The sequence below is a fragment of the Hemiscyllium ocellatum genome, chromosome 10 (genome assembly GCF_020745735.1).
Source record: "Hemiscyllium ocellatum isolate sHemOce1 chromosome 10, sHemOce1.pat.X.cur, whole genome shotgun sequence".
NCBI classification, from domain to species: Eukaryota; Metazoa; Chordata; class Chondrichthyes; order Orectolobiformes; family Hemiscylliidae; genus Hemiscyllium; species Hemiscyllium ocellatum.
The window spans coordinates 20,227,391-20,471,183 of record NC_083410.1 but is presented as its reverse complement, the minus strand read 5'-3'; the positions used below and the strand labels follow the sequence as shown (position 1 = coordinate 20,471,183).

Sequence of the window (243,793 nt, the reverse complement as noted above, 5' to 3'; positions counted from 1 at the left end):
GATAAGGCAAGAGATAAACAGGAGTAATGGGTACCGGTCTTAGGGAAGTTGAGGATGTAAACAGGGGAGGAGCAATGAAATAAAAAAAATATAGAAACCAAATTATATAAATATTGAGTATTCGCTGAATTCGGTGTGTGAGTCCCTTGCCTTGTACACAGACAGACAGTGGACATCACACCCTCTTGCAAGTGTAAAATAAAGGATTCAGATTTTGTCTCGGACTGAAATTATTGAAGTGTGTGAGCTTAGTTTCTCACATCTTCCAAGTCACACATTATCCTTTCCTTATTTGGCAGCACGGTGGTACAGTGGTTAGCACTGTTGCCTCACAGCGTCAGGGACCTGGGTTCGATTCCCGCCTCAGGTGACTGACTGTGTGGAGTTTGCACGTTCTCCCCGTGTCTGCGTGGGTTTCCTCCGGGTGCTCCGGTTTCCTCCCACAGTCCAAAGATGTGCGGGTCAGGTGAATTGGCCATGCTAAATTGCCCGTAGTGTTAGGTTAGGGGTATGGGTGGGTTGCGCTTCGGCGGGTCGGTGTGGACTTGTTGGGCTGAAGGGCCTGTTTCCACACTGTAAGTAATCTAATCTAATCCTGACCTGGAAATATATCGCCATCTCTTCACTGTCTCAAGTTCACAATTGGAACTCCCTCCTGAATTACATTGTGGGTCAATCCACAGCACGTGGACTGCAGCAGTTCAAGAAGACAGCTCATCACCACCTTCACAAGGAGGAGAAAGGGAGGACTGCAGCTGCTGGAGAGAAAGAGTCAAAAGCGTGGTGCTGGAAAAAGCACAGCAGGTCAAGCAGCATCCAAACAGCAGGAGGTACGATGTTTTGGCCACAAGCCCTTCTATTTAGCTATTTCTACATTCCCAATGAGGGGCATATGCTTGAAACGTCGACTCTCCTGCTCCTTGGATGCTGCCTGACCTGCTGTGCTTTTCCAGCACCACACCTTTCGACTCTATCACCTTCTCAAAGGCAGCTAAGGATGGTCAATAATTACCTGGAGCATTGGAGGCTGAGAGGTGACCTTACAGAGGTTTATTAAATCATGAGGGGCGTGGATAGGAGAAATAGGCAAGGTGTTTTCCTTGGGGTAGGGGAGTCCAGAACTAGAGGGCATAGGTTTAGGATGAAAGGGGCAAGATATAAAAGGGACCTAAGGAGCATCATTTTCTTGCAGAGGGTGGTATGTGTATGGAATAAGCTGCCAGCAGAAGTGGTGGAGACTAGTACAATTACAACATTTAAAAGGTATCTGGATGGGTATATGAATAGGAAGGGTTTAAGAGGAATACGGGCCAAGTGCTGGAAAATGGGCCTAGCTTAGGTTAGGATATCTGGTTGACAGGGACAGGTTGGATCTGTTTCCATGCTGTACATCTCTATAACTCTATGACTCTAAATGCACGCCCAGCCAGTTACACCCACAACCCCCATGTGAACTTATAAAGAGAAAGAAAAAAAATTCTGAAAGGTTTTGGAAGTGGGTGGGGGGTGCGGAAATACAAAGTTTGCAAGGAATGAGGTCATGGAGGGATTTGAAAATACAGTTTAGATTTTTTAAATGAAGGCATTGCAAATACTGATGCCCTCATGTGACCATCCTTAATCTGTTGAGTGATCCCTGCACTAAGAACCATTCAGATCTACATTTGCTTATAAAGCCTCAGACAAGTTTGTATTACATTTTTCATGAATCTCTACTAACTAGGCCACATAGAAGCTTTAACTGGGCACACTATAAACTCAAAGACAGGCACATCAGGGTAATAATAAAAGAACTTGCTGGAGAAACTCAACAGGTCTTACAGCATCTGCAGAGGAAGAAACAAAGTTAATGTTTCACTCAGAGTCAGTGCTGAATTTTTCCTGATGAAGGGTGTTTGCTCGAAAAGTCAATTTGCCTGCTCCTCGGATGCTGCCTGACCTGCTGTGCTTTTCCAGCACCTCTCTGATCTTGAGTTTTTCCAGCATTCTCTGGTTTTACTTTCAGATTTTCAGCATCCTCAGTACTTTGCTTTTGTTCCATCAGGGTTATATCTTGGTTTAGACTAACATTGCAAAGGAAATTGTAAAACGCCCCAGTGATAGGTAAACAAGACCTAGTGATCATTTAACGTAAAAAATATCAGTGCAAGCAAATTTGCCATTGTCTGTCCCAGAAAGAAAAATGATTCTTTGGCCAAACCAACATTGATTTATGTTCCAACCCTTTCCTTCACAACTAATACGGTGTTTTCTTTTATTTTTATAAGTTCACTCGGGGGATGTGGGTGTTGCTGGTTGGCCCAGCATTTACTGCCCATCCCTAGTTGCCCCTGGAGAAGGTGGGGGTGAGCTGCCTTCTTGAACCTAAAACGTCAAGACCAGTTGAAAATGCTAAAGCTTTGTTCTGCTTTTTCTTTGAAAACATTTCTTGCCTTTGCACTTACTATTTAAACCAGTCAAACTAGAGAGGAACAAAAAAACACTTTGGTAGCCATCCTATTTATAGATAAAGAGAGGAAAAGGCTGTGGTGCCGGCAGGAAAAACTAAGTTAAGAAAGAATAGGAGGAAGTGTGAGTACCACTTAGCCAAACAGTCTGGAGCCAGTTGAGCTCACAACCACTGGAAACACTCTGCACAGGGCTCTGCACAGATGTGGCTCGCTCAGGATATTGATGGCCCCCTGTACTGGACTGATGTTCGGTGAATCTGGTCTACAATAATAGACAGCTGGAGCAGACTGTGTGGCAACTGTACAGGGTGACGAGATATTGGATCGAATGCTTGAATACAAAAAGCAGCAGGGAACAAGAAGAAGTAAGTTGTTAATCATCATTATTTGTGCTGGTGCTTTGATTTGAGGTGTTGTGTGTGGGGGGTTGGCGATTGTGAGGGAGGGTCCAGGAAACTCTGGCACTGTTAGTGAACACAGACAGTACAGCTGAAGCAGTTCAAAGCTGGCCATGGAACTAACTACTGGTGGCAAAAAAGAGGAAAAGGAATCGTGTTTATAAAGCTGAGCTGGTCTTAAAACGATTTTGTTCTTTAAAAAAATTCTAAGGTAACACCCATTATGTGGGAAGAAACATATTGAAGGAAACGGAGTTGTTTTTCAGGTCAGGTGGAGCTGCTGCTTTTGTTTGGTCATTTGGATGTATTTGAAATTTGGGGAGATAGGAGTTTGTGAGCGGCAAGTACAAGACAAATGCTTGTTATGTTTGCTATTGCACGATAGCAGGAGGACCTTTCCTTGGGAGAGGATCCAGATGGGGAGACCCTGAGAGGGGATTCTTCTCTCCAACCAAAGCATCTCTGAAACATGAGAGAATCAACAGGCAGAGTTTGCTGATTAGACATGGATTGTTTTCTTCAACAACACACGGGACATTTACACACACATGCAGACACACACATACTGGGGACACTCACACAGACACACACACACACACACAGGCACACACATACGGGGGACACACACACAGACACACAGACACACAGACACAGACAGACACACACAGACACAGACACACACACACTGACACAGGCACACACAAACAGGGGACACACACACAGACACACCCACACACACACACAGACAGACACACACAGACACAGACACACACACATATACGGGACACACACACACATACACACAGACACACATATAGACACAACATACAGGGGACACACACAGACACATTCACATACACAGACACACACACACACACAGACACACACACACACACACACACACAGACAGAGACACACACACAAACACAGACACACACATACGGGGGACACACACACACACAGACACAGACACACACACACACACACACACAGACACAGGCACACACAGACACAGACACACACATATGGGGGACACACACAGACACACATACAGACACACAGACACACAGACACACAGACACACACACACACACATATGGGACAGACACACACACACACACACATACAGACACACACATATTGGGGACACACACACAGACACAGACACACACACACACAAACACACACACACACACACACACACATAGGGGACACACACACACAGACACACATACGGGGGACACACACACAGACACACACCCACATATGGGACACACACACAGACACAGACACTTACACACACCAGGTAAAGGTGCAACACAAATAGAGCGATTGAATATCAGTCTCCTGTGAGTTTTATTTGGAAACAGTGGATCTTATACTCGAGATTATTTTAATGCAGATCTCCTGGAGTTTTCTTTCATGTTACCTTCATTACAACAGTGACTACTCTTTAAATGTTCTTCCCAGGCTGCAAGGTGTTTTGGGACGATCTGAGGTCATGAAAGGTGCTATGTAAATGTAGGTTGTTTCTATTTTTCACTGTACTACAAAGGCTGACTCCTATCTTATCAAATCCCTGCACTTTCCTCAGTAGCTCACCCCATATATTCAGCAGCTTATGTGTTAACTGTGTAGACAAGTAAATTGGCACTGCAAACATACCATTAACAAGTGATTTACAAAATCTACTGAATCTAAAGAGATATTTTGGTAGGTTTCAACTTGTTAGGATGGGTTCAATTGGGGAGAGTGCAGAAAAATTTCTCAGGGATGAGAACTGGGCCCAGTATAATTTTAATTCAGCCACTTCCGGCTTGTTCAATGAGTTTCATCACATTTCACTCATGCCTAAAATGGCATCCTGAACATCAGGATGTTAACTTTGTCCAAGTTTCTCATTTCACCTTGGCCTGGCTGCTTTTTGTCTGTGGTTCCTGAGGCAAGAATAGATGCCTGTATGACTTATCCGGTTGGAATGCAGACAGGTGCCTGATTCCTACTCGTTCAGTTTTGAGTCTGTCAGTCTAAGTTGGAGGAGCAGAAAGTTGTTATGAATCACTTGAAGCTCCAGGGAGGCACTACGTCCGTAGAGGCGTCACTGCGAAAAACTAATGCTGTCAGAAAATAATGTGGTAAGTTCAATCCAAGGAGGTAATTGGCCATCGTTGTGTTGTACCAGCTCAGAAAGATATGGCGTCTTAATTGTACCCTTGGCATGTCTGTGCTTGTTTCCACTGAGACTAACTGGCAATATATAACCTTATTAAGGTTTGACACCTCAGTTCACAATCTGGTAATGCTTTAAGTGTTAATCCAAAGCAATGTCTGATTTATTGCAATGTTGAGTTGGTGATGAATTACTATATTTTTATTAAGGGGAGGGGGGGTCAAATGAATCTTAGGTCCAAGTTCTTAAAGTGAAGACTGTTCCACCCATGGACAGAACATATGGTGTGAGTTGGAAAGTGTGGTGCTGGAAAACACAGCAGGTCAGGCCTCATCTGAAAACCAGGGCAGTCATAAACCCTTCATCAGGAATAGGGGGAGGATGGGGGCTGAGAGATAAGTGGAGGTGTGGGGGTGAGGCTGGGGGGAGGGTAGATGTGGGCAATGACAATAAAGGTGGGATCAGCATCGGGGAAACTCAATAAACGAAGGATAAGTTATGCTGAAAGCAGACACAGTTTGTCACTGTATTTTGTTTTGCACTCATCAAGATAATTTGCAAGAATGCCAATGTAATGGGGAAAGTATTTTTATGCCACATGAACAAAGCATGTTGACTGGTTGGCAAGTGGACACTGATTGGTAGAGGCATTGCCATAGAGATTGCAAAAGTTAAATGAATGGTGCATTACTTTGAATGGTGCTGTCAAATAAACCGTATCTTAGAAAATAGAACGTAGAAAAGTACAGAACAGAACAGACCCTTTGTTCCATGATGTTGTGCCGAGACTTAATCTGAATGTAAAATATAGTAATTTAACCTACGCACCCCTCAACTCACTGCGATCCATGTGCATGTCCAGCAGTCGCTTAAATGTCCCCAATGACTTCGCTTCCACCACCTCAGCTGGCAATGCATTTCAAGCATTCACAACTCTCTGCGTAAAGAACCTACCTCTGACAGATTCCTTTATACCTTCCTCCTAATATCTTCAAATATGACTCTTCATACCAGTCAATCCTACCCTGGGGAAAAGTCTCTGGCTATTGACTCTATTCATGCCTCTCATTATTTTGAACACCTCGATCAGGTCTCCTCTCTTCCTCCTTCTCTCCAGAGAGAAAAGTCCGAGCTTATTCAAACTTTCTTCATACGACAAGCCCTCCAGTCCAGGCAGCATCCTGGTAAACCTTCTTTGCACCCTCACCAAAGCCTCTTTATCTTTCTTATAGTAGGGTGACCAGAACCGGACACAATATTCCAAGTGTGGTCTCACCAGGGACTTGAAGAGCTGTAGCAAAACCTTGCAGCTCTTAAACTCGATACCTCTGTTAATTAAAGCCAAAACACCATATGCTTTCTTAACAACCCTATCCACTAGGGTGGCAACTTTGAGGGATCTATGTACTTGCACATCCAGATCCCTCTGTTCCTCCACACTGCCAAAATTCCTGTATTTAATCCTATATTCAGCATTTGAGTTCGACTTTCCAAAATGCATCACTTCGTATTTATCCAGGTTGAACTCCATCTGTCATTTCTCAGCCCAGCTCTGCATCCAGTCTATGTCGCGCTGCAGCCTGCAGTAGCCCTCGATACTATCGACGACACCTCCAACCTTTGTGTCATCTGCAAATTTACTAAACCACCCCCCAACCTCCTCATCCAAGTCATTTATAAAAACTACAAAGGGCAGAAGCCCAAGAACAGAGCCCTGCGGGACCCAACTCAACACTGACCTCCAGACAGAATACTTTTCATCTACAACCACTCTCTGCCTTCTGTCAGCCAGCCAATTCTGAATCCAGATAGCCAAATCTCCCTGTATCCCATGCTTCCTGACTTTATGAATGAGCCTACCATGGGAAACCCTATCAAATGCCTTGCTGAAGTCCATATACATCACATCCACTGCTTGACCTTCGTCGATCTGTCTTGACACCTCCTCAAAGAACTAATCAGTTGAGAAATTCTGAGGGGTTCTGACCTATTGTCTTCCATAAGCTTACCTTCCTGGGCACTATAAACTGCATTCATATCGTTCCACCCACTATAAGATTGGCTAAATAGGCCCTGAGTCATGTGTTCACTGTGCACCTCTAGGGTAGCAGAAGAGATGGCAGGGGAAATAGCAAACGCACTTGTGATAATTTATCAACATGTGCTGGACTCTGGGACAATTCTGACAGATTGGAAAACAGAAAATGTGACATCCCTATACTGGATTTAAAGCAAAACACACTTTATTCACCTATTGTTAAATAAAATAAATGAAAGTAGGAATTAGAATAACTTAATTCTATTGGAAAACTTAATAGAATAATAGATACAGTAACTATTACTAATTAACTGTACCAATATGGTAACATCTCATAAACACACCCTTGGCAAAAAATAAATTCAGAAAACAGATTATCTCACGTTGAATTCCAGCAGCAGAGAGAGAACCCCCAGCTTTTGCCTGTAACTGAAAGAAGGAAAAAATAGTTTCCTCTTCTTCTTGACCCCAACAGCAACTGCTGAATGCTAAAACTAAAAATCCTGGTTCTGTCGGTGCTTGACCACACCCAATTAGGCTGCTTCTATTGTTCTACTTAAAAAAAACCCCAAGGTCTTACAAACTGGTTACTCGAGTGGCTCTCTTAGACTGCTTTGCACATCTGCCTTAAAACTTCTCCAGTAAAACAGGACAAAATACACCTCTTGTAGCCAATTGTAACATCACACCATGTAAAAATGTTTGCGAGTTGAGCACAATTGGACTTCAAACAGGCACTACAACTCGATTTAACATTGGGAAAATGCAGCAAGTGGAGCATAAGAGTTTCAGGCTATTCCAATGGAAGTGGACACCCTTGCCAGTCTGACTGAGCTTGAGGAACACCACTTGAGTGCAAGCAATTGCATAGCCACTTAGGGCATATCCTGATCAGAGGGTGGCCCACAACAAAACCCGAGAAAAAACCAAACCTTGGTTAGACGATTAAAGTTCAACTGGTTAAAACAGTTAAAATACACATGTGTAAATATTCCCTGACCAGGGAAGTGGATGAGGCTATCTTGTTAAATGTTTTTAAGGCAAAGATAAATAGATTTTAGAACAGTCAAGTAATTAGAGGTTATGGTGAGTGAGTGGGTAAGTGGAGCTGAGTCCGTGAAGAGATCAGCCATGACCTTATCGAATGGCAGAGTAGGCTCAAGGGGCCAAGTGGCCTACTCCTGCTCCAATTTCTTACGTTCTTTTTTTAAAGGGTGACTTGGTGATGGGAGTTATTTCAGACACTATTTATATTAACACACAGGATCCTTTTCTTTGCAGATAGGAAGAATGTGTACACACTCTGTGCCTTTCCCAACTAAATAAAATGGGTGCCTTAACTAATCACAATCATCCTGCCTGATTTAAATTTAAACAAAGCATGGCACTTATTTGCCAGGCATCACCTAACATTTATATTCTCCATGGCAATGCCTCTGTCAAGCAGAGTTTACCTCCCAATCAATCAGCTCATAAATAGAACATGTCGTTTCCCTTCGTAATGACTTTCTTGTGAATTGTCCTGATTAACGCAAGACCGAAAAAATGCCTCAACATAATTTCCCTTTTCTCAGAATTACTCAAGTTCTCTACTACCAAACAACCATTTTTAACAGCAGATCAGGAATCCGTTCTGACTTTTATGGCCCTAAACAATAGCTTATGTTGGGAGAACAATTAAAAAGGAATGTTCACATATGATGCTCAGCACCATTTCTGAAACATATTGGGAAAACTCATTTTAAAACTGATTAACTGAAGGGCGTCCTAACATTAGGCAGCCCAATCAGCCAGCTGATATTTTGGCTCTGCCTATTGGATTATATATGTAAGTATGAGCTAATCAATCAGATGACCAGATGTTGGTATTCTGACTTATCTTGTTATAAAGTACAGGGATGATGATGAATTCTCTGCCATTTTAAGAGAATGAATGAGTAAAATGAATAAGACAAGTTGAATTCTGCTTCTGATGTGCTGTTCAAATGCTGTGAGTAAAATTTGTAGATTTTATAGTAACATATTCATTGTGTCTTCTCAACTGTATGTAATCTATTTAGGCTTTCTTGGAAGTAAACAGCAAAAAAGTCAATTTTCATTTCAGTTGTTTGAATTGTACCATTCTTTAATGCTTGGACATGAGGAATGTAAGTCATCTACTTCCTCTGAACCAAATTAGCCAATTTTCATTTCATAGATTTTTGCATTGTACCAAGATAAATTTGACAGAGATTGAGTGCATGACTTTCCATTTGGGACAGCATTGGCTATTTGATACTAATTTTCGCAATTGTTTGTCCAATGTTATGTTTTGGATATTCAATATTAAATATTGACAGTTGGAGTGTAGGCATTAGGTATTCAATTCTGGAGACTGAGTGTTGGTCCTGTGTGCTGCATGTCTTAAAATGGATACAGAGCATTCTGTGTGTTGGAGATTCAATACTGGATATTGAGTCTTGTACTCTGGGGGTTTTACATTTAATGCAGGATATTGAGTAAAAAACCAAAATCTCTGTGGATGCTGGAAATCAGAAACAACAACAGAAATTGCTGAAAAGTTTCAGCAGGTCTGGCAGCATCTGTGGCGAGAAATCAGAATTGATTTTCCTCATATTCATTCCATTGCCTCATCTGATCTAATGTATTTAGCTTTCTCTCGTTTCATGTATTCTTTGTCACCTTTCCATCCTCCAATTTTGGCCATTAATGTATTCTATCATCTCACTGTTGGTGGTATAGACATCAACTCTTCAGGACGGCTCTCTGCAACCTTCTCCTTAAACTCCTGCACCCTAAGGATCCTTGTTCCTTTATCAGAAGCCTTCAGAAAACTCATCTGCGGACCGTGTATGCTACTGATCACCCTCTGGATCCTCTGCATCATACTCAATGTTGGTTCAAACACAGGAGAGAAAAATAGGGTTCATGTTTTGAGCCGACGATGACTCTCCTTCAGAATTTCGGTTTTTGGATCCATGGAGTGCACAAAGATGCTGGGGGTTGGAGCTGGGATCCTGGGAGATGGCTACAGGTTGTTGGTAAATGGATATTTTGTGCTGGTTGTTGGTAATTGGCGTTTTATACAATAAAATGGGCATTATTCTTTGGGTTTTAGATACCAAATTTTAGACTGTTTATTTCTTTCTCGTGAATGATTATTTGGGTATTGGCTGCAGTTTTCAATATTTGATATGAGTTATTCATTATTTAGTGCGTAATAACTTGCTTTAATCCTGGATACCTGTGAGTAAGCACCAAGCATGGAATTTTCTAGCCCTCCCTTTGACTGGGAGGGAGTGCAGCGGGTAGGTGGTTGGCAGAGGAGGAGAGGTGTGCTCATACTTTAAAATGGCATACCTGTCCTCCGCTGCTCCACTGCAACTTTACCGACAGTAGGGGAGGCGTATGGAGCGTGATCGCCTGGGGAACGAGGCTGCCAGGGAAAACTTGATGAACCTCAGCACCAAGCTGGGGAATGGGAAGGTGCCACCTTGATGGGCAGCCTGCACCCCAAAGTCTGTTTCCCCTCTGTCTTCCCCACCTTGCTGTTTTAAAGACAGGACTCTCTGTGACCCCCACCACCTCTTTTGCGAAGCTGATCCAGCCTCCTTAGCATGCGAGATGCCACGAACATCTTGTTTCTCCACAGCACAGCTATTGTCACATTACTTGGGCTTGTGACCATTCATTGGCACACAAAGAATTAACGGTAATAGATGAGTGACTGTATTGAACAATAGCTTCTCATACCCTGGAAGCTGTGGTGGGATCTTGGATCGTATTCATTGGAGTTTAGAAGATTAAGGGGAGATTTAATAGAAACGTACAAGATAATACATGGCTTGGAAAGTGTGGACGCTAGGAAATTGTTTCCGTTAGGCGAGGAGACTAGGACCCGTGGACACAACCTTAGAATTAGAGGGGGTCAATTCAGAACAGAAATGCGGAGACATTTCTTCAGCCAGAGAGTGGTAGGCCTGTGGAATTCATTGCCGCAGAGTGTAATGGAGGCCGGGACGCTAAATGTCTTCAAGGCAGAGATTGATAAATTCTTGATGTCACAAGGAATTAAGGGCTACAAGGAGAATGCTGGTAAGTGGAGTTGAAATGCCCATCAGCCATGATTGAATGGCGGAGTGGATTCAATGGGCTGAGTGGCCTTACTTCCATTCCTATGTCTTATGGTCTTAAGTTCTGGCATTATCTAACAATTCTCATGCCTCATTAGTTACGTTGCTGAGTTGCAAAACAATCTAAAGTAACCAGTAACCAAACAAACCTATTCACTCCAAAGCCAGGTCTCAAAAACTATTTTAAAAGATATCACTATGGCTACAGAAATATTTGAGTTCATTATTAACTTCAAACACTCAGAGAACTCATGGGTTACTAGCGTAAAAACCCAAGCCCAAACGTACAATACAGAACTCACACAAACAAAATAGCTCTCTCAGTTTTCATCAATGTTTGTTAAATGTACATGCAGCATTTCTATCAAAGGAGCAGGAGGTTTAGAGGGGACGTGAGGAAATCTCTTTCACCCAGAGGGTGGTGGGATCTTGGAACTCACCACCCCCAGTAAAGATGGGAGGGCAGAAACCCTCCAAGCAGTTAAGCAGTATTCAGATGGACACTTGTGATGTCATACAAGGCTATGACCAAGTGCTGCAACGTGGAATTGGAATCTTGGTTGCTTTTGACCAGCTGAGATGCCAATGGGCTGTAACCCTCTACAGCTCTATATCATTAATATTATATAATTATACAACATAGAAGATGTGCTGGGGTTGGGGGCTGAGGTGGAATTTTACTAATCCAGTGAGAAGGATGAAGCTTGAAAGGGTTCAGAAAAGATTTACAAGGATGTTTCCGTGGTTGGAAAGTTTGAGTCGTAGGGAGAGGTTGAATTAGCTGGGACTGTTTTCCCTGGAACATCGGAGGCTGAAGGGTGACCTTATTGAGGTTTATAAAATCATGAGGGGCATGGTTAGGGTGAATAGCCGAGATCTTTTTGCCAGGGTAGCGGAGTCTAAATAGAGAGCATAGGTTTAAGGTGAGAGGGGAAAGATTTAAAAGGGTCCTAAGGGGCCACCTTTTCACACAGAAGGTGGTACGTGTATGGAATGAATTGCCAGAGGAAGTGGTGGAGGCTGGTACAATTACAATATTTAAAAGGCATGGATGGGTATATGAATAGAAAGTGTTTAGAGGGATATTGGCCGAGTGCTGGCAAATAGGACTAGATTAAATTAGGGTATCTACTCAGAATGGACGAGTTGGACTAAAGGGTCTGTTTCCGTGCTGCACATCTCTAGGACTCGATGACTGTATGGCTCACTCAACCAAGAAAATTTCGAGATACCCTGGACTAGCAGATACAATAGCAATCGGAAATCTTTCTTGCGTGAATGGTTTAAATTCGAATTTTGTAATATCTTCTATTTCACCCTGCAGATTTTCCAAACCCATTAGACGGCTGTTTAAAGCCTGATGTCCATTGCATCCCACCTCCTCTCACCCTGTGATCCTTGCTTGCATTCTCATATTTCCTTTAACCCTCTTTCACAATGGCATTGTTTGTGGAAAATTGCCAGAGTTGGGATTTGGCTTTTTACCATGGAACAGTGGAGAGGAAAAGTCAAAGGAAAATCTTGCTAAGGTGGAGCACCTCCAAGCATTGTCGTTGTCATCATCGTCATCATCATTATCATTATCATCATCATCATCATCATCATCATCTGTGATGCCACAGACAAACCTCTAAGTCCTGTCAGTCTGCAGTAGTTCATATTGCTGTCTGTAAACTAAGTCATAAAGTAATGACAGGATGAAATATTTTGTGGAGCTTGTCATAACTTTGACATTGGCGCTACCAACTTGACAATCTGGTTTACAATTTAAATCTCTGATTTAGAGAGTGAGGAGAGATTGATGTCTCCGTTCAAGGTTAATGAGAAATATGGTTCACGGGCAGACACATTTGCAACAAAAGTAGTTGGTTCTGAAAAGGGCTGGCACAACCATAAATGGGCTGAGTGGCCTCTCACTATGTTATATGGTCCTGACAGTTGACATCATAACAGACAAAGGGATATTGGAGCCTCACTTTGTGGGCATGGTAACAGGGTGGTACACAGATTGGCCTTCCTCCTCCCCAGGGCCATGAATGGATTTGCTGTTTATTCATTCATGGTGGTGGTGAGCTGCCCTCTTGAACCACTGCAGTCCTCCCATTTAGGGAGGGAATTCCCTGATTTTGACCCAGCAACAGTGAAGAAACAGCGATATATTTCCAAGTCAGGATGGTGAGAAGCTTGGAGGGGAACTTGCACATGATGGTATTCCCATATATCTACTGCCCTTGTCCTTCTAGATGTAAGTGGTTGTAGGTTTGGAAGGTGCTGTCTGAGGATCTTTGGTGAATTTTTGCAGTGCATCTTGTGGTTTCCTGCCACATTGCTGCTACTGAACGTTGGTGGTAGAGGGAGTGGGAGTAGATGCTTGTGAATATAATGCCAATCAAGCAGGCTGTTTTGTCCTGGAGGTCAAGCTTGTTAGGGCTGCACCCATCCAGGCAAATAGGGAATATTCCTTCACATTCTTCAATTTTGCCCTGTAGATGGCGGACAGAGTTTGGAGGATTAGGAGGTGACTTGCAGGGATTTCCTAGTTTCTGACCTGCTCTTTTAGCCACTGTGTCCAGATGAGTTTCTGGTCAATGGTAATGGGGGATTCAGTGATGGTAACACCATTGAATGTCAAGGGCAGTGGTTAGATTGTTTCTTATTGATGATGGTCATAGCAAGGCAACTGTGTGGCAGGAATGTTACTGGCTATGATCATGACACTTTGTACCGAGGTTTTTTTGTTCATTTATGAGATGTGAGTTCTGATGCAAGGATGGTACTTGCTGCCTGTTCCAGTTGAGCTTGAGAAGGTGGTGGTGAACTGTTGTAGTCCATGTGGTTTAGGACTCACGGCACTATTGGGAAGGGAGGTCCAGGATTTTGACTCAGATATAGTAAAGGAACGGTGATAGAGTTCAACGTCAGAATGGTCTATGACTTTGAGGGAAACCGGCAGGTGACAGGGTTCCTACATCATGTAATCATATAGGACAGAAGAGGCTCTTTGGTCCACCAAGTCTATACAGCCAAAACTATACTCCTACCTATACTAATCCTACTTTCCCACACTAGGCACAAAGCCTTGACTGTTATGACACTTCAAGTGCTCATCCATGTATTTTCTAAAGGTTGTGAGGTTTCCTGCCTCAACTACCCTCCTATGTATTGCATCCCAGATCTGGACCACCCTCCGGGTGAAAAGGTTTATCTTCAATTCCCTCAAATCCTCCAGCCTTTCATTTTAAAACTATGTCCCCTTGTTATTGACCTTTTGACTAAGGGGAATAGGTGCTTTCTACTAACCCTGCCCATGCTCCTCATTATCTTACACACTTCAGTCAGGGCCCTTCTCAACCTTCTGTGCTCCAAAGAAAACAACCCGAACTCTCCCACTCTCTCTTCACAGCTGAATGCCCCATCCCAGGCAGCATCCTGGTGAATCTCCTTAACATTTCCTCAAATCCTTCCTATCCTGTGGTGACCCGAATTGCACATTGTACTCCAGCTGGGGCTTACCCAAAGTTCCATACAGCTCCAATATGCCCTCCCTGCTCTTACAATCTATGCCATTGACTGATAAAGGCAAGCATAATGTATGCCTTCTTAACTACCCTATTACCCTGTCCAGCTACCTTCAGGGATCTGTGGACAAACTCCCCAAGATCACTCTGTTCCACTGAGCTTCCTAGTTTCTTGCCATTCATTGGAGTACTCCCTTGTCTTGTTCTTTCTTCCTAAGTGCATCACCTCACATTTATCACGGTTCAATTGCATCTTCTACAGACCTGTCCTTCTGATTTGTTCCATTCACGTCCTCCTATAACCAAATACCTTTCGCTTCCATGTGGTAAAGATTGTGGGTTCAGAAAGTGCTCTGGAAAGAGCCTTGGTGAGTTAGTTCAGTGCATTTTGTGGCCAGTTCACGCTGCTGCCACTAGTGAATGTTTAAGATGCCAAACACGAGGGCTGATTGTCCTAATGATGCCAAGCGTCTTGAGTACTTTGGAACTGCACTCATCCAAGCAAGTGGGGAGTGTTTCACCACAATCCTAAACTATGCCCTGCAGGTAATGCACAGGCACTGGGGAGTCAGGAAGTGAATATACTCACCTCAGAATGCTCACCTTTATTCTTCTCTTGTAGCTACATATCCATCTGGCTATACCCATTCTGTTAAATTTCTAGTCAATGGTAATCATACAAAAGAAAATAGGAGCAGGAATCATAGAATCCCTACACTGTGGTAAGGGCCATTCAGCCCATCAAGTCCACACCAATCCTCTGAAGAACATCCCACCCAGATCCTGTAACCCTGCATTTCTCATGACTAATCCACCTAATCTGCACATCCCTGGGGAGCTAGGGCAATTTAGCACAGCCAATCCTCTCTAACTTGCACACTATGGGTAATTTAGCCTGGCCAATCCTCCCGAATCTGCACATCCCTGGGCACTATGGGTAATTTAGCACTACCAATCATCCCTAACCCGTACACTATCAGCAATTTAGCATGGCCAGTCCACACTACCTGTACATCCTTGGACTGTGGGAGGAAACCCATTGAGACATGGGGAGAATGTGCAAACTCCACACAAGCAGTTGCCTGAGGCTGGAATTGAACCTAGCCTCCTGGTAATCTGAGGCAGCAGTGCTAACTGCTGAGCCACCATACCACCCAAAGGATGAGGCCGGTTGGCTCTTTGAGCTTGCTCTACCATTCAGTATGATTTTAGGATGTTGACGGTTGGGAGTAAGGTACATAGAAGCAGTTGTGCTGCTGTTGAATGTAAAGGGGAGATGGTTAGATTTTACATGTAAGCTGAGAGCTGAAACTGAGAGAATGATTTGGAGGAGAATGTAGGTGATCTGATTAGGGAGTTTGTGCATGACACAAAGTTTGCAGGAGCTCTGGATAGTAAGGAAGATTGCCAGAGGATACAGAAGGTTGGAGACTTGTGCTGAGAAATGGCAGGTGGAGTTTAATTCAGGCAAATGTGAGTTGACACATTTTAGAAAATCTAATGCAAGAGGAAAGTATACAGTAAATGGCAAACCCTTAGGAACATCAACAAACAGAGGGATCCAAGTGTACTGTTCCACGGTTCCCTGAAAGTGGATAAGGTGGTCAAAAAAGCAAAGAGCATGCTTGCCTTCATCTGTCTGGGCATAGAGTGTAAAAATTGGTGAGTCATGTTGCAACTGTATAGAACGTTTATTTTGGCCACATCTGGAATTTTGTATACAATTCTGGCTGCCACACTACCAGAAGGATGTGGAGACTTTGGAGAGGGTGCGGAAAACGTTTACCAGGATGTTGCCTGTTTGGAGGGAGAGATTGGAAAAACTTGCTTTGTTTTCACTTGAACTTCAAAGGAGGAGAATGACCTGATGGAAACTTACAAAATTCCGAGAGAAATTGATATAATGCATCTTTTTCCCAGGGTGGTAATGTTGATTACTCAGAGACATAGGTTCAAGGTAAAAGGGGTAATGTTTAAAGGAGATGTGAGAGGCAGGCTTTTTATACAGAGTGTGCTAAGTGCCTGGAATGTGCTGCCAGAGGAGCTGGTGGAGTTGGATACAATAACAATGTTTAAGAGGCATCTTGACAGATAAATGAATAAGCAGGGAGTAGACAGGTATAGACTGCCTAGAGGCAGATTTAATGGGCCAAAGAACCTATTCCTGTGCTGTACTGTTCTTTGTTTTTTGAGTGTCCGGGCATACGGGAGGCTCAACAAGGGGTGAACAAATGGGAAAGGCAGCCGTGGAGCAGAGACATTTAACGGGGAGAATGATTGATCCCAGTCCTAGTGAACGAAGCTTGATAAGATGGCAGACCCTGAGTTACAAAAAGGAGCAAAAAGGAAGCGAGTGAGATTGTAAAAGTCCTGGGAAGTGAACGGTCATGGGTGGTCTGAATACTGATGTGTTTGTGTTTCCCATTTTCACGTCTTCATTCCCAATAATGTCGTAGTGCTATTTTTCAAATGCACACAAGATGGTGGATGAGTCATTTTCAGTTCAAAAAGCTTTGTTCATTCTGAGCTAAGAAACAAAAATAGTTTACCAAAAATTGTTTGGAATTACATCAGACTGAAAAATAGTACCCATTGCAAAAGCATCAATTACAATATATAAATCCTGGGTTTAAAGATGCTGCTTTTCACCACATGTTGTTTTTTTGTCAGGTTTTGAAATGGAAGGAGTGCTGCTGAACTAGCGCAGTAGATGTTTACAAGCTGCTCCAGTTCCACCATTGTCTTTTGAACACAATAGTTCCACAGATTTCTTTCGTTCAAACTTTTTCAGAGGAATAATTCAAGGAGGACAACAAAATGCTGAGTTTAACTCGGGATCACAGAGGTCCAGTGGTTAGTGCTGCAGCTTCACAGCGTCAGGGACCTGGGTTCAAATCCAGCCTCTGGCAACTGTCTGTGTGGGTTTCCTCCGGGTGCTTTAGTTTCCTCCCACAAGCTAAAAAAGTGCAGGTTAGGCGGACTGACTATGCTAAAATGTCTTGTAGTGTGCAGGCTAGGTGGATTAGCCCTGGGAAATGCAGGGTTGTAGGAATAGGCTGGGGTCTTTGTGAGATATTCTTTGGAGGGTTGGAGCAGACTTGATATACCAAATTTGCTACAATCAATAGATTCCAAAGCTATTATAATAAAAGGCCACTGCTCTGGGAGCCAATGACAGGGGACTGGGACTAACTAAAGTACTTGTGCAGAGAGCCTGTCTGGGTTTGATAGGTTGAGTTTCCTCTTTTGGTTTAGCATCCAATCTGTGGTTCCACCTTAGGATTTGATGAGCTGTGTGGTTATTATGAGGATATTTCTCAGAATGCTTTGTGTGGTGACTTAATTTTTGAGCAGCAGCAAACATTGTTGGCCAGATAAATGCAGCAGGCGTGTGACATTTCAAACAATGCGATCCAGTTCCTTTGCTGCTTTGAGTGACATTGATTAAGGCTAAAACATTATCGAGAACACTGACGAGGAGACAGTAATGTAGTTGAAAGGTAGTGTCAGTGATGGTGACAATGAAATTATTTCTAATTGTTATAAACACCCATTTGATTCACTAACGTTCTTTGGAGGAAACCCACGCACACACGGGGAGAATGTGCAAACTCCACACAGTCAGTCGCCTGAGTCGGGAATTGAACCCCGGTCTCTGGCACTGTGAGGTAGTAGTGCTAACCACTGTGCCACCGTACAATGTTGTCCATTGTATTGAGTAGGGCACCGACTTCGCTGATTTTGCTGATCACCCTGAAATGTTTGTGTATTGAGCGAATCATCTGCATCAGTCCTGCCATGTCCCAGCCTGTTCTGGGCAACCCAATGCTGAGAAGAGTCTGGGAGTCGAACAGTCTGCTCTGAGAGGTGCTCCCATGAAAGTCTGCTGCCCGCGCTGTTTCTCCATCAGTTGCCATGTTGTTCATCTGGTGATTTTTCTTGCTGTGGCATGTCTCAGTCATTGTCAACATTTGTGGGTGGTTGATCAGTCAAGAATGAAGGTGAACACAATACTCAGGAGAGGTTACTGGAGTTGATAGTCTTTTCAAAGTAACTGTTTGTTTACATCCTCATCACGATAGGCACTTAGATCTAATATGAGGCCTACACTGTTGAATCTCTCTTCGAAGTCTCTCGGAATGTGGTCCATTGAATCACTACTGACTTTGTTTCCCATTGACATAGTCAAGTGTTAACCCTTTACTCCTTATATTCCAGTGAGGGCTACAATGGTGCAGGGTGTATGGTCCTGGACTCGCAGCCCACAGGCCTGAACTTATGACCCTGAGCTGGCATTCAAATCTTACCATGGCATCCAGGCAATTTAACGTCAGTTAATTAACAAAATCTGGAATAAAATAGGATCAGTCGTGGTGGGCATGAAACTATTGGATTGTTATAAAAACCCTGGGCTCATGCCCGAAACATCGACTCTCCTGCTCCTTGGATGCTGCCTGACCTGCTGCACTTTTCCAGCAATACATTTTCAGCTCTGATCTCCAGCATCTGCAGTCCTCACTTCCTCCTAGACTTTACAGCCCCCATTCCAGACATGTTGGGATTTTTGAGATGGGTATGGAGGGGGAGTGGGGAGTAGGGGGAGGGGGTGGAGCAGAATAGTGGGGTAACGTAGCTCAGCACTTTCCCACCAACTCAATCCAGAGCCCGTAAGACAGTAGGCGGGATAATTGTGGATCGCTGTGTTTTAGAAAATAATTAAAGGGCAATTGAGCTTGTTATTAAGCCAAATTGCAGTGCTCTTGCCTTAATAATGATTACTATGACAGCGGGTTAGAAAGTGGAGTATGTAGTTTGGGATGTGTGTGTTGGGGGGGGTGGGGGGAGGTGGGGGTGCATGGCGTCCTGTGAAATTCGTGGCATCCCTCCCCAAGATGTTACTCATCTCTTTGTCACTTCCCATCTGGGTAACAAAATCAACACCCCACCCCCCCCACCCTCTTAATGCCCTCTCTCACCCAATGCCCAAACCCAAACCAGGCTCCCTGATTCCTCCTTGTCCAAAAAGCTTGAGACTTCCTGCTTTAGGCTACGCCTCACATGAACACAGGAATTTAGGAGCATCCTTAAATACTACTTCAAAGTACCTCTGGGCTAAGAAGGACTTGGCATACACTTATTGAAGCTATTACATTTCATCAGTTACCACTCCTCTTCATCCTCGACCATTCCCTGGTTCATACTTAAACCAAATTAAGGTTCACTCATTCTCTTCAAAACTGTAACAATCGTTGATTGCATTTGTACGCCACAGCTACAACTCTCTCGTATAAAGTCTAAGACCTCCCTCTTTCCATGTTTCTTATCTCTCTACACTGTTTGGCTCTGCTGATGTCAGATTAACTTTGCTAACTATATCATCATAATTTGTCTAACCCATTATACGGCATTAACCTATGGTCTGAGATCTATCTTCGAACTCTGTTTACCTAGCTGCAATGCCCACTTCTTTGTTCTCTCCCAATGATGGTGCAAACCTGTTATGGACTCAACCAGACCCCCTTAGAATAAAATGCAAAGGTGACCTAGACCCTAACCTTTTCTTATTGTAAAGGTAAATGTGAGATGTTGTGTTCTAGATGCAATTCGATTGGTCAAATTAGTCAACATTAAGCAAGAGAAACTTGGAATAATCTAACTCTATTGGAAAACTTAAAAGAATAATGGATTATTCCTGATGAAGGGCTTTTGCCCGAAACATCGAATTTCCTGTTCCTTGAATGCTGCCTGACCTGCTGCGCTTTAACCAGCAACACATTTTCAGCCAACATAGTAATATCCCATAAACATACCCTTGGCAAAAGGCAAATTCAGAAAACAGCATTGTCTCACAAGCAACTCTAGCAGCCCAGAAGGAAAGAAAACATCCAGAGAAAACTCAGAGAGTGTAGTAACTGGGTGAGATTCACTGTTTTCCAACTCTGCATTGACCTGTGCAACAAGTCGGAAAACTAAACTAAAAATGCTTGTTCTGTGGGTGTGAGCTTTATCACACCCATTCAGGCTGCTTCTATTGTTCCAACTTAAATAAAAACAAGGTTTCACAAGTTGTTTATCTTCTCATAGACTGCTAAAATCCAGTTCCCTCACCTGTCTCTAAAAGAAACCAACCAAAACACGCATCTTAAAGCCACAGTATTGTCACACCTCTCCCTTTAAAAAAAAACATCAATATACAAAGATAGCTTCAATTTTAAAAACCCTTAGTCTTACACAATTGGTACACAGTACAACTACATTACTTTGACTCTAAGAGAGCAAACATTTACTGCTGCGGTCTATTCCAATCTGGTTTTTCCCACCACCAATCTTCTTTCATCATAGTTGTGACAATCATGTTCTTTCATTCTACTGTGTGAATAATTTTAAAATTGAACAGCTGCAAAAGTTTTTTCCATCTAAACAGTTGGAAACTGGGTCCTTAAATCTCTCCAAAAACTTTAATGGGTTATGTTCAGGATATACAATTGACTCAGACACATTACTGGCAATATAAATGTTGAAATGTTGTAGCGCCAACACCAAACTCGATGTCTCCTTCTCAATCATGGAGTATGATGGTTCTGGAAAACTACCCAGTACGTCTTCCTCTCTCCTCATCATCTTCTTGCAAGAGTACAGTGCCGACAGCTACATTACTCTTATCGATAGCCACCTTGAATGGCTTTGCATAATTAGGTGTGGCTAATACCAGGGCAGCTGTTAAATGCATTCTGACAGTTCGCCATCCACTGAAATTCTTGACCCTTTTTCAATAAGTCAGTTAGTGGAGCAGCTACATTGCTAAAATTTGGTACAAACTTCTGACAAAAACCACTCAATCTCAAGAATCACAATCCTGTCCTCTTCGTTGATGGTATGGGAAACTCCTCAATCACCTTTGTTTTCACATCATGTGGGGCCATCCTTCCATGTCCAATGACATGGCCCAGGAACATGATTTGGACTTTTCTGAACTCACTCTTAGCCAGGTTTATCACCAGGCCTGCCTCCCAATGTCATCGAGTAATTCCTACAGATGCTGCAAATGTTCCTTCCATGTGTGACTAAAGATCACCAGGTGATCAATGTACACCACACAATTTAGTAATCCAGAAATAACTTTATTGGTTAGTTTTGAAATATGGCTGGTGCATTCTTCATATGAAATGATATTATTTTAAATTGGTACATTTCATTTGGTGTCACAAAAGCTCTGTTTTGATAAAGGTACCTGTCAGTAGCCTCCGAGTAAATCCAACTTCGGAATATAAGTTGCTTGTCCCACCATCTCAGTACAGTCTTCCAAATGTGGAATAGGATATGAACCAGATTTGGTAACTGCATTGACTTTGCGAAAGTCCACCTATAATTGTTGGGTACCATCTGGTGTTGGAACCATTAATATGGATGCTGCAACTCACTTCAATTATGTTGTCTTTGAGTATGCATTCAATCTCCTTTTGAACTTATGCCAACGTTAGAGGGTGGTTGTTGTTTAATTGGAACAACATTTCCTATATCTATATCGTGCATCATTAAATTAGTGCTTCCCAGCTTATGTGATTGTAATAACTCTTGCAGGTTTTAATTTTCCCCTGAAAGATAACTTGGTAATTTATCCCAGTTTTGGAAAACTTCATCATTGTCTAAGTTAATTTGCAGAATGTCGAACACAGAACCATTTGAACTTGATTCTTCTCTCTGTGTTGTAACCTGTAACACATTCTCTTTTTGCTTTCCTTCCCTATCATAGTACCTTCTGAGCATATTCACATGACACACTCTGTGAGATTTATTTCTATCTGGTGTTCGTATCAAATAATTCACCTCATTCAATTTTATTTCTATTTGATAAGGCTTGCTTTTAAAGGTTCTTCTACCATTGGAAGCAACACTAACACTTTATCACTGTTAGTAAAATTGGAAATTTTTGATTTCTTGTCTGATTCCTGTTTCATCATGTGCTGTGCTATTTTCAAATGCTTTCTAGCTAACTCACCCGAGGTATTGAATCTTCCTGAAAATTTGGCACATAGTCCAAATATGTGATGTTTGAACTCTGGCTCACCAATTTTTCTTGAATTAATTTCAATAGTCCTCTCACCTCATGCCCATAAACTAATTCAAATGGACTGAATTTGGTCTGTTCACTTAGTGTATCCCTTAATGCCTTGTTTAACCCCAATCTGTTTGGTATTGAGTTTTCTCTTTGAGGGGTAGAGAAATGTGGATGAACAGTACACCTCCCTTGAAAAATGTAGCCCTTCATCTGCTTCATTAACATCCTTTAAGGAAGGAAATCAATTGCCAATGCTGTGACTCCACACCCACAGTATTATGGTTAACTTAATTCTGAAATGACCGAGCAAATCAATCAGATGTACTCAAAAGGCTGACTCACCACCACTTTGTCAAGGGTAATAAATGCTGCCTTTGACAGTGATGCCTACATCCTCTGAGAAAACTTTTAAAAATCCCATTTTTAAGCAGACTGTGAGCTTTGTGCAGTGATAATGGGTGGGCTGCCTGTTTCCCGAGTGGGCAATCCATTGATCGTAGGAAAATGGCACTCAGGAGTTACAATGGAGATCGGTGGAGAGTAGCTGTTGGGGGCAGATTAAGGGGTTGGTCAGGGAATCTGGAGCTGGTCAGTATTGAGGGGAAAAGTCAGCCAGGACAGTTATATAGTTACCCAGAAGTTTAACTTGGAGTTTTCTGTCTAACATCTAACAAGATAGTTTGCACAGGAGCTGATAAAAATAGGGAGGGATAGCATGATATTTTCAACACAGACCAGAATAAAGCCTTGGTTTAAAGTCTCTTTCATAGATTGACACCTACATTAACGTAACACTTTCTTAAAAAAAACCAAGTCAAAGGGCTTCACAGGTTGTGACAAAGGTCGATTAGAACAACAAAAATACTTACTGTGTAATATGATAGGATCAATTAGTCGCATCTCACCGTACAGGTGCCTGTTGGAGGAGGTGACCATAATAAGATTGAATTTTGCATTCAGTTTGATGAGAAAAGAGTGGATCGGTCCAAGGCTATTTCTAAACTTAAAGAGAGCCAATTGTAAGAGTATGAAAGCAAAGCTGGTGATAGTGAATTTATGAGTTAGATTAAGGACAGGTCAGTAGGGAGGTAGTGGAAAACATTCAAGGGATATTTCAAAATTTACAGATTAGACACATTTCAATTTGCAAAGACAGGTGACAGGTCAGTCGATTGAACAGAATATTAAAAAAAAGGAATGGCTAAAGAAATGAATAGGAATAGAAACAGACCCCAACAGAAAGCTGAGCAAAAATATAAAGCAGAGATTAAGAGTTTCTATAAATATTTTTAAAAGACAATTTAACAAAGCGAGCATTGGCCCTATACAGAGTGAATTTGGAGAATTGATCATGGAAAATAAGGAACTGAATGGTGTCTTGCATCAGCCTGCACCATAAAGGAAACAAGTAACATCCCAGAGGCAGTGATAAATCCAAAACTGGAAGGGAGGGAGGAACTAAGGAAAACACAATTCCCAGGTAGGTGGTACTGAGTAAGTTGTTGAAACTACAAGTTGATAAGTCCCTAGGTCCTGAAAGACGTCATCCTGGGGTCTTAAAAGAAGCAGCTAATGGGATTGTTGACGCATTGGTTTTAATTTTCCAAAGCTCTTTGATTTGGGATGGTTGCATAAAATTGGAAGAAAGCAAATGTTAATTTACAAAGGGAGGGAGACAGAAAGCAGGGAACTACAGATGGGGAAAATGCTCAAAACTATGACCAAAGAAGTCAAACTAGCACATTTAGACAAATTCAAGATAATCTAACAGAGTCAACATGGTTTTGTAAAAGCAAAATCATGTTTGATCAGTCTATTGGAGTTCTTTAAGGATGCAACATGTTCTGTTGGTAAAGGAGAACTGGTAGATCTAATGTACCTAGAGTGTATTTTGTATTGATCCTGACTGATGGCACTACTGCATACATCTGATCCAACAATGAATTCTGGCCTGACATATCAAATATTTATTTATTCCGGATAATGCAATGGTTGGTTACTAAAACAAAAGATGAAAAATCTAAAACACATTGCAAAACAAAGTTTCCATCTTATCCCCAATGCAATCACTTTATAATGATTCAAATCCAGAGAAATTGCTTTTCTATGTCACAACTTTAAAGTCAATGTAGTTGATTTTCCCCAGTTCTTCCTGTTAACTGTGAAATCTTCTTCCGTGAATACTCACAAATCTGAAAGCTTAATTTTTTTCCACCTTTACATAAGCTGTAAATTTCTAAGCAAACCTTTCTAGTCTGGGAGTGACATGCACGTAGCTTCTCTACTGAGATAACTGCACTTTCCTAATTGGTTCTCTGCTCTTTATACTGGAAAGAAACTATATTTGTTTCTGATCCCAGTCAGATCTCTCCTGAACTGCCCAAAAACTTTCAATTGTAGAATTAGAATCAGACTTAAGTTTATTGTCGTGTGCCCTTAAGTACACAGGTACAGGTGTACAGTGAAAAGCTTACAATGTCGCCCCCTGTGCTGCCATCCTAGGTACAAAGTACCTTGGTACAAATCTTACATACAAAGTAGATAGATAAAGAAAAGTTACATTTCCTTAATGTAGTTCATAGTATAAGCTAAAAAGATAAACATTACAGTCGTTCTGTAGAGGTCCTGTAGTAGATCAGTGCAGGGGGCTTCTACTCAGGTTCTGACTGGGTTTGTAAGCTGCTGACTGCCCATACTGGCCCCCCGGTCTAACAACCATCCATCCTCCAATCCAGATACGCTCACCATCCTCCTTCGTACGACACTCCAGTTCCCTGAGTGCTCCTCCCCCTTGCCCCTCCACCCCACTAACTGTCCTTTTCCCCTCGGCCCACCAGCCCGCTGATCATCGCCCTCCCCTTGACCCTCCAGCCCATTGACCGTCTTCCTCCCTCGACCCTCCACCACACTGACCGTCCCCCTCTTCTCGACCCTCCACCACACTGACAGACCCCTCCCCTCGACCCTCCACCACACTGACCATACCCCTCTCCTCGACCCTCCACCACACTGACCGTCCCCCTCTCCTTGACCCTCCACCACACTGACCATCGCCCTCCCCTCAACCCTCCACCACACTGACCGTCCCCCTCCCCTCGACCCCCCACCCCACTGACCATCCCCCTCTCCTTGACCCTCCACCACACTGACCTTCCCCCTCCCCTCGACCCTCCAGCCCGCTGACCATCACCCTCCCCTCGACCCTCCACCACACTGACTGTCCCCCTCCCCTCGACTGTCCACCCCACTGACTGTACCCCTCCCCTTGACCCTCCACCCCACTAACCGTCTCCCTCCCCTCGACCCTCCAGTCCGCTGACCATCCCCCCTTGACCCTCCACCACACTGACCTTCCCCCTCCCCTCGACCCTCCAGCCCGCAGACCACCCCCCTCTCCTCGACCCTCCACCACACTGACTGTCCCCCTCTCCTTGATCCTCCAGCCCATTGACCATCCCTTCCTCTCGACCCTCTAGCCCGCTGATCATCGCCCTCCCCTCAACCCTCCACCACACTGACCGTCCCTTCCCTTCGACCTTCCAGCCCGCTGACCATCGCCCTCCACTCGACCCTCCACCACACTGACCGTCACCCTCCCCTTGAACCTCCAGCCCGCTGACTGTCCCCTCTCCATGACCCTCCACTACAATGACTGTCCCCCTCCGCTCGACCCTCCACCACACTGACTGTCCCCCTCCCCTTGACCCGCCACCACACTGACCGTCGCCCTCCACTCCACCCTCCACAACACTGGCCGTCCCCCTCCCCGCGACCCTCCATCACACTGACCATTCCCCTCCCCTCGAACCTCTTCCACACTGACCGTACCCCTCCTCTCAAGCTCTCAGCCACTGACCATCCCCCTCCCCTCGACCCTCCACCACACTGACCATTCCCCTCCCCTCGAACCTCTTCCACACTGACCGTAGCCCTCCTCTCAAGCTCTCAGCCACTGACCATCCCCCTCCCCTCGACCCTCCACCACACTGACCATCCCCCTCCCCTCGACCCTCCACTGCACTGAAGGTCCCCCTCCCCTCGACCCTCCAGCCTGCTGACCGTCCCCCTCCCCTTTACCCTCCACCACAATGATCGCCCCCCTCTCCTCGAGTTCCTAGCCCACTGACCATTCCACTCTCCTCGACCCTCCACCACACTGACTGTCCCCTCCCCATGACCCTCAACCACACTGACCATCCTCCTCTCCTCAACCCTCCACCTCACTATCCCCTCCCCTCGACTCTCCAGCCCGCAGACCATCCCGCCCTCCTCGACCCTTCACCACACTGACCGTCCCCTCCCTACGAACCTCCACCACACTGACTGTCCCCTCCCCACGACCCTCCAGCCCACTGACCGTCCCCCTCCCCTTGACCCTCCACCACACTGACCATCCCATTCCCAAGACCCTCCACCACACTGATCCTTCCCCTCCCCTTGATACTCCACCCCGCTGACCATCCCCCTCCCCTTGACCCACCATCATGCTGACCGTCCCCCTCCCCTTGACCCTCCAGCCTGCTGACTGTCCCCTCCCCTCGACCCTCTACCCCACTGTCCGCCCCCCTCCCCTTGACCCTCCAGCCCACTAACCGTCCCCCTCCCCTCGACCCTCTAGCCCACTGAACATCTCCCTCCCCTCGACCCTCCAGCCCGCTGACTGCTCCCCCTTCCCACAAGTCTCGAGTCTGCCCTGCTCGGGCTCTCAGCTGCTCCAATAATGTCACTGCCTCTCCAAGGTACACGTTTTAAAAAACACACTAAATAAAACTTTTAAAAAAACAGAGGAAGAATGAGAAAAAAGAAAAGAGGCTCCTATAGGCCAGCCCCGGGCTGAGGAGACAGGTCACTGCCTATTCTCTCACCGCCATCTTGCACATTCTCTGTACCATTCTCTCGGTTTTGTAAGATAACATCAATCCTTGATTATTGAGGAATAAGTTAATGGCCTTCAATGTTTATACTCCCTGTCATAAAGCAGGGCAGTACAAAACACCTTCCCTTAACCCTCGAGATATCCTTCCTTTCTGACACACACTGGATTTGGTCATTGTTCCAGAAAGATGTCTAACCTAGTTTTATTTTAAAGAAATCCTCTCGAACGGTAACCAACCCCCATGTGGCACTATTCGGTAAATGTTTTTTTAATTAAATGTGAATACATCAGCCACCTTTCCTCGCAATTTGATAAAGTGCCACTTTAAATGGAAAGTCAAAGCTCACAGTGCAAGGGGTAGCATATTGACTTGCTGATGGTAATGGGGCATTTTTCAGGTTAGCAAGTGGTGCGCCCCAGAGATTGGTGCTGGCACTGCATTTGTCCCAATGTATGTTCCTGACTTGGATGAATGGTGTGGGTGCCACATTTGTTCATTCCACAAAGATACGTACGACATTAAACTGTGAAGACGACACAAGGAGATTGCAAAAAGATATGAAAACCAAAAGAACTGCGGATGCTGGAAATCAGAATTTGCTGAAATAGCTCCGCAGGTCTGGCAGCATCTGTGGAGAGAAATCAGAGTTAATGTTTCAGGTCCAGTGACCCTTCATCAGAACGGCAGGTGCAAAACTTGAGGGGGCACAGACCTGGCATTTGGAGTAGAGGGCAATTGGGAAAATGTGAAATTGTACATTTTGGCAGGAAGAATAAAAAAGGCATTGATCTAATTGGGCTGAACTTGCAGGGCTCTGAAACGTGAAGGGATTTAGACGTCCTTATGCATGAGTCACAAAGGGTTAGAATACATAGAACATAGAATGTAGGTACAGCAAACATTTAGAAACATTAAAAATGTTGTCATTTATTGCAAGGGGAATTGAATACAAAATTAGGAATGTTATGGTTCAGGGTATAGGTAAGACTACATCTGGATCACAGTGTACAGCATTGATCGCCTTATTTAAGAAAGAAGATTAATGCCTTGGAAACAGCTGAGATAATGTTTACAAGAGTAATTTTTGGAATGGGCAGTTTTTCTTGTGAGGAACAGGTTGGACAAACTGCTGGATTGTTCCTCGTGGAGTTTAGAAAAATAAGAGATGACTTGATGGAGATGTATAAGATCCTGAGGGATCTTGATAGGATTGATGTTCGGAGGATGTTTCCTGTTAGGAGAGGAACTTGAACTAGGAGGGTCACTGTTTTAAAAATAAAGAGTTGCCTGTGTATAAAAAATAAGATGAAGCGATTATTTTTCTTACAGAGGGTGTGCGAATCTTTGGAACACTTTCTGAATTCGGGGGACAGAGTCTTTGTTAGAGCAGAGTGGATAGGTTCTTAGTCAGCAGTTGGGGGGGGTGTTAAAGTTATCAGGGGTCAGAGACAATGTGGATTGGGGGTTTATAATCAGATAAGCTATGATTTTATTCAATGGCAGAGTAGACTGAAGGTGCCCAATGACCAAAACCGGCTCCTTATCTGTATGCTAATAAATATTTATAGCTTTTTAAAATACTATTAATATAATTACACAGGACCGTTATAAAACAAAGCATGACACAAGGCCAAATGTCGAGCTATTAAGTGAGAGGAAGAAAAACTTGGTCAAAGAAGTAGATTTTTAGGAGGAAAGCAGAGAGTGTAGAGAAGCAACTCCAGAAGTTATGAACCAGGCAATTGAAGATCCAACCTCTCATGATGGAGTGATTAACATCAGGGATTCTTAAGAGGCCAGAATGATGGGAGGGAAGATATCTCAGATGACTGGGGGATTGGAGGGGATTGGATGCTGAGAAAGAGAGGTGGGGTCGAAAACAAGTTGAAGTAAGGAGCAATGTCAAACTTGGGTTTTAAAGACAGAAAATTGTAGGAAGGTGAGGACTGAGGGAAATAAAGGATTCTTTTGTGATTTTGGGAATAAACGAAATAGAGCAAAACATGACCTAACATTGCATAATTGCAACACTTTGGAGACAGCGAAGAGGAAGAGGATGTGGGATTTGGGGTATAGAATGAACAAAAAAGGAAAGTTCAAAGAGTCACCAGTGTTTGGGTTACAGCTTATGATTGAGTGAGTCAGTGTTATCCATTCAGAGTGTTCCGATTCACTGAAGAATTCAGAGGCTAGGTTTCTCCCTCAGCTTAATGACATGATAGCAATTGGTGAACTTCTGTATATCATATTTTGTGCTGCTATTTAATTCCCCTGAATTTAATTTTCTCTATTCCAAATGACAGAGGATTTGGAGCTAACCATGGCATTTATATTTATGCTGCTGTTGTTTATGATGCACATCTAACTTAAATAAAATTGACCACGGCGAAACACAAGCTGTGTATTACTTCCATATCGCCAGAAATAAAACCAGAACAATAATCCATGTCAGAATACAATCCAAATAAATCCCCACCAGAAAGGCCCAGTCCTCTCAGAATGAGTGTTCAGATACTTCTTTATTTAAATAAAAGGGAAATCTGCATTTATATCACATTTTCATCGATGGATCTATGTACTTTACAACCTGCGAGGTGTTTTTGAACTATAGTCACTATTGTAATGTTAGAGACCCAGTCAACTTTTGTCTAGCATGCTCCAACAATCAGCAATTATATAATTACCAGAGATGATTATATAATTACCTTTCTAATGACAATGCTGAAGGATAACCATTGACCAGGACACTGGTGATAATGATGTAATTCTAATTTTAATAGTGCCATGGGATTTTTCATACCCACCTGAGAAAACAGATGGTCCACTGGTTTTAACATCTTATCTGACAGACCACTTCAATGACCAGGCAATACTTCCTCTGCAATGCAATGCAATGCAATGTCAGTCATGACTGCTCCCTCACCCCTCTGGACTGGGACTTGAATTCAAGTTACACAGGTTGTATCAATCCAAGCTTTCAGTTTCCAGTAATAAAGCTTAACAACATTTAGTGTAATGTAGCTTGCCTGAACACTTATCCTAGTACACGCAGTCATGATTTGGAGATGCCGGTGTTGGACTGGGGTGTACAAAGTTAAAAATCACACAACACCCTGTTATAGTCCAATAGGTTTATTTGGAAGCACTAGCTTTCAGAGCACTGCTCCTTCATCTGGTGGTTGTGGAGTATACAATTGTAAGGCACAGAACTTATAGCAAAAGTTTACAGTGTGATGTAACTGAAATTATATATTAAAAAAGACTTGGATTGTTTGTTAAGTCTCTCATCTTTTAGAATTACCATGTTGGTTTCAGTTCTTTCATACATAAATTGCAAAACTTCTTTTTAAAAATTACGTTCTCAATTGAACTTTAACAATTGGTGTCATGTCGGCCCAGATAATGCATCGAAGGTCCGAGCTGCCCTGTGTGAGGCTGTCTGTGCCACAATAGTCAGACTGATTCTAATCTAAAAAACAGATTTACAGAATCTTACTTGGATTCATGCATTTTTTGAGCAAAATAAAATGTACTACTCAAGGACTGTCTTATTCTCCACAGCCACAGCAATGCTCCAAAAGCTTCCAAATAAACCTGTTGGACTATAACCTGGTGTTGTGTGATTTTTAACCTAGTACAGGTACATCGCTTCATTGCTTTAGCCTGTGGGTGGATTTAGTGACTGACTTGGTTCTCAGAGTTACCTATGATCATATGTGCATTTAAAGATGTTCTAAGCCATGTTTGTAAATTATTTGAATTAAAAACTATCTCTACACTTGTCTGAAATAAATAAATATCAATCCAAACACAGCATTTAGCATTTGTCCAGACAAGTAACATGAAAAATATGGAGATTTAAATTGATCCAGTGTGTAAAACAGACTTGAGACAAATTGGCAGAAACTCTTACATCCTATCTGTTATTCGTTTTAACTAAAGTTTACAGAATAGTTGTTCAATTTTTTTATGGAAATTTGTTTCTCATTCTCAATGTCACTTTCATTTGGTTTGAAATTTCAAGGCCTCTTGAGGTCAGTGGAAAATTAAATATCCTGTGAGGAGAAGCCATCTGGTGTTAAACGTTTCACTATCAATACCACTTGGTGGGCCATTTTACAACATTATCAGGGCAATGTCCTTTAGCCAGCGACAAGGGGCAGAATTATTCGTTGTCCCCATGATTTTACACATTAATTGCTCATTGAGTGAGGACACTTAAATATTAGATTTTCCGGGTCACTGGTATTACAGTTCTGAGTTTTCTGTATTCATGATGCCTCCTAGGCATGCTAGATGAGAATTATAAAGTGAAACTCTGGCAGAGACAAACAGAAGTGAAGAATTTCCAAGCTTGAAGAACTTCCATCGGGACACTGAACAGCTACGAACATTGGAATGAGGTCGATCATTTGGCCCTTCAAGCATGCTACACCATTCAAACAGATCATGGCTAACCTGATGTTAACCTCAACTCAACACTCCTGCATATCCCCATTTGCCTTCCATTACTTGGGTAATCACAAATCTATTAACCTCGGCCTGTGAGAATTGGAAGTTGGGTGTCCAGAAAATGGGAGAGATACTAAATTAATATTTTGCATCAGTATTTACTGTGGGAAAGGATATGGAATATATAGACTGTAGGGAAATAGATGGTGACATCTTGCAAAATGTCCATATTTCAGAGGAGGAAGTGCTGGATGTCTTGAAACAGGTAAAGGTGGATAAATCCCCAGGACCTGATCAGGTGTACCCGAGAACTCTGTGGGAAGCCAGAGAAGCAATTGCTGGGCCTCTTGCTGAGATATTTGTATCATCGATAGTCACAGGTGAGGTGCCGGAAGACTGGAGATTGGCAAACGTGGTGCCACTGTTTAAGAAGGGTCGTAAAGACAAGCTGGGGAACTATAGACCAGTGAGCCTGACCTCGGTGGTGGGCAAGTTGTTGGAGGGAACCCTGAGGGACAGGATGTCCAAGTATTTGGAAAGGCAAGGACTGATTAGGAATAGTCAACATGGCTTTGTGCGTGGGAAATCATGTCTCACAAACTTGATTGAGTGTTTTGAAGAAGTAACAAAGAGGATTGATGAGGGCAGAGCGGTAGATGTGATCTATATGGACTTCAGTAAGGCGTTTGATAAGGTTCCCCATGGGAGACTAATTAGCAAGGTTAGATCTCATGGAATACAGGGAGCACCAGCCATTTGGATACAAAATTGGCTCAAAGGTAAAAGATAGACGGTGGTGGTGGAGGGTTGTTTTTCAGACTGAAGGCCTGTGATGAGTGGAGTGCCACAAGGATCGGTGCTGGGTCCTCTACTTTTTGTCATTTACATAAATGATTTGGATGCAAGCATAAGAGGTACAGTCAGTAAGTTTGCAGATGACACCAAAATTGGAGGTGTAGTGGACAGCGAAGAGGGTTACCTCGGATTACAACAGGATCTGGACCAGATAGGCCAATAGGCTGAGAAGTGGCAGATGGAGCTTAATTCAGATAAATGTGAGGTGTTGCATTTTGAGAAAGCAAATCTTAGCAGGACCAATACATTTAATAATAAGGTCCTAGGGAGTGTTGCTGAACAAAGAGACTTTGGAGTGCAGGTTCATAGCTCCTTGAAAATGGAGTTGCAGGTACATAGGATAGTGAAGAAGGAGTTTGGTATGCTTTCCTTTATTGGTCAGAGTATTGAGTACAGGAGTTGGGAGGTCATGTTATGGCTATACAAGACATTGGTTGGACCACTGTTGGAATATTGCGTGCAATTCTTGTCTCCTTCTTATCAGAAAGGTGTTGTGAAACTTGAAAGGGTTCAGAAAATATTTACAAAGATGTTGCCAGGGTTGGAGGATTTGAGCTATAGGGAGAGGCTGAACAGGCTGGGGCTGTTTTCCCTGGAGCGTCAGAGGCTGAGGGGTGACCTTATAGAGGTTTACAAAATTATGAGGGGCATGGACAGGATAAATAGTCAAAGTCTTTTCCCTGGGGTCGGGGAGTCCAGAACTAGAGGGCATAGGTTTAGGGTGAGAGGGGAAAGATATAAAAGAGACCCAAGGTGCAATTATTTCATGCAGAGGGTGGTGCGTGTATGTAATGAGCTGCCAGAGGAAGTGGTGGAGGCTGGTACAATTGTAACATTTAAGAGGCATTTGGATGGGTATATGAATAGGAAGGGTTTGGAGGGATATGGGCTGGGTGCTGGCAGGTGGGACTAGATTGGGTTAGGATATCTGGTTGGCATGGACGGGTTGGACCGAAGGGTCTATTTCCATGCTGTCCATCTCTACAGCTCTGTGACTGTATACTGTATCTGTTGCATGCAGTGTGGTCTCCCCTACATCAGTGAGGCAGGATGCCTTTTTGCGGATCGTTTCAGAGAACACCTCTGGGACACCCGCACTCACCAACCCCACCGTCCTGTGGCTGAACACTTCAATTCCTCCTCCCACTCCGTCAAGGACATGCAGGTCCTGGGCCTCCTCCATCGCCAAACCATTACCACCTGATGCTTGGATGGAGAACGCTTCATATCCTGCAACCACACGGGATAAATGTGGATTTCAACAGCTTCCTCATTTCTCCTCCCCCCACATTATCCCAGTCCCAAGCCTCCAACTTGACACTGCCCTCCGGACCCTGTCCATCAATCCCCCCTCTGACCTATCACCTTCTCCTTCACCTTCATCCACCTATCGCTTTCTCAGCTACATTCCCCACCCCACATACCTCATTGGTGATGAAGGGCTTATGCCTGAAATGACTCTCCTGACCTGCTGTGCTTTCCCAGCAACACGCTCTCAACATCTCACACACTCCCTAAACATGAGGACATCGGAAACCTTACTGTCCTTAATCCTACAGTGGCCCTCTGCCTGAACAATTCCAGCTGGTCTCCTTTAATTGGTCTTGGGTTTTCTTAAAATGTCACTTCAGGCACTCACCACAGACAGAGGGATATCTTTAATCATCTCCCTTTTCTGTACCGCCTCCCAATAGTGGGATTGCGAACTGAAGAATGAACCTTGTGTCACATGCCACACAATATGTACATGTGGAGATTTTAGTCGATTATAGTCTCTGGGATTTGTAGTGTTGAGCAGCATTGACCCTGATCCTGACCTTTTCTGCACTTTTCCCTGGCTGGTGGGGATGAAACACGATTGTCCACACCTTGCCCCGCCAGTACGTGGGACAGAGGTGAATGGGCTATAATAAACCCTGGCTTATGAAAGAGAGCTCGTGTTAACAGTCAGCGCCTCTTCAGCTCTCACAATGCAGCCTGAATAAAGTTATTATTTCCCATTTTGTCACACTGCTGCAGTGGCTTCATGAATAGCGAGAATGTCAGAGCTGTTTTGTAAAGGTCGTAGGTTATTTCTTGCAGGGGTAACCCCGAACCATTTCCTGAAAGCCCAGCCAGATGGGCATTGCCTCTTTCAGACCCGGGCACAGCTGCCTGCTGACTGTGCACTGAATCCCTCCGAGATGCCGCCTGCACTTCCCCTTGCTGTGGGTAAGTTAGGGTTAATAACTAGCAGACACCAAACAAACTCAGGCTGCAGTGAACGGCAGTCATGTGCGGTAGTACAAAGGAAAGTGTGTTCACCAGGGCATAAGCGAAAGTAACTGTTTAGCATGATATTGTAGCAAAAGAAGGAAGCATTTGCCTTTCTGTTGCGCCTCTATCCACCCAGGGCTTTTAAAATCGCTTTACGACAGTGGTGAACTTTTTCGAATTGTAGCTACTAATGCCATGTCAGACGGACAGGAGTCCATTCGCAAGCAGCAAGCTCTGATAGCCAGCAACAACACAACCAACAAGTTTAGATAGAATTAAGGGTTTGCATAGGAGGCAGAAAGAAATGTTAAATGGTGTAAGGTCGCTTGAGTGAGGCATAGAGGCTAGTATAGGATAGTTAGGCTGAAAGGCCTGTTGTGTGCAGTATGTAATGAACAGGTAATCTGACTGAAGGCTGATCTTTGGCCTGGATGCTGGGGCAATATCACTGCTCTTCAATTAGTCCCATAAATAGTCGTATAGTGTGAACATTACTGCTCTGATAATTCAGAATCATACTTTAATTATTTGGAGTCATGAGTTCAAATCCCACCTTGGCAGGTGGGGAAGGGAGTGTTTACATTTAATTAGAGGAAGGACAGGACTTACATAGTTAGTGGTAAGGTCCTGGGGAGTATTGTCAAACAGAGAGACCTAGGGGTTCAGATACATAGCTCCCTGGAAATGACGTTACAGGTGGATAGAGTGCTGAAGAAGACATTTGGCACGCTTATCTTCATTGCTCAGACCATTGAGTACAGGAGTTGGGGCGTCATGTTGCGGTTGCACAGGACATTGGTGTTGCTGTTTTTGGAGTACTGTGTACAGTTTTGGTCACGATGCTAGAGCAAGGATATTATTAAATTTGAGAGGGCTAAGAAAAGATTTAGCAGGATGTTTCCAGGACTGGAATTATAAGGAGAGGCTGGATAGGCTAGGACCTTTTCCCCTGGAGCGTTGGAGGTTGAGGGGTGACCTTATTGAGGTTTATAAAATCGTGAGGGGTATAGATAAGGTGAATGGCAAATGTCTTTTCCCTAGGGTTGGGGAGTTCAAAACTAGGGAGCATAATTTTAAGGTGAGAGGGGAAAGTTTTAAAAGGTCCTGAGAGGCAATATTTTCACAGAGGGTGGTTTGTATATGGAATGAACTGCCAGAGGAGGAGGGTGGGGCAGATACAATTACAACATTTAAAAAATATTTGAACAGGTACATGAATAGGAAGGGCCTAGAGGGATATAGGCCAAATACAGGCAAGTGGGATTAGTTTAGTTTGGGAATACTGTTCAACATGACGAGTTGGAAAGAAGGGTTTGTTTCTGTGCTGTATGACTCTAACAAATCTGGCATAAGAAGTGTGTCTCTCTAGTAGTCATCATGTAGCAACTGGATTGTCACAATTCTGGTTCATTCATCCTTCAGGAAGTGAAATCTTCAGTCCAAACCTGGTCTGGCCCACACTTGTACCAAACAATGTGGTTGATTCGCAACTGCCCTCTGAAAAGTGTTTGACTGATTTATTACAATTACAATTACATTTGATGGTACATAACCTGAGCAACACTGGAAGAAAAAGACACAGTTTGTTGAAGTGTTTTGACTTGCACACATCAGCACCCTCCTATGAAGTGGTGTAAATGTTGGTTTTCTACTGTATTGGTATTGTTGTGAATCATCCTGATGAGTGTAGAACAAAAAAGGTTCAAGAAAACATGTCTTTTATTTGAGTTCTTTTGAGGAAGTAGCACGCAACTTGGATTAAGGAGAACCTGTGGATGTACTGTAATTGTATTTCCAGAATCCGCATCAAAGATTACTCAGCAATATAGGAACTTAAGGGGTACAGGTTAACAAGAACAGAGGATTGCTTAGTCAACTGGAAACAGAGGGTGGGTATTAATAGGCCATTTTTGGGTTCGCAGGACATGTCAAGTGGGGTGTCACACAGATTAGTGTTTGATCCTCAATTACTTACAATCTACTGAAGTGTCACAGATAAAGGGACAGGATTTATAGCTAAATTTGCTGATGATACAAAGGTCGTTAGGAAAGTAAGTTGAGAAGATGATAAGGAGAGACATAGTAAACAAAATTTGGCAGGTGAAGTATAATGCAGGAACATGTGAATGTGTCCACTGATTAGCAGGAAGAGTAGAAAAGCAGCAAGTTATTTAAATGGAGGGAGATTGCCCAAGTTCATTGCTGGATTCCTACACAGTGATAAGGACCTCACAAATACCTTTCATCAGTTGCAAAATGTTCTGGGACACAGACTGGTCATGAAAAGGGCTCCTAGTGACAGAAGCTTGTTTTTTTTTAATACCAAATCTGTAAGGAACAGCTTCTTGAGCAAGGTCCTGAAAGCTTTGTGTAAAAATTCCACGTGGCAGATTGGACTCTCTTTGAGTTCATTCAACATCCATATAGCAATGTGCTTTGTAGCAATGGTAAACAAGGTGATTGGATGTCATAGAATATAAGTTCCCTGACTGGGGCTGTTAATCTGGTCCAATCAGGGAGCCCTGGCTGACAGATATAAACAGGAGAGTCAGAGGTTCTGTTCACTGAGAGCAGGCTCTGAGGAAGCCGGATCAGAGTCAAGGACTCTCCACATGTAAATACTGGGTGACTTGGTGACAGGATGCTCGCTTCTGTGGAATTATTTTAGAGTGGAATTGTTTTAATCAGTACCAATTGCTTTGCAATCAATGAATGTATCCAAGTGGCAGGAAATAAGTTTTAACTTCAGTTACGTGGTAAAGCAGGGGATTTCTTTTATAACTTCATTTTCATGTGATTCAGTGTGCAAGTTCAAGTGGAAGCTAAACGTAGGCTGCTATTAGAACAAATTTTCAAGAAGGACTGTGAATCACAAATAAGTTCCATCTTGCTTTAAACTCTCAGTTCGTATCTTGGCCCCAGCATTTTTCAGGGATGGAGCATAGTTGCAAAAGGGCAGAATGACCTCCTAACATGTGTTGATTTTTTAAAAATTTACAACGAGAGTCAGAGGTTCTGTTCACCTGAGAGCAGGCACTGAGGAAGCCGGATCAGAGCCAAGGTCTCTCCACATGTAAATACTGGATGACTTGGTGACAGGATACCGTCCTCCATGGAGTTATTTTATGGTTGACTCTCAACTGTCCTTTGGGATGGACGATGATTACTGGGGCACCACTGTGTAAATGTGTGTCTTTGGAGGAGAAGAAGGATTCTGAATTGTTTCTGTGATACCGTGAAGAAAGGTGATCATGTAACAAAACAGCAACCGTTTTATGAACAAGACTTTTGTTACTTTGAGCAAGCAATTAAATTTGTGTATAATTTATGAAGCCAGCACACTAATTCTCCAACATCTGTCCAGCATTTTTCAACACAATCCTGATTCAGGTCACACTCCAGTACTTGAGGACAGAAACCAAAGTGGACACCCATGTGCAGCACTGAGGGAGTTATCTTTAGCGTGAGATATTCAGCTGAGGCCCTGTCAGTTTGCAAGAGTGGGCTTAAGAGATCCCATGGGACTATTTCATAGATGTAAGGGAGTTATCCCAGGTGTCCTGGCTAACATTTTATCTCTCACCCAACATCACAAAACAAATGATCTGCTCATTATCACTTTGCTGCGTGTGGGAGGTTGCTTTGTGCTGATTGGTGACCATGTTTCCCACGGTAACGCCATGATTACACTGCACTGGCTGTAAGGGGCTGTTGTGGTGAAGTGATAATGTCCCACCTCTCAGCCAGGATGCCCAGATTCAAGTCCCACCTACCCCAGAGGTGAATCATAACGTTTCTGAACAGGTTGATTTGAAAATATCTGCTTCGTTGTGTGTAAAACATTATGAGATTACTGACGTTGTGAAAAGGGTAATTTGAACACAAGTCCTTTTTAGCTTCTCTCTGAAGCATTCCCATTGCTTGTCCAGGAGTTTAATCTCCAACTGGATCATACTAGGATTAAATTCAAACAAACACTACTAATGAAGAGTTGCAATTACATCAAAATAAGTACAAGATCAGTTAAGACGAGCATTGGAAGGAGTGGGAAAAATATAAGGCTGAATGTTAACAGGAAGAAATATTGTCATTGGATTACAATTGATCTCAAAGGGGGTGCCAGTGTTGGACTGGGGTGGACAAGGTCAGAAGTCACACGACACCAGGTTATAGTCCAACAGGTTTATTTGAAATCACAAGCTTTTGGAGCACTACTCCTTCATCAGGTGAAGTCAAGGGGAGGTGCCCAGGCTCAGAATTTATAATCAGAGAGATCAAAAGATCATGTAAAAGCTGTGAGTGAAGTGTCAACAGGCCAAATAATAGGTCCCTGCAGGTTATCAAGAGTGTCAGACTGTGTGAGTAAAGTGTCAACAGCTGACTAACAAGTGAAAGGATGACCTATAATCTGATTAACTGAGGCAGAGAGATAATTACAAAATATTTTTAAAAGTTTGTGCTGGAGACAAACCAAATGATTACACAGGTGTAAGGGTGGTATACCGACGTTCTAACCAAAGTAACAAGTAATCCAAACCTGTACAAGCTAACTAAGGTAGAGAGGTGTCAGGTGTTGATAGAACTGACTCATTTTTACTTTGCAAAGAGGGCATCCCCTCAGGATATTATCCAGTTTCTGCTTGAATTCCCTACCTTGGGAGTCTGTTGGAGTGCAGGAATGCATGCTAATAGTTCACCCCTCATATTTGTGAAAGGCCTTACCTTCATTCAGAAGAAGGATGTTATGTTTCTCTGCGACACCCCATCTGGCCTCCTTCAATTACCCTCCAACACTCGCCCACTGTGAGTATTAAGTCTTTTATTATCTCCGTGATCCTCCTGCTCCCCCTCCTGATCATGCTCCCATCCAGATCCCACCCTCAGCCTTAGCTTTCGACTTATTCAGGTTCATCCCTCTCTGGTGTACCTGATTACCTGATTGGGCACCCACCCGAAACAGACAGTTCCCACCCTTCCTTGTCCCTATCTCTGATTCTCCCCAATGATGCATCCCAGTTTCCTCCCAGGATCTCTCCAGTGTTCTCTATAACTCCCATTCCATGTCATCCTTTCCTATCTGAACATTTAGAGTTGGCATCCCTTTAGAAGTTTAGCTTTACCCATCTTGTCTCGTTTCATCCCGTCTCGTCTCATCCCTTCCCCTCCCGTCCCATCCCCGTCTCATCCCATCCCATCTTGTCCCACCTCATCCCGTGCTGTCCAGTCAGATTTGCTAACGTCAGCTAGCATGGTCGCCATCTCAGGCAGGTTTGCTGGCCCAGTCAGAATTCCCCCTTGTTACTTTGTAGGCCTTTAACAACACAATAGGTGTGGCCATGTATAACTGACTTCACATGAGCTGATCGACCCCGTCAGGCTTCACCCCCTTACACTGTAAGTGTTTGTAAGAGAAAGTGAGGACTGCAGATGCTGGATATCAGAGTCAAAATGTGTGGTGCTGGAAAAACACAGCCTGTCTTCATTCCTGATGAAGGACTTATGCTCAAAACCGCGACTCTCCAAGTTCTCGGATGCTGCCTGACCTGCTGTGCTTTTCCCTGTGGTGGGTGAGTCCAGAACTACAGGGCATAGCTTTAGAGTGAGGGGAGAAAGATATAAAAGAGATCTAAGGAACAACTTTTTCACGCAGAGGGTAGTGTGTGTATGAAATGAGCTGCCATAGGAAGTGGTGGAGGCTGGTACAATTGCAACATTTAATAGGATTCTGGATGTGTATATGAATAGAAAGGGTTTGGAGGGATATGGACGGGGTGCTGGAAATTGGAACTAGATTGAGTTGGGATATCTGGTTGGCATGGACGGCTTGGACCGAAGGGTCTGTTTCCATGCTGTACATCTCTATGATTCTATATCTTTGAGATCTCGCAAGTAATTCTATGGATTGAGGTGTTTATGAATATTCCTGGAATGCTGAGGAATGTCCAAGGGGTTCCAGGAACTTGAAGCAAAACTTTAATCTGCAGTCAGGATCCCGAGCTTGAAGATCCCTTCCAATTAAGTTCCCCAACTGCTTTCTAAAAGCATATAAGGAGTATGGAAGATTCTACCCCATATTTCTAAATGTTGCCAGAAAATAGTGGAAATTAAAGAATGAAGGAACGTGTTGTATTTATATACCCAGCTGCCAATGTATTCCTGCACTATCACAGCACGTTGATCTCTGCTACCCCCAGCTGTGTTCATTGTTTCAATTCATTTCATACTTATTTAGAATTCATCTTCGAGTACTGTCCATTATTGTTGTTCTTCGCTGTTAAATTTCACTTACCCTTTGTCCTCCCAGTTCTGCATCAAACTGACAATTATCTACCATGTTTGATCTGTTTTATCCTCTCTGTTACACTCTCTACTACACAGGATGTACAAGGATGTTGCCAGGGTTGGAGGCTTTGAGCTATAGGGAGAGGCTGAATAGGCTGGGGCTATTTACTCTGGAGCATTGGAGGCAGTGGGGCAACCTTATAGAGGTCTATAAAATCATGAGGGTAGAATAAATAGCCAAGGTATTTTCCGTGGATGGGGGAGTACAGAACAAGAAGGTGTAAGTTTAGGAGGAGAGGGGGAAAAGTTAAAAGGGACCTAAGGGGCAACTTTTCCATGCAGAGGGTGGTGTATGTATGGAATGAGCTGCCAGAGGACGTGGTGGAGGATGGTACAATTGCAATTTTTAAAAACACATCTGGATGGTTTAGAGGAAGGGTTTAGAGGAATATGGGCCGGGTGCTGGCAAATGGGATTAGATTGGGTTAGGATATCTTGTCAGCATGGACGAGTTGGACCGAAGGGTATGTTTCCGTGCTGTACATCTCTATGACTCCATGTTGCCAATTGTCAATATTAAATTTTGCTTCAACATTCTGGGCATTCATGTTAATAGGCAATTCCATTCAGCAAGCCTCATTTTATTTTTAAACACCTTATTATTTGCAGCCATGCCTCATCTTGGATTTCTGTGCTTTTTAGCTTAATTGGAAGCCTTTCATGTGGAAGATCTGTGAAAGACCTCCTAAAAGTCCAAATAAACTATACATAGGGAATTCTACTGCTTGTCGTATGTAACACTATAAATTAATGCTTATTAAAATATGCAAATTTTCTGTCTTTCATCACTGACTTTTTGGAACATAACATCTATTACGTCCATCTCTCAACAAGTACAGATTAGCCAGTCATTATCACATTGTTGTTTGTCTTTTGGCTATTATTACAGTGATGACTCTTCAATGTTGCTGGCTGTAAATTCTTTGGGAAATCCAAGGATCATGAAAGGCATCATAAAAATGTTGGTTTTGTTCCTGATTCCCTGAAAGAATCATGTGCAAGTGTGCCCTAAACTCTACTAAAGCCTATAATATACTCCAATGGCTAGTTTAAATTCTGGTACTTTTCTGTTAAGAGTATTTCCAGTTTATATCAGATTAATTTAAGTTAAAGCATTGCTTGGAAAAGATCAGATTAATACTGGAGTCACAAATATGTGCTGCATTAGAGAATTCGGCTTTCTTGAGGATTTTCAGTTTCAGGATCAATTTTACAAATCCCATTCACCCACCATCCAATGTCATTGATAAGGCACGTGGTGGGTGGAATTAGAGTTACCGTATCAGAGAATTACTCCTGACCCTAGTGTTTCCTTCAAGCATAGGCCCCCTTTAGGAGTGTGTGAGTGGTCATTTGTATGTCATGGACATGTTATAGCACAGAAGGATGCCACTTGTCACATATATCTGCACTGTCACTTCAAATGAGCATCATTACCTGCTGCCAACCCTCTGCTTATTCCTCAACATTGTTACAGATGATTTCCTTCTAAATAATCATTCAATAGCCTCTTGGCAACCTTAGTTGAACCACCTTCCACCATACTTCCCAAATGATGCATTCCACACCCTAACTACTCCCTGTGTTAGATTAGATTCGATTCCCTACAGTGTGTGGAAACAGGCCCTTCAGCCCAACCAGTCCACACCGACCCGCCGAAGAGTAACCCACCCAGACCCATTTTCCTCTGACTAATGCACCTAACACTATGGGCAATTTAGCATGGCCATTCACCTAACCTGCATATCTTTGGACTGTAGGAAGAAGCCAGAGCACCCAGAGGAAACCCCACGCGGACATGGGGAGAATGTGCAGACTCCACACAGTCACCTGAGGCTGGGATTGAACCTGGGACCCTAGTGCTGTGAGGCAGCAGTGCTAACCACTGAGCCACCGTGCCACCTGTGTTTAAAAGATTTTCCTTGTCTCACATTTATTTCTTTTGCAAATCGCTCTCAATTTGTACCCTCTTGTCTGTTATCCTTTTATGAATGGGAACAGCTTCTCCCTATGTCCTGAATCAAGCCCCCTCTTGATCTTGAATAGCTCTCTCGGAGGATAAGGGATGGGTGATGGCCTAGTAGTGTTATCACTAGAGTGTTAATCCAGAGATCCTGGTAGCATTCTGTGGACCTGCATTCAAATCCTGCCAGGGTAGATGGTGGAATTTGAATTCAATATTAAAAGAAAATCTGGAATTAAGAGCCTGAATGTTGACCATGAATCAACTGGTGAAAAAACCCATCTGGTTCACTAATATCCTTTAGGGAAGGAAACTGTCTCCTTACCAGGGCTACATCTAGATCCACAGCAACGTGGCTGACTCTCAACTGCCCTTTGAGCAATGAGGTAAGGACAATAAATGCTGCCTAGCCAGAGACACCCTAATCCCAGGAATGAATAAAAACAAAGATCTTGCTACCTAATTTCCAAGAAGAACGGATCCAACTCCTTCGATCTAACCTTTTCAATTCTGTCCTCAAGAAAGCTGTTGTGTCTGCAGGATTATGTCAAATCTACAATTAGTTTTCTGTAGCCCACTCTATATGTTAAGTTTTGAATGTAAAAGTTGCTACTTTTTGCCTAGTTGTTGATATTTGCCATTATTGTTCAAGAACATCATCTCATGCCAGAAAAACATTTCCCAAGAATGAGCCACATGTGTAAAACATTAAAAGTAGCTCCCTTGATGTGCTCAGGAGCTGAACGTCAGCCGGAAACTCATTACTGGTAAAAATCATATGTTCACTCATGATTGTGGATGACCACAAGCTTGTGATTTACACACAGTGGCTTTTGTTGGTTTAGTGCTGTTTTATTTAACCAAATCTTATTAAGTTCTTACTAAATTGTTGCAAAGACCTGGAGCCAATCGATTTTCTGCCACATGTAAGTAAGATTATATCAAATGCTGAAAGTGCTTTGAAAAACACAGTAGGGTATTGTTTTTGTGAAGTCGTGTGGCCTTTCTTCACAGAAGAGAGCACTGCTGCAGGGAAGTGAAAGGTATCGCTACTAAGTAAATGAAGAGTAAGGCAGCTAGTCGGTGGTTAGTAGGATGTTTGACTGGAGCTAACTTGTGCATAGTTTAAAGCAGTTCATCTGCTGACTCAACTGATGCCAGACCAAGACACCTCAAGTTTGAGACAGGATTCCTGCACCTATACAGAGGGTAGATCATCTCAACTAGTGTGACAATCCAAGTAATCGGAACACTTACCATTCAAAGAGACAGAACTTCCTGAGATTACTGATCACTGTGCAATAGTTAACGTTATTATTTGATAAATAATATTCTGATCCGTTGCGATTGATTCGATTGAGTCTGACCCATATTATGGTTCGGAAGGAAGTTTCAGAATTTTTAGCTGTTGACAGTTAAGGAATGGTAAGTTAGAATGCTGAGTGGCTTGAAAGGGAGCTTGTATATGGTGGTGACTCAGTGTATCTGCTGCTTTTGACTCTCTAGAGAGTAGTGGCCACATATTTGGAAGGTGCTCTTGAAGGAGCATTGACTAGTTACTGCAGTGCACCTTGTAAGTGGTCCACTCTGCTGCCACTGTGTACTGGTGATGGAGGGAGTGAATGCTGAATGGGGATGGATTGGTTCCAGTTTAATGGGCTGTTTGGTGTTGAGCTTCTTCTGTATCGTTAGAGCTGAATTCCTCCAAGCAAGTGGAGATTATTTCATCACTCTCTAGATTTATGCTTTGTAGATGGTGAGTAGGTTTTGGGAGTCAGGAGGTGAGCTTCTTTGCTGCAGAGTTCCCAGCCATTGGTAGAATGTGACAACTATTTTCTAAATACATTCATACATAGATAAGTGAGTGGGCAAACTATGGCAGACGTGGTTCAGTGCGGGAAAGTGTGACGTCACCTACTTGGAGCCAAGAATGACAAAATGGAATATTTTCTTTTTGGGAAGAGACAAGACACTGTGAGGATTGTGGAGATGTAGGTATTTGTGTACACAAAGACTAATAATCCTTGGTCGTTATCTTTAAAATGTGCTGGAATGCGCAGTCAGGAGGTATTGCTTCACGTGTAAAGATCAGATCCCATTGGGTATATTGTGTTCAGTTTTAGAATCACACATCATTGGTCTTGGAACAAGTACATTTGTCAGAATTGTACCAAGGTTGACATGGTTACATTGTGAAAATAATTTCATAAATTTGGCTGTGTTCCTTGAGTTCAATAGGTGAAGGGGTGACCATGTATCAACAGGGAGCCCAGAATGGTAATTTCGTGGCACTAATTAAAGTTAACCTTCATTGAGAGGTGCATTGTCACTGTAGAAAGGGTCGGTGTCACACAGAAAGTGAACCTATCCTGGGAAACAGTGAGGAATGTTGCAACCTGTGACTCCAGGATTTTCAGTCTCTGCATTGGATGACTTGGTGGAAGAGGTGGAAAGGGGGAAGAGTTGTCCTAAATTCATAGGTCAGTAGAAGAGGCGCTCCAGACACACACTCAAGGAGATGATTGACCTATTGCTGAACACACAAGGATGGATATCAAAACAGCTTGCTGAACAGCCAGGTCAAATTACGGATAGCATTTATTGATTAGAGTAGGCTCATACGTGAACAATATTGGAGAAGGTAGAGATGTACAGGAAATACCACTGGTCTGTTGGCCCAGACTAATAAAATGTGCTGGCCATCTGAAATAACCAAAAAAAGAAGTGCTATCGAGTAAATAGAGCAGGAAACAGTTTGAGTCCAGTAGGAGAAAGTGAGGACTGCAGATGCTGGAGATCAGAGTCAAGAGAGTGATGCTGGAAAAGCGCAGCAGGTCAGGCAGCATCCAAGGAGCAGGACAATCAACGTTTCGGGCAAAAGCCCTTCATCAGGTATTTGAGTCCAGTCTGGCTCTCTCCTTCGGATGTTAACTGTGTATTTCTCTCCACAGAACCTGCCAGACCACTCTGTGGAGACTTTCTTCGTTATAGCTCCAAAGATTCAAATCCTAGCATGACAACGAATAATAATTCAATTCAATTAACAAATCTGGAATATAGAGATAGTTTTATGGCACCACAAATTATCTTTAGGGAAAGGAATCTGCTTCCTTACCTTACCTAAATGTGACTCCAAACCCACAGCAATGTGATTGGCTCCTAACTGTCGTTTGAAATGTCCTATGAAGCCACTTCATTCAAGGACTTTCAGGGATGGGCAGAAAATGCTGGACTTTTCAAGCATTCCAGGAAGGAATCAATTAAAAGCGCATTTTGGGTGGTTATAGGTGGTCAATTGTACAACAATAGGATTGAATGAAGGAAGAAGAGGTAATGCTAGAGCATCATGACTCTGTGAAATGACAGTACACGCATTCTTCACTGAGTTCAAGAGTCCATGAGTGTAAAACTCACATCATGTTTGGGAAGAGAGGAGTCATAGAGTTCTGCAGCATAGAAACAGACCCTCGGTTCAACTCATCCATGCCGACCAGATTTCCCAAACTGAACTAATCCCATTTGCCTGCTTTTAGCTTATATTCCTCTAAACCTTTCCTGTTCATGTACCTGTCAAAATGTCGTTTAAATATTGTAACTGTACGTGTTCTACCATTTCCACAGGCAGCTCATTCCACATGTGAGCCACCTTCTGTGTGAAAATTTGCCCGTCAGGATCCTTTTAAATATTTCTCCTCTTACCTTAAAAAGTTGAGGTAAATTGAGGAAGAGCCATTAGGTATTTCCAGGCTATGGGTGTCCCTCATTTCTGAGAAGCTGGACATATATTTTTCAGGAATGACTCCATCTCTCTAACTGGAATCCAAATTTCCTTTGATAAACAGCTTCGAAAACCTGGTCCCGAACATCTAGATCTATTCTTTGGAGGTGAGAGAAGCCGTAAATCGTAGAATCCCTACAGTGTGGAAGCAGGCCAATCAGTCCATTGAATCCACACTGCCCCTCCAAAGTGCATCCCACCCAGATCCATCCCCCTACCCTATCCTTGGAACTCCCATGGCTAGTTCACCTAGCTTACCAACCCCGGACACTATGGACAATTTTGCATGGCCAATCTACCCTAACCTGTACTTACTGGACTGTGGGAAGAAACCAGAACACCTAATGGAAATCCACACAGACAGAGGGAGAATGTGCAGACTTCACACAGACAGTCACTCGAGATTGTAATCAAACCTAGGTCCCTGGCACTGTGAGACAGCAGTGCTAACCACTATGCCCTAGAAACTGGCATCAAAAGGACCTTGCTAGTTGAGTGCTGGAGAGCTCCCCGTGTGGACAGCAAACTGTCAAATAAATCTCACAAAAAAATAGCAGTAGACTGGTGAAAAAAGGAGGTTTCATTTTGGTGGGTGTAACAGGAGTAAGGTGTTTGAATGATTGAACAATGATTTCAATCATCGGTTTGCCTAGTTACTACCAGTCAGTCATAAAATAAACATAAAATGGCCATTTGACAGTTCTGTGTGCACGTGTGTGTGTATGTGTGTATGTGTGAAAACACATTTAGCTTTATGATCTGTACAAGCAAGGTTTGAATGCCTGTAAAATGGATTCACTGTTTGTAGCTCATTGCTTCTCATGTGTTGAGAGTCTGGGGCTAAACTGAATATAATTAGCATTTCAAGATCCCCTGTTCCAACAGGAGCTTTTTAATTGGCTTCTGAGTAATGCACCTCCCGCTAAAGGAACCAGTTGTCTTTTATACTTAATGAGAAACTTTTCAAGAGCTTTAGAAGGGAAGAAATTGTAGTATAGACCAGCTGGATGTTTACTGGGCTGGGGAGTAAAGCTGCAGGCCTGACCACAGGCACGGGTGATGTTTTTCTGTGTGAGTATCTAAATAATTTCAGTGTTTGACTCTAACTTGCATCCACGAGAAAGGTTAATCATTTACAAGCTGTTGAGAAGCTCTTTGTTCTTTGAATAACTCACTGAAAGTGCAGCAGTGCTGTATGTAAAGTGTTAGGTATCAGTTTGCAGGAGAGTGCACCATTTACCTCCCCCTGTACTGTGCCTGTCCTGATCTGTTTCACTCACGGGATGTCAGTGGGCTGTGAGTCAGTGTTTGTGTCTTTCTCTGTCAAACTATTTTGAGCACAAATTGAGTCTTCTGGTGCTCACTTTAGCTTACATAATTGACATGCCTAGATCGTGACATCACATGATGCAGCAGCTTAGCAACGAGTAGAAAGAGTTTAAAGTCTATGAGCTTCAATACATCAATACAACTGGAGGAGTTAGAAAACATGCTGCTCCCTGGGACAGTGGAGTGGGGGATGAAACAGTCTGTTGCACCTGGTAAGTGCATTTATTTTCTGAACTGACAAACGTTCTTATGGATGTGCAAGAGCAATGAAGCAAAATTAGCAAACTTTCTAGGAGTTCTAGGCTGTTGAATATTTTTAGGTCAATTTTACAGAAAAAAGTTTCATTTTCAGAGTCTGCCCCTTATGTGTAGCACAAGTTTGATCTGAAACTGGCTGCATGTGTAGAAATACACGCTGCAGTCATCATTGCCAGTTTGCCATCGTATTTACACTGCCAAAAAGACAGCAGTTCATTTCCAAATGCACCATCAATTTTGAGACTACTTATCCTGGCATCTGTGTAATTCATGCAACACTCACTCACCCTCCGCACAAAGTCAGCTACACCCTGGGGAGTTACTTTTGAATCTCTAAACCATGCAAGTGCTTAGTATTTGCAGAAACTGGTGGTCTGAATCGAGGCATTGAATGATAGTTCTGTTTTCAGTCCACCTTCTGACTGGAAATCAGGCAAGTTCCCAATGTTAGCCTGGACCCTGGCCAGAGGTCATGTTGAGGAATGTCATAAAGCAATATGTACTGCTGTCATTGCTCATTTGTCCAGATGATGTCCCCAGGAAGCTTTGTAAAAAGAGAATCAACAGGTATGTCCTTTCCTGATGATCCAACACTGCAGTCCCTTGCTCCCCCACACAAACTGGAAGGTTAGTACTTCACCTTCTCTCTGATTTTAACATTGATTCATTAGTGTAGAATCTTGATCTGATTGTGGCAGAGGCCATTCAGCCTGTTCTGTCCATGCCAGCAATGTGCAAGTGCAACTAGACAAATCCCACTCCCTCGCCTTTTCCCACTGCTCTGCAATGCTTTTCCATTTGGACAATTATCCAGTTGAAGGCTCTTATCATAAGAGCTGCTTCTTTTAAAAGAAAGTATTTTCTCATGTCACCTTTAGTTTTTTTTTATTATTTATCTTATTATTAATCAGTGTCCCCTGTTTCTTCAGCCTGGGGCCAGTGGGAACAGTTTCTCTCTGTCTACTCTGCAGAGACTCCAATTGATTTTGAACAACTCTATCGAATGTCTTCTAAATCCTTCTTTTCTCAGAGGAAAATAGCCTAGTTTCTCTAATCCTAATCTATCAACATTCATGAAGTCTCCCCTCCCTGCAACCAACGCTGTTGGACTTTCTGGAATCCTCTGTAACAATTTCACATCCTCCTTCACGTGTGGAACCCAGAATCAAACACAATGCTCCAGTTGAGATGCAACCAGCGTTTTTAATGCAGCTTCACCAGAACTTCCTTCCTTTTCTGCCTCACTCCTGTATTTTTCAAGGACGTCATTCCAATGCCTTGATAATCACTTTCTAAATCTGCCCTGTCAGCTTCACTGACCTGTGCACCTGTAAACCCAGGTGCCTTTGTTCATACACCCATTTAATATTGTATGCTATATTTTATACTGCCTACCCTTGCTCTTCTTGCCAAAATCCATCACTTTGCAAGAGTTAGAGTTCAGCTGCTATGTAACTGCCCATTGAACCAACCCAGTGATATCCTCTTGATGATTTCCCAGTATCTTCCTCACGATTCATGATACTTGCAGGTTTTGTGTCAACTTCGAGTTTTGAAATTGCGGACTGCATATCCAAGTCAAGGTCATTAATACAGATCAAGAGAAAGCAACGGTATTAACCCTGACTCCTGGGCAACCCCATTATATACATTCTAAGTTGAAAAATCGAGACCATGACTCTGCTTGCTGCCATTCTGCAACCTTCATATCTATACTACCACTAATCCTTTTACTTCATGGGCTTTCATTTTGCTGACATGCTTGTAGTGTTCACTTTGAGATGCTTTTGGACGTCCGGGGCCACCTTAGTGATTCATCTGCCCTTTCTTTTTTCCACGTCAAAAATCTCAATCAAATCAAATAAACACAAAATTAATCTTTAACAAAGCCATAATGATTTCCTGAATTAATCTGTAATCTAATCTAATCTGATCTAAAATTTCTCCAAGTTACTTTTAATTTTGCCGCAGGTTATTATTTCTGAAAACGTCTACTATCACGAAGATTAAACTGACCTGGTATGCCAAGTATTTCCTTGAACCCTTTATATTTTGAAAGAAATAGTATTTTTCTGGTAGTGTTCCTGTGTCTGAGGAGAATTGGAAAATTACAGCCAGTATTTCTGCAATTTCTAGCCCTGCTGTCCTCTGTATTCAGTAATGCATCTGGCCTGGCCCTGTCGATTTATCAAATTTAAATACAGCCAGCCTCTCTATTTTTAAGTGATGATTACCCAGTCAGTGTTCTTACGATCTGCCGTTCTTCATCATGACTTTGGTGACATCTCCCTTGGTAAGGACAGATGTCAGGTTCTCATTTCCTCGTTTAACCATACCCTCCCTGCGTAAAATAGTCTTTGTGGACTCTAATTAGCCCATTCTTAATCTTCCTACTTATGATAACTTCACGTTACCTACTGCTGAAGTGCTGTATTAACTGGTATTTCTGATATCCCCCTGATATACCTGGAGAAAGTGAGGATGGCAGATGCTGGAGATCAGAGTCGAGAGTGTGGTGCTGGAAAAGCACAGCAGGTCAGGCAGCATCCGAGGAGCAGGGTGAAGAGCTTATGCCCGAAATGTTAACTCTCCTGCTCCTCAGATGCTGCCTGACCTGCTGTGCTTTTCCAGTGCCATATTCCCTAATTTCCTTTTGTATGAAAGCCCGGTCTGGAACCCACAAAGCTGCTCAGAGCTTGAAGTCCTCTTTGTTTTTCTTTTTAAAGGAAGACCTGTCAGAAGCAGAGTTAATTGGCAGATTTCTGAAACTCCAGTGTTGGATATACACCTTCTGGTGGACAGTTGACATCTTTGGGCACACTGCGATAACATAACATGGATTTTATAATTTGTTTACATTTCACTGTACTGCCATGTCCGTTCAGAGTAAGAATGTGCGGTTGGAGCTGTTTATTCAAACTAATGAGTTGATATTCAAACCACCTGTCTTCAGCTGTGGCGATCAGTCTGTTCAGTTCTGCCTTTACTGTGATGCCTTGCTGTTTCTGGGCAAGGGTGGTGGGGAAGAGCTATACTGCACTTGACTGTCCAGCTGTTTCCTGCTTCTCACTTATATTATCGACTTGACATCTGTCCTGCATGACCTTTTCAACCAGTTCATCTTACTCTCTATTGCTCATCATCCAGAGAGCCCTGGCTTTGTTTCTTCTGTATTTCTCATTGTGGACAAGTATATGATCTGTATGTGAACCGAGGCCTCTTTGAAGACAGTCCATTGTTCCTGTTTTACATGGTTACAGCTTTGCTTCCCAACCTTTGCTTCCATTGGCTAAATCCATGCTTGCCTACTGAAATTGGCTAGCTCCCCATTAATTACTTTGAATCTGGATTGCTTTTTGCCATCTCTCATAGCTTATTCACACATGATATTATGATCACTATCTCCTAAATGTTCCGCATGATCTACTTGACCTCATTCTCCAGAATCAGATCCAAAAATGCCTTTTTCCTCTTTGGGTCAGAAACGCAATGATCAAAATAATTCTCCTGAATACATTCAGGAAGCTCTTGACCCTCTCAATGTTTTACACTATTAGTTTCCAACTGTTTAAAAATAAGGGATTTTCCATTTAGTCCAGAGGTTAGGACAAAATTATTGTCGCTGAGGGTTTTTAGTCTTGATTCTTTTTCCCAGATAGCCTTGAATATGGTCAATGACCCAGTTTCCAATACTGAGATGTTGATTGACATGGAAGTCAGGGGTCATAAGGGATGAACAGGAAAGTGGACTAGAAACCACAATCTGATCAGCCTTGACTTTATTGATGGGAGGAACAAGCACAAGCTGAAAATAGCTTATTTCTGCTTATTCTTGTGTTCTTATTACTATTCCAGGTTCTATTAGGATAAGTAAATCAAATTCAGTACTTTTTTACCTTGTAATTTCCTTGTAAATTTGTTCTATATATTTCCTGCTAGGTGATGATCTATAGAATCTCCCAAGTACTAATACCTCTATTTATTGTTTGATCGCTTTAACTAAATAGCCTCTATCCTTGATATTTTGATGACATTCTCTCTTTCCAGCACTCTTATATTCTACTCAATCAATACTGTCACTTTAATGATTTCTCAACTTGGATTTCTTAATGAGCTCAACTTGGAATCGAATGTAACATCATTGTTGTGAAGAGACTGGCTAAATGTTAGGTTGTTGCCTGGGAGACAGATGGAATTGGTTAGCTAGCGAGGAGGGACAATGGCTTCAGTCTTTCCAGGTTTTAAATGGAGAAACATTGCATGTGATCCAGTGGATGTCCGTTCCGTTCAGCTGAAGCTGCCTCTTCAGATCAGCCTGAGAGCTGCTTATCCACCTCCTTCCCGTGGAAAGGAAAAAAACGTAACCATCACAAATTCAGAGTAATCATCAAATTAATCAACAGGGGGGTGAGAATGTGTTTTACACAGTGAGTCACAATGATTAAAATGTGTCTGTATGAGTTTCTGCCAGGTGCTCCGATTTCCCCCCATAGTCCAAAGATGTGCAGGTTATTGGCTTGGCCTTGCTAAATTGTCTGTAGTGTCTCGGGGCGCGTATACTAGGTGGATTATCCATGGCAAATGCAGGGTTACAGGAATAAGATAGGGGAGGTGAGTCCAGGTGGGGATGTTCTTCAGAACATTGTTGATGGGCCGAATGCCTCTACCTGCACTGTAAGGATTCTGTGGTTCTATGATTCTATTGAAGATGCTGAAGGTTTGTTTGCAGTCTCCTCATGGGAAGAGGTACTGGTGGTGTATTTTTTTATTAATATAGATTTGGGAAAGGGGAGAATGATGAAACTGAACAAGGCTTTCAGCTGCTCCAGCCTGCTCTGACTTTCTAGATCATTGAATGGGAAGTGACACTTTAATATGTGTGTTCTCTCTTTTTAGATATAGATTTTATTGTCACATGTACTCAAATAGGGGAATACAGCGAAAAGTGTCTAATGTCACCACATGGCACCACCTTAGGTACAAAAATAGTAAAAGAAACAACGTTTAAATAGTTAAGCATTCGTAGAATAGGTAGAAAAATAAGGTAATAAGGTAATAGTTAATATTAAAGTCCTTCTTAATATATAACCTAGAAAAATAAAGTTCAAAGGTCAGCAGCCTTTGAGTGCTTGCTCGGGCTTCAACCTCCTCTGCTTAGCTCACTCTGTTTTGGGGAAGGTAGGGGAAATGATGTGGGTCACCTGGGAGAGCGGTCTGATCCAGGAGCAATCCGGAAACCATCAATCTTCAAACATTGAGGCCCTGGCTCCAAAGCAATGTCCTAACTTTGCCGAGCCCTGGAAGAAGCTTGTAGCTTTCAAAGTGATCACCTCTCATTCTTGAGAATATCAAGGCAGTCTCATCATCTGTTCTCCTGGCTGTGTGTTTGGTTGTCATCTATCTTACCTTAGGCTCAGTAGCCTCCTTCTCCTGGGATGTCTGCACAAAGGGACACCTCGCAGAAGTCTTTGTGGGCAGTGTTGCTGTGTGCATTGTCAGTGCTGACTGGAAGAGCTGGGCCATTAAGTTACAAGATAAGAATGTAATGCTAGGCCGATGCTGTCAAATCAGATTTGGCTGTGAGTTTAATCTCTGCAGAGAAATTCTGGCATGTACTATTTCAATCACAGTGCAACTGAGAAAGATCCTCTAATTAGGATAAGCTGACTTGTGCAGAAAAGGCCAACTGCAAAGATATGGAACATTCCATCTTCAGAAATTTGCCTAAAGCCTATCATGAGATCTTTGGCACAAGGCATATTCAGGAGCGTCTTGACTGGGTGTCTCAGTATCTGTTTATGAATAATATTCCACAAAATCCAAAGAGGAAAATATCTGCATTTATATGATGTCTTTCATGACCACAGAATGCTTTACAATTTAAAGTGTAATCTATGTAGTAATGTTATCACAGAATCCCTAGAATGTGGAAACAGGGCCAACAAATCCACCCAGACCCATTCCATTACTCTGCATTTAAAACTGACTAATGCACCTCTGAACATTGTGCACAACTTAGAATGGCCAATTCACCTAGCCTGCACATCTTCAGACTGGGAGGAACTGGAGCACCCGGAGGAAACCCACGCAGACATGGGGAGAATGTACAAACTCCACACAGATAGTCGCCCGAGGCTGGAATCGAGTCTGGGTACTAGGCACTGTGAGGCAGCAGTACTAACCACTGAGCCACCATGCCATCTCCCACAACAAATAATGTGATCAGATAATTAGTTTCATTGTAGTAATTGCTTGAGGAAAGGGATAGTTGCCCTTCAAATAGTGCTGTGTAATCTTTCAAACCCTCCTAAGAGGGCGGATCCTGGAGCAGGACACAAAGCCATCGTATTTTCCCAGATACCTACTCCTGGTACCCTGTGGTATTTGTTGAGTGTGGTGCTGGAAAAGCCCTTCATCAGGAATGAGGCTTATGGGCCGGGGACCTGAGAGATAAATGGAAGGGGGGTGGTGGGGAAGGTTGGGGCTGAGTGGAAGGTAGCTGGGAATGAGATAGGTAGATGAAGCTGGGGGAGAAGATGATAAGGTGGAGTTGATAGATAGGAAAGACAATGGACAGGTCAAGAAGGCAGTGACGAGTTGGAGGCTTGGGACAGGGTATAAGGTGGGGGAGGGGAAATGAGGAAACTGGTGAACTCCACATTGATGCCATGGGGTTGCATGGTCCCAAGATAGAAGATGAGACGTTCTTCCTCCAGGCGTCGGGTGATTAGTGTTTGGCGATGGAGGAAGCCCAAGTCCTGCATGACCTCAGTGGATATCTTTCCCATCTGTCTGCTCCACCCTCCTCTCCAACTTATCACCTTATCCCCCACCTTCATCGACTTATTGCATTCTCAGCTACCTTCCCCCCAACCAGACCTACCCCCACCCCCTCCCTTTTATCTTTCCACCTTTTCATTCCTGATGAAGGGCTTATGCCCAAAACATTGATTCTCCTGCTCCTCGGATGCTGCCTGACCTGCTGTATTTTTCCAGCACCACACTCTTGACTCTGATCTCCAGCCTCTTCACTCCTCACTTTCTCCCACCCTGTGGTATTTGTCATTTCTACCAGAGTTTGGTGTGGGTAAGGGCTGTTTTGTGATGGCTTGCTGACAGCAATCTTGCTTTGAATTTCTTCTTGTTTTGAATCTATATAGTGTTAGTGGATGTACCACTGTAGATTGTCTATGGAAGAGGTATGATTATTAGATGACAGGAATATTTAACTCATGATAACAATTAGCACAGCTACATTTAGATTACTTACAGTGTGGAAACAGGCCCTTTGGCCCAACAAGTCCACGCCGACCCTCTGAAAAGCAACTCATCCAGACCCATTCCCCTATATTTACCTCTTCACCTAACACTATGGGCACTTTAGCATGGCCAATTCACCTAACCTGCGGGAGGAAACTGGAGCACCCAGAGGAAACCCACACAGACACAGGGAGAATATGCAAACTCCACACAGACAGTTGCCTGAGGTGGGAATTGAACCCGGGTCTCTGGCGCTGAAGGTAGTAGTGCTAACCGCTGTGCCACCATGCCACCCACAAGTCTGACAGAATTACCAGAAAATAATAATAAAGCCCTGCAGGTGCTGAAAATCTGAAACAAAAGCAGAAATTGCCTGAGGAACTCAGGGGTCTTCAGTGACAACTGTTATAAAGCATTGGCAATGAGCTGTCTCTGTTTCTGGTGACACGAGGGAGGACTGTCATGAGGGGCAGAATTTGGAATCATTTTCATGATGTCTTTACCAGGATGTAACCAAAGGCACTTAAGGGACATATTAAATCAAAGAAAGACACCAAGTCACAGCTGGGAGTATTACATCTGATGACCGAAAGCTTATTGGTCACACACATGAGTTCTAAGAAGTGACTTAAGGGAAGAGAGTGTGACCGAGGTTAGGAGAGAAACGGACAGGGATTTCTAGAGCTTTGGATCTTAGCAGTTGAAGACATGGCCCCCATTATTGGTACAATTATAACTGGAGATGTAAAAGAGGCCTGAGTTAAAGGAGTACAAATATATTGGAGGTGTGTAGTACTGGAACAGATTACAAAAATAGACAGGGGCAAAGCCTTTGAGGGATTTGAGAACTTTAAGATTAGGATGTTTGTGCAAATACCTCCTCTCGGGCTCCCCTGACATGATGCTTTAAAATACAAAGTGAGCAATGATAGAGGCCCTTCAAAGTTTAGAACTGGAAATAAGATTTGAGTACAGTATTGGCAAAATAGTGTTTAACATTTTATGTGCTTTCTTTTCCTAGTTTGGTACTAATTGGTTCGGAGACAAGGCCTCACCTGTGTGCCAATGAGAGCTGCTTGCAAGTTGAGATGCTGTTCTGGAAAATGCAAATGACCCTTTGATAAGCCCAGAAGGACCATGGGATCAATTAATATAGGAAAGGCTGCCACATTGAATGAATTGTTACATGCCAGCATCGATACTATTGGTGAGTATATTTAGTTAAAGGGAGCAGAATGTGGGTACATCACAATTCTTATTCTTAATTGCTGAAATAAGGTCTTACATACATTGGTAATAAATATACATCTTTGTTAAATCTCAGGGTAATGTCATCCTGTATTTAATGTATTGTATTTAAATCTGGTTCCTGGAGGGATTTGCTCATTATATATTATGACTTAACCATCCAAAAATGTAAAAATTTCCACTAAGACTGCAAAATGGATGATTTGCCTGATTAATTTTCTATTCAGGACAGGAGCAAAACACATTAGGTTGTATCATTAACAGAAAAGATCTCTATTTAGAGCAACACAATTAAGTTCAACAAGAGCAAGGAAAGGGTTACTAAGGTACTTTAACTACAACTGTTCAAAAGCCCCAAATACATACACTCAATAATGATTTAAAGATTGATAAAATCAATCTTATGTTTTGAGTGTAAAAAATGAGGTCTGCAGATGCTGGAGATCACAGCTGAAAATGTGTTGCTGGTTAAAGCACAGCAGGTTAGGCAGCATCTCAGGAATAGGGAATTCGACGTTTCGAGCATAAGCCCTTCATCAGGAAGGGCTTATGTTTTGAGTGAGAAAGAATAAAGACAGCAAATTCAGAAAATCAAACCACAAGGTGGAAAATTCTCACAGTCCTTTTGTTTTTGGCAATGATGATGTGCTGTTATCTCTAGGGTGACAATCATTCACCAATTCAGGAGTTGATCAGATGGACCTAGGTATTTTCTTGTTTAGAATTCTTTTAATTTTTTTGCTGCTCATTTCTTTTTCCTAAATGGGAGAGCGTGAGGGAGAGGTGGATGCTTTCTGCCTGTACATTTCTCTGTCTGTGGCACTCACAGCTTTTAACATTCTGCAACTCAACCAACCGAAGGGCTGTTGTCATGCAGAATTTCCTGATGTCAAGAATCTTCATGCCACTCCGTCTTAAGTTCTCCGCCTTACTTTTTCAAAAACTCCCATTTCAGCCAAAAAAATTGTCTCTTCCAATTACTACTCTTAAAAAAAAATAGCATTTGGATGTAAATACATGAAAATGAGGCCAAGGAGTGACCACCAGACACTTCATTGCTCCCACTGCCCACAGGATGGTGACATTTTCTGTTGGCAATGACCAGTAATATTGACTCCAACTCCCTGGTGGGGAATAAAAAAAACAAGTGGTATTGTGTCTCATTGTAATGTGAAACTTAACTATAGAAAATATTGACATATAGCAAACATTTGTTTTCAAAAATATAATCATGATGCAAATCATGTGAAAGCATGTTCTAACACTAATGAAAATACTGCTTGACATTTTTCCCTCAGTAAACTTGTACAAGTCTGCCCTGAAAAAAAATCATCTTAACTCGCCTGCTGGTTGGGTTTGACATAAGGGAAAGTTGGATCAAAATTGTCTTGTCACTTTCCTTGCCCCATCTGCTTCTGAAGTTCAGTGATACATTTTGTATCAGGCAATCGTGCCTTGCTGAAACAGGTGTTAGGCCCCTTGGTATAATCAGGGGCCTAGTGTCTGCTTCCAGGACTCAGTCAACTAATTCAGCGCACCCAGCTCAATGGTTCTGGGTAAATTATAGCCTTAAAGACAGTACTACAAACCACCAGAGAAGAGGTGTGTTTTTCCAGTTTCTCTTGCTTCAATGTAGAAACAAGAAGTTGAAGTACTCTGGATTCCAATGCAGTCTCCTGTTACCTGTACTCCTCTTATTCACCATTCCATCGCCTGCCCATCCTGGACTTACCTGTTCCTCTGACACTAATACAAGCAGATCTATATTGGTCAAAAAGGTCTTATCACTCTCCTGGTCAAATCAGCCCAATTAATTGGCACCACATCCATCACCATCTTAATCATTCATGTCCTCCATCACCAATACACAGTGGCAGCAGCATTTATCATCTGTGACATGTCCTGCAGTAACTCAACAAGGCTCATTCAAGAGCATCTTCCAAATTCCTGACCTCAATGACCCAGAGGGGTAAGGACAGCAGGTACATGGCAATACCATCTGCAAGTGCTCTCTCCAGTCACTCACCATCTGATTTTGGAAATATATCTGTTTGTTCACTGGGTCACAATCATGGAACTCCCATTCAAACGGCCCTGTCGAAGTATAGGTGCCACACGGACAGCAGCAATTCAAGAAGACAGCTCAGTACCACCTACACAAGGGCAATTTAGTTTGGCAAAAATGTTGGACACATTCTAAATACAATTTTTTTAAAAATAGGAAACGTCCGAATTGGTGAGCCGCATTGGTCGGCTTGTTCAGTGTCTGCTGCTTGCTTGCGGTGTGGAGATGAGGCTTCAGGTTTAATTTAAGACAAAACCTGAACCTCTCCTCATTGCATCAGCTAGCATCCACCTTCAAAACCTTTAACCCACACCTCCCTTTATCATTGAAGGTGTTACCAAGCTGCAGGTCTCCCACTTTGATCAGATTATGTATTTAAGTTTCCTTTCTCCTTGACCTGGGAAAGATGTGCTGTCACAGTGAAGAGTGGAATCTTTTTGATCTCAGCAATGTGAAAGACATGGGCTGCAGGTGCCAGAGAGGGATGGATAGGGAGGAAAGAATAGTTTGCAAGTCAACATCAAAATCATGAGGGAGGTGCTCAGATGGAGCATCTGTCAGAGTGTTCTGTCTGGCCTTGCATTCCATTACCACAACTATTTCATGCATCGACGTGCTCTGTTGATAATGTCAGGCCTAAACTTTATGAAGGAGGCATGAAATGATTGAATAGGGCAATCCAGGGATCAGACAGGAAATGGAGTTGAGGTAGCAAATCAGCTGAGAGATAATGGAACAGCAGATCTGCCTGAAGGACTGAATGGCCTAGACCTGCTCCTAGCTTTTATGGTCAACAGCTAAAAGGTGCAGCCATATTGGATGGAGATGTAGGAGCTATTTTGAATCTTGATGTACCATTCATTTCATCCATTTGATAAAAATTAATCTGAAAACTTGGTCATAGGCTCATGCAGCACGGAAACAGACCCTTCAATCTAATTTGTCCATGCTGACCAAGTTTCCCAAACTAAAACTAATCTTACTTGCCTCTCTTTGACCCATATCCTTCTAAACATTGCCTATTCACGTACCAGTCCAAATTTATTTTAAATGTTGTACCTGCATCTACCACTTCCTGTGGCAGTTTAATTTGCATATGAACCACCCACTGTGTTAACAAATTGTCCTACGGGTCCCTTTTAAAGCTTTCTCCTCTTACTTTAAAATTATGCCCCCTAGTTTTGAACTTCACTACCTCAGGGAAAAGATTTTTGCTATTCGCCTTATCTATGTTCCTCATGATTTTATAAACCTCTGTAAGCTCACCCCTTAATCTCCAATGCTCCACGGAAAGAAATCCCAGCCTATCCAGCCTCTCTTTATAACTCCATCTCTCCAACTCTCATCAACACCCTGGTAAATCTTTTCTGAACTATCTCAAATTTAATAATACCCTTCCGTTGGCAGGGCAACCAGAACTGGATGCAGTACTCCAGAAATGGCCTCGCCAATGTCCTGTACAAACTCAGCATGACGTCCCGATTCCTAGACACAATGAGAGCAAGATGGAGAAAACTTCAAGGGATTATTCAGAATTAAGAATGTCACTGTTGAAGGGGGGTTAGATTGGAAGACTTTCTACATACTTTGTGTTAGTAATGTCAGGTCAATTGTTTGGATACTGGTAGAAATGAGATTTTTGTTTATGGAAATATAGTAAGTGTTAGATGTATCATTAAGAGTGTGTAGAAGTTTGCTCCTATTCTTTGTGGCTGGCTGGTTATGAGCTGTGATGTATCCACACTTAAAATAACTACAACGAAGTTCAAAATTGCCTGACAGAATGCCGTTGTGGATAATCACAATGAACTGCTGTTTGGTTTCAGTGGCGACAGAGAGACTTTCAGTGAAAACCTCTTGAGAAAATGATCCTAATTTTTTTTTGGAGTAAATAAAACAGCATTCTCATTTAGGCCGGTATCTGTCTTCTACCAGACAACTGGCCTGACATTACCAAACCATTGTATGAATAGCCATCCAGTCTGATCCTCCTTTCAACCTTGACCACCTTAATTCCAAACAAACCCTTGAATTTTATACATACTGCTCCATCTTCATTTTTGTTTTCAGTTTACTTTCAGGTTTTATTTTCATTTTCTTAGCTGGTTTATTTGATCCTTTGAACTGGGTCTACTGTTCCATAAGATCCCAGCTCACTTTCTATTTTGACTCCATTGTCCCACCCCATCCCTGGATTGCCCTATTCAGGCTGTCCCTTCCCTCATAAGATTTATCTCTGTGTTTATCATTAAGAAGCACTTTAAGGGCTGATGTATAAGGTGGTTACGATAATGGAATAAAATGGGGGGTTGGGGGCAGGGAGGAGTGCAGCATGTTCTGATCCCTCAGTTTCTTTGACTTGTGTTGAATCAGGAGTTTACACATTCTCCCCGTGTCTGCGTGGATTTCCTCTGGGTGCTCCAGTTTTCTCCCACAGTCCAAAGATGTGCAGGTCAGGTGAATTGGCCATGCTAAATTGCCCAAAGTGTTAGGTGCATTAGTTAGGTGGATTGCTCTTTTGGAGGGTTGGTATGGACTTGTTGGGCCAAAGGGCCTGTTTCTATTCTGTAGGGAATCTAATCTTAAAAGAAAGCACAATTCTTTGACCAGTCCGTGTCAGTGCTTCCTGCTCCAGTATTGAACGATGAGCTATGACATGTCCTTGTGGTCACAATAAGGGGAGTCATTTCTTCAGCAGACATCACGATTGTCTTGGGAGGGTTGGTGAGGAGCAGGCCCATTTGAAGTTAAGGCAGGATATAAGAAGAAGATTCCCAAAGTAACGTAGACGAACCCTTCGCTCTGGACAAAGTGAGATTGGTTTTGCAGTGGACTCTATTTAATGTCGTCTTTAAACAAAACAACTGAGGTTGTTTCCCGTTACTGCAATAGTAAATGAAACCTGCAGTTTTCCACTCCGTGTGAGAAACCCAAAGGAGCACTCAGTGCTCTTTTATCAGACGTATCTCCTTTCCTTTATTTGTGTGTGATTTTGATCAAGGGTTAGATATTGTTCAGAGTACTGGGGACCTGGTTAATCTTCAAATTAGTGCTATAGGACCATTTGCACTGACCTAGGAGAACAGATGGGGAGCCACTGTCTAACATCTCAATCTAATCATAGCACATCTAACAGTATAGCACTCCCTCAGTATTGACATTGGAAGGCCAGGATGGATTTTTTTGTTTAAAGATCATTTGAATTCAGAACCTTGTGAGTCAGAGGCACGAGGGCTACCAACTAACTGCCAGCTAATACCTATGAAGATGTTATAAAAATGCAAACAATTTTTTCTTTAGTTTCATTTCTGCATGCTTTCAACACCTATCAAGTTGAAGAGAACAGTTAATGAGCCTTAGATGGATTAAGAAGGAGTAGGGAATTATACTCAGCTTGGTTAAGATAACAGCTAGCCTACAGCAGGAGCATTGTTCAGTTCTGGGTACCACCCCACTGGAAGCCTGTGAATCCATTGGAGAGAGTGCACATGAGGTTTACAAGAATGATTCCAGGGATGAGGAGCTTCAGTTATGAGGATAGATTGGAAAAGCAGGGACTGTGATTTTTATTGAAGTTTTTAAAATCATACGGAATTTGCACAGAGGAAAGGCAAACAACTGGTCTCACTTGTAAGTGGATCAAGAACAAGATTTCACAGATTTAAACCCTTTTGCAATCGAATGAAATGGAATGTGAGAAGGACCTTGTGCATGTAGCAAGGAGTTGGGGCATGGAATGCAGTTGAGGTACTTGAAATCTCAAGTACAGAGCTCAACTGTGGATTTTGGAATATTGTTTATTCCTCCTAAAGATGCCAGTGGTTTGAATTACTGTACAAACATCCTTGTGCACATGGTGTTATTGTGAAAACACTGACACACAAGCCTCTAAACACCAGCTGCATGAGGACATTTATCGGCACAAGCTGCTGAATAGGAAACAAGTCAGCAATTTTTCCTGCCTACACAACAAGCCTGTCTCCAAGACTCTCAGCTTGAGCAACCAGTCAACGATCACAGAATTGTTAGAATATAGAAAGCAGCCGTTCGGTCCATCGCATCTTCACCAGTCCTCCAAATGGGCATTATGACATAGTGCCATGCTCCCACCCTTTCTCTGTAACTCTACACATTAGAGACTTATTGAAATTGAAACAATGCCATTTAGAAAGCTCAACTGAATTTGTTTCCTCCATGCTGTCAATCCTCTCCATCTCTCTCACTTCCCCCAGCCATTCCGGACCCTTTAATATCTCCAACTTTAATTGCTCCACCATTGCTGCCTGGTTTCTAATCTCTTCAATCCCTATCCTCCCCTTATCCTTCTTCACTTGTTCAAACTTTGACCAAGCTTTTGGTCATCTCACCTGATATGCCCTAATGTGGCTCACCATCAAATTTTGTCTTTAAATGGTACACTCCTGCTCTTATTTCTTTTATACTTAAGTTGTTATAAAGTGAAGGACCAGAGATCATAGAATCATAGAGATGTACAGCATGGAAACAGACCCTACGGTCCAACCCGTCCATGCCGACCCGATATCCCAACTAATCTAGTCCCTCCTGCCAGCACCCGGCCCATATCCCTCCAAGCCCTTCCTATTCATATACCCATCCAAATGCCTCTTAAATGTTGCAATTATACCAGCCTCCACCACTTCCTCTGGCAGCTCATTCCATACACGTACCACCCTCTGTGTGAAAAAGTTGCCCCTTTTATATCTTTCCCCTCTCATCCTAACCCTGTGCCCTCTAGTTCTGGACTCCCCGACCCCAGGGAAAAGACTTTGTCTATCTACCCTATCCTTGCCCCTCATAATTTTGTAAACCTCTATAAGGTCACCCCTCAGCCTCCGACACTCCAGGGAAAACAGCCCCAGCCTGTGCAGCCTCTCCCTGTAGCTCAGATCCAACAACCCTGGCAACATTCTTGTAAATCTTTTCTAAACCCTTACAAGTTTCACAACATCTTTCTGATAGGAAGGAGACCAGAATTGTACGCAATATTCCAACAGTGGCCTAACCAATGTCCTGTACAGCCACAACATGACTTCCCAACTCCTGTACTCATGAGTGGAAGGGGTGAGAATAGGGATGTTGGATACGCAGAGCACAGTTGGGACCAAAATGTGGCCTAAGGTGGTTTCTTGATCTTGGGAAGGTAATGTTGGAGGAGATCAGCACGGAGCAGGATTTCATCAGTTGGTGTGTTTTTTAAAATTCCGGCACAAGATGTGGGTGCTGCAGACCAGGTGAACATTTATTGCCCATCCTTAATTACCCTTGAGCAGATGGGGTTGCATTCAGCAATAGCTGGGAAAATACATTGAAGAAGTTGGGACTGTTACCCTTGGAGAGAATGTTACTTTGAACAGATCTGATCAAAGTTTCCAAAATCGGGAGTGGGCTGTGTAGACTAGATGGGGAGAAGCTGTTCCCACTTGTTAAAGAAAGAGATTGAAAATGGTGTGTGCACATCAGGGTCTGGAATGCACCACCTGGAGACGTGGTGGAGGCAGGTCCCATTGAGGCTTTCAACAGGACATTGGATGGTTTGGATAGAAATGGTGGGAAAGGCAGAAGATTAGCTGTAGGTAATAGAAGCAGTGCTGGCACAGTGAGCCGGATGGCCTCCTTCTACTCTGTAATGATTCTGTGCAGAGACTGAAGCATAGAAATAGTGGATGCCATGTGTGAAGCTTAAGTCAGGATCTAGCAGCTTAGAAAATTTGTGCACCAGTGAGTTGAAGCTGTGTGAGTTGCTGGGGAGAGTTGTGGAATCCGTGGTCAGAATGGAGGATTCTTTCCGCTGGCTTTAGGTTGCCAGAGTTAATACCTTGATGTTGGACGAGTGATTTGACAGCGCAACGTAGCTGTAAAGGTGGTGGCTGAAAGGTACACCTGGGAAGCATAAGCATAGACCGAAAGCTGTAGCCCATTTAGACAGGCATCATCGCTAAGGGGCAATGTGTAAGGGTGAAGGGAATTCAGGGAAACACTGACTTTGCCATTCTGAAGAAGCCATTGCTGGAGGTCTGTTGTCACAACCGAAACAGGAGCAGAACCAAGCAGTCCAACAGATATAGCCCACAAAGGAGGAATAACAGAAGAGAATGAGTTCTTTAACCATGTCGTTATGGTGTGAGCAAGAAGACCAAGTACACGTTAACATCCTGTTGGGTAGTTCACCGAGGATACCATGAGTCGCGTTTTCTTTCCTCTGGTCCTAGTTTGATAATGAGGACAAAGCAGAAACTGGATTTCAGGTTGGAAACAGGAAGCTGAGTGTATGGAGCTTGATTGCAGTGACATATTCAGCTTTAGAAGAAGCTGAGAATCTGGCCGACAACTGGTTATAGGAGTGGAGTTAACAAATTACCTCAAGGCAGGAAAATCCCTGATCTGAAATCAGCAACTTAGAAAGTTTGTTTTGTAACTGAACTGTTGAGCTTGATGACAGAAATTAGTCATAGTGTATTCAATAAGACACCAGTCTCTCTGTATACTTAAGCTTCCCCATAGCAAGGCAGAGTAAGACCCAGTTCCTCAGCCCCAGTTTGCTCATTGAAAGCTGATGGTTGTTGGGATATTTTGGCTAATGAACAAGAAATTCCAACTTGTACTGCAGCCTTCCAAAGAAGGTGAGCAAGACAGAAGAGATCTCATCAACAGCATTGGTGCAGTTATGCCCTCGTGTAATTTGGATTCTAATCACTAGTTGACGAGAGGTTCAGGTTTCACTTTTGTTTGGATCCAAACAGGGGTTGAAGAGCAGCAACTTCCCTTGGCTGTGCCGGAACTGTGCCAAGAAAATGCCCAGTGCCTTATTTGTCCAAGGACATGAAACAGGGAGCCTGCTTCACCACTCCGTAGAAATCTACCAGAATGGAAAAAAATTTACTGGACACCGTAACTGCACCTCCATTTTTTTTAGATTCATTTGGTGGTTTAAAATGGCAACTGAGGAACATCCCACCCCCCAGCAAGTTAGCAATCTATCTGTGTTTTAGCAGCAAGGAGGCTACTATAATTACATAACATTCTGATAAATTTGTTTACTGCTTTTACAGCAATTTCTTTTTTTTTCAACCCAACCTCCCACCAAGTGGCCAATGGTGTGCCTTTTGTATTTGGCTGGAACCCATACTCTCCCCAAAAAAATGAAAATCCACTCACATTCCTCCATTACAGATCTTGTTCTCGCCTGATTGCTCAGTTAGAGTGTGACTAATGTTCTACCTCAACATAATTTTCCCACTCCATCCCCATACCCGTTGATGCCTTTAATGTCTAGTGATCCATCAATTTCTAACTTGAAAATATTTGATGACTGAACCTCCACTGCTCTTTGGGGCAGAGAATGCACAAGATTTACCTCTTCTGTGTGTAGAAATGCCATCTTACCTCAGTCCTAAATGCCCTATGAGAGCAAATGCCCCTGGCTGTAGATCCTCCCCAACCAGGGGAAGCCTTCTTCCTGCATCCAACCTGTTGAACCCTGTCAAAGTCCTGTATTGTCTCAATGAGATCCCTTCTTGCTCTTCCAAAGCCTAGAGAACCACCAGCCAGTTTCCTCAATCTCTCTTCATAGGCTAAACCCACCATCCCAGGGAGCAGTCCAATGAACATTTGTTGTACCCCCTCTGCAGCGAATATATTCTTCCTTCTGAAAGGAGACCACAACTAACCTTTATATTTCTGATGGAATCCCACTAATGTGCTATAATGCCTTTCATCATCTTGTAAGCTGGAACATTCCAGATTTCAGCAATCCTGTTTGGAGTGAAAGCATCCCTCTTCATCTCTCCCTTGATGTTTTGGAAGTGATTTTACCTTTATCTCCTCTTCTTGTTGATCCATTTGCCAAAGGGAATGTTTTCTCTCAGTTGAGTACTGAAGTAACAATACTGTAGAGGAGGAATTTCTGGACTTTATGTGAGATGATTTTCTGGATGAATTTGTTGAGGAACCAACTATTGTAGACTAAGTATTACAAAATGAGAAGTAAATAATTGGCATGGTTGTCAAGGCCCCTTCGAGAAGAGTAACCATAATATGATCGAATTCTTCATTAAGATGGTGAGTGATGTAGCTGATTCTGAGACTAGGGTCCTGAATTTAAATAAAGGGTTTGCTTTTGTCTCCACAAACAAGGACACAAGGAATGTTGCAAAGACATTGGGGAACACTGGGTCTCAAGGAGAAGAAAAAATGGAAGGAAATCAGGATTAGTAGGGAAATGCTGTTGGGCAAATTGATGGGATTAAAGGCTAATAAATCCCCAAGGGTATGATAGTCTATATCCCAGAGTACTTAAGGAAGTAGGCCTAGAAATATTAGGAGTATTGGTGATGATTTTCAAGATTCCATAGATTCTGCAACAGTTTCTATTGATTGGAAGGGAGCCAATATAACCCTGCTCTTTAACGAAAAGTGGTAGAGAAGGAAGAGGGAATTATGAGTTGACGTTGGTAGTCGGGAAAATGCTAGAGTCCGTTATAAAAGATTTAATAGCAGAGCTCTTGGAAAACAGTGACAGGATCTGACAGAGTCAGCATGGATTTACGGAAAGGAACTCGTGCTTGTCAATCTTTCTGGTACTGTTCAGAGAGTTGATAAGTAGGAGGCCCAGAGAATATGGTTTACTTGAACTTTCAGAAGGATTTTGTTAAGGTCTCACAAAGGAGATTGGCAGGTAAAATTAAAGCACATGGGACTGGGGGCTGTGTACTGACAAGAATAGAGGACAAGTTGACAGGACAAAAAGAGTGGGAATACTAGTGAGGTATCGCAGGAACCAGCGTTTGGATTTCAACTACTGATAATATATATTTGATGTTTCAAATGAAGGCACTAATGTAATCTTTTCAAGTTTGCAGACAACACAAAGCTGAGTGGGAAGGTGAATTGTGAGGAGGATGCAGATATGCTTCAGTGTTATTTGGACAAGTTGAGTAAATAGGTAAATAAATGACAGATGAAGGATAATGTGTCAGGTTATCCATTTTGGTAGCAAAAACGAGGAAGGCAGATTATTTTCTGAATGGCAATAAATTGGGGGAGGGGATGATACAACAAGATGTGGGTGTCCTTGTACATCAATTGCTGAATGTAAACATTTAGGTGCAGAGGGCTGTGATCAAGGCAAATGATATGTTGATCAGAGAGGATTCAAGTGCAGGAGCAGGAGTGTCTTATTGCAATTGTACAGGGTCTCGATGAGATCATATTTGAAGTATTGTGTGCAGTTTTGGTCCCTTTATCTGCAGAAGGATGTTCTGGCTATGGAGGGAATGCAGTGAAAGTTTACCAGACTGTTTCCTGGGATAGCAGGACTGACAGTTCAAGAACAGCTTCATCCCTGCTGTTATTAGACTTCTGAATGGACATGGTAAAATTCATGTTGACCTCGCTCTTAGCTTATCTTCTCTGCAACTATAACTATAACATGCATTTTGTTTGGTATGATCTGGCTGTAGTGCACACAAAACAAAACTTTTCACTGTACCTAGGTACATGTGACATCAATATGTCAAGTCAAATCAAATCAAACAAAAACACGTGAACAGAGACTGGATCACTTTGACCAATGGGATGCACAGTGACTCATTGGTTAGTAGTGATGCTTCATAGCACCAGGGATCTGGGTTCGATTCCACCCTTGGGCAACTGTCTGTGTGGAGTTTGCACATTCTCTCCCTGCCTGCGTGGGTTTCCTCTGAGTGTTCTGATTTCCTCCCACAGTTCAAAGATGTGCAGGTTAGATGGAATGGCCATGTTAAATTGCCCATGATGTCCAGGGATGTGCAGGCTAGATTGATTAGGCGTGGGAAATACTGTGATAAGGTAGGGGCTCGCTCACCTTCTGCCTGTTCTGTCCTGTCCCGCACCCCTACCCCCTGTCATTGGTATAAATGCCATCCTTTCCCAGCTGCTATCCATTCTAGAAAAGGCTCGCTGAACTCAAAATATTAGCATTGTTTTCTCTCCACAGATGCTTCCAGACCTGCTGAGTTTCTCCAGCAATTTCTGTTTTTATTTCAGATCTTCAGCATCCACAGTTATTCATGTTATTATACCCACGGGAGTTTAGAAAAATGAAGGGAGTGCATCTCATGGAATGTTATAAAATTCTAAAAGAAAGAGATAAGATAAACGCAGGAAGAATGTTCTGACGGACTAGAGAATCCAGAACCTACATTCACAGTCTAAAGGTACGGGGTTGGCTGTTTAGGACTGAGATGAGGAGAGATTCCTTCACCCAGAGAGTGGTGAGCCTATGGAATTCACTGACACAAAGAGGTTGAGACAAAAACATTGTACGTTTTCAAGAAGGTGTTCAGTATAGTTCCTCGGGCAAAAGAGATCAAAAGGTAGGCAGAGAAGGTGGGAACAGGGTACTGCATTAGATGGTCAGCCACCATATTGTTCCTGTTTCCAATGTTTCAATGTTTGTTTCTGTACAAACTTCTTCTGACTTTCAACACATCTACCCGATCACCTGTGAACTATTCCAAAGAGAAAAAATCCAAATGATTCCCAGTTCCCCTCACAACTGGAGTTCTTCATTTGTGGTAACATCCTGTTAAACCTATATATCTTGGCTGGAATGTGTTCACCCAAATTGTCCACAATATTCTTGGCAGAGGCATATTGAGGTCATGGGCAGTGGTGAATTCCAGTCTACGGTCATCTTTGGAGGAGGGTGGCTGCTGCTGGAGTATCCACATTCCTCGATGCCAGAGTTACCTGCTGTTCTTGACGATTCTAACATGCCTGGCTGAACTCCAATCTTCCATCCTCCACAGACTTTGGCACATCCAAATATCTTCTCCATTCACGATAACTTACACCAGATTTCAATCACCCAGCATCTCAACATCCACTGTCTGACACCAGCCCATTCTCCCACAAGATTTGAATTTCATAAAGCTCAATTTTGTTTGCAAAAGCCTTGATTGCTTTGCTCTGTACAGCTCTCCAAAATCTTTGCACGCCTGTGCATCCACTATTTTAAATGCGTTCACCTATTTAGATTATTAAATTTGCCCACATAGCTTGCTTGGCCTATGTCCTTCCTTTAAGAGACTTCTCAAAAAATCCACTCTTACTTCCAGTTTTTAGCTATCTGTCCTAATGTCTCATCACGTGGCTCAGTGTCATACCATATGTAGTGCTTGAAAGTGCGATCCTATACTATAGGCACTATATAAATGCAAACTTTTGTTGCTGATACTTTACGTTGCTCTGAGCAGCGAACAGCTGCACAAAAACAATGTCATTGTTCCATGTGGGACCATCAGTTTGAGATTTTAACTCTTTGAATAGTTTTGCCTGCTGCTTCAGTTGATAAAAGTGTTACCCCTCAACAGCAGGATGCTAAATCTCATGTGGTTAATGATTTGACTCCTGGGAAAGTGCACAACAGCTGCTCTTTTAAGTGTTGGCCAATCTGCAGCTGTTTTCCATTTTAAGAGATGTGAAGGCCTCATCTGGAAGTTTCCACACGCCTGGAGTCTTTCAAGAACCCACATGTATAATTGGCAGAGTTAGCACATTTGCAGAAGTGTCTCACCATTGCTTTTGGTTTAATAACCTGCTACAAGGAAAAAACAGTTTACTTTTGGCGTTCTAATTTAGTCTGTTTCTTTTCCCCTTTCTTCTGGTGACTCATGGTCCCACCGGGCTCTGGTACCTAATCTGACTAGTCTTTCTTCATATAGGTACTCAATACACACAACACTGTAGAGATTTCTCTGGCAATGCAAAATGAGCAGTAACATGCTACCTACACCACAATACTTTGGGGCTGCACCTCCGTCAAAGTATATGATGAAGGGGAGTGTTTGGGGGTGAAGGGGAGACGTGGAGGGGGATGGGTGAGGGCCGGTTGCGTGGGTAGTGATGGTAGTGTCAGAAACATTACCCGACTGAATGGGTAACGATGTTCTTTTAACCAGCCAATGCAGGCATGATGGGCTGAATGGCCTCTTTCAGTACCAATCCACCACTATGATCTGTGAATTTTGTCATGCCTTGTATCAGCGAGCAATCACAAGCAGGGAGACTGACTGACTTATTTTCCCTTTTACTCCTCTAGTAGACATTGTTATGTCCACACTGTCACCATTGAGGAGTAAGGGCTGAAAGTTTCATCTTGGGATCAGGGCCTTGACATTGGGAGCATTTCCAAGTCTTGACCACTATATCACCTTGACACCCAATCACTGTGGTGTTCATCGGTGGCTCAGTGGTTAACACTGCTGCCTCACAGCACCTGGGACCCAGGTTTGATTCCAGCCTTGGGTGATTGTGCAAATTCCATACAGACATTCTCTCCGTGTCTGCGTGGGTTTCCTCCCATAGTCCAAAGCTGCACAGGTTAGGTGAATTGGCTATGCTAAATTGCACATAGTGTTAGGTGCATTAGTCAGAGGGAAGTGGGTCTGGGTGGGTTTCTCTTCGGAGGGTCACTGTGGACTGTTTGGCCCAAATGGCGTGTTTCCACATTGTAGATAATCTAATCTAATAAAGCTGTTCTGTATTTGATTGTGTGCGTCTGGTAACAGTACTTGATTGGTTATGCCTGGGTGTGAGCTCAGCGCAAAGTAAATAGACACTGCAGCAACTGCTGCTGGAGTTCATGTAAACCTTTGGTGCAGAAAATTTGGTGTTTGCAGAGATGTTTTAAAATCCTTGTCAAACATGTTGTGCAGTGAGAAACTAGTGTCATCTCTGAATTGCAACAATGAGTGACTCCATTTTGGAAAAGGCGGCCAATAAGGAGGGTTGGCGTGCTTTCATTGGTCATTAAAGCCTTCCAGCCTTGAGAGAGCTGCAGCCCCACTCTTGAGTTGAGACAGGGAGGGAGCGATGCGACTTCAAGATGGAGGCTTTCTCTAAACACACTTAATCTTTCAAAACAAAATGTGACTACAGTGTGTGACTGCCATTATGGAGGTGATTAAATGAATGTCGTAGAGTCATAGAGATGCACAGAATGGAAACAGAGCCTTCGGTCCAACCCATCCATGCTGACCAGATATCCTAACCAAATCTAGTACCAACTGCCAGCTCCTGGCCCATATCCCTCCAAACCCTTCCTATTTCATATACCCATCCAAATGCCTCTTAAATGTTGCAATTGTACCAGCCTCCACCACATCCTCTGGCAGCTCATTCCATACACATACCATCCTCTGTGTGTAAAAGCTGCCCCCTAGGTCTGTTTTATATCTTTCCCCTCTCATCCTAAACCTATGCCCTCTAGTTCTGGACTCCCCGACCCCAGGGAAAAGACTTTGCCTACTTATCCTATCCATGCCCCTCATGATTTTGTAAGCCTCTATGTGGTCACCCCTCAACCTCCGACGCTCCAGGGAAAACAGCCCCAGCCTGTTCAGCCTCTCCATATAGCTCAAATCTTCCAACCCTGGCAACTTCCTTGTAAATCTTTTCTGAACCTTTCAAGTTTCACAACATCTTTCCGATAGGAAGGAGACCAGAATTGCTTGCAATATTCCAACAGTGGTCTAACCAATGTCCTGTACAGCCGCAACGTGAGCTCCCAACTCCTGTACTCAATACTCTGACCAATAAAAGAAAGCATACTAAACGCCTTCTTCACTATCCTATCTACCTGTGACTCCACTTTCAAGGAGCTATGAACCTGCACTCCAAGGTCTCTTTGTTCACCAACACTCCCTAGGATCTTACCGTTAAGTGTATAAGCCCTGCTAAGATTTGCTTTCCCAAAATACAGCATCTCACATTTATCTAAATTAAACTCCATCTGCCACTTCTCAGCCCATTGGCTCATCTGGTCAAGATCCTGCTATTATCTGAGGGTAACCCTCTTCGCTGTCCACTACACCTCCAACTTTGGTCTCATCTGCAAACTTACTAACTATATCTCTTATCCTCACATCCAAATCATTTATGTAAATGACAAAAAGTAGTGGACCTAGCACCGATCCTTGTGGCACTCCACTGGTCACAGGCCTCCAGTCTGAAAAACAACCCTCCACTACCACCCTTTGTCTTCCACCTATGAGCCAGTTCTGTATCCAAATGGCTAGTTTTCCCTGAATTCCATGAGATCTAACCTTGCTAATCAGTCTCCCATGGGCCTTACTGAAGTCCATATAGATCACTGCCTCCAGTAGGCTATGATAGATAGGCAGGAGGCTGGAAGAACACAGCAAGCCAGGCAGCATCAGGAGGTGGAAAAGTCACTGTTTTAGGTGTAACCCTTCTTCAGGACTGGTGGTGGATGCAGGAGGAGTTGCAGCTAAAGGAGGTGGTGGGGATAGGTTACTGATGTGGGGATAGCTGAAGACAGATAGAGGGTACAACCTAGTTGGTCAATGGGCGGAAGGAATCCTGTTGGTGGTAGGGAAGAGTAGAAGGGAGGGGAAGGGGCTGGGAAGGGAGTCTAGAAATGGGAAGGGAGGTTATTTGAAATTGGAGAACTCAATATTGAGTCCTCCGGGCTGTAGACTGCCTAGGATGAAATGTTGTTCGTCCAATTTGTGGTGTGGTTCGTTGTTGCCATGGAGGAGGCCAAGGATGGTTATGGTAGGAAGGGGAATTGAAATGGGTGGTGACTGGGAGGTCAGGTTGGCCCTTCGGGCCCAGCTGCGATGTTTGGTGAACCGTTCCCTAAGTTTACAATCAGCATGTCCAGGCCTTGGGACAAATCCAGTTGGCATCAAAACATTGACCAATGTAGTTCTTTACTGATTTCAGTATCTTACCCACTGCCTGCTGCAGGTAGCCAACACATAGCCAACCTGGAGTCTGTGAAAGTAGACTGGAGACCAGAATGTGCTGACAAACTGACACAGTGCTGTCCAATTCTAATCTTCTGTGCCTCCCAACTCTGACATCATTTGAAATGTTGCCCCATGACTCACCCTCACACCTAGAAATGCTGGACAAGGGGGGATGATCGTAAATCATTTGTTTCGCTTAGCAACATGAACATTCAGCCTTTGTGCATGCTAGGATTAACTTACAGCTGTGATTGATATCCATCTTCTGTTTATATCACACTCACTCTCTATAGATTGGCCCTGGCATCTGGACCACACCTATTCCTTTCTTTCTGTGTGAATGTGGTAAAGCTCAGTAACATGTTGTTGCCAATCCTTCTCCAATGTTTATGTGCTAGTTTCAGCAAAGCTTATGTACTCCTCAGAGCACTTGACCTTTGGAGGTTAATGGTGGCCTTTGGAAATGGCGAGTCAACTGAATTGCGAGCTGACCAATATATTTACGGTGGATCCAATCATGAAGTAAACATGTGCAGGCCTCCAGTGTATCCATTGATATTCAGGCAGAGTTGTGCACAGAATATAATTTTGTACATTAAATCTGCTCCGTTCTTCATGAGGTCACTACCAAGGATTTCAGTGTTAGTGAGTTGTAAATACTGTTGTATTTGATATTGCTTCACCACTTTGTAAAAATCCTTCCTTCATTAACATGTACCTTAGCTGGAAACTCAGCAAGGGTTTTAAGACAGTCATTCCCAACTTTTTCAGTTATACAGCATGCTTCAATGAAACAAAGGATTCCACGACACACCCATTTTTTTTGAGCTGCATTGATTGCTTATAAATGTCAGTTATTTACATTTACTTTGGGTGCAGTCTTACTCGAGAGGTTGCAACATAGAGCATAAAGCTAAAGAAGGATCATAAGCATTAATATTAATAGGGCAGCATGATGGCTTAGTGGTTAGCACTGCTGTTTCCCTGTGCTAGGGACCTGGGTTTGATTCCGTCCTAGGATTATCCGTATGGAGTTTGTACATTCTCCCCATGTCTGCATTGGTTTCCTTCCACAGTGCAGATTAGGTGGATTGGCTTTGGTTGTCAATAGTGTCTGGGCTAGGTGGATTGGGAGGGATGCTCTGTGGAGGGTTGATGTGGAATTAATGGCCTGCTTCTATGGGATTCTAATATTTAATTTTCATAATGGCACATTTTCAAAATCTGCCCAACTCAACTATTCATGGACCTAAATCTGTTCCACACACTGAACTGAACCGATACATAATAAAAATTCCAGTACAACCTCGATTATCCGAACGTCAATTAGCCGAACAAGATCTCAAGGTCCCGTAAAAACAGCATTAGGCAATTCAGCATTCAGTTATCAGTCAAACAGTGCATTGCTGGATAACCGAGAAATATTCGGATAACTGGCACTCATAAATTATTATCGTTCGTTTACGATCAGATCGATTATCCGAACGATCAGTTATCTGAACAAAATACTCACCGCTCATCTTGTTTGGATAATCAAGGTTATACTGTAAATGGAACAGAGCAGAACATCAAATAGCGTAAATTGCAGTTTACTGGGTTAGAGGGAAACCTGGTGTGTGCAGACCCTTTTGATCCAGGGAGCAATTGATGAGAGGGCCAAGTTCCTGACAAGGGCTCCCTCCAGTTTAGTTTGTCTCGTTTTAACAAAAAGCATGCAAGCACAGTTTCTTGGGCTCTAGTTTAAACTATCCATGAGATCTTACATTTCTCCCTGGCCTGCACATTTAGAATATTTGTGCGTTTTTAGAATTGAGAGATCGATACCTCACTTTTAATATGACGATTAATTTTCACGAGTTTTGGTTTAGTTTTTGTTTAAATTGTTTAAGATGAACATAGGATTTCCTTAACAAAAACAGAAATTAGTGGAAACACTCAGCAAGTCCAGCAGCATCTGTGGAGAGAAAGAAGTGTTAACGTTTTGCGTATGTAGGCTGAAGAGATTGGGGAGACACTGAATGAATACTTTTCGTCAGTATTCACTCAGGAACAGGACATTGTTGCCGATGTGAATATTGAGTCACAATTAATTAGAATGGATGGCTTTGAGGTATGTAGGGAAGAGGTGTTAGAAATTCTGGAAAGGGTGAAAATAGATAAGTCTCCTGGGCCTGATGGCATTTATCCCAGGATTCTCTGGGAAGCAAGGGAGGAGATTGCAGAGCCATTGGCCTTGATTTTTATGTCCTCATTGTCTACAGGAATAGTGCCAGAAGACTGGAAGACAGCAAATGTGGTTCCCTTGTTCAAGAAGGGGAGTAGGGATAACCCTAGTAACTGTAGGCCGGTGAGTCTCACTTCTGTTGTGGGCAAAGTCTTAGAGAGAATTGTAAGGGATAGGATTTATGAACATCTGGATAGGAATAATGTGATCAAGATAGTCAGCATGGTTTTGTGAAGGGCAGGTCGTGCCTCACAAACCTTATTGAATTCTTTGAGAAGGTGACTAAGGAGATGGTCGAGGGTAAAGTGGTAGATGTGGTGTATATGGATTTTAGTAAGGCATTTGATAAGGTTCCCCATGGTAGGCTACTGCCAAAAATACGGAGGTATGGCATTGAGGGTGATTTGGAGGTTTGGATTAGGAATTGGCTGGTTGGAAGGAGACAGAGGGTCATAGTGATGGTAAAGGTTCATCTTGGAGTGCAGTTACTAGCAGTGTTCCGCAAGGATCTGTTTTGGGACCATTGCTGTTTGTCATTTTTATAAATGATCTGGAGGAGGGGCTAGAAGGTTGGGTGAGCAAGTTTGCGGATGATACGAAAATCGGTGGAGTTATTTACAGTGAGGAAGGATGTGGCAGGTTACAGCGGGATATAGATAAGCTGCAGAGCTGGGCAGAAAGGTGGCAAATGGAGTTCAATGTAGGTAAGTGTGAAGTGATTCACTTTGGTAAGAGTAACAAGAAGATGGGGTACTGGGCTAATGGTCGGAAACTTGGTAGTGTGGATGAGCAGAGAAATCTTGGTGTCCACGTACACAGATCTCTGAAAGTTGTCACCCAGGTAAATAGTGCTGTGAAGAAGGCATATGGCGTACTGGCTTTTATTGGTAGAGGAATTGAGTTCCGGAGTCCTGAGGTCATGTTGTAGTTGTATAAGGCTCTGGTGCGGCCGCTTCTGGAGTATTGTGTGCAGTTTTGGTCGCCATACTATAGGAAGGATGTGGAGGCACTGGAACAGGTGCAGAGGAGGTTTACCAGGATGTTGCCTGGTATGGTAGGAAGATCGTATGAGGAAAGGCTGAGGCACTTGGGGCTGTTTTCATTGGAGAAAAGAAGGTTTAGGGGTGACTTGATAGAGGTGTACAAGATGATTAGGGGTTTAGATAGGGTTGACCATGAGAACCTTTTTCCACGTATGGAGTCAGCTATTACGAGGGGGCATAGCTTTAAATTAAGGGGAGGTAGGTATAGGACAGATGTTAGGGGTAGATTCTTTATTCAGCGAGTCGTGAGTTCATGGAATGCCCTGGCAGTAGCACTGGTGGGCTCTCCCTCTTTATGGGCATTAAACAGGCATTGGATAGACATATGGAGGATAGTGGGCTAGTGTAGGTTAGGTGTGTTTGGATCGGCGCAACATCGAGGGCCAAAGGGCCTGTACTGCGCTGTATTTTTCTATGTTCTATGTCCCGCTGACTCCTCTTCAGAACTGGACTTGCAACATTAACTCTGATTTAATGTTGCAATTTCCAGCAATTTCTGTTTCTGCTTCTGATTTCCAGCATCCACAGTTCTTTTGGGTTTTTTTTTTGTGCAGAATTTCCACACCTTTGTACAGAATTTCACAACATACTCGGCCAATTCTGACAACATACCAGTTGCCACGGCACATTGGCTCAAAGCTGCTGATTTAGTGCTGGTATGAGGAAAGAAAGGTTGAGAAAGCAACATGGAAGTCATTGAGGTGCTGGATAGCTACACACGTGAACCACTCTCTCTGTGTAAAAAAATGTTACCCCTCATAATTTTTTAAAAAATATTTCTCCTCTCACCTTAAAAATATGCCCCCCAGTCTTGAAATCTCCCATCCAAGGGAAAAGACACTGCCATTCATCTTATCTGTACGCCTCATGATGTTATAAACCTCTATAAGGTCACCCCTCAATCTTGTACACTCCAGTGAATAAAGTCCCAGCCTATCCATTAGTTCTCCCTTTTCACCTTGGCCATTGTCACTTGGAGATTGTGGCAACTTTCAAAATGAGGTCACAATGGGAATTGGTTTGGGGAGCACTGGCTAATAAGTAAAATTGAAGAGGAAGTGAAAGCTGGTGCTAATATAGGGCCTGTGTAATGTTGCCTTTATTGCGAGTTGCATACTGTGTCTAATCTGTCCTTCTTCATTTCCAGACAATGAAGGGGAGATGACTAACAGTCAGGTGCCAAGGATGGTCCTCCTAATGCATCGATGGTACCTGCCATCTACTGAACTCGCAGGAAAGCTTCTGTTGATATATCCTTTTGGTCCTCTTACACAATTGAACAAACATCATTTGGAAAAGCCAATAATTGTTTGACTCTGTTTTGGTCACTCGTTTAGTCATAGAATCATAGACACAGAGTTTTACTGTACAGAAAGAGGCCCTCCTGCCCATCATGTTCATGCTGGTTATCAACCTCCTATCCACTCTTCTCCCGTTTTCCAGCATTTGGCTCATTTATATGTATGCTGAAAATGTCTTGCTGGAAAAGCGCAGCAGGTCAGGCAGCATCCAAGGAACAGGAGAATCGACGTTTCGGGCATAAGCCCTTCTTCAGGAATCATATATATAAAGTAGTTGTTAAATATTGTGATGATTCCTTCCTCTAACACTCTTTTCAGGTAGTGATTTCCAGATACTCATTACCCTCCAGGTGAAAGAATTCTTTCTTAAATCCCCTATATGCCATTTACCTTATATCTATGACCCCTCTCCTTTTTCTAATCCCTCTACTAAAGGGAAATGTTTCTCCCTATCTACCCTATTGATACACGTCATAATTTAGAACACCTCAAACAGATCTCCCCATCAGCCTTCTCTGCTCTATGGAAATTAAGCCTAGCCTACCTAGTCTCTCTCTTCGTTGCTGAAGTGTTCCAGTCCAGTCAGCGTCCTGGTGAATCACCTCTACAGCCCCTCTAGTGCAATCATATCATGATGTGGTGACCAGAACTGTATACACCACCTGTGGCCTAGGTGCCATCTTGTACAGCTCCATCATAATCTCCCTCCTCTTATATTCAATTCCTTGATTAATAAAGGCAAGTATCCTATATGCTGCCTTAACCACCCATGCTGTTCCTTTCAAGAATTTGTGGACATGCAAAGGTCCCTTTGACCCTCTGTACTTCCCAGGGTGCTCCCATGCATTCTATACCCCAATGCCGTGCCAGTTCTCCCATAGTGCATCACTTCACGCTTTTGAGCATTAAAATCCATCTGCCATTCTTCTGCCCATCTGGCCAGCCTGCATACATCATCCTGTCATCTGTGGATTGGCTACATATCAGCCATGACCTATCCTCTGGACCGATGACAACTAGGGGACTAGCTTTTCCCTTGGGGCATCATTTCAGCCTGATGGTAGTGGTTTGGAGTGAATGACCCAGCACTATGTGGGAAACATTCGCTCTTTCCAGTTTTATCCAGAACAGTCAATTAATGGCCAATGGGCAGGCTTGCCATCCAATTAGAGAAGTGGGCGGTCTCTTTAAAGCTGAGGAGCCAATCCAAGGCTGTCCAACTTGGAAATTGGGAAAGTCACATTAGCTTTTGACAGATGGTAAGAGAAGGTGCTTTAACATAGAAGTGCCCCACCCCCCCACTTCTATGTTTTAAAAGCTTAACTTAAAACTGGTTTCATGCAGACACTCCCTACTCTGGCACTGGGGTGATGTGCCCCAGTGACAGCCTGCACCATCCAGGCAGAAAGGTCTCCCTGGCATTCAGGGTTTCTCAGTCTGCCAATGCCCCAGGAGGCGGTGATGCACCACCACCCAGAGCCTTAAATGGCCGCTGGGTTAGCTGCCCACTCTGGATGGGCAGTTATTGATGCCCACCTGCCATTCCCGGAATTAGGCATTAAGTATAGGCTCCTGCCACATTCTAAATCTGCAAAAGACAGAGCCTAGCACTGATCTCTAACCCTACTTCAGTCTGTCATTGCCTGTACCATTAGTTCGACATGGTAAAAACAATGAGTGCAGATGCTGGAAACCAGATTCTGGATTAGTGGTGCTGGAAGAGCACAGCAGTTCAGGCAGCATCCAAAGTGCAGCGAAATCGACGTTTCTGGCAAAAGCCCTTCATCAGGAAAAGATTAGTTCGACATTCCTACTCAGTAACTATTGTATTGGAGGTCAAAAATGTAAATCTATACCTCAACTCTTGGATCCTCCACTGCTATCAGATCAGATTGAACAGTTTTTCTTAACTTTTCTTCGCGACTTAATTGGTAGAGGAAACTAAATTGCAAAATATGTAATCATCTTTTTAAAAAGATGCATTTGATTTAAGAAAGGTCTTGGTGGTGATGCCTGTTTGGTATAGAATACATGTTCTGTAAAAGGGAGCAAAGGGGTGATTAAACTTTTGTGGATTCTCAATATCTCTCTTTGTTAATACTGTCAAGTTGTTCCTGATGTTGATTTTCACCAGTCTAGAGACCAGTCCTGTCAATGTTTGGCACCCCAGACCTTTAACTACTGCTGAGCAAGATTGAGAACACCTTCCACATGTGTTGGCAGTCATGAAAAAGTACAGTATTCCAAATCGCGGTAAAGTTAAAAGATTATTTAACTGGACTCAGTTGGAGTCTTCCTCTTGATCTTGAAATCAGTAAATTTTCTGAAACGAAGTCAAAAGATGCTAAAGAATCTCAATGGATCTGGCAGCATAAATGGAGAAAGAAGCCGACTTAACGTTTCGAGTCCTGTGTTTTCTGTTCAAAGAGTCATCCTGGGCTCAAAACATTAACTCTGTTTCTCTCTCCATGGTGCAGCCAGACCTGATGAGTTTCTCCACCATTCTCTGGACTTAAATCAGCTTTACAGCATCCTCGGTATTTTGCCTTTATTCCAGTCGATTTTCTGATTCGGGGTGTATGCAGACTCTGCTTCACAAGGGCAGATAATGATGAATGTGAAGAGTGAAGCTTCCTGGTGAAAGGTTAGAGACCTAAAATATTAGCTTGGTCCTTACCCCACTGCTGGACCTGCTGAATGTTTCCAGCATTTTCCATTCAATTTCAAATTTCCAGTATCAGTAGACATAGGTTTTGAACTTACTGTGAGAACTGGTGAAAGAAATATGTGTTCAAAAATGGCAATTGGAATGTGGGTAGCATTTCTTGCTGCTAAAGGTGTTTGATGTTTCCTGTGTGAGTTACAGTGAGAACTATCTTGCTTACCTCCAACCATCTCAGTAGCAGGAGAGAATTCCCTGTAACCTGTTTAATTCTCATTTAAAAAGGAATCTTTCTGCAGAAATCAAAATTAACCATGTCTTGAATCAAGTGCGGCAACCTGCTGTAAAAGAGAGCTGGGGAAAGTGGCTTTAGAGAAAGGCTTGACTAGAAATTACCTCAAGCGGTTTGAGTGCAGGCTTTTCTGTTTATAAGCTAAAGAGGAATCAAGCTCGAAGAATTCCTGTGTTAGCTGTCACTGAATCAGTACCTGGAGAGTTAAACAGCGTGTGCGAACACAGTGTTAGGCTGTTTTCCTTGACCTTCGAACGTATCGGGAAGCCACCGGTGAAGACTGCGATGCATTTCGACTCAAAATCTGCCACTTAATGAGGTAAGAAGCTGAAATGGCCTCATCTTTAACCGGAGGAAATAAATAGAGGGATCTTTATGAGCAAGGTTATTGGCTCAGTGTGGTTACAGTATGCACAATAGCTTCTCTCAGTAAGCCTGAGATGAGAAACCTTGTTTACAGTCTCACAGAGGAAGATCTGCAGCTTTCTTCATTTTGCCAAAATGCAGTAAGGGAAGTGTAGGGATCAAGATGATGTCAACCAGGTGGACCTCATAGAATATGAGTTCCCTGATTGGGGCTGGTAATCTGGTCCAGTCAGAGAGCCCAGACTGACAGATAAGAACAGGTGTGTCAGGGGTTCTGTTCAATCCAGGAATTAGCTCAGAGGGAGCTGGGTCAGTGTATTGTACTCTCCACGTGTAAATAAAGGGTGACTTGGTGATGGTCTTCATGAAGTTATTTCAGGAAGATCCTCAGCTCGCCAATAACTCACCATTCCGTCATTTATTCATATGTCAAACAGTAAATATTGGCGGAATGTTTGACACTGGGGAGCCATTAGAATCATCATATCCTGTCCTCGTATGCAGAATGGGGCTGACCTATGTGTTGCTTGGCATCTGCAGTCCTCACTTTCTCCTCTGTGTTGCTTGGGTCAATGTTATCCACGATTTAGAATGGAGGAGACTGGACTCCCAAAAGACAGAGAGAGGAAGGAACTTTAAAGACGAGGAGACTGAGCAGGGAACAGTCTTTTTCCATTGAAAACAGCATGTCTGGCAGATATGAGCAATGTAGAGAGATTAATTTGATTCCATTTGTTTCTAATTTGTTGATTTACTCACAGCCTTAACTTGTGTGTTCTGAGATTGATATCTGGACAAAAGCATTTAAGCAAGTGGTGCACATGTTTGCCTGAATGATTCTTGTATATTAGTTAGGCGGACGGTATGCCTGGTATTAATGAGTACAGGGAGTTTAATTCAGGAGAAATCCATTAGCTAGGGCATCAAACCTTTTCCAGGTGTATGTCCAGAACTCTGATCAAGACTTCTTGTATCATCCCATTCTCTATGTCAATAGAAATAGCTTCAAATATATGAAGGTTTTCAATAAGTCCGTTACAAAGGCAAGGTTTTCACCTAATTGGTTTATCCCTGTTCTTAAAACAATGCCTGATTCATGCCAACATGTATAAGGAATGGAAAAGATTCTATGACCATGACAAATAATATCCAGCCTTAACCTTTACAGAGCTCAAGCTAATTTATGATATTCAGAAGTAAATGGTACATGATGAACAGTCCTAAGGATTTATTGTGATTGCTCTGTTCCATTGTACAGCATGGTAGCTCAGTGGTTAGCACTCTGCCTCATTGCACCAGGAACCCAGGTTCGATTACACCCATGGCGACAGTCTGTGTGGAGTTTGCATATTCTGCCCACGTCTATATGGGTTTGCTGTGGTTGCCTCCCAGAGCTTAAAGAGGTGCAGGCTAGGTGGATGAGCTGTGATAAATGCTGGGTTACAGGCATTGGGTGTGGTGCTCTTTGAAGGGTTGGTGTGGACTTAACAGGACAAATGGTCTGTTTCCACACTGTAGGGATTCTATGATGGTAGGGTGGCACCATGCAATCTTTTATCAGGGTCCAAGTGCTGACCTCAAGCTGGAGGCATTTGGTGTGTTAGGTTTCATTCATAGAGGGATTGAGTTCTGGAGCCGCAATATCGTGTTGCAACTATACAAAACATTAGTGGAATATTGTGTACAGTTCTGGTCCCCATATTTCAGGAAGGATGTGGAAGCATTGGAAAAGATGCAGAGGAGATTTACCAGGATGTTGCCTGGTCTGGAAGGAAGGTCTTATGAGGAAAGGCTGAGAGACTTGGATCTGTTCTCATTGGAAAGAAGAAGGCTAAGAGGGGAGTTGATAGAGACATACAAGATGATCAGAGGATCAGATAGGGTAGGCAGTGAAAGTCTTTTTCCGAGGATGATGATGTCACCTTGTACGAGGGGGCATAACTACAAATTGAGGGATGATAGGTTTAAGACAGATGTCAGAGGCAGGTTCTTTACTCAGAGAACGGTAAGGGCGTGGAATGCCCTACCTGCTAATGTAGTCAACTCAGCCATGTCCGTGAGATTTAAAAAATCCTTAGCTAAACACATGGATGATGATGGGATAGCGTACGGGGACGAGCTGAGAATAGTTCACAGGTCGGCACAACATCGAGGGCCGAAGGGCCTGTTCTGCATTGTATTGTTTTATGTTCTAAGTTCTACATTCTATGTTCTAATCAGTGCCATTATGGTGGCTGATAAGGGTTGGATCCCAACACTAACACCCGAGCACAGTCAGCCTTTACTCCAATGTATCACCTTATATACCTCTGATGTAAATGGTTTAAGTGCATGTCAGGGGGATTGGAGTTGGATGGTTCCTCCCCTGACCCAACAAGATCTAACAGAACCAGCTGTACTCGGTTCAGTGCTACAGCGAGATTGCCAATCCGCTGAGTGTCAGGGCTGTAGCACTGATCTCAGGAGCTCTGCTCACTCTCCCCCTCAACACTGCTGACCCGATGACATTTCCCAAGGAGGCCTGACATATATTGGTCCTACTCCAGTTTACTGTTCATGCAGCAACCTACTTATTGCAATGACGGAGAGGTTTTGTGCTTAGGGCATCAAGTGGAATATTGAATTCCCTTCGGGCGCAATCAGATTAGATTAGTTACAGTGTGGAAACAGGCCCTTTCGCCCAACAAGTCCACACCGACCCGCTGTAGCGCAACCTACTCACCTACATTAACCCCTTCATCTAACACTACGGGCAATTTAGCTTGGCCAATTCACCTAACCTGGGCTGTGGGAGGAAACTGGAGCACCCGGAGGAAACCCATGCAGACACGGGGATAATGTGCAAGCTCCACACAGTCAGTCACTCGCTTGAGGTGGGAACTGAACCCGGGTCTTTGGCGCTGTGAGGCAGCAGTGCTAACCACTGTGCTACCGTGCCGCCCACAGATTGATTGGATGCAAAACCAACTCCAGAATAAAAGAAAAGTATCTCTTTGGACGTGATTCATCTCTTAATATTCTTTGAGGAAAATCCCAAAAACTGAGTAGTCTTGCATTCTCCTACCTCCATCCAGCCTCTCCCTTGCTTAATTGGGCCTAGGATAGACCAATTCAACACTTTAGACTTGGTCTTCCCTTTGGAACCCAATCCTGTTCCCCGTTGGATGTTTACAAAGATCCATTTTGATAAAGTTAATCAGAACTGCACCATAACAAATGTAAAATAATAAATAATATTAAACTGTTTTCAAAACAGTTGCTGAATGCTTTGCCTTTCTCAACACTATGGTAAGAAAGGACATTTCCTCTGCTCCATTACTCCTGAAATGTGGTCAGACCACATATCCTGAAATTGTACACCTCTAGCCAATGATTTTCTATCCATTAAGGTGAATGGATGGAAAACCAAGCGCTGGTCAGTTTAACGTATACCTTGACCTGATTGGAAAAATCTCCCTTAAGTACCTGATATATTTGACACTGACCTTTAGATTCATTAATTACTGCGGATGGATCAATTTGATTTCTTCCATTCAGTACTACATTTTATCTAGATTTCCTGCTGCTTTGTTCAGTGTGGGTTCACATAGAGAGGGCCACACCTGGAGAATCGAAAGCTCCTGAGGGACAATCTTTTCAAACAAAGTGTGGTTCCTGTGTGGAATGAACTGCCAGAAGAAATGGTAGATGCAGGAACAGTTATAACATTTAAAAGACATTGGACAGCTTCATGAATAGGAAAGATTTAGAGGGATGTGGGTCAAACACAGACAAGTGGGATTAGCATAGTTTGGGAAACTTGGTTGACATGGACGAATTGGACTTAAGGGTCCGTTTCCTGTCTAACTCTATGACTCTATTTCTAGGCACCACACTTTAGGTAGGGTATGTGAGTCCCAGAAGGAAGGCAGTATAGTTCCATTAGAGTGAGACTTGGACTCTAAGGGTTGACTTCTGAAGAGACGAAAAGGCAAACCAAGGTTGTATTACCCGGGATTTTAACGGTTTGAGAATCTGATTAAAGGTTTTGGCACATTAAGAGGAAGAGAAAAGGTAGTATGGAAGTAACAGTGTCAGCTAGTAGGTCAAGGGGCCATGGTTTGAAAATTAGATTGTGAGGTATGAAATTAGGAAAATCTTTTACCTGTAAAGCATTGTGCCATTTTTGAACTCCTTTCCTCAAGTTGTAATTGTTGGATCAATTGTTTATCTTAAATGATTGGTAGATAATTTTTAATGAAAGGTCTTGAGGGTTAGGAACCAAAGGTACACGGAGTGAGGTCACACTTAGGCATGTATGGCTCGAGGGGCTAAATAATGACCAAACCTCGTTCCAAGTGTTAACCATGAAGTGTTATCGTCTGTCTGATGTCATGGCTTGCCAAATGGGAAGCTTGTAATTCACCTGTCTTTCTGCGCGTGGATGTACAGGTACTGGATTTCTGAATTCCCTGCTGAATTTAACTTGGATCTCGGTTTGGTTCGTCTGACAGAGGAGTTTCGGGAACTGGCCAGCCAGCTGGGATGTGAGGAGCACAGCAAACTCATCGACATCTCCAGCATGTAAGCAAGTGTTTCAACACCTGACAGTCAGCACATGCTGCTAATACTCATTACAGAAATTATCTTTTGCGTCGAGTGCCAGATAATTATAAACTTTATTTAAGGGATAATTAGGTAACTTCGTGAATTCTTGAGGTTGTGAAGGGTGCTCTATAACTTTTAGATTACTTACAGTGTGGAAACAGGCCCTTCAGCCCAAAAGTCCACACTGACCCTCCGAAGAGCAACCCACCCAGGCCCATTCCCCTACATTTACCCCTTCACCTAACACTATGGGCAATTTAGCATGGCCAGTTCACCTCACCTGCACATTTTATTTGGACTGTGGGAGGAAACTGGGGCATCCAGAGGAAACTCATGCAGACATGGGGAGGATGTCCTTCTTTTTGAAAGATATTCTAGTGACATTATTCCCTTGATTTCACAAGCACTTTTAGCTTCAGTATTGAGAGTGCCTTTTTCCCACATAAATGCGATGACTTCTCAAGGGATACTGGCTACGCTGTCTAGAAATTCCAGTAATCAAACTTTATAACGTTGCACCTATGCAGTAAAGGTGCTAGATGAACAATCATACTGACCGTTGAAAGTGCATTTGGAGTGGGAGAAATATTAAAAAGTTAGAGTGCAAGATTTAATGTTGTGTGGGGCCACAGCAAACCATGTTAGATGGTGGTGCAATGAATAGGATGTAATTGTAATGAAGGTGCCCCTTGGTAGCAGTGATCATAATATGATAGAATTTTTCATTCAATTCGAGTGAGAGAGAAGTCAGTGCAAAACTGATATTTTAAACTTTTAAAGGTAGTTATGAGAACATGAAAGCAGAGCTAGTTAAAGTGGACTAAGGCTAAATTAACCCAAGATATTGGCAAATAGAGAGGCAGTGGCAGACATTTAAAGGCTATTTCAGAATGCACTCTTTCCAATGAAACTGAACAATTCCAAGCAGGAAACCCATCATTTGCAGCTAACCTAAAAAGTTAAGTAGTATGATTCTTAAAGAAATTGCATATAGTTGTGTAACGTTGGGAGGCAGGTCTGAAGATTGGGCAGAATATATATTAAAAAATTAAGATTGATTAAAAGATTAGTAAGGAAGGAAATAACATAGAGTATGAGAGAAAGCTCGTGGAAAGGTAAACATACTGGTCTATAGACCTTGAAAAAGAATTGACAAAAAAACATTGACCCTAAGCAAAGTGGGGCTGGGAAATTAATAATGAAAAATAAGGAGATGCCAGATTATTTGAAAATTATGATTATGAGGGAAATGGTACTCAGTAAATTACTGTAGCAGCTGGCTGATAGGTCCTTGGCTCCTGAAGGACTTTATCCTCGGGCCTTAAAAGTTAGGCATTGGTTTTAGTTTTCGAACCAGGAAAAGTCTCGTTACACTGGAATGATAGCAAATGTCACTGTTTTATTCAAAAACAGTAGGGAGACAGAAAGCAGGAAACTACAGGAGAGTTATTTTAACATCTATGATAAGAAAAACATTACAAGCTATTATTAACAATGTTATAGCAGGTCATGTAGTCAAGGTGAAGGTTATCTGATAGAGTTCACATTCTTTTATGAAAGGGAAATCATGTTTAACGAACCTATTAGAATTATTTGAGGAAGTAACACATGTTGTGAATTAAGGGGGGACCAGTAGAAGTACTTTCATTAGACTTACAGAAAGCATTTGATAGATGCCACAACATTGTTGCAGAGAATAAGTACTCATATTGTAGAGAGGTAACTTATTGGCATGTATATAAGATTTATAACTCACAGGGAAACAGTGAGTGGGCATAAATTTTCTGACTGGCAATATGCAACAAGCTGTGTGCCATAGAGATCGGTGTTGATGCCTCAACTTTGTAAAATTTGTATCAGTGATTTAGAGGAAGGGGCAAAATTATAGTTGCTAAGTTTGCTGATCCCACAAAGATAGGTAGATAGAAGAGTAAGTTGTGAAGAGGAATTAATGAGGCTACAAGGTCAGATAAAAAGTTAAGCAAGCAATTTAAAGATTTGGCAACAGATGTTGGAAAATGTGAAATTGTCCATTTTAGCAGGAAGAATGAAAAACAAGTACACTATCTAAATCGGGATTGCAGATCACCTCATTGCAGAGGGATCTCGGTGTCTTCATGCATGTATTGCAAGCGGTTAGTTTGCAGGCACAGCAAGTATTTGGGAAGAGAATGTTATTGTTTATTGCAAGGCCATTAAATACAAAAGCGGGGAGGTTATGTTTCAGTTATATAGTACACTGGTGAGACCACATCTGAAGTGCTGCATATAGTATTAGTCTCCTTATTTAAGGATGAAAATGCATCAAAAGCAATTCAGAAGGGCTACTAGACTAATACGTGGGAGAGGCAGCGACCTCGTGGTATTATCACTAGGTGATTAATCCAGAGACCCTAGTAATGATCCGGGGTCCTCAATTCAAACTCCACCATGACAGATGATGGAATTTTGAATCAGCTAAAACTCTGGAATTAAGAGTCTAACGATAGGCTGGAAACTGATGTCAGTTGTTGGAAAACCCCTTCTGGTTTACTAATTTCCCTTCCTACCTGGTCTGGGTTACATTTGACTCCAGGCTCACAGCAATTGCCCTCTGGACAATTAGGGGTGAACAATAAATACTGGCCCAGCCAGCGATGCTTGCATTCCTATGAATGAATAAAAATAGGGTGTCTTGTCTTATGAGAAAAGGAAAGGCTAGATTCCTATCAACTGGTGTTTAGAAGGATAAGAGGCAACTTGATTGAAGCATTGAGAGCCTGAGAGATCATGTCAGGGTCCTGTGCAAACATTTGGTGGGAGAATTGAGAACAAGGGGGTCTGCCTAAGACACAGATAGGGAGGATATTTTTCTTCTCAGATGGTTGCTGGCCTTTGGAACTCTCCTTCTCAGAAGACAGTGAAAGCAGAGTTTTAAAAAAAGTATTTTTAAGACAATGGTAGATAGATTGTGGATAAGCAAGGGGACCAAAGGATAGGGAGGAAAATGAGTCATCAACTCAGTCACAATCTCGTCAAATGGCAGAGCAGCCTCAAGGGGTCAAGTTGGCTACTCCTGCTCCTAATTGTTGGTTTGTATGTGGGGATCTCTACATTGGGAGAAAACCTATCAGCATTAGTATGTGGGGAATATTGCAAGTATATTTGCTGAAGACTGTACCTCGAGATTGGCTGGATTTCCAATTTTGGTTCTAAAATAGACATTAGCCTCTTTATTAATATATCCAGAGAACCAAATGTCTGTATTGAATAGCTGCCAAGGATGCTTTAATGGTGTCTAAAGTAACTCATGTTTCAAAGGCCTCTTAATGTACCACACTTTATGCTAATTTTTCATCCAGAATCTTGGTGTGGGTGAGGCTAGGGTTTTGCCCCTTGGCCACTGTGGGACTGGTATTATCAGAGAGTTCCATCATTTCTGCTTTAATAGATGGTAGTATTATCTATCACATCATTGGAAGATCCATGTTGTGAATATTCCCAGTTTTAATATTCATAAAGACCCATATGTCACTGTCTAAATATTGTGCCCACTCTTACAGTGCCCACTTCCTTCCAGTGTGATTATAAAATCTTTCTGACATCAAAATGGTGAGTAATATTTAAATGCGTTGAAGCACCTGTTCAGCACCAGATCTTTTGTAAGGACATGTCATCTCTGATGTAATCTAATAAACAGCAGGTTCCCACAAACAGCAGTGAAATCGATGACCAGATCTTCTGTTTCAGATATTGGCTGAAGGATCAGTGTTGGCCATGGTGCCTGGGTGAAGGCTTCTGGTCTTCCATTGGGGCTTATCTGAAAGGCGATGCCTCTGAATATGTAGCATCCTTTCAGAATTGCATTTCAGTGCCAGCTTAATTGTGCTTCAGTCGCCAAATTGAAGCTTGGACATGTGACTTTCGGTCTTGGTTCACGAGGTTGCGTTCACATCTAGGCCGGCTCTGCAGCAGGAGAACTGCTCTAATTGGTGGCCGTCTAATTTAGGGGACCCTTTACTTTCTGAGACTGAAGGAAATGGGCTGCAGGTTCCCTCCAGGGCTTGAAAATCCAGGCTGACACTCCGGTGCGGCACTGATGGTATGCTGCACTGTCAGAAGGGGTGACAAGGTGGCTCAGTGGTCAGTACTGCTGCCTCACAGCGCCAGGAACCCGGGTTCAATTCCAGCCTTGGGTGACTGTCTGCGTAGAGTTTGCATGTTCTCCCCGTGTCTGCATGGGTTTTCTCCAGGTGTTCTGTTTCTTCCCACAATCCAAAGGTGTGCAGGTTAGATGAATTGACCATTCTAAATTGCCCATTGCGTTCAGGGATGTGTAGGTTAGGTGCATTAGTCAGGGGTAAATGTAGAGTAATTGGGAATGGGTTTGGATGAGATAGTCCTCAGAAGGTCAGTGTGGACTTGGTGGGTCGAAAAGCCTGTTTCCACATGTAGGGATTCTAAGAAGGGCTGGAGTTTTTGAAGGAGATGTTAAATTGAGATCCCAGTTGCCTTCTTAGACAGAGGATGCAAAACGTTCCAAGGCATTAATTTGAGGAAGAATAGGGATGCTATTCCTAGTTTCCTGCAGTGTTTATTTATCAATAGCGGAACAGATCATCTGGCCATTCTCATGCTGCTCTTGTCGGTACTTTCTGTGCACAGAATTTCCACAACAGTGACTATATTACGAAAATGTTTTGTTGCCGTGCTGTCCCTTTCACATTTGCATCGGGCAGACAAGAGCGCTATAAAAATACAACTTCCTTAATTTACGGTGATAACATGACAGTAGATAAAGTTCAGATCTCTCACCTTGGCTAATCCATTAACATCACTCTTATTTTTCAAACAGTCCGTCCTATGACTGGATGAGACGGGTGACTCAACGTAAGAAGACTTCCAAGAAGAAGGGGAAAGCTTCTCTGTTATTCGATCACTTAGAGCCACTGGAGCTGGCAGAACACCTTTCCTTCCTGGAATATAAATCCTTCCGACGGATATCGGTTTGTCATTGTTCATTTCAGAGAGTTGGTTTTGTTGTGTTTAAAATGGCACATTTCGCAAATAAAATGTCACCATTCTTAGCCAACACCTTGGCACTTCCCAAATGTTCTCCCGCTTCCTTACAAGTGGAGAATGCTGTAAGTTTTCCAAATTCATTCCAAATGTATAATGTTCTAGCTCAGATCACCGAACCTTTCTGTTTGGTAAATTGAACAACTGTCCCTCAAAGATTTCAGATCCTCATGTGGCCGCAAGAAAACCTCATCCATCAAGCAAAATTCTGCAGATGCTGACAATCTGAAAGGAAATCAGAAAATGCTGGAGGAACTCAGCAGGTCTGGCAGCATCAGTGGAGAGAGAAACAGAGTTAATGTCTCAAGTCTGGAAATGACTCTTGCTCAGAACCCGAACTCTGAATCCTGAAGAAGAGTCACCCTTGTTTCAATGTTAATTCTCTGCACACATGCTGTCAGTCCTGCTGAGTTTCTCCAGCATTTTCTGTTTTTATTTCGGCATAACTTCTTGTGTGTATCTCCCTTGTTTACTTGTCAAGTTCACCTTAATTGTATCCATGCTGTTCACCTTGATGGGTAATTATGAGCATTTTTGTGTCGTCTTTCAACTGTGACGCTCTTTACCAGAAAACAAGTTGCTTGGGGTTTCTGTTCCTTCCCCTGCTCTGCAACTAGCTATTCTGGAGTGGAAGGGAGGGATTATGCTCACATTTACCTGGATTGGTGAGCAGTTTCCATCAGGGAAGGGTGTGGTACAGAAGAACATCTCCAGACGGACCATTGAGTGAACCTAGGCTCTTGTCAACCACCCCATCTCAGCTATTTGCTTATGTCTCAATGGGTCTGCATTAACCATGTGAGGAGGCAATGATGAGTACAACATTAAAAGGCAAGTGTTAACGAAAGTTGAAATTATCACAAAATGCAGAACATAAAGGGGAGATGATGGCATTTTGATAATTCCACTGGATTGGCAATCCAGAATCCCAGGGTCATGTTCTGAGGGTAAGGGTTTGAATCCTGCCATGACAGATGGTGACATTTGAGTTCAATAAAAACCTTTAATAGGAAGTTGATTTTAATAGTGACCATGTGACCATTGCTGATTTTTATAGAAAGCCGTCTGGTTCACTAATGTCCTTTAGGGAAGGAAATGGTTTACATGTGACTTCAAACCCATAGCAATGTGGTTGACTCTTAACTGCCCTCTGGACAATTAGGGATGGCCAATGAAGGGCCAGCAATGCCCACTTCCATGACTGAAATTTTTAAAATATTAGCACCTGCACACTTACAAAAAAAGACTCAATTTTCACTTCATTTGTGGCTTTCTTAAAAAGTCATGTTTTCTATGTTTATGTTGACGTTATGTAGGATATAATTATTATAACATTGCCTAAAGATTCAGCAGTTGTATGAGATGGAGCCTGACTCATGTAAGGCCAATATGGTGGCTCAGTGGTTAGCACTGCTGCCTCACAGTGCCAGGGACCCAGGTTCAATTCCCACCTTGGGTAACTATCTGTGTGGCACTTGCACGTCCTCCCTGTGTCTGTGTGGGGTTACTTTGGATGCTCTGGTTTTCTCCCACAGTCCAAAGGTACGCTGGCCAGGTGGATTGGCCATGCTAAGTTGCCCATAGCGTTAGATGCATTAGTTGAGTTTAAATATAGGTTACCAATGGGTCTGGGTGAGTTACTCTTTGGAAGGTTGGTGTGGACTTGTTGGGCCGAAGGGCCTGTTTCCATACTGCAGGGAATCTATTCTATACAAATGTTAATACGCAGGGCATTTTGCACTGCGGTGATGGACAATGTATGTTGTCCTGAAGGTGCAGTGTGATATGTTAATAACTGAAAGGTCCTTTTCTCATGATGAAACAATCCCACCAACCATGGCATGTGACATGAGGAAATAGCAGAATGTTTAACTGCAGCATTAAAGTGTTTCTCTGAATTTTTTTTACAGCGCAGTATAGGCCCTTCAGCCCTCGATGTTGCGCCGCCCTGTCATACTAATCTGAAGCCCATCCCACCTACATTATTCCTTGTACGTCCATATGCCTGTCCAATGACAACTTAAATGCACTTAAACTTGGCGAATCTACTACCGTTGCAGGCAAAGCATTCCATACCCTTACTACTCTCTGAGTGAAGAAACTACCTCTGACATCTGTCTTATACCTATCTCCCCTCACTTTAAAGTTGTGTCCCTTCATATTTGCCATTCCCATACGTGGAAAAAGGCTTTCCCTGTCCACTCTATCTAACCCTCTGATTACCTTTGATTTATCTATGAATGTTCTTGATCTTTCAAGTTATACCCACAACTCAGTGCTTTCCTCCCACTGAGGGAATAAGTGCAGCTTAAATCTATTCTAGATTTAGACTGCAAATGGTTCTGTTGTTCTTCACATCCAATGCTTTGACCCATAATTGCTTAGTGTTATCCAGTTTAACTATCTTAAAATGATCATCTTGTTTAGTTCTCAAACAGAAGAAACACCATGAGCTTTGTTAAGTCTTATTACAATAGAGTAAATGGAACAAGGAGAAAGCGAGGCATTCCTGATGAAATATCAACTCTCCTGCTCCTCGGATGCTGCCTGAACGGCTGTGCTTTTCCAGCACCACACTCTTCGAGTAAATGGAACAAGCAAAAGCAAAAATTGCTGGAGAAACTCAGCAAGTGTGGCAGTGTCTGTGGGGAACCAACAGCTAATGTTTCAGGTGTAGTGACTGCTGTTCTGAATGGACCTTGTTATTGATTTCTGTGAAAATAGTAATCATATCCACAAAATAGATGGTACTGTTCCAAATCAATCTAATCCTGAATCAGATTGGACAAGCATTCATTATTACATTGGCAAAGGAGTAGGGCAAAGACCCATATGTAGAACAGGGCATCAACAATCAACCTAAAGAAATGTTTTGAAAACAATAATAAGAAAATTCCAGACACTTAATTAAATCTTGAAATGGTGATTTCTTGCAGTTTACAGATTATCAAAGCTATGTTACACATCGCTGTCTAATGGATAACCCAACACTTGAGAGGTCCATCGCATTGTTTAATGGCATTTCCCAGTGGCTCCAGCTGATGGTTCTTAGCAAGCAGACTCCCGTGCAAAGGGCAGAGGTCATCACCAAGTTCATTAATGTGGCTCAGGTGAGTAATCTTCACAACAGTCCTCGTCGTTACGTTAGTTACCAATCCCCACGGTGTGCCTGTTTTAGCATCCCCTCGGGGTATGTGTGGAAGAATGTGTGTGGCACAAAGAAGGTCTAGTTAAATCTGGGTCAGTTTTACTCTTGGGAGAAGAACTGAAATAACATTTAACATGATGCAGGGCTATAGGGAGAGCATGGCAGGAGGAATTGATTTTTTGTTGCTGCGGTCAGGACCTGACACAAGCGTGATGGGTCGATTGGCAATCTTGCATGTTTCCAATAATAACTTTCCTATTAATGAGAAAACCGTGAGCCTTCAGCTCCTTCCAAAAAAAATAATCCTGTGGGGAAACAGAACAGGACTCAAAAACTGTTTGAGACAGTATTTGCTGTTGAGACAATTTGTACACAGTCCAGAATTGCTCTGTAGCCAAAGCCAAAATTACATTGTTGTTAAGATTTGAGGCTTAGAATGACTAATCCTACCTGGGATGGCCTGTACTATCCTGGCTGAGCAAAACATCTCCGGAGAGAAGGTGAGATGGAGACACTTTGCCAAATGAGTGAAGGTGACTGGAGAAGGTGATCAAAATAATGGCTGAGGAGAGAGGTTTTGAAGAGGTTTCTGAAGCTGGAGAGAGATGGGTCAAGGATGTTGGGTCTAAGGAAAGGAGCCTCTGTGAAGGGGGAGGAAACCAGATGAGATTTCTGCCAGCCATGCTGCAAAGGAGAGGCAGGTTTGGAGTGCTGGAGGGATGAGATTAAATAGATAAAGTGGACCGAATCTTTGAAGGGCTTTCTATGTGCCATGATTATATTGATTGGGCAGGGCAGGCTTGATCAGCTGAATGGCCAACGCCTATAAACTCAAGACTGTGGAAAATGATGAAGTACCTTTTCTACTCTGAAGGGCAAAATTTATTTTCAGTAGTCAGGCGGTGAATGCCATCTGAACAATAAGATGGACAATGTCTGAGTCGGAGATGCTGGGTTGCCAAGCAATATGTTTGTTTTCAATATTTGACAAATTTTTAAAAAACGCAATTCTGTCAGTGTGGCTGAAATGAAATAGCAGGGGGAACATTGTGTATGTAAATGCCTGTAAAAAATGAGGTCTGCAGATGCTGGAGATCACAGCTGAAAATGTGTTGCTGGTCAAAGCACAGCAGGCCAGGCATCATCTCAGGAATAGAGAATTCGACGTTTCGAGCATAAGCCCTTCATCGGAATATTGAAGGGCTTATGCTCGAAACGTCGAATTCCCTATTCCTGAGATGCTGCCTGGCCTGCTGTGCTTTGACCAGCAACACATTTTCAGCTATGTAAATGCCTGACATAGAAGGCTTTGAAAGACAAAAAAGCTGCAGATTCTGGAATCCAAAGCGGACAGGCAGGAGGCTGGAAAAACACAGCAGGCCAGGCAGCATCAGGAGGTGGAGAAGTTGACATTTCGGATGTAACCCTTCTTCAGGACTTCAGAAGACTGAGAGCCCTGAGTCACATTGGGTAACAGTGGAGGGGTGTTACCTGGGAAGGGGGAGTCTCAGGATCTTGGAGAAAGGAAAAAGAAAAGGTGAGAAGAAGTGGAAAGGGGAGCCAATGGTCAAAGAAAATCTCAGATGAGAATGAGACATTACTATTTTGAAAGGTGTGAAGACAAGATTGATCATGTGATTATAAAGACCGAAAGAAAGATAAACATTAATGAGGACTGGTTTGATGAGTTCGCCAATTTCCTATAATTGAGTCATTCCTATAAAGTACATGATTTAAGATGCAGTAGTCTTGATTGTTTGATTGGTTTTCTTAATTTCTACATAATTTATACTCTCTTTTTTGGTGGAATTTCAACATAATGTGCTCTTAATATAATGTGGCTATTCCTATACAGTTGATAGTATTAAATAATCTACTATGCATGTTCCATCATCTGTTTAAAAACATACAGTATAAAAACCTACATGTTGTTGCCCTAACTAATGAATTAGAAATTTATCGGGATGCCTTTGTCGATGGAGCAACAAATTAAATTTTGGGGCAATCTGTGATACAGCTGTAGGTAAGATTGGCTGAGGAAAGTTTTAGCTTCTTATCTGACCCTTAGCTGACAATCTGTGGCTTGTTTATTTCTCTGTCATGCATTTCCTCTGTTTTTTGACTGGTTTGTGCTATGTGTGAAACATTGCAGGAAATCAGTCGGAGGTAAGGAAATGGGAAGAAATGACACCGATAAGGATGAGTAATATATATTTGAACAATATGGATCTAAAGTCCCCAAGCCAAGTTTTCCTGCTGGAGGAGAGGATAGCTGACAAAGGACCAGCCTCTCTCACCCTCTAATTGGACGAGTGCAAGATTAATGATCACACCAGCATTTGACCCATCTCCCTCTGAAGCCTTCCTATTCGTATACCCATCCAAATGCCTTTTAAGTGTTGTAATTGTATCAGTCTCCACCACTTTCTTTGGCAGCTTGTTCCATAAATACACCACCCTCTGTGTGAAAAAGTTACCTTTTAGGTCCTTTTTAAATCTTTCCCCTCTCACCTTAAACTATGCCATCCAGTTTGGACTCCCTTACCCTAGGAAAATGACCTTGACTATTCACCCTATCCATGCCCCTCACAATTTTATGAACCTCTATGAGGTCACCCCTCAGCCTCTGACACTCCAGGGAAAAAAAGCCCCAACCTGTTCAGCCTCTCCCTATAATTCAAACCCTCCGATCCCAGCAACTTTCTTGTAAACCTTTTCTGCATCCTCACCTAAAAGGGAAATTAATATTTACATCAGCAGCTTAAATAACCCATTAATAACTACATGTGGTGGAACAGCCAAAAAAGTTAATGCTCCAAACACTTTGCTCATTGTAGCTCATTTGGCAACACGCTTGAGCAAGAAGTATTCATAACCTGGCCTGCTGGATTGCTGACCAGCCTTCCTACACTCTGCATGAGAAAGACTGTTAAGATAGATAAACAGACAGTGCCACAAACAAATGGTTCACTCAGAGTCCTGCTGGAAATGCAAGTAGTCAGCAGTCAATCTCCTTTAACTTTATTGTATCTTCAGGAAATATAATCTGGGAATCATGTAACCCTCGATCGTAAGTTCTGATGAATATTGATGCCACAATAAACACCATCTGAAAAAGAAATACACAGATACCCTCGTCATTATTCTACTCTGGCTTTGGGATCTCATTATGCACAGATTAGCTGCTGCATTTTTCACACTAGAACACCTTATCAGCTATGAAGTTGATTTTGGGATGGTAGGAAAAGGCACCATGTAAATGCAAAGCAATCTTTATTTCAAAACGTTTTAAAACAATTCTTAAAAGTGACTAGCAGAAACCAGAAGCTTCTATTTTTGAAAATCAAAACAAGTCTCTTAAGTTTGTGTAACTGCTGATGAGAATATAAAAATGCTGGTTGATTTTGATAGGGTCTAGCCAAGCCATCACCTGATGAAGAAGCGTCGTTCTGAAAGCTAGTGTGCTTCCAATTAAACCTGTTGGACTATAACCTGGTGTTGTGTGATTTTTAACATCATTCTGATTGATACTGACAGGCTGGATAACAGTTTTAAAATAACACCAGCCCAGTCCAGCTGAAAGAATAGTGGTTGTAATGGATTTGTACATGAATCAGCAGATACTGAGTTTCTTTCGGCTCTGTAACCAAGTGTTGGTTGGTTGCTGAGGGGACCAACACCAATTCCACTGGATCAATTAGACCTTGAGGAATTTTGCTCCTTGGAAGTGCCTCAATCTTCATGTAACTGTGATCAGTCAGCTCTGGACACCTGTATCTCTGTCTAGCTCACACTATTGAAACTCAGAATCTTGGGACGCTTCATAAAAGATGATGCTAGGGTTAGCTTGGTCAAAGGAATAGGTTTTAAAGAGGGTCTTAAAGTAGAAGGTCTTAAAGAGGGTCTTAAAGAGTGAGATACTGAGGCACAAATGTTTAGGGAGGGGATGTGGAGAGCTTAGGCCTAAGCAACAAATATAGATTGAGTAAAGTTAGGAATATCTAAGGCAAAAATTAAGAGATATCTGTGGAGCTGGAGAAGATAGTGGAGATAAAGAGGGGTGATTTATGAAGGGTTATTAAATAACAGTGAGAGTTTAAAATTCTGATCTTTGACTGCAAATCAGTATTGATCAGCAAGCACGAGAGTAAAGGTGAGAGTGGAAGAATTTTGGACAATCGTGAGTTTATGAAAGGTAACATGTTGGAGACTTCCACAATGCCAGGAAGGCATTGGAATAGCAGTGCATAACGGAAACAAAGGCATGAATGAGGGTTCCAGAAGCAGATGAGCTGAGGCCAAGGAGAGTTGGGTGATGTTGCAGAGCTGCTACATTTTGGGGCTTAACTGAAATGTAACTAAAAGAATGAGGCTACATGAGGGTTACTAAATGAGCAGTTTGCCCTAGTTCTGTCCTTTGATCATCATTTCAGCAATCTCAGGGGCTAGCCTTTGTCAGACAGATTCACAGAAACAAAATGTGAAATATGTGAGTGCCCACATTATAATATCACGGAGTCAGAGAGCTGATTGGAATTTGTTGAAAGGATTACTAAGCAAAGAAACCTATTGTTCAGCTCTTAAAACAAAGTAAAAATTAATGTGTAACAGTGTAATAGCATTTAATTTGAATGACAGCTGCCTGTTTGGAATATTTTAAGTCCTGCATCAGACATTGTTTCCAGTTGATGCTTGGCAGTCTACATCACCTAGCAATGTGATAGTTGTTTTATTCACATATCTCTTATTGTCTATTTGAACATCATGCCTCAGTGTTTTCATGAGCTGTGGAGTAATTTTATATAATTATTAATAACACAGCCAATATGTTTGTTAAATCTACAACCATATATACTGAGAGAAGCAACGTAGCTGAGGCTATACTTTCTAGTGGTTAATATCCTGTTCAGTTTTGGGCTGTTTCATGTTAATGTGTATGTGTCTATTCTGGTATTCATGGGTAGACTATACTGTTACCATTCCTCTTACCTTGAGTTGGTGTAAGGGCTTATTTGGTTTACAATGGCAGAGCAACAACTACTACTGAGTCCTAACAAGAAGGGGATCTTATCTTAATGAGATGTAGCTAGTTGTACAACAGCAATTAGTTACAAGTTACATAAGTTAGTTGGAGATTGTTACTGATATTATTGGAAGGTTTGGATAACACATTTGTCCTCTTCTGATCCAAGGCTATTGTCCTGATTTTCTCCACCAATACTGTCTGATGTCATCAGGTTAGGTGGCACTTAATTCAACCCCTAATTGAACCCTATCAGAGCCTTTAGCTTATACAACATCTCTTCCAACGTTTGTATATGCATGTACATTCACCACTACTTTATCTCTGCCTTCTCCTTCAAGATTTTACAGAACACTTAGCAAGGGTCTCTGGACCTGAAAGGTTAACTCGACTTTCTCCCCACAGATGCTGCCTGATCTGCTCAGTTTTTCCGGCAATTCATGTTTTGGTTTGCATAACTGGGTCTACTTTGGTCAATCCACTGACTCTTGAAACTAAACTAACACTTTCTATTGCCTTAAGGATATTGAAATCAAGGTGTGTGTGCAGGTTCAAAAGTGAGAAGTGTTGAGTCCGAAACACATATACATTGTCACCTCCCTCACACTTTGTTATTGGGTTGCTTGTAGCATATCTCTAAGCTTGACCATATTTCATATCAGTAAGTCATGTCTTCAGTTTGTTTAACCCTGTTATTTGATCTAATGCAACAATGATACCTGGCCCATATCAAGCTTAAAATTAATGAGATTCCCATTGACCTAACCAGATTCTGACAAACGTGATCAATGTAACAAAGAACTGTGGACTCTGGAAATCTGAAACAAAGTTACAAATTGCTGGAGAACCTCATCAGATCTGGCAGCATCTATAGAGATAAAGCAGAGTTATTGCTTTGGGTCTACTAGTCCTCTTCAGAGTTATTAGTGCTAGGAACAGGTGGCATACATGTTGAAGACAGGGGGTGGTTAGGGAGGAAGTGTAAGTGAGGAATGGTCACAGAGTACAGAAAGGGAGAGAGAGAGAGAGAGCGCGACAGTAGGCAGATAAAGGGATGGATAATGGTCAGCCAAGGAGAAAGAAAAGTTGGGAGTGGGGACTATAAGTCAGTGAAAATTTATTTTTAATGAACGTGGGCTGTTTGGATCATCACCATCACCTAGGAATGTACTGGAGATCTTTACAAATGCTGGTGTTTCTGTTACATTAATGTCTTTGCACAAGTAGGAATGCAACACTTTACTGCTCTGAAATTGCATCCTATGTCTGCACATTCTCTGGAGATGACCTGTAATTTAACAAATGCAGCATTTTATTGTCATTGCTAGGCTCTCCTTGAACTTGTGAGGCTTTTATATTCAGCAGCATTGACATTGAATGTTACCAACTGCTGATTGGTTTATTTATTGTCTTGCCTTGTTGGGTGTCCCTTTAGAATGTTGATACCTAAGAATGTTGATACCTTCTTGTGTATGATTCTTCCTGGTTTCTGCTTCAAACACAATTCAAATAGTTTTTTCCAAAGTCAAATACTCTTTTCCATTTTATTAAATCTGACAAACGATCATCAATAATTCCAACAAGCATTTCTCTCATGAATTCTAATTTCAAAGTTCCATTGTCACAGCCTTCCGTTAATCTGTAGAGATCATCAATTAAACTATGTGTGGATCCTCCTGAAAGCTCAACTCTTCTGCTAAATCTTGGTCATTCAAAAATATTGTTTTCAGATTAGGGTAATTGTTAAAAGCTTGTAAAAAGTCTTAAGTTTTTGTTTCCTCTTTTATTTTAAGGTGAGGTATAAAGTTATGAACATAAAGTTCTATTTATTACAAAAGTATATTTTAATGTACATCTTGTGAAGTCTTATGAAATAGTTTTTAGGTGTGAAGCATTCCTGTATCTTAAGAACTGTTCTCTCTAAGATTTCCAACCCTGAGATCTGTTTGGCCCATCTCAGTACTGAATATTCGAGGCAGTAATATTTTCTCAGCCATATCTTTCTACTGTAATTTTATTTCTTACTTTGAAAGTTTTCAAATTCTGCAGTATCCATTATAATCCCTTTCTCTTGAATACTCTTACTTCCCAAACTTTTAATTTGTTAAATAAGAATGCAGTACAACAGCACTGTTTACAGGGGAGGTTTCTGCATTCTTAGAGACATAGTGGAGTTTTTTTGCACGTTCAGCACAAGGACATCCTTTTCCACAACTTGCCCAAATAAAGCTTTGAATCTGCATCCTTAACTTTCCCTGCCAGAAGCACTTTAAATTAAGGATCTCCCAATATTAAAGTTCACTTCGAATAGTCTAACTTCTATTGGTCTGTGTCTGCTTTAGCTTTAAAATTGCCACTTTTGTTGTTTTAATTCTTCTAACGACATTCCTCCTAGCTATGATTTTGGTGTAAAGTACTTTTATGACTCTTGATTGTCATACTGCAGCCATGCCTCAGATCTCTGTATGCTGTGGTAGCAATGTTCATTGCGAGCTGTGAGTACTACTATTGTTTTTTATTCCAAACTTCCCAGCCATTACACCATTGATTTAAATTTTCTCTCCTTGCCGAACAAAGAATTTTCAACTTATTCATGGAGCTCTGATATATTCATTTCATGGCCAAACCTCAAACTGGGAACACTCCTACAGATCCTTGATTCCTAATGGAGTATGTAACTGTCAGCTTGTGACCAGCCTTTAAACTCTTTCTAACCTGCTCTGCTGCTTCTGCGCATCTTACCAACTCTAAACTAAAGGCTTTAGCCTGGAGTGCTGTCACTCCCCAGTTGATCTTTCTACAAATTTCTGCTGACTCATTGTTTTGTTTAAATGCTTACAACTGCTGGCTCTATTTTTGAGAAATTCTTAAAATGGTAAAGTCTTCAAAGCTCCAAATTCACTTGGTCTTCGGGAAATTTCTTCTCTTGGACCCAGTGGAGTTTCTTCCACTGCTGTACCTAGTATAAAGCAACAATAGCCAAGGATAGTTTATTGAATGATAGCAATTAGTTACACGAGCTAGTTAATGGTGGCATAGTGCTGGTGTCCATATCTCTGGGCCAGAAGATCAAAGTTCAAGTGCCATCTAACCTGGAGGTGAATCATAATACTGTCTGAAAAGGTTGATTTAAAATCACTACACTAACTTGTTTGACATTGTTACTAAGACCATGAAGAGACATGGTTGACACATTTGTCTCCTTTGAGATCCAGAACTGTTCTCTTGGGTTCCCCTATTCAACATTGCACAACGTCATCACGTTGGATAAAGCTTAATTCAGTCTCTAATCTTGACCTTTTCAAATCCAGTATCTGCTACAGCGTATTTAATTAGCTCCTTTAGTTGCATGTCAATTAACACTGGATTTACAGAAATCACTACGTTGCATGGTGAGACAGGGCTTGTATTCTCTTGATTATTGAAGATGATCTTTTGAGGTATGAAAGATGATTAAAGGATCTGGTAGGATAGATAGAGAAAAACTGTTTTACCTGAAAGAAAGACTAATCAATGCTGCCAGGAAACTGTCTTGCTACAAAGGGTAGCGGAAAGCTTGAACTCCTCTCCATAATGTTGTTGGGCTGAAAATTTCAAACTGGATGTTTGATAGTTTCTTGTTATGCCAGAATAATAAGGGTTACGGAATGGAGGTAAATAAATGCAGTTGAGATACAAGTCAATCTTCATCTAAGTGAACGCTGAACAGCAACAAAAGGCTTAATGGTCTACCAGTGTTTCTGTATTGCTAGATCTTTATTTTTAAGATCCTGAATCCATGAGTCACATCTTCTATCTGGCACATAGTTCAGTTCTGCTCAAGAAAATAGTGTTATCCATTTGTATCAAGATTCAGTCATCCTAAGAATTTCAGGTTGGATACCTGTCTGTAAATACACAGCACGTGTGGAACTGTAGAAGTGAGACCTACTATATGATTTCTGGCCAGGAACCATACTTCTGAATATGATGCAGAAATGGAGCTAAGCTTCAATATCTTTCACAAAGAGTCTAATACTCTGCTGTGTTTGTTTCAGAATTTACTCCAGCTCCAGAATTTTAATACGCTGATGGCTGTTGTGGGAGGCTTAAGCCACAGTGCCATATCCCGCCTGAAGGAAACGTGCTCACACCTTGCTCCTGAAGTTACAAAGGTAAAATAACAAGTGCTAGAAAAATGCAAAAATGGACGGCTAAGAAGTGACCAATTGGCTTGTACCTCCTTTTCATGTAAATATCATGCCTAGATTCTGGGTGCTTTTGATGGATGAGGGCTGCCCACCAGACATGTGCAAGTTGATAGACATTTACTATCTAGTTACACACGGTTGAGCTGGGCTTCACTAGAAACTCTTCCATTCAGGTCTCAGTCCTATGCGATCTTGCATCCTCTGATATCAATGCAGATGTTAACTTTTTTGTTGCATTAAAATGTACAATGTTAACATTATGAGATAATGGTTATTTGTATCTTTCTATTATCCCCATGTATTACATTATTGACTACCTATCATCTGTCCTTGCTTAGATTCTGGATCAGTGGTGCTGGAAGAGCACAGCAGTTCAGGCAGCATCCAAAGTGCAGCGAAATCGACGTTTCAGGCAAAAGCCCTTCATCAGGAATAAAGGCAGTGAGCCTGAAGTGTGGAGAGATAAACTAGAGGAGGGTGGGGATGGGGAGAGAATAGCATAGAGTACAATGGGTGAGTGGGGGAGGGGATGAAGGTGATAGGTCAGGGAGGAGAGGGTGGAATGGATAGGTGGAAAAGGAGCTAGGCAGGTCGGACAAGTCCGGACAAGTCATGGGGACAGTGCTGAGCTGGAAGTTTGGAACTCGGCTGAGGTGGGGGAAGGGGAAATGAGGAAACTGTTGAAGTCCACATTGATGCTCTGGGGTTGAAGTGTTCCGAGGCGGAAGATGAGGCGTTCTTCCTCCAGGTGTCTGGTGGTGAGGGAGCGGCGGTGAAGGAGGCCCAGGACCTCCATATCCTCGGCAGAGTGGGAGGGGGAGTTGAAATGTTGGGCCACGTGGCGGTGTGGTTGATTGGTGCGGGTGTCCCAGAGATGTTCCCTAAAGCGCTCTGCTAGGAGGCGCCCAGTCTCCCCAATGTAGAGGAGACCGCATTGAAGGCAATGGATACAATAAATGATATTAGTGGATGTGTAGGTAAAACTTTGGATGTGAAAGGCTCCTTTAGGGCCTTGGATAGAGGTAAGGGAGGAGATGTGGGCACAGGTTTTACAGTTCTTGTGGTGGCAGGGGAAAGTGCCAGGATGGGAGGGTGGGTTTTAGGGCGGTGTGAACCAGACCAGGTAGTCACGGAGGGAACGGTCTTTGCAGAAGGCGGAAAGGGGTGGGAGGGAAATATATCCCTGGTGGCAGGGTCTTTTTGAAGGTGGCAGAAATGTCGGCGGATGATTTGGTTTGTGCGAAGGTTTGTAGGGTGGAAGGTGAGCACCAGGGGCGTTCTGTCCTTGTTACTGTTGGAGTGGTGGGGTCTGAGGGCGGAGGTGCGGGATGTGGATGAGATGCATTGGAGGGCATCTTTAACCACGTGGGAAGGGAAATTGAGGTCTCTAAAGAAGGATGCCATCTGGTGTGTTCTATGGTGGAACTGATCCTCCTGGGAGCAGATACGGCGGCATTTTTGCAAGAGGTAGGGTGGGAAGAGGTGTAATCCAGGTGGCTGTGGGAGTCGGTGGGTGTGTAAAAAATTTAGTGTCAAGTCGGTCGTCATTAATGGAGATGGAGAGGTCCAGGAAGGGGAGGGAGGTGTCAGAGATGGTTCAGGTAAATTTAAGGTCAGGGTGGAATGTGTTGGTGAAGTTGATGAATTGCTCAACCTCCTCGCGGGAGCACGAGGTGGTGCCAATGCAGTCATCAATGTAGCGGAGGAAGAGGTGGGGAGTGGGGAAGATCAACTGTTCTACGTAGCCAACAAAGAGACAGGCAAGGCTGGGGCCCATACGTGTGCCCATGGCTACCCCTTTGGTCTGGAGGAAGTGGGAGGATTCAAAGGAGAAATTGTTAAGGGTGAGGACCAGTTCGGCCAAGCAAATGAGAGTGTCGGTGGAAGGGTACTGCTGGGGACGTCGGGACAGGAAAAAACGGAGGGCTTGGAGGCCCTGGTCATGGCGGATGGAGGTGAAGAGGGATTGGATATCCATGGTGAAGATGAGGCATTGGGGGCTGGGGAAACGGAAGTCTTGCAGAAGGGGAGGGCGTGGATGGTGTCTCGAACATATGTGGGGAGTTCCTGGACTAGGGGGGATAGGACAGTGTTGGTAGGTAGAGATGAGTTCAGTGGGGCAGGAGCATGCTGAGACAATGGGTCGGCCAGAGTGGTCAGGCTTGTGGATCTTGGGAAGGCGATAGAACCGGGCAGTGTAGGGCTCCCGGACTATGAGGTTGGAAGCTGTGGGTGGGAGATCTCCTGAGGTGATGAGGTTCTGTATGGTCTGGGAGATGATGGTTTGGTGATGGGGGGTGGGGTCATGGTCGAGGGGCAGTAGGAAGAGGTGTCCTCGAGTTGGTGTTTGGCTTCAGTGGTGTAGAGAGCAGTGCGCCAGACTCCCACTGCGCCCCCTTTATCCGCTGGTTTGATGGTGAGGTTGGGATTGGAGCATAGGGATTGGAGGGCTGCACGTTGTGAGGGTGAGAGGTTGGAGTGGGAGAGGTGGTTAGACAGGTTGAGGCGGTTAATGTGCCGGCGGCAGTTGGAAATGAAGAGGTTGAAGGCAGGTAATAGGCCAGCGCGGGGTGTCCAGGTGGATGCAGTGTGTTGGAGGTGGGCGAAGGGGTCCTCGGAAGGTGGGCGGGAATCCTGATTGTGAAAGTAAGCTCGGAGGCGGAGGTGACGGAATAATTGTTCGACGTCACGGCGTGTATTAAATTCATTGATGTGTGGACAGAGGGGGATGAAGGTGAGTCCTTTGCTGAGGACTGATCATTCGTCCTCAGAGACGGGGAGGTCTAGAGGGATGGTGAAAACTCGGCAGGGCTAGGAGCTGGGATCTGGTGTGGGTGTGGAGCTGGGAGTGGGGTCGGAGCCAGTACCTGGAGTGGGTGTGATGGTGGGGGGAATGGGGGTGGAGTCATGAGCAGGGGTAGTGTTCCCCTCGGGGTTCTGGGGGGGTGGGGATAGTAACAGTGGGGTCTGTGGGGGGCGTGTCAGCAGAATGCAGGTGAGTGGCGCTGGTGGGGGCTGAAGTGGTGGTGACCACGGCAGTAGGGGTGGCGGAAGACGTTGAACGTGTGGCATCAGCGATGATGTGAGGGGCAGACGTGATGCATGAGGAATTGTGAGGGGCGGAAGTGGCTGTGGGAGTGGCCATGGTGGGGGCAGAAGTGACATAATCAATCAGCGTGGGAGTGGTAGCTGCATCAGCTGCATGGCTAATGGCATCTGAGTCATTTCCGAGGCCAGGGGAATCTTCTGGAATGTTTGAGGAGGCGCTGGTTATGGAGGTGGGTAGATAAAAGTTTGTTGTTCTTACAGTTTTTGATGTTTGAGATGGAATTGAAATACTGTTTGTTGAGAGTATGATTCTCATGAGGATGTAGTATAGAGTGGGTCCTTTGCAATTCTGAGAGAGTGTGGCCCTCAGCTGAGGCAGGGATGACTGTAGAGAGGTTAGGTGCCGGCGCATTGCTGCAAGCGTGGAGCGCAGGATCCTGAAGGAGAACTGTTGCTGGTGTTTTTGAATCTGTAGTCTGTATTGTTTGTCTTGTTCGGGTCCGAACTCTGCTGGTTTAAAGGTGGTCTGGAGTCCGTGTGGGATGAGTTGGTTACGGAGGCAGGCACTGAGGAAGCAAATGTGGCTGTGGTACTGAGTTTGTTTTGTGTAGATTCTGCTAACCCATCTTGCCTGCAAATTCTTATAAATTCCAGATATCGCTTTCATTTCCCCCCCTTCTCCCCTCTGCCAATCTAATGGAAGTATCTGAAACAAGGGAACAATTCCTCCAATTTAAAATTGTACAATATTCAGAACACGCTAGAACATAATACCCACCTCTAGTCATAGCTTGATACAAAATCCATTGTATCTATATTCGGGCTATTTTTAAGAGAGAATGTTTCAATGTGTGGGATGGTTTATTAATGGAAAAGTTTCCACTTTATTTAATGTGACCTTCTGTGTTTTCAAAAGGTATTTTTCTTTTAAATCTTCTCTCCTATATTTGTTTCTGTTTTCATCACTAGGTTTGGAATGAAATGACTGAACTCGTCTCCTCAAATGGGAACTATTGCAACTACCGGAAGGCCTTTGCTGAATGTGAGGGCTTCAAGATTCCGATCCTGGGAGTTCACTTGAAAGACCTGATTGCCGTCCATGTAGCTTTCTCGGACTGGATAGACGATAATAAAGTGAACATTGTTAAAATGCAGCAGTTGTATGTTACATTTAATGAACTGGTTTCCCTTCAGGATGCAAATCCGCATTTAGAACCAAATATGGATTTAATACACCTGTTGACGGTACGTTTAAGTGTGTATTTATGTTTCTATATGTATACATATATGTGAGTGTGTGTATGCGTGTGTACATCCCTGATTACATACATTTATACCCATGTAAGTACATATACATGTGTGAGTAATATGTGGCTGGTTGGCATCATATCATTTTCGGTATTTCAGGGCTGAAATTCACTACCCTGATTACCACCCTGAGCAGGAACAGGGTGACAAGACTCTATTATGATGCCGAACTCCCCACACCTCCTCCCTGCCCCATCATCCCAGCTATGCCCACTGACTTCAGGCTGTTTCAGGGTAGTTCCTGATTCAGATCTGCAAATTGGAAATCATTATTGTGTGAAGTTCAAGTGACCCTGAGAGACACTGCTACTTGTGTGTTTTGCACAGCTTTCCCTGGATTTATACTACACAGAGGATGAAATCTATGAATTATCGCTACTTCGTGAACCTAGGAATCCTAAATCAACGGTAAGTAGCTTTCATTTTCATTTTTATTTCCGATGTCTCCAAGTGCTTTACAGTGGGTGAAGTGATTCAAAGTGTAGTCACTGTTGTAATGCAGAACACATGGCTGCTTGTTTACATACTGTAAACTCCCATAAACCAGCAATCTGATCGTGACCAGATTACCTGTAACCGTATAGTAATGATTGAACAAATAGTGACCTGGACGTTGGGGATAACTCTCTCTTTATGTTAATCCCATGGGACCTTTTACTGAACGCGCGGTTGGAGCCTTTGTTTCATACCTCACCTGAAAGATGATGTCTGCAATTATACAGCACCTCCTGAGGGCTGCAATGGAATGTCAGGATGGATTTTTGTCCTCAAGTCCTGCAGTGTGTGTCAAACCCAAAACCTATTAACTCAGAGGCAAGAGTAGCTACTGATATAAATGGCCATGATCTGATTTGATTTAATACTGTCAAATGTACTGAGATACAGTGAAAAGTGTTGTTTTGCATGCTATACAGGCATTATACTACACATGTGCATCAGGGTAACAGATCGGAGTGAGGGATACCATGTTGTAGCTGTGGAGAAGGTGCAGAGAGAGAACAACATTAACATTTAAGATGTACTTTCAAAATCACTTTGCAGTGGGAAGAAGCTATTCTTTAATCTGGTCACACATGTAGATTTATAACTTCTGTATGAAGAATTAGAATCAGATTTGCTGCAGCAAGGCCAGTCTTAGATAAATGTGCACCCACCAAATCCTGAGTTAGAGACACACGAGTGATGCTGAGGGATTTTGTTTTCCTGGGTCTTTCTTTCCTATGATGGAAGATTCCAGCCAATGCCTGCCATCTGCAAGGAGAAGATGGTCCGTCCTTAGCTCTGCAACACTCACTCACCATTTGCCAACTACCATTCCCACCCTGTCCTCCTGTGTAAGGATCTGATTGAGAGACTGCTGGCCACTGTCAGCCCTGACTGCTGGCAGCAGGGTTTCCATAGTGACCCCTGGCAGTCAGGGCTGCCAGTGGCTGGCAGAGTGGCTGGAGATGCTAGAAGATTCTGTCATGGCATTGTGTTGCAATCATGTCCATCAGCACTCGTGTAGGTGGCCTGCAGCTATCTGGTTCGCTTGGTATTGTACACTCCGAACTGTCAGCTCTAAAAGAAAATTGATAATATCTCTCATTGCATGGATTACCAATTCAGGTTCTTACTGAGTGGGTAGGTTACTGTGAGTGAATAATTCCCACATCACCTCAGTCAGAAATGTCAAGGAACAGTGCTGGTAATATTTAGCAGGTCTGGTAACATCTGTGCAGTGAAAGGATTTCAGTTGAAGACACTTTATAATGCATGCTTTTATATATTTTAATTCAGGCTGTGTTGCCATAATGATTGATACCAGTCAGAAGGGAAGGCTAGGCTAGTGTATAAGGAAGGAAAGAACAGAAGGGTTTTTTTTCCTATTTTGACCACAACACGTGTCAGCATTTGTTTCTCATGCCCTCTTCCAAATTGTGTTCAACATGGAATATGATCCTTCAGCTATGGGAGAACACTAGATGGTAATTAGCAGGAAGTTTTCTAGCCCATGTTTGGCCTGATGCTATAAGACTTCAAGAGGCAAGAGTCAATGTTGGAGACACCTGGGGCAATTCTCTCCTGACTATATCCCATTCCAACACTGAGGCAGGCCATACCCAGGGAAGATGATGGTGGGGTCTGGGACAATGCCTGTAAGCTAGGATGCTTGACTACTCTGTGGGACAGCTTTCCTAATTTTAGGGCAAGCTTCCATGTGTTGGTAAGAAGGACTTTGCAAGATCAACAGGGGTTTGAGTTTGCAATTGTCCTTTCTGCTATCTCGGTTGCTACCAAGTGGGTCCATCCAGATTAATTTCTTTTTGGCTTTGCAATAGTTTGATAGAACTGTTAGGCTATTTCAGAGTCAACCTCATGGCCGTGGGCCTGGAGTCACATATAGGCCAGACCAGGTAAGGACAGCAAATTTCTTTCCCTAAAGGATATTAGAAAACCATCTGGGTTTTTACAACAATTGTTTCATGATCACCATAGACTAGATTCTAATTCCAGATTTATTTAGTTAACTTTTGGAATTGTATTGGGATTTGAACCAATTTTAAGCATGTGGATTTCAAATCCAATGACATCACACACACACACACACACACACACACACACACACACACACACACACACACACACACACACACACACACACACACACACCCTAGCTCTGTGTTGCAGAGACACTTCACAATGACTATGCACCGCAATGCAATACCAAGTAATGAATTTGGTGTGTTTCTTTCACAGCCCAGCACCCCAACCACCCCGAACAAACATGTGGCACTCGTAGACTGGGCACCTGGGCTGACACCAAAGCCAGATCCTACTGTCATCAATAAGCACATCCGCAAAATGGTTGATGTAAGTAAATTTTAACGAACGCTGTTTCAGGAATGCTCTCATGCTTGCTATTGGTTAGAGTGTAAGTTTACATCATAGTTTCACAGTGCTTGCTGTCAAATTTACTGATGTGCAACTGAATAGAGTGCAAATGAAGAAAAGGTACATCTGAAGCAGATCAAGGCTCTTACTCAACCTCAGGAAGAATATTTTTCAGGGCAGAGAATGTTTCTGCCAGAACAAGACTCTGTCCCATGGACTCACTGAGTCATACAGTCATACAACATATAAGAGACCCTTTGGTCTGACCATTCCATGCTGACCATGTTTCCAAACTAAACTAGTCCCACTTGCCTGTGCTTGGCCCACATCCCTCCAAATCTTTCCTGTTCATGCCCCTATCCAAATGTCTTTTAAACATTGTAGCTGTACCTGCATCCATCACTTTCTCTGGCAGTTCATTCCACACACAAATCAATCTGTGTTAAAACCAAAAGTTGCCCATCATGTCCTTTTTAAATCTTTCTCCTCTCACCTTAAAAATACCCCCTAGTTTTGAACTCTCCCGCTCCAGGGAGAAAACCCTAGTCATTCACCTTATCTATGCCCCTCATGATTTTATAAACCTTTGTAAGCTCACCTCTCTGCCTCCTATGCTCCAGGGAAATAAGTCCTAACCTTTCCAGTCTACTTGTTTATCTTAAACCTACCATTCCTGACAACATCCTGGTCAATCTTTTCTGAACCCGCTTCAGTTTAATAATCCTTCCTAGAGCAAGGTGACCAGAACTGCACACAGTACTCCAGAAGGCGCTGCCTGTTGACTCTCCAGGGTTAGAGCTTGGCGTGGGTCGTGATGGGGAGCATCTGCATGGGGGGTGGTGGAGGCCCATCAGAGCTAGTCCAAGCAGAACCCTGTCTTTGCCCAATGTAAACAAATGCTTGCATTTACATAACACCTTTAACATTGAGATATATCCCTGAGGTAGTTCACAAGAACATGACCAAACCAAATTGTTATGAAAATACATCAGGGGATAGTAGGACAGGTAATATAAAGCTTGAGACAGGTCAAAGGATAGTCTTCAAGGAGGAGTGTGGTGAAGCAGAAGAGGGGTTTAGCAGAAGAAATTCCAGAGCTTAAGACCTTCTTATAGATCCTTCATTCTGAATGCCGAGAGCTCGTTTGGGATCAGGCATGGGAATTTTTTCTGATTTCTCTCCCCTTTCCTTTTTACTAGTCTGAGGCTATTGAGGTGAATTAAAAAAAAACTCTTGCCAATATAGCACAAAATAAATATCAAGCTTCAAATTAGTGGGGCTGGACTTTCAGGAAGGTTATAGCGTAGCTCAGTGCTGGCAGGAACACTGTTTTGCTGGGGACATATCAGCTACCCATTGGGATGTTGTGGGTAGCTAATTGAGGCCAATTAATTTCAAAGATGGGCCTATTACAGACTAGTTCACACAGAACTGCATTAGTTAGCAACCCATGCCAACCTGGAGTGTGTCTAGGTCAATGTGGAAGTGTTGAAAGTTGGGGTGTGGGAAGAGTTTGTTGCTGATGCACATGTAAGAGACACCCCTCTTCCATCCCAGACCCACGGCAGGTATAGACTCATAGAGCCATAGAGATGTACAGCATGGCAATGGACCCTTCGGTCCAACCCGTCCATGCCGACCAGATATCCCATCCCAATCTGGTCCCACCTGCCAGCACCTGGCCCATATCCCTCCAAACCCTTCCTATTCATACATCCAAATGCCTCTTAAATGTTGCAATTGTACCAGCCTCCACCACATCCTCTGGCAGCTCATTCCATACACGTATCACCCTCTGTGTGAAAACGTTGCCCCTCAGGTTTCTTTTATATCTTTCCCCTCTGACCCTAAACCTATGCACTCTAGTTCAGGACTCCCCGACCCCAGGGAAAAGACTTTGTCTATTTAGCCTATCCATGCCCCTCATAATTTTGTCAACCTCTATAAGGTTACCCCTCAGCGGTGGTATATTATTGCATAAACTTACCATCACTTGCCCTTGTTCTTCACTGCTTGAATGACATGCATCACCACTCCCTTCTTGATCCCCCACCCTCTCATCCTCAAATTCCACCCTCAACTGAGCACTAAGACTTGCGGTAGGTGTGAGCACAGTCTGCAATGTGGGAGTGGGACCCAGCTCCCACATCCAGTTATTTAACGCCTGGTTGAAAATCCAGTCTCTGTACAATTTGGTAATCTGGGAGACGCATTTAAGCATTGGCGAGTGAACTAAAGAGAAACATAGGGATATCAAACTAGTATTAGTCATGAGGAATCCCATTACAAACCATACTCAGTGATTTTATCATATCGCCTGCAAAATGTCAGCTTTACACTGTTTATGAGATTTGTACTGAACTGCACGTTTGGGGAATGTGGTTTTGTTGTAAGAGGTGATGCCAGAGTAATGAATTTGCCAAAGAGTCTATATGGCTGGTGGGAGGTGTACTGCTCGCCATGTTTGTTTTGGAATTAAAAAACACTTAATGCACCAGAAACAGGCGAATGGTTTACCTTCAATTCAGCCTGGCCACAGAAATGTTGTTGATGCTGTGTTTTGAGTCCGAATGAAGGCAGCTTCTTCCTGTACTACTTGAACACAAATCCTTTGAGGTGAACGCATTACAGAGGAACCTCGATTATCCGGCATTCGATTATCGAGTACTCGATTATTTGGCAAGATCACAAGGCCCCAGTGCTCGGCTAAACTATGTTATCCGGCATTCAGTTATCCGGAATTTGACTAACTGAATGAAATACTCCTGGCCCGTGTCCTTCGGATAATCAAGGTTCCTCTGTCTATCGTATTTTTATGCTTGCCCTTTCTTTAATCAGCCATCTTATTAAGAAGCTGGTATGTTTTTACTGTAGTATTGCTTTTCTTTATTTGTGAACCTGTCTGCTGAAAACTTATTAGAGATTTTAGTCTGTATTTAGGAACTATGACCACGATCACGATGGTTATATCTCCCAAGAGAACTTTGAAAGCATCACTGCCAACTTCCCATTCTTGGATTCCTTCTGTGTGTTGGACAAAGATCAGTAAGTACAAAAGCAAATGGCCAAATTATTTAATTTTGCTTTATTTCTTGGTTAAGCTGCTCATTGTTTATAATATGCTTGTCCTTAAAATGGGATGACCTTGTGCAGTCACATTTCAGAGACAGGTCTGTGTGTATGACACAGCGGTGAACCTCCTTGTTGATTAAACTGAACACCCAGAAAAACTCACCTTGCCTCGTAATCTGTTAAAATATATGAGAGACAGAGAACTCTCAATTTCCACTATTTAATGAAAATAATATCAATTTATTCTTTAACTCTAAAAGTGAACATTAAACAACAACTATTCACAACTCTAAGTCCCTCCTTTCTCTTAACTGCTTATTATCTGCTCCAACTCTATGACAACATACTGTTCCAATAAAACAACACCCCTACAGACTTAATCCTTTAAAAGTAATGTGGATTGCCATAGCTATAAAACCATAAGACATAGGAGCAGCAGTAGGCCATTCAGCCTCTCAAGCCTCCTCCACCATCCAATAAAACTATGGATGATCTGGTAATCCTCAACTCCACATTCCCTCCTTTTCCCCATAACCCTTGGTTCCCTCACTGATTACTCATCTGTTAATCTCAGCCTTGAATATGTGAAATCGGAGGTCATCACTGGTTAAAACAAAGGATTGGAGTCCATTTTAACCCCAATTTAAGTCACACAGCAGAATGACCATCAATAGATCTTTTCTTGTATAACTATCAACTGTTTTGCATAATTGGAAAACAGCCAGACAAAGAGGACACTTTTGGGCAGTCATGGGAGAGAACCATATCATATTGCAAGCCTGTCTTTTCAAATCCTAATTGTTAAAGGTCTGAAGATTTCAGGAGATGGATTGGAAGATTTACCCATACGTTTTGATTAACCAAAGTTGTCATGAGGGCTCATGCTTAAACAATACATATTCTATTAGCAAAAAATTACCAGACTGAGTAAGTTTAAAAATATATAATTTCAGTCGCATGACACTGTAACCTTTTGCTATAAATTCTGTCTTATGATCCTGCTTCACAGCTACCTGATGAAGGAGCAGTGCTCTGTAAGCTAGTGCTTCCAAATAAATCTTTTGGACTATAACCTGGTGTTGTGTGATTTTAACTTTGTCCACACCAGTCCAACACTGGCTCCTCCACATCAGATTGAGTAATATAGAGCCCTGAACTAGTATGAGTTCAAGTTTCAGCATAACAGTTTATAAGGCATCGGAATGGGTATCTGAATGAGAAGGGTTTAGAGAGATATGGGCCAAGTACTGACAAATGGAACTAGATTAGGTTAGGGTATCTGGTCAGCATGTACTAGTTGGACTGAAGGGCTTGTTTCTGCACTGTACATCTCTATGACTCTACTTCACGTCAACCCTTTTAGACAAAAAATTGTAACTATTAAACTGTCAGATTGTTTGTTTAGTTGTTTGTAAAAGCCCCAACTAGTTCAGCACTGTCATCCGTAGAGGAGATCTGTCATCATTATACAAAGTCTCCCCTTCCTTCCAATTGTAGTTGATTCTTGTCTGACTTCTGAAGTCCCCACTCAAAAGTCAACTAAGGGAACACATTCTAGCCTTTCCAATCAAGTCCATTTAGCAAGAATGAATACTAAAAAGTATTCATTAAAAGACCCTGGCAAATACAAATTTCAAGTGTAAATTTTGATGCGGTAGAGCTACATTTCAATGCAATGAATATTGTAAAAGTTGAGTATTCAGTGGACGAGATTTGGAAAGGCAATTCATGTCGTGAGCATGACTATCATCCAGCTAGTTGAGAACTGAGATAGGATCAAAATTAAATACATAAAAAATGAGCAGAAAAGTCACCTGGTCCAAGTTGGACAAATTTTGAATGTTGAGAGAGGAAAGGGTTAAAAACTGCAGAAGTTCAGGTTACAATTGTCCATCTTCCTTTTGGGTATGGGAAGACAGGTGGATTGGAAATGTCACACCTTTGTTCAATAAAGGAAAGAGTGAGTCACAGTGTAAGGGTATGGGGTCAATCATTTAGGACTGAGATGAGGAGACATTTTTTCACACAGAGTGGCACACCTATGGAAAGCAGTTGAGGAAAGAACATTGAATGTTCTTAGGGCTGGAGGGACCAAAGGGTATGGGAAGGAAGTGGAAACAGAGTGCTGAGTTGGATGATCAGCCACGATCATATCGAATGGCAGAACAGGCTCGAGGGGCTGAATGGCCTACTCCTGCTCCTATTTTCAATGTTTCTATGTTTCTAGCAACTATATGTCAGTTTGTGAATCTCATCAGCAGATAGTGTTTAGGGGCAATAATTGGGGAAAATTAATTGTCACTTGAATTAGCACGGATTAATAATTGAAAGGCATCACTGATTTGTTTAAATCAAATTGCCCTTAACTAACTTTGAACTTTTCAGTGAAATGTTTTCAAAATCATGAGGGAAATGGAAACAGTAGAGATCAAGAAATTGTTCCCTCTCATAAAAGGATCAAGAATGAGAGGGTGCAGATAAAAGACAATTGGCAACCGAAGCAAAACATCTTTTTTACATAGTGAGTAGTTTAGAGTCTGGGATGCACTACCTGGCAGGGTGGTGGAGATGGGAGGAAATTAGATGATTATTTAAAGAAAACAATATTTAGGGCTGTGAGAGAAAAGTAGGAGAATGCCATAGAGAGCCAGCACAGATTGGATGGGCTGAATGGCCTATTTTGCATTGGAACAATTCTGTGAAATAATGCAAAGGGATTGATGAAGGAAGTGCAGGCATTAAGTCTGTGGACTTTTAAAAAGTCTTTTGATAAAGTAACAGTAGACAACCCGTTAACAAAATGAAAATCCATGAGATTAAAGGGTTGTGTAGAAATGGAATAGCTGACAGTCTAAAAGCAGAAAATAATTATGAGTGGTTGTTTTTCAGACTGGAGTAAAGGGCTCACCAAGAGAAGTCAGTGTTGGGCCCACTGTTCTCTCTGATCTGGGGACTAAATTGATGGCTTTTTTAAAGAACAGACACATTGGACCAAATGGGCTCCTTCTGTGCTATAACATTCTACAAAGTACAACAATTAAGACCTTGGTGTCTGTGAATGATCCAAATTATTGTTGGATGTCAATCAATTTAACTCAGCCTTTTTGAATCCTCAGTTTATTGAGTTTTAGTCAGGGTTCAAATGATTTGTTGATATTATTACACTTTTTTGAGGTCCAAAATTCCCCTTGGTTTTTTTTGTAGTTTTTGATATAAAAATGGAACATGAAAATGTCTCAATTCATTTTTAACATGGTGAAATAGAAAAAAATCCCTATTGATCTTTCAGCCAACCAGAAAGCTTCTGCAATCCCCCACTGCAGAACAGAATATTTTTTTTGTTGCTGTCACGCAGTTGTAACCCAACTTTAAATAGAAATTTACACAAAGTAAATTATTCAAAAACGTCTGTGAAACAACTGTTATGCCTATTCCCAGATGGGGCCAGAGGCAAACAAGATTGCATAGAACAGGAGAACGTCCCCTTTTGTATTCCAGACATCTTGAGACAAAGATCAACATTTTATTAAAGGTTCTTCTGAACGTTTTGTACATGCGCACTAACTTTTAGTGACTTGACTACATCGTCCCCGAAACCCCTTTCCTCCTCCTTGTCTCTCACTACTCCGGAAATATTTTGATTCATTGTTCTGTTCCCACACTTATTCACATTGAACTCCATTAGCTATTTATCTATTCTCTTTATCTGCCTGTTTCCCATTATGGCTTCCTGCTCCCACCCACACAACTCACAGTGCCATCTGCAAACTCGTTCATCCAAATCATTAGTGTTATAGGATAACAAGCTGAAATTGCAGGATGGTCCCATGGGAAGACCACTTCTTACAAGCCATTAATGAGAAAACATTGCCTCTATTGTAAACTCTTAGAATTTACCTTCTTATCAATTACAGTCTGTAACAAATGATTAGTTCAAATTCTATCCAAGTTCAATCTTGCTAATAATCTCTTGTCCCTATCCAACTCCATTTTGATTTAGTCCTTTCCTGCTCTCCCTATTGCCACCCTCCCCATATCTGTGAAGGTTCATATTGTCTATAATGGGCTTTACTAGTAAATGTTCAATTGATTACATTGGTATTTTACTGATGGTGGTTACTAGTTTTAAATAAAAAGCAAAAGGTATGTATCACGATCATTTTGGTGGTGGGAAAGTCACCCAGTTATGTGTAATAGCACCTCTGAGTGGAGTAAGAACAAAATCTCTTGTGCAAACACTTCAGATACTGTCTGAAAGGTGGTGGAGAAAACACCCACAAGGCACTCTGCTCTCCGCCACCACACTCATGACGTCAAATGGGTGAGTGACAATGACTTGCCATTCACAAATCCATGCTTTGCTCAGCTCAGTCACTCTGTGACTGGGCATAAGGAAGCAACCATCTGCAGGTCCCGAGCCTGTGCTTGGTCATTAAGGTGGTTGTAAAAACAATGACTGCAGATGCTGGAAACCAGGCAGCTGCTGCCTGAACTGCTGTGCTCTTCCAGCACCACTAATCCAGATCCTAATTGGTTGTGGTCCTCTCAAAGATCAGTGGGAAGTTGTGGGCCAATGGGCTGAGGAGTGGCAGCTGGAGTTTAATTTACATAAATGCGAGATGCTGCATTTTGGAAAAGCAAATCAGAATAGGAACTATACACTGAATGGTAAGGTCCTGGGGTGTGTTGCTGAACCTGCTGGAGTGCAGGTTCATAGTTCCTTGAACGTAGAGTCGTAGGTCGATAGGATAGCGAAGAAGGTGTTTGGCATGCTTTCCTTTGTTGGTCAGAGTACTGAGTATAGGAGTTGGGAGGTCATCTTGTGGCTTTACAGGAAATTGGTTAGGCCACTTTTGGAATAATGCGTGCAATTCTGGTCTCCTTCCTATCAGAAGGATGTTTCTGAAACTTGAAAGGGTTCGGAAAAGATTTACAAGAATGTTGCCAGGGTCGAGGGATTTGAGCTATAGGGAGAGGCTGAGCAGGCTGGGGCTGTTGTCCCTGGAGTGTCGAGGCTGAGGGGTGATCTTCTAAAGGTTCATAAACTCATGAGGGGCATGGACAGGATAAATAGACAAAGTCTTCCCTGGGGTGGGTGAGTCCAGAACTAGAGGGAAAAAGTTTACGGTTAGAGGGGAAAGATATAAAATGGACATAAGGGCAACGTTTTCACACAGAGGGTGGTACGTGTATGGAATGAGCTGCCAGAGGAAGTGGTGGAGGCTGCTACAATTACAGCATTTTAAATGCAGTTGGATGGGTATATGAACAGGAAGGGTTTGGAGGGATATGGGTAGGTGCTGGCAAATGCAACTCGAGTAATTTAGGATATGTGGTCAGCACGAACAAGTTGGACCGAAGGGTCTGTTTCCATGTTATACATCTCTGTGAGGATGGCAGGATGCCCTAATTATAGGTCCTGCAGCACATGATGCCAGTGCACCCCGCTGGAAAAATAAGTATTGTTCAGGTAGAAATGTGAACCTTAACAACAGAGGTGAACATAGAAACGTGGGACAAGCAGTTGGCCCAATCAGCCCTTCAGGCCCATTCTGCCATTCAGAGAACTTGTGGCCAACCTGGTTGTGGCCTCAACCTCACTTTGCTGTCTGCCATTCGGTAACCCTTGACTCACTTGTCTATCAGGAAATCAATCTACCTCTATACTGAACCACTTCAATAATCCAGCCTCTGCTGCTTTCTGGGGAAGGGACTAACAACCCTCCTGAGAGATTAAAAAAAACATTTCTCTGCCTTCAATGAGAGGCATCTTATTCTTATATTGTGTTTCCTAATTCTAGTTTCCCTCAGCGAGAGGAAAACTCCTCCTTTTCAAATCCGCCTAGGATCGAAACATGTTCTGATAAGATCTTGGAAGACTTTTGACAATTTAAAGTTAGTGAAGGCACACCACGGTTTTCCAAATTTCTCTCACCCCTGTATGAGACAGATCGAGAGGAGTCGAGAGCTGTGGGAGGGTGGGTTAGAGGAAAGCGGACTCAAGCTTCGATCTGCTCAGCCAAGATGTGATCAAAAGCAGGTTTGAGGGGCTAAATGGTACACTGCTGCCTCTATTCCATGTGCTTTTATGATCATGGTTGTTAGGACTGTCAGTATGGATTACCCTGGCTGTTCCATACTTGTGGCTCTTCATTAGACCAGTGAGAAGACCCACCAACAACCCTTCACTGCACAGCTAGGGAGTCATCTCCAGCCCATCTCTTGACTGACAGGATGAACATGGTCCCGAATCTGTTTCTGTCTACACCCCAGCCTGCCCGTGTTGAGTAGGTTTACGTTTCCTGTGGCATCCTGCACCAGGAAATCTTTCCAGACCAGGAATACTTTGGCACTGTGTGGCACAGTGAGTCAGTGGCAAGTGCTGCTGCCCCACAGGGGTAAAGATTCAGGTTCAATTCCACCCTCAGATGACTGTCTGTGTGGAGTCTGTACATTCTCCCCATGTCAGTGTGGGTTTCCTCTAGGAGCTCCGGTTTCCTCCCACAGTCCAAAGATTTTTAGGTTAGGTTGATTGGCCATGCTAAATTATCCATAGTGTCCAGGGATGTGTAGGCTCGGTGGATTAGCAAAGGGAAATGCAGGGTTACAGAGATAGGGAGGGTGGTGGGTCTCAATGGGATGCTCTTCAGAGGGTTGGCCTGCTTCCACACTGTAGGGTCTCTATGATTTTATGTGGGAAGTCAGCCCAATGTACAACTGAGCTTTCTCAGCCCTGCATCTAAATCCAAAGAAAAGTTCAGCTCTTGGTCTCTGCATTTCACTAATGTCCATCCACACAATTGATGTTAATTGAGGATGTCTGCGAAAACACGAGGGGGAGGGTAGGTCTGAACCTGTTGCATCATTCAGCATGCTTAAGGCTCACTTCAGCACTCCACTTTCCTATTCAATCCCCATACCCCTTGATTCTCTGAGAGTCCGTCCCAGCCTTAAAATCAATTCAATTGATGGAGCATCAACAACCCTTGTAGAGAATTCTAATGATTTATAATGCTTAGATGAGGAGAAATCAATTCACTAATATTTCTAAATAATTAACCTTTTATCCTGAGACAATGTCTGTTTTATAGGTTTCACAAGTAGCAGAAACAATCTGTCTACCCTGTCAAATGCCTTCAAAATTCTGTGTTTCAATGAGGTCAACTCTCCTATGCGTGCCAGATAATATAGGCACAATTTACACAACCTTCCATCATTAGACAACTCCCGTCACCCCAGGATCAACTTAGTGAACCTACACTAGACGTCTTTCCAGGAGGCAATATCCTTGTTACTATCTCATCTAATGTTAATATGAGACAAGTCAGATCCCAGTGTGAAACGAGAGAGTATAAGTTTTATTTTTGCAGTTGGATTACAGCAGTCATCAGTCACTCAATCAATGTACTCACTAAAGGCTGTCAATGTACTTTTAACAAAAGAACATAAGTTTATTACACAAAAGAAAAAGCAAACAAAGCTATATTTTCTTACATATATGACAATTTTGGAAAATTTTAATATAAAGTGACCTTCTAGAGGTTTATAAAATCAGGAGGGGTATGGATAGGGTGATTAGCTTGTATCTTTTCCCTGGTGTGGGGAACTTCAAGACTAAAGGGCATACTTTTAAGGTGAGAGGAGAAAAATTTACAAAGGACATGAAGGGCAACTTTGTTACACAGAGAGTGGTTTGTGTGTGGAATGGACTTCCAGGGGATGTGGGTGTAGTAGCAACGTTTAAAAGACATTTGGATATGTTCGTGAATAAGGAATGTTTGGAGGGATATGGGCCAAGTGCAGGCAGGTGGGACTAGTTTAGTTTGGGATTATGGTTGGCATGGGCTGGTTGGATTGAAGCGTCTGTTTCTGTGCTGGATGATTTTATAAAGAAAAGGAGCAAAGATTGAAAACTTTCTCCTGGCAATAACCTTTATGGATATTCAATCCTACTAAAGTATCACTCCTATCTTAATTCTAAGGTTTTTTACCCAGTGGACTCTTCCCAGTTTTGACGGCAGAGAAAACTTTTTCCATGCCTGAGCATTGGGATTTCTTTACAGTTCTGATAGCCAGGAAATTTCTACAAACTAAGCACCTACAGTCTGGGAGTTTCTACAAATCCAACCTTCACTTCTGCTGATATGAAAACTGTTCTTCTGAATAGAAACTTGACTCAGAACTTAGCCTAAGAGTAGCCCCTGCCCATTTACTTCTGCGTAGGTCATAAAACTCTCCAAAGTTATTAATATTCAGCAATGATTGCTCTTGGTGTCTGACCAAGGCATTGAACTTAAATCATATGGTTTCTTGGATGCTGTATATTTAGTTCACATGTTTCAAATGATTTTCTGTCCTCTTTTTAAAAGAAGTTGACACAAAGATTGGTTGGGTTGACAGTGAGGGGGAAGGTGTTGGTTTGCAGGAGGATGTAAATGAATTGGTCAGATTGGCAGAGCAGTGGCAGGTGCAATTGAACCCTGATAAATGTGAGGTGATACATTTTGGAAGAAGTAACAAGACAAAAGGCTACTCAATAAATGGCAAGATACTAGGAAACTCAGAAGAACTTCGAGATCTTGCATGCCTGTTCACAGATCCGTGAAGGCAGTAGGCCAGGTGAATAAGGAGGTGAGGAGGCATACAGTATGCTTGCCTTTACCAGTCATGATAAAGATTGTAAGAATATGTCGGCCATGTTGGAGATGTACAGAACTTTGGTTAGGCCCCAGCTGGAGTACTGTGTGTAGTTCTCGTCACCACTCTCCAGGAAGGATGTGATTGCACTGGAGCGGGTGCAGAGAAAACTCACCAGAAGGTTTTCTGGGATGGAGCATCTCAGCTATGAAGAAAGGCTGGATAAGCTCGGGCTGTTTTCTCTGGAGCAGAGAAGGATGAGAGGGGACCTGATAGAGGTGTATAAGATTGAGGGACCAGGATAGGGTGAATAGAAAACAGCTGTTCTTCTTAGTCAGAGGGGCAATAAGAATGGGGCATAATTTCAAAGTGAAAGGCAGGAGGTTTCGAGGGGAATTGAAGAAAAACATTTTCACCTAGTGGGGGTCTGGGAGAATAGTTGAGGTGGGAAACCTCACAACCTTTAAAAAGTACTTGGATGAGCACATGAAGTGTCAAAAAAATTCAAACTGTGGGCCTAGAGGAGGGAAGTGAGAGTACTGTAGATAGTGGAGAAAGTGAGGACTGCAGATGCTGGAGATCAGAGCTGAAGATGTGTTGCTGGAAACCTGAAGAAGGTTTCCTGAAGAAGGGCTTATGCCCGAAAGGTCGAATCTCCTGTTCCTTGGATGCTGCCTGACCTACTGTAGATAGTGGAATAGTTTTGGTAGTACACACTAGATTGGACAAAAGATCTCTTCTGCACTGAATGATTCTATGAAGTTACTTTCACAGAACTGAAATCAAAATCTAATTAATGCTACTTAAAATTCAAAGTTCAAAATGAGAATAAAAGTAGAATAATACTTGCAATTTTCTGAAAACTGACACACAATTATTTTGCCTTGAGTCCTTTAATATTCTGGATGGAACCGATAAATTCTTAGAAATAACACACACAACTGTTTGCTCTGTTGGCAAGATGGAGATCACTGGGTAATTTGATGACCTGCATCAATATGATTTTCATCATCACATCCTTGGATTCTAAATAAATGGAGAAATGCAAATACAATACTCGAGGCTTATGGTTTACTGAGGGTGCCATCTCCACAGGAAGAGACTAGTTTTTTCTGAGTGAGGAGATGATCCAAATCTCATCTTTATTCCATAGTTAATAAAAACTGAAACAACTGCGGATGTTGTAAATCAGAAATAAAAATAGGAATTTCCAGAAAAGGTGAACAGGTCTGGCAGGATCTGTGGAGAGAAAGCAGAATCCATAGCTACCAGCTTTTAAGGAGCTGGGAAATGGATGATTGTATTCCTGGATCTCACTCCTATGCTGAGCTTCTTTTTACTCCATTTCAGTGAAAATACATTTGCAGGTTTTGTGGGGAGCTGTGAGGAGGCGGTACCTGACCCCAACCATGCCATTTTAGCCTAAAACATATGGGTTTCCCCATGAAGTCATTCAGTTACTTGAAAGAGGAGCTAAATAACTTCTTAAAGCACCTTTTAAGCCTCTGCAGTCCCCATAATCTCTTTGAGGGAACCTACTTGCCTGCTGGAAATTTTGGTCACTGAGTTAAAATTGTGATTGAACCCTAAAGAAGGCAATAGAAATAATCGAGCTCTTGTCCAACTGATTCTGTTGGCTTTGACTGAGTGTCTTTGCTGTCTGCTTGTTGGAAAATAATAAACTATTAATTCTATTTTATTATTGCCATTTTAGCTGCTGTCACTATGCTCGCTCTCTGCCCTGGTTTCTGCCGAGCCGGTCAGGTTAAAGTTGCACTTGCAACTAGACTTCCTGGTCTGTGAAACCATTTAATATTACTTTTGGTGGTGTTGGTTCAGTCATTGGTGGTTACATGCATCAGTTGTTGCAGCATCTACACCTCGTGGAGTATGTCCCGGTGGTCAACACTGTGCTTAGCATTGTCTGGTCTCGGCTCAAGAGCCCCACTCTGGTGCAGCAGCCTCAGTCAGTGCAGCTGAGGAGATGCACGCTTCGCTGGGCCCGAGCTTTCACTGGGCTGCCTTCTTGGTCAGGCTAAGCTTTTCGTTTCTGTTCCTTTTTTCTATTACGATTGCAGAGGTCATACCCATCACGGCCTGTTTCCCAGTTGTCATGCCAACATCCAGTGGCATGACATACAATCTTTCCACTTGTAGCTGTCCTTGTAGTATCGGCTTGGACACCTTGAGAAGTCCAGTTCACCATCATTTGCCATTGACCATGCTAATGTACAAATACAATCAAGACGTTCTTAATTTTTAAACTGACCTTTGACCTCTGTGCACCTTGAGATTGAATCAAGCTGTAACTAAGCTCTGACTGTCAGCTACGTTCCCCACTAATTTATTTTCCGCTGTGTGAGTCCCCAGAGTCCATGCAAAGACCTCCAGCATTGGAAATCAGTATGGCAGTGCAGCTTAGAGGGAACATTGGCTACAAGGCTCCGAAATGAAAAGTCTCAACGGAGTTCCTAGTTTCTAGCTGACACCATAATTTGCTGATGGAGATTAAGATTATTCCTGTTCCAAGAGGCCACGTGTCGCAGTGAGATGGAAACTATTGTGTTATTGAGAGTCCTCCTCTGATATATGCCGAAGTTACATTTTACAAGTGAAAACATTGACAGAATTTAAAAACTGTTTCTTCCTTTCTCCATTATCTTCGTGTTTCCATTTTCTCCATTTTTCACATTAAACAGTTTGTTTTCCAGGATTTGTGCTCCAATTAAAATATATTTTCTTCTCTACTTCTCAGAGATGGTCGGATCAGCAAAGACGAAATGATGGCCTATTTTCTGCGCGCCAACTCTCAGCTCCAGTGCAAAATGGGGCAGGGCTTTATTCACAACTTTCAAGAGATGACATACCTTAAACCCACCTTCTGTGAGCACTGTGCAGGATTTGTAAGTACTCCCAGTGAGATATAACACAAACATATGAATTGCTTTCGAACCTGGTTGCTTTCATGTTGCTGCTGCATTTCCTGATATTGTTAATCCACACAATGAATGCTCACTGATATTTTGTGGCAATATTTCTAGGGAGAACTCATGTTCCAAACTCAGATCAGCCAAATCTGAATGTCCAATGTAACAGACCACTGGAACACACAGATAAGGTCCACTTGGTTTGTAGGAGCTGGAAAAATGTAAAACTTGGATATCCTTGCAAGGCAGATTATCTTCACATTTCTTCTATTGCACATTGGTTATAATTGGTGAGAAATAACTAACACCAGGTATAATCAAACAGGCCAAGATTGCTATTACAAGGGTACATTGAATAAGCTGAGATTGTTCATCTTAAAGGAAGTTTGACAGGAGATTTGACTTCCGGAATAAAAAACATGAGATGACTAAGACAGTGTAGAAAGAGAAAACCATCTGTCATTGATGGCAGGGTCAAGAAGATGCCAGTTTGAGGAGATCAGCAACAGAAACAGTGATAAGATCAGGATAGTCATTTATTTATGAAGTGAGTGTTTTGGTTCTGGAATATGAGCGTGTGAGTATGATGGACACAGATTACACAGATGACAGAACTCTCGAAGCCTCTTCTGGAATATTGTGTCCGGTTCTAGTCACCCAGTTATAGGAAGGATATTATCAAACTGGGCAGGGTTCAGAAGAGATTTACCGGGATGTTGCTGGGTATGGGAGGTTTGAGTTATAAAGAAAGGCTGGATAAGCTAGGACCTTTTTTCATTGTAGCGTAGGAGGTTGAGAGGCTACCTGAAAAAAGTTTAGACAATGAAAGGTATAGGTAGAGTTAATAGTAATTGTCTTTTCCCTACGATGGGGGATTTCAAGACTAGGGGACACTTTTTTAAGGTGACAAGAGAGAGATTCAAAAAAGACCTGAGGCAAATTTTTTACTCAGGGCATAGTTTGCACATGGAATGAACTTCCTGAGGAAGTGGTGAATGTAGATACAGTTACAAAGTTTGAAAGACATTTGGATAAGTACATGAATAAGGGTTGGAGCGATACAGGTCAGAAGCAGGTAGGTGGGACTAGTTCAGTTTGGGATTATGTCTGGTATGGACTGACTGGACCGAAAGGTCTGTTTCCATGCTGTATGACTCTATGACTCTATGACTCTATAATACCCTCAAACTGGCATCTAATTGACCCTTCCACCAATGACAAATGATTTTCTCTATCCACACTGTCTGGCCGTCTCATGTTTTGTTTCTAAAAGTCAAATCTCCAGACAAACATCTCTTTGGGGAAACAACCTCAGCTTAGAGTCATAGAGATGAAAACAGACCCTTCGGTCCAAACCGCCCATGCCGACCAGATATCCCAACCTAATCTAGTCCCACCTGCCAACACCCGGCCCATTTCCCTCCAAACCCTTCCTATTCATATACCCATCCAAATGCCTTTTAAATGTTGCAATTGTACCAGCCTCTACCACTTCTTCTGGCAGCTCATTCCATATATGTACCACACACTGTGTGAAAAGGTTGCCCCGTAGGTCTCTTAAACCTTTCCCCTCTCACCTTAAACCTATGCCCTCTAGTTCTGGACTCCCCAACCCCAGGGAAAAGACTTTGCCTATTTACCCTATCCATGCCCCTCATAATTTTCTAAATATCTGTAAGGTTCATCCCTCAGCCTCCAACGCTCCAGGGAAAACAGCTCCAGCCTGTTCAGTCTCTCCCTACAGCTCAAATCCTCCAACCCTCGCAACATCCTTGTAAATCTTTTCTGAATCATTACAAGCTTCACAACATCTTTCTGATAGGAAGGAGACCAGAATTGCATGCAATATTCCAACAGTGGCCTAACCAATGTCCTGTACAGCTGCAACATGACCTCCCAACTCCTGTACTCAATACTCTGACCAATAAAGGAAAGCATACCAAACGCCTTCTTCACTATCCTATCTACCTGCAACTCCACTTTCAAGGAGCTATGAACCTGCGCTCCAAGGTCTCTTTGTTCAGCAACACTCCCTGGGACCTTACCATTAAGTGGAAAAGCCCTGCTAAGATTTGCTTTCCCAAAATGCAGCACCTCACATTTATCTGAATTAAATTCCATCTGCCACTTCTCAGCACATTGGCCTATCTGGTCAAGATCCTGTTGTAATCTGAGGTAACCCTCTTCGCTGTCAACTACACCTCCAATTTTGGTGTCATCTGCAAACTTACTAACTGTACTTCTTATATCTCCAATGTCCCCTTGTAACTGCAATCTCTGCCTGTTTGATTAACCAGGTGCTAGTTATTTCTCATATTATATTTAACATAACTTTGTTTTCATTCTTTATACCAAAGTGCACAATTTCACATTTTTCCATTTGGCAGATCTCACTTAATCTATCTATATCTTTTGTAACTTCCTTACATTCTGTTCATAACCTGAAAAAGATCCATTTATGTCTACTTTGTGCTTTAGCCAACCTTCTATCCATGCTAATGCATTACCCCCTACACAATGAGCGTTTCTTCTCACAATAATTTTTGATTTTGCTCTTTATCAAATGCCTTTGATTGGAGAAAAGTTCTGTTATCATAGTCATACAGTTGTACAGCACAGAAATAGATCCTTCAGCCCACTCGTCCATGCCAACCAGATATCCTAAATTAATCTAGTCCATTATCCAGCATTTGGTCCTATTACTCAAAGATTACCTGACTCCTGAAGTGAATACCCTATGTCCAGATATTTTTTGTATTAAATGTTCTATTGTCCTTTAAATATGGTGTTTGACAAGCTATTGAATTCTTTATAATGAAGAATATTTTAGAAATTCTTATTGTTTAAGTGGTGATATTTTTTCTGAAATTAAAGCCATCATCTTGAAAGTGACTGTAGGACTTAATTCTAAAATTAAGAGTTAGAATCATTACAGCACAGTAGGAGACCTTTCAATCCAATTTAAACATTCCCACCCACTGCAAGAGCAATTCTCGGATCCTACTCTTCAACCTTTCCCCATCTCACAGCAAATCGTTTTCTATTAAGGTGCTATCCAAACCCTTTTTGAAAACCACAATTGAATTTACTTCCATTACACTGAGGCAGAACACTCGCATTCAGTGACTGGTCTGAATTTAAAAATTATTTGCTCACCTCATCACTGCTATCATTGCCAAGTGTCTACTGGTCCATGATTATTCTGCTCGGTGGCAAGAGAGTTTCTCTATCAATATTGTTTAGAACCCTTCAAGATTTTTAAAAAATCAAATCTCCTCTCAAACTTCTCTCTTCTAAGGAGAAAACCCCTAGTTCCTTTAATGTTCAGGCAACAGAGCTGTGAAGGGGATATAGGAAGCCTACAAAGGGATAGGTTTAGTGAATGGGCAATGAGCTGACAAATCAGTACAATGTGGGAAAATGGAAATTGTTCATTTTGGCAGAAGGAATAAAGAAGACAGATTTCTGAATGGTAAAAGGTTTATAAAGCTCTGAGAGCGAGAGAGATCTGTGTATCCTAGTGAATCACAAAAGGTTTGTATGTAGGTACAGTGAATAATCAGGAAAGTTTTATTGTGAGAGGAATTGAGTGCCAGAGTAGGGAAGTTATTCTCCAGTTATACAAGGCGTTAGTAGGATTGCATATGGAGTATTGTGTATGGTGCTTGTCACCGTACAGATGGAGGGATACTATTGTGTTGGAAATGATTCACAGAAGGTTTACTAGACTAAAATCTGGAATGAGTGGATTGCCTTATGAGGAAGTATGAGACCAACTAGGCCTATATCCTCTGGATAGTCAGAGATGATTTAATTGGAAGGTATAAGATCCTGAAGAGACCTAACCAGGTGGATGTTGAAAGGGTGTCTCCTGTGTTGTGGAAGAATCTAAAATAAAGGGCCATTATTCAAATGTAAGAGGGCACTTGTTTAAGACAGAAATGTAGAAACATTTCTTTTCTCTGAATATCTTTAGAGTTCTCTTTCTCAAAAGGCAATGATGCAGAATTTTAAAATGTTTTGGAGGCAGAAGTAGATAGATTCTTAATGACCAAGGGGATAAATGTTTATTGGGGATATGCAGAAATGTAGAGTTCAGGTTAAAGTTAGATCAGCCGTGATCTTATTGAATGGGGGAACAGGCTCGAAGGGCTGAATGGTCTACTCTTGTTCCTTGTTCATATGCTTATAACATAACCGTGTGATCTCAGTCTGCTTGATCATACCTAGAGTAAGTTACTTGCCACAAAGTTAGCTCCTACTGATGTTGTTCAAGGTGAACATCAGTAGACTCATGAAGGTGCCATTTCCTTGGATGCTTTGCTATTGAGTAGCATGAGACCTTCACCTGAACATCCCACCACCCTCCCCGCTCGCCCCCCCTACCCCCCACATCCCACCTCTGTCTCAATGACTATCACTGGGATCAGGAAACAGGAATCTCTGAAGCAAGCATCTAAAAGTTTATTCACCTTTCCTGCACTGTTTCCTAAAGATTACACTGTAGTTTTAGTCAGTGTACACTCTCTCCCCATGTCCCTGGAACAGTGAGTACAGGATCAGTGTGCACTTTGTGTGACTCAAGCTGGGCACATATATGGGCTGGGATTCTGCACCCTTTCTGTTTTAACAGATTGCTTATCATTTCCGTGTTTGCCGAGCATTTTGGCAGAGTTTCTATTGTGATGGTTTACACAGCCAGTCTCCTGATTGTCACTGAGCAAGGTGATTTGTTGCTATGGAGCTCTGTCTCTTTGCTGGACAGTTTTTAGCCTCAGCAGCATGTGACCCTCTATTCCCTCGCTGGACTGAAGCAAACTGTAAAAACCGTGCTGTTTTCATTGCGCATCTTAATGGAAACAGCTGCACTGAGGTCTGAAGCAGCAAAAGGATGTAAAATGTGGCTCCCCCACTGCTCCCAGCCTGAAGAGTATACTTCACCGAGATAGGCTTATCATGGAATTTTTAACCCGGCAAGACTTTTCCCTGCTTCGAATGAATTTTGAGAGCAGTGCTGGTTCTGATGCAGGTCTGAAATAATGATCCCCTCTGTCTCTGACAGGAAGGGTGTTGTGAATAGCACATCCTGTTTGTGCTACAGCAGGCCCCTGTGCCTTCCTCTTTCATTACTTCACCTTCCGATTTCCTTCCCAAATCACTAACATTCTTTTGTTCTCTTCTCTTTACAGCTCTGGGGCCTAATCAAACAGGGATACAAGTGTAAAGGTAAATAAGGACTTGCGTTTTGTTCTGGGCACCTATTGTGTTTGAATATAGGCGAAGGATGTTTTAGGGACATGGAGCTAAGGAACCTGGGCTCTTAAATTTCAGGCCTTAGGAGTGAGTCAAATGAATGTGAACAGTTGGAGTTCTTATTGCAGGTGTCCATTCTTTTTTTAAAAAAACTCATTTTTGTGATGAGTAAAGAGATCATATCAACCATCACTGCGAATTTTGTCATTCCTTCATGGGGATGTGGGCATTTGCTGGCAAGGCAAACATTTATTGCCCATCCCTAATTGTTAAAATTGAGTGACTTCCTAAACTTTTTCAGGAGACAGTCAAGTCAGTCACATTGCTGTAAATCTGGAATTATATGTAGACCAAGTCAGATAAAAAGACAACAGAATTCATTCATCAAATGACTTTAGTGACCCTAGTTTCCCTTTCCATTCTTCTGCACTACTCAAGAAAGATACTTGACTTTTGCCATTATATTTTGAGGCAGTCATCAGAAACTTGGTTGCTGAAATAAGAACTCCAACAGTTCACATTCATTTGACTGCCTCCTAAGGCCTGAAACCTGGTCGCCCTGCAGTTTAGTTCACCCATCACAATCATTGTCCTGGGAGAGTCTTCCCCATCAATGAAAGGGAATTGACGGGCGCATGGTACTCACCCCCTGTACAATCAATAATATCTCCACATTGAATCAACATCACTAAGACACAGTCAGATGGTGGACATTGAATAGTTCTATCTCACTTTTAAATGCTGCATGTTTGGAAGAAGGAAGATGATCCCAGTGCATGACAATTCATGCTAGTCATTTTACAACAGTGGCATTATAATTGATTAACTAAAGTGGGCAGCACGGTGGTAAGCACTGCTGCCTCACAGCGCCAGAGACCCAGGTTCAATTCCTGCCTCAGGCAACTGTCTGTGTGGAGTTTGCACATTCTCCCAGTGTCTGCGTAGGTTTCCTCGGGATGCTATGGTTTCTTCCCACAGTCTAAAAATGTGCAGGTTAGGTGAATTGGCCATGCTAAATTGTCCATAGTGCTAGGTGAAGGGGTAAATGTAGGGGAATGGGTCTGGGTGGATTGCTCTTCAGAGGGTCAGTGTGGACTTGTTGGGCCGAAGGGCCTGTTTTCACACTGTAAGTAATCTAATCTATTTTCCAGGCCTTTCCATTTGTGATATTCACCCAATAGCTGAGCATTGTTACAACTGTCATTCAAAACAAAAATCCCAAATCAGCCTTTGGTTGGTTTGTGTAAATGGAAGCATTGCAGCCACCAAGGTGTGACATTCTGGTTGTGCTGACTTTGGCAGTTGAGTAGTGTTTTGGAAATTCTTATTTCTGCAGGTAGGTGAAAGTTGCAGTTTCCCTCAAGTCATCCTGTTGACTTGATGTGTTTTCAGTAATCAGAGAGATAGAGGGCTATCTAGTGGAAGTCCTTAGCTTCACAGCATGCTTTATCACAGTGAAACTCAAACATGAAGCTAGCATGCTTGCTGTCTAACATACATAAGCTGGGGGGTGGCGTTAGCTTATCATGTATTCCTGGAAGCGTAAAACACAAACATGGTTTTTTTTGCCCAGATTTAACTTTCTTTCAACTCTCATCATACCTGAAGTCTGGGACACAATGCACGAGAAAGGGGTAATCAGCCCCTTATTACTCTGTGGCCACAGGAGATCACAGTTCAATTTGTTTAAAGTGTGATTGTATCGAGTTCTCTCAACACGTTTCAGGGACTCAGTGTAATCAGATAGAAATTTTCCACACAGCCATTAAACGTACATTCTCCAACACCTTTTAGCCTGTAGGCCCTTTCTCTTTAAAAAGAAAACATGCATTGTACTTAAAATGTCAATGTACACACAAGTAATTTGGGCATGTGATCCATTGTCATGCTAACATTGCTTGAGGATGATGTCTGTCAATCTGTGTAACGCTGCCCTTTTTTGCTCTGCAGACTGTGGTGTGAATTGTCATAAGCAATGCAAAGATCTTTTAGTGTTAGCATGCCAGAAGCTGCCCAAGAGCTCCTCCTTGGAGAGTGCTTCACCACCTCCACACTCACATGGCTCTCTGCCCAGCAGCCCAATGGCACACTCCTATGGAAATGGTAGGAACACTCTTATGGTTCTTGGAATGTCAAATTGGGAATAATTAGAAAAGTGCATCTTTGATTCTTTTCCTGCCTCTCATTCCCACTTCAGGGGAATACATAGTGTTATTGTTCTAAATTATGCAGCCATGATCAATAGGCTGAATGTGTTATGACTTTTTAAAAATGTATTAATGGGACTGGGACCACACCAGATATAATACATTAAGTATTCAGCCACTAATAGTGATGTCCACTCTACTGTCACATATTAATGATCTAGTAACCTCTGCCCTTGCAGAAAGCTGTCATAGACATGATGGGCAGAACAGCACAGGATCAGACCCTTTAGCCTCACCAAGCCCACGCTGATACATGCTACCATTCTAAACTAGAAGCCTTTTGCCTCCATGTGGCCTATAAACCTCTGTTCTCTGTTCATGGATCTGTCAAGATGCCCCTTAAATGTTGCTATTGTAACTGCTTCTACCAGTTCCATTCCAGGCACTTACCACCCTCTGTGCAAACTCTCACATCTCCTTTTAAACTTTCCCCCTTTTATCTTAAACCCATGTTATTTCTATCCTGGGAAAAAGACTTCAATTATCCATTTTATCCATGTCTCTCCTAAGTTTGTGAACTTGCATTAGGTGACTTCTCAGCCTCTGACACACAAGTTCAAACAAACCAGGTTTGTCCAATCTCTCTCCTCAGAGCTAATACCATCGAGATGAGCCAAAATCCTGGCAAACTTTTTTTGTACCCTCTTCAAAGCCTCCATATCCCAACTATAATGTGGCGACCAGAACTGTATACAATATTCCAAATGTGGTCTAACAAAAGTTCTATCAGCTGCAACATAACTTAGCAATTTTTATACATTATGCCTTGAATAGCCCCTTTCTGTGCTATAACCATTCAGTGTTTCCTTTCTCGCAGATGCAGCAAGTCTTTTCCCATTCTTCAGCCTGGTTTTTCTCCCAACTCTTTCATGGCCAATCCATTTGTGGACATCCAGCTAGGCCACCCTAAAACAATGGCAGGTTCACGCGTGTGACCTGGTAATATTTCCCCCCCACCACCTCCCCTAACCAACCTTCTGTCCCCACCCTGGTCTCAATCCCATTAAAAATTAGCTAGGGTTCCTCTGCAGTGACATGATTCTCAAGCTAAGCTTCAAAATCAGCCAAAAGGAAAGTCAGCAAATGCATTGTAACCAGAATCAATTCTAACTCCTTTCTGAATTTTAATTTTTTTCTGGCTTATAGAATGATCTTAGAATCTAATTAAACAAAAGTATGTCAATCAGAAAACAATGCAGATGCAAACTTTTAGCCAAAACATAAGATAGTCATAAACCATTATAAAGCAATCATAAAAATTGTTTTATTTTGTTGGGCGGCACGGTGGCACAGTGGTTAGCACTGCTGCCTCACAGCACCAGAGACCCAGGTTCAATTCCCACCTCAGGCGACTGTGTGGAGTTTGCACGTTCTCCCCGTGTCTGCGTGGGTTTCCTCCGGGTGCTCCGGTTTCCTCCCACAGTCCAAAGATGTGCGGGTCAGGTGAATTGGCCATGCTAAATTGCCTGTAGTGTTAGGTAAGGGGTAAATGTAGGGGTAGGGGTATGGGTGGGTTGCGGGTCAGTGTGGACTTGTTGGGCCGAAGGGTCTGTTTCCACACTATAAGTAATCTAAAAATTTATCAAAACACTGCATGCCCAATGTTTCTGCTCCCAGAATAGTGCACTAAATGATGGTAATAATGTTGGAGAAGTGTTCATAGAATTTTTAGAAAACTGGAATAATAGATTTTCAGATTAGAGAGGTTGCAATGTGATAGTTCAAACTGAGCATCTGATAGCATATTGTACATACAATTTTATTCTCTGTTTAGACCGTGAGTAATTATATTCGTGGAACAATACTGCAGACATAGAGGGTGCTTTTAGTGGGGCTGGTGGCAAAGTGGTAGTGTCCCTACCTCTGAGGCAGGACATTTGGGTTCAAATCTTACTTGCTCCACAGGTGCATCATAACAGGTTGATTAGAAAACAGCCTCAGGGTGCCTTTAAGGCATTTTGTGGTATAGTGGCAATGTTCCTAATCTGGGTCAGCAGATCCAGGTTCAAGTCCCACCTAGCCCAACATTCATCCATAACATGACCATGCAGGTTGATTGAAAATACATTGTTTTTTTTTTAAACAAGGCTTCTTTGTAAAGTGACTCTTGGGTATTTCACTCAGATTGTCTGCCAGAACAGTTTTGCAATAGTTTCACTTCGCTGGTTATATCTTGAGCCTGCTTTCAGCACTCTGGAAGGATTACAACATTAAGGAGTAAACCTAATTTTCATAATCACTTTGAGCCTATTAGTGGAACAATCTACGATGGACATTCCTTTCCTATTCAGTCATTGAACTGGATAGCAGTTTGACTGGATAGTTTCCAACATACATCCCAGGAAAATATCTTAAAATTCAAGGAAATGAGATCATTCCACTATATTTTTGGATGGTATTAGGGCAAAATGGGTGTTTTATCCCTTAGCAGATTAATTCTGAGTATGGTATTGGAGGTTTATCAAAGCTATCCACATATCCTCCACATTTGCCCAGCTTTCAGCAAACAATTCCTGCTATGCAACCGGTTTTCATGTGAATCATACTTCTTTTCTCATGTTTGTCAACTTGTTTTACTGTTATTAAAACTGTGTCAACCTGTAGTAGAATAAAATATGTCGTTCTTACAGTGATGGCCATCCATTCAAAGTGGCTCGCTCTGGTGAAGTCTACTGCATTCTCCAACATTTTAGTGGCACATCTTGCATTTTTACAATGCTGCAGACCATACCTCTAGGAGAAAGTGAGGACTGCAGATGCTGGAGATCAGAGCTTAAAAATGTGTTGCTGGAAAGGCGCAGCAGGTCAGGCAGCATCAAAGGAACAGGAGAATCGACGTTTTGGGCTTATGTTCGAAACGTCGATTCTCCTGTTCCTTTGATGCTGCCTGACCTGCTGCGCTTTTCCAGCAACACATTTTTAAGCTACAGACCATACATCCTCAATTAATGTTTTCTTTATAAAACGCTTTTTCAGCCAGAAAATGGTGGGGCCTGGAATGTGCTGCTTAGGAGGATAGCTGAGGCGGGAAACCTCAAAAATGTACTTTGATGAGCATTTGAAGTGTCATAAATTTCAAGGCTGTAGGCCTGTTACAGGAAAATTAGACTGGTGTTACTTAGTGGCAGATTTGTTTTGGCCATACAGACAAGGGCCTCTTCGTACAACAAGATTCTAGGATCTTCCTTAAATTGTAATCACTATTGGAACTCAGGAAACATACCCAATAAGTACAAAAGCTCCCCCACAAACAGGAGTGTGGTGACTGTGTGGAGTTTGCACATTCTCCCCGTGTCTGCGTGGGTTTCCTCCGGGTGGTCCGGTTTCCTCCCATAGTCCAAAGATGTACAGATCAGGTGAATTGGCCACGCTAAATTGCTCCATAGTGTAGGTCAATTAGTCAGAGGGAAATGGGTCTAGGTGAGTTACTCTTCGGTGGGTCGGTGTGGTCTGGTTGGGCCAAAGGCCTGTTTCCAAACTGTAGGGAATCTAATCTAAAATAATCTTGCTAGCAATGCTGATTAAAGGATAAATATTGGTCTGAAACTCATGTGATGCATTGATTGTCTTAGAGATGTACAGCATAGAAATAGACCCTTCAGTCCAATTTGTCCATGCCAACCAGATTTCCTAAACTGAGCATGGCGGCTCAGTGGTTAGCACTGTTGCCTCACAGCGCCAAGGACCTGGGTTTGATTCCCACTTCAGGCGACTGTCTGTCTGTGTGGAGTTTGCACATTCTCCCCGTGCCTACGTGGATTTCCTCCCCCAGTCCAAAGATGTGCAGGTTAGGTGAATTGGCCATACTAAATTGCCCATAGTGTTTGGTGCATTAGTTTGGGGTAAACTTAGGGTAGGGGAATGGGTCTGGGTAAGTTACTCTTCACAGGGTTGGTGTGGACTTGTTGGGCCAAATGGCCTGTTTCCACACTGTAGGTAATCTAATCCTGATGAAGGGCTCTGGCCCGAAACGTCGAATTTCCTGTTCCTTGGATGCTGCCTGACCTGCTGTGCTTTAACCAGCAACACATTTTCAGCTGTAATCTAATCTAGTCCCATTTGCCAGAATTTGGCCCATATCCCTCTAACCCCTTCATATTCATAAATCCATCCAGATGCTTTTAAATGTTGTAAATGTACAAGCCGCCACCATTTTGTCCCAGAAAGACTGAGTTCATGTCCCACCTGCTGCATATATATAATGTAAAGATCTTGATGAAAGATTCAGCAGCAATGTGAATGATTGAGTGAAAATATCTGTTAGAGCTAACTCATCTGCTCTTCTCAGAAACAGTGCCATGGGATCTTTTGTGTCAATCTGAGGTTTTTTTTTGTTTTGATTTGATTTACTGTCACATGTACCAAGATACAATGATAGTTATTGCTTTGTGTGCTAACCAGACAAATCACATTAGGTGCTATATCAGGGTAATAGAACAGGATGCAGAATATAGTGTTACAGCTACAGAGAAGGTGCAGAGAAAGATCAACTCTAATATATGAATCATTCATAAGTCTGATAACTGTGGGGAAGAAGCTGTTCGTCAGTCTGTTGGTATGTGTTTTCAAACTTTTGTATCTTCTGCCTGATGGAAGAGAGTATAACCATGAGAGGAGGTGTACTTGATTATGTTGGCTGCTTTCCTGAGGGAGTATGAAGGGAGGGGAAGTTATGTTCTCCAATTTAATGTTGAGTCTGAAAGCTGGCAGCAATGGCAGTGCAGCACTCCTTCGAAATTAGACGGAAGTGACATTGAAAATCTTCATTGACAATGTCCTAAAAGAGGATTTGACCCCACAATCTTGTCCCTCTAAGCCAGGGATGGTGCTAAGTGGATACTGCATTTAATACAACTTTGCAAGAGTTGAAATTTCTCTAATCCTCTGACCAATAGGTTTGTTTGCTATCTGGATATAATAAGCTTGTGCTTTCATGAGTGCAGAGGTTCTCTGAAACTTCTGAAGAGGGATGCTGGAACTGCGTAAGCAGAGTACAGTAATTTATATTGTGTTGGAGAAACACATATTTTCTAACTAGTCTCTGTTCAGAGATGTTACTATACATATTGAGCAGATGATACTTGAATGGGTGCCTCCTGACTCAGAGGTAGGGACACTACCACTATGCCACAAAAGAATGCTATCGCCAAGGCTTTTGGACATTTTCGATCACAGACATGTTGGCATGTTATGGTACACTCATGGCTCAGGAGGGACAAACAACTGCAGCAAAATAGCTCTTAATGTCACTTTATACATATTTCTCACCAAGCTGTTCAGAGATGTTAGTACAGATGGGACTTAAACCCAAGCCTCTAGGTCCGGAAACAGGGACACTATGACAACGGTTAGGACGCTGCTTCAGCTCTTGACTGAAGTTACAGTAGATTATTGACATATATCCATGTTAATGTGTTTAAATAATTCTGTCAATGGTGAACTTCCAACTCTGGTTTCTTGCATATTCTCGATTTCTTTGCTTCCTCTATTGTGATCATTTCTTCAGTTGCACAAACCTGACAATCTGAAATTTTGTAACTTCTCTGCCACTCAATCTCTTTCTTCCTTGAAGATGCTTTTTTGCTTTGACCAAACACTTCCTTGTCTGACTTTGTCGCCTCATGTTACTTGATGCCAGGTTTTGTTTGATTATATTCTTCTGACGCACCTTTTGAAGGTTTTATGTTAAAGGCATGGTGGCTCAGTGGTTAGCACTGCTGCCTCTCAGCACCAGGGTCCCAGGTTTGATTCCAGCCTCGGGCAACTGGCTCTGTGGAGTTTGTATATTCTCCCTGTGTCTGCGTGGGATTGCTCCAGATTCCTCCCACAGTCCAAAGATGTGCAGGTTAGGTGAATTGACCATGCTAAATTGCCCATAGTGTTAGGTACATTAGTCAGAGGGAAAATGGGTCTGGGTGGGTTACTCTGTAGAGGGTCGGTATGGACTTGTTGGGCCGAAGGGCTTGTTTCCACACTAAGTAATCTAATCTAATGTTGCTGTCACACTACAGATGCTGTTTTACGATTGCTACCCACTTCATATCTCTGTTACACTTGCAAAACAGGTCTCTACTCACACATAAGAATCCCTGCAATGTGGAAGCATGTCATTCAGTCCATCAAGTCCATACCAACCCTCTGAAGAACATCCCAAACAGACCCACTGCCCCTACTCTATTCTTACACTTCCCACAGCTAATCCACCTATAACCTGCACATCTTTGGACTGTGGGAGGAAACTGGAGCACCTAGAGGAAACCCACACAGACACAAGGAGAATGTGCAAACACAATCACCTGAGGATGGAACTGAACCCAGGTTCCTGGTGTAAAGTCACCAAGCAACCCACCTACAGTCACAGAGGACCATAGATTGACATCTGAATGTCAGAACAGGTGGCCCGTTGCAAACTTTAAAAATAAACAGATAGCTGTGTCAGCATTATGGAGCCCTGCTGAATTTTAGGGAGAATTAATCTTTGAGAAGATACTTGTAAGCGTTTTCAGGCAATAAAACACTTTTATTGTCTCGATAATGTTCCACAGTATGTAGATTATCTTGTATCTGTACTTAATGTGTCATCGTCAACCTTGTTATTACTCATATTCATTGTTATTTTGTGAGGGTGCCCATTGAGACATGATTATTGCTTACTGGGAACTTGTTTCATGTTTCCACCAATGTACGAGAGAGAAAAATTGCTCTCATTTTAACATTAGTCATTACAAGATTCCATTCAGCCCATTGAGCCCTTGCCAGCTGTCTAGTAAATATTCTACTGTCCCAGTTTTCCTGTACTTTGAGAGGTTATTTCCATATGTGCATCCAATTTCCTTTCCAGCTCATTGATCACCTCTGTATCCACCACCCTGAAGGCAACAGCACTCAGTGCATTTGAAGTTCTTTCTCACATTCCCCCTGCATCTCTTGCCGAGAACCTGAAATCTGCCTTCTCTGGTTTTTATATTTCTCGTGCCTGATGTTGAACTCTCAGTTCAGGATAAATTACTCACAATTAGTTTACTTCATGCCTCTTGATATTTCAGCTAAGGATTGTTTCCCTCTCAATCTCCAACTTTCCAAATGGATTTTGGCTTTTCCCTGTTAATAGTTTCAATCTGTATGTTTTCTTCACTTCACTTGCAGCTCAAGATGGAGCAGTGTTCAATTTTCCCCAAAGTAGCAGAAACCAGGCTGTTGATGGCAGGTCAATCACACTAATGACGGGCTCAGCTCAGAAGATTTCCGTACGCTTACAGAGAGCTACGGCCAGCCAGGCCACACAGACAGAGCCCCTGTGGCACGAGAGTGGGTGGGCTGCTGGCGACTCAGGCTCACACACCTTCCCAAAAATGAAGTCAAAATTTCAAGGGAAAGAGGGAAAGGACAGGGGCTTTGCCAAGTGGGAAAATGAGAAGCCCAGCATGTGTGCCAAAACAGAGGAGGAACATGAGCCACTGCAGAATGGGACCGATACAGATGAAGAGCAGTGAACGTGCATTACTCAAGGTAAAACATCAAAAACTCTCAATGGAGCCCAAAGTGGTATCGGAGTGAATAACTGGCCAGCGCTACTAAATTTATGAAGTTACGGTTATCGTAGTTTATTTAACCATTGTGTAACTGCTTTGTGTTCTTGTCTATTTGTCCGTTTTCATAAAAGTACATCATTTCCGAACCTCTATCTGGCAAGTATCATTAAAATGATAAATCATTTGTATAAAATGGCATAACTGTTGCTCCTTCACTTGTTTAATCTATCAATCAAAATCTCAAACTTCACCAGCGTATGCCCACCACACCTCAACTCCATCATACCTGAGGCATCATCTGGCAGCTGATCAGATCTCATGCACAAATCCCATTGTCCTGGAACAGCAAAGAATTACATTTCAACATGCAAATTAAGAATATCGTGGTGGGCACCTACAACTTCAACAAGAAACCCACAAGCAACTCAGCAAATGTCAGCAATCAAATCATGATGAACCTGGAAAATAGTTCCAAATTAACTGGAAAGTTCCTATGGCTGCCAACTTTTTCTATTCAGGTTTTTGGAAGTTAATCATTGTGTAAAACTTGAAGCACAGCATTACCTCATATTTTTGGGGTAATTTTCCTGTGAAAGAAAAATAATTGCAATTATTACATTCAAGAGGATACTTACAGCACATTACACATACCAAATAAAACTTTAAATGTTACATTAAATGTGGCTGTCAGTTTTATAATATTCCATATTTAGTCATTTAGTAGTACAAAGCTTGAGCACTGATGAAAAAGGACATTTTATTCTTGCACCCATCAATTTGCAATAATGCTAATCAAGGAAAAAACTAACATTTACACTGAACAGGAGGAGAATGCTGATTGATTGGCAAGTGGACCTCGTTTGCTAGGAGTCTTTCCATACAGTCAACATGCCTGGTTTAAATTTAAATAAAGTCTGTTAACTGTAAATCAGCAATGCATTCTCCACATCAAATGAAGAGAAGCATTGCTTTTTGACAAAATACTCCTCAGTCTCTGGTGTTATTTATGGTACTTTGGGCCATGAATGCATTGTCTCTATTCCGATCATATTCAGGGAGTCGGAAACTAGGAGTAAATGTTACCCATGTTGTTGTGCTATCCCCAGGCAGAAATCCCGAGCCTAATTTTAAGGCAGTCTTTTTGGTGCACCCGAAATAAAGAATGATTTGTATTCGATCTGGGCAATGCCACCTGTGGAGTCTTCCAGGTGATCTAGATGGGATCCTGCAGCCTTTCTGCAGAGTAGAGCTGGTGTTGCACAAGTTGCAACACAACACTGATAAAAGCATTCCTGCATGTTTTAAAATAGTGTAAAAATGGTTTTTCCTGCTTGACTTGCTGCATCAGTGACCAGTTGCATAAGGGTAAGATAATCCTTTTAGCATTGACCCCTCTTCCCCACTGGACAGGACAGTGCTGCATCCTTGGTCTGTGTTGCTAAAGTGACACAGTCCATCAAATTTTGCACATGATGCATTCTCGTTTGTCTCAAAATTATATTATTAAACATAGTTAAGGAAGTCATGTCACACACTAGAGCCAGTGTCTCTAGCCACATCTATTCCACAAGCTATAGGTTTAAATCTCCCCCATGAACTGAAGAGGAGATTGTCGAGTTATGGTGGTTGCCAGCAGGATTCCATTTTTTTGGCTTTACTGCCAAAGTTACACTTGCTGACTGATGGGGAGCTCCGTGCCAGTTCATTTTATGTGAATGGCTATATTAAAAATGGGTTTGGCTGGGGAAATAGATTCAGTGCCTGAAACCCAAACAGTTAAAGACAAAACTGCAGATGCTGGAATCCAAAGTAGACAGGTGCAATAGGAATAAAAAATACTGGGCTAACAATAAGATTCTTGGTAGTGTAGATGAGCAGAGAGATCTCTGTGGCCATGTACATAGATCCCTAAAAGTTGCCAACAAGATTGATAGGATTGTTAAGAAGGTATGTGTGTATTAACTTTTATTGGTAGAGGGATTGAGTTTTGGAGGCACGAGGTCATACTGCAGCTATACAAAACTCTGATGCGGCCACACTTGGAGCATTGTGTACTGTTCTGGTCACCACATTATAGGAAGGATGTGGAAGCTTTGAAGAGGATTCAGAGGAGATTTACTAGGATGTTCCTTGGTATGGAGGGAAGATCTTATGAGGAAAAGTGGAGGGACTTGAGGCTGTTTTTGTTAGAGAGAAGGTTGAGGGGTAACTTAATTGAGACATAGAAAACAGAGTTAGAAAGGGTGGACAGTGAGAGCCTTTTTCCTCAGACGGTGATGGCTAGCACAAGGGGACATAGCATTAAATTGAGGGGTGATAGATATAGGACAGATGTCAGAGGTAATTTCTTTACTCAGAGTAGGGATATGGAATGCCTGCAATAACAGTAGACTCACCAACTTTAAAGGCATTTAAATGATCATTGGATAGACATATAGACGAAAATTGAATAGTGTAGGATAGATGTGCTTCAGATTGGTGCAACTTCAGGGGCCAAAGGTGCTTACTGTGCAGTAATGTTCCATCTTCTACAAGTAGGAGGCTGGAAGAACACAACAAGTCAGGCAGCACCAGGAAGTGGAGAAGTCAATGTTTTGGGTGTAACACTTCTAATCCAAACTGCGGTATGTCAAAGAGAAGCTGGTTAAGCTGTTGGTCATGGACAGAACCACTATCTGAGAAAAAGAGCATCCCAAATGCCAGAACCAGGAAACATACCATCAGGAAATTAATATCACTATTTACTCAACAGCCCTGCTTACTACTCCAAGTCACAGGACTATTCATGTGCCTTTCAAGGCCAGAGTGCCAACTTTTTTCAAGCCAATACCATGCAGATGTGTAACCATTTCATAAAAAGTCTTAGTGCTGATTAAAGTGAGGATTGCGTGTTTGGAAAATGGATTTCCTCACATTGCTGTCATCAAAGCATCCCAAATGCAAAATAGGGGGTGGGGGGGACAGGTTGAAGAAGGTCCTCCTCAGCAATGTCCTTTAGCTTTAACTGGTAACAAGCACCAATACTGCACTATTTTTCACATCTCAATATTGTGTGACAATATTCACTGGCCAGGGGCTGCTTTTTTGTGGTACATTTTATTTTATGTATAAAATGATGGAACTAATTTAACTGCATGGCTAGGTGAGTGGGGAAAAAAATCCCATTTTTCCAAGTGCCTTTAACTAAAACAACAGAAAGGAGTGTAATTCAGGAGGATGACATCTTTAAGCATCACTCCTTCAATACTGCTCTGGTGTTTCAGCCTGCATTAAATACTTATGCCAAATCACTTCTGTATTTATTTGGAACAGGGGCAGACAAACAAAATAAAAGCAACTGGAGTGAAATCATTGGTTCATATCCCACAAAGTAGAATTCTTCCTTTATCCCAACTAAAATACCCAGTCCACTACTGTAAACGTCTCCAGACCCTTTTCCAAACTGCTCATTCAACTCACACACTAGGTTGAATTTAGTTTATGGAGAGGGTGATACCACAAGTTCAGTATATTTCTGGATCCAGACACAACATAAGTGGTCTGTTATCTCTACGTAATTTAAAGCTTTTCAATTCAGCACATTTACTGTTATTTTTCTATGAGACAAGTAGACCTGGTGAAAAGTCCACAACATAATACAGCTAAAGCTCCTGATCATTTCTACTGTTGTCTTTATGTGTACAAGACTTTTGCCAACAGTCTGATGTAAATTATTTTGAGAAGAAGCAGATTGCAAAAATAGGCTAACTTATCATTTTTAAGTCACATTGGCTTTTTATTGCACAGAGAGCTCAGAGAATGTGGAAGCTGTATATCTTATGTATGGGAAGGTCCAAATCCAGTAGCTTCTGAGACCATAATCTATTCATCCAGGAAGGAGGGCTTGGTTAAAAGTTTAAAAAGCATAAACCCAAGTTAGGGGACAGATAGCAATAAATGTATCTTTATTGTCATAGTCTCAAACCACAAAACAGATCAAACTTCTGGGAGCTGCTACAAGAGTTGCAACTCGTAAAAGTAATTGACATAACCACAACTGGGACAACTGTAATCCTGTGTAAGTAATTGGATTTCAGTGTGATAAAACCGTGCCCAACATTTCTGGTTGTGGTTCTTTTGATAAGACTCAAAAGGGGAACTGATCTACGGAGGAAATAAACCATGAAAATTTCTTCCTCAAAATTTTAAATTGTCGTCGTGGTTGTATCCATCAAGGATGAGAAGACTTGGGTTTTGTACATCAAGACAAATGGGCATTTTTGAATCACAATTGTAAACGGGAAAATTTAGGAAAATCCAACATACACCTCAAATATTGTATTCCAACATCAGCTATTTTAAGGATGTTTGATAAATTTCTAATGCATTAATACAGGTCAATAATTTGACATCTTGCACAGTAGCCTTGCTGATGTTGGAATCTGCATCATGTGATCTCACCGACAAAGCAGAGCTGGAGCAAAGAGCGGCTCTTTAATAACAACAAGTCACAGCATACTCAACTCAGTCACATCAAGTTGAGCTAATGCTTATTTTATTTCAAACAATAGAATGGTTGTACAGAACTTGACTATATTTGAAGAGATAGGCATGTTGCTGAGTTTGTGCACTGGTCAGAACAAATCAGAAGTACCAAATTTTAAGCTATCAAAACCATTTACATTAGAGGAAGAAAGGGGTGTGGATTAGTTGGCAACGGGACTCTGCTTATTGAGATAATTGTCATGAAGACAGCCATGGGAACTTTCAGCCTTTGTCTAGCTTCTCAGTATTTTAAGATAATTTATCTTTAGTTAGTTGAAATGTAGTCAAATTGGTCAATGTGACATGGCTCATTTATGCTTCCTAGAAACAGTGCACATTCATGTACAGGAACCCCTTTCCTATGCATAAAAGGCTTGCTTGCCTGAAACCTATTCACTTTATTTGCAAAGAACAGGTCCCAAGAATGAACGCATTTGTAGCACATGTAAACAAGCTACATTACACCTTAAAATGAAACAGAATTGCAGATGCTGGAAATCTGGAACAAAAACATAAATTGCTAAAGCAATTCAGTAGGTCTGGCAGCATCTGTGGACAGAAAGCAGAGTCAATGTTTCGAATTCAATGACCCTTCTTCTGAAGATGCTGCAAGACCTGTGGAGTTTCTGAAACAATTTCTATTTTTGTAGACTACAATCATAACCGCTTATCTTTAGTTGCTTAAAAACTGTTTAAATTATTCTGTATTGTTTAACTGGAAAACGAGGAAAAACTATGGTTTCCCTTTACTTTCTCCATAGCAATGCCTGAGCCAATAAATCAACTTGCTACCCAATTAGCACCCTTTTATTCCTGCAGTATAAATAGCTGTGATCATTTAAAATTCAACATTGTTGCAGTTGTCTCGATGAGGGCAAGACAAAGAACTTCAACAACATTATTCTCTTTTCAACAACAGAGGTGACATTTTCATGGAAAGGTCACTGGACACATAATCAAGAATTCCAGATTAATGTTCTGAAGATATGGGTTGAATCCCTCCATGACAGATGAAGAAATGGGAATTCAATAAAAATCTAACCTGTAGCACCCATATACATGAACAAAAAAGTATTTCAATTTAAGACTCCGACCAAGAATAATTAGATTGGGTAGAAATCAAGTAAATTCAGATCAAATCACTGAAATTTTCCTTTAAACAAAAAGGCTTGGAGCACTGAAATCATTTTTTGCATTCTCTCATTAGAATTTTAAACAATCAAGTCACATCAATGTCTCTAGTTGAATACCAAATGTGAATTTTTGTTAGATGGCCAAGAATTTTACAGCTTTCTGACTTTAGATACCCAAGCTTCAACTGCAATGTCATTGCTTTGCTACACCGTGTTCTTTGTCTCAACGTTCAGCTTATGGTTGAGCATATGCCCCGAATTGATCTTTTGTCTAAGCTCTTCAGAAGACACCCTTCTACTCTAATGCAATAATCTACTGAAATGTGATTATTGATTTTTTAAAAATTAAAAAGTTTGATACCCCACTGTTAATTCTATTGAGCAAAGATCCATTGCAGGAATCAGTGGTCATTCATCAGGCCCAGAAATTATGTTGACATAACAATTAAAGCACAGGAAGCAACATTTACAATGATGCTTGCTATTTGTTAAAATGATCCATCATTACTTATTTCTGCATTACTTTTCTTTTCCAACTATTTATGGATTTAATTTCATTGATTTTTGTTGTCAGATTAAATATTGATATTGCTGCAGTTACAACTACTGGCCTGCTCAAACTACTCATCATATACAAGTGTCATAAGATGACAGCATGTTTATTTTACATCTGCAAAGGTGAAAGCTAAACACATAAACGTCTCTCCCTTACCAAAACTGCTCAACTGTTAACGCAATAAACTGTTCCAAGCTGTTTTACAGGAATGGAGCTTAAGTCTAAAGTCCACTGTCTACCCAATTAGGGCTAGGAATAACTTCCTTGATTCAAAAATTTAAATGGTAGTACTCATCCAAATGATGTTTAAAAGATCTCATTGCACATTAACATTGGCACAAACAGAACATTCACAACTATATTCATTGCATTGTGTTGCAGCATGCACTCATGTCCATGAATTCCATCAATGCCTTATCCTCTAAACCAGGAAAAGTCCAAAGAAGATCAGTTCATATAATTTCATCTGCCTGTAATATGGGACAGATTGGCATGGTCTTCAAAAATCCCAACAAGAAAGTTAATGAGAGATTTGGATAGGAAAGATGCTCTTCAAAAGCTGAGGCTTTTCAGAGTTGAACATTTCCATCAACACACAAAAAAAAAGTTTAAAAACTTAAAGCACACTGCATTCACTTTGGTTTCCCGCTATTAAACAAAAACGTTGTTAAACTTGAAAAGGTGCAGAAAAAATTTACAGTGATGTTGGGTTGGAGGGTTTGAGCTATAGGGAGAGGCCAAAAAGACTGGGGCTATATTCCCTGCAGGGTTGGAGGCTGAAGGGCAACCTTGTAGAATTTTATAAAATCATGAAGGGCGCAAATAGGGTGAATAGTCAAGATCTGTTTCAGAGGTTATGGGAGACTAAAACTAGCTGGCATAGGTTTAAAGGTGAGAAGGGAAAGATTTAACAGGCACCTGAAAAGGTAACTTTTTCCATGTAGAGGATGGTGTGTGTATGGGATGAGCTACCAGAAGTGGAGGCGGCTGGTACAATTACATTTAAAAGGCATCTGGATGGATAGGAAGGGTTTAGAGGACCAAATGGAATTAGATCAATTTAGAATATCTGATTGACATGGACGAGTTGGACCGAAGAGTCCATTTTCTTGCTGTAAAGTGTTTTGATTCTAAAGCATTAAAATAGTTTTCTATTTTTGCTTAAAAATAATTAGTTGTATGATCCCCAATTGAAGGTCCAGACACAGCTGGTTGCATAACACATGTGGAAGAGTTTGTCCAAACTATTTTCATTAGCATGCAAATAGAAGTGTTTTAGGTACTTCTTGGTCAAAACCTGTCCTAACTGGACTCAATTATCCCCTGTAAATTGCAAAGGAAAACTTTAATTTTCAGAAGAGATACACACAGACATGCACACAAAAAGACAGAAAGATAAGAAAAAAAATCAAAATTTGCACTATTTATACTAAATAGTCAACCTTTGAATTAACTGTACTTAGTGTATACCCAATGTTAAAACCTGTAGAGTAATATCTATTGTTTTCACAAGCACCAGTTTTGCAACAATGATTGTCAATTCAAAATGGGAGACTTGAGTGTTAACTATAGGTATTACAAGTGCAAATTTTCCCTTTGTTGTTTTGAAACAATGCAATTTATTAAAGTGACTATTTGGAATCAACATTGGAATAAGGGCAACATTTCTGTAATAAAAACAAATCTGGAAAGTTGAACTTTGACAAAAATAGAATCAGGTTTTGTAAATCAAAGACTAAGACCACAATTTTTATAGATGCCATGATCGTAATATCCTTAATTCCTATCAATGTGGTTAATACATTATACCAATTAACTCACACTGTCAAAGAATGGTAGTTTAGATTAGATTACCTACAGTGTGGAAACGGGCCCTTTGGCCCAACAAATCCAACAATTATTGATACAACCCTCCGAACAGAAACCCACCTACAGACAATTTAGCATGGCCAATTTACCTAACCTGCACATCTTTGGACTGGGGGAGGAAACCAGCGCAGACACGTGGAGAATATGCAAACTCCACACAGACAGTTGAACCCGGGTCCCTGGCGCTGTGAGGCAGTAGGGCTAACCACTGAGCCGCTGTGCCGCCCCTACACAACTATACCTTCCAACACAATTATATCTTCCAAATTATGAAAAACTCGAACAAATAGCTTTGCACGGGGAATTTGAAACAAATCATGTGTTAATTGTATCTGTACTTTTTTCTCACCTAACACATCCTTCTATCCTTAAATTACATTAATACTTTACATCCAGAACAGCACTTATTACGGAATCATTCTGCACTGCAACATTCCAACAGGGGAGCTACAATGTTCGGCAGCTCCATTCACATAACTTTTTGCAAATATAATGAAGATCACTTGTGAATGTGGCGAGAAATATTTTATGTATTTAAACTTCGAGTAGACTTGTGGCACAGGGATGAAATAACCACACAATATTTATAAGCAAAAACAAATCTTGAAATAATCCGATAATAGAATCAAATAGCCAATGGGGTAAGTGATTGACCAGGCTCATGACTATAACAGAAATGGCTCAAGCCATGTTCTGGTAGGGGAAGGGTGCTGGTTCTCCTATTCAATTGTTAATATTCAGACATATTTGCTCTTTTCCATTCAACTTCTGGTTTCAGTCTCCATGCCAGCTGACCTCAGCCCTACCAACTTCATCTAGCAGCTTTAAAAATGAACATGGGGAAACAAAATCACTTACTATAGAATATGGAAATACCAGGAACCCATACCATAACTAAATAATTGCTGTTTCTGAGCACAATCTTTGATTTGGATAGCTGTTTAAATGTTCCTAAGCTTCACGTATAGCAAATTTCTTTAGGTAAATCAGTCAAAGAGTGATTTCACTCTGTAATGAAGGAGTCCTCTACCATAAGCAGTTATATCCCCAGCTCTGAATATTTTAATAATCACAGTTAAATTTGGCATGATTTATGGCTTACACTTGGACATAACTCCGTTGACACACTGCCACCTCAACCAATGTTATAATTTGTTAATTGAACAGTTTACACATCAGACTATGCAGCAAGGTCATTCAATCAATATACCTATCACAGCACAACCTCAATCTTTCCTCACCCAACCTTGACTGCATTCCTGTAATTCTCTGAAAAAGTTTGAAGATAATTTGAAGAGTCAATTTGGGCTGATTTACCTTTCTTCGATCAAGAACAAAAGCAGCAGCTCCTAGATGCCAACATCAGCTGCAGGTGGCTTGAAGATCAAACTGGACAAGGGTCTGAAGCAATTAACTGAAAAATGTCTTTGTACTGAGCAGGAAATCAGTTCCCACATTTAAATAAATTATGCAAGTACACCTGTTACATAATAAAAATTTATTTAATCTGTACTACATTAGATTCGACTGCATTAAAGAATCAACTATGTTTTTATGAGCCAAGCGGGATCTCTCTGCCCACTAAGTCAAATTATTGCGTCAATCCCTAAAGGAAGCCAGAGTCTTAACAAGAGAATTTTAACAGGCAATCTTTAGACTTGAATGCAATTTAGAGTTTCAAACAGAAATGTACAGTATATACACCGCTGAATTAAATAACTTCAGCAGTTTATATCTGGCCCCACCATTTTTGGGCAAACGAGTGCTAAAGCCTTGATTTAATTATTTTTGAAAAGAGAAAATTCTTGATGTTACATACAAATAAGACAATCAAAACATGATTCTAGTTGCTGACAAATGCTTTGCCTGTGTTTCTGGGTCTCTAGAGATGAGCCTGAGGGGATTTGATCAGCAGTTTCAGTCAAAGATAACCATTTAATGAGCAAGATAGAAACAGTTGCTAAGGATCTCTTCAAAATAAGATACAGTAATTTGAAGAGAGAACAACAAATCAAAAATACTTCCTGACAAGAATAGCACAAGTTAGCATCAGCTCGTGTTAATCAACAGCTGTTACTCTGTTTACAACAGTGACCTCTAGCGTGCAACAAGTGCCAAAAAAACCTGCAAAAATCCTACCACCCAGCTGTAGCTACAACCTATCCAGAATACAATGTCAGTTATTAAAGTGTTTAATTTACATTCTCAGGTAGCTACAATGACTTCAGTGCTGGCAGATCAATTAAAAAGTCACCAGGAAAGATATGTGAACTGATATTTTTTACTCAAAACTGAAAAGAAATCAGTGATTAAATCACAACACAAGAATGTGTATATAGGATAACTTGTTTCACATTTTCTTTTATTTCCAGCTCTTTGACCATGGGTTATATTCAGCAACTGCCTCAACTTCCAAATAATGAAGTATGCCATGTACGATCAGGCCCTTGCCAATATTTCAATGGGAACAAAAACAATTAGTATTTTACAAATACAGTCAGCCATTTTTGGCCAATATTTTCAAATTGTCTGTAGAATTATAGGCATTGTGCATAATTTAAGGCTGAATTAGTTAAACCTACACATTAGCCCTTTCTGTGCTGAATATCCTTTGCAGCTTTCAAACTACACACATTTGCAAAAGGGATGACATACAGTAAACTTCTCAACCATTATAAGTTAGAAACGCAAAAAAACCATGGGTGTCACCCAAACCACAAATTTCTCAATTCAATGTTTGGGTAAAAATGCAAATATGCATACACACACTTTCTTACACACATTTAAATAAAAGGTTGGTACTGAAATCCTCTTGATACCTCCCCTCATCCATGAACTGTGTTTAACTAAAATCCAACAATTTCAAACAGCAAAACAGCACACAGATACTTAATTGCTCATCTTTCAGACTGTCATTCACTCTGCTTGTGAAGTTTACAGTTATGTACAATTAACAGCCAGCTGGAAGTTACCACGTGGCTTAATACAGGACATTAGAGAAATGTGAGCTCTGCAAAGGTTTTGCTAAAAGCACCAGTCTATTAGAAAAGGAAGCTTCCAGGCTCAGTCGGGGCTTATATGCTCGGTCTGTAGTGCACTTTCAAAAAATAAAAAGAGTTTTAATCTTGCCAGTGACAGTCACACATGCAGAGAAGCAGTTTTTTTTTGCTGCGCTTTAAGTACAGTTTTAAGCCTAAAACCCATTTTATGAAGAGTGGGGATGGGAGGTCAAAACAGAAAGACTTAGAATCACAAGCCTTCACTCCTGCTGAAAGCAGGGTGGGTGGTTTTGCTTCCCTTTGTTTAACAAACAAATCTGCAGCACTGCTGATTCAATACAAGGTACTGGATTTTAGTGGCATTCGACAGTTGGTAACTATTTATGGCTGAGTCTGTGACTCTTGCAGGAAGAAGACAATAGTCAAAGCTATCAAATATTAGCTAGAATACTGCCTACCTTGATAGAAACCAGAAGCATTGTATTGTTGGCCACCATGCTGGAAATATTGCTCAAACTGCCCTCCCTGGTTATAGTTTAGACCACCTCTGTTGACCCACCCACCACCCTGTCCCCCGCGCCCTCCACGACCCCCACGACCACGACCTCCACGTCCTGCACCTCGACCACCACCCTGCTCGTGGCTGCTATCTTGATTCCGGTTGTCTTGATGTCCTTGGTAGCCACCCCCTTGATAACCACCTCCTTGATAGCTTCCACCACCCCCATGGTAGCCACCTCCTTGGTAACCAGCATTGCCTTGATAGCCACCACTGTGGTAACCGCCACTATGGTAACTGCCATGCCCCCCTTGATAGCTAGAATCTTGATGGCCGCCACTTCCGTCTGACCATCCGCCTTGAATTTTTCCTCTGCCTCCGCCACGTCCTGCTTGTTCTGTCCTATCATATCCACCACGGCCCCCACCTCGCCCGCCTTGGTCATATCCGCCTCTTCCACCTCCTCCATAAGAGCCTTGGTCATATCCACCTCTTCCATAAGAACTGTGTTCATATCCACCTCTTCCACCTCCTCCATAAGAGCCATGGTCATATCCACCTCTTCCACCTCCTCCATAGGAACTTTGTTCGTATCCACCTCTTCCACCTCCTCCATAAGACCCTTGGTCATATCCACCTCTTCCACGTCCACTGCTGGACTGGACATTGTCTGGTCTCTTCTGCCACGGTGGCATTTCTGGTGGAGGGGGCTCAATTTCATTTGGCCTGCCGCCCCTGTCTGGCACTCGTCCCATAAGTACCTGCAAAAAGGAGAAACCAAGGGACAAAGTTATTGGAAGTATGAAAGTCTTGAACAATATTAGTTCAGGCATTCACAGTTTTGAACATCACAATGTAAAATTTTACTTAAAAACAATTCATCACAGAAGGTTGGTCTGCAGGTGCAACAGGAGGCAAGTGGAATTTTGTCCTACATTGCTAAAGAGATTGAGTTTAAAAGCAGGGAGGGTATGTTGAAACTGTACAGGGTGCGGGTGAGGCCACGCCTGGGAGTACTGTGTGCAGGTTTGGTCTCCTTACTTGAGAAAGGATGTACTGGCACTAGAGGGGGTGCAAAGGAAGTTCACTGTGTTGGATGACTTATGAGAAGAGACGGAGTAGACTGGAATTATACTCATTGGAATATAGAAGAATGAGGAGCATCTTCTAGAAATATATAAAATTATGAAGGGAATACATAAGATAGAAGTAGACAGAGAATGTTACCATTGGCAGGTGAAACTCAGACAAGAGGGCAATGCCACAAGATTAGAGGGAGCAGATTTCGGACTGAATTGAGAAGGAACGTCTTTACTCAGAGGGCTGTGAATCTATGGAATTCCTTGTCCAGGGAAGTAGTTGAGGCTTCCTCAGTAAATACTTTCAAAGCTAAGAAAGAAAGTTTTTGAACAGTAAAGGAAGTAAGGGTTATAGTGAGAGGGTGGGTAAGTCAAACGGAGGCCACAAAAAGATCAGCCATGATCTTATTGAAATGGCAGAGCGGGTTCAAAGGGCCAGATGGCCTACTCCTGCTCCTAGCTCTTATATACTCTCAGAATACAAAATAGTCAGTCAAGTAGTCAGGATAAATAACAAAATGATGCAGTACAAGCTGTTGGATCTTGTACAAACTGTCCAATTAGTGATATTCCCCTATAATTTTTCATATCACCCTGTAAATTTCCTCCCTTCAATGGCTTTCACCAATGTTTCAGGCAGCACATTCTAGATCATACCAACTCATTGCACAAAATGCTGCCCTCTATGTCCTCCTTGCTCTGTCCCATCAGATCCACCATTTAGGTTAAATATATGTCCACTAGTAACTGACCATTTCACCACTGGAAACAGTTTGTCTTTATGTACAGCTATTCCTTTAATAATTATAACCCCCATGATCTTCTGGTATAAAAGGATAACAACTCCATTCTCTCTAGTCTTTACGTGATTGAAGTCTGTCATCTCTAGTACATTCCAGCATGTTGTCTCTCTTTCCTCCCTCAGGAGTTAACATGCTTCCTAATGCGTGGTACTCAAAATAAGTCATAATATGCATGTAGGATTTGTCCAGTGTTTTACAAAGCCTTTATGTAACTTCCTTACTTTTCGTAATCTATACAAGGATCAGTGTCTCTTAACTGGGCCACCACAACTTTTCCAGGTATCTTCACAAATTTGTGTGCGTGCATGTTCAAGTCTGTTCCTGCATTATTTGTGAAACTACTGATTGTTTTATATTGCCACTTTTCATTTATCTTTCCAAAATAAATCAACATACACTCTCAAATTTCACCTACCATTCATTTACCCATTTCAGTCAATATTCTACTGAAATCTATTATTATCCTCCTCATTGCTTAATACAGTTCCACAATTTAGGTCATCTGCAAACTTTAAATTATGCTGCATAGACCCAAATCCAGGTCATTTAACATACAATAACAGCAGTGATTCCAATATCAACAGCACTACACTCTGTCCTATAGTCCATTATTTTGCCAAGCAGCCAACACCCTGTTAATCCTGCAGGCTTCAAATTTGCTAACAAGACTATTACGTGGTACTTTACTAAATGCACTTTGAAAATCTATTCACACATCAAGTGCATTGTCGTATCAACCCCAAGCCTTACAAAGAATAAAATTAAAGCAGCCCAACATGATTCACTTAACAAAACCTTTCATTTAGTAACTTACATTAATTAATAAAAACAAATAGGAGATGTAAGAAAACACACTAATGGAATGTGAGCACCCAACTGTGTTTTATTCTTTTTAACATTTTTGTGTGTTGCAGACAAATATCAGTAGCAGTTGCAGTTGTTTCTGCTGAATTTGTCAGAGTTACTGAGTTTTGCAGCAGATAAATACAATAAAGGATTTGCTGCTAGTCAGACATTCTAAATTTATTGTTGAATCATAGGAAATTGAAGATTTCATTCCATTATTTTAAAAGAGAAAATAAGAAAGGAGCTCGCCAGAAGCCTGGGACAAAATTCCTCTCCTAACTAAAAGCTTTGGAAGAAAAGCAAATCAGACAACCATATAATGTGGGCAATTAGGGATGGGTAATAAATGCTGGCTTAGCCAGTGACGCCCTCATCCCATGAACAAAATCAAAATTTCTGTTAGCTGTTTGTGGGATATTGGAAGTGTCACATTTGCCAGTGGAAATGACTTTGAAGCATTCAGGGTCATTTTCATTAACTGCTCTACAAAAGGACAAACTTAACCTGAAACTCTAATATTAAATACTGCTTTATTTACCAATTCAACAGTGAAAGAAATTGAAACTGAAGTTCAAACTGATTAGGAGGTGGCAACACAATTAACAATTCAGTGATTTTAGGGACATGACTCACTTTTATTGTACTCAATTGCACACTATAACAATGTCAAGTCAGGTTTCATATTGGTCCTTATTAACAAAGCCTAACTTTATTTTACCTTATTAACAGCACATGCAGTCTTCTCTCGGATTAAGCCACTGCTGGTTCGCATAATCTTAGACAGGTCCTCGCGGGCAGCTAGCAGATGTGCCACACAAATGGTACTTCTTGAACTCAAAGCTGCACGCTTGGGCTGGTAGACTTTGGCCAGTTTTTCAGTTTGAGTCTATGTGAAGCAGAACGTACAAAAACCAAATCAGTATTAAATGCAAAAATGAGTAGATAGCTCCCAAAAAAACTTTCGTTTGGAGCTTTACAAAATATAAAAGGAGTTGAGTTTTTCTTAGTAACCTGAATAAAGAAAGAACTTAAGACCACCAACCAAAATTAAAGCAGTTATTAAAAAGAACTGATGCTGCAACTGCATCAGTAGCAATTATTTTAAGAAGTTCTTTTTAATCCAAACGGTCTTGTAGCATTTAAAATGCTTTCGAGATATCAACAAATTACTGCTGATTGCTCTTTCACCTATCAGACTCAAAAGACAGAACTAAATCAAATACTAAAGTCATGATTTGGAGATGCCGGTGTCAGACTGGGGTGTACGAAGTTAAAAATCGCAACACCAGCTTATAGTTCTACAGGTTTGATTGGAAGCTAGTGCTTCCAGAGCGTCGCTCCTTCATCAGGTGATAGTGGAGGGTTCAATCCTAACAGAATTTATAGCAAAAATTTACAGTGATGTAACTGAAATTATACATTGAAAAATTGATTGTCTGTGAAGCCTTTCATCTGTTTGAATACCATGACAGTTTCACTTCTTTCATGTGTAAATCACAAAACCATTTTTTAAAAAGTTGCATTCTCAGGTTAGCTGTTAACAATCGGTGATAGCTAGACAATATGTTGAAGGTGTTAGCCCCCTGTGTTCTCTATGTCATGGTGATTAGATTGATTCTAATCTAAAAAGTGAGATAACGGAGTTTTACATGAATTCATGCAGTTTTTGAGCAAAGTACAATGTAACCCTGCAAGTGCAAATTCACCCTACAAAATATATGTGCGCATATGGGTCTTTGTCTGTGTCTGTCTGGGTTGGGGGTTGAGAGTGTGAGCGTGCGTGAGTGTAGAGTGTCTCAAGTCTGTGAGGGGGTGCATGTGGGAGCGTGGGAGTGTCTCTCTCTGTAAGGGCGTGTGTGGGGGTGTGTGCGCGCATCTGTGTATGTGTGTGTCCATGTGTGTGCGCGCACGCATATACTTGTTTGTGCATGTGCGCGCATGCGTGTGCATAGCGCAAGGGTGATCACCTGTAATGTGACATGAACCCAAAGTCCTGGTTGAGGACCTCCCAATGGGTACAGACCTTGGGCTCATGTCACATTACAGATGACCACCATTGCACTATATATACACAGACAAGCACACAGACCACCCACACATGCACCCCCTCTAAGACACTCACACACATATGGGTTGAGTGTGAGAAAGTGTATGTGTGAGAGTGTCTTAGAAGGGGTGCATTTGTGGGTGGTCTGTGTGCGTGTCTGTGTATGTATAGTGCAATGGTGGTCATCTGTAATGTGACATGAGCCCAAGGTCTGTACCCATTGGGAGGTCCTCAACCAGGACCTTGGGTTCATGTCACATTACAGGTGACCACCATTGCACCACACACACACACACACACACTTTCTCACACTCTCAATCCCCAACCCAGACAGAGACAGATACACACACACACACACACACACACACACACACACACACAGACAAAGACCCACATGTGCACATATATTTTGAGCCCTCCACTATCACCTGATGAAGGAGTGATGCCCCAAAAGCTAGTGTGCTTCCAATTAAACCTGTTGGACTATAACCTGGTGTTGTGTGATTTTAAACAGTAAAGTGACTTTCTTCTTTCCAGTTTCCATATTGTTAAGTGAGGTGTAATTTGGCAATTCCCATAACAGCTCCCATTACAGATAAATGACATTTGTAATTTAGTGATTAAAGTTTACAATGGCTTGTCAGAAATAGAAACACTTCCATTTTCAATGGGTTGATTTTCCTGTTCTTAATATGCATGAACAATCCACGCAAAGATTTCTATTCATTACTACTGTGCCATTTACAAACACTCTTCTTCTTTCAGGTATGGAAGTAACTTGAGCTTTACGTAGTATCCAAGGACACTTTGTCAAAATTGCGTAAAAGTTCCCTTAGTATTTTAAGCGACTTCACTATAGGATACCATAAAACGATGACTAATAATTCACAATTCCAGAAAAGCTGCTTTTTCTTCCCACAACCTGCTTTGGAATAAGGAAAAAACAGGATTTTTTACAAAATCCAATACCTTAGCTCGATCAGACCAGCCAAATGACTGTATGGTTACATCCATTCGCTTCAGCAACATCTTTCGTCGAATTTCATACTCGTTAACCAGGACCTGATTGATAGCTTCTAATTTCTCCTGCCAGTAAACAGAAATGAGATTCTTTCCTTCAAATACCATGACAACTAAGTTGAAGAGAAAACTTCACAGCAGTACAAATGTATTTTCAGTAACTTTAGAATCCAACTTGTTTGATTCTAAAATGACAGCCACAGAGATGTACAGCATGGAAACGGACCCTTCGGTCCAACCTGTCCATGATGACTAGAACCCCAACCCAATCTAACCCCTCCTGCCAGCACCCGGCCCACATCCCTCCAAGCACTTCCTATTCATATACCCATCCAAATGCCTCAAATATTGCAATTGTACCAACATGTCAAATAAAATGTAAGCAAAGACTCCACAGCACTACTCAAGCACCAAAATCATGAAATGAAGGAACACAAAAGGGGCACCAGAACACTTCTCTTTTGCATGTGATACAGGGAATCGAGGGTAACTTGGTGAACTGGATTTAAAATTGTCTCCTCTCACTGAGCCAGAGGGTGGTGGCAGAAGGCTTTTCGTGTGACTGGAGGACGGTGTCCAATGGCACAGCACTGGGATCAGGGCTGGGTCCCTTACTGTTTGCGATATAGTAAACAACATAGAAGAAACCGTAGAGGATATTGGAGATGATAAGTAAGATTGTGGATGACAAAAATTTGCCAGGTGGATGACTGTGCGGAAGGTGGTCTTAGGTTACATGGGTAGAATGGAGACAGATGGAATTTGACCCTGTTAAAAGTGAAAAGGTGGTGCACTCAGGAAGAAATAATAAGACAAGGGAGCACTCACATGAATGGCAGGACACTAGGAAGCTCAGGAGGAATAGAAAGATTGTGCAGTGCTTGACCATAGATCCCTGAAGGCAACAGAACATCTTAATTGGGTAGCTAAGGCAGCAGACGGGACACTTGCCTTTATCAGTCAGGCATACTTTATAAGAGCACAGAGGCTAATGTTGGAGATGTACAAAACTTTGGTTAAGCTGCAACTGGAAAAGTGTGCACAGTTGTGGTCTCTACACTATAGGAAGGAAGTGATGGCACTGCAGTGGTGCAGACAAGATTTGCAACAATGATGCCGGAGATGCAACATCTAAGAAGAGAGCCTGGATAAGCTGGGGTTGTCAACCTTAGAGCAAAGAAGACAGAGGGGATCTGATTGAGATGTATAAGATTGAGGGGAGTGTGGACAGATTGGATAGAAAACAGCTGGTGCCCTTAATTGAACAGTCAATAACAATACAGCAAATGGTTTACCACCAGGCAGCGGAGATCCCCAGTGGAGGGCTCTCTACACGGGAGTCCTCCCCCTTTCTCTTGGGGATCTGGGGGTGGAGGGTGCTGCACGAGGCTGTCCCTGCAACTGCAGATTGCGGTGGTTCACGGTCTCCCAGCCCAACAGTTTGTTCTGTGGAGTCCGTGGACCATGTATATATTGGGTGTGGGCGTTTGCACTCCCTTTTTGATTTTCTCAAAAAATCTACTTCTCTGCTTTAGGTTGCACTTCAGTCCCACGCTCTTGATCTTCTGGCACCTGGTACGGGGGGGGGGGGGGGGGGGGGGGGAGCGAGACGGGCAGTTCTGAAGACCTCGTGGATCTGCTCCTGGACCTGGCTAGGCAGGCCATAAATAAGAAATAGAAAAAAAAGAAAAAAATACAGCAAATGGTGTAAGGTGAAAGGCAGGAAGTTTAGAGGGGATTTGAGGAAAAATCATTTCATCCAGAATGCGGTGGGAGTCTGCGAATGCAATGCCCGAGAGTGTAGCATGTTTTATATTGTATGCGTCTATTATTTTAGTAATCAGTTGGCCAGAAATTTCCCCTGCCCATACATAATGGAATTCAGTGACAAAGGGAGTCAGGGGGCTGAGTAGAGTCTGGTTGCCATTACAAAAGAGAAAATGCTAGAAAAGCTAAAATGTCTTAAAATTGACAAATCTCCTGGCCCCGATGCGATACATCCTAGGAGTTCTGAGAGAGAAGGCATTGGTTGAGATCTTTCAAAAGTCACTAGAGTCAGGGAAAGTCCCAGATGATTGGGAGATCGCTGTTGTAACCCCCTTGTTCAAGAAAGGATCAAGACAAAAGATGGAAAATTATAGGCCAATTAGCCTAACCTCAGTTGTTGGTAAAATTGGTTTGTAGAATCCATCATTAAGGATGAGGTTTCTAAATTCTTGGAAGAGCAGAGTCTGATTAGAACAAATCAACATTTAGTAAGGGGAGGTCGTGCCTGACAAACCTGTTGGAATTCTTTGAAAAGGTGGCAAGTAGATTAGACCAGGAAAACCCAGTGGATGTGGTCTATCTAGACTACCAAAAGGCCTTTGATAAGGTGCCACACGGGAGGCTGCTGAGCAAGATGAGGGCCCATGATGTTAGAGGTGAGGTACTGGTATGGATTGAAGATTGGCTGTCTGACAGAAGACAGAGTTGGGATAAAAAGGTTCTTTTTCAGAATGGCAGCCAGTGACAAGCTGTGTCCCGCAGGGTTCAGTGTTGGGGCCGCAGCTGTTCACATTATATATTAGTGATCTGGATGAAGGAACTGGGGGCATTCTAGCGAAGTTTGCGGATGATACGAAGTTAGGTGGACAGGCAGGTAGTACTGAGGAAGTGGGGAAGCTGCAGAAGGATCGAGACAGTTTGGGAGAGTGGTCCAAGAAATGGCTTATAGAATTCAATGTGAGCAAATGCGAGGTCTTGCACTTTGGAAAAAAGAATAAAAGCATAGACTACTTTCTAAATAGTGAGAAAATTCATAAAGCCAAAGTACAAGGGATCTGGGAGTGCTAGTCGAGGATTCTCTAAAGGTAAACATGCAGGTTGAGTCCGTGATTAAGAAAGCGAATGCAATGTTGTCATTTATCTCAAGAGGGTTGGAATATAAAAGCACCGTTGTGCTACTGAGACTTTATAAAGCTCCGGTTAGGCCCCATTTGGAGTACTGTGTCCAGTTTTGGTCCCCACACCTGAGGAAGGACATACTGGCACTGGAGCGCGTCCAGCAGAGATTCACATGGATGATCCCTGGAATGGTAGGTCTAACATACGAGGAACGGCTGAGGATCCTGGGATTGTATTCATTGGAGCTTAGAAGATTAAGGGGAGATTTAATAGAAACTTACAAGATAATACATGGCTTGGAAAGGCTGGACACTAGGAAATTGTTTCCGTTAGGTGAGGAGACTAGGACCCGTGGACACAGCCTTAGAGGGGGTCAATTCAGAACAGAAACGCGGAGACATTTCTTCAGCCAGAGAGTGGTGGGCCTGTGGAATTCATTGCCGCAGAATGACGCTAAATGTCTTCAAGGCAGAGATTGATAATTCCTTGTGACATCAAGAATTTAAGGGCTACGGAGAGAATGCTGGTAAGTGGAATTCAAATGCCCATCAGCCGTGATCGAATGGCAGACTGGACTCGATGGGCCGAATGGCCTTACTTCCACTCCTATGTCTTATGGTCTTATATTGGATTACAGTTGGAATAAATTTAAAAAAATATAAAAATATTGGAACATTCGTATTTAGTCTTAATTATTCTGCATTGGTCCCATCTTTTTTGGTTGAGAGCGCAATATTCCCTGAGCCTCCATTACTCAATAAGTGCTCAACACACCAAGAGACATCAGTCTGGGATATCGGAACAGAACGCTTTCCACCATTTGCTACCCTGACACAGCAACAGGTCAGATCAGACACTGGGTATGGATAAAGGGCATATATATAAAAGACCCAGAACTCAAACATTGCAATTACTTTTGGAAAGATAACATATGCCAGATCTGGGAACAATCAAACATGCTCCTATTTCAGAATTCAAGCATTTTATGAAGCAGGGAGAGCCAACTGCAATGCTAAATTATCAATGAGACAGTCAGTGACTGGGTTTAAGCCACAACCCGGCAGATTCTTGCAGCTAGCATGGACTGGACTTGAATCCATGTTCCAAACTAATTCATCATGCAACATGACTCTTCATTAAAGTATCTACTTTGACTTGTTTAGCATTTTTTGCTGCCTTTTTCAGGACTGCATTTGGAGACACTATTTCCCAAAAAAACACAAGTGCTTCATTTGTGCATTCTCATTTTCAGCAAAGGTGGCCCAAAATGACCAATGTCCTACATCTACTTCTTATATTTTCAAATTTTGAAAAAAAAAGTATTGAATCAGATTCTTACAGCACAGAAGATGGTCATTCGGCCTGATGTCTACTTTTTAAAAACATTGTCCCAGTTAGTGTGAAATTCCAGGCTTAATCCAAAAACTTGCAAATGAATCCTCTTCAGATACATGTTCAACTCCCTTTGGAAAGTTCCTCTGTACTCTGATTACATCATTATCTACCAATGTACAGTCTGTTCTGATGTAACATGATAGTTCCGCTCCCACATTTTAAGAAAATCACATAATACCAACAACATTACAACCAGTGGTACTGGAATTACATTATAGCCAATACAAGTAAGAAAAACATTCACATTCTACAAATAATGGTCTAAATTCTTCAATCACATTATAGCCAATTTGCATTGAAGAAATGTGCGTTACAGCAGAACTGACTGTAGTCCAAACCTTAATACTGTGAGAAGAAATCTCTACCAATTTACCCATTAATTCATTTGTTTATTTCAAATCCATAACTTGAAGTTATATTTCAGGTAGAAGAAAGAGTTTTTACATTCTGTATTTAATATGTAATTGTGAATATCTGCATTTCCTTTCAGCTTAACGTACTACAGAGATGGATCCAAGATTCTCCAATCTCTCAATGTTAAGAGATCTTAGTTCTGGCATCATCCTCTACACCCTCTTCTTAAAATCCTTCCTAAAATGTGATGCCTGGAACTACATACAATACTCCTGGTGGAGTTGATATCTTACCAGAGATTTAAAAAAAGTTAACTTTTGTTCATGTTTCCAACATCCTGACTTAAAAGACAAGCATCCTGTAAGCTTTCTTAATTGGAAAATTAAAAGGATGGAACAATATAATTTGCAATTTGACAATACTTTCAAATAAGATAGCTGAAAACAAGATTCAGAATCAGAAAGTAATTTATGAGAGGAAGTGAAAAGGATATTGTTAAGCAGTTAAAGGATATGTATTTAGTAGCATTTAGGAACAGAATTATTAGTAATGTAATTCACATTAAAAGTGGTCAGAATTCATTCTACAGGGTGTGCCACACATAATTAATGGTTTCATTACTTACCCAGTGAAGTGGTCCAAGTGCTTTCTTTATCAGAGGTTTTCCGACATGATCTCGGGGCACTTTTGACAGAGATTCTTTAAGCTACGAAAGAAAAACACGATCAAGTTAAAAACTGAATGGATAAAAGGTGTATATTGCACTTATGTCAAATCATAAATCGACAGCAAAGAGGATTGCTGTACAAGCTAAAGACAAGAAAGTAATACAAATTATGAAATTACCCTCCACAAAGCTACATATTCTGGAGAGTCTATGATGCAAAATTACATTCTGGCATTAGATGGATGGTCCAATATCTTTCAGAACAGAAATGATGACATTGATTAAACATTCTGTTCACTTCTGTGAAGGGTTGAAATAATAATAGGAAAGGAGGTGAAAATTAGAAAGTTAAAAAGAACGAATGTTAGGCAGCACTCAAGTTTTCCACAAGAAAGTGTAATAGTTCTTAATTACATGACGACAGAAGGTAATTTGAACCATTTAAGTGATTTCAAAAGACAACTAGAAGATTAAAGGTTATAGCATGGTTGGCTGGCAGCTCTGTATTTGCCTGCTCCAGGCTAACGCGTCACTTCTATTAATTAATAGAGAAGTACACTATTTGCCATGCTACATTTTTCCCCACAAGTATAAATGTTAACTCCTTCTCCACATGTTTATTGACTGCTGACCCACAGCAAATAAGATAGCTTTTATTTAATTATTTTTCAGGATATGTGGCATGATCCCATGATCCAGATTTTCAATTTCTGTTTTTAATAAATTTGCCAACCCAAATAACTTTTTAATACATTGACCCCAATAAATTAATTAACCTTGGCTGAAGTGTAAATGGCTGTGTCAGGAAGCATGATCTTTTCCTGAAAGCATTTAATATTTAACTGGACGTTTTGTCTTCAGATTAATGTTCCAATTACACTGCTTCACAGGAAAACCACTCGAATTAAAAATGAAACAACTGCGGATTTGACAAGCACAGAGATGATGGGCCAAAGTGCTTTTTCTGTGCTACTGATTTCTGTCTTGGGGAGAGCCAATTCTACTCCCTAGCTGCTATTCTTGGGTCCATTTTAGAATATTTTTAAAAAACTAATGTTTTACAATGATTTGTTCCATTTTGGTGCTGCTGGTTTCCTGAAGGATGATTATATGGACATCTGGTGAGCTGCCTACTTTTCATTAAAGAGAATACTGTAATGTTTTATGATCATGTTAAATGGATAAATTTGAATACTATATTCTTGATGTACTGTATACTAATACAGCATCTTTATATAATACTTTGGCAAAACTGGCATTTATTCTCAACATACCTAACCCATCACAACCTCTTAACGCTTCAATCATGTGACCTGAAAATAGGTATGAAAAGTTTTGCATCTTTGTACGTTTTATTACATAATGTTTAGAAATCATAAAGACATTATTTGTCATACATATCTCTTAGGTTTTCTTGAACATATTCAATATATCACACTTCTATTGACTTTATGTCAGGTCTCTAACATAGGCAATGCTTTTACTGACTTTCGTTAATGATAGCATTAGCTAGCCCTTAACCTAAAATATCCTAGAGAGCAACCTAATGCTTGAAAAGGCAATGGGCCTTCTTCAGTGATTGCATCCAGGGGTGATGGTGTTCCCAGTGCTGGTAGGTAGGGATTTGACTCAACAATACTAAAGGAATGGTGTCAGGTGGCACACAACCTGGAGGTGATGATTTCCAATGCACTTGCTGCCCTTGCCCTTCTAGGTGGTGGAGGTTGTGGGTTTGGAGAATTTTGACAAAGAAGCTGAGAGTGTAGCTTTTGTGCATTCTATAAATTGATCAATACAGGATGTGGGGGTCCTGCACATTTAAGCTGCTGGATGTGGTGCCAATCAAGATTGTTTTGTCCTGGAAGAGGTCAAACGTTTTGGTTCTATGTCACTGCAGCTGCATCCAACCAACTGGTCAATACTACCATCATGCTCCTGACTTGCACGTGTAGACAGTGGAGAGACCGAGATGAAGTAGGACATGAACCCACTTGTCACAGAACACTCAGCCTCTTACATGCTCTAATATCTGGAATGTTTAGATGGGTGGCCCAGTTGAATGTCTGCTTCAAGGCGGTGGGAATTAAGACAACTGGAATGTTACTGAACGTCAAAATGTGGTGGTTAGGCACTCTTAAGGTGTGTATAATGTTACTTACCATTTATTTGACCAAGTTTGAACACTGTACAGATCTTACTGCATGTAGGGAGGGACTGCTTTATCACGAGGAACCAGCAATTAGCAAGTCATCCCATTTCCGAGTTTATCCCGGTGATAAGGTAGCAGAGGACACTTAGGCCTAAATGCACCAATCAAATCTCACTTTACACAGGGTTTTTACTTCTTAGTGATTGAAAGTTCAAGTGTCCAGAAGAAGATTTAAAGAAAATACTGAGTTCAAAAACATGCATTTGAAAACGTGCTGGTGGACGATTTTTACTACAGTAACAATCTGCTCTGATTGTGCAACACCTGTAAATGCAACAGAATGTCCTGCACTTGGAAATGTCTGATTTTCCAAATCTTTCCAAGTGACTTCTGTAACAAGTGAAAAAGGAAAACAACTTTTTGAACATCAGGTTCAAATCACAGCTGGACGCAAAAAAGTCATCCTTAAAAATACTCCAGGCTATAATTCCAACGACATCTCACCCTTGAATCTGAGGCAAGGTAGTGAGTCTGTAGGTTTATGAAGGATAAAACATTAATTAGGTTTGGATGCGGTGGATAGAAAGTCAGAAAATTAACACTTTTTGTGTGATTCAATAAGAAAATCCAGATGACAAACTCTCTTGATCAGAATGGCACAAACATTGCTCTTCTGCACAAAGTAGAGAATCGATGAAGTCAGATTTCCTTGACTTCCCACTACATGAAGCTGCCCTGCCAGTGTCCTCTGCCAGGCCAAGTCATTCTTCATTGGCTTTGTCCGTTAAGATGAATGCTGATAAGAATTTACAGCACTATTAGAAGGAACAGGAAGTTCTTTCCTGCCCAATGACTCCTCTTTAAATCTCACCACCAGAAGACGGTTAACTGATCATTCATTACATTGTCCTCCGTGGAACCAATATAACTATTGTTTAAAATAACTGCACTTGGGACTTTTCTAGAAAACATTGTGAAGTACAGGTACTTACATAATGGAGAAAGCTCTCCAGTCTTCTTGCAAGGCCAACCACCTCAAAAAGTGCAACAAAACAAAACCTTGTGACAATTAATGAAGGGCACATTCCTTGAAGGTAGTTCTGTCGGATGCTAGTTTGTTTCTGAATGTCAAGATTTTTACTATTTATTGTTTGTCTTCTCAATTCTGCCAGGAAATCTTAAGGAAGCAATTTCCAATTTTCTCCAACCACTGGTGAAGCATAACAAAGCCTGGAGTTTAAAATCAAATGCACTGACCACTTTCTGAAGCAGGGTTTTCAGGTCACTCTTGCATACAAACCTTGCAGATGATAACCACCATATCGTATGCGCACAATTTGAAAGAATAATTAACATGATAGAGTGCTTTCCTCTTCTTTCTTGGGGAGTGGAGAACACTGAAATGGCTGCATTTATTTCTAGATTATAGATGCTCCATTGTAATGGTGGTAGGTCCTTGAGTCAGTGGTTTTGTTTCATAGTGGTTTTAAGTAAGGAATTTCAAGATATCAGGCATCAACAATGAAGATTCAATACATGCAGAAGCCTGGAAGGCACTTGACGTTATTCCTGCAGAGCAGCTGCTCTTGATTTCCTTGGCGATATCAAGGTTGGGAAATGCTGCTTAAGTAGATTTGGTGAATTGCCGTCGTGCACCCTTTAGACAGGATTTGCAACAAGCACAGCGTTGCTTTGACAGAGGAGTTGGATATTAAAAGGAAATAGTGGGATTTGACAAATCAAAAAAGCTGCTCAGTTTTGGATAGTTTGATGAGAAGTATTCCTGTGACAATGGTCTAAACTCCATCATATCCTTATCTTCAGCTTAAGAAACTTGAGTGGCAATGAGAGATTAGGTAGTGAGCCACTCATTAGTGTTACATAGGCTCGGTTGTACATTGATATAGGTTGCTTGGTAGTCAGATACATGAATCGAGTGGAGAGTCAAGTAACAAGTGGACATTCCTATTCTTGATTCTACATTGCAGCGAAGGCCACTGATAATGCAACTGAAGATGGCAGGATTAGAATTTGAGTGAAGGTTGTGTTAACTTGACTTGTATTCCCTTAGTAAGTTGAGAGGTGAGATAATTTAAGTGTTCACAACACACACACACACACACAGACTTTTTTGCACTTTGTGCACAGTATCTACTTTAAAGACAGTAAAAACAAACACCTCAACTACATAGCTGCTTATAATGCAATACATCTTGACAGTTGGTTATGCTGACAAAAGAGTTTTGTGCTTAAGTCGATGCCTTTTGCATCTGAAAGCTCATGTTTAAAACAATTTGATTCTAATTTATTGATCTGAAAGCTTTCCATACACAAATGAGTATTGGAAAGGAGACATTAAATACCCAATTGCATGGTGGACACCTGAGAATAAGGTACAATGCAGTGAAACAGTTCCAGTCAATAATCTAAGACACACTGGAAATGCAGTTTTCCAATTTGATGTGTGGTTTGACCACTGTGAATTTATGGTAATCTGAAATTGCCTGTCTTTGTACTTTCCCCCCAAAATAAACAAACCCTTAAGTGAAATTATGAAAGCCATCAAACAGACTCTTAACCCTGATTAAGAGAAGAGAAAGTAGGATTAAAATTGCTCCCTTATACTTGGAGGATAGAACCTTGTATTAAAGGTGCAACCTGTACAGATCTTACAGTAGTCAGAAACAAAATAACTGTTTGAAATCAAAAGGCAAGATTAAAAGAAACCTTCTCTCAACTTATCTGTGCTGTTTCTTTTAAGAATTTATTATTTCCTGAAGAGGAAATTCCAATGGATTTTTAAAAAAGTAATTATTTGTACTGTTTGGCTGAATGATTCAGGTTTTAAATGCTGCACATTAGGACAATTTTGTTCTTGTGTACCTTTTTCTCAATCCCACTGAAGAACTGGAACATGGTGATGTTATCTGGGGGCTTGGACATACCCAGAGTAATACATATGGATTTCAGCTCCATGAACGACTGGCTGGTTTTATCTGACTGCTTCTTTGGCGGGTTGTGCACACCAAGCATTCGTGAAGATTCAAGCTCAGAAATCAGGTAAGCTACAGAAACAAAAATCAGCAAAACATAAACACAAGATATATAAGCTACAAATGTATTTGTCCATTACCTCACCCAATTCCTTCCCTTTCCTAAGGTCAGTGACTGTTGCTCAGGTAAAGTATGGGTATCAACTGGTCCCCATTTATATATGAACCTGCAAGACCACAGTTAAAAGGTTATCTCACATGAAGAGAGGAATCATCTTTGACAAGTTTGATTCCAACGCCAACCAACAGGAATACAGGTTGCTGACATGTTTTTGCTGCACCTCTGGAACTCTGTTACCAGGTTCAATTATAGCATTTATTATTAGTATTTACAGATTCATATGCCTCAGTACTATACAACACTAGATTGTAAACTGACCAACTGAATCAGAGAGTAGCATTAAAACTTGAAGTGCCTGAGAGAATTTCAACAAATCTTCATTTCAAATGACAATAGAGTAAGGTACTTAAATCCATATATTTATTGATTTTTTTCATTCAGAGTTGTCACATGACTACTTTAACATGGCATTTTAAAAACAAAACCTAGATATTATTTTGATGCCACTTTGCTTTTGCACAAGATTTTCATTTCACAGTTCAAACTGCCACCATAGCAAGTGGCTCAAAACCAACAAAGTGCTTCAGAAAAAACTTTGCTGTTTATGACTGAAACAGTACATATACATAGCAGACTAACATAAGGGAACCTCTAGAAACTCAATGGCACAAGACTGAGAGCTGTCACTGAATTACCAATTCCAGGTTACATTCATTTATCACCCAGCCTCATGGTAAAGTAGTGACAAGGAAGGAATGGTGCATTGAGGCCTCAGATCTCTAGCTCAACATAGCTCTTTCATGACCTCAAGTACAAGAGCTAGCAGTGTTCAAGCTGGATTTCCCATCTACAGATGACAAAAAGGGCAAAGACCAAAATTGTGTCTCTAGAAAAGTGAAAACAAAATTCATAATTGGCTTTGTTATCAGATTAGTATTTCAGAATGGGTTAAAATCCCATGGAATTTTCGGGTTTTAAAAACCTGGAAACGTGAATCTGAACAAATGATTGTCAGACTTTCTGACTGTCATGCAAACTAATATCTTTAGGGAAGAAAACCTGTGATCTTTAACCCAGCCTAGCCCAAGTAGAATTTCTGTCCAGCAGCAATGCAACCAACCAACTGCCCTTTCAAATAATGTAGTAAGTCACTCAGTTAACCAAACTGCTGGGTGTAGTTTGAGGTAGCAGCAGATAATCATCTCAGAACAAAGTTTGGAATTGGCAAAGTTTGGCTAGCAATAGGAGTAAGCCACCTAGCTTCTTGATTCTTTTTTGCCAGTCAATTGAATTATAATTCATCTGGATTACTGCTCCAATTCCCTATCTTCATTCCACATAATTTAAATTCCATGACCAAATGATCAAACTCTTACCAATGCCAGTTTTAAAATTTCAACTGACCTCACATTCCCTGAATAAATACAAAAGTAATCCACGTTTAGACAGAAAAGATCACCAGGACTAAGTTTAACAATTTTGGTTTTAGTTGCTCATTCTGAGGAACGTTTTGCTAATGACCCATGTAGTACTGCACTCCCCTGTCCTTAGCTTCTGGTGGTACACAATGTTGCTAATAATTTTGGGAGAATGAAGACAATTCAGCAAGAACCATATAAGTGATCCCTAGCTTGCGTTCAGATAGGTGATGTCAGCCAGGGCAGCAGCAGAACAATTGTAAGTTGCTCAGTGCTCCTTGATGGTAATGGATACGATCAATCATAACGTTCATCCTTTTCACCACCCTTCAACCTTCATCTCAGTCCTAGCCTCCACACTACCACTCCACAGCATCTTTCAAAAACAGCAGTTTTCACTTCAACTATCCTGACAGCCGTCATAACACCATCATCCCCATATCAACCATCTAAAATTTTCACACTGCTTGTCCACCATCCGGTATCAAGTATCCAGAAATTAACTCCAACTAAATTTTTAAACTGTCACTTCTGTCTGAAACGCTGTTCCACAGCCACTAATTTGATCCCTTTCCTTAGAACATAGAAAATTACAGCACAGAACAGGCCCCTCAGCACACGATGTTGTGCCGAGGATTAATCCTAATATAAAATACAATTACCTAACGTATGCACCCTTCAATTCACTACTGTCCACGTGCATGTGCATGTCCAGCAGTCGCTTAAATGACTCAGCTTCCACCACCACCACTGGCAACCCATTCCATGCGTTCACAACACTCCATGTAAAGGACCTACCTCTGACGTCCCCTCTATGTCTTTCTCCTAATACCTTAAAACTATGACCCATTGTGCCAATCAATCCTGCCCAGGGGAAAAGTCTCTGGCTACTGACTCTATCCACGCCTCTCATCACCTTGTATACCTCGATCAGGTCACCTCTTTTCCTCCTTTTCTCTAGAGAGAAAAGTCTGAGCTTAGTCAACCTCTCTTCATAAGACAAGCCCTCCAGTCCAGGCAGCATTCCTGGTAAACCTTCATTGCACCCTCTCCAAAGCCTGCGTATCTTTTCTATAATAGGGCGATCAGAACTGGACAATATTCCAAGTGTGGTCTCACCAGGGACTTGTAGAGCTGCAGCAAAACCTTGTGGTTCTTAAGCTCGATTCCCCCGTTAATGGAAGTCAAAACACCATATTCCTTCTTAACAACCCTATTCACTTGGGTGGCAACTTTGAGGGATCCATGCACTTGCACACCCAGATCCCTCTATTCGTCCACACTGCCAAGAATCCTGTCTTTAATCCTATAGTCAGCATTCAAGTTCGGCCTTCCAAAATGCATCACTTCTCATTTATCCAGGTTGAACTCCATCTGCCATTTCTCAGCCCAGCTCTGCATCCTGTCTATGTCATGTTGCAGCCTGCAGTAGCCCTCGAGACTATTGACAACACCTCCAAACTTTGTGACATCTGCAAATTTACTCAACCTCCTCATCCAAGTCATTTATAAAAACTACAAAGAGCAGAGGCCCAAGAACAGAGCCCTGTGGGACCCCACTCACTGACCTCCGGGCAGAATATTTTCCATCTACAACCACTCTGCCTTCTGTCAATCAATCAATTTTGAATCCTGATAGCCAAATCTCCCTGTATCCCATACTTCCTGACTTTATTAATGAGCAGTTATTGAAGGCTGAACAGACTGTTTGCAATCTAAAGGTCACATTTGATCCCAAAATGAGTTGTAGACCACAAATTAAGATGGGTATTTTCACATTTGTCATAAATATATGGACCTAATTCCATTACTCTATCATTTGAGATGAAGATTCATTGAAACGCTCTCAGAGACTTCAAGTTTTAGTGCTGTTCTCTGTTGATTCAGTTGGTCAGTTTACTGTCTGTCTAGTGTTGTATAGTACTGAGGCATATGGACAGCATGGTAGCTCAGTGGTTAGCACTGCTGCCTCAGTGTTCGATTCCTGCCTTGGGCCACTGTGTGTGGAGTTTGTACGGTCTCTCCATGTCTGTATGGGTTTCCTCCGGGTGCTCCAGTTTCCTTCCACAATCACAAAGATGTGCAGTCCCGGTGAATTGGCCATGCTAAGTTGCCCACAGTGTTAGGTCCATTAGTCAGGGGTAAATGTAGGGTAATGGGTCTGGGTGGGTTATTCTTCAAAGGGTCGGTGTGGACTTATTGGGCCGAAGGGCCTGTTTCCACACTGTAGGGAATCTAATCTAATCATATCATCCAACATTATGTCATTCCAACCTCAACTGCTGCTGAAAGCCTCATGTTTGTTGACTTTGGTTAATTATTTTAATGTAACTGGTGGATGGCTTCATGTTGTATCTTCTGATGCCCTTGTTCCAACTTCCTTGCCAAGCCGTGTGCCTCTTATACAACTTGGCTCCTGTTTAAACAATGCCCGAATTTTAAAATTCTCACCCTATATTTCAAATGCCCCCAGGTGCGCACTGCTCAAAATGTCTGTATTCTCCTTCAGCTATACAACCCACTAAAAATGGCCCCATAAACCTTTTCCCTTCTTAAAACAGTACATAAAAGCTACTCAGGTGAGCAAAGTTTGAGCATCTACCCTAATATCTCCATTTAGGGCTCTGTATCAAAACCATCTCCTAGTGCTTCTGCAAAGTAGCTTGGAGGAATTTTACTATGTTGAAGACACCATATAAATGCAAATTGCCACTATGATTCAGTACTGCTGGAAATGTACCATAGCACAATGACTTCTGGACTGGAGAAAATCAGTATGTGCATACACAGCAGGAGATGGGGGTCTGTAGTTGCTTTTAAATCCCCACATGCCTGTCAATTATGGGTTTATTTGATACAATACTGGCAACAGTAAGTCAGTCACATTCCTTATACGAAATGAAGGCAGATGTGGAGTGTCATTTGTAAGCCATCACGAATCCTCAGTATATTAAAGGGGAGAAATATTTCCATGAAACATCAAAATTGAATCTCCGTATCAGAGGATCCACATGCTTGAGCAACAATTAACCAGATTCTGCAGTAGAGATCAGTTGAGCAATTAGCTGGAACAGACAGATTGGACCAAACTGGCCTCCATCTGTGCTGTAAAGACAATATTCCTTTGTACATTAAGATACACGTTGACAACTTAAACCCAAGATCAGCAAAACAGATAATGAATTTGCCCTTTTTATTCCTGACGATGTTTAAAAATTGGAATTGAAGAAGAGTCACAGAGTCATACAGGATGGTAACAGACCCTTCGGTCCAACTAGTCCATGCCGACCATGTTCCAAAACGAAACCAGTCAGTCATTCATGTGTGGAATGAGCTACCAGAAAAAGTGGTAGATGCAGGTACAAGACATTTGGACAAGCACATGAATAGGAAAGGTTTGGAGGGATATGGGAAAAATGCAGGCAGGTGGGACTAGTTTAGTTTGGGAATATGGTCAGCATTGGTTGTCCAACTATATAACTAACTTTTATGGAAGGCCTATCCTTTTCCATAACTATTTAAAAACTATCAGAATCACGATCACTACTCCCACAGTGTTGCTCGACTTAACAGTTCAGTTAATTGCCCTGTCTTATTTCCAAGAGAAGATTGAGTTTTACTCCTTCTCTGTAAGGAAGATTTACATATTGGTGAAGAAAGTGATCTAAAACACATTTAACAAATTCTTCACAATCCAAACCTGTAACACTATAGCAGTCACAATCAATGTTGGTAAAATTAAAATCATCATCTATTTACAATCTTGAATATCACTCTTACATATATCTACATATTGGATCCTCTATTTCCCTCTGACAATCCTTTTTTGGAGGGGGTTGTGGGTAGCAATCATCCCTGTCTTACTTCTAAGTTATACCCATATAGCTTCACTGGACAATCCCTCAAAAACATCCTAAGCAGGGTAGTAATGTTTTCCTTAAATCAAAAGTGCCTCTACCCCTTCTCTCTTGCTATCCTCCCTACAGCATTTAAAAGCCAGAACACTGAGCTGCCAGTCCTGTCCTTCCCTCAGCCAAGTTTCTGTAATAGATATGACATCCCAGTCCCATATTCGCATACATGGTCTGAGTTCATCAGTCTTACCTGTAAGGCCCCTTACATTTAAATAAATGCAGTATAATTCTTCAGAATTACTTTGTTTTCTGACTTGCTCTTGATTGCCTTTTCTAATATAACTTGCTTTTTTTTGATTCAGAGCCATTCTCATTTGCCTATTTTCAGTGCTACTTGGGAACTACCCCCGAAAAGCTTAAAGACTCAAAAATAGAACTGGCAAATCTCCTCACCAAGATATTGGTTCCTTTCCAATTCAGGTGAAACCCATGTCTTTTGAACAGCTCCTTTCTGCCCCAGAAGAGATCCCAATGATTCAAAAATCTGAATCCTTGCACAATGCACCACCTCTTCACCCACTGATTTATTTTTTCTATCCTTACTCTAAGGTAGCACTGGGAGTAAACCAGATATTACTACCTTGGAGGTTCTACTTTTAAATCTTCTGTCTAACTTCTTATATTCACATTGCAAAGCCTGAACTCTTTCCCTAACTATGTCATTCTTACCAATGCATATGGCTACTTCTGGCTTCTCACTCTTGAATTTTGTTTAGAAAAGTTCTGAAAATAATTGTAAAATGAATATTTTTCGGCTTCTGCTATAAAAGCCAGAAGAAAATCACAAGAAAAACCTGCAACTCAGGAGCAGCTGCAAGATCCACAATACTCTTGTTCCACCATTTGGTTTTTGAGTAATGACAGAGGCTGGTACAATGGCAACATTTAAGAGGCATTTGGATGGGTATATGAATAGGAGGGATATAGGCCAGGTGCTGGCAGATGGGACTAGATTGGGTTGGGATATCTGGTCGGCATGGATGGGTTGGACCGTAGTGTCTGTTTCCATGCTGTACATCTCTGACTACTCTAAAATAAATCCAGCCACTATCAATTTGCTGATTATTTGACCACAACTAAGACAACTAATTTGAAACCCAATAAAGAATATACATCACATACCCCATGTGACATACAGATCTGTATTCGTGTATCAGAAAGCAAATAATGTATAAAATTTTACAGTTGACATTGTATTAAAATGTCACACACCTCTAATCTTTTGAACAGTTTGAACATGGCCAGAGCTGTTAACTATTTAATGAAAAGGAGGGACAATAGGGTGGGTTCCCTTCCCTGAAGGTTATCAGGGAAGCAGTTGTACATGTGAGACAACCTGTAGCCTTCAGAGATTCAGAGTCATTCTGTCATAAAAAGCAGCTATTTGGCCCATCGAATCCATAAATCAGGTCTCTGTAGAGTTGTATTGATATTTTATTTGGTATCTGTCACAGATTAAATTTACTTCCTAATTTGTCATGGTAGGTATTAGAAGCCATATTGATCGCTAGACTAGTAATGTACCCACTTGACTGGCATACCTATGTATACATGTGTATATGACCTTGGAGAGAGAATGCATCTTTAGCATTGAACACTTTCAAGCATTATGTCAGATTTAAGTTTCAAGTACAATAATTAATCAAAAAAAATTCAAATACTCCTACAACTTACTGAGCAGCAAAAGGCAATTATTTTTGTTGAGGAGGCGTTTTGTGACATCTCCAGTGGTTAGAACAGAATAGGGACAATTCATCTCAGCCAACAAACCGCTCATCTCTAGCTGAAACTCTTCAGCTTCTGTGGGGCCTAGGAGAGAGTTTAAAATAAAATTAAAGGAAAAAGAATCAAATGACCTAAAGTCCTACACCCAGACAAGAGTCAAGGTTATCGACATTAAATTATTTTTTCAAATTATAAATTTTACTCAATCAAGCCATTTACAATTTGCATTAAACACCTCCCTTTCCTTCCAATCAAGAGAGCTGAAAATGTGTTGCTGGTCAAAGCACAGCAGGCCAGGCAGCATCTCAGGAATAGGGAATTCGACGTTTCGAGCATAAACCCTTCATCAGGAGATACAGACATGACATAACTGGCATTGCAGTTAAGTCAAAGCTTTCTGAATGCAATGTCACTCGAACATGTTTACGCGATTAGAATAGAGTCTGTGCTATTTTTGTGGCATCATCTTCAGTAAGGTAATTTCACTGTTAACACATAATCAATGTTAACTTCCAAATAAAAGCAAAGTACTACAAATGCTAGAGATCTGAAATAATGAGACAAATAGCTGGTAAAATTCAGCAGGTCTCCGAGAATCTTTGGAGAGAGAAAAATAGTGTCAATGCTGAGTATAATATGGTTCTTTCGTGGAACTCCAAATACTGGATTAAAAAGACTGCCATGATTTAATGATTTGGAGATGCCGGTGTTGGATTGGGGTGTACAAAAGTTAAAAATCACACAACACCATCACCTGACAATCACCTGACGAAGGAACGTCGCTCCGAAAGCTAGTGTGCTTCCAATTAAACCTGTTAGATTATAACCTGGTATTGTGTGATTTTTAACAATGATTTAATGGTTTGAACTGAACACATAAAATTGTTCCAACGGATATACAATAGCCTATCTGAGTCATTAGGGTAGTTCCTTTTCAAGATACTACCGATGATGATATTACACACTCATTTCCAAATGATGGTTGTTTTATGTGCAAAATGGATTTAAGTTGGTATATCACTTGGGTAATGCAACTGGATATAGTTTAATAAATAAAACTTACTAGCTGTTGCATTGACATTTTCTACCAGCTTGTAGAAAGTTTTCAGTTCTGTTACAAGCCAGGCACATAGCTTAGTGTATTCTGGAGAAGCTGCCCCACCAACGGCTGCCAAATTGAGAGCTCCATCATCCAGTAGTGGACCCTTGTATCTGCAAAATTAATCATTTTCTGTGAGCATTCCAGAAAGCTTCTCGATTCCACAATTGCAAGTGCATTTCTCGCAACAAAAGAAGCCCTAAACTCTACAATGTACCAATCTTCTTTATTTTTAAACTGAAGCTTCATATTAATGTTACACTTGTCAACAGAAATTTGTGAAAATGTTAAGTTTAAATGTTAATTCCAGAGGTAAGACTTTATTAATTAATTGCAGTTCAACAGAATCATGCCTCATATCAAAGTTTTGTCTTATCATCTAAATACTATTGTAATTTTAATTTAAAATTTTGTATTTGTGGGGAGTACCAGTACATAAAACCATCTAAAAATATTTTTAAATTGTGAAAAGAGGACGACCAAGTTCATCTTTGGGAAGTTGGTAGGATTCTGGTAGGTATGCAGATGACTGCTAATGCAGGACGATTCTGCTGGCTTGAGATTTTCCCTCCTTACACTCTCCCAATGGTAGCGCAGCCTTCCTCAATAACAAGCACACATTTTTATTCTGTAGCACAATATACAATAGCCCTGGACAAGGCTTCCCCAGGACTCCGTGAATAAAGTAATTCTGAAAATGAAGCAGACTCCTTGTCATGCTTTTTTTGACTGCCGTAAGAGTACATCCCAGTCTCAAATTCATCACAGATGGTGTGTTTCAGTGACCAAGTGACATTCTAGTTATATGATCAGTCCAAACCAGTTGTGACTCAATATATCATGGATGCAGGTCAGCTTGGGTGAGCACCTCTGTCTGGTCATTCTGTTCCACCAGGTGATCTTTGAAAGTTTCTGAAAGTAGCTCAGCTTCTTGGTATGACTTTGATACACGATTCAGTTTCACACGCATGGAGCAGATGTGCAAAACTACTGCTTTGTAGATTTTAACAATGATACTTAGACTTACTCCTTTCATTCCAAACTCTGCTGAAGGCTACACTTGCTTCCATTTCTTATTGTATTTTCTCCACCGTATTCTTTGATGCTTTCCATGAAGGTGACCCTGGCACTGAAATCAGACATTGTATAATGGGAAGCTGCACAATCTCAAGATGACTTCAGGTCAAGAAGGTGGTCTCCAATGACACAGGACTTGTTCTTCAATGCCAGCTATAACTTTGGCCTTATGATTAGCACATAGAAAACCAAGGAAGTAGACCAGCTGCAGAATGTTTGAGCTCAACATTCCAGTTAACATCCAGAAACTGTTAGCAGTGGACAAATTCAAAGATCAGCACCACAATGCTCTAGAGCTGTTTATATTGATGGCACACACATGAATCTAGAAATAAACAATGTTTAAGGGGAAAAAGCAGCTATTGTGTTCTAGGATGATCTGAATTCAAATCAGGTCATGTTTGTCTGTCATTCTCAAGTCTTTGAAATTAGCTTGTAGATTAATAGTAAATATCCTAAATGTCTTCTTTTCATAGAATCCCTACAGCGTGGAAACTGGCCATAACCCTCTAGCCTCCAGCCATGCAAAGCTCTCTACTGTGTGGAAACAGGCCCTTTGGCACAACAAGTCCACACCGACCCATTCCCCTACCCTATTACTTTATATTTCCCCGATGAATGCACCTAACCTACACACCCATGAAAACTATGGACAATTTTAGCATGGCTAATTCATCTAACCTGCATACCTTTGGACCGTGGAGGGAAACCTGAGCACTTGGAGGAAACTCTCATAGACAGTCACCCAAGGCTGGAATCAAACCCAGGTCCCTGGCGTGTGAGGCAGCAGTGCTAACCACTGAGCTACCATCATACGATTAGCACACAGAAATTCTTTTTGTGGCAAAAAATGGAGGATGTGAAACCTAAGAGCCAAGAGACGCCATTCATACCAACTATACATCACAAACTTGGGCAGCTTACAGCAGACACCTCAAAGCACTCGAAGGTACCAATGTACCTTTATAAGAATGTTCAACTCCAGTGGCCAGAGAAGTGGTCCAATAGCAGCATCCTCTCTCAAGTCAATATGCCCAGCACTGAGATGCTAATTACTCCACAAGGCAGCACACATCACTCATACTTCAACCAGACTGCCAAAGCAACAGCTCTACTCAGAACACAGCAGGAGACAACAAAAATGCATTTGACATGTCTTCAAAAAATTGAAGAAACATTCCCGCTGACTCATGGGAGTCCCTAGCCTGTGACCAATTGGACTTGAGAAGGTTCAAGTGGAGACACCCGACAAAAGACTATATTAAGAATTTGCAGACCTGATGACTATGCATAGTAGAAAGCGCTCAAACCTTCAAATAACTCATTCATCTCAGTCCATCTACCCATGTGAGGTAGAGTCTGAAAATCACACATTGGAATTATCAGTCTTCTCAGAACCCATCAAACCAACATGACATTTTCAGTCCCAATTTTCTACTGAAAACCATGATTCACACATGACAACATAAAAAATGGAGGAGAAGGCCATTTGGCTTTCAGCCCACTTTGCTATTCATTATGGTCATGGTTATCATCCAAAAGCCTGCTCCAGCTTTTCCCTGCACATCCTTTGATCCCTTAACTCCATGTGCATTTCTAATTCCTGCTTGAAACCACACAATGTTTTGGCCTTGACTGCTTTTGTGGTAGCGAATTCTACAAGCTCACCACTCTCTGGGTAAATACATTTTTTTTATCTCAGACTTAAAATGATTTACCCCAAATCCTTGGACTGTGACCTAACTTGGACTCTACAGACATTGGAAACCCTGTTTAGATCTTTCAGAATTTTAAGAGTTTGAGTTCTGCCCTCATTCTTCTGAACTCCAGCAACATGATCTAAATTCAACCGCTCCCCAACATCAATCTTGCCATCCCATGAATCAATCTGATAAATCGTCACTGAACTCCCAGGATAGCAAGTACATCCTTCCTCATAAGGAGACAAGAAATGCACACAATATTCCAAGTGTGGTGTCTCGCCAGGCTCTGTACAATTGCAGCAAGACATCCCTGCTCCTGCTCCGGAATCCTCTTGTATGAAGGCTAATATACAATTATTCTTCTTTACTGATTGCTGTACCTGCAGGCTTACCTTCAGAATCTGCTATTTGAAGATACCCAGGTCTCACTACATTCCCCTTTCTTACACCCCTTTCACTTGAATGGTATAAATTAGTTAAAGCAATCTAGTTCACAAAATAACTCCAAAGACACTACATTTTCAAATTTAAGCACTGGAAGCACAGAAGAGCTCTGCAAGAGACAAAGGTCTTACCTATGCTCCTTTTCCTTTTAAGCAGCCTGCTTCAGTCGAGATTTGGAGATGTCGGTGTTGGACTGGGGTGTACAAAGTTAAAAAATCAAAACACCAGATTATAGTCCAACAGGTTTAATAGGAAGCACACTAGCTTTCGGAGCGTCGCTCCTTCATCAGGTGGTAGTGACGCTCCGAAAGCTAGTGTGCTCCGAAACCTGTTGGGATTCTCACCTGTGTTGTGCGATTTTTAACTTTGCTTCAGTCGAGACAGTGAAAGGAATTGCATTATTTCCAATCTTCCTGGTCACACTGAAACAGAGGCACTATTCAAAACTTACTGGAACAGACATCTAAAACTCCCGAACTCTGAAGCTTATTCAGTATGCCAAGTATTAGATTCCTATTCCTTTACCAAACATTTGTGCTATGTAGGTAAGCTGGTTGCAAATAAATTTCAATTGTCAATATTAGCCATGAACATTGCAGTCTGGCAGTTTGGTATCTTCCTCACACTTTCCTGCTAAAAGCTTCCATTTCAGTTTCTGTGAGAACACTAGATCTTGATCATCAACAGGAAAAAAAACTCTGACCTTTTGACCTCAATTATTTGACTTGCATTAGTCTCCCCCCAAAGATTTACCTCTTTACTGGACCTCCTAATATGCTGACGAAGGGCTCATGCCCAAAACGTCGATTTTTCTGTTCCTTGGATGCTGCCAGACCTGCTGTGCATTTCCAGCACCACTCTAATCCCCAGCATCTGCAGTCCTCACTTTCACCTCAAATATGCTGCTCCATTCTACAGTCACCCAATTTCCCTCTCATCCAACTGCAAGATACACAGTAGTAAGTCTCTTTCGGCCCTCTCCATGACCTTGAAAATCTTAAAGGAAGGCACCAAAATTTGTCACAACAGTTCAATTATGATTTAACTAATTATTCTGAGAGGTTTAGCACTACCTCCATTTGGTATGCAGTGCTTCCAATTGTAAAAATATTTTAAGACATTTTCCCTCTATGCTAATAATTTTTTTAATACAATTCCAAAACAGATCTATTCTTTTAATAAAGATCAGCTTCCTACATATCATTAAATGAAGATAAGCACTGCAGATACTTCTGGAGAATTGATTGTAAAGTATTGTGGGCGGCACGGTGGCACAGTCGTTAGCACTGTTGCCTCACAGCGCCTGAGACCCGGATTCAATTCCCGACTCAGGCGACTGACTGTGTGGAGTTTGCACATTCTCCCCGTGTCAGCGTGGGTTTCCTCCAGGTGCTCCGGTTTCCTCCCACAGTCCAAAGATGTGCGGGCCAGGTGAATTGGCCATGCTAAATTGCCCGTAGTGTTAGGTAAGGGGTAAATGTAGGGGTATGGGTGGGTTTTGCTTCGGCGGGTCGGTGTGGACTTGTTGGGCCGAAGGGCCTGTTTCCACACTGTAAATCTAATCTAATTATAAAACATTGCTGGAGCAGGTGGGACTTGAACCAGGCCTACTGATTTTGGTTTGAATAGCTCAAAGTTATTCAAGATATTATTCAGAATTATAACCCATTTATATGGACTGTTGTCATTGGAAGCATATGGCAAGATAGAGGCATATTGATAAATGTCACTAGGCAAATAATAGAGACAAAAATAGAAATTCCCAGAAAAGGTCAGCAGGTCTGGCAGTACCTGGGGAGAGAAATTGGAGTTAACGTTTCAGAGCAAGCAACCCTTCCTCAGAACAGAACAGCACCCACAGTTCTTTTAGTTTTTATTAAATAATCAAGACTGAGCCAATGACCTGGGGAATAGATTAAATCCCAACACAGCAGCTGATGGCATGTAAATTCAATTAACAATTCTGTAGTCGAAAGCTAGTCTTATGATAGCGGATGATCATAACAGCCATTTATGTTCTATAAGGAAACACTCCATCCCCACCTGGTCTAGCCTAAATGTGAGCCAAGCCTTAGCAACATGGTCGACTCCAAACTGCCTTATGGTTAAATCACTCAGCTCAAGGACTCAGTCAGTCACATGACAGTGCCCACCCCCAACCCTGCAATGTTGAAACAGTTTTTAATGTTGGCAAACGACGGATTGAGCGACACATATGCAAATGACAGACTGAAATAAAATGTAAAGTGGGGAGGTAAAGCAAAAAGCACAAGTAGGCCTTTGCTGCAGCTAAACACGTGTCCGCAGCGAGGAAAAGGGCAGAAGCGTTTTACCCCCGGAGTCAGGCCCAATGGGTGGGCAGCAACGCCAAAGCCAGCTCAGCAGGTTATTTATAACGAGCGCAACTTGACTACGGCAGTGTGAGAGGGAGGCGGGGGGAAACCACCCGGTGATAAACACCTATCGGTGAGGCCCAGCTTGGCGGAGAAACCTCCAGAAGGTTTGACACGGGGAGGGAGGAGAGAAAGTCCAGGGGCCAGTCAAAGCGCCTACCCCAGGTCCTCCAGTGAATCGAGGATGTCGTTCTCCATCTCGCAGCCCAGGCTGAGGTGTGTGCCGGCAGCAAACGGCCTCTCCCCACCGGCCCCTCCAGCTGCACGGCCCACACCGAGCTCGTTAACCTCCCCGCCACTGCTGCCGCTCCGCGGCTTCTGCCCGGTTGGCATGTCTGGGGCCTCACTCTATACTCGGGCAGCCCCGTGCCTGACCGCCGGCTCCACAAAAAGCAAAACCTTGACATTTCAAACAATAATGACAATAAAACAGTGCTTTCATCAATCGGAACCTATCCGTGCAATTAATGAGAACAAGCAATGTTGAATAAAACGCCCAGTCTTCATTCAGGCGGATAATTGGACACGAAAGCCCCTGACAGTTACTGCTGTTGCCATGGCGATTATTCAAACTTTCTTTCTGAGGGTAGGTTCTAACGGTCTTATTTTACATTTATATTTACATCCCCGTTAGTCTTTTTAACATATTCATCTGGACTCATTTATAATTCACACATAAAAAGATGTCTCTTTCTCAGTTTTTGTGTTTTGTCCTTGGTGGCTGCTTTTTGTGCCACTTTGAAAACCATTCCCATGACCTGAGCAACAACATGGGTGCTGGTAGAGGATGCTGAGTTGCAGGTTTGATGGCATACAATTCCAACATCACATCTTTCCACAGAAGTTACAGTCCAGAAATTGGCCATTTGGCCAACATAACTGCTAGAAACAAAATTCAGTAAAATTTAGATGAGACCACCAAAGCTGGAAACAAGACAATTTATTCTACGAAGTTGCAAGAAAGGACCACAGTTGCAGAGAGCAACTGAAGTAAATTAGAACTTAGGTTAGTGTACAGGTATACCCTTTGAGCTGAGTGAGGTAATCTCTCCAGACTCCAAATTACCCAATCTCTCTTACAGTGCCAGACCACTGCCCAGCTGTGCTCCACCCTTATTACTTCCCCCTTCCCCAGGTTGGCAACCTTCCTTTCTGTAAGTGCTGACACATGCATTTATTTTGTCAACAGTACATCTAGATCTGGTTTAACATTTTGTATCAATTCTTAATGCTTTCTTAACAACCCTATCCACTTGGGTGGCAACTTTGAGGGATACTTGCACACCCAGATCCCTTTGTTCCTCCACACTGCCAAGAATCCTGTCTTTAATCCTATATTCAGCATTCGAGTTTGACCTGCCAAAATGCATCACTTTGCATTTATCCAGGTTGAACTCCATCTGCCATTTCTCAGCCCAGCTCTGCATCCTGTCTATGTCGCGCTGCAGCCTGCAGTAGCCCTCGATACTATCGACGATGCCTCCAACCTTTTTGTCATCTGCAAGTTTACTAACCTACCCCTCAACCTCCCCATCCAAGTCATTTATAAAAAGCACAAAGAGCAGAGGCCCAAGAACAGAGCCCTGCGGGACCCCACTCAACTCTGACCTCCAGACAGAATACTTTCCATCTACAACCACTCTCTGCCTTCTGTCAGCCAGCCAATTCTGAATCCAGATGGCCAAATCTCCCTGTATCCCATACTTCCTGACTTTATGAATGAGCCTACCATGGGGAACCCTATCAAATGCCTTGTTGAATTCCATATACACTACATCCACTGCTGTACCGTCGTCAACCTGTCTTGGCACCTTCTCAAAGAAGATTTGTGAGGCATGACCTGTCTCTCACAAAGCCATGCTGACTGCCTTTAACCACACTATGCATTGCCAAATAGTAATAAATCCTATCCCTCAGAATTCTTTCCACAACTTTGCTAATCACAGACGTATGACTGACTGGTCTGTAATTGCCAGGGATTTCCCTATTACCTTCCTTGAAAAGTGGAACAACATTCGACTCCTTCCAATCCTCCGGTACGACTCCCATGGAGAGTGATGAGGCAAATATCCTCACCAGCGGCTTAGCAACCTTCTTTCTCGTTTCCCGGTGCAGCCTAGGATAAATCTGGTGTGGCCCTGAGGACTCATCAATCTGAGAGTCATAGAGATGTACAGCATGGAAACAGATCCTTCGGACCAACCCGTCCATGCTGACCAGATATGCCAGCCTAATCTAGTCCCACCTGCCAGCACCCGGCCCATATCCCTCCAAACCCTTCCTATTCAGATACCCATCCAAATGCCTCTAAATGTTGCAATTGTACCAGCCTCCACCACTTCCTCTGGTGGTTCATTCCATACATGTACCACCCTCTGTGTGAAAAAGTTGTCCCTTAGGTCTCTTTTATATCTTTCCCTCTCACCCTAAACCTATACCCTCTAGTTCTGGACTTCCCAAACCCAGGGAAAAGACTTGTGTATCTATCCTATCCATGCCCCTCATAATTTTGTAAACCTCTATACGGTCGCCCCTCAGCCTCCAACGCTCCAGGGAATACAACCCCAGCCTGTTCAACCTCTCCTTGTAGCTCAGAACCGCCAACCCTGGCAAAATCCTTGTAAATCTTTTCTGAACCCTTTCAAGTTTCACAATATCTTTCCGATAGGAAGGAGACCAGAATTGCATGTAATATTCCAACAGTGGCCTAACCAACGTCCTGTACAGTCGCAACATGATCTCCCAACTCCTGTACTCAATACTCTGACCAATAAAGGAAAGCATACCAAACGCCTTCTTCACTATCCTATCTACCTGCTACTCCACTTTCAAGGAGCTATGCACTCCAAGGTCTCTTTGTTCAGCAACACTCCCTAGGACCTTACCATTAAGTGTATAAGTCCTGCTAAGATTTGCTTTGCCAAAATACAGCACCTCGCATTTATCTGAATTTAACTCCATTTGCCACTTCTCAGCCCATTGGCCCATTGGGTCCAGACCCTGTTGTAATCTGAGGTAACCCTCTTCGCTGTCCACTACACCTCCAATTTTGGTGTCATCTGCAAACTTACTAACTGTACCCCTCATGCTCGCATCCAAATCATTTATGTAAATGACAAAAAGTAGAGGGCCCAGCACCAATCCTTGTGGCACTCCACTGGTCACAGGTCTCCAGTCTGAAAAACAACCCTCCACCACCACCCTCTGTCTTTTACCTTTGAGCCAGTTCTGTATCCAAATGGCTAGTTCTCCCTGTATTCCATGAGATCTAACCTTGCTAATCAGTCTCCCATGGGGAACCTTGTCGAACATCTTACTGAAGTCCATATAGATCAAATCTATCACTCTGCCCTCATTAATCTTCTTTGTTACTTCTTCAAAAAACTCAATCAAGTTTGTGAGACATGATTTCCCATGCACAAAGCCATGTTGACTATCCCGAATCAGTCCTTGCCGTTCCAAATACATGTAAATCCTGTATCTCAGGATTCCCTCCAATAACTTGCTCACCACTGACGTCAGGCTCACCAGTCTATAGTTCCCTGGCTTGTCTTTACTGCCCTTCTTAAACAGTGGCACCATGTTTGCCAACCTCCAGTCTTCCAGCACCTCACCTGTGACTATCGATGATACAAATATCTCAGCAAGAGGGCCAGAAATCACTTCTCTAGCTTCGCATAGAGTTCTTGGGTATACCTGATCAGATCCTGGGGATTTATCTACTTTTAACCGTTTCAAGGCATCCAACACTTCCTCCTCTGTAATCTGGACATTTTGCAAGATGTCACCATCTATTTCCCTACAGTCTATATTTTCCATATCCTTTTCCACAGTAAATACTGATGCAAAATATTCATTTAATATCTCCCCCATTTCCTGTGGCTCCACACAAAGGCAGCCTTGCTGATCTTTGAGGGGCTCTATTCTCTCCCTAGTTACCCTTTTGTCCTTAATATATTTGTAAAAACCCTTTGGATTCTCCTTAATTCTATTTGGCAAAGCTATCTCATGGCCCCGTTTTGCCCTCCTGATTTCCCTCTTAATTATACTCCTACTTTCTTTATACCTTTCTAAGCTTCACTTGATCTATCCTAATCTTAATGTTTTCCAAAATTTCCAGCACATCAACTTCATCAATCTTGATATGGTCAATATTGTGTCCCAGCTCCTCTAAGTTTTCATTTACAACAAGCTCCCTTTTCTTAGTGGAAACTGAAGCAAAAAACTCACTTAGGGCTTCCCCTATCTGCTGACACTCCATGCACAAGTTCCATCCGCTATTCCTCATCGGCCCTACTTTCTTCCAGAGCATTCTCTTATTCCTCACATATGAGTAAAACGCCTTTGGGTTCTCAGGTTAATTTTAACAATTGGTGTCAGCCCAGATAATATGTTGAAGGTGTTAGCCCCTTGTGTGCTGTTGTCTGTGCCATACTGTTTAGACTGATTGTATCTAGAAAAAATGAGTTAACTGAGTCTTACATGGATTCATGCAGGTTTTGTGCAAAGTACAATGTAACCCTGTGAAGTACAAATGGATTAAAAAAAAACTTATCTGATTAACTCTTAATAGGCACTGAAAAAGCCATCTTGGTAAGAGGATTCAATTACAACTTCCAGGATGCAGATAGGAAAGATTTCTTAGCAGCATTAGAAACAACACTGAAAGACAAAGAACTCACAGAGGAAACCCAGCAAACAATTAGACAGACAGTCGCACCAACATTAAGCAGGAAAAAAGGTAGGAAACACACTCAATACACAAGAAAGGAAAGCACTAGAATGACTGAAAAAAGATTTTAAAAATTGTTATCTTACCTGCAGGCAAAGGTGGCTTGACAGTCATTTTAAATTGAGCATACTACATTGAGAAAGTGAATGCACTTCTTGTAGATATCAACACTTAGCAACAAGTGGCAACAGACCCGACCCCACAACTAGAGAACTGAATCACAGCCCTACTCAAAAAACTTCAGAAATCTGGAGAATTAAATAAGACCAACTTCCAAAAAATGAAATCAGATGGATCCAACACACTATGCTTCTATGGATTACCTGAAGTTCACAAAACAAGAGCCCCCACCCTCCTGACCTGTAGTCTCGCTATCTGGAACACCAACGTACAGATTAGCCAAGGTGCTACACCAAAGACTCAAACACTTGGTAGAAGACTCACGCCACTCCATCCACTCCAGCCAAGAATTCCTGAAGACCATCAAAGACACCAAGGTAGAAGAGGATGAAATAATGGTTTCCTCTGATGTAACAGTCCTATTTACATCCATCAACATCAACCTGGCCAATGAAACACTGACTGTGCAATTAGGAGAACCAAAGACACATACTCCAAACACCACCAACTTCATCAGCAAGGACAACATCATCAAGCTAGTGGACCTATGCCTTACCACCCAATTCACTTTCAACATCAAAATGTACAGACAAACCAATGAAACACTCATGGGATCTCCGATATCTGGGGTCATAGCAGAGGCAGTAATACAGAGACTTGAACAAACAGCTCTGCCAACCATCCAACCCAACATTGGGTCCGCGACATGGATGACACCTTTGTCATGACTAAACGAAACAAATTAGGGAAACCTTCAAGACCATCATAATAGCCATACAGGTGTAAAATTCACTAATGAGGAGGAAGACAACAATAAACTGCCATTCCTAGATGTCATGGTAGAGCAAGCAGCCAATGGGTAACTTCTAGCATCTGTAGGAAAACAATACATATGTACCAAATACTGAACTACAGAAGTAATCACCCCAGCATCCACAAATAAAGCTGCATAGAATAGTATTTCAATGAGCCACCAGACATTTGCAGCACAGAGGAACTATGAAGAGCAGAGGAAAACCACCTATGTGAGCGTCTTCAAAATGAACAGATACCCAATGAACACAGTCCACTGATTTCTCAGCAACAAACCCAAACAAGCAGACAAAACGTGCCCAGAAACCTAGCCACTCTCCCCTACATCAAAGATATCTCAGGAATGACTGCCAGACTACTCAAAGCTCTTGGCATCATAGTAGCCCACAAACCCACTTACATACTAAAACTGCAGCTAATAAACTTTAAAGACCCTATACAGACAACAAGCAAAACTAATGTCATTTACAAAATACCTTGCCAGAACTGTAACAACACTACATTGGACAAACAGGCAGAAAACTGGCCACCAGAATACATGAACATTAACTAGCCCTAAAAAGACATAACCCACTCTCACTAGTATCCTTACATACAGATGGGGAAGAACACCACTTCGACTGAGACACATCCATCCTAGGACAAGCTAAACAGAGACGCACACAAGAATTCCTGGAAGCATAGCATTGCAACTGGAGCTCTATCACAAACACCTTGACTCGGACCACATTTACCACCCTCTGAGAAAAAGAACAGGAAATGATATCACCAACCCAAGGACACCTAAGCACATAAATAGAAAATGGGTCACTAACAATAGTGCTTCACTGGAGGCTCACTGATGATGTTACCTAGTATGGGGACAAAAAGTCTGAAAACGAACCTTCCAGCTCAGTGAACAAACTTACATCCAGAACCTCAACTTGAGCTACAAATTTTCTCAAAACTTGCAAATATTATTGTTTAATTCGCACTTTACAGTAAAATGCATTTTAAAACAGCAAGTTATTTTTCTAAGGGTGAGGGTGTTTAAGTGATCTTTTACATTTAATATTTCTTGGAGGGATTAGGTTTTGAAGGCAATATGCAAACAAAATTATTTCAAATTTTGTAGAAATACCTTGAATGATTTGTTAAAAGAGGTTTTCGGAAGATTACTGTGAACATTGAAGATTTTTTTAACATTACCTTCAGGAAATCATATGACTGGTGATTACTGCATGCTTTGCTGGACCTGGTTTGAACACTGACTGTACTTTGATATCTGGAATTAATTGGGGGGAAAAATACCTGGAAGCACTGCACGGCTGATATCTTCCATTTCTGGAGAAGGCCTGTTGAATTTATGATGAAATTGATTTGTCCTTCTGAAAATGTTTGGAGAAACTTGTCTGTAAATGTAAAGCAAGCTGTGAAAGAAAGACTCCAGAGACAACCATGCAGAATTAGTTATTTGAACACACATGCCAGAACATCAGGGCAACAGACTTTAGAACATTCTACACTCTATTATTTTGCCTTAAAAAATAGCGCATTGACAAAAGTTTTTTTTTCAGAAAACTAATCTCTAGAAAGAAATTAATCTTTTACTCCTTTTCCTGAAGTGTGTGTGTTTTTGGGCAATATTTAAAGGGGTATGTGTTTACACTTCAAAATTACTGACCGTTTATGTTGAACACTTATTTGCATCTGCATAGAATAAACTTTGTTTTCATAATAAACTAATGTTTTTTTTTAAGAAACTTCATATTAGTCATGCTTTTTAAAACCCGTTATAGATTTTGGCCATCTTGGTAACTGGAAAAGTACTTTTCTTTTATGTTGTGATCCACGGAGTAGAACGACAGCATACTTCTCAACCTCAATCATAATAATAGGCAAAGGTTACCTTTGTTGGATGAAATTGACAATTGCCTGATATTACCTCAGCAGTTTGACATGATGTTTGATGGAGACAACTAGCTTCAGAAAGCACACCAGCTACCTATGACCTATAGCCCATGCAGATAATGTGTTAGTTTTCATCTGAGGAGACCACTTTCACGTAAATGAACATGAGCAATCAACTAACCAATTTATAATAAATATGTCACATAAATTATAATTGATAAGTTTAGTCTAATCCCCATTACAAGATAAGTTAACGTGTTTGAGCTGGCAATGTAAATGTGGACCAGTACATCAACAAGCAAAATGGAATTTAATCTTGAACTGTCTATCTGGAAGCAACACAGCTTGCCCATTTGTCTGTTAAGCTTAGAATTTATGGGGTATGTGAAAAATTATTCAGATTTTATTTCATTTGCACATCATATCATTACGACTACCCCCCTAAAAATATGGCATTTAAACTACTAATGGAGCTGGAAGAAGTCCAGGTCAGAAAATATTTGTTACTGGTGAATGAACTGTTAAAGATGCACACTGTGGCTGTAATGCAATAGAAAGTATGAAATATTGAAGCAGAATGTGCAGTGGAAGAAAGCCAGACAAATCAGAGGACCACCTGCATTCTCTATCACCCAATGTGATTTGAATGCTATAGGGGAATGGGTAAACCTCCTGTATCACACAAAAGAGTACAGTGGCAAAAATCTACACCACCAGAGATGTCATTCACAGATTATATCATCTGCTGGACACAAACTTAATGCTAAGTTGTCATTGCTGATAGAAATGTAACTGACATTAGCTGGGAAAGGTGTGTGTTCACAGTGACACTGGGGGAGTTAAATGTAGTGGTTTTGAAATAGCTCAATTGGGAGACCATTAGACTGAAAATCTGCAGGTCCTTGGTTGGTCCCCAGGTTTGGGGGGAGCCATCTTGTGGCACAATGGTACTGTCCCTAATCCTGGATCAAGAGACCCAGGTTCAAGTTACATGTACTCCAGAGGTGTGTAATACACCTCTAAACAGGTTGACTAGAAAGTAGGTTAACAATCACATTGGGAGAGTTGTATGTTGATCACTACACTGGTAGGTGTGGGCATTCATGGCCACACTGGGTGAGGTGGGTGTTGAGGGCAACTGTTACAAGATGAGGGAAAGCCTTCTGCTAATTTGAAGCAGTCCCACAGAAAAGCTCACCTCATCTCATAACCTGTTAAAATATAAGTGACCAAGAACTACAAAAATCTTTCAATGTAAAGAAAAAATTTTAGCAATTTATTTTTAACTCTGAGAAACACAAGAACATTAAACAACAACTGTCTTCATGGTAATCATCCTTTGTTTGATCAATTTATCTACCTCTCACTCTACAACAATATACTGATCCGATATAACCTCCCGATTAAGGTTAACAACAAAACAAAAATCAAATTTCAAAACCAACTAGTTGTTGCCGTTCCTTTGGTATCTTCGTCCGTACTTTCCTGGGTCTTTTCTTTAGTTTTCTGCTTCACAACTTTCATATGAAAAAGTACCTTTCAGAGAGAGGTTCTGCAGGACGTATCTTCATTTGTTGGTGCTCTTTGCCGTTCTGGCTAAATGTTCAAAATACCAGATTTTACATACCCCAGAACATCGGACGGTCTGATTGGTTTGATTCATCAAAACATTAAAATTCAAATTCGATTGGATTTTGGTATCTTGGGGCATACTTTAAATTGATTGGCCAAATTTGAATCTGTTGTGTACCATGACAACGCCGCTCCAACTATTTGTTTCACAACCAAATGTTACACTTTTAAATTTATCAGCACACTCTGTGCCTCTCTAGGTCTATGCCAGCTTCCACACTCTTACAGTACATACCTACACCTTCATGATATCACATAACTAGGATTCAAAAAGTGTGGTGCTGGAAAAAGCACAGCACGTTAGGCAGCATCACAGGAGCAGGAGAGTTTATGTTTAAGGCAGAGGCCTTCATTGGGACTAGGATTGTTAACAGTGATTAAATATATTCCAGGATGTTTCATTGCATGACTTATCCACATGCTCCAGCCATTCGTTGGCAACACATCCATCCATTGGGAAGCAAAAAAATTCATAGCCCAACTAGATAATCCTTAACGGTCAACCAAGCAGATTTCTTTCCTCCAATTTTCAATATTTTTATATTTGAAAAGAATTCAAAGATAATTAATACTTTTGCAAGTTTTCTCCAGGGTTGCACAGAAGTGTCTTGAGGATTAATCCTCAATTCCATGAGACTCCAGGCCAATTTTCAGCTTTGAGACTGCCCACCAGCCCTAAGATTTTGGCAGTGTCACCAATTTAAGCATACGTTCCTAATTAAATGTTTATAATTCGTTACCCAGGCCAGTAACCAATGCTGCTTGGACTCTAGTTTCAGTAAGGCTCTATCAGAGCTAACAGTGTGTTGAGAATTTGTCTTTATACTGGAGATTTTCTGATGTTATCCATCCTCCTCATGACTGATAATATTCTGCCCAATATGTATGTACTTGCATATGGTTATGGAACATATTTTCCCTGGTTGCAAAAACATGTATTTTTTAAAGAAGTGTTGTAACCCCTTAAGCTACTACTTATTTAAAAAAAGACAGAACAGGCTTTCTTATAAATTTAAATCAAAAGCAAGATCAAAACATGAAACACCTGAAGTGTAAACCCAACACATACCCATTCCTCAACTACAGATACACACAGACATTACAAAAGGTGTAACATACACTTAGATTTATTAAATTCTACATTCACTGAAGTAAAAATGGAGGTTTCTGGCTTTTTCAGCTCTGTAGTGAAAGATGTCTATATCCATTTCTGTGGTCAAAATAAGTTAGTCCCACCTCTTCACCTGAATGATTTTTAGGCAGGATTCTTTCTCTTGCTGGCCCCTGGGTCTTCTTTGTTTCCCAGCTTAACTTACTTTTGGCTCTTGAAAAAATGTTATTTCTTATTGGAAGTGTTTAATTTGGTCATAAGACCAGGATGTCAGGTTTCTCCATTGCCCACAAATTGATGTTAGAAGTCATTATTACACATCAACTTTCTTGTTATGAATGGTCTTCATATCTTCAAGTTTTTCCACCTTTCTAATAAATCTTGTAGGCACATGGTGTGACTATAACAGTACTGTTAACCAAACATTAGAGGACAAGTAATGACAATCAGGACTTTGGGCTGATTTTCTTAGGACCCTGAACACATGGGCAATGGTGAGTTGTTGGAAAAGTATTGCAAGGATGGAGGAGTGATGTTCTCTCTGGTGAGAAAAAAAATCTGTGGTGACTGGAACCAGGTTGACTTCGTTGAGTACAAGATCCTTGATTGGGGTTATTAATTGGGCTGACTAATATTAACAGGAGATTTGGAATTTTCTCAATCCTCAAGCCAGTGTTCTGTGCACAAGTAAATAAAGGGTGACTGGCCTCTGTGCAGGTATTTCAGTGGTGATGAGAGAAAACAGTACATGCTTGAAGAACATTTGCTTGCAACAGTCATCTTGGAGTTGGGGTAATCGTTTCTGGCATCATGCCTATATTGGGAAACTTGACTCGTTTGATCTGCTATCAAAGACTAGTCCCATTATGTGGAAAGTATGTAATTTTTTTTCCAGCAAATGACATTGGGAAGATGGAAAGCTGTGAGTAATCCTTCTGATGTCTTGCAGACTTACAGCAGTTTTGGTTACAAGGGGCTTAACTTGCCCAGAGACACGGGACACTAAAATCTTTCAAGAGATAATGGAATTGGTTAAGGAATATTATGACCCCAAACCTCCTCTAATCCTGAGATGCTATTGGTTTTATTTGACTGTTAGAGAACCAGGGGAATCAGTATTGGAATTTTTGATGGGGTTAAGCTGACTGGCAGAAGCACATGATTTTGAGTTAACCCTGAATGAGATGCAGAGAAACCATTTGGTATGTGGGATTATGATGTAACCATTCAGAAGTATCTACTAAGTGAGGCCCAACTGGACTTTAAACATGCACTACAACTGGCTTTATCATTAGAAAATGTGGCAAGTGAAACATGGGAGCTACAGGGCATCCCAATGGAAGTGGATTCCCTCACCTGTTCAACTGAGCTTGGGGCACACCACTCAAGTGTAGGCAATCGCAAGGCATATCCTGAGCAGACAGATGCTAGGCCAACCTACAGCTGAACCCACAACAAAGCCGAGCCTTGGCCAAGTGGCTAATCAATTTTTCAGGATATGGGCTGGCAAGCCATTCTAGTTGCTGCCAGTATGCAGATTCGATACAGCAAGGGAGTCCTACAAGGCCTGACTTGAGTAAGAAAACTCATAGGCTGGTACCAGGAGACCCACCTGCATGTGGGTTGGAGTAATTAAATTGCTTAGTGACATCTACATCAGAACCAATTTAACCCAGTTCCCATGGAGCTCGATACTGGCACAGCTGTATCTGTGGTTGCAGAATCTGCCTCTAACAAGATTTGCTTGGGACTCCAATCCTTAAGTTTGTGCCAGATTGAGAACATACACTGAGGAACCATTGCAGATTAAGGGTATGACTGGTTCTGGTCTCCCATGAGAAGCAGTCAATACAATCACCACTGATGGTAATAAAAGGCTTGGGCCCAAGCCTATTGGGATGAATTGGTTGAGAAAGATTCACCTAGGTTGGCTCAACATTTTTTGATTAGAAAATGGCTGTCTCAGTGAAGTCCTAGTGAAATAATCAAGAGATTTTCAGGAAGGGCTTGGTACTATCAAAGGGGCCAAAGCCACCTTACATGTTGACCAGGAATCAATTCCAAGATTTTTCAAGGCCTTCCCAGTGCCATTTGCCTTGCAAGGCAAAAGTAGAGGCAGAAATCAAGAGGTTGAAGAGTGAAGGAATCATCAAACCAATGCATTTTGCAGGATGAGGAGCACTGGTTGTACCGATTGTGAAACCAGATGGCTCAGTTCGCCTTTGTGGGGACTTAAAGCAAAATCTTGCAGCTGGAAAAATATTTGATCCTTCACACAGAGGACATGCATGCAAAGTTGGTGGTAGGGCTGTCATTTACGAAGCTGGACATAAGCCATGCCTTCCTGCAATTGCGACTGGGTGAGGAGTCCCACATGTATACTACAGTTAATACCCTTAAGGGTTTACATCAACATACAAGACATCAGCCTGTGCCCTTTTCCAATGAACCTCGGAGAACATTTTAAAAGGGTTATCCCAGGTTGCCATTTGTCTGAATGACATACTAGTAATGGGAAAGACCAAAAAAAAGCATTTGAAGAACTTGGACATCGTGGTTATACATTTCTCCCGGGTGGGTATATGCCTTAAAAGGGAAAAATGTGTGTTTCAGGTACCCCAAGTGACCTACTTAAGTTACAGTTTCGATAAAATTAGACTACACCCATTGAAACAATCAAAGGATTCCCTACTCCCACATCTGTACCGGAGCTTAGGTCTTTCCTTGGATTAGTGAATTATTACGAAATCTTCATATGTATCCTGGCCTCCATCTTGGCATCCTTACGCCTACTATTGATAAAGAATCAGCCTTGGAAATGGTTGCATAGCTAAGAAGTAGCCTTAAGGAAAGTGAAAAAGCAGTTATCGTCATCAAAGGTGTTGGCCCATTAAGATCCGAAGCGAGAGGCAGTGCTGACATGCGAAGCCTCCTCGTATAATATCAGGTTAGTGTTGGCTCACCGGTGGCTCAACACATGAAACACATGAAAGTGGACACTTCCTGGACTTTGGCTGATGTTTAATGCAAGTATACCCAGTTAGAGAAGGAAGGTTTGGCGATCATCTTTGATGTGAGGAAGTTCCACCAGTACTATTACAGATCGGAATTTATCATAGCCATTGATCACAAACCCCCGATAGGGCTCCTGTATGCAGACAAGGCAGTGCTGTCCATAGCCTCCAACAGAATTTAGTATTGGGCTTTTATTCTCAGTGAATACAAGTACAAGTTAGAATACAGACCTGGAAGCCAAGTGGCTAATACGGATGCCTTGAACTGCCTCCCACTGGCAGATACTCCACCAGTGGTGTCTGCCCTGGAAGAGTCTGTTTTGGTTTTAAACTTCCTGGACACCCTTCCGGTCACTGCTGACAATATCTGACTGTGCACACAAGAAGATCCTGTCCTGGCAAAACTAAAACAGCTGGTGGTATTGGGTGGGAGAGAAGGGCCATCGCAATCCGGACTGAAAACCTTTCTGGATCCAGTAAGACCAGAATATCGTGGAGGGCAACATATTACTGTGGGGAGCAAGAGTGATTAACCAGAGTAAAGGCTGCCACCCAGATACTGGCTGAACTCCATAAGGGTCATCCAGGGGTTTCCAAGATGAATATGCTGGCAATAAGCTAAGACTGGTGGTCAGGGTTGGATGCTGACATAGCTACATTGGTAGGGCAGTGCCAGAGTGCCCACAGGGCCAAAAGAGACAAAAATTGCCACAAGCAGCACCACCATATTCATAGGAATGGCCGGGTAAACCCTGGGCTCAGTTGCATGTCGATTATGCCTGTCCTTTCATGGGTCCAATGTTCCTGGTCATTGTGGATGCCATGCATAAAGTTTGTTTGGCAACTTGGGGATAATGATTGAGAGACTGCAAGCATCATTCGTGATCCTCGGACTCCCAGAAGTATTATCACAGACAATGGAACATTATTTACCTGCTGGGAATTTAAATATTTCCTAAAGTCAAATGGCATTCGGCACATAAAGACAGCTCCATACCATCCATCGACCAATGGTCTAGTGGAAAGAGCAGTTCAAATGTTATAGGCAGGCTTAAAGAAGCAGCCTACACTGTCACTTGATACCAAACTGTCCAGGTTGTACCCTGATTATAGGATCACCCTGCACGCAACCACAGGCTGCATGCAACAACGTTTCAGCAGAGTTGCTGATGGGGAGAAGACTCCGCACCAGTTTAAAGCTGATAATTCAAGACCAGGAGGGAGGGTGAAATGGCAGCAGGAATGCCAATGCCGGCCACATACCTCCTCAAAGTGAGAGAGACAGTTTAATTCAGGGGCTGAATTTTGATGTTGGAACAATGAAATGGCCTTAAGTTGGGTACGAAGTGAGGATGATGTGAGGTCAGTGCCGTGACTTACAAAGTTCAAATAGTTGAAACAGTTCCTGGATGACTTGAAACACATGGATCAAACTGAAAGCTGTTATCTCACAAATGGGGCAGGAGCAAAACATACCTGGCCCCTTGGAACAGCCAGAAAACCTGTTAGAAACTGTAGGTTCTCCCCCTCTGGTTAGTGTCAAGGAAACTTCAGAGTCCAAGATGGATGCAGCCTCGATACAGTTACCACCAGAAGAAGAAGAGGAAACTCTCTCTCGAGATGCTCTGGATCAAGAGACAGGCTACAGTCCAGTACATGCCATCTGTGTCAGAGTCTGACTCAGAGGAACTGGATCTGGGGCAAGAATGCTACAAAAAAACTAAAGGAGAAAGACCAGGCCCACATCCCCGGATTTAGCGGGGAGGGATGCAGAGACTGGAACCAGACTGACTTCGTTGACTACGGGTTTTTTTAATCTTATTAGACAACCTAATCAAATGCCTCCTGAAGATTCAAATATATTCCATCCACCTTTCCCCTCTATCCAGCCTATGTTTGACCTCCTCAAAGAATTCTAGTACACTTATGAGGCATGATTTTGCTTTTTGTGATCAGAAGGTACAGAGGAGTTTCAACAGGAAGTTGCCTGTGCTGAAGCAATGAAGAAAATAGTAGATAGGAAGAAAGTTTTCCCCTTAGTGATGGTGTCAATAACCATAGGTATAAATTTAAGAAAGTTTAGAGGGGATTTAAGGAAAATGTTTTTTACCCAGAGGGTGCTGTTTATCTAGAATTCACTACTGGAAGGGTGGGAGAAGTAGAAAATATTATAACATTCAGAAAGTACCTCGATAAATACCAGAAATACCAGTGTATGCAAGGCAATGGACCAAATGCTGGGAAATGAGATTGAGTCAGTAGATAAGTGCTTGACGTCTGCTGTGGAGACAATGTGCTGTAGAGCCTCTTTCTGTGCTGTAATACTTTATGCTTCTATCTCCAATTCACTTACAATTGTTTACCATTTCAATATTGTACTTTGGAGCTCATTGATACCTTTCATTTCAAAGCTGTTGGTGGGCCACTTTGTGTGCTGGAACAGGTGCCCATCTTATACATTAGATTAGGGTGCACTGCCGGGCTCTTACCTTGCTTCTTTTATGCTGTTTTGCTTACTTGGATTATTTGGCCTTCCCTTGCCTTTTTGTGTATTGTAGCCTCAGTCAAAAGCACCTTTCTGATAATAAACTGAAAAAAAATCAGATTGTTAATGTTAGCCTGAATGAGGAGTTCATTAAGAGCAGCATAATCAGGAACCAAACAGAGAACAGTTTGTAGAAAAGTAAAGTTGCCATAGTCCCCAGGACCATAGACCTGTTCTGTTATTAGAAAGAGATGGCCTACAGGTCACCACATCTCAGATGAGGGGAGAGGTGGAGAAGGAGGAACCTTCATGTTAACCTCACAGTAATAGAGCACATGTAGTTGGGTATCACTGTGCACTGCAAACTGGACGTCCTGCTTACCGACCTCCATACAATTTCATCCGAGACTTAGCATGTTGCATAATTAATTAATGAGCTCAGAGTAATAGCTACCCCTAGGTAGCAGAGGCCTCAATATGATTTGAAATTTACATTCAGTTTAAAAGGTCTAAAAATTAAACCTAAGTAGAGCACCTACATGTTTATAGTTGAATTGATCTGGGATCTAGTCTAAGGGATACATTAACAGAGAAGTGTGGCAGATATTTAAGAGGATATGTCAGTATATTCAGAATAAGTATGTTCCTACTATAAAGAGAAAAATTAGGAGGGCCCACCACCTGTGGTTAATGAGAGAAGTTAAATCATCAAACTTAAGAAAAAAGTATATACTCGTGCAAAGATGAGTGACATATCAGCTGATTGGACAGAATATAAAAAAGGGCAGAGATAGCCAGAAGATTAATCAGGAGAAAAATATTAGAGTACAAGAGGAAGCTAGCTTGAAGTATGAAAAATGTTTAGCGAAGTTTCTCAGGTATTCAAAAGGTAAGAGTGAGTATAGTATGTGTTGGTCCTCTAGAGAGTGAGAATGAGGAGTTAATAGTAATAATAAAGAAATGGTGGCAGAAATGAACAAATAGCTTGTTTCTATCTTCACTATCGAGAATATAAAGGACATTTCAATAAAAGCGATAGATGAGATAGTGGAGGAGAGAGGGAAACCTGATGAATGTATTATCACCAGGGAAGTGGTACTGAGCAAACTGTTGGAGGTGTGAGTTGACAAGATCCCAGGACTAGATGAATTTCATTCCAGAATCTTAAAAGATAGTCTAATTAGGTGGTGGATCCATTGTCATTCATTTTCTAAAATATGCTAGATTCCAGAAACATTCCAACAATCTGTAAAGTAGCAAATCTGATTCCACTATTCAAGATGGGAAGTGGGCAGTAAACTGGAAACTATATGCCAATTTGTTTGATGTTTGTTGTGGGAAAGGTATTAAAATTGAGCTTTAAGGAAGTTATATCTGGGAACTTAGGAAAAACTCAATCAAAAATCGTTATCATGATTTTCTGAAAGGAAAATCATGTATAAACAATTTATTTGAGTTAGTTGAAGAAGTAACATTAGTTGTGGATAAAGGGGAGTCTATTGACCTTCTGTATTGCAATTCCATTTGACAAAGTACCATGTTATTACACAAAGTAGGAACTCATGAAGGAGCAGGTAACATCTTAGCATGATTGAAGATTGGTCAGCTGGCAGAAAACAGAAATGTGCATGAATTGTTTTTTTTCTGATTGGCAAAATGTGATTAGTAGAGTCTTACACTACTGATATAGATGCTTTAGAGGGCAAAAGGCATGTAGCTAAATTTTTCAGCAGGCACTAGGAAAGGTAAGAAAATCTCTTGCGAAGAGGACATCAGAAGGTTGCAACTGAATATAGACAGATTGAGTGAATGGACTGGACTCTGGCAGATGCACTGTAATGTGGGGCAATGTGAATTTGGTCACTTTGGCTGGAAGAATGAAAAGTAGAATATTACTTAAATGGAAAATGACAGTGGAATTCTGTGCATGTGTCTCAAAAACATAATATACTGCTGTAGAAAGTAATTAAGAAAGCTAATAGAATGCCATTCTTTATTATGATAGGAATTGAACATAAATGTAAGGATGTGATACAGGGCATTAGTGAGACTGCATATGAAATTCTGCAAGCAGTTTTGGTCTCTTTATTTAAGGGAGGATATAATTGTGTTGGATATGGTTTAGAGGAGGTTTACTGAATGGATAAATGGATTCCCTCGTAGATTAGCTTACGAGGAAAGGTTCCACCGAAGCTTAGAAGAGTGATTGAAATATAGAAAATCCTAATGATGTTGACAAGGTGGTTTTGGGAAAGATGTTTGCTCTGTGGGTGAGGCTATAAGTAGGCACCACTGTTTAATAATTAGGGGTCACCATTTGAGGACAGAGATGAGTAGAAATCTTTTCTTTCAGAGAATTGTGCAATTTTGGAGCTCTGCCTCAGCAGGCAATGAAGGTGCGTTCATTGAATATTTTTAAGGTTTAATGTAGTTAGATTCAAATTAGGTAAGGGAATCAAAGATTATCAGGGGTTTATATGGGAATGTGGAACGCAAAACAACAGGACAGCCATCACCTTGTTGAATGGTGGAGAAGGCCCATGGGTCATTTGGTTTACTTGTGCTCCTAATTTGTATGTTTTGTTCACTGCTTTCCACTTCCAGCAGACTGCTTGCCTCCCAACTGTCACACTAGTCACTTCCCTGGACCTTCAGTTCATCCCTCTGGACACTCCTGCCTACTACCTCCTTCCTTTGACCATCCCGCTGTCTGCTTTCTGCCATTGGACTTGCTCCTTCCATCCCACTTCCAGTTATACTCTCCCATTCTCTTGTTCCCTCACTAACAGCAAAGAACTGGAAGGGAGTTATTGAGTGGAAAGTGTTGTGGGTTCAAGGGAGAGTAGTAGCACATGAGAAAGGTGGAAGGGTCAAGAGAGCGATCGTGCGTGGAAGGGAGCTGAAAGGTTGGAAAAGGATGGCAAACAGGAGGAAGCAGGAGTGAAGAGTGAGCAAGTGGCTGAGGAGAAGGTGGCAAGTAGGGGCGAAGCTTAAGAAAGAAGTGTTTGAAAAATAACACAGTAATCTATTATTACACTACAGTCAGTTCTTATATAACGCGATGATTGCATTCGTGCTTCAGAAACAGTGCATAAAGTGTTGGCACTATACTTGCATTATAGCCAACACACGTTTTAAAAGTTCACACTGTAGAAACAGCGTCCCCAATTCGTCAATAATGTTACAGCGAATTCGTGTTGATGAAATGTACATCATAACAGAAACACCTGTATTGCAAGTAAATTACACAATGCAAAAGTAACCAAGGAAAATATTGAAGTTATTGGGTGCTAGGATGGGGTGAAATAAAAAAGCAGCTTTCAAAGACTGAAGGATCATGTAATAACTGACTGGCCGCGAAATCTGAATTGCAGACAATGTCTTCAGCTTCTTAAGAGGAACCGAACATCCGACCTTCTTCACAAAATTCAATCTGAGTTTCCTACCTCTTTGGCACTACAGATGCACCATTCCCTTGCCCCTTCCTTCCACACTCCTGCACCCATACACCCAAACTCTACTCCTTCTGGCCGCTTCCTTGAGCCTGAGTCCAGAATGCCAATACCACTTTATGCACAAAACCTCACACTTACATTGCTCCGTCCTGACAAAACCCAACTCAAACTATGGTGAGGCTGACATCAGAAGACACATTTTGGGCTTATTACCACATTCAGACCAAAAGCCTCCCCCTCCTCTCTAACACAGATTTCAGGTGATTACTTAATAATGGAGGGCCAAGCATCTTCTTCTTGTCAGTTGCCTAATGTTAACACAGCAAATGGAAAAAATCATTATAGTTTTTAAAAGGGATTTTAAAAACTAATACCAGTTGTGGAAAGGACATGGCATGGGATTAAGTGACATTTTCAGATAAACACAGCCATCACAGCAGTTTGGCTTTTTTTATTCTATGAAATCAATATTTACAGGAAATCTATTCAATTGCACATCTGGAATGCTACAGAAATCTGCTACAATATTGTAACCGTTTGGGGGAAATAGCTCTTAATTTTTATTTATGGTTTCAATAAAGTTCCAGAGCGAATTGTGGCAACATTGGAAACAATTAAAATTGCTTTATTCTTTTTAAAGCTAAAGGAAATCACATATAGAATTAGGGATTGAGTTAATACTGTAGTCTTTAATTTCATTGAGAGGCTCAGAGGCCGTCATAAACTAGGAAAGCGATGACTGACTGCTTTATGGGCATCTGCTGAATTACAGCCTCAGTGTTGTCCTCCACTATCTCCAACTTTTCTCACATTGTGCATTAATAAAATGAAAATAGGACAAAGTATCATTAAAATTACATTCAGGCGGTGTGAGGCTACAGCAAGGTCTTCACTATAGACAAGTAGCATCAGCCTATTACTAGAAGGTTAGAAAATATAGAAAAATGGATAGATAAAAGTACAGCACAAGGTTGTAATACATTGGTCAGGTTTGGACTGTATTGTAAACTATAATAGCAAGGTTCAAACAATTTACCATGGCTAGAGCCTGAGAGCTGCAGTGTGGAATGCAGTTCAATAAATATTTATTTCTTGTGTGTTTTTTTTCTTTTTGTTCTTCACCTTTTCCCATAGTTTTGCATTAGTTTTTGATCTTGTAGCTCTAGTAATGTGATAAAAGGAAGGCGGTGGTTTAAACACAACAGTTCTGATTTTGCACGATGACTATACAAGATCCACTAATATTGGATAAAGAGGAAGCCAGTGTGAAATGTCTTAATGAGCTTAATATGCAACATCTAAAATCACTGCATGTGAGAAATGGAGTCATGGTGAATCATGCTACAGCAAGGATTCTCAACCAGAGAACTGCGACATACTGAAGGTCTGTGGGAAGGTTTTAAGGGGTCTGTTCGTGGGTAATACTTTGCTTTGCCCTCATGAAACTGGGCAAATTCTTAAATCAGGGCACTGCCTCAGCTCTTGTGTATTTGGTAAAGTGGGGTTCCTGGGAAGCATTGCAATAGGAAGTTATCAAGAACAGCGTGATATTTGATGTTAGAGATGTTATAACGCATTATGAGGAGGTGAAAGGTGCACAAAGCAATAGATCTAACAACTCCGTAGGGAAGAATTTTTTGAGGAAGTAACAAAAAGGATTGATGAGGGCAGCGCGGTCGTTGTAATCTATATGGACTTCAGTAAGGCGTTCGACAATGTTCTCCATGGGAGACTGATTAGCAAGTTTAGATCTCATAGAATACAGGGAGAACTAGCCATTTGGATACAGAACTGGTGGAAAGGTAGAAGGCAGAGGGTGGTGGTGGAGGTTTGTTTTTCAGACTGGAGGCCTGTGACCAGTGGAGTGCCACAAGGATCGGTGCTGGGCCCTCTACTTTTTGTCATTTACATAAATGATTTGGATGTGAGCATAAGAGATACGTTAGTAATTTTGAAGATGACACCAAAATTGGAGGTATAGTGGACAGCGACGAGGGCTACCTTAGAATACAACAGGATCTTGACCACATGGGCCAATGGGCTGAGAAGTGGCAGATGGAGTTTAATTCAGATAAATACAAGGTGCTGCATTTTGGGAAAGCAAATCTTAGCAGGACTTATACACTTAATGGTAAGGTCCTAGGGAGTGTTGGTGAACAAAGAGACCTTGGAGTGCAGGTTCATAGCTCCTTGAAAGTGGAGTCGCAGATAGATAGGATAGTGAAGAAGGCGTTTGCTATGCTTTCCTTCGTTGGTCAGAGTACTGAGTACAGGAGTTGGGAGGTCATGTTGCAGCTGTACAGGACATTAGTTAGGCCAATTTTGGAATATTGCATGCAATTCTGGTCTCCTTCCTATCGGAAAGATGTTGTGAAACAAGAAAGGGTTCAGAAAAGATTTACAAGGATGTTGCCAGGGTTGGAGAATTTGAGCTGTAGGGAGAGGCTGAACAGGCTGGGGCTGTTTTCACTGGAGCGCCAGAGGCTGAGGGGTGATGTTATAGAGGTTTACAAAATTATGAGGGGCATGGATAGGGTAACTAGGCAAAGTCATTTCCCTGGGGTTGGGGAGTCCAGAACTAGAGGGCATAGGTTTAGGGTGAGAGGGGAAAGACATAAAAGAGACCTAAGGAGCAACTGTTTCATACAGAGGGTGGTACGCGTGTGGAAGGAGCTGCCAGAGGAAGTGGTGGAGGCTGGTACAATTGCAACATTTAAAAGGCATTTGGATGGGTGTCTGAATAGGAAGGGTTTGGAGGGATATGGGCTGAGTGCTGGCAGGTGGTACTAGATTGAGTTGAGATATCTGGTCGGCATGGATGAGTTGGACTGAAGGGTCTGTTTCCATGCTGTACATCTCTATGACTCTATCTAACTCTAACTTATACAGAGAAAGGCCATGACTTTTAGGCAAGTTCCAATTTCCTGGCTTGTTGGACAACCTTCTAGTAATAGGCTAATACTATTTGTCTGTAATGTAGACCTTGCTGGAGCCTCACACAAGCTATATCTTGACCTGTTTAACTTCAAATATATTGGTATTGTTATTGAATCATTTGGAGGTGGCTACTTTAATAACTTTGAGGCAGGAGCCCAGCAGCTCATCACACAGCACCCCTCACAGCTAAGAATTAAGATGACATGGGTTCACAATTCAGCATTTCGAGACATCCACCCTTTTTAGGGAGGTAAAAAAGCAATGGTTCATTTTGAAAACATGGACCAGAATTGGCAGGGATGCTGCATGCATTGCTGCTAACCACAGAGATCATGGTATGCTAATCTTTTTGCACACTTTTTCAGCTGAGACATCCAATTCCAGCTGAAGCAATGGGTCTATTGGGACTGGATAGTTGGTTCAGGGTGTTCCAAGGTTGACTATTCCAGTCTGGCTTAATGTTCAATTCAGTACGGTTGGAGGATGGTACTGTAAGTAATTAGGTTGGAGGAGTAGGTGGTCATGATGGACCCTCGTCAGGTTGGGGGATTCAGTAGGTAGTTGAGTGAGGGGCTGGGTTATGAGTGGATGGTCAGGTTAGGAGATTAACTCAAGAGGTCTGGCAGTGGATAATTTAATCGATGGGGTTGTCAGGTGGAGAGGGCGTATTGGTTTAGATCACTGGAATGGTTGGGGTTATGGGAAGTTTTGTGCGAATGGTATAGGATTAATCTATGGCGTAACTCAGTTATTATACTGTGTTAATAATTTTAAGGTAAATATCTGGCAAGTGGTATGCTTTTAGCGCAAGTCTCTGACAATTAGATTGTCAGAGGGATACTTAAGGGATACTTAAGAACGGTTCCAGGCAGTGTGAACCTTCCCATTGGAGGTTAAACTTCTAGGGCAATTATGGTGCAAGTCCTTTAGGATTTAGGATCAGGATTTCTTCTGGGTTTCAATGCATATCAGCAATGTTAGTTCAGTACAATATATCACCATTCCTGATACCAGAAGATCTGATCAATGTTACAGGGATCTCTGTAACTGTAAATACATGGAGTTTAAACTTTATACTAGACACACATTAATTTTTCACCATTTTAATTCAGTGTATCATTCATTATTTGAATTGAGACAGAAGGTTGATCGAAGATGCCTGTGATGCCAAGGGCATTCCTACTGTCTCTGCTTTCGTGTCTGTGATTTAATGACCACCTATAAATGCAACTAAGAGATAGGAATGGATGATGAAAAAGAAAGTTCTTTTCAGTCTAGGTTTCACAGTCTCTAAGCACTGATGAAATCTGTATAACCTTTCATGTCCCTGAATTCCTTCTTAGTGTCTCTCATCTGATCTGCCCAATGTGTTATCGAGCAACAGATTTTAATTGCTCCTATATTGTAAGTGCAATATATACAGTACATGCATATATAATTGAATTTCTATAGCTATTTTTAGACCAGTTTACATAAAGGCCAATGTTAAACAGTAGATTAGTGGAGAGGTCGGTCAAGGAACTTCTTGGGGAGAAGAATTCTAGGAAGCCTTATAGAAACAGCATACCAGGTATTTAGGTAAAGCTCTATTCGCAGCAGGTTCCTAAGGATGGGAATATTTTGACTGAAGGGATTTGTACTGATGGTAGAGCTGAGTCAGAGGAGTGAAGATTATTTATGCAGACACCAGAGCTTTTTGCTTTATTCATTCAAAGAATGTGGGCATTGTTGCTGGGCATTTTAATGCCCATCCATAATAGCCCTTGAGAATATTGGTGGTCTGCTTCTCGTACCGCTATGGGCCATGGAGTGGAGGTACACAGCTCAATCTGTGGGGTTTCCTGGGAAATTGAAAATTCTGACTGGCAATTATGGTCTGTTTGGAACCTTCTGAAAAATGACCCTAAATTCTTGGAGGGTTCCAACTCAAATTTAATCCCAGGAAATGTTATGGGGAATTAAAACCTACTCAAACACCAGGTAACTGTTAAATTGAACTGCTTATTCATCACTGACTACTCCCCAATCCCTGTACACTTGAACTCATCAGTCTCACTTCTCTGATGTGATCACCACCCCCCCGCCCCCACCGCCCACAACAACATGAGCTCACTGGAAACCCCTCTGACTGAGGGTCCCCCCACCGCTGGGCCTAAAACATCTCTTAACCCAACAGCCCCAATTCCTAACACGTTTAGGCCTAACACAAAAACATTGCCCCTGCTAGACAATGAACTGGAAAACTAACTCAAGTCATTGGAGAAGAATAATCTAGTTCACATGAAAAAGGCTGTAGAGGAGTTGAAGAGGACAACAGCAAGAATGCATCACCCATGCAGTTACAGAAGACATTTCTCATTTTGACTAAGGCTTTTATAGTATAGTACAAGAACAGAATAATAACTTCTCTAATATGGAATGAAGCAACTTGTACCACAAGATATATTAATATATGCCAGCTCCAGACACGATAGATACAGTTTGTAATATGTAAGGTAGGATGTCACAATACAATTAGAAGTTCTGGTATTTCTGTAATACATTTGCAAGGCCAATCTCAATAAAGGATTGTTACACTCATAAAGATAGATTACAGTGCAATGACTAGGTATGGAGGAGTCATAGCTCCCCTCTGTTTTTAATCCCTATTTGATCAATCACAGAAATTTGATTTATTTTTCCTTTCTTAAGTTCGCAGTAAGCACACATCACAGTCATGTTCCTCTCTCTCCTGTTTTGCTCAAAGATAGCTGTTGATATACTGGTCCTTTGCAGATTCTGATGTCTGTGCCACTGGCAAGGTATCAACAATAATATTATAGAGAACTAAGTTGTTTTGTAGAACACCGGGACCAGGTAGCATATGATAGCATTCGACCACATGAAATGAATATGGTCTTTCAGTGTAAAGCATAAACTGATCTGTAAGGCATCCCATCTGCATTTCAGCCAGAATCCAGAACTGGAGTCCTAAAACTCAACTGATAGAATTTAGATAAGTCAAGGTTCCAAGCATCCATGTGGCTGTCTATGCAATAGAATTCCTGTAAGAATGACTAAATAATCCAGATCTTTTTCAATATATAATTTCAGTTACATCACACTGTAAACTTTTGCTATAAATTCTTATACTCCACAACCACCTGATGAAGGAGCAGTGCTCTGAAAGCTAGTGCTTCCAAATAAACCTATGACACTATAACCTGATGTTGTGTGATTTTTAACTTTGTAAGAATGAATCTGTTGATAGGGCACAAGCCTCTGAGAAAAGCTGTTGATTTTTTATGTTGTTCACCTGTCAGGAGGCCAATTGAACTCCTCAGAATAGATCTAACAAATTTTCTTTCATTAATTGTTCGGAGTGTTTGGATCAAAAGCAATCCATTGAACTTTAGTTTTAAGAGTTGAGAGTTTAGTATATTTTCAGAAATAGAAGTGAACTCAAATAGAATACAATCTGTCTCTGAGATATAGTTTATGGGACTTTTCTTTCATCCTGAGAACAAATGCTAGTCACCAATACCCTTGACAGCATACCTAGAGTCAGAAGGTGGCAGTGTCTCTACGTCTGCACCACAAGGTCCAGGTTCAAGTCCAATGTACTTCAGAGGGGGTGTAATTGCACCTCTGTACAGATTGATCAGAAAATGGCTACAGTCAGAAAATTCAATATGCACTTGGGAAAAATAGTTTTTGACTACACTGTCATAACATATTTGTGTTTTGACACACCCCAACACCTTGGGGGCGGAGGGGGGGGGGGGGGGGGGGCATGGTGGGGTGAAATAAAGTGAGAAATAGTATACTGTGGATTCTGGAAATTCAAAACAAAAGAACAATGCTGGAATTAATGACTAAGTTAAGTTAACATTAAAAGAGAAACACCAAACATGCAAAGAAAAGGAAATCAAGTGAGGGGACAAAACTTAGGGTCTGAAATGATTAAACCCGAAGTTGAGATATGTGGACTAAAAACTACCTAGTTGAGAGTTGGCGTGTTATTCCTCAAGCTTATGTTGAGTTTCGCTAAATCAATATGGCAGCCCTAAAGTAGAGATATCAGTGTGAAAGCAAGGTGGAGGAGTAAAATGACAAGCCACTAGAAGCTCTGAGCATTTCCAGTGTAGAGGAGATCACATTGTAAGCAGTATAAATTTTAGATTAAACAGAAATAAGTATATGTAAATCACAGCTTCACTGAGTACAAGAGTTTGGGACCATGGATGATGAGGAGAGGTGAGGTAAAACAACAGGTGTCCTGTCTCTTGTATTTGCCTGGAAAGGGTTTGTAGAGAATGGAATGTGTGTTAGAGGTCATCGAGGATCATACTAGAATATCCAGGAGGGAGCAGGCCTTTTGGAATGCTGAAAGGGGATAGCAGGAAATTTGATGATGACATCAGGCTGGAGATGGAAGAAAAAACAATGGGAAATAATCTGATGAATATGGAGGATGGTATGATGAAAGGTGTGGACAAGGGGATCCCTATCAGGTTTTGGAAAGGAGGGGAAGGGATGAGAACAGAATTGCAGGAAATATAACAGCACAATCCAGAGATCTATTAGCCAAAATGCAGGGAAATCCTTGGGGGAAAAAAAAAGAGATCTCAGAAACACAGGTGGGGAAGGTTCCATCATCAGGACAGATGTGATGAAAACGTTGCAGCATCAGGAAATGGAGCTGATGTTGCTGTGTGAGTCACTGGGTTTATGGTGATTATTAGTAATCTATTGCCAGAAATGGTGACAGGGAAGTGAAGGAAGGCAAAAAAGAGACAGAAAGGAACAATGTGGAACTGAGTGAAGGATGGAAATTGGAAGCAAAGTTCATGAAATTTTCCAATTCAATATGAAAGCAGGACACAACACTCATACAGTCATTGATGTACCAGAAAATGAGTTGAGGAACAGAGGCTATGTAGAACCGAAACAAGAAATCTTTCACAAAATCCATAAAAAAACACACTTAAGTAAGATCCATCAGGTATCCCTAAAAACATCTTTTGAGAAAGCCAGAGGAACTAAAGAAATTGTTCAATAAGCGAACAAGATTGTCAACGGGTGAGGACGGTGATAGAAGTTAATTGATTTGACCTTCTTTTAAGGAACAAGTGGAGACCCCTGAGACTGGCCATGTGGAGTGGAGGTACTGGAGATTGGATGCCTATAGTGAAGTGGACATGGATAGGGCCATGAAATTGGAGTCTTTTAAAGTGAGTAGAGGCCATCATAGGACTCTCAGATGTAAATAGAGAGAGATTGGATAAGGGTAAAAAAGAATTAAGTCAAGGAAGGAAGAAATCAGCTTAAAGAGGTGGGAGAAAGCTGAAATGATGGGCCAAATCTTGTGCAGCTGATGGGGATCTTAGCCATTATCTGGAATGCCAGCAAGATCTCTCTGTTGCCTCCCACAATGAGGCCCTAATGAAGCCTGCAGTACTCTCCCCAGGATCCAAGACACTGGAGGTCAAGTTCTATCCAATGAAAGCTGCTGGCTAGTCAGAAGCTGGAGAGGTCCTACTCAGCAGTGCTATTAGAGAAGATTTGATTATTGCACTACCACACACCAGTTGCCTTTGATAGAATAGGGACCCAGGCATATGTGAGCAATGAGGGAAGGAATTCTATTGGTAGGGCTGGGGAGAGGAAAGGTGGAGGGGGGTCAGTGATGTTAGTAAGGGCAGAGTATGGCACACAGTGGTTCCCATTTTCCTAATACTGGGGCCCTCAATCAGACATTGAATGCTTTTAAATGATGGATCCTTCCCCCTAGAAGTCTGCAAGCAAATTTACCAAGGTTTGCTTGTTGTGATCCCTGCTTTATGAGCCCCCTTCCCTTGGTGGGAAGACCATCTAGAAGCATTTCCACCAGAGATTTAATTGGAAGAGGGGAAGGATGTGTTTGGGTTACTATCTCCCACCATTCCACTGATTAAATGCCTCCATCTACAAAGACCCCACGGGTAAGGATGCAAGATTTCATCCAATGGAATCTTGTTTAAAGAGTTTGTTAGAGGCAAACTATATGGTGTTGTGGATCTGTCTCCAAAGTTTCCAACGTCACTGCAAGAAATGAGGACAGTGACTTTTTTTTAGAAATAATAGCTTGATGTTCAGTGTTGGGGTCATGGAGGAAGTATTGGAATGTGGGTTTTCAGCTTGGAAAGGTTGAAGTCAATTTGTCAGTCAGCTACAATACATGCTTCCCTCCGGTATAATCCTGACATTGTTATCAAACCTGCTAGAATATGATATTTCTTTATTTTATTCACTTATGGGGCATGGGCATCACTGGCTGACCAGCATTTATTCCAACACTTCCTCCAACATCCCCTTGGGCCATGACCCCAACACTGAACATCAAGCTATTATTTCTAAAACAGTCACTGTCGTCATTTATTGCAGTGACATTGTCGCCTGCACGCACACCTCCCCCCTCCTCACCTCCATCCAAGGCTGCAAGGGATTCTTCCACATCGGCAGAGATTTTCCTGCACATCAAAACACCTCATCTATTGTGTCTGTTGCTCTCGATGTGGTTTTCTCTACACTGGGGAGACAGGGCGCCAACTCGCGGAACATGTCAGAGAATATCTCTGGGATACATGCACCAAACAACCTCATCGTCCTGTAGCCGATCACTTCAACTCCTCCTCCCACTCTGCCAAGGACATGCAAATTCTGGATCTCCTCCACTAGAAAATCCAAGCCACCTGATGCCTGGAGGAAAAGCAGCTCACCTTCCGCCTTGGGACTCTCCAACCACATGGCATTAATGTTGATTTTACCAGTTTCCTCATCTCCCTTCCCCCACTCATCCCAGATACTACTCTCCAACTCTGCACCACCCTCTTGAACCTATCCTACCCGTCCATCTTTCTTCCCACCTATCTGCTCCGACCTATCACCATCACCCACCCCCACCTGCATCTACCTATCATTCTCACAGCTACCTTCTCCCCCCAGCTCCACCTTCTCCTATTTATCTCTCAACCCCCTTTCCTCCCTTTCCCCACATTCCTGATGAAGGGCTTATGCCCGAAACATTGATTCTCCTGCTCCTTGGATGCTGCCTGACCTGCTGTGCTTTTCCAGTGCCACACTTTCCTGACTTCAATTTGACCAGCACCTGCAGTCCTCACTTTCTCCTGGCCAGCATTTATTGCCTGTCCTTAGTTGCTCTTAAAGGTGGTACCTTATTGAACCCATGTGGATCAATGGGATCAAGAAGGAAATGCGGTGGAGACAAATCTAGAGGGGCATTAACACCTGAAAGAAAGAGAAAACATCTTGTGTTGAAGTGTTGGATGAGTCAAAGGATGAAACAAAACTGTGGAACAGGACAGCTTTGAGAAAGAGTGAGCTGGTGCTGCTGAAAAGAGGCCAAGATTGTATATGTGACGTTGCACAGCTTTCGCTGTGAATCTCAGGATGAGGCAAGAACAGCAGTCTAAAAAATATTGAATATCCAGGAGATGCTTGCATCCTGTGGGTCTGAACAGTGAAGGGCGGAATCATTTGGAATAAATTGGAGCTGCAGGTGTTTGCAGAGGAAGGAAATTACCATACAAGTAGTTTTTTTAGGTACTTAATCATAAAAATCAAAATGTTAAATTTGGTCTCCTCTCCTTACCCCACCTCTTCCACATGCAAATTTATTATCCTGGTGTGCTAAGATATAACGGCCATCAAAGTTTTGCTTTCTGGTCCTCATTGAATAAGTTAATCTCTTTTGAGCTGACAGCAACAATGTACATTGACTTACTTTGCCCAAAGGCAGTTTTAAACTTCATTCAGTGTAAAGTCAATTTTGAGGCATGCTGTTTGTCCTCGGATCAATGAATAAATAAAACATCTGGTTGTACGTATATGAAATTTCTGAAACCTTTACTCCAAGAGGCGAGATGTGCTTAATAAATAAATAGGGAGAGGGAGAGGAAATCAGGAACCACATTTTTAAAAATGAATTCATTCATGGGATGTGGTTCTGTCAAACCTTTCAGGTTTGCAAATGCTGGACAAGGTTCAGGTCTTTTGACCTACATTGCCTGATACTATTCACTAAGAATAAATTGTTTGCTGAGGTACGAAAGAGTGTAGTTTAGCATTAGACATTCTGTTCAGAAACACAACTGTACAAGACATACTCTCCAACTACTTGGATGAATTTAACTCCAACATCACAAAGGAAACTCATCACTACCCAGGACAAAGCAGGCCACTTGATCAAAAACCCATTCACCATCTCAACTATTCACTCCTTCTAGCAGTGATACAGAATAATAGCAGGGTGTACTATTGACCAGATACAGTGCAGCAGCACAACAAGGCTCGTTTGACAGCACTTTCAAAAACTGCAAGTTGTAACACCTGGAAGGATAAAGGCAGAAGATGCAAAGAACATTACCATCTGCAATATCACCTTCTTCAAACCATACAATATCCTGATTGACCATTCATTCACTGCTACTGTTTCTAAATTGTAGAATTGTTTCCTAATAGTACTGTAGCTGAGCTAACATGAGATAGACTGCGGTAGTTGAAGGACACCTCTCACCACTACCCTCTGAAGGGCAATTAAAAATTAGCAAAGCTGACCTTATTGCTCTCAATGCTCACATGTCAGGAAAGAATTCAAAGGAAAAGGGACAATGAAGAAAATGTTGATGTGAAACATTTTTAAAATCAGTCACATGGCATTTATAGGGATTACATTGTTCTACCCCTCACACAAGTACCTACTAATTAAAATCTATATGAATGAACTATACATGTGGAGATACCTTAAGGAGTATTCACCTTGCAGGATTCTCTATTGTTGTCAGGAATCTCTCTGATATTTTGAGGCTGTTCCTGGCTGCATGAGCAACTGGGTTTCTGTACAGTCTTTGAAAATGACAGCAATAAAAATACAATCCAATATGAATGTTACAGGAGATCTGTAGTCTTTTCAAACTAACATAGTACCTGCTGTGATACATGTTCAGGTGGAATAAATTGTGCTTAAAGTGAAAACGTTGCAACTAATGCAAGGAATCACAGTATTATTTCCTACTGCAATGGATAGTCCCTGAAGACAAAATTACAAAAATGTCTGAATAGCATTCCTAATGCTAATTCAATCACAATAACAATCTAACCTGATGGAAGAGAAAGCTAATATGCTGATCATTATGGGATGCAACATTTTTTTGAAGCCATCTGGGCCCCTGACTGACAGAAGTGAAATTGATTGGAGTTAAAACATTACTTTATCATTATTTAATAAGGTTCCTTGTGACTATGTAAATTGGGTAACCTGTGTAGTTTGTAACTGCAAATAATAGTGATTTACTTTTCTATAAAAAGGGGATGTTTGGAGAAATGCATTTGTACTTAGTGTACAGTCTGATTTGTTGTTGTCCTGTGATTTCCACCTCAACTGTGAGTTCTTTTATGGAAGCAATTAAACATATATCATTTACAACAAATATAAAACAATCTGAATTTGTTGGGAATGAGGAAATTTTACCGGAGACATGGTGTGCAAGGATATTCAGAACCACTGTCTGGAGTCACAGCAAGGCCCCCCAGTCCAAGCTGAGCATCAAACCTCATCTTTAACAGATCTATGGTCCATGTTATCATTGTTCTGATTGAAGAATGTACTACATTGTATCTAGGAGAAAGTGAGGACTGCAGATGCTGGATAATCAGAGTTGAAAAGGGTATCCCTTCATAAGCCATAATGAAGGGCTTATGGCTGAAACGTCGACTTTTCCAGAGCCACCATTTTCAACTCTACATTATATCTACAGTCATTTCAGTCAGGTTGTTGTATGATGGAGTCACATCAGCGATGGTCACAGAGGGTAGTCACTGGCTTTCAGTAACCTTGTCTCAACCGCCTTCAATGCCAGTATATCTTTTTTAGATGAGGCACCCAAAACTGTTTACACTATTCCAGCTGTGGTCTGACTTGAGCCTTATATAGTTTTAGCAAATCCTCCCTACTTTTCATACCCTTTGAAAAGAAGGTCAACACTCAATTTGTTTTCTTACTACCCACCGAACTTCAATGCTAGCTTTTTGTGTTCATGCACAAGGACCTCAAATCCTTGTGTGCTGTAGCTTTCTGCAGTCTTTCTCTATTTAAATTATATTCAACTCCTTATTCATCCTCCTAAAGTGCATAACCTCACATTTTACCACATTATATTCTACCTGCAATATTTTGTTCTTTCACTTCACCTAACCATATCCCTCTGCAGACTTTTCACATTGCCCTCGCCACGTTTCTTTTGCACATAGTTTTGTGTCATCTGCAAAATTGGTGACAAACATCCCTCATCCAAGTCATTAAATTTTATTGTAAGTAATTCTAGCACCAGCACTCATCCCTGGGCACTTCACTAGTCACAGATTGCTATCCTGAAAATTTCCTCCTTATCCCAACTCACTGTCTTCAACTAGTTCACCAATCCTCTATTCACACTAATATGTTACTACCAATACTATGCGTTTTTATCTTATTGAGTAGCCTTACATGTGGTACCTTCAATTTGATGCTGTCCTTAACTTCCTTGGTAGATGTATCCTCTTCCTAGAATATTTCTTACTTACAGGGGTGTATTTTTGTTGTGAGTCATGAGCTACTTTTAAAAATATCTGACATCATTTATCGACTGTCTTTTCTGGTCGACTCCTTCTACAGTCCACTCGAGCTAACTTTGCCATCATTCCTTTGTAAATACCCTTATTTAAGTTTAGCATGCTTGTTTCTGATAAATCTCTCCACCCTGGAGGCTTCCTGCCTTTATTCCTGATGAAGGGCTTTTGCCCGAAACGTCGATTTTCCTGCTCCTCAGATGCTGCCTGACTTGCTGTGCTTTTCCAGACCACTTTGATCTAAACTCAGGTTAGATAGGAATCCCGATATATGCCCCCTCACCCTTTTACGAGGAGAAGATCTTGAATCTAATCATTCCTGTGGCTGACTGACCATGTCCACGCCCCTGGACCATTGTCAGAAGCTGCCCTTGACTTTCTGTGCCCCCAAGACCGAAGGCTATCTCCGTTGATGTGACTCTGAACTACAGACAACCATGACAAGTTTCCTGGCTTTATGTCAGCAAGGCAAGACAGAAGAAGTGTGAGCATAGGCTGAGCACCGCCCTCCTGATGAAGGGCCTATGCCTGAAATGTTCATATTCCTGACCTGCTGTGTCTTTCCAGCACCACACTCGCAACTGAGGTGGGCACAGTGCAAAACAAGAAAGACAAAGCAGTGATGCTGTGAAAATCAAGGTAGGCTCAAAGTGAGCGAGTGAACATGCCTAAGAAGCAGCTGGTTGAATAGTTAGTTGCAAGTGCAGCATGAGCTGCAGCATTGAACTACGGGTACATCCTGCAAGTGGATCATGACGGTTCTATGAGGCTGGCAACTGTCAGAAATCAGAGTCTGTGATGAGGGGTGCAATGGCTTGTGACCCTGAGATGTTGTTGCTGGGCTTTCAAGGTGGAGGCCTAACTGGGGAATTAGTGTTGCTAGGTAACTGCTCAGACTTTCATGATGGGAATTGTCAAAGTCTAGTTTCCTCAAATAGGCAAGGAAATGGCATGGTGGCACAGTGGTTAGCACCGCTCCCTCACAGCACCAGGGACTCAGGTTCAATTCCAGCCTCAGGCGACTGTCTGTGTGGAGTTTTCCCCACGTCTGTGTAGGTTTTCTCTGTGTGCTTCCCCTCCCATCTCCGCCACACACACACAGTCCAAAGACGTGCACATTAGGTGAATTGGCCATGCTGAATTGCCCACAGTGTTCAGGGATGCCTCGAGTAGGTGAATTAGTCAGGGGTAAATATAGGATAGGGGAATGGGTCTGATGGGTTACACTTTCGAAGGTCGGTGTGGACTTGTTGGGCCAAAGAACATGTTTCCATACTGTGGGGATTCTATGGAACTTTTACATAAGACTAGAAATACCTATCCTACTCAGCAAGCAGCTTCATTGTGGTTTGTGGTGTCACTACACTACTGGTCTCACTGCAGGTTGGCATGTTGATCCATGCCTTTCATCATCATTTATTCACCTCTTGCTCAGGAGAGTTTACTTCCAGCAGTAAACCTTACTTAACTTACCCCTTTCCCGTTCTGTCCTGAAAGTCCGAGATATATTCACTTAGCCTAAATCTCAATCAATTTGTCTCACTTGTAATGTGAAAAGTACTGCGCTAAACTGAATTTTCACCTTGAAGGGCCTCACATCACTGACAAGTGAAATTGGCGCACTCAGATAGAAACAAAACCTGACTCCGCCCACTCTGGGTTTGGTCACAGCCATTTTACATTTCCAATACGCATTTACAAATTTCCTAAGAATGGAAGGCTATACACGTAGCGCTTGGCAAAGTGAGTCTTCGGCTTGACTTTCATTGAGCTGGGCCCTAGAACTCCTTGTGGCCCATCCCCTTGATTGACTTTGATGGACAGATTTAACCAACAACTGATCAGACTGCAGACTGATATCTATGTAACTTCCCAATTGAATTACTGTGATTCCCCTGACAATTTGCATTTGCATAGTTCTGATCCCCACCTCCCAAGTGGCTAACTGACTGGTCCAAGTACCTGGATTGATATCAGATGATACCTTTGATTTACTGCACCAGGGTTCCCTGATTGAAGGCTGTGTCCCTTGACTTCACTGAGGTCTCCCCTTAGAATTTGAGACATGACCATTTAGTTGGAACACATGCAGTGAATTTGTCTCATACACTGCTGGCATATAATGCAGATTAGAGATTGATGTAGCACAGTGCTGTCCAGTAACATGTCCAGCTCTTGACTGATTCCTGCTGACAATCCCGATAAGTTGACTGGCTTTGTGTCTTTGTTAAATGGAGATGCAACAAAGGCATCTTGTGAAGCTTTAAGCTCTGTTTGAGGGTGCAGAATGAAAGAGACAAGGCAAGGCAAGGTAGGGATGTTTTGAGCATCCAAGCAGGTACAAAGTGAATGAGCACTAAGCCAGCAAGCAAGCAGTACTCTGATCCAATCCATGAGATGGGTGTCTATCTCTGTGTGCAAATTGTTCCACTAGAAGCATTCCAATGAAAAGTGCTGATACACTCTAGAGTGCAACATTGAATTGCAGAATCATACTGTAAGTGTAAAGTGTTTAATCAGAAAATAATCTTATGTCAAGTGGAGATGTGCCCTGATAACATGATAAAGCTGGTACATGATAAATGTCAACATACGTAGATGGGGTTGTTAGCTATCACTGACCCTAGAATGTGCCTTGTGACACTGGATATTGTGGTCCAAGACTGAAGGCCAGAGGAACACACAGAACTGGAATCACCAGATAAGCTCTTTGACTTTTCTGTTGGGAATTGTTGTCATCTAATAGGTGGGTGAATGGGAAACTGCAGAAAAATGAGGTTGAGATTAGGTAACAATGAGATCATGGATCTCTCACCAGTCACTTGTGAGAATCTCGTCTCACTATTCAACAGCTGGTTAGACTCAAAAAGTCATAGAGTTCTACAGTACAGAAACAGACCTGTTTGTCCAACTCTTCCATGCCGACCAGATATCCTAATTTAATCTAGTTCCATTTGCCAGCAATTGGTCCATATTCATCCAAAGCCTTCCTATTCATGCACTCATCTGGATGCCTTTTAAATGTTGTGACTGTCCCAGTCTCCACCACTTCATCTGTAGCTCATTCCATAAATGCATCACCCTCTGGGAAAATGTTGCCCCTTAGCTCCCTTTCATATCTTTCACCTCTCACCTTAAACCTATGACCTCTAGTTTTGGACTCCCCTACCCTGGGAGAAGATCTTGGCTATTCACTCTATCTATGCCCCTCATTATTTTATAAACCTTTATAAGGTCACCCCTCAGCATCTGACACTCCAGGGGAAATAGCCCCAGCCTATTCAACCTCTTCCTATAGCTCAAACCCTACAACCCTGGCAATATCCTTGTAAATCCCTTCTGTACCTTTCCAAGTTTAACAACATTTTTCCTATAGCAGGGAGACCAGAATTGAATGCAGTATTTCAAAAGTGGCCTCACCAATGCCCTGTATACACACGACATGATATCCCAACACCCATACTCAATTAACTGATTTTCCAAACTTTCTCAACAAGGACTAATGTTGTTCAGTGCCCAGAAAGATTCCATCTTGTGTGAGGCTGGTTCAAACATGTCTCCACACCAGGTCCTATTTTCTCAGTTCTCAAAAGGATAGTGTTCTAGGGAAGGACAAAAGAAAAATGCTCCAACAGTCTGAAGTTTTCCTTGAAGTTAAGCAAAATTGACATTAATTAATGGGAAGAGCTTATTACCAATCAATCAAAATGGCCTTGACTTTGTCCATTAGACTCTGACATGCTTTGGCTCACGACATCTTAATGATGGACCAGAGCAGCAGCAAAGAGAAGGAAGCAAATCCTGCACTCTAGACTTTGTTACCTTGTGGGACATTCTGCTCCATGTACAACCTGCAAGTCATGAATTGACCTGTTCAATCATATGAAGACTCATTACAGAAACCTGCAACCCTGAGATGTCATATCTCCCCAAAGGATAGTGGGTGTCATTGAAAATCAATTCAATCTCATTAATTACTTTCACGCTGATACTTTTTGTTAAATGCTTTTGTTGAGAGGTATGATGAAACAAGTTGATTTTCAAGCCCCTGACAAAGTTGTGTATAGAATGCAACGCGAAAAAAAAGTATCAGCTATCTTTCATGAGGCAACAGAATTAATCATTTATATATTCTTTTGAGCAAAGTTTTTTCAAGGCTTTAATTTTTTTTGATGAAAGATAATGTTAGCAGTTATATGATGATGGATGAAGAGCTATGCATAATTATTCTATGTCTACACGTATTATTCTTTACAATGCTAAAACTCCTACATGTGAAGGGCTCTCATTTCTTTCAGTCTCCCCCCCCCCCCACCCCCACCCACCGGTTTGTAACATGTAGAATAATTACATTCCTAATCAGCTAGAGTCTGAGGGAGAAAATAATTAACAACTTATGCATCTTATTGATGCATCGGGCGGCACGGTGGCACAGTGGTTAGCACTGCTGCCTCACAGCGCCAGGGACCTGGGTTCAATTCCCGCCTCAGGCGACTGACTGTGTGGAGTTTGCACGTTCTCCCCGTGTCTGCGTGGGTTTCCTCCGGGTGCTCCGGTTTCCTCCCACAGTTCAAAGATATGCGGATCAGGTGAATTGGCCATGCTAAATTGCCCATAGTGTTAGGTAAGGGGTAAATGTAGGGGTATGGGTGGGTTGCGCTTCGGCAGGTCGGTGTGGACTTGTTGGGCCGAAGGGCCTGTTTCCACACTGTAAGTAATCTAAAAAAAAACTAAAAGCCAGGCACTTCAGAAAGAAATGCTCAGAGGATTACCATTGTTTCACAGTTGGATTTGGAGGAACAGAAATTCCTTGCAAGAGCTTTCACTGAGCATTCTGCAATTTATGTAATAGGTACTGAGGAAAGTTCTCCTTTTCTGCATTAAGCCTGCCACTATTTGAGATTGTTTAGGGCTATACTCTTAGTCTAAAGTATCTCCTTGTAAAAAATGTTGTAATTTTACCAACCTCCACCACTTCCTCTGGCATGAAAAACATTGCCTCTTAGGTCTCTTTTAAATTTTTCCCCTCTCACCCTAAACCTATGCTCTCTAGTTCTGCATTCCCACACCCCAGGGAAAACTTCTCATTCTCTTCAGCCTATCCATACCACTCATGATCTTAGAAACCTCATCCTCCAATGCTAGGGAAAACAGCTATTCAGCCTCTCCCTACAGCTCAAACTCTCCAACCCTGGCAAAATCGTTATAAATCGTTTCTGAACCCTTTCATGTTTGACAACATCTTTCTGATAGGATGGGGACCAGAATTGCACACAATATTCCAACAGTGGCCTAACTAATGTCCTGTTCAGCTGTTGAGACAAAATTGATTTGGAATGTAAAATAATCCAAAATATCTGCTAGTAAATGTTTCAGTCTTTAATTGAAGGCTACCTTCATACTGGCCAGATTCACCCTAACCCTAATACCATTTAGATAAAATGGAGTGATATATGGGCAGCCTGATGATGCCAGGACCTATCATTCCTATTGCATAGGCATCTGCCACACTGCCAGCCACAGCATTACAGCACCAATATAATGGAAAAACCCAGTAACATTCAAGACAATTTAAATGCGCTGTTTCTTACAGATTTCTATTTTTAATTAAAAAATTAGGAATCTTCTTATAAGGCAAAATAAATTATAGCCAAGCCCTTTTTTAAATGTCCTTTAAACTCTCGCTGCCTTTCCAGGTAGAATCTAAGTACAAAGTTTACTTTATGAAAAAAGAGAAAATCATTCTGAAAATATTTTCCCCGTTTTGCTGTTCTATCTTTTGGTTACAAGTTATTTTCCATATGAAGCACTATTTAAAACTCACAACTGTTATAATGGCATTAGCATTCCCTTTGTTGTAAGCAGATGGGCAAATTAACCAAGCATTTTGAGGAGATTTGTCATTGCAGTTATGGAACAGTCAGGCAGCTTATTGGACACTGCATCTGCTGCAATGATGACCTTTTGCAAAGGGCTTCCATTAGCTTAGTTTAAAATCTTTATGTAAATTATAAAGAGAGTAGGAAATATCTGACATTATCACTGCATCACCAATCTTCTGATAATCAGTCTCATGAGACAACTTACTAACTAATGTCATACCTTCAAGAGGTTAAGGAACATTTTTGAAAAAGTAATCACTTCTTTATAAGTATGAAGCTGCAACAGTTCTTTTGACTTACAGGAGGTGGAGCCAAAACACCAATCCTGGGAGTTCATTTTTGTTTGCAAGGGGATGGGGAGTGTATTTGAGCTCTCCTGCCACATATTGACACCAGAAGGCCACCAGCAGAGAGCAACCTGGAGCTGTGATTTAATGTCTTCACAGCAAAAATTCAGTCGTCAACTCTATCCTTGTGGGAGTGGCAGTGCATAAACATTTATTAAATTGTTATTTTTAGATGTCATGATGCAATGAGTCAACCCAAGCAATGCGAATAAAAGCAAAGGTTATCTGCTGCCTTTCGAAGATTCAATGCATCAGACAACAGATCTTATCCAAAATGCAAATCAAATGGGGAGGTGAGGGACGGGGGGGTTAATGCTAGTAAGAAGGTAACATAGAACTGTGGCTAACTGTAAAGTGTTTAATCAGAAAATAATCTTATGTCAAGAAATTAACAAAATGAAGGCAGTTTCATGTGCAACTCTTATAGCATTTTCATTCCACAAGATAAACAACTGATCCATGAAATTCCAGAGCAAACAGATTGTGAATGAATGATAAAAGGCAATTTCACAAATGCACATCAAAAATAAATGAAATTGTTGGACGCAAAAGAGTTGATGCTGTGCTTTATGATAGAAACAACATTATTGAGTTAAATTGAAATTCTTCTGACCGATTGAAAACATTTACATCCGTAAACGGGCAAAATAACTTAAGAATGTTAATAATGTTTTGTTTCTTCAATACAGATCCACAATTTCTGAAGTTCTAAGGGACTAGAAACCAAACTACCAGGTCCCCTGTCAGGTTGCTCTGTCAAAAGATCAGAGCCTGTTATGCCTAATCCTAACTTTATGCCAAGGTCTAAAGTATCATGCCATTCTTAGTCCCAAGACCAACAATGTAAACTAAAAACAGAAAACGCTGAGGAAACACTCAGCAAGCAAAGCAACATTGGCAGAGAGAACGAGATAAAGCAAACATTTCAATTTGATGGTCTTTGATAAAAAAAACTGCTGTAATTTTCTTTTGACCAACCTGTCATTGCCTCCAAAAGAAAAGCAAAAGAACTCATTCAGCAAATTACTACTTCTCAAAGTCCTGGAATAATCTTTATTCCTTTTTCATAAATTTATGTATTTACCCACAAGATCAATTCAAGTGCTGGAATTTTAATTAAACTGTCAATAAAAGGACTTGATAGTGTAAACAGGATTTGACTCTTGAATTGAGGACTATTGTTGTGTACACAGTATTGGGTTTGTTGTAAGCATTATACCGTGATTGGATATTGAGGGTGAGGAGAGGTCTTACAACAGCAGAGTAAATGAAGACACTTGTAATCAATAATCCTGTACGTACTGTATGGACCTTTTTTATTGCATAATAAGCATCTTAAGATGTTCCATAAGAATGTCAGAAAATATCTCACCACTGTCTGAAATCAGAAAACCCAACATGCTTTTCTAGGAAGTTAACAAGTTTAGAATAATTGTTAGGATTGTTGAAACTTCAATTATTACACATCTGAAATATACTATAATTCAAAGTCAATATCATTAAACTTATTAATGATAGAGTGCATACTGCACCAGACTATACAACAGTACCTCCATTCTTATTCTGGTTTATATTTTGAGTAATTTTTATTATCAAGGCCAAAATTCCTTAGAGGTTATGCCGGTCTCCTATACTGACTCACATCTTTAATCAATAAAATGGTGGAAGTTACACCACATTGCCATCATTTGAGCTCCTGGAAGTCCATCTATTACTTACACATCCATTTAATGGTAGGAATTTTCATGATTGGAATTTGGTGGTACTAAGAGACAAGAGAAATTGAGCCTGATGTCATTGATGATAAGAGAGTGGGGTATTCTCATCGGGAATGGGTCTTCAAAGGTAAGAGCAGCCCCTTACAAAAGACCTTCTTTTTGGAGGGGGTACCATACACCTATTGCAGGTCGACCACATTTTGTATTATACAAAATCTCTTGGTAAGGACTGCCAAGATTGCCCAACCAAGTATATGCTTTTCATGATCCTCCGATCCCTTAAACCTCAGCAGGCACAATGTTGGCAGCTGTAGGTTTACACATCTTAGTATTTATATGCTCTTTTATGCAGCTTCAGTCTATTGAGTTTACCAACATGCATGATGGCAATGCCAAGGAAGAAGATCCATTTTTTGTAATGGCAGTTAGGTCAACCTAGCATGCTCGCTCTGTAATTGTCTTTCCCAACACACTCCATTGGGTATGTAACAGAAAGAACAGAAACTTGACCACATCCCCTTACGACCCCTTAAGTTCTGATGTATTTGGTGTGTAACACCCCAAATACATTTCTCACCACAGAAAGAAGAGATCTTCCACTTGAGAAAATTCCATGCTCCTCACCAGAGATATTGTGGGCAGCAAGTATGCTAGGTGAAAATACACCCATCTCTGACATGACATATCTAAAGTCAATAGAGTCACAGAGTCATAGAGATGTACAGTACAGAAACAGACCTTTCAGTCCAACCCATCCATACCGACCAGATATACCAACCCAATCTAGTTCCACTTGCCAGTACCTGGCCCATATCACTCCAAACCCTTCCTATTCATTTATCCATCCAGATGCCTCTTAAATGTTGCAAGTGTGCTAGCATCCATCATTTCCTCTGGCAGCACATTCCATACACGTACCACATGAAAATGTTGCCCCTTAGGTCTCTTTTATATCTTTCTCCTCTCACCCTAAACCTATGCCCTCTAGTTCTGAACACGTCCACCCCAGGGAAAAGACTTCGTCTATTTATCCTATCCATGCCCCTCTTGATTTTATAAACCTCCATAAGGTCACCTCTCAGTCTCTGATACTTCAGGGAAAACAGCCCCAGCGTATTCAACCTCTCCCTAGAGCTCAAATCCTCCAACCCTGGCAACATTCTTGTAAATCTTTTCTGAACCCTTTCAAATTTCACAACATTTTTCCGATAGGAAGGAGACCAGAATTGCACGCAATATTCCAAAAGTGGCCTAACCAATGTTCTGTAAAGCCGCAACATGACCTCCTAACTCCCGTACTCAATATTCTGACCAATAAAGGAAAGCATACCAAACGCCTTCTTCACTATCCTATCTACCTCTGTCTCCACTTTCAAGGAGCTATGAGCCTACACTCCAAGGTCTCTTTGTTCAGCAATGCGCCCTAGGACCTTACCATTAGATGTATAAGTCCTGCTAATATTTGCTTACCAAAATGCAGAACCTTACATTTATCTAAATTAAACTCCATCTGCCATTTCTCAGCCTATTGGCCCATCTGATCAAGATCCCTGAGGTAACCTTCTTCACTGTTCCCTACACCTCCAATTTTGGTGGCATCAGCAAACTTACTAACTATACCTCTTATACTCACATCCAAATCATTTATCCAAATAATGAAAAGTAGTGGACCCAACACCAATCATTGTGGCATTCCACTGGTCACAGGCACCCAGTCTGAAAAACAACCCTCCACAACCATCCTCTATCTTCTACCTTTGAGCCAGTTCTGTATCAAATGGCTAGTTCTCCCTGTATTCCATGAGATCTAATCTTGCTAGCCAGTCTCCCATGGAGAACCTTGTTGAATGCCTTACTGAAGTCCATATAGATCACATCCACCGCTCTGCCCTCATCAATCCTCCTTGTTACTTCTTCCAAAAACTCAATCAAGTTTGTGAGACATGATTTCCCATGCACAAAGCCATGTTGACTATCCCTAATCAGTCCTTGTCTTTCCAAATACATGTATATCCTGTCCCTCAGGATTCCCTCCAACAACTTGCCTATCACCGATGTCAGGCTTACTGGTCTATAGTTCCCTGGCTTGTCCTTACCACCTTTTGTAAACAGTGGCACCACATTAGCCAACTTCCAGTCTTCTGGCACCTTACCTGTGACTATCGATGATACAAATATCTCAGCAATAGGCCCAGCAATCACTTCTCTAGCTTCCCACAGAGTTCTCGGATACACCTGGTCAGGTCCTGGGGATTTATCCACTTTTATGTTTCAAGACATCCAGCACTTTCACTTGTGTAATATGGACATTTTTCAAGATGTCATCATTTATTTCCCTACATTCTATATCTTCCATATTCTTTTCCACAGTAAATACTGATGCAAAATACTTGTTTATTATTTCCCCCATCTCCGGCAGCTCCATACAAAGGCTGCCTTGCTGATCTTTGAGTGGCCCTATTCTCTCCCTAGTTATCGTTTTGTCCTTAATGTATTTGTAAAAACCCTTTGGATTCTCCTTAACTCTATTTGCCAAAGCTATCTCATGTCCCCTTTTTGCCCTCCTGATTTCTCTCTTAAGTATACTCCGACTGCCTTTATACACTTCTAAGGATTCTCTCGAAGTACCCTGTCTATACCTGGCATATGCTTCCTTCTTTTTCTTAACCAAACCCTCAATTTCTTTAGTCATCCAGCACTCCATAAGACCATAAGACATAGGAGTGGAAGTAAGGCCATTTGGCCCATCAGTCCACTCCGCCATTCAATCATGGTTGATGGACATTTCAACTCCACTTACCAGCATTCTCCCCGTAGCCCTTAATTCCTTGTGACATCAAGAATTTATCAATCTCTGCCTTGATCACATTTATGGTCCCGGCCTCCACTGCACTCTGCGGCAATGAATTCCACAGGCCCACCACTCTCTGGCTGAAGAAATGTCTCCGCATTTCTGTTCTGAATTGACCCCCTCTAATTCTAAGGCTGTGTCCACGGGTCTTAGTCTCCTCGCCTAATGGAAACAATTTCCTAACGTCCATCCTTTCCAAGCCATGTATTATCTTGTAAGTTTCTATTAAATCACCCCTTAATCTTCTAAACTCCAATGAATACACTCCCAGGATCCTCAGCCGTTCCTCGTATGTTAGACCTACCATTCCAGGGATCATCCGTGTGAATCTCCGCTGGACACGCTCCAGTGCCAGTATGTCCTTCCCGAGGTGTGGGGACCAATACTGGACACAGTACTCCAAATGGAGCCTAACCAGAGCTTTATAAAGTCTCAATAGCACAACAGTGCTTTTATATTCCAACCCTCTTGAGATAAATGACAACACAGCATTCGCTTTCTTAATCCGGACTCAACCTGCATGTTTACCTTTAGAGAATCCTCGACTAGCACTCCCAGATCCCTTTGTACTTTCCCTACACCTACCAGCCTTTCCTTTCACCCCAACAGGAATATACTTGCTCTGGACTCTTGTTATCTCATTTCTGAAAGCTTCCCATTTTCCAGCCGTCCCTTTACCTGCAAACATTTGCCCCAATCAGCTTTCGAAAGGTCTTGCCTAATACCATCAAAATTGGCCTTTCTCCAATTTAGAACTTCAACGTTTAGATCTGGTCTATGCTTTTCCATCACTGTTTCAAAACTAATAGAATTTTGGTCGCTGGCCCCAAAGTGCTCCCCCACTGATGTCTCAGTTACCTGCTCTGACTTATTTCCCCAAGAGTAGGTCAAGTTTTGCACTTTCTCTCATAGGTTCATCCACATACCGAATCAGAACATTTTATTGTACACACTTAACAAATTCCTTTCCATCTAAACTCTTAACACATTGGCAGTCCCAATCTATGTTTGGAAGGTTAAAATTCCCTACCATAACCACCCTATTATTCTTACAGATAACTGAGATCTCCTTACAAATTTGTTTCTCAATTTCCCTCTGACTATTAGGGAGTCTATAATACAATCCCAAATAAGGTGATCATTCCTTTCTTATTTCTCAGTTCCACCCAAATAACTTCCCTGGATGTACTTCCAGGAATATCGTCCCTCAGTACAGCTGGAATGTTATCCCTGATCAAAAATGCCACTCACCCTCCTCTCTTGCCTTTTTGTCCTTCCTGTAGCATTTGCATCCTGGAACATTCATCTACCAGTTCTGTCCTTCCCTGAGCCATGTTTCTGTAATTGCTATAGTATCCCAGTCCCATGTTCCTACCCATGCCCTGAGTTCATCTGCCTTCTCTGTTAGGCATCTTACATTAATATAAATGAAATTTAATAATTGGACCTACCTTGTCCCTGCCTGTCTTGACTGTTTGACTTGCCTTTGTTCTCAACTGTACCAGTTTCAGACTGATCTCTTTCCTCATTATCTCCCTGGGTTCCACACTCCCACCCGAGTTTAAATCCGCCCGAGCACCTCTAGCAAATCTGCCAGTATATTAGTCCCCTTCCAATCTAGATGCAATCCGTCCTCCTTGTACAAGTCACTTTTACCCCAAAACAGCTTCCAATGATACAAAAATGTGAATCCTTCTCCCATACACCAGCTCCTCAGCCATGCATTCATCTGCTCTGTCCTCCTATTCCTGCCCTCGCTAGGTTGTAGCACCACGAGTAATCCAGATATTACTACTCTCAAGGGCGTCCTTTTTAAATGCCTGCCTAACTCTCTATAACCTCCCTTCAGAATCTCAACCTTTTCCCTTCCTATGTCATTGGTTCCAATTTATACAATGACTTCCTGCTGGCCCCTTTCCCCCTTGAGAACATTCTGCACTCTCTCTGAAACATCTTTGATCCTGGCACGAGAGATGCAACACACCATTCTGATGTTTCACTGCTGGCCACAGAAACATCTGTCTGTGCCTCAGACTAGAGAGTCCCCTAACACAATCGATCTCTTGGAACCCGACGTACCTCTCATTGCATTAGAGCCAGTCTCAATACCAGAAACTTGGCTGTTGTGCTACGTTCCCCTGTGAATCGATCACCCCCTACATTTTCCAAAACAGCATGCTTGTTTGAAATGGGGATAGCCACAGAAGACTCCTGCACAAACTGCCTATCTCTCTGCCTATCTCCTGGAGTTAACCCATCTATGTAACTGTATCTGCAACTTTTCCCCCTTCCTATAACGACCATCCATCACACCCCCTTGCTCTTGTAAGTTCCTCATTGCCTCTTACTGTCTCTCAATCCATTCGGTTTGATGGGATTCGCAACCAACAGCATTTATTGCAGATATAATCCTCAGTAACCCATAAACTATCCCTGAACTCCCACATCCAACAAGAAGAGCATATCACGCTATCAAAGGCCATTTTTTGCTTCTTTCAATCTCCAGACCCAGAAAATAGTACTGTCTTATTCCTCTATAAAACACTGCTCCAGGTTAAATGAATACTTATGGCTTCTATGTTAAGTTTATGCAAGAGACATATCTCAATAAAACGTATAATCAAGAACAGACCCACTCCACTCATTACTGCAGACTTACTGTAAGGCCAGGCTTAAAATATCCACTTATTTGTTTCTGTGCTGTGACCTCTACCAAAAGGTTCCTCCAAGATCAGTTGTGAATTTCATTGTTTGTTAATTTTCCCAGACTCTCTTCAATATCCAGAAATACATGAATTAAAACAGCAAAGGCAGTAACTGTATAGATTCACTGCTGTATCAGTTAACAGTGTGGGTTTCTTTCTCTCTCTGTCTCCTGCACTGACCTCACCATGTGCTTCCTTTGTCTGTTTCTCTCCCTTTTAAAAGTGCTGTTGTTTGACTTTTTTTTCTCTGAAGTTCCAAAACAATGCAACAGTATATGAAACATTAATTGCTGCTCCTGGAATTTGAGGAAATCACCTCCAGCTCCTGAAATACCTCAAAAAAGGAGCAGCTATTACATCCAGAAATTTTTCCTGTCTTCATCTTGGATTACCCACCTCGAGGGACAGGGATAGTTTGGAAACCCAAGGAATTTTGCCTGCCTTTTCCCCAGGGATAATCAATCCTTTAAAATGGCATTCATGCTGGGGTTGGTGCGGAACCCATGTGCAATCCTTATACCACAATGCCCTTTCACAGGGTACATCGGAGTATTTAGGGGATTTTCTTCATCCTTCTTCATCAAGAAGGAAAGTGAAACTCTGTCTCATGATCCCAGCCACTTGATACACTACCTACAACTGTATTAGTTCAAGACATTTTGAAATTGGTGGCTTTCTCAGGCTGCTAGATTGTATAGACTATAGAGGTAAAAACAATGACTACAGATGCTGGAAACTAGATTCTGGATTAGTGGTGCTGGAAGAGCACAGCAGTTCAGGCAGCATCCAACGAGCAGCAAAATCGACGTTTCATGCAAAAGCCATCAAAGATTTGAAGTCTGTCAGAAAATTATATGTGCTTTTCATGAGGTATGCATAATACTTCATTCATAAAAAATGTTGCTCAGTTCTTTGAAGAAGAGGGAGGAAATAGTGATTGTGTGACAAATTTCAAGTAATTAGGATTTTAAGTGAAGAATTGCTCTCCACTCTTCACAGAATGGACATTGAGAGAAGCCAGGTTGCAAGAAAGGAACATTTATTTTGATCAAGGATCAGGTAAGACAAAAATTGCTTTAATGGCAGTGCAGTATATTTAAAATTTTAATGGATATAACTTTGACAGATTTTTTATTTTTACATCTGTCCATATAGGAAAAGATACTATTGCAGGCTACTTTCTCATTGTGTTTATATATTGCTAGCTTCATTGCTTCATATGACACATCTTTACACCAAAATCTCCCAGTTCCAGTTGTTAAACTTACATCTGGCAAGGGCTCACCAGGGTCCTTGTTTAATGGAAGCTCATGTGTTCCAATAACAATATCTCTTGCTGAAAGACAAAATTTGATACTATGAAATGTGTGCTGTGTACTAAGGAGTAGCAAGGTTCACCTGAAAGATATTGAATTTATTGTGTTCCAGAAAATCATGAAATCTTTAGTAAAAAAGTGAGTACTACTTTGTGGACTAGTTCCAGTATTTCATATAAGTATTGTGTCTCATTCCCCACTCAATTCATCTGTTCTTGAATCAGTTAATTTGTCTGTATTAAGTGATCTAATCATGAAATGTTTTGTAAGGTCAATTTATATTGGTGCTGCAAATGTGTTGCTGGTCAAAGCACAGCAGGTTAGGCAGCATCTCAGGAATAGAGAATTCGACGTTTCGAGCATAAGCCCTTCATTTATATTGGTGGACATGTAAAATGGATGACAGCAATTCATTGGCTTATTTTACTGCACTAAATCTTATGTATTTTTGCTAAATGCCAATAGCATTTAATTTTGTTGAGTTTGTTAGGTATGTGGCCTACTGCGTTTTCTTGCCTTGTCTTACCAAGCTCACCTCAGTAACCACCTACTCCTTCCAGACAGCATCCCTCTCATCTGAAGCAAGCCCATCTAACCATGTACCATGCAACAACTTACCACTATCTGAAGATCCCATGATAGACTGGCATTCTTGGTGCCAGATGCTATCTTTGTGCCCCTGGAAAAGCATTGTCAGTCTTGAACTGGTCTGTATGGTTCTTGACATTCATAGCAAATGTAGCAGACAAGGGAAATTTGGCACCCTGCTTTGTGGCAGAGATCTGAAGGTTTCTCCATTCCAGGACCATCAGAGGAGGACATGAAACCAGACCATGCCAGCCTCATCCAAGGTTGCCATCCAGATCATTGCAGTCTCACCCATCTGGAGGTATGCACAGCAATATAGGATTGAGGACAATGACATTCTCCACTCTGCTAAAATTAAGTGTGACCATCTTCTCTCCAATTTCTCACACTCACCCTATCTTTTCCTACTGTAACATTTTATCTCACTGAATCTCACTCATCCAATGCCTTACACTACTACATGCCCTTAGTGGTGCCCACTGGTCCCCCTCCCATCTGTACCATCAGTAGCAGTTGTGCTACCCACTTTCCTCTCCCTTAATACCTGCTTCTCTGTCATTCTGGGAGGAAAAGAGTAGGACAGAAAGAGGCAAGATGGTGGTGTGCTGTCCAATGTTCACCTTCTCACCATATATCTTGTCTCTGACTGCCCAAAGCAGCTGATTGGCTATGCTCAAGCCCTGGACTAATGGCAGAAATTGCCTTTGACTGCACCAGGACCCCCGACGAAAGACTATCTCCATTGACTTGACTGATGACTGCTGACAAACATGACAAACTTCCTGGTTTGGTGTCTGTGCTAAACGGCAAGGGCCTGCAGTAGCACTGTGAATTTAGTATCTCTGGCTGAAGGGTTAACGCATAAGAAGACAAGGGAAGACAATGAAGGGTTGGGAAACTATGAGTATCCAGGTGGCCTGGAGTGAGGTGAACACTATAACAGCAAGCAAACATGCATTGTGGCCACTGCACAGTGCCAACGATAGTTGCCAGTGAAGCCTCAAGTGCAAAAGGAAAATCTTAAAATGGATCAAAGGTGTGGCATGAAGGCTAGCTCATGTTGATGCCGATATTCATGGATGTGGATTGGTATAGGGGTGCCATGTATAATTCCTTGAGATGTTGCCCAACGTAGACATACTTTCACACAAGCAGTGAACTGAAGTCATTAGGTACTCATTCCGACTTCAATGCTCACATCTAGCTTGTTTAGTGCATTTGGTAAGATAGGAAGTTGAATATTAATGAAGCTAGTTGTGACAATAAGATATTCAACAAGGTGTAATCCCCCTGAACTGGTAACTTGAAGAATCACTATAGCACTCAGCAGATCCGTAAAAGATGTGATCAGTTTCTGTCGATGTTGAGGTAGACCTCATCAGATTTCTCATGTGATTCCACACAATTGTCACTGCAGACTATGTCATTCAGGCTGTTATAGGATTCCACCCACTATGTGCCATTTTACAATACATTTAGGATGAATCTTAGTCTATTTGTACCAACTGGGTCAGCAGGAGATGGAGTGGATGTGGTGTGTAATATTCAATAAACAGTATGCTATGATGGGCATCAGTTGTTAAAACTAAGCTTTGCTAAACTCAATTATATAAGAACGTAAGAGCTGGGAGCAGAAGTAGGCATGTCAGCCTCTTGAGCCAGCAGTGCCATTCAATACAACTCAGCCTCATCTTCACTTTTCTGCCCACTGTCCAAAACCTTTACTAATTCATATCAGTTTATTTCCTCTTTAAAGTTACTCAATGTCCCAGCATCCACAACACTGTAGGGTAGTGAATTCTACTGATTTATGACTCTTTAAGAGAAGTAATTTGTCCTTATCTTTGTTTTAAATCTGCTACCCCTAAACCTAAATCTTGTTCTAGATTTACCCACAAGAGGAAACATTCTTTCTATGTCTACTTTGTCAATTTCCCATGTGGTGATGCTGCTCCTTTAACAAGGTTATGTTGTCCTTGGTTTTTTTTCAGAGAGGTCGTAAAGACAGAGGCTCCATTTTATTTGCGTTTATCTACATGGAGAAACTTTTAAGTTTCAAAATGAACACTTGTACAATGAAAGGAGAGTGGCCAATTCTCAGAGCTCAGCTTTTCTCTGGTTTGGTTTGGTTTGGGTTTCAGCAGGCTGGCTGTTCAGAGCAGCAGTCAGTTTTGAGGTTGCTGGTCAAAGGAACAGCTACATGGAAGAAAGTGTTCCATGCTGAATCTCTCTCTGACATCTCTCCTGTAAGACTCTGTGTCTGATTTTACATTTTTTGCCAAGAGGTGTTTATGTTGCAGGTATTTGGAGCAGCATCATTAAGTTGGGATTATCTGTAGGGGTTTCGGATAGGTTAAATAATTCTATATTCTGTTCTCTTTTGTTTGTATTTCATTCAGTCAGCTTGCAAATAAATTCTCTTTTGTTTTAAACTAAGTGGTTGCACCAGCTGCATCAATCCTGGAATATTCACTTTCCATCTGCTTAAAACAACTACCAAAGTGAGGGTTCAGGCTACTTTCTTGAAATGTTTTGAGGGGGTCTGGCCTGGTTCATAACACCTTATATACTTCAGGTAGATTTCCTCTTATTCTTCTAAACTCAGGAGAGTATACGCTGAAACTGCTCAATCTTTCTTCATAAGACAAACTCTTCATCTCTGGAATCAATTTAGTGAACCCCTCTTAACTGCCTCCAATGCAATTGCATCACTACTCAAGTAAGGGGACCAAAACTGTACGGAATACTCTAGATGCTGTCTGTCAAAAATTTGTATAGTTGCAGCCACACTTAACCACTTTTATGCTCTAAACATTAACAATAAATTTGCAATAAAACAGGGGAATGAAGTCATTTGTTAAGTTCGCTGGGTACCTCTGTTTACTTAATCAAGACTACTCAAGCCACTTGCAGGAAAAGGTGATGAGGAGGGAACAATATCAACTGGGAATATTTTGGTTTCTCAGAGATAAAGGTTTTGCTATGACTGGTGATGCCTAAATATCCACACAACCCAACAGAAAGCAGATACAACATGGCAGAAGGGAATTTTAAAGGAAGAAATATTTGGTGCTTGAGAGCATATAGCTAATAGGGTGAAATTAGTCTCATACTATTAGCAGTGCAGGGCATCTCAGTAAATTGATAATTACATATCAATAATTTGCTGCTATGTGATTGCCATATTGAAGCTTGCAAGCAATAAAAGGTTTCAAAACATTCATCCGATATACTCAATATTATTATTTATTGTGGCATTGTTCAATAGTTATAATAATCTCCCCTTATCACATTTGTTGATGCTGTTAGAATCTATCTCTTCCATAACTTTTTCTTATTTTGGAAGATTGCACTGAAGTGCTTATCTATTTCTTTGCAAGCTGCTCTCTGACCTGTGAGATTGGGTAGGTTCCGACCTGTCATAAATTTATCAGCACTATCTCAGCATTTGAAGCTGCTATCAGACGCATTCCTGGTTCAGTGAGCATTGAATTTCCTATCTGCTTCATTTACCAAATGACATCACCTGCAGTATTAGGACTGCGATCATTTTTTAGTTGTCAAGTGCTTCATTTTCAGCTGATGAACTGTTATGTCCATTTTTTACTACATTTTCTTCATTTAACAGCATAAGTCACCACAGATTTAACAAATCTAAGATGGACGTCACAGGCACTTGCTTGGCCCCTGATTAATTGTCCTCCATAATGCTTGTTTTCTGAATAATTCCACTTTTTCTTTAATTGTTAGAGAAGCATGATCAAAACATTTCCACATTTACTCTGTTATTGCTCATTTTGATTTTCACTTCTCTTCAGCCTATGAAAGAAAAGAAAGGATTTGGAATTTAATGGCACCTTTCATCTTAGGGCATCTAAAGATATTTTTAGCAAAACATTTTATGGTATAGGTGATGATGCTGCCACTTTAAACATGTTATTTGGTCCTGGGTTTTTGTTTGAAGAGGGGTGGTAAAGGCAGAGGTGCCTAAGTGGCTGCTGGAAATGGTCCAAGACACCAATTTAGGAGGCCTTTAGGTTTTTTTAAAAGCAGTTATAACAGTGGAAGGTAGGTGGCCAGTTCTCTCAGATCAGACTTTCTAGGTTGTTTTTTAAAATGTTGCAGTCAGAAGCTGTTTGCTTCCCAGGAAGGTTGGAACTTCAGTAAAGGATTCCTAGCTGCTACTTTCTCTGAAATCTCTCTTAATGCTGTTTCCTCCTGGATTGAAGAAGTGCATATAAGAATTTATGTCTAAATTTACCTTTTTGCCAAGGGGTGTGTTTATGGGATGTTACTATATTGGAACAGTTAATTAGTAATTATTTGGTTAAGTTAATCTAAATTCCTCTTTCTTTTGTTTGTATTTTAACTACGGTGTTTAAATAAATTGTGTTTTGCTTCACATCGAGTAGTTTGACCAGTCACATCACATCTGGAAAATGCATTTAACATCTACCCTTAAAATAAGAAAAAATGGGGTCCAGGCTACCTTTTTAAAATATTTTCTGGGGGTCTGGTCTGGTCCATAACAAATTGGGACTCTTGTCAGGGTAAAATTGTATAATTCCAATTTGGATTTGGAATTGTTGGACTCAATAGACAATAGACAATAGGTGCAGGAGTAGGCCATTCTGCCCTTCGAGCCTGCACCACCATTCAATATGATCATGGCTGATCATCCTTAATCAGTATCCTGTTCCTGCCTTATCTCTATAAGCCTTGATTCCACAATCCTTGAGAATTCTATCCAACTCTTTCTTAAATGATACAGCCATTACTAAACAAGGCACACCCTGTTTAAACCAACCAAATTCAACACCCAAAACAAAAGATACTAACACCTACCACTCGCTGCCTTTGGACTTACTCAGAGGATACTGGCTGGTACCTTGATCTGAAAAAGCGAAGACATTTTTGGCTTTCTTGACACCGAATGGACTATACCAATTTAAAATCATGCCATTTGATCTGAAAAATGTGGCAGCCACATTTCAAAGACTAACCAATAAAGTCATTTCCGGATTGCCTAATTGTGTAGTGTATCGACAACGTGGCTCAAGTCATGTACTTGAGCCATGTTATTAGACAAGGACAGATGGCCCCCAAGGAATGTGGAAACAAAGATTTTCGATGAAGACGAAGGGTTTTATCGGAAGTTTGTACTAAATTTTAGCAGTGTCATTGTTCTACTAACTGACTTACTGAATAAGTGCAGAAAATTTCAGCAGATGGAAAAATGTCAGAAGGCATTTGACAGTCTGAAAGCTGTGTTAACCACTCCCCCAGTATTAGCCACAACTAATTACGCAAAGCCATTCAAGGTGGCTATTGAAACCGGTGATGTAGCTGTTGGTGCTGTACTCTCGCAAGAAGATGACAAAAATATATAAAGACCTATCGCATATTTTTTTTTAAAAAATGGAATACTCATCTTCAGAAATATTCCATGTTTGAGAGGCAAGTTGACCTTGGTGTTGGCGTTACAAAATTTCAACACGTATATTGCCAGTAATGTGTCTAAGACAATTGTATACACTGATCATAATCCATTAACGTTTTTGGAGAAATTTAAGGACAAACGTTCCTGCCTGTTTAGGTGGAGCTTATTATTGCAGCCATTCAATTTGAAAATTATACACATGGCAGGACGCAAAAACATAATTGTCAACACATCGTTGCGACTTTGATTGAAGAAGGACGGAGGCTTTCGGTGCCAAGAATAAACTCAAATTGACTGTAGAAGTGAATACCTGCATGGTTAGAGTAAATGTAATGTATATGTATTGTGGTGTGCGAATAGAGTAAGAGTTTTAAAATGAAGCCATCTTTTATGTTGATGGTTTTTTTTAAGAGGGGAGGTGAGACAATGCTGTGACTTTAAAAAGATTATTTTGTCCTGGGTTTTTTTGAAGATAGAACATAGAACATAGAACATAGAAGGATACAGCGCAGTACAGGCCCTTCGGCCCTCGATGTTGCGCCGACCGAGTCCTACCTAACCTATACTAGCCCAATAACTTCCAAATGCCTATCCAATGCCCGCTTAAATGAACATAAAGAAGGAGAGTTCACCACTGATACGGGCAGGGCATTCCATGAACTCACAACCCGCTGTGTGAAGAATCTACCCCTAACATCTGTCCTATACCTACCACCCCTTTATTTAAAGCTATGTCCCCTAGTAACACCTGACTCCATTAGCGGTAAAAGGTTCTTAGTATCTACCCTATCTAAACCCCTAATCATCTTATACACTTCTATCAGATCTCCCCTAAACCTTCTCTTCTCCAATGAGAACAGCCCCAAGTGCCTCAGCCTTTCCTCATACGATCTTCCTACCATTCCAGGCAACATCCTGGTAAACCTCCTCTGCACTCGTTCTAAAGCTTCCACATCCTTCCTATAGTATGGCGACCAAAACTGCACACAATACTCCAGATGAGGCCTCACCAGAGTCTTATACAACTGCAACATGACCTCAGGACTCCGGAACTCAATTCCTCTGCCAATAAAGCCCAGTACACCATATGCCTTCCTCACAGCACTATTTACCTGGGTGGCAACTTTCAGAGATCTGTGTACATAGACACCAAGATCCCTCTGCTCATCCATAGGTTTTAAAGGTAGAGATGCCAATGTGGCAACTGGTGATGACCCAAGATACCAATTTAGAAGACCTTTAGGTTACTGTAAAAAAACTGTCATAACAATGGAAGGGGAATGGCTAGTTGTCTCAGATCAGGCTTTCTAATGTTTTTAGCTGTAGCAGTCTGAAGCTGCTTGAGTCCCAGAAGGGTTGGAGCTTCAGTAGAGGATTCCTAGTTGTTACTTTCTCTGAAATCTCTCGGAATGTTGATTCCTCCTGGACCAGAGAACTGCATACCTCCCACGCATCATCCCTTATCTTTCCCCTTTATGCCAACTCGTCTATTATCTACCATGGACGTTAATCAGATGGTATCATGACAAGTATATTGATTTTGTCACTACTGAAAAAAACTCATTGATGCCAAAAAAACATCTAATACTTTAAAATTGCCTCCAATACTCCTTTGGGGAAACAACCATTTAGTTGAAGCGTTCAATAACTTGTGTAAACAAATATTTCACTTAAGTACTTAATACCTTATACAAACAAATATTTCTATTGAATAAGCAGTAAGACCTGTCTACCAAAGACATTCCATTTTGAAAATGGTTGTTTCGGAAGTCAGTCATGCAAAATATCCTTTAATGGTCTGAATTTACCTTTTCGCTAAGGGGTGCATTTATGGGATGTTACTAATTAGCACAACTAATTAGTAATAGGTACTGTACCTATTATTTGGTTAAGATTTCCAATAGTTTAGTTATTCTAAATTCCTCTTTCTTTTGTTCCTACTTTAACTATAGTATTTAAATAAATTGTGATTTGCTTAACGTCAAGTAGTTTGATGAGTCACATCACATCTGGAACATGCATTTCACACCTACTTTAAAACCATCCAGCACCACCCTCTGTCTTCTACCTTCGAGTCAGTTCTGTATCCAAATGGGTAATTCTCCCTGTATTCCATGAGATCTAACCTTGCTAATCAGTATCCCATGGGGAACTTCATCAAACACCTTACTGAAGTCCATATCGATCACATCTATTGCTCTGCACTCATCAATCCTCTTTGTTACTTCTTCAAAAAACTCAATCAAGTTTGTGAGACATGATTTCCCACGCACAAAGCCATGTTGACTATCCTAATCAGTCCTTGCCTTTCCAAATACATGTACATCCTGTCCCTCAGGATTCCCTCCAACAACTTGCCCACCACTGAGGTCAGGCTCACTGGTCTATAGTTCCCTGGCATGTCCTTACCAGCCTTCTTAAACAGTGGCACCACGTTATCCAACCTCCAATCTTCTGCCACCTCACCTGTGACTATCTATGCTACAAATATCTCAGCAAGAGGCCCAGCAATCACTTCTCTAGCTTCCCACAGATTTCTCAGGTACACCTGATCAGGTCCTGGGGATTTATTCACCTTTACCCATTTCAAAATCAGAAAATACCCTTCCTTTCTCACCCGTTCACTTTCTATGCTCCATTCATGCTAACATATTCTGGTCTCCACATTACAGGAAAGATATGGAAACTTTGAAGAAGGTGCAGAATAGATTTACCAGGATGTTGCCTGGATTAGATGGTATGAGCTGTAAGGAGAGGTGGGATAAACCCGGGTTGTTTTCTCTGGAGCAGTGGAGGCTGAGCGGAGAGTTGATAAAAGTTTATAAAATTATAAGACAGTCAGAACTTTTTCCCAGAGTTGAAATGTCTAATACTAGGGGGCATGCATTATTGGTAAAAGTGGCAAAGTTGAAACCTGATATGAGGGGCAAGTGTTTTACACAGAGAGCAGTAGGTGGCTAGAATGTGCTGCCAGGGGTAGTGGGGAAGGCAGATATGATAGGGGCATTTACGGGGCTTTTAGATAGGCACATAAATAACAAGGAATGGAGGGATATGTGGCAGGCAGAAAGGATTAATTTATTTTGGCATCATGTTCATCGCAACATCATGGTCTGAAGGGCCAGTTCCTGTGCTGTAATGTTCTATTTTCTATATGCCCCTGCACCAATCTCAATCACCCCTGTACTCTCTGTACCATGCAATGTCTTTCTCGCATGATTCCTCATATCCCAAACGCCCCCAATTATCCCTGTGATCTTTTACAGTCCCTATTTCAACTCAATGCCAATTGGTATCTCCCACTCATCATCCCTTATCTTTCCCCTTTATGCCAACTCGTCTATTATCTACCATGGACATTAATCAGATGGTATCATGCCAAGTCTATTGATTTTGTCACTACTGAAAACACTCATTGATACAAAACAAGCATCTAATACTTTTAAATTGCCTCAGGACTCCTTTGAGAAAACAAATATTTCGCTTAAGTGTTCAATAACTTGTGTAAACAACTATTTCACTTAAGTACTTAATACCTTATACAAACAAATATTTCTATTGAATAAGCAGTAAGACCTGTCTACCAAAGACACTCCATTTTGAAAATGGTTGTTTCGGAAGCCAGTCATGCAAAATATCCTTTAATGGTTTTATATGGATAAGCAGTCTGAAATAACTAATACTGTTTTTTATTATTTAACTCCACATTTGTTTGGACAGTTTCTTGAAAATTTTGCCAAACCACATGAGTTGTGCAATTTGTATCATGAGCATTTTCATAAACTAGAAGGTGAATCATCTCTGCGAATGATATCCCTGAACCAAAGGGGTACCTTACCTTTCCAAAAGGACAGAATATGAAATGTTTGTCTGTTCCTCACTCCCCAAATCTTACTCACACCAAAGTTCTCTCTCGTTCTATGTATTTGGGTGGATTTCCAAAATTTGCACATGGTATATTTAAATCGGAATGGAGGTCATACGTGAAGGATGATGGATTGTGTACGAGGTATCTCAGCTGCAAGCACTCATCAGATAGGAACATTGTCCCACTTAGTTGCCATGTCACACCATGCCAATACATCCCCACAACCTCTCATATCCTTATACCAACTTAAGGTCTACTTCAATCCATGTCCCTATCTCCTTTCATCTACCATGCCAACTCATTGAATATCTTGCTCCAACATGAGCCAAGAAGCTCAACATTGTTGTGGGTATGTTTGCCAAGCTGAGAAATTGGTTTGCAGATGTTTTGTCCCCTTTCTAGACGACATCCTCAGTGATGTGGAGTCTCCTGTGAAACGTTGCTGTACTGTGTCAGTTGGAGTTTATTTGATTGCGTTCCTGCTGCTTCCGGTTGCCGGTTTTGGTTGTTTGTTGCAGTGGTTGTATATTGGGTTTTTTGATTGTTTATTGATGGAGTCTGTAGATGAGTGCAATACTTCTAGAAATTCTCTGGCTGTCCTCTGTTTAGCTTGTTCTATTATTGTTGTGGCATTCCAGTCAAATTTGTGGTCCTTATCGTCAACACTGTCCTGGACAAAACAGCCTTTTTGATTGGCACCCAATCTGACAACCTCAACATTGACTCCCTCCGACACTGGTGCATAGTTGCAGCTGTGATTACCATTTAAAGCATGCACTGCATCAGCACACCAAGTCTCCTTCCGCAGAAAACCATGACTTCTGCACACATAGAGGGAAAAGGGTAGCAGGTACATAGGAACACCACCACCTACAAGTTCCCATCCAAGCCACTCACCATCCTGACTTGAACTCCCTCGAAACATCAATTCTCCTGTTCCTTTGATGCTGCCTGACCTGCTGTGCTTTTCCAGCAACACATTTTTAAGCTCCCTCCCTACCAGCTCTGTGTGTGACCCTGCACCCCATGAATTTCATTGGTTGAAGAAGGTAGCTCATCACCATCTTTCTGGGGCAAGTGAGGATGGACAATATGTGTTTACCTAGCTGTACAAATAAAAATAATTCACAAATACCTATACACATGTGAGAAAGATATGGTTCTGCAAGTTAAATTATAGACTGTAATCGTTGAGAACATTATTCATAAATGCACAGTTTGACACCTCTGGACACTTCTCAGCTGATCCTGAACCCCACCACAAAGGGTACCAGGCATCTCTTCCCCTCCAAAAATCCTTGACCCCAACGTTCAAGATGCCCTGAGACCATACCCACCAGAATACCTCAGCTCTCCAACAGGGTATCCTGGCCACACAAACAAAGGCACTGAGAATAGACCTGCTTTTACATGATTTAATATCCGTGCTTTGGATTCCCCATTTGGGGGCACAAAGCCTGATTCACTTGGAGGGAGCTGATCACTTAAATAGCTAGCTGCCTCTGGGACCTGTGCAGACTGTTTCCAACCCTCACTTCATCAATATGAGTGATACTGGGTTTGGGGGTGAGACTTGTGCCATGGTGGAGACCCTCTTTGACTGGTAAAAACTGGGGTCTTTATGTCTATTTGCAAGACAATGGGGTCTTAATTTTATGTCTTATCTGAAAGATGGAACCTCTGAATGTGCTGTGCTCCTTCAGTTCTGCAGTGGAATATCAGCTTCATGAAAGAGAGATGGCAGCAGATCAAGCATTTTTCAGTTGAGTTTTATAAGCAGTACACTAATAGGATCTTAATGAAATAAAGTTGTTCATGCTGCCACTGACACAGCCTGAGACAAATGTTTTTTGTGCAATTTTCTGTGGATTTGACCTGTCACAAGTTGGTTTACTACAAGTTCTGATTTGGCAAGAAGTGTTATGTTTGGAGCGTGATTTCTGTGAGCAGCAGAAACAGGCAATTTCCAAATCTTTGTACTGCAGCCATTCAATCATTTAGCCAGCAATTTAATCCATGCCCAGACCACTGAAGACATGTATTAATACAAAATTTGATCCAAATGTGATCTGTTTGTTGAAATGTGTTACCATCATGAAGTGAAACTGAGTGGGAGGGATGGACATGCACAAGGAGTTGCCTGTATTTAGCATGCTGAACACTCAGAAACAGGTAATTGATGGTATTTTTGCTTGCATTGGGAATTACTTTTGAAGCTTGTTATGCTTGGATCAGGGGTTCTATGGCATGGGAGTGAACGAAAAGTGGTTTGCTGCATTGGAATTCTATGCTAGGATCAGAGTTATACTTGGGTTAAGTACATGTTTAGTGGAAGCAAATGGAACTTCTAAAAAGCAGTGTTTGAAACTTTGTATTTACACTTTTCAACCCACATGGCCTGAAAATCAGCAGGACATTGTCCCGAATTGCTCGAAGGGAAAGTGTTAAATGCAGAGTGAGTACTTTCAATGTAAAGGGCCCACTCAGTTTCTGTTAATTTTCTTTTTATCAAGCTTGCAGCCAGACAGTTGGCTCCCACTACTGAGTGAGCCTATGATGTGTAAGAGAACATTGTACTGGCACCTACCTTGATGGCCAGCTGTCGGGGTGACACCCTAAGCCTGTATCTTATCAATTCTTCATGCTAAGAATCAATCACCGCAGCTTTTGTTGCACTGGATCCAGATCTTTCAAATATAACATTTGTTTTTCAATAAGGATTTTCAGCAAGGAATGAAACTTGACTATCTTAGCAAATGATGTGCTGTTTTGCTTTGCAAAGAGGGATTGTGTTTATAAAATCTAAAATGTACTTTTCTATTTTATGGTTACTTTAACTGTTATCATTCAATATTGTGCCAGTAATTTCAAGCATAATACTGTAAAAGGAGGTGATTGTAAATGTCTTACACATTTAATGCACAGGAACATGGGAGCATATTAATGCAGTGTATGTTTATGAACTTGGCTGATTCTTCTTACCTTTCTTGACCTGGTAAGCTCTTTAGAATTCATCTTGCTTGCAAGGTAGTTTGTGCGAAACGTTGAATTTGCATTTGCAGCCATGGGTAACTTGTGTGACTGACTCCGAGCTCATTCCTCACCCTCCATTCCAAATAGGTCCTCCTTCATTATTGCTCATAGTTTCCTGAAGGAATATTTCGACATTTACTTGAGAAAACCTGGAGCTTTAAAAAACTCTACAGCTTACGCCAGACAGAGACACTCTGTGCAATAGTTCCTAGATTCATTTGCAGCTTTTTAAAATGAGCACTAGGACCACTAATGTTTGCTGCAAAATAACAGCAGTGTTAATAATCAGGCAGCTATTATTGAGTATTTTATCCAGCAATTTGTAGAGAAGAAGTGATATACCTTTAGTTGTGAATCATTACAAATTCATAGACAATTTGTGTTATTCTGCTGTCGGGGTTATGAAAATGGGAAGTCTCCTTAAATTTCCAGGAACTGCTGTATTTATGCACAATTACCAATTGAACTTACTATAATATTAGTGTTGCCATTTAGAACAGTGTAAGTACACTTTTAATGAT

General features: G+C 41.8%; 2 protein-coding genes across 2 annotated transcripts; one reads left to right on the top strand and one right to left on the bottom strand.

Moving 5' to 3' along the window:
* The first annotated feature begins 2,605 nt into the window (after positions 1-2,605).
* rasgrp3 (RAS guanyl releasing protein 3 (calcium and DAG-regulated)) lies at positions 2,606-141,176 on the top strand. The gene is made up of 16 exons (XM_060831321.1): positions 2,606-2,815; positions 57,158-57,343; positions 78,638-78,740; positions 82,002-82,064; positions 86,543-86,674; positions 91,533-91,683; positions 94,693-94,866; positions 103,965-104,081; positions 108,135-108,410; positions 108,801-108,881; positions 111,213-111,326; positions 114,277-114,392; positions 125,812-125,959; positions 131,173-131,209; positions 133,187-133,339; positions 140,590-141,176. The coding sequence occupies exons 2-16, from the start codon at positions 57,274-57,276 to the stop codon at positions 140,934-140,936; spliced, it is 2,082 nt and encodes a 693-aa protein (XP_060687304.1). The 5' UTR covers positions 2,606-2,815; positions 57,158-57,273; the 3' UTR covers positions 140,937-141,176.
* A 10,222-nt stretch (positions 141,177-151,398) lies between these two features.
* On the bottom strand, positions 151,399-183,022 carry fam98a (family with sequence similarity 98 member A). The gene is made up of 8 exons (XM_060831320.1): positions 182,849-183,022; positions 177,036-177,184; positions 175,922-176,056; positions 168,685-168,866; positions 163,611-163,691; positions 158,300-158,416; positions 156,002-156,169; positions 151,399-153,316 (listed from the first exon to the last, which is right to left on the bottom strand). The coding sequence occupies exons 1-8, from the start codon at positions 183,019-183,021 to the stop codon at positions 152,495-152,497; spliced, it is 1,827 nt and encodes a 608-aa protein (XP_060687303.1). The 5' UTR covers position 183,022; the 3' UTR covers positions 151,399-152,494.
* Between the last annotated feature and the right edge of the window lie 60,771 nt (positions 183,023-243,793).

Bases quoted from the DNA above. Each gene is read 5' to 3' on its own strand.
- fam98a (XM_060831320.1), bottom strand. From the start codon at position 183,021: ATGCCAACCGGGCAGAAGCCGCGGAGCGGCAGCAGTGGCGGGGAGGTT. The intron at 176,057-177,035 runs GTAAGTTTTATT...ACTCTCTCCTAG, and splicing joins AAATGTCAATGCAACAGCTA to GCCCCACAGAAGCTGAAGAG. The intron at 158,417-163,610 runs GTAAGTAATGAA...GTTTACTGGCAG, and splicing joins CACTTGGACCACTTCACTGG to GAGAAATTAGAAGCTATCAA.
- rasgrp3 (XM_060831321.1), top strand. From the start codon at position 57,274: ATGGGATCAATTAATATAGGAAAGGCTGCCACATTGAATGAATTGTTA. The intron at 86,675-91,532 runs GTAAGCAAGTGT...TTTTTCAAACAG, and splicing joins CTCATCGACATCTCCAGCAT to TCCGTCCTATGACTGGATGA. The intron at 114,393-125,811 runs GTAAGTACAAAA...TCTACTTCTCAG, and splicing joins TGTGTGTTGGACAAAGATCA to AGATGGTCGGATCAGCAAAG.